The sequence below is a fragment of the Lontra canadensis genome, unplaced genomic scaffold (assembly GCF_010015895.1).
Source record: "Lontra canadensis isolate GAN:19392208 unplaced genomic scaffold, GSC_riverotter_1.0 scaffold87, whole genome shotgun sequence".
Taxonomy (NCBI): Eukaryota; Metazoa; Chordata; class Mammalia; order Carnivora; family Mustelidae; genus Lontra; species Lontra canadensis.
The window spans coordinates 5,594,788-5,883,145 of NW_022631081.1; the positions used below are offsets into that span (position 1 = coordinate 5,594,788).

At 43.4% G+C, this 288,358-nt stretch overlaps 4 protein-coding genes and 2 pseudogenes across 26 annotated transcripts; 3 read left to right on the top strand and 3 right to left on the bottom strand.

The window, feature by feature from the left end:
- Positions 1-6,211: 6,211 nt before the first annotated feature.
- On the bottom strand, positions 6,212-68,047 carry PRR14L (proline rich 14 like). 8 transcript variants are annotated; one of them, XM_032883203.1, is made up of 11 exons: positions 67,958-68,047; positions 66,081-66,203; positions 59,491-60,016; positions 46,373-46,445; positions 37,136-37,159; positions 30,833-35,996; positions 26,743-26,814; positions 25,504-25,675; positions 24,820-24,926; positions 12,670-12,741; positions 6,212-10,666 (listed from the first exon to the last, which is right to left on the bottom strand). In XM_032883203.1, exons 3-11 carry the CDS (start codon positions 59,962-59,964, stop codon positions 10,387-10,389), a joined length of 6,438 nt encoding a protein of 2,145 aa, XP_032739094.1. In that variant the 5' UTR covers positions 59,965-60,016; positions 66,081-66,203; positions 67,958-68,047; the 3' UTR covers positions 6,212-10,386. The 8 variants fall into 8 exon arrangements, with proteins under 8 accessions (XP_032739094.1, XP_032739098.1, XP_032739097.1 ...); XM_032883207.1 differs by lacking the exon at positions 59,491-60,016; XM_032883206.1 differs by lacking the exon at positions 37,136-37,159.
- Positions 11,209-11,608, top strand: LOC116882686 (annotated as a pseudogene).
- A 5,222-nt stretch (positions 68,048-73,269) lies between the features above and the next one.
- Positions 73,270-203,902, top strand: DEPDC5 (DEP domain containing 5, GATOR1 subcomplex subunit). 16 transcript variants are annotated; one of them, XM_032883213.1, is made up of 43 exons: positions 73,270-73,333; positions 74,178-74,303; positions 77,309-77,396; positions 77,779-77,825; positions 79,729-79,814; positions 80,482-80,565; positions 81,546-81,595; positions 96,245-96,314; positions 103,103-103,181; positions 104,686-104,747; positions 109,986-110,055; positions 110,355-110,427; positions 119,362-119,465; positions 119,751-119,825; positions 121,375-121,509; positions 122,339-122,400; positions 122,989-123,062; positions 128,047-128,116; positions 130,435-130,471; positions 131,446-131,566; positions 134,048-134,268; positions 137,960-138,163; positions 140,144-140,279; positions 141,258-141,355; positions 151,241-151,306; positions 154,434-154,617; positions 155,087-155,247; positions 158,660-158,777; positions 159,234-159,401; positions 160,232-160,451; positions 161,763-161,896; positions 167,322-167,430; positions 170,510-170,575; positions 180,789-180,943; positions 183,105-183,182; positions 183,689-183,821; positions 185,250-185,358; positions 186,623-186,847; positions 192,088-192,257; positions 197,327-197,498; positions 200,077-200,137; positions 202,887-202,969; positions 203,138-203,902. In XM_032883213.1, exons 2-43 carry the CDS (start codon positions 74,246-74,248, stop codon positions 203,428-203,430), a joined length of 4,809 nt encoding a protein of 1,602 aa, XP_032739104.1. In that variant the 5' UTR covers positions 73,270-73,333; positions 74,178-74,245; the 3' UTR covers positions 203,431-203,902. The 16 variants fall into 16 exon arrangements, 13 of the variants coding, with proteins under 13 accessions (XP_032739104.1, XP_032739103.1, XP_032739105.1 ...); XM_032883212.1 differs by lacking the exon at positions 73,270-73,333 and adding an exon at positions 73,356-73,502; XM_032883214.1 differs by lacking the exon at positions 73,270-73,333 and adding an exon at positions 73,356-73,502 and having other exon boundaries at positions 154,461-154,617.
- Positions 95,622-96,013, bottom strand: LOC116882685 (annotated as a pseudogene).
- Positions 203,903-224,306: 20,404 nt separating the features above from the next.
- On the bottom strand, positions 224,307-227,582 carry CUNH22orf24 (chromosome unknown C22orf24 homolog). Its single transcript, XM_032883239.1, is given in 2 exon segments — positions 224,307-224,538; positions 227,347-227,582. Coding segments are annotated over 2 exon segments (468 nt in total).
- A 4,625-nt stretch (positions 227,583-232,207) lies between these two features.
- On the top strand, positions 232,208-244,373 carry YWHAH (tyrosine 3-monooxygenase/tryptophan 5-monooxygenase activation protein eta). The gene is made up of 2 exons (XM_032883227.1): positions 232,208-232,482; positions 242,895-244,373. The coding sequence occupies exons 1-2, from the start codon at positions 232,396-232,398 to the stop codon at positions 243,546-243,548; spliced, it is 741 nt and encodes a 246-aa protein (XP_032739118.1). The 5' UTR covers positions 232,208-232,395; the 3' UTR covers positions 243,549-244,373.
- Positions 244,374-288,358: the final 43,985 nt, after the last annotated feature.

The window sequence follows — 288,358 nt, forward strand, 5'->3', positions numbered from 1 at the left end:
AAGATTTTTATTTATTTATTTGACAGAGATCACAAGTAGACGGAGAGGCAGGCAGAGAGAGAGAGAGGGAAGTAGGCTCCCTGCTGAGCAGAGAGCCGGATGTGGGACTCGATCCCAGGACCCTGAGATCATGACCTGAGCCGAAGGCAGCGGCTTAACCCACTGAGCCACCCAGGCGCCCGTGACTAATTTTATAATAGAAGGTTTTTTTTGTTTCTGTCGGTAAAAAGTCGAAGCATTCCAATAAAGTCTTTTTTTTTTTAAAGATTTTATTTATTAAAAAAAAAAAGATTTTATTTATTTATTTGAGAGAGAGAGACAGAGATAGCCATAGAGAGCAGGAGCTGGGGAGAAGGAGAAGCAGGCTCCCCACTAAGCAGGGAGCCTGATGCAGGACTGGATCCCAGGACCCTAGGATCATGACCAGAGCTGAAGGCAGAAACTTAACCGACTAAACTGTTAGGGTCCGTAATCAAAGGAGCGAGACTGATACAAAGCGAAGGTCAAGCAAAGCTTTATTTCGCGCCAAGCATCGAGAATCAAACTGACTGGTCAGGGCCGTCTCTTGCGGAGAGGCGACCCCTTCCCACCTCACAGACTAACTTTTATAGAGGTAATTTAGCGGGACTATACACGCCAATGAGATTGCAATACACAGAGAAAACTGCACAGTCATGCTAGGTCTGCCACACACAGAAAAAACTGCTAGGTAACACACGGGTGGCCAATTGAATTTCAATTTACCCTAGTAGATATATGCGTGCCCCACTGATTGGATGTCTTCACCTGGCCTGACCTGGCCTTGTATCTAGGCTTTGCAAGTAAGTTCCTCTGGGAGGGGCGGGGTCAATCTAAGTTCACTACGTAAACACAAAATGACTCCCTCTGGCCAAGCAGGCCCTTACAAAACCACCCAGGCACCCCCCAATAAAGAGTCTTAATATAGATTTTCTTTTTGCATTCATACTTTTCATTGCTAAATGTAATCATCTGTTCATGATGCTGAATAAATGTGTCTTAAAGCCAATACAGAGGCACTTAGTGGCCTAGTCGGTAGAGCATGTGACTCTTGTCATGAGCTCAAGCTCCACACTGGGAACAGAGCTTACAAAACAAAATAATATAAAAATAATATTGTAAGTTGCTTATACAGAGAGAGAGAGACAGGAGTTAGGGGACTGAAGGACAAATACTAACCTTCTGACAGTGGCTGTCTCTAAGGAGTGGAGCAGGGATGTAATAGGGACTGATCGTCTCTTTGGACTTTGGTGATATCCATAATGGTTTATTTCTTTTAAACATGACTGGAAGCAATTTGAAAAATACTAACCCTTGTTAATTCTGGATGGTGGAAATATGGGTGCTTATTATGTTCTTTTTTTTTTCCTGCAAATTTTATATTTCTTAAAAACAAAACAAACAAACAAAAAAAACAAACTTTTTCTCTCCCCACAGCACTCCTACCTATATCCTAAAACTTGCCAGTCTGCCTCCTATCAGTTCCTGACCCATGTGTCTCTCTCCCCTACCTGTCCATGACCTTCCAGAGGACTGGCTATTTTGTGTCCCATGGTGCTCAGGCAAGCCATGATACACTGATCTGTTCAATAAGCAGTTATTGAGCACGTGTGTGCCAGGGATGTGCAAGGGGCTGGGGATGGCAAACAAGACCTGCTCTCCTGAAGCTCACAGGGGAGGAGGATCCTGGGGAGTGAGCAGGCAGCTCAGAGGGTGGGGGAGTATATGCACTGAGGAAGCATGTAAGAGGGGTGCCTACCAGGCAGTGGTGGGGACAGAGCTGGAAGGGGCTGGGGGAAACCTTCAGAGATCTGAAGTACAGGCAGTTCAACGAAGGGGTGGGAGAAAGAATATTTCCAGCCAATGTGACAGCTTTCCTGCAAAAGCTTCAAGGGAAGAGACAGCATGGAGGATCTGAGAAACTAGAAGAAATTCAGGGTGCTGATTCAAAAGGGAATGAGGCTGGAGAGGACGATGTGGGCAGAAATGCTGATTTTGATAACACAGCCTCACAGTCAGGAGGAGGCCCGTTTCCTCATCTACAAAATGGGGATTACAATGATTTACTACAAGTTGCTGTGAGAATTCAAGGAGAACATAGCACAAAATGCTTGGCCCTTGGGCAGGGCTCAGTAAATGGCAGTTATTATCTTTATTTGGGTGTGAGGACAAAGCCATGAAGAGATTTTAAGAGGTGGTTCTGACAAGAAATTGTGTTTCACAAAGATGGCTTTTGTAGGCAGCAGTAGGGGAAGGCAGCCAGACTCATCAACTGCTGCAATGCTTTGGGAATTTACTTCTCTATTTGCACTATTTCAGGAACCATTTCACCATCTTCAAGATTCTGAGATTAAAAATGCAAAAGAATGGGGCGCCGGAGTGGCTCAGTCAGTCAAGTGTCTGCCTTCAGTTCAGGTCGTGATATCAGAGTCCTGGGATCAGGTCCCATATCAGGCTTTCTGCACAGCGGGGAGTCGGATTCTGCCTCTCCCTCCGCCTCCTCCCTGCTTGTGTTCTCTCAAATAAATCTTTAAAAAAAAAAATGCAAAAGGAAAAGGAGAAAAATTCCCAAGACGATTCCTATGCATGGGATTTTCTGCCTTCCAGCACCCCACACTTATGTCCTTGGGCCAGGGATGCAGTGTCCAGGTTCGGTTGCAGGTACCACCTCCCGGATTGTTGACCCCTCTGCCTGCTGCCTCCGCAATGGGTTAACTCAACTGGCCCCTCCCCACTTATGAGCTACAGCCAATCAGAAGGCGTGAGACCAGCTGTAGGTGTGGCTGCAGCCGGAGCTGGGCACTGCTGGGCAGAGCTGGGCAGAGCTGGGCAGAGCTGGGCATCAGAAGAGTTGACCAGGGGTGCCTGGGTGGCTCAGTCAGTAAGCATCTGCCTTGGGTTCAGGTCATGATCCCAGGGTCCTGGGATGGAGTACCACAGCGGGCTCCCTGTTCAGTGGAGTCTGCTTTTCCTTCTTCGCCTGCCACTGCCCATGCTTGTGCGCTCTGTCAAATAAATAAAATCTTAACAAAAAAAAAAAAAAAAAAAAAAAAAGAAAAGAAAGAGAGAAAAGAAAAGGAAAAGTTGACCAGTTCTACCCTTTGTATCTGGGTAGCCACAGGCTGGGTCCCTTGAAGAGTCACTGAAGGGAACAATTACAGGGTCTTCACATAGCCAGAGTCAGGGGGTTGAAAAGGACTTCACCAGGTCTGTGCGACAAGAAGTTTTGTGAAAGCAGCCTATTCCTTCACCCATGACATGTTTATGCAGCTCCTCCCATAATATGTGAGGGGCTGTTTAAGGTGCTTCAGGAGCCAGGAGAGCCCAGGGTGAATAAAACAAAGTTCCTGACCTCAAGGAGCTTACCTTACAGGAATGAGTATGTACAAAGTTATAATAAGTGCTGTAGAGTATAAAGTACATAATGGTGATGCAGAATGGGTGGGGATACACCTTTAGGAAGGGTGATCTGGGAAGGCAAAGATCTGAGGGAACATATAGAAACATGGGAGAACATTCTGGGCCCTGGAGATAGCAAATCAAGTGAATGTATCATACAGTAGGAGCATGCCTGGTCTGTATGTAAGTTCTATTCAAACTGCTTCTATCTCCTCAATTTAAAGGGAGAAGACACTGGAAGTATAAGATGTTATGACTCATCCATGACCTTGGAAGTTGCTTAAAAATTAGAATTTTCTGGGGCACCTGGGTGGCTCAGTGGGTTGGGCCTTTGCCTTTCACTCAGGTCATGGTCTCTGGGTCCTGGGATCGAGCCCCACGTCTGGGATCGAGCCCCACGTCGGGAATCTCTGCTCAGCAGGGAGCCTGCTTCCCCCTACCCTCCGCCTGCCTCTCTGCCTATTTGTGGTCTCTGTCAAACAAAGTAAAAAAAAAAAATCTTAAAATTAGAATTTTCTATAACACTTCTCGAGAAAAGTCCCAGAAGCAACTGCAGAGATGAGGTGTCTGTCACTGCAACAGGGCAGGACGCCACAGAGGATTCTTTTTTTTTTTTTTTTTTTAAAGGTTTTATTTATTTATTTGACAGACAGAGATCACAAGTAGGTAGAGAGGCAGGGATGGGGGGGGGGGAAGCAGACTCCCCGCGGAGCAGAGAGCCCGATGCGGGGCTCGATCCCAGGACCCTGAGATGATGACCTGAGCCGAAGGCAGAGGCTTTAACCCACTGAGCCACCCAGGCGCCCCACCACAGAGGATTCTTAATCAGCATGGGCCAGTCCTTATTCTCAGGAGGCCCTACCAACCTAAGATTCTGCAATGGGATTCGCTAAAGAAAGAACACTTAATAGATTATTAGTCTCTCCCTTCTAAACAAAGAAAATGTGTAGGAGTACTCTTCTCAAGTAATTGTGAAAACTAACAGAAGCACAGCTGCAAGGCAGAATGTTCCCCAAATGTAAAAGACTACATGGATGGAATTGTGTTGTAGAAGCCCAAGAATTAGAAAAAGCTAAGAAGGGACACTGGGCACTGCTTTTCCTCTGGACAGAGAAAGAACATCCTCAGAAATCATGCTTCTCTCTGGGACATGTTGGTGTGTTAGACAGCCATGTTTTCAGTCATCTGCTAGCTGCCATTGGAGGAAAGAGGGAGCTGAGAATGGAGGACTCACAGCCTAACTCATGGATGGATAGGAGGATGTGATAAAAGGCAAGACCCTTTTTATAGTAAATGAAGGAACTTATTTATATTCTATCTAGTTTCATTAGCAAGTCAAGCTCTTACCCTTATAGGCTAGTATTTGAAACATATTTGACTTGAATTTGTAACTGCTTTCTTGCCCCTCTGCCAAATGAGAAAACAAGGTGCACTATTTAAAAATCATACCTATGGGACGCCTGGGTGGCTCTGTTGGTTAAGCCGCTGCCTTCGGCTCAGGTCATGATCCCAGCGTCCTGGGATCGAGTCCCGCATCGGGCTCCTTGCTCAGTGGGGAGCCTACTTCTTTCTCTGCCTCTGCCTGCTTGTGTTCTCCCGTGCGCACTCTCTCTCTCTCTCTCCCTGACAAATAAATAAATAAATAAATAAATAAATAAATAAATAAAATCTTTAAAAATCATACCTAGGGGCGCCTGGGTGGCTCAGTGGGTTAAGCCTCTGCCTTCGGCTCAGGTCATGCATGATCCGAGTCCTGGAATCGAGCCCACCATCGGGCTCTCTGCAAGCAGGGAGCCTGCTTCCCCCTCTCTCTCTGCTTGCCTCTCTGCCTACTTGTGATCTCTGTCAAATAAATAAATAAAATCTTTTAAAAAAATAAATGAAAAATAATCATACCTAATGAGTGCTGTGAATTGTGTAAGACTGACAATTCACACACCTGCCCCCTGAAGCAAATAATACATTATATATTAATTTAAAAACCCATCACACCTAAAATACTGCTCAGCAACCCTACCCCACTTGGTATGACTCAGATATGAGAGTCTCAGTGGTTTCCAAATACCAAATTCTCTCTCAAGATAATTTGTTACCACTGAGTAAATTTTATTTTATTTAAGACTTTTTTATTTACTTCAGAGAGAAAGAGTGAGAATGAGCTCAAGGAGGGAGGGGCAGAGGGAGAGAGAAAGAAGTAGACTACTGGCTGAGCACAGGGCCTGATGCAGGGTTTGATCCCACCACCCCAAGATCGTGATCCGAGCCAAAACCAAGAGTTGGATGCTCAACCAATTGTGCCACCCAGGTGTCCCCCACTGAATAAAATTTCAAAGGTTCACTGCAGAATCAGAAGTTCACCCAAAGCAAGAGTCCTTGGGGAAGTCTTCAGAAAATGGTGAAAACTCACGACATTAGAGGTAAAATTTTAATCTATTACCAAGCTGTAAGAACAAAATAAGAGGGGTGCCTGGCAGTCTCAGCCGGTAGAGCATGTGACTCTTGATCTTGGGGTTTGAAGTTTGAGCCTCAAGCTGGGTGTAGAGATTACTAAAAAAAAAATTTTTTTTTAAAGATTTTATTTATTTTGGGAGAGCGAGCAAGCAGAGGCAGAGGGAGAAAGAGCATCTCAAGCATACTCCATGCTGAGCACAGAGTCCCACGTGGGGTTTGATCTCACAACCCTGAAATCATGACCCAAGCCAAAAATCAAGAGTCAGACACTTAACCAACTGAGCCACCCAAGTGTCCCCCCACTTTTTTTTCCAAAAGGATGAAATAACAGTCTTGAGAGTTATTTGAAAGGTTTTCAAAAAAAATTTTATTTTCATAAATTAACACACATAACAGTGGGAATTTTAGAGTCACAAACTACCAAACAGAAAAGGAACTGCAGGGGCATCTTGTATGCCAATGTTACCAAAAATGTACAAATTTCACTGAACTATTGACCATGATAATATATAAACACTTCAGGCAGCGATTTACTGGCCCAGACCAGCCCAAGGAGATGCTGAGGCCTCTCACCAGGAATTCAAAGCCAATTCAGCACCAGGGAGGGGCTCATGAAGACACACAATGAACAAGCATCAAATCTGAGAATATGCTGTGCTAGATGGAGGGCTTTATGGGGACCCTCACTTTATAATCAAATTAGCATTTGCTGCTCCATTTCTAGTTAAATGATAATGTGAAACTTTGATTTTTGTGAAACTAAGCCTTCCTCCGAAGTCAGCTGTTTACATTAAGAAGTGCAGTTGTGGTAAGGCGCCCTTCCCGTGGATGAATCCAGGAAAGGCTATTCCATACCTCTGGCCAATTATTTAGACTTTGGATACAGCCACCCACAATGTGGTGTTTAAGAGGTCCTTTCCATGATACCAGGGGAAAAGCTTCCAGAAACAAAACAAAACAAAACAAAACAAGGGAATTAAAGAAAGCACCAACTGGGTACTTCTCCCTCGGGTGGTGGGAGAAAAGTATCACTGACTAAAAGTTGGTCTTTCGCAGATCTTACTATACATGGAATTATGAGATGGAATCCCAGCCTGGGGATGGAGCGCTGGCTGTGCCGTTCCATTAGGCTGTGCCAATGCCTTGGCTCTGCTGCCCTAGTCCCGCACACTCCACAGGCTCTCAGTCTGGTGGGCAGGGAGTGAACCCTGGGGGGAGGGATCATGCCCAGATGGTAAGATCTGGAATTTACCTCAGGTTGGCTCTGGTGCCCACGCAAAAGACCCTTTCAGGCAAAACTGTGACAAAGTGTCATGATTTTCACAGCTCGTGAAGGAGCGCTGAGTTTTGGGATTCACAGCATGAGTTTCTAAGCTCTTCAGGCTCCAAGTAAGGCAAACGCTACATGTCTTTCCATTGTACCTCCCTCAGCTGTAGCTCTTAGAGTAAGGTCACTAAGAAAAAGTGGACATAATCTGCTTGAATAGGTGATGAGGTACATTTAAACGAATGGAAAAATGAAGCTGGAAAGGTGACCAAAAGAGAAGGGGAAAGTGGGTGGGGAGCAGATGAGAGGAAAATGTAGCTATAAACTGAAAGATGGGGAAAACAAAAACAAAAACAAAAACCCAAAAAACAAAACAACAACCCATCTTTGAAGTTTCAGTGAAAAGCTGATGGGCAGAACCCTGATTGGACCTGAGATTTCTCCTCTCTTTCCCGTATTAAAAACACTAAACCTCTGGAGTTGAGTTATAGCTGAGTAAATCATGTTAATTGTAACTTCCCACCACTTGGGGTAGGAAGTCCCCATACTCAGAAGTTGTACCAGCCTCCAACCCAGGAGACCTCCAGTAGCTCTGGCCAGGTGGTGTGCCAGCAACCGACTAATGCCTCCCATTGCAGGCAGCTTCCACAGGCTCCGAGGACCACAGAAAGCATTGAAGCTGGCCAGGCCAATGATGAAAATGGATGCTAAAACAGGTTGGCTGAGCATGGTTAGAAGTTGATGCGTCGACTTCAGGCAAGCAATTTCAAGTTTGCAATGGGGGCCCCTTCTTAACTTTGGAGCAGGGGAAAGGCCCTAGTCAGGGGTCAGGCCAAGATTTTCAAGGATAGGCAGGGCTGCCTCAGAGCTGCTTCTCTCCCACATGGCCAGGACAAGGAGAGAGCCCAGGCCTCACTTCCTCCATCCCTCCAGTGTTCCAAATCACTGCTCCTGGCTCTTCCAAGTGCCATGCCTATAAAGCGCAAACTTGAAATTGTGTTTCTGTAATGGTGGTGATGCCACAGCTGTGCCCACTCAACTTCAGTCTGGTAGATGACATGGCTGCCACATTACTAACTCGTCTACACTGGCAATGGAGCTGGCAAACAGGGCTCTGTTGAGTTGCTGGGAGTTTGCACGCTGTCCAGCAGCACTCCCTAAAAACATCTGTTGGAGGATGCAATGGATTACTAATCCCACTCCTTTAGGCAAAAAGAGAGAAGCATTTAGTGTCCAAGGACCTTGTCCCAGGAAGGGAGAGGTACTGAGGTGAAACACAGGTCGTGTCTATACAGTCTGGGCAAAGCGGATATAGAACGACAGAATCTGGTTCATATCATTCAGAGCCAGTGTGGAAGTGTGGCCCTCTTCTAATGCTATTTGGCCAAGGCCTTAGAAGCCTCTGTGGTCACCAAGTATGTATCTCACTTACTAAATGCTATGCCTGAGGCAGTGGGCCTAGAAGACAGACGTGGCACTTTTTTTTTTCTTGCTCATGTCAGTTCTTCTGCTCCAGTGCAGCATAGACTGTCAACCTGCAAAGGAAAGGCACATAGAGACCCCCCGCCCCCACCCCATCTCTCCATCCACTCACAAATGGGGAGACAAAGGAACCCTAGGAGACACACTCCAGGACGGCACCACTCATTCTTCTCTAACAGACTGGCTTTGAAAATATCTCTGGAGTTCTGACAGTCTCTAGGGGCGGATGCTTCCCAGCAGAGGCTCCTAGGAGAACGGGAAGAGGTGACCAGTGTCCTGAGGCTGGGTGTCGCATCTCACTCACCAGCCAAGGAATGTTAATTCTCTGAACTTTAGTTTTGAGAGCAAGAGAGAAAGAAAGATAAAACACAAGGGAAGGAGGTAGGGGGAAGCAAGGCAAGGGCACACAGGAGTTAAGTGGAAAAGGAATGACACCTTTGGGCCTGGCTGACCCATATAGTGTCCTTCTAAGCCACGGATTCCCGCAGGCCCATATAAAGGACACTGCTAACTCTGGCACTCCACAAAATTTCCAGTAGGTTTGACACAGCCCCAAATACGATGGTGTCCTCAGTGAGGGCTGGTGGTAGAATTTCATGATCCCACCACAAGGATGCATCACTGGGTCTGAACCATGCTCTGTCTCACTCCCCACTTCTGGAGCACACTCTGGGTTGACCTTTATCACAGCCTGAGCTGTTATGCCCAATTTTGTTATATACTACCATTTCGGATATAACCCATTAAGACCACACCCAACATTCATATTTTTTAAATGGCTGGGAGGAAAACCTGCTCTTCCTCCCATCATTAAAATAAACACATCAACTTAACGAGCAAGAATGAGAACCCAGATGAAAAAGTACTCCCTCTAACGAGTTACACTGGAAGGTAGAGATGGGGAAGGGGCTGCTTGAAACACATGATGGAAAAATGTCTCTCCATTGTCCCAAACCATGCACTGATACACTGGGTCAAATGCCTGTCATATATTCTGAAGATGTGTATTGTCTTTCTCCTTGGTGTCTTAAAAATTTTGTTTTAAAATCACATTTAAAGGCTCCAAACATGCAGCAATAATACAAAAAAAAAAAAAAAAGGAAATAAAACAAATGAAAATAATCAACACCACAACATTAAAAAGTGCAACTTACTTCGAATGGGGCCTGGACGGGCTCCTCTGGCACTAGTGACCCACAGTCACAGAGGGGAGAAAATGATGGGAAAAAGCCACACACACACACACACACGCACGCACGCACACATGGTTCTAGGCAGACAGACTCAGAGGATTAGGAAACACAACAGCTCATCTTTCCTCAACTACTGAAATGAGCCGGTGTGACTACACAGGACAGGACACCAGGTCCCCCTCCCTAGGCCATGTCTCTAAATAATCTTGGTCTAGCACCACCGTAAACAATGCAGAACTTTCACACGGACGTGCAAATGCTGTGAGTCCTTGGAATCCTAGTGTTACTGAAGGTGTGCTGTGTCCTCCTCCTGAGGATGGCGAGTGGGGGGCGGGGGGAGGAGGCCAGATGTCATTCAGGACCATTTCTAGGATAAAGGGAGCATTCCTGAGGTTCAATACTCAGCAGTAGAAGTAGAGGACCCTCCTTCACCATTTCCTAAAAAGGTTGCACCTTAAAATAGGTAAAAATCCATGGACTGCATCTTGAGTAGTTTGGGTGGTAGGGCAAAATTAGGCAACCTCTTCCAAGGAGCCTGGAAAACCTAAAATTGAGACCCCCAAACTGAATTGCTTCTCAACAACCAGATGGTCGCTCCTGATCCTCCTCTTCCTTGGCAAAAAATGTCTCCAATTCCATTAGTTTCTGTATCAACAGAGCATCGAGCTCCCGACTCTGCAGAGCTGCCTTCTGCGCCCTGGTAAAGCTGCCTGCCACCTTGACCTTACCACGAGCTCTCCTCTTTCGTGGGACGGTAAAATCCTGAAATTCTAGAACTCGTTTTCTCTTCTGCTGGCTGATTGAGATTAGCGTACCATTTCGTTCCTTAGGTTCCTCAAAGATGGTCTCCAAACACCTGAGAACAAAGCACAAAAAACAATCAACACGCTGACTCATGTGGCGCGTCTCCTGGGCCACCAACCCTTCTGGTTAACCGGGGCTAAAACAACTAAAAACTACTTACTCAACTGTCTCCTCTGGCCAGTATTTCTCTCTTTTGTATGAAAATATATATATATGGGTATGTAATATATGAACACATAGTGAAAAAACTGCAGCTGGACAAAAGGGTAAAGAATAAAAGGCCAGCCCTTGTCAGCAACACCAGCAAGTTTTTTTGTGTATCCTCCCAAAAGTCATTCAATGCACAGACACACATAAATAAGCATTTATTATCAGAGGTGAGCTCTTTTATGTAAAATGCCAGAGTAAACATTTTAAAATTAATAAGCCACATAGGACTCTACTACATACTCTTCTTTTTGTTTTTAAACAAGTCTTTAAAAATGTAGAAACCAAAAAAAAAAAAATGTAGAAACCATTCTTTGCTCATAGACTATAATAAAAAAAAAAAAGGACTTTTTCCGCCATCTTGGGGCCTGTCGAGGCCTGCTGGGAACAGGACTCCTCTAAAACGCCTAATAATGTCTGGAAGGCTGTGGTCCAAGGCCATTTTTGCTGGCTATAAGCGGGGTCTCCGCAACCAGAGGGAGCATACAGCTCTTCTTAAAATCGAAGGTGTATATGCTCGAGATGAAACGGAATTCTATCTAGGCAAGAGATGTGCTTACGTGTACAAAGCAAAGAACAACACAGTGACTCCTGGTGGCAAACCAAACAAAACCAGAGTAATCTGGGGAAAAGTAACTCGTGCTCATGGAAACAGCGGCATGGTTCGTGCCAAATTCTGAAGCAACCTTCCTGCTAAAGCCATTGGCCACAGAATCCGTGTGATGCTGTACCCCTCAAGGATTTAAATTGAATGAAAAGTAAATAAAGGTGTAGATTTGTTCTCGTGTATTTTTGTTAAAAAAAAAAAAAAAGAAAAAAGGAAAGAAAAGAAACAGGCCATTGGCTGAATTTGCCATGTAGCCTGTTGACCCATGACATTTATCTTCCACTTTGAGTTTTTTCCCTCTTACTCAAATGGTAGCAAATTACATACACTATCTTATGCACTGTGCCTCTCTGACTTGCTAATAACTTTTTTTTAAAGAAAGATTTTATCTATTTGACGATGAGAGACAGAGAGCACAAGCAGGGGGAGCAGCAGAGGGAGAGGGAGAAGCAGCCTCCTCACTGAGCAGCTCGATCCCGATTCATCTTTTTTTTTGTTGTTTTTAAATAATTTTTTATTTTTTAATTAACATACAATGTATTATTAGCCCCAGGGGTACAGGTCTGTGAATCGCCAGGTTTACACACTTCACAGCACTCACCATAGCACATACCTTCCCCAATGTCCATAACCCAACCACCCTCTCCCTACCTCCCTCCCAAAGGCAACCCTCAGTTTGTTTCTGATTTATCTTTTTAATGGCTATACAGTACATTCCATTATGAGGCTGGATTACAATTTAATCAAAACTAGATTAGTGGATATTTTCAGTTATTTCCAATCCTTTCCTATTATTTAGCACTGCTGCAATGAATAATCTGTACAAACGTCTTAGAGCAAATGTTCAATTTACAGGATAAAATCCTAGAAACTCTCTTGCTACAACCTGAACATAACAGGAATTTAAAAAATGTTCCCTGACTTAAACTGAATTCAGACTCAAAGGCAGCCAGTGAAATTTGTTCTGTATTTGGAATCATATCTGAAGATTGACCATTATTAGTCCTGAAGAAGAGAGCTGGCATGTTTGCTAAAAACACAAGTACAAATTGAAATAAGACGTTTTCTGTACCTACATCACTCAACACACATTCCTGTCCCATCCTACCACCAACCCCGGTCCAAATGCTGGGAAGTAAAATAACTGAACATAAAACCCTTTCTGAAGTGAAAGGATTGGAGATTTGCATTGATCATTTCAGAAGCCCTCCCAGTCTATTAACTCCTACTCATGTACCCACCTGTTTGCAGGAGGAGACTTATAATTCTTATTGGTATAGATTTCTTCTAAACTAAACTCCTTTTTCTTTAACCTGAAAAGAGAACAAAATAAGTTATTCACGCTTTTTTTTTAAGATTTTATTTATTTATGAGAGACAGAGAGTGAGAGCACAAGCAGGGGAGAGGGGAGGAATAGACTCCCCATTGAGCAGAGGACCCTGGGAGCATGACCTGAGCTTAAGGCAGATTCTCAACCAAGTAAGCCACCCAGACGCCCCTCTCCACTGAAAGATAAACTCCTCAACGTGAGGCAGGAATCCATCAGAATCCTAGAGGAGAACATAGGCAGTAACCTCTTTGACATCAGCCACTGCAACTTCTTTCAAGATATGTCTCCAAAGGCAAAGGAAACAAAAGCGAAAATGAACTTTTGGGACTTCATCAAGATCAAAAGCTTCTGCACAGCAAAGGAAACAGTCAACAAAACAAAGAGGCAACCCACGGAATGGGAGAAGATATTTGCAAATGACAGTACAAAGGGCTGATATCCAAGATATATAAGGAACTCCTCAAACTCAACACCCAAAACACAGATAATCATGTCAAAAAATGGGCAGAAGATATGAACAGACATTTATCCAATGAAGACATACAAGTGGCTAACAGGCACATGAAAAAATGTTCATCATCACTAGCCATTAGGGAGATTCAAATCAAAACCACATTGAGATACCACCTTACACCAGATAGAATGGCCAAAATTAGCAAGACAGGAAACAACATGTGTTGGAGAGGATGTGGAGAAAGGGGAACCCTCTTACACTGTTGGTGGAAATGTAAGTTGGTGCAGCCACTTTGGAAAACAGTGTGGAGATTCCTTAAGAAATTAAAAATAGAGGGACGCCTGGGTGGCTCAGTTGGTTGGACGACTGCCTTCGGCTTGGGTCATGATCCCGCAGTCCCGGGATCGAGTCCCACATCGGGCTCCCAGCTCCTTGGGGAGTCTGCTTCTCCCTCTGACCTTCTCCTCGCTCATGCTCTCTCTCACTGTCTCTCTCTCAAATAAATAAATAAAATCTTTAAAAAAAAAAAAAAGAAATTAAAAATAGAGCTTCCCTATGACCCTGCAATTGCACTCCTGGGTATTTACCCCAAAGATACAGATGGAGTGAAAAGAAGGGCCATCTGTACCCCAATGTTTATAGCAGCAATGGCTACGGTCGCCAAACTGTGGAAAGAACCAAGATCCCTTCAACGGACGCATGGATAAGGAAAATGTGGTCCATATACACTCTGGAGTATTATGCCTCCATCAGAAAGGATGAATACCCAACTTTTGTAGCAACATGGACGGGACTGGAAGAGATTATGCTGAGTGAAATAAGTCAAGCAGAGAGAGTCAATTATCATATGGTTTCACTTATTTGTGGAGCATAACAAATAGCATGGAGGACAAGGGGAGATGGAGAAGAGAAGGGAGTTGGGGGAAATCAGAGGGGGAGACGAACCATGAGAGACTGTGGACTGTGACGAACAAACTGAGGGTTCTAGAGGAGGTCTTTCAGCCCTTCCGCAATGAGTTTTAAATGGCTCATGTGCACAGCACAAGCTAGATTTTTCTTTTCTAGGCTGCCAATTTTCAGCTTTATGAAATTTTGTCCATTTATACTTACTGGCAATGATATAACTGTATTTGTATCTGTTATCATATTTTACAGCTTCTTTTAATCCTACCTTTTCAATGTTTTTCTTCTCCTTGACTGACTGTTTACTTTCTCTTTTTTATCCCCCCTTACTGGCTTGGAAATTATACATTCCTTTTTTAGTGGTTGGCAAGAATTTCAGTAAGTATTTTTAACTTAGAAAATGAAGTACATCATTTTTACCCTTTTCCCAAACACAGGTCCCTGGAATTTTTTTTTTTTTTAAGATTTTATTTATTTGTCAGAGAGAGAGGGAGAGAGAGCGAGCACAGGAAGACAGATGGCAGGCAGAGGCAGAGAGAGAAGCAGGCTCCCCGCCGAGCAAGGAGCCTGATGTGGGACTCGATCCCAGGACGCTGGGATCATGACCTGAGCCGAAGTCAGCTGCTTAACCAACTGAGCCACCCAGGTGTCCCAGGTCCCTGGAATTTTTAATCCCAATCAAACCCATCTCAATTTGTATGTTACTCGTGTTCTATTTTGTCTGTCTCCCTTTTCATTTTGTAATTTATTTGGTGAAGAAACCAGGTCGTTTGACCTGTGGCTTCCCCAGTCTAGATTTTCTCGATTACACCTACACAGTATCATTTAACCTGTTCCTCTGACCCAAACATATGGGAACTACTATAGGTATTTCCTACAGACCGACGATTAGATATAGATGCATAATCAGATTTAGGTGTTTTGATAGGAAGATTTTTAGATGGTGGTATATACTTAAATCATGAGGGACCTGTTGTTGACTTTTTTTGTAATACTAATAGCCACTGAAAAAGGTTGACTACATTTATTACTTCTTTAGGGTCATACATGGTGATAGTCTATCACTCCTCCAATCATTAGGTAGAATTCTTCTGTCTAAATTGAAAAACCTCATGCTCATCAATTACTTGGTAATCCTGAGGTACAACATATGCAGGAAAAACAAATCATACCTGGTTCTTTCCCCTTATTTACTGATTTCCAAAACAATTAATTGGTTCTCTAATCTCGTCCAAATATGGCCAATGGATTGTAGGGGTGTCTGGGTGGCTCAGTCAGTTAAGTGTCTGACTTTGGCTTGGGTAATGATCTCAGGGTTCTGGGATCAAGCCCCACACAGGGCTCCCTCCTCGGCTGGGAGTCTGTTTCTTCCTTTTCCTCTGTGGTCTCTCACTTTCTCTCAAATAAATAAAATCTTTTTTTAAAAGTGTCATTATAAACTATAGCACTTAAACATATTTCTTGTGCTTTAATCTTTTCTTTTTCTTTCTTTTTTTTTTTTAAATATTTTATTTATTTATTTGACAGAGATCACAAGTAGGCAGAGAGGCAGGCAGAGAGAGAGAGGAGGAAGCAGGCTCCCTGCAGAGCAGAGAGCCTGATGCGGGGCTCGATCCCAGAACCCTGGGCTTTAACCCACTGAGCTTTAACCAGAAGGCAGAGGCTTTAACCCACTGAGCCACCCAGGCGCCCCATGCTTTAATCTTTTCAATGCTCAGACCATTTCATCTGTGGCCAATGGGAGTTCCAAACTGGTTTCTGATCTATTTGATATGACCTTAGTAGTCTTTGAAAGCTTTAGCATTTCCTGGTAAGAAAAGATATTCTATATGCATCTTTAAAAAAAAAAAGAAATTTTATTTACTTATTTGAGAGAAACAATGAGCGAGCAGGAGGAGCAGCAAAGGGAGAGGGACAAGCAGACTCCATGCTGAGCATGGAGCCCAATGTGGGGCCCAATCTCACAACCTGGCGATCATGACCTGAGCCAAAATCAAGAACGGGATGCTTAACTGACTGAGCCCGCCAAGCTCCCCTACACTCATCTTGTACATTTTCTGCTACAGAACTTTAATCAGTCCTTGAGAAGTCTTGGTTCATATACCATAAAATTCACCCTTTTATTCATTTGCTTGAGTATACTCAGTTCATTTTGGCTACTATGTGGAAGAGGATAGCTGCAGGTCACCACACTTATCTAAGTAGAAACTTATTTTCAGAGAGCATAACTTTTACATTAACTATTATGAAAGAGCAAATCACAATGTTTCTGTATATTTTAAACCTGTCATTCAGATAAGAAAAGTAGTCTGCAGAGCATGTCAATTAACTCTGGCATCATGTTTTAGTTTCTGAAAATCTTATGAGGTTTTGTTTGGTTCAATTTCAATTCAGCGAAGAACATGCTCATGGAAGATACACATAAATAACAACACATATATAATTTTTAATAGTGATTAAGCACTGGCATTCCAACAGACAGCAGCTACTCTGCTTCTTACTGGTAGCAACTGCTACATTAAAGATGTCAGATGGGCAGTCTGAAAGTGAAAGTCATTCTGACTGGCAAATCAGGGCAGTATGCGTCATTTCTGCGCTGAGGTGAAAGATGGTAAACAGAGCTCAGATTCTGGAATTTCTGGCCCTTAACAAACTCTGCCTTCTTCAGAGAGGCTTCACTCACTGGAATGGTGCAGTCTGCCTCAAAAGCCCATGTTCTATGGAGGAACGACCACCTTGCCCAGAGTGGTTTTGGCGAGAGTCTACATTTGAGTGTCTTCCCATCTGGTGGGTCCTCTCTCCCTCATCACTTGATTTGTTTTTATGACTTGCACCAGGAGGAAGGCAATTTCAGAGAAAACTCTCTGTGTAAGGTGTGGTCTTGAGGCTGAGATGTGCTGATATATATGCTAAGCAGAATACAGCAACAACTTTTGATGGCACCTGTTTTCTGGCCTAGAAAATGACTAGGGACATTGAATCCCTAAGGTGACCAAACTGCTTGAGTAACAATGACTTTTATATTCTGAGGCAGAGAGAACAAATCTCTATATACAGCCAAAGACAAAACATCAGGCATTTGGGGGGGGAGGTTCAAATTCTCATTTTGAGCAATTACATCCCTCATTTATAAATGTTTATAAAAGACATGGCTGCAGAAATGGTCTATATAAAACAAAGAAGTCTTAAGAATTCCTATTTCCCTGTTTTATACAATACAGTACAATACAATACAAACAATACAATTCCTATTTCCTGTTTTATACAAATGGCAGCATTCCACAGACAATTTTTGCTCTAGCCAACATTACCTTAAGACACCGATTATTTAAAATGGTACATCTTGGTTTTTTGAAAGATTATATGGCATTCTGTTCTTTTGAATAGATGTACCATAAATTATTTGATCAGGCCCATATTTTTCTTAGTCTTCTGACATTATTATGATGTTGAGTTTTATACACGTCATTTCCTATATATGGAAGTGTATCTGTATCAGAAATTCCTAGATATCCAAAGGGTCTGCACATTTCTAATTTTGATACAGCCCTCCAAACAAGCAATGTGGTGTTATGATCATTTGTTCCATTTGGGTAAGAGCTATTTTCATTTCCTTACCTGTGGGCCGTCTATCTAGTCACATCCTTTGCCCAGTTTTCTGTGGGGATTTTCATTTTCTCTTATCAATTTGTAGAATTCTGGTGTGTTTGTATGCACAAGCATGTGTATGTATGTAAATTAGCCTTTTGATAGGAGTTTATGGTTTCTTAAAAATTTTAAATTTTACAGCTTTTTTTTCAGCTTTATGACATGTAACTGACAAATAAAATTGTAAGACATTTAAAGTGTACATCTTGAGGCTCTGTTATGTGTATACATTGTGAAAGGCCTCCTCCCATCTAGTCAATTAGAAGCTGTGGATTTTTTTTTTTAAGTTTTTATTGGAGACAGAGTGTACGTGTGCAAAAGGGCGGGGGGGGTGCAGTCTCAAGAAGACTCCCCACCAAGTGCAGAGCCCGTAACCAAGGCTCAGTCTTAGGACCTAAGATCATGACCTGCGCTGAAATAGAGTTAGGCACTTAACTGACTAAGCCACCCAGGTGCCCCACAAATTGTGTTGTGACTTTATGATATTTCTTTTTCTAGCAGAAGTGCTAGATTTTTATGAAATATATTTCTCAGACTTTTATTTTATGGCTCTGGACTTTGTATTCTAGGCAGTCACTCCAGTTAGAAATTTCCTATGGGCAGGGGCACCTGGCTGGCTCAGTCAGTGAAGCATGTGACTCTTGATCTTGGGGCCATGCGGGGGGAGAGTTTATGTAAAAAAAAAAAAAAATTCCTATGGTTTCCTCAAGTATTCTTACAGTCTGATTTGTTTCCGTTTAAATCTGATTCATTTGGAATTTCTTCTAGTAAAAGGTCTAAGATACAGATTCAACTTTATTATTTCTTTGAAGATTTTATTTATTTTTGTAAGATTTTATTTTTTGAGAGAGAGAGTGAGTGAGCGAGAGAGAACACGAGAAAGGGGAGAGGCAGATAGAGGAGAGAGAGACTACCCAATGAGCAGGGAGCCCTACAAGGGGGTCAGTATTCCAGGACTCTGGGATCATGACCTAAGCCACCCAGGTGATCCCAAAATTTTACTTTTAAGTAATCTTTATACCCAACATGTGGCTTGAACTTACAGCCCTGAGAACAAAAGTTGCATGTTCTACTGACAGACAGCCAGGCAACACTCCCCACCAAGTTTATTACTTTTTTTTTTCTTCAAGATTTTATTTATTTATTTGACAGAGAGAGATCACGAGTAGACACAGAGGCAGGCAGAGAGAGAGGGAGGGAAGCAGGCTCCCTGCTGAGCAGAGAGCCCGATTTGGGACTTGATCCCAGGACCCTGAGACCATGACCTGAGCCGAAGGCAGCGGCTTAACCCACTGAGCCACCCAGGTGCCCCAAGTTTATTACTTTTAAAATGGCTACCCAGTTGCCACTGATTTGAGGGGACACCTTGATCACATACTAAATCTGTGTTTGTGTCTAGTTCTGGACTTTCTATTTTATCAATTTGTATGTTTATGATCTGGCACTACACCATTCTTATTTACTGAGACTTTACAATATATTTTAATATCTCTCAGGATTAGTACCTCTCTTATTTCACTCCTTTTCTGAATTTTCCTCTCTATTCTTGCTTCTTTATTCTTCCATGTGACTGTGTTAAATACCACTTTTCCATTTATTCAAATTTCTCCTTAAAAGGACAGTCTCTTGGTCAAATGAACTGCATTCATATTTCTGGTGTATACTGGCATGTACCAGCTATCAAATTATTGCTTCTTAGATCAAAATGTACCTTTTAGTACCTACTCTGTGAAAATGGAATCTTGGACTCTCAACGCATTTCTTCTTTACAGTAAGTGTGACGCTAAAAGCTTTGGCAGAAGAGGGCACTGGGGCAACACTGTAGGAGGAAAGGAGCTTCTCTTCCTGGTTCTGGTAAACTCCCCCCAGCCCCCGTCACTGTGCGTGCTTGTTGGGATGTCAAGGAGGGGCATCTGGAGTGGGCTCAGCCCTAGCTGTGTGGACAGAGCATGTAGTCCTTCAGTGCTCTGGCAACCCTAGCCTGGTGATCATGTCACATGTTTCCGTGTCAGGAAATACGTGGCACTCCAGGCTATAAGCTTGCACTCCAACTTCCTGAGGGCTGTTTCCTGTGGCCCTCCTGAAAGAAATACCACATGCTCCAGGACTTACATCCGAAGCAGTATCCCCTTCCCCTGCATGCCCACCTACCTCAGCTTGTCTGCACCCTGCAAAGTTGCTATTTCCTGCTTGCCTAGCTGTGGCCTTAGCAACCCAGACATCCAATGGGTTGCAACTATACCCTCTCCAACAAAGTCTAAATGGCAACTTATGGAGGTCTCCCCTCTTCCAAGTTTGTCCTTCTTTGATTACTTGCCCTCAGTCTTAGGGTACCCTCAGAATTCTCTGTACATCTTGTGGTTACTCTCCTATTATAGTTTAAGATTTTATTTTACCATTTCCCTACTTAACATACTGTGTAGTTTTTCTGGTTGGACTGACAGACACGTGAACTCCCAAGAGCTAAATAAGGTTGCTGTTAAATACCCTAGACTAGTGGCATTCACACCAGTGTACCAGAAGATATGCCACAGAGTACATGAATACACTGTTTTAGTGGAATCTATCCCCCAATCTTTATTTTTTTTTTATTTCTTTTCAGCGTAACAGTATTCATTGTTTTTGCACCACACCCAGTGCTCCATGCAATCCATGCCCTCTCTAATACCCACCACCTGGTTCCCCCAACCTCCCACCCCCTGCCCCTTCAAAACCCTCAGATTGTTTTTCAGAGTCCATAGTCTCTCATGGTTCACTTCCCCTTCCAATTTCCCTCAACTCCCTTTTCCTCTCCATCTCCCTTTGTCCTCCATGCTATTTGTTATGCTCCACAAATAAGTGAAACCATATGATAATTGACTCTCTCTGCTTGACTTATTTCACTCAGCATAATCTCTTCCAGTCCCGTCCATGTTGCTACAAAAGTTGGGTATTCATCCTTTCTGATGGAGGCATAATACTCCAGAGTGTATATGGACCACATTTTCCTTATCCATGCGTCCGTTGAAGGGATCTTGGTTCTTTCCACAGTTTGGCAACCGTGGCCATTGCTGCTATAAACATTGGGGTACAGATGGCCCTTCTTTTCACTCCAGCTGTATCTTTGGGGTAAATACCCAGGAGTGCAATTGCAGGGTCATAGGGAAGCTCTATTTTTAATTTTTTGAAGAATCTCCACACTGTTTTCCAAAGTTGCTGCACCAACTTGCATTCCCACCAACAGTGTAAGAGGGATTCCCTTTCTCCACATCCTCTCCAACACACGTTGTTTCCTGTTTTGCTAATTTTGGCCATTCTATCTGGTGTAAGGTGGTATCTCAATGTGGTTTTGATTTGAATCTCCCTGATGGCTAGTGATGATGAACATTTTTTCATGTGTCTGATAGCCATTTGTATGTCTTCATTGGAGAAGTGTCTGTTCATATCTTCTGCCCATTTTTTTATATGATTGTTTTGTGTGTGTTGAGTTTGAGGAGTTCTTTATAGATCCTGGATATCAACTTTTTCTCTGTACTGTCATTTGCAAATATCTTCTCCCATTCCGTGGGTTGCCTCTCCCAATCTTTAATTTCCTAGAACTTCTAGTCATAGGTTTGAGAAGTGTCCTTGAATGTTTATGCAGATTTCTCCATCCCCACGAATTCTTTCAGAACAGCACCTACCCATCCCGAATGTTACTTCAGTAAATGAGTCAAATCAGTGATCGTGCTGAGTCCCCTTCAGTAATTAATGAAATCACAGTAAACTTGTATTGGATTGGTATTTCCCTATCACATATAGTTCCAGTAAGAGAGGAGTGGTTTTAGAAATAGGGTACTTTGGCTGGTGTCAGAATATTCAGATTTCATATATGCTGCAGAATGGGTTTGTCAGGGTGACCCTACATCATGTGTCTCCTGATTATTATCAAACAATGCCTCCTTAAGAAGGAGGGCCTACTTAACAGTCAATTCTTCTTTCTTAAGATATACCACTGAAATGTTTACCAAGACTATCAAACATTATTAGATGAAGTGTGTAAAACCCACAAACAAAAATTTTAAGTAATTTCCTTCAGTTCAAGAATAAACTTAACAAATCACATTAAGAAAAATTTATTTCGATTATTTAATCCTCATCTTATTTTAGCTTATAAAATGTTGTAACTTCGGGGCGCCTGGGTGGCTCAGTGGGTTAAAGCCTCTGCCTTCAGCTCAGGTCATGGTCCCAGAGTCCTGGGATCGAGCCCCGCGCATCGGGCTCTCTGCTCAGCAGGGAGCCTGCTTTCTCTTCTCTCTCTGCCTGCCTCTCTGCCTACCTGCGATCTCTGTCAAATAAACAAATAAATAAATCTTAAAAAAAAAAAATGTTGTAACTTTTACACCTGTTAACAGCAGCAAAAATTACAGAATACTGCCATGCAAGCTGGTTTCATAGTACATTTTCTCCTACATTAAATATTGAAGCAGTCCTAAGATTTACATAAGTAGGTTTATTTGATGTTTTACATGGCTCTTAATTGTTCCTAAAAGTCCAATAACATTGTTTGATTCATGTATGCATGCACATTTACTGAAGCAGTATCATGCTTTTACCACACTCCTCACTTCATTATTTATTTATTTTTAAAAAAATATTTAATTTATTTATTTGAGAGAGACACAGCGAGAGAGGGAACACAAGCAGGGTGAGCGGGAGAGGGAGAAGCAGGCTTCCCGCCAAGCAGGGAGCTGAATTCGGAGCTTAATCCCAGCACCCTGGGATCATGACCTGAGCAGAAGGCAGATGCTTAATGATTGAGCCACGCAGGTGTCCCCTCACGTCCTGATTTATTATTCTAACTACACATTACCTTAGTTTATTACAAATCCAGTAATGACAAACAGCATTGCCATGTTATTTTAATAATGTGCTATTAAAATAAATTATATATTTGTTATATATGATTTTAATTTTGACTTACAGCTTTTACAAGTAGGATATTTTCAGAACTTATATCTATATAGAAATGCAAGATATTTTACTGGTAAGATATGTTCCATAATTTATTTCTCAATGGTTTGCATAATTTTCTTAAGTGCGAATTAATACATTTACTTGAGTTGGAAAACAAAAGTTAGGGAGTAAGAATGATTTGGCTGATGGGCTTGAATAATAAAAACTGTGTTTGCCGATTTAGTTATATGTTAAGGGGTGGGGGAATGTGCAAAATGGGTAAAGGGGAGTGGGAGATTAGGGTTTCCTGTCATGGAATGAACAAGTCACAGGGATAAAAGGTATAGCACAGGGAATATAGTCAACGGTATTATAACAGTATTGTATGGTGACAGATAAGAGTTACAACTGTGGTGAGCACAGCATAATATGTAGTCTTGTTGAACCACTGTACTGCACATGGGAAACTAATGTAACATTGTGTCAAGTGTATTAAAAAAAGTTGAATGTCAAGGCTTTTCCATACATTTACTACACTAAAATCTGTAACTTCAAGGTTTTTTGACAAAAGAGGATGGGAATAAAAAGCACTTTATCAAATGGCATCTTAGACTAAGGCTTGTTAAAAATCTTATTTTTTCAACCTCTTTCATTATACTGACTTAAATAAAGTATCTCTAACTGAAAGACCAGCATACAAATTACTGGGCATCTGACACTTACTGGTCAGATCTTTTTGGTGTGTTGCTTGTACAATGAAACACTCACTGCTTCAATGCCTGGTAACAGAACCTATATGAGTCAGCACTTGTCAATTCTTTGCTTTCAATAAAATTAGGTGATAAATCATTAAATATAATTTGATGATAGAGCACTCTGTGATTTTTGGGCTAATAATATTACTTGAAAGAAGTTTAAAGGACTGAATGCCATTACTATATTAACTGTCTCTACTCCGAACTACTTATTTATCATAAAAAGGTTTTTCAGAACTTATATCTACATACAAATGCAAGATAGAATACATCTGATTTTGAATCCTATTTCGTTCTAGTAATAAGTACTATTCAACCTAGGATATCTGAAATATTTTAAAATTTCTCTTATAAAGACATATGGTAGGATGATCAATAAAAGAACAGTAAGATAAAAATATATTAAGACAAAACCATGTGGGAAAAGTAGGTCAATTATGATTATAGTAACAATTATTGCATTTGAGTTGTGTGAAGCAATATAATAGGCACAGTACACATTTTTTCCTCAACTGGACTGTAGAGCAATCTTAAGTGTTAGGAATTCTTATTACACTTTATAGACACATTCTTGAAGTTCAGCAAGGTTTAATAACTTACCTGGAGTCACTTAAGGGACTACTGTTAGGCTTCTATTTGCCAGTGAGAAATGAAGGAGTGAAATCTACCACAAGAAAATGTAACTCTGGAGATCTTTTATAAAATGTTATTTTCATAGTGTGTCTCTATAATGTACAGTACACCAAACACCTAATTTGGTAATCTGTTTTTTCTTTCCACTTCCTGTTTTAGGGTTAGCAATGATCTCTGTCATAAAAAATAAATCTTTAGAAACCAAGTTTTTAAAGGCCATGATATAGACCATAGCATGGATCTGGCATTTTCTTTTAAAAAAGAGAGAGAGAGAAAGAAAAAAAAAATTTCAACTTCTTTCTCTCATGACATTAGGTCCCTTGTCAATTTGCACCAGCATGTTGTGAGCTTGGGCTGTGGGTTCAGGTAAAAACCATGTGAGAGAGAAGCCGCCTGAGCCACGACTGACACCATGGCCTAAAACAGGTGTCTTAAACATTAAGCCCTGGCATCCTCATCTAAACCTGGGAGCGACAATTGCGCTGACCTCTCAGCACCACTGGGGGACAAACAGACTATATACACAAAGGGACAGAATAATATCTGGCATAGTGAGCTTGATAAAAATGATTAAGAATACAGAACAATATCCCTGGCACATAAATCTCTGGTCATATTACCAATTAACTGTTTTGGATAAATTCCTAGAAGTGTAATAAATAGCTTAGAGTGTATGACCATTTAAAAGGTCATTATATTCTACCAAACAATTTTCCAAAAAAGTGGACCTATGTGTATTAGAGAAGGAGCTCACCTTTTGGGTCGAGGAAGGCCCATAGGGGTAAGATTAGGGTCTGGCTTAGGAATGGTTTTCCGGATACGAATCTGTGAGACTTTCTTTGGCCTCTTCTCTGGCTCAGCCTATTTTTAAAGATTAAGAAGAAAGACGGTCAAGTTGTAAGACATTTTAAATACATAAAGTCCTTTTTCTTGACACTCTAAGATTTTGCTTCCTCAGTTTATAGATGACTCTAACTCATAGTTTATGACAAAGCTCTACTTACTCCTGCTGACAGTGTTCTCAGCAACCACTCCCTTTATATTATTAGAAGAGAATCCGTACATTCAGCTCAGATATTGAGATTAGCAATATGAAAGCCTGTTAACTGTTGGAGACAGAGAGAGATTGCAAAATTGAAGAATACCATTGTTCACTCATCTTTGAATGCACGAAGCAGCTCTTTGGTCTAATACTCTAAATACTGTTAAATGCTATCATCGAAAAAAAGGGACCTGGAAAACAATGCAGATTCAGAGATCCAGAGTAGCCTTCAGTGGCCAAGGAGAAAAACCCCTGCTTTGGTAATCTCCAGCACTCAGCTGAAGCTAACAGTGATAAGCAAAGACACCCAGGGGCCTGTGTACCCGTCATGTGATCTGCGGACCTCAATGGATGCTTCCAGTACTGCCCCCGACTCTATCAGCTCTTTACATTTACCTCCTTCTCTTCTGGAGGGCTGCTCTGTGGATGGGGGCATGACGCTGCCACACTATCCAGCTCATCAAATTCAGGAACCTGGAACTCGGAGGCTGAAAGCAGGAGCTTGCTGACAGCTGAGTCTGTTACCAAGCAAGACTTTGGTACCAAGGCAGGGAATGGAGGTTCTAGTCTAGCACCATGGAAAGAAAAACGGAGAAGGAACATATGAGACAGGTTTTGCTTTCTACCTGGGCAAATACAACTCCTTAACATCAGACTAAGGTTGAAGATCTTCCCTTTTTCTAGCAATGATGTTTCCAGCCAAGGGATTCTCTAGTTATTTCTGGACACACCCTGTGTCTACATACTTAAAAAAATTATGTGGGGGCGCCTGGGTGGCTCAGTGGGTTAAAGCCTCTGCCTTTGGCTCAGGTCATGATCCCAGGGTCCTGGGATCGAGCCCCACATCGGGCTGTCTGCTCCGCAGGGAGCCTCCTTCCTCTTCTCTCTCTCTCTGCCTGCCTCTCTGCCTACTTGTGATCTCCATCTGTCAAATAAATAAATAAAATCTTTGAAAAAAAAAATTATGTGGATGTGGCCAATCCTTTCCTTGGTGTAGAACAGTTTTTTTTTTTTTTTAAGATTTTATTTATTTATTTGACAGATATCACAAGTAGGCAGAGAGGCAGGCAGAGACAGAGAGAGGGGGAAGCAGGCTCCCCGCTGAGCAGAAAGCCAGATGCGGGGCTCGATCCCAGGACCCCGGGACCATGACCTGAGCCGAAGGCAGAGGCTTTAACCCACTGAGCCACCCAGGCACCCCTAGAACAGTTTTATAAGGAAAAATATAAAAAGGAACAGACTCTTTGGAGGAAAAAGGCATTTAGTGAACTGAACAAAAGAACTGTGCTCAGATAAGATCAATCCCATCAAGGCTATGAAGATGGCTCTATGACCAAGAGACAGCTTGACAGGGAATCTGTGGTTTAATGAGCTGGCTAATGATTTTGACTTTTTTTTCAGTAAATGGTACTGATTACACATCCTTAGGTGCTACTTATGATAAAAGATATCTGAATCTCAGATCACGTTTGGAAGGAAAAGATGTCAGAATCATGCTGTGCTCGATGTACACCATCTGGCAGCGCGTCCTCTCAGGTGCTGTGTTTGCTTGCACATTCACTCTTTCCTTGGTCTCCCACACATGCACACACATTCGTTGCAAGCCCTCTGTACCAGGTGCTGCTGGAGGCTTACCTCATCTGACTGCCACTGGTGTTATAAGAAGCTTCCATGCCTGGAAGAGGCACATATGGTAACATGGTGTGGCTGAGGTGGAGCAAAAGTACAAAAGCAACAGGTTAGGGCAGTGGAACAACAGGAAAGTTTTGATGCCACTGTGGTACTCAAAGGTTTTGATGCCCCTGATGGCACATGATATGCAATTAGGCCCCAGGAAGATAAGAAATGTCAGTCACTCAGAAAGAAGAAAAACAGCCTGCAGTCATGAGAATTACATTTGCCTGCCCACCATTGGAATGGAGGCAGGCTGATGGGAAGATATTTTCTAACTTATATGGGAAGAAAATAGAGAGAGTAACAAAGAGAGGACAATAAGAGAATGGAGGGGAACAAGGATGACTCTGAGTCTTACACCTTCTGTTGTTAAATATATATCTCAAAAGGTTTCAAAAAATGATTCACAGATAAAAAATCTTATATTATTCTTTTTATTAATGCTATTAAAATAAAATCTAATTTTTAAAAAAAGATTTTATTTATTTGACAGAGAGAGAGAGAGAGATCACAAGTAGGCAGAGAGGCAGGCAGAGAGAGAAAGGGGAAAGCAGGTTCCTTGCTGAGCAGAAAGTCTGATGCTGGCCTTGATCCCATGACCCTGGGACAGTGACCTGAGCCGAAGGCAGAGGCTTAACCCACTGAGCCACCCAGGCACCCAAAATAAAATCTAATTTCTATACCCTTAGAGAAGATTATGAAGAAACCTTGCTTTCTTTAAAGCCAAGTTCCACAGAAAACATGGTTATGTAGAAGAAAACCACTAACAGGGTTAGCTCCTTTGTAATTAAGCTTTTATTTTTATAAATGAAGCAATGGTATTCATCACTTATAGATACATCAATACGTGATGGTGGAAAGCTTTTTGTGCCTCTCAAAGTAAAACCTTTATCAGTTTCTACTGAATTTGGAACACAGTACAGGTTTAGTTAACGAGGTGTTTGTATGGCCGTAAAACAATTCATCTTCTCTTAGAAGTAGATTTGTTCAATGTCTAGAAAATAAAGATAATTCAGATTTTTAGAAGGTTTAGCACTAATTCAGGATTCCTTGACAGGTACTGATAAAATGCAGTGCATTTTTTGTGACTACACTATACGAACATTTTCCTATTAACTACAAGAGGCAGGGTGTATACTGGAAAAGGAGCAGACCAAATCAGAAATCAGGAGACCCTGTGTCCAGGTCTAGTTCAGCTGAAACACTAACCTGATCTGGGTTAGAAAAAACCATGTGCCTCAAGATCATCATCTATAAAAAAGGCGAAAGAGAGGCCCATTCAACCTATATTATTGAGTGCTTAAGGTTCAAATAAAATCTTATGGGGGTGCCTGGCTGGCTCAGTCAGAAGAGCAGGCAAGCTCTTGGTCTTAGGGTCGTGAGTTCAAGCCCCACACTGGGTGTAGATTAAATAAATAAAACTTAAAAAAAAAAAAACCCTATGGGCTGCCTGGGTGGCTCAGTTGGTTGAGCATCTGCCTTTGGCTTGGGTCATGATCCCTGGGGTCCAGGGACTGAGGCCCACATTGGGCTCCATGCTCAGCAGGAGCATGCTACTGCCTCTCCCTCTGCTGCCTCACCCTGCTTGTGCACTTGCTCTCTCTCTGTCAAATTAAAAAAAAAAAAAAAAAAAGATCCTACAAAAACAAATTAATTTAACATTTGTTAAGTCCTGCTTTCTTGGATTACCCAATTTATCATGCTTAATATTTCTAAGTGTGTTCAGAAAAACAGCAAACTTCTAAACTTAAAGTCAAGGCATATGATGTTAAGGCACTTCTAGAACCAACAAGAAGGGAAAGTCCCTACAAACAGCCCCCACCCCCACATTACACTTGAACTGAACTAAAATAAAACAAAGTAAAATGCTAGACAAAGGAAGGGAGGGAGAGAAAAAATATCCCACACCAGGAAACAGAAGTCAGGAGGGAAAAGAGTTCTGGATGAAGGAAAAGGCCAAAGGCCACACATCTTCACATGATACAACAAAGAACTGGCCTGCATTCGAACCTCAGGCATGAACATAGCGTAGAGAAGGTACAATTTAAAGCTGTGTGTCAAAAATAAATAAATAAAGCTACATGTCAGACACTGAGCAAAGTGTGGTTATGAGATCATAGAGGCATTACTCACAAACCAGACAAAATAAAAGGAGTACACGATCATTTAAAACAATCTGAGTCAGGGGTGCCTGGGTGGCTCAGTCAGTTAAGAGTCTGCCTTTGGCTCAGGTCACCATCTCAGGGTCCTGGGATTGAGCCCCGTGTCAGGCTCCCTACTCAGTGCGGAGTCTGCTTCTCTCTCCCTCTGCCCTCCTGCTTGTGCTCTCTCTCTCTTGCTATCGCTCTTTCTCTCAAATAAATAAATAAAATCTTTGAAAAAAGTTAAATAAAAAAATAAAACAATTTGATTCGTTGCAGTGCATTTTTTGTGACTACACTATACGAACATTTTCCTATTAACTACAAGACAAGTACTTAGAAGAGCATTCATCTCTCAATTTCCATCAGCCACATTCAGGTTCTGGGGTGTTTTTCTGAAACCCTTTGATTTAGTTAGTTTTCTGCTAAGACGCTCAGGGAACTTTGAAATATACGCCAGATAGCATTTTAGTGACACAGAATGATTCTGCACAGAGATTGCATAGACACACAAAAAACGAGGCCTCTTCTAGGCTATTTATAATTTTAAGGCTTTGATGGTGCTGAGTTTTTAAATTATAGCAACGATGAAGGCTAATTAAAAAAATGTTCAGTTTCTGTTGAGGGATTACAAATAGGATTTATTATGTCTGAGACAGATCTTTGGGAATTTAACTCTCAAATTCTTTTTCCTCTTTATAAGGAGGTAAAATGAGGGGCACCTGGGAAGCTCAGTCGGTTAAGTGTCCAAATCTCAATTTCAGCTCAGGTCATGATCTCAGGGTTGTGGGACTGATCCCCGTGTACGGACTGGGATCAGCAGGGAGTATGCTTAAGATTCTCTCTCCATCTCCCTCTTGCCCCAACTCCCTCTCTAAAATAAATAAATGAAATCTAAAAAAAAAAAAGAAAAAAAAAGAAGGTAAAATGATATTGGTGAAATTATTTACAACTATTCTAAGTGGTCAAACCCCTCTTCTCTGGCTCACTTAAAATTCTATAAATTGTACAACTATAGTATGTAATGTCAATCTTTGAAGCCTCTCTGCTCCAGGGAGAAATCCAAAGGTTTGTGAACTAGATATGGTGATGCCTACATAATTAGTTTATTTACTTAAGAAGTACTTATTCTGAGGGTGCCTGGGTGGCTCAGTCGGTTAAGTTGTCTGCCTTCAGCCCAGTTCATGATCCCAGAGTCTTGGGACCGAGCCCTGCGTTGGGCTCTCTGCTCAGTGGGGAGCCTGCTTCTCCCTTCCCTTCTGCCTGCTGCTCCCTATGCGGTGCTCTCTCTGTGTCAAATAAATAAATAACATCTTAAGAAAAAAAAAAGTACTTACTCTGTATCCTTTATACTCTGTATCAAACATCAAATCAGTTGCTGACTGAATAACACTTTTTCAGTAAGATATAGTTAGAAGCCATTGTTTGTCACAATTTTCTTTTTAAAAAGATTTTATTTATCTGACACAGAGAGAGAGAGAGAGAGATCACAAGTAGGCAGAGAGGCTGGCAGAGAGAAAGGGTGAAGCAGGCTCCCTGCTGAGCAGAGAACCCGACACAGGGCTCGATCCCAGGATCCTGTGATCATGACCTGAGCCTAAGGCAAAAGCTTAACCCACTGAGCCACCCAGGTGCCCCTGTTTGTCACTATTTTTAAGTCTTTGACCTGTAATGGTGTTTGCTCTTTGCAAGGCAGGGGCATGGATAGAAGAGATTCAAAAAATTTGATGGTTTGCGAATGACATGGACAGAACATAGAATGGTAAAAATACTTAAGACTTACAGGTACATTTTCTCAGCAGAGATTTGTCAAGGTAAACAGAAAATGTAGACACAAGAACTCTAAATAGCCTTGCATTTCCAGCCCCCTCAACTTTCCCCAGAGAGTGAAAAGCAAACATGGATTTTACCTGCTCGTGGTGCTCAGAGTTGGCTGCTGCTTGCTGTGAGTGGAATGAAGAGTAGAGATTTCGAAGGGGCAGGCAGAAGGCCCATGCTGGCTCCAAATGGAAAGCACTCGGCCCACCGAGTACGGAAGAGAACAGAAGACCTTGTCTGCTATGGAGGCTGGAGATCTTAACCCTTTTAAGCCCTGTGTAAACTGGGTCATGAAGAGCCTCTGCATGGTAGGCATGTGACTAGAGAAGCTCCGTTTTTTTGTCCAGATTCGGTAACATCCAGGAGAACAAAGTGCTAGAAGTGTGTGAAGGCCAAGGACAGAGCAGCCTGCTCTGGTCTGGACTATGGCAGTGCCTCCATAGTCTTGGAGAAGACCTGGAGACTGTGAAGGAGCCTGGGCACATGCCTGACCATGGAGGCCAGTGTCTTCCCTGAATGTGGCCATCCCAGGACAACTGTGGGACAAGAAAAAAGAAAAGGTCCACTTGGGAGGTTGAGACAGGCACCTGGGGGCCTCTCCTAAGGCGAGCCTGGCTGGAGCACAGTGCTCAGGAAAAGTCCTTGGGGACTCGGTCATGCACTCAGAGCCCGATTTCATGTGAAAAGATACCGGGAAAACTTCCGAACCAAACAGCAGTGATGGCACCTTGTTGCTCAAATCTATGAAGCTCATTTTGATGGCTTCGAGTGAATAAAGTGTCAAGGACTTACTGTTAGGTCTCTTATCCCATCCACCAGCTGCCAAATAGGGATTCAGCTGCATTGTATTGTATGAAAATCCATCCAGAAGCCTTTTGTATCTGAGCCGCTTGTAGCTTTTAGCCACTGGAAGAAGTTCAGAGGAACACCGCCGATATCTTAGTTTCTGGGTCTTTGTGGCTGGGACCAGTTTGGAGGCAAGAATGGACAGCTTGCTAAGTAAGGCTGATTCTTTGGTAGGCTTCCTAACATTCAGGCTCCTCAAGGGATGGCATGGAATCGCCTTCTGCTTTGGTATGTGGCTCGTTAAGCTCCTGGTTGGTTCTCTTTCAGGTTCCAATTGTGCAGGTGCAGGCACGGCACATGAACTGAGAAATCTGTGTGCTTTTGTGGGGACGGTTTCAGAGGAACTCTTGAAAAAGGCAGAGCTTCTGATTTTACTTATTTTTTTCCCCATGGTGACTTGCTCCTGATAGGAAACTTTCTTACATGTTCGATGGGGCTGCTTCTTTAAGGGAAGCACTCTTTTCTGATATGATGTGTTCCCAAAGGCACCGCGTATTTCATCACACCCAGCAAAATCGGGGTCTTGTGCTTTCTGAGGGGCACCATGAAGGCAAGGACCTGTGCACGACTCCATGGCCCTTTTTAATGGATGACACAAGCTTTCCTCCTTTGGATCTTCCAACTTCTGGAACTGTGCAGCTCTGCTGCCCTGGGCCAGCTTTGCTAGGGTGATTTCCTTCATCATGGTGGACCCACTTCTGCAATCTTTAGCTTGGTTCTTATCTTGCAACTCATCTGATAACATGTTAGATGATGTGTATTGTTCCAATATCGTGTGTACTTCTTTTTGATGTATATATTCCTCTTCATTCTGCAACATGTAGTCCAAAGCCCTCTGCCTTTGCTGCTCTTCATCACCAAGCATCTTCTGGGACTTAGACGGGGTCTCTCTTATTTTATCACCACGACCAGCTTCTCTGGTAATCATCTCCTCAGACTCTACGCTGACAGTTAAGTGACCCACGGGTCCCCTCCGACGTCCTTCAGTTTTTTCTCCTCTCAATTTAGTTCCTGTTTCTATTGTCAAAGGCAAATTTTGCACACCAATGTCTATTCTGACTCCTTCACTAGAATTACTCCCATCTCCTGGTGCTCTTTCCTTCGTCTCAAGCAGGACGGTGTGATGCCCCACGTTTTCACAAAGCATTTCACCATCTTTTGGTTTAAAAAGATTTTCCAGGTGAGTTTCTTCACTATTAACGTTACTTTCCGAATTTTTGTGAGAAGACAGATACGAAGGCATTATCTCAATGGATTTCAGGCTCCCTATGGGAGCAGGGTTCTCATCTGGACATCCAGAAGACAGCAACTCTTTCGAGGAAATTCCAAAGGTACTGTCCTTATCAAAATCAGAATTTATTTCCAGTCTTGATCCTTTAATCATTCCTTGTGTTTCTCTAAGAGATGTTTCTTTAACTTGCTCTTCATGATGAATATAATTTAAGGACACATTTACTCTATCCAGTGTTCTTGTATTTGGTTCATGATCTGCAACAGACTCTATATCATGGGCACAAGAGTCTGGACACACCTCCATTTCACAATCTTTTAATGATCTGCTTACTTTCTCTTCACATGATTTTTTAATTTCCAGAGGCTGCCCTGTAGAGGACGTAGCATCTGGGAAATCTGAGTCCTGGCCAATCATTCCGATAAATGCAGCATTCAGTTCACCTCTCTGAGACAGAGTACCCACCAAGGTTTCCTGTAACATCAGTCTATCTTGCCCTGCACCACTATCAAGGGTACTAGATGCTCTGAAGTCTAACATGCCTTCTGTAGACTTTTTACTGCAGTTCGTGTAGATGATGTCTATCATGTCATCTGCGGACTCCTCACTACCAGAAATACGTTGAGAGTCTCCTTTCAAACTGCCTTTCTTTGAACTACCACTGGACAATGGGTTGTTACTGGCTGAACCAACTAGCAGATCCTTTTGGTTGTGGCTTACGTCTGTGTTAGGTGCTATGACAGTCTCTCTCTCTTCACCATCTAGTGTCTCCTTAGCTGGTTTATCTTCATTTTTGCATTCATCTGGTCCATTTTGATTACACTGGCAATTAAGGACTTCATCTCCTTTCTGATCAAGAGTTTCAACTGCTTGGCTCCTGTTTTTGAAACTGGAGAACATAATAGTAGGAGACTGGTCCAACAATTTTTCAGGGCTTGGAATGTTTGCAGGTACGTTTAGTTCTGGTGTGGCACACTCAGAGATGTTATACTTGCAAAACACAGTCTCTTTAGGTACATCCCGTTCCTTTCCTTCTAGCCATTCCTCACTGGGCTGCATGTGACTAGTAGGGGGAATGGCCTTGTCTAAAGCTTCACTATTTAACATGCCGGCTGCCATTCTGTTTCTCATCTTATCTCCTTTAGTTTCTTCCCCAGAAAGTTCACTTCCCTCCGAAGTATAACTCACTTTGTGGGTGCTACTTTCTGTGGAGTCTTCTCTTCCTTGCGAGTGGTGACTGCTGAGCTGAAATGCATCTTCACACTTGGTTATCAAAGAGTTTTCAACTTTTGTGATGATTCTGTGGGACTCAAAAGCAGCACAAGCAGAACACATACTCTTTTTTTGTGCATTTTTACTTACATGAGGACAGCTAGAGAGATCCTGAGATTGAACACTTTGATATTCCCTAACAGTGACCTCTTGAGGCAAGCCTGCTGCTTCTTTCTTCCTTGAGGGAAGTCTGGAATGTAGATCAACTATTCCAGAATCAGTCACTTTTTTTCTTTCTAGGCTTCCTGGTTTGATGTTTAAGGTGGGATTGTTTGAAGAGGCACCACAAGTTTTGTCACCTGATGGAGAGACATCTTTCATTTTTGTCTTCATGGAAATGGTTTGGGTATCAGCAATGACATCTGCTCCATCCTCTAATGGAGGGTGATGGCTCTGTTGGGAATCCTCGCTTGTTGCTAAAGGCATCTTTTTTCGAGCTGGCAACTTAGCGTGGTCTTGAGAATTAAGGGGCACTTGATTTAAAACACATTCACTTTCTATTTTGTTTACAACCAGTTCATTGGTACAAGGAAGTTCATTCATCTCACAGGCAATGTTCTGTTCATCTAAATGTGAACTATCGTCCTGTGCGGTCTGTATAGCTTGTTCTGACTTGGGTTTGTAATCAAATTCTAGGGATGGTGGTAACTGAGCAGTATCTTTCTTGGGTTTTGACACCTCATTCACAGGACTTATCTGGTCCTCACGCATTAAACTCACAAGGGATTTTCTTTCAATCAGAAATTCATTATATGATGCTTCACTTAACTGGGTGTCGCCTTCCAGATTTCTCTGGGAGCGGAATGAGTTAGAGTCTTTACTGTAAATCTTTTCAGTTATCGTACTGGGCTCTATAGTGGTTGTCTGTTCTGGCTCTTTAATCGGCATTAAGGAGGAAAAGCTGCTCTCTTCAGAGTGTTTGCCTAAATGGCTCATATCAGTAGAAGTTTCTCTATGGTCCTCATGGTTTTTCAAGCTATCTTGAATGTCTAGAGTGATTTTCAGATCATTTTTTTTAAACATTTGTTCCGTGGCTTCAGTGAAAGAACCGGGCATTGAAGAACTAGAGCTGTCTGTCTGGATACTGCCTTGAACACAAGAGTTACCATGGATATTCTCTTTGCGGGAGGCAACAGTCTCTTTTTCACCAGGACAGTGACTGCTAGCACCCTCTTCTGGTTGCCTGGCGTTAACAAGAAAGAGTTCCCCTCTTTCACTCCTGGGGTTCAAAAACTGTTCATTTTCTTCTCTAGTAGCCACGTTCTTGCTTTGATCGTCCCCATCAAAACAGGAACTGCCTGTCTTTTCAGCAGATCCCTTTGGCAAGCCATCATCTTTAAAACCACATGTTTCTAAGGATGGTGTTCTGGATTGTGAACCAGACAAACTTGAAGAGAAATAGGAAATGCCAGAGTTTTCTCCTAAGGGTTCTGTAACAACTACATTTCTTGTGGCTTTGGGACTGCCATGAGAAGAACTGTGTTTTTCATTATGGTGGCTGAGAATCTGTTGGTGATTGTCATCTGCTTCACAGACAAGGTTTAACTTACACACCTCTTCCTTCCCACTGTCCACTTTGGAAATGGCACTGCTCCCTGGTAACAATGACAACCAAGAAGGACAAGTTTTTAATTCTTCACATTCTTTTTCTTTAGAAGTTGCTTCTGTTAATCCAGGGTCCACAAAGGTTAAAGGCTCTAGGGAAACTAATGTGCTGGTTTCTGAAACCTCACCACTGGCCATGATTTTGTCTATTTCTGGGTATTCGTTGAACCCAGCTGAGAGACCTTTACTCACATTGCCATTCTTGTGTCCTTCATTATAATCCGTCTTAGTACCATTGACCTTTATACCTTGTACTTCAGTAGATTTTAGAAGAGTTCCAGTTGTAATTTGTACATTTCCTTCTGCACGAGAGAAATAAATCCAAATCAGTATGCAATTAAAAAAAAACTTAGCTACACATTCATAAATTTAATTATGTGACCAATAGCAACAAAAAAGACCCAACTCAAAAAGCAAATTATAAAATTAGTGCATTGTACCACTGGTTTTGTTCTTTTATGCAAAATACGACACAGGGCCAAAAGTATACTCACCTAATTTTGAACAACTGCCTTTCTCTAAGTATTACTTATTTAAATGTACTTACTTAGCTGGACAATTGAATATGGAGACATACATGTAATCCAGAGTCTTAAGAAGCTTCTATTTTAAAACATTAATAAAGCAGACCCACAATACAACATCTCATTATTCAATGAGCATCTTCTTATTACTTGAATAAAAATGAGTCAAAAATAAATTACCTCTTTGTAAAAGAAGTTTTACACAAAACTATGTAAAAGATAAATGTATAAGTTGAATATTAGTTTTGAACTGAATTACTTAGAGTAACTGCTTCCCTACAAGACTAGTTATGAAGCTGAGTGACAGATACATGTGTGTTTAGTATACTCGCCACTTTTCAATAAATTAAAAATTTTCTATTATGAAACATTAAAAAACAAAAAACCTTTTTAAGCAGAAGGTAAATGCAATTCATAAAGAAGTATTACTATACAGTGTCCCTGAAATCCTAGGTAAAAGACGCAGTATAAACAAGTTCCCCAAACTTGTTAATATACAAAAAGTTTTTCATCCTTACTTTCTTTTTAGAAAACACAGATATATTCATACATGTGCATATATGTATATGTATATTTGCATGCACACATATATATAACAAAATACGAGCCCTAAACAGATAAAGCTAAAACCAAATCAACCTAAAGATCTAATTCTCACTAGAATATAAACTCCATAAGTAAGGATCATGTTTGTCTTGGTCTCTTCCTTTCCCTATTGCCCAGCATAATACCCAGTACAAAATAGCATTCAATAAATCTGGGAATTAATAAATGAATAGTTAGGTCAAATCAACAAATGCTATGAATACTGTCTTTCTAGAGCTTCCCTATCCATTTCTCAACTGGTACTGAGAGCAGCAATTCTGAGAGAAAGAACAGCAACTCTGAAGGCAGGCGGGCTCTGTGATCTTACTTACCTCTCTGAGTTTCAGTTTCCTCCTCTGAAAAAGAGGGTATGAAATATACTTACCTCAATGCTACTTTGAGGATTAAATTAAACAATACATGTAAAACACCACCTGGTACAGTGCCTGCCATTTAAAGAAAAAGTGCTTTTCCTTTGTTCTGCTTTCTTTCTTATCTTACTGGACCTGAGAACAGTTAAAATGATAAACTTAATAACTATGCTAGGACAGGACACAGTGTTTAAAAATACTGGGAGTCAACAAATACTAGATGGATAAATACATACTGGATTCCACAAGCCTGCACAAATTCCAATTATTGACGTATTATGGCCTTGAAATCCTAATGGCCCACACAGTAGTAATCTTTTTGAAACTAGCTTACTTTCCACATCATAGCAGATAACCCTACCTATTCATGAATTTCTAAGTGCATTTACCCCAAATGGTTTAGTGTATCTCTTCACTGGACGGTATGACATTAAGCCATTCCTGTAAATTCCGGTCCTTTCCACGCTGGTCTAGCACCATCCTAGTCAAATCCTTCGTTTTATCTGCTCAGGAAAACTGCAAAACTCTTCACCCATCCCCAATCTATTCACTACTGTGCAAGGCACTTAAGGCAAGATTCCACCTCAGAGCCCTTACCTGCTAGAAGAACACCTGTTCTCAACTTAGCTAAGAATCTTAGGGGCAAGCAGGGGAACAGCTGCTTCCCAGGTGGTATTAACACTGAAGGCTGGGAAACAGGGGTTGCGTACAGCTTGAAAGCAAAAGGATACTCTACCAATCTTTTACTTGATTATAATTAACCACGTTGACTTGGAAATGTCAAAGAATTTTAAAGGAGAGTTTGAGGCAATTATGTTTATTAGAAAGTTCTCTAAAGGCTATGGAACACTGACCCAGTCCTCTCCTTTAATATGGGGAGAAAGATGGTATCCCCTTGCAGGACTTGTAAAGGTGAGTCAAGTGCCAAGTTCACACTTGGTTAGGGCTAGGAACTCCTTTGGGTTTCCACTTCCTTGTACAGGATCTCTACTAAAACTTCAGTGATACTGTTTTTCAAATATTTGTTTAATATATCACCTCTATGAGACTGGAGCTATCTGAGGGCAGAAACAGGACCTTAATGATCACTATGGACTGAGTACCCAACACTGACCTTGGCACATAGCAGGTACATAACATATGTTGTCTGAATGAAGAATAAGAAGGTTAGGGAAGCTGGTCAAAGTATTAGATATACTCCATCCAGCAACTCCACTTCTGGGTATATATCTAAAGGAAATGAAATCACTATTCTGAAAAGATATCTGCACCCTCATGTTCATTCCAGCATTATTTACGGTGGGTGAGACACGGAAACAACCCTAAGTATCCATTAATGAATGAATGGATAAAGAAAATGTGGCATATTAAAAAGCAGTATTTAGGTATACTGGAGGGTAAAACATGTATTTTGTGAGGTATGGGTCTATTTTTATTTATTTATTTTTAAAGATTTTATTGTATTTATTTATTTGACAGAGACAGAGACAGCAAGAGCACAAGCCTGGAGGCAAGAGCCCAACGCAGGCTTAGATCCCTGGACCCTTGGATCATGACCTGAGTTGAAGGCAGCTGCTTAACCAACAGCCACTCAGGTGCCCCAGTCCGGGCCTATTTTTACAAGCATTGGGATTTCATGACCTCAGCTGAAGGCCCTAGATTTGTTGTTTTATTAAATGGTTATTACCCATTTAAAAAGTGCTTACATTTGCAGAAACTGACAAACTAATCCTAAAACTCAAATGAAAATGCAAGGGACACATAACAACTGAAATGCTCTTGAAAAAGAACAAAGATGGGGTGCCTGGGTGGCTCAGTCATTAAGTGTCTGCCTTCAGGTCAGGTCATGATCCCAGGGTCCTGGGATCAAGTTCTGCATTGGGCTCCCTGCTCAGAGGGAAGCCTGCTTCTCCCTCTCCCACTCCCCCTGCTTGTGCTCCCTCTGTCAAATAAATAAATAAAATCTTAAAAAAAAAAAGAAAGAAAGAAAGAAAGAAAGAGAAAGAACAAAGATGGTAGACTCACACTTCCTGATTTCAAAAACAAAGTTGCAGTAATAGAGATAGTGTGGCACTGACACAGGATGGATTTAATGAAGAGCAAGGAAATCGGAACTGAGAATCCAGAAAGAAACTCAAACATTTATAGCCAGTCAACTGATTTTTGACAAAGAGACCAAGAAGAATGGCTCTTCAACAAATGGTGCCAGGACAACTGGACATCCACATGCAAATGAATACATATGGACGCTGTCTCACGTCATACAAAAAAATTAACTCAAAGTAGATCAGAGGCCTTAATATAAGAACTGAGAGTATAGAAGCCTTACAAGAAAACACAAGAGTAAATTTTCATGATTTTGGTAATGATTTCTTAGCTAAGATACTGAAACAGTGATAAAATGAAGACTGGTAAACTGGACTTCATCAAAACTAAAATCTCGGGGAACCTGGGTGGCTCAGTTGGTTAAGCATCCAACTCTTTTTTAAAAAGATTTATTTATTTATTTGAGAGAGAGGGAGAGAGAGCAAGCATGGGGAGGGGGAGGAACAGAGGAAGAAGACTCCCTGCTGAGCAGGGAGCCTGATGCAGGGCTCGATCGCAGGACCCAGAGATCATGACCTGAGCTGAAGGCAGACACTTAACTGACTGAGCCACCAAGGTGCCCCAAATAAATAAAAAATCTTGAAAAAAGAAAAAAGAGAGAGAACTGAAAATTTATGTCTACACAAAATCTATACACGAATGCTGACAACAGCATGATTAATAATAGCTAAAAAGTGGAAACAACCTAAATGTCCATCAGACAAATGGATAAATGGAATATTATTCAGCCATAAACATGAATGATGTACTTATATATGCTAGATCATGGATGAACCTTAAAAATCTTTATGCCGGGACGCCTGGGTGGCTCAGTTGGTTAAGCGTCTGCCTTCGGCTCAGGTCATGATCCCAGTGTCCTGGGATGGAGTCCCACATTGGGCTCCTTGCTCAGCAGGGAACCTGCTTCTCCCTCTGCCTCTGCCTGCCTGTGCTCGCTCGCTCTCTCCCTCTGTCCCTGACAAATAAATAAATAAAATCTAAAAAAAAAAAAAAAAATCTTTATGCCAAGTGAGATCAGTCATAAAATACCAGGTCTCATTTACATAAAATGTCCAGAGACAAGAGCAGATTAGTGGCTGGAAGAGGTTGGGGGGTATGGAAGAATGGAATGAAAAATGAATGCTAATGGATACAAACAAGGTTTCTTTAGGGAGTAATGAAAATTAAATTAGGGTTATGGTTGCATGCTGTAAGTACAGAAGAAAACCACTGAACTGTATACCTCAAATGGGTAAACTTTATAGTACATAAATTGTATCTCAATAAAATTATTTTTAAAAAAGTGCTTATACTCCAATTACAAGTAACTTAAAGATTAAAGTAAAATACAAGTAAAAATACAAGTAAACTTAAAGATTAAAGATCAGAAAACTGAAAGATCTTTTTTTAGGTGTTATTTCCATATAACCATATAACCATAATTGGGGACAGACATGCTGGAGGTTGACAAAGATTTAATAGCATTTCTGTCAAAACCTTCTCGCAAATCAAAAAATTAAGTGGTCAGACTGTAGACACTAAATATGGCATCCGTTTTTGGCATATCCTACATCTCGTCTTAAAAAAGATGTGCAATGGGTTAGCAATATTGTAATGTCTTATAAAAGGAAGGTCTCCTGTGTGGAGGCTCACAAAGACTACCTACAGGGAGGAGGACAGCAGACAACCCTACAAGCTACTGTCACCTCCCCAGCTTCTCTGACCAATGAACATCTGGTTTTCCAAACGAATAAATTAACAATGAAAAAGGATTCAAGGGGCACCTGGGTGGCTCAGTGGGTTAAATCATCTGCCTTTGGCTGGGGTCATGATCCCAGGGTCCTGGGATCGAGCCCCACATCGGGCTCTCTGCTCGGCAGCAAGCCTGCTTCCCCCCACCTCTCTCTATGCCTGCCTCTGTGCCTACCTAGGATCTCTGTCAAATAAATAAATAAAATTAAAAAGAAAAAAGAAAAAGAAAAAGGATTCAACTCCTTAACTGGAACTCATATGCTATTGGTCCCAAAGGGTACAACCACTCTGGAAAACTGTCAGTTTCTTATAAAATAAACACACTTTCCAAGTGACCCAGCAGTGTCACGCCTAGGTATTTGCCCAGGTGAAATGACAACTCATGTTCACACAAAACCTCGTACACAAGCGTTCACTGCAGCTTTATTCCTAACTGCCCAAACTGGAAACTCAAATTTCCCTCAATGGGAAATAAACAAGCTGTGATACAACCAGACAACAGCATACTCTTCAGCAAGAGGAAGCAATGAAGTACTGATACACAAAACTGTAGGGATGAATCTTGAATGCACTATGCTAAATGAAAGAAGCCAGACTCAAAGTCTTCTCCTCTATGATTACATTTAGGGACATTTTGGAAAACATAAAACTATAGGGACAGAAAAAGATCAGTGGCTGCTAATGACTGAGGCTGGCCAGAGGGATGCACTATAAAAGAAATGCGAGAAATCACTGGGGTGAAGGAAATGTTCTGTATCTTGATTGTGGTGAGTCACACAACTGTGTTTGTCAAAACTCACAGGGCTGTACACACACACACACAAAAGGGTGAATTTTAGTGTAGGTTAAGTTATACCTTAATTTTTTTTTTTAAAGATTTTATTTATTTATTTGACAGAGAGAGATCACAAAGCAGGCAGAGAGGCAGACAGAGAGAGAGGAGGAAGCAGGCTCCCTGCTGAGCAGAGAGCCCGACGTGGGGCTCGATCCCAGGACCCTGAGATCATGACCCGAGCCGAAGAGAGCGGCTTAACCCACTGAGCCACCCAGGCGCCCCATAAGTTATACCTTAATTTTTAAAAACAATTTTATTTATCTATTTGACAGAGGGTGAAAAAACACAAGCAGGAGAAGTGGTAGAGGGAGAGGAAAAAGCAGGCTCCTCACTGAGCAGGAAGCCTGATGCAGGGCTTGATCCCAGAACTCTGGGATTATGACCTGAACCGAAGGCAGACACTTAACTGAATGAACCACCCAAGGGCTCCTACACCTTAATCTAAAAAAAAAAAAAAAAAAAAAAAAAAAAAAGTAAAAAAAAAATTTTTCAGTTCCCTAAAGGTCTGTACTTCTTTCATGTTGTCTATTAAATGGGAGTGGTACTGGCTGATTTTTCAACTTCTCCCCCCCTAAAATATAAATTATAGGAGGACAATGACATAAATAGGGAATATAAACAGGAAATATTCTTTACAAATTATATATATATATATATATATTTTTTTTTAAATCAATAAACTCCAAGAATCTAGATGAATATAAAGCATAAGAAGTTTATTGATAGGGTTCTTTCCATCTACTTAAAATGCTTAACTGAAACGTATGACAGACATAGAGGGCTTTGAAAGATAGTTTCAACTTGAATTCTTCTAAATAGTTCAAACTATCTAGTTCCAAAAATTATATAAGGTATCTTTTCCCTCCTTGACTGCTTTTACCTCTGCATCATCATGTATTCCCTCAAATGCTCTTCCTATTTCTTATGACTCTCCTACTTCAGAGAATTCCCAAATAAGCCTTCATGGAGACTGCTACTCTGGGAATTAAGTCATAAACTTCGCAAACCAAGCCTGTTACGGGGAACCACAACAGTAACAAACAAAAACTTGATAATGTCAATTCTATAAAATACTAAACAGAATTATGGTGAAAAAGCCACATTAGAAAAGCCACACTGGTAGAAAGGGAGAGGCAGCAGAGTGCCTGACAGGAGGACACCCTCCCTTTGTGAAATGGTCCCTCAACCAACATCCATCACCGCTCCACCATGGCCATTTTTCACAGGCCTGCCCTACAGCAATCAAGAAATAAGGAATGATCTTCAAGATAACATCCTACCAATTAAAGATGACTTTTGGTTAACACAAATGTCCTTTTAAAGCATTAAGCTTGTTCTAATTTTACCTACCTAAGTCATAGCAGACATGCCTGTAAAGAACCTAAAAATTCTGAATACCACACTAACTTGGAAGTACTGTGAATGGGACATTTACTTAGAGAAGGAAGAACAACACACCAAGGGGAGTGTGGCAGCCTTAGGTTCTCTTGCTGAACACCTCCGTGCAGGGCACCCAAATTCATTCCTCAGCAAATCTATAAATTCACACAGCCCTAACCTCTGAGGTGCCCTCATTCAGAATAAGCAAAACTGAATAGAGCAAACATTTAAAACAAAAGTAGGAAGGGTATACTAGTTTTTATCAGGAAGATCTACATCTAAAATGTGTGGGACCAGGATCTGGGGCAGAGTGAAAATTCTGCAGCTGGGGACCCCAGAGGCAATGCACCACTAAGTCTCCAAGAAATAGTAAATGACAGGTTGCCAGATGCTTTACTTTAAACCTGGCAAAGTGAGCTGAGATGCTGGCCACATGACAGTACAGCATGTACACTTGTTTAATTGAAATCCGTGGCGGTAGCCTGTGTGTTCATTTCTTTCACAGACCTGCCTTCACAGAACTTCCTTTCTGCCTTGCATGATTGGTTGGGCGGAGCCTGTTTCCTCCTGTGCAACAAAGGGACACCTTGGGTGGCTCTTTGGGGACTGAATGGATGAACACACCAGAGTCAGGCACTCTAGGTCACTGCTACTAAAAACTCTAGTAGAGCTGCTGTTTTCAAGTTCCTCCATCCTCCATATAAAATCTTTTTTTCAGGGGCGCCTGGGTGGCTCAGAGGGTTAAGCCTCTGCCTTCGGCTCAGGTCATGGTCTCAGGGTTCTGGGATCGAGCCCCGCATCGGGCTCTCTGCTCAGCGGGAAGCCTGCTTTCCCCTTTCTCACTGCCTGCCGCTCTGCCTGCTTGTGATCTATCTCTCTCTCTCTCTCTGTCAAATAAATAAATAAAATCTTTAAAAAAAAAAAAATCTTTTTTTCAAGTTCCTCCATCTAAAACTGAGAACCCTGCACATGACTTTGGGGAAAGAAAAATAAACCATTTTCCCAATTTAAGTCATTAAAGAATGGTATTAGCTCAGGAAGAAAAATGCCACAAAGCAGTTTATCTGTGAGTACTTTTCAGAAGAGCTCATCTTATCCATGTCCAATGTAGACCAGATTTTTTGGTGGACAGTAACCAGGTAAGTCTGAGAAGGCAGATTTCCTCACTGAAAAGAATTCTCTTTTCTTCTCTTATTTTTGTTTGTTTTTATTTTTTTCCCAAGATTTTTATTTATTTATTTTTTTAAGATTTTTATTTTTTTTAAGTAATCTCTACACCCAACGTGGGGATTGAACCTACAACCCCGAGATCAAGAGTTACTCTACCAACCAAGTCAGCCAGGCACCCATTTTTTTATTTTTTAATTTATTTATCTTCATTAAGTAATCTCTATGTCCAACATGGGGCTCAAACTCATGACCCTGAGATCAAGAGCTGTATGCACTACCAAATAAACCAGTCAGGCACCCCCTAATTCTGTTTAAAGGTCAGTTCAGTTGTTAAGTGAAAGTGTCGTTCAATAAACAAACGCTAAACTTGTGATAAGATATGGGTGAAAATATGCCAAATATACCAAAGACTCAATACAGCAATACTGGAGCCCTCCTGAAAAGATATTTGAGGTGGGGGGTGGGAGAGCGGCTAAAATGGTCCCAAGTAAGGCCCTAGGAACTGGGTGAGACATGTACAAAAGGACATTTCTCATCTTCAGAGTTTTAATCTATACTGGACAGCCAAGCCTTTGAGCCACAGAGGAAATCTATAGCAGCAGGAAGCAGGGTGATAAACTGGGACAAGTGCCCTTTCTCATAAGGACAATTTGTGCTTCCTTTTCTGTCTGGGCTGCCAAGAAGCAGGGAGTCAAATATGATGTTTTATCATAGTAACAAAATGATCATATAATTAAACATACTTGCTATATTTTCCTTTTTTTGTGGTTTTGATTACTCCGTATTTTTAACTTTAATTGCATAATACATACACAGAGTCCTCTCTAAAGTTACATATGATTATTTTCAGCCTGGGGAGAAAATCTTGGCTCAGCACTCTCTTTCTTTGGGTCTCAGCTTTCTCCTCCATCAATCAATCTAAAGGTGGTATCTCAGATGCCTATATCTATTCATTATTTTGAGGAGCAATACAAAGCAATGGAAATGAAAATGCTTTGACGGTTTTCAAGGTGACCTGGAGTGAACACTTTCTCCCATCCCTGCCCAGGGGAACAGGAACAGGATGCACTCCACAGTGCTGAACTGGACTGGGTCAATTCCTACCCATTCATGTTAACCTTTCCGAACAGGTAGTTTAGTTTTATAAAATCAAAGATTTCACATCAATAGGGGTTCATTATATAAAAGGGGGAAGCTTGGGGCTGCCTGGGTGGCTCAGTGGGTTAAGCCTCTGCCTTCAGCTCAGGTCCTGATCTCAGGGTCCTGGGATCAAGTCCCACATCAGGCTCTCTGCTAGGCAGGGAGCCTGCCTCCTCCTCCTCTCTCTCTCTTTCTCTACTTGTGATCTCTCTCTCTGTCAAATAAATAAAATCTTTAAAAAAAATAAAATAAAATAAAAAATAAAAGGGGGAAGCAAACTATTGTCAAAACTAAGGCTCTGCTTGGTTCTGCTTGGTGGCTATCTGGCTCAATTGGAAGAGCATGTGACTCTTGATCTCAGGGTCATGAGTTCAAGCCCCACACTGGGGGTAGAGTTTACTTAGAAACAAAAACAAAAGACGGGTGCCTGCGTGGCTCAGTTGGTTAAGTGTCTACCTTCAGTTCAGATCATGATCCCAGGGTCCTGGAATCCAGTTCCACACTGGGCCCCCTGTTCAGAGGGGAATCTGCTTTGCCCTCTGTCTTTCCTCTTCCCCATGCTTGCTTGCGTGCTCTCTCTCTCAAATAAATAAATAAAATCTTTTTTTAAAAAGTTGAAAAAATTAAACCAAAAACCAAAAAACCACAAGAAAACCTCAGGCACTGCTCAATAATATTAAGTGTCTTTAAGTATGTAGGTGGACAAGATCAAGAATTTCTACAGTTAAGTCCATCTTGCAAGGCAGGGACTTGCATTCCCAATGCGAAATAGAAACCGTGAACTAAAACAGTGTGTGTAATAAGTAGAAAAAGGAAGACTGGAGAAAAATAAATACCTTTACTTCTCAGACAGTCTTCAGGGAGGCCCGTGCATAAACATTCTTTGCTTGACTGCATCAGGAGGTCTTCCTGGAGGAAGAAAATCCAGTGGTCAGGGAGGATTCAGAAATACCTGAACTCATGAATGCAAATTACCATCCGAGAAACCTTTTTTTTTTTTAAAGATTATTTATTTATTTATTTGACAGAGAGAGAGAACAAGTAGATGGAGAGGCAGGCAGAGAGAGAGAGAGAGGGAAGCAGGCTCCCTGCTGAGCAGAGAGCCCGATGTGGGACTCGATCCCAGGACTCTGAGATCATGACCTGAGCCGAAGGCAGCGGCTTAACCCACTGAGCCACCGAGGCGCCCCCATCTGAGAAACTTCTTTATGACTCCTGGAAATTTGCTAGCAGCCACAAGGATTGGCAACTGAAGGAAACCTCAAATTTAAAGAAATAAAATCAATAAAAACTGCTCTTCTCTAGAATCTGAGCTTGAAAAGCCAAGTTTCCCAAGGTCTGGACAATAACAGAGGCTTAAAATGCTGACCCTATTAAACACCTTCTGAGTCAAGAAACACATTGCTGCAACGTAACCTTAATTTCATCCATTTACATCCAAAGTGGATGTATCTCAATCCTCAACCACTCTAGAGATCATGTATGCATTTTCTTTCCAAACTTCTTAGAAGGGCTATTTTTTCTTTTCACCTCCCTTCACTGGAGGAAGAACATGCAAAGAAGAATACCATCAATGACAACCAGTTTTCTCCCACAGAACAAATTCAGAAAAATGGAAGGGGTCAGTGACAGCAGAACTTGCAAAAGTATTCCACATTAAGAAAATGAAAAAATAGTCCTTCATATAAGAAAGTCCATGCTGTCAATTTCAGTGGTAATGTGCATGTCATGGCAGCAAATGGCCTCAAGCCCCATGAAGGAAAGTTTACCAGCTAGGAGATGCTGAAAGAACGAAGATCGCTGCTTATGCTAAGCTCTCCTTCTGAGTCACCTCTCTTAACCTACCCCAAGATTTAAGTTTTTTTTTTTCATACTGATTTAATTGCTAAGTGCAAGATACTGACATGGTAAGCATCTAAATCCATGGAGAGTGGTATCATTACTATAACTTGATAATTTTTATAGCACTTCAAACAAACTCAAAACTAGCAAAAGCCATTTGTACCCTAAGCAAAGTTCTCTCGTGGAAACAGAACCAAGGATGGAGAGGGAAGATAAAAGCAGGGGCAAGAACCGGTGGAGACAGGTGGAAATAAAACATTACCACTGAAATTGACAGCATGGACTTTCTTATATGAAGGACTATTTTTTCATTTTCTTAATGTGGAATACTTTTGCAAGACATGAACTTAAAAACAAGTATCTCCCAGATAATTTACAGTAACACTACCATGTTTGACAAAGTATGAGTTCTAGCATGATGCCAGACTGAACTTATTTGCAAAGGAGGAGAAGAGAAAGTTCTTACTTACTGTAAAAGGAATCATGGAATTAGAAAATCACTACTGGGCGACCATCACAGTAATAATAATCTCAACCAACAATCATCAATGGATGTTAAAACTAGTGGCTAAAAGTTTGAATGAGAAACAGAAATATTTACATAGCCTCAAAGTATCTTTCCATGAGATAACTAATAATTTCATAAGGGAAAATAGTAACTGCAGTGGAGAAAGCTGGCAGCCCCCACCTGAACCAAGTGATAGACTTGACCTCCCAGGAATGAAGCAACCCAAAGCCATGTGCCTCCTAAGAGGATGGACCAATAAGAACCAGCATCACTTCTGTGGGATTCCTGCTGCCAAAATGCATAATCAGAATCTAATCATGAAAAATCCAGACAAATCCAAATAGAGGGAAATTCTACAAGATAAATGGCCTGTATTCTTCAAAAGTGTCAAGGTCATGGGCTGAGAAACTGTTATGCATTACAGGAGGTTAAAGAGACACTCCAACTGAATGCTACAAGTGACCCTAGATTTTTCCTAGAGCAAACAAACAAACAAACAAACAAAAAACCATTTTCTTTTGCTTCAAAAGACATCAGTGCAACAACTGGCCAAACTTGAATATAGTCTGTAGATTAAATAAAAATACATAGATCAGTGCTAACTACTTGATTTTGACTAAGGTACTGTGTGATCATGTATCACAATGTCTTTTTTTGCTAGGAAATACGCACTGAAATATTTAGGCATCATGTCTGCAACTATACTCCCAAATTATTCAGGGGAAAAAAAAAAACAAAAGTGGAAAAATGTTAACATGTGAGGAATTTGCATGAAGGGTATATGGGAATTCTTTGTACTGTTTGTGCAACTTTTCTGTAAGTCTCAAATTATTTCAGAATAAGAAGTTATAGAAACATCTTTATTTGTAGTTACATTTGCTTCTTTTTCCAAAATGGTATTTGTCTTGCTGTTCCAGTTCTCAGGCTGAATGTTTGGAATGTGACATGAGATGTTATTTAGAATTATTTTTTCAGGGCACCTGGGTGGCTCAGTGGGTTAAGCCGCTGCCTTCGGCTCAGGTCATGATCTCAGGGTCCTGGGATCGAGTCCCGCATCGGGCTCTCTGCTCAGCGGGGAGCCTGCTTCCCTCTCTCTCTCTCTTGCTGCCTGCCTCTCCGTCTACCTGTGATCTCTCTCTGTCAAATAAATAAATAAAATCTAAAAAAAAAAAAAAAAAAAAATTATTTTTTCAGGTTAATACTTTATGGAAAAGGCAGAATGTTGGAGTAAGATTATGGGATGAGGAGTTAGAGAGGGCTCTGTTCCAACCTCAGGACTCCTACCTACTAGCACTAAGAACAAGCTTGTACAATTAACCATACTGACTCCTGCTCCTGGAGGGGCTCCTGGAATTTTAGTTTTGCTCCACCTGCTGCTCTAAGGTTCTTAGCTGGAGGACTCAAAATACCCTGGTGGAGTGCCAAGCCAACTGCTTCAGCCATGTCCCCTTCTTCTTGGTTAGTTATGATTTGTAACAGGGAAGGAGAGAAGCAGAAGCTAAGAGGAAGTGACTCCCCTCTCCCTTTGCCTTGCTGACTTCTCTTAAAAGGTTCTGAGTTAAGAAGACCCTATAAAGTCTGAAGTCTCAAATATGATCAGAAGTTGACTGGGTTGAAAAGAAAACAGAGTGTGAGGCTAAGGTCAGATGTGAGATGCCTCCTACCCCCAACAACCACCACCACAGTGGTGGGTCATCTCCATATCAGATGGGAACTCTACCAAGTATACTCAAGCGCGGCTGACACAACAGAAGAGCCCACCTGCAAGCAGTACGCATGGAGCATAACGATCCTGTCATTCTCCCAACCCCATCACGGTCAGCTAGTCATATAATAAACACTTGCAGAAATTTATCAATTCCTTTTCCTATAATATTTTATGGGCTAAATGTTCTAACGTTCAGGATTTTTAGAGGTGGAGTCTAAACATTTTCTCTTCCACCTAGATTCTGCAAGATCTGTTTTGAATGAATCAAATTCTAAGATGAAAGTTCACATGGTTCCTTCCCTCTGCTATAGTTTATAATATGCTGTTAGCTGTACAGAGTAAGAATTGCCACAGTACAGTACCAATTCATTTTTCAAATCGACAGTAAACATTCTTTGCCTTGCATATCCAATATACCATGCTCCTGCCAAATGCTTAGAATCAAAATCAACTTTTGATACTTCAAAGTTGTGGCAGATTAGAAAGGTCTTGAAAAACCATTCTTACTGCTCATCTGTGATCTTATTTCCCATTAAAAGTTGTATGTCCTGGAAAGGATGCAATTCTCTGATTCATTCCTGTGAGACTAGTTTAGAGTAAGAGAACAACACAAATGTTTCAAAGAAGAAAATGAATATAAATCAGATTCTTCAGCTTTTTACACATGGTAAGTTACAAGCTCTTCAGGGCCTGATTTATCTCTGAGCTATGAGCCCCGCTTGTAACCAGACTCCACTGAGCTCTTCTAAACCTGAGCTTCCTGAGCTGGAGGCAGAGCCAGATGAGTAAGGACGGTCAGTGACCACCCCATCTTCAGATGGGACTGTCTGTACACTGAAGTGTGCAATGACAGGGCAACAATATGGAGCAAATGAGATTCTTCCTACTACCTGACCTTTGTGGAAACAGCCATGATTATGTTCATACTGAAGAATACTTTGAAAATAAAAGAAACTTTTGTATCTCTAGGTGGATCTTTGAGTTTCCTGTCTCTTGCATATTTAGAAAGGAACAGCTGTTGAACAGTAACTGTAAATCATCCTTACAGAGCTTAAAAAGGAATTTTCCTTCATGTATTTCAATTCAGGGAAACAACTGGTGACTTTAAATAAGGCACTGATCATCTTAGCTGGGAGAGGCATTTGATAATAATCCCCCCACCCAACAACTGTCTGAGAACTCTTCTAATAATTAGGAGAAAGTTCTACCTTAGTCTCAGCTATATGCCCTTTGTGTTTAGGGCAATTTTCTGTCACTTTTAACATCATAAGATATCAGAGGGCAAACCATCACTGTGGGGACAAGAGTGCCCTGGCAGACCTGGAGAACAGGTTATAGCCACCAGCTTTACTAGTAACAGCATGAAGTTCAGACTTTTTTCACCTTTAAATCACCAAAAGTGAATTCTTTCCACCAAGATATCCTTTCAAGCAAATAGCAAGCTCCTACACTCAACCGCAAACTTCGTGTAGGATCACAGACTCTTAGAGTAAGAGCTAAATAAGCTTAATGGGCATTTACTTCGGTGGGCTTTCATTTAAGCGAAGTCACACAAATTGCACAAGTTTGGGTTTGATGAACATGCCATTAAAAAACAAGTTTCTTGGGGCACGTGGGTGGCTCAGTGGGTTAAGTCTCTGCCTTTGGCTCAGGTCATGATCCCGAGGTCCTGGGATCAAGCCCCACATCGGGCTCTCTGCTCAGTGGAGACCTGCTTCCCCCTCTCTCTCTGCCTGCCTCTCTGCCTGCTTGTGATCTCTCTCTGTCAAATATGTAAATAAAATCTTAAAAAAAAAAAAAAAAGTTTCTCCAACAGCATAACATGGTTCAAGTGATCAACAGCCATTGTGCATCCTTATTTGATGTCCCCTGTCCAGACAGCTTCAAATATCTGTCAAAAGTGTATACTGACTCTTCATGTGTACAGATAACAGATGATCAGAACTTTTTTCTGTGTCTGTGTTGAGCACAAATAAAGTATCATATCCTGGAACTAAAGCTTTTATAACATATTCAACCCAGGCACCTCAACCACTATGAGAGGAAAAAAAAAGTAAAATACATAAAAACTTAAACACCCGGGGTGCCTAGGTGGCTCAGTCATTAAGCATCTGCCTTCAGCTGGCGTTGTGATCCTGGGGTCCTGTGATCCAGTCCCGCATGGGGCTCCCTGCTTGACAGGAAGCCTGCTTCTCCCTCTCCCATTCCCCCAGCTTGTATTCCTTCTCTCGCTGTCTCTCTCTGTCAAATAAATAAATAAAATCTTAAAAAAAAACAAAAAACAAAAAACAAAACCCTTAAACACCCTACAGCTTATATCTAAGCACCAGGAAAAACAAAGAACAAGCATATGTTGGGGGGCGGGGGGACCAACCACACACTGAATAAAGAGTTTTCAAGGTTAAAAAATCATCTACATGGAGTATCACATACTCCTCTCTATCTTACTCTTAAATAACACTAACATTGTCCACATCCTCGCTGTGCACCAGAGTTGTCGACCTTTGTCCTACAACTGAGTTCAGAACTGAATTCTCTCTTTCACCATTCAGTCTGGCTCTTGCAGCTGTCCCTGCCACTGAGTCTGTTCTGATACTTTCCCCTCCTTCCTTTTTGTCTTTCTTCTCTCCTCCTCAATAACAGAGTGGTTTCCTGATCAAAGCATCAAATTATTAGTTGTAAGCTTTTATGCCTTTTTGACACAATCCTAAGTCAGGAAAGAATTATTTTTTGTTGGTTTCCCTTCACATGACTGAAGCATTTCTATGATTGAAGTATTTCATGGTTAGAATATTTAATTTTTTTAAGTGGATCTTAAAAAAAAATGTTAAGTACAGTCACAGAAGGACTAAGACTGTATAATTCCACTTAGATGAGGTCCCTAGAGTATACAGATTCATAGAAAGGAGAATGATGGTAGCCAGGGATTGAGGGGAGGGTGTAATGGGGAGTTAGCATTTAATGGGTAGAGTTCCAGCTTGGGAAGATGAAAACAGTTCTGGAGATGGATGGTGTTGATGGTTATATAACAGTGTGAATGTGCTTAATGCCACTGAACTGTACATGCACAAATGATTAAAATGGTAAATTTTATGTTATGTGCATTTATCACAATTTAAAAAAGGCAAAAAAAAGTTAACACCAACATTTAAAAATATCCCACTTCATAAAACATATTTTGTTTTTTTTCTTTTAACAACAAAAACCTGTAATGACTTTAAATGTGATTAAACAAGTCAATGAATTAAACAAGTGAATTAAAACCAGTGCAAACTTCTAATTATAAAAATGAGTGCTGTCCTTCTCCTTGAACTGGGAAGTTCACCAAGCAAACTGGACTCTGTTATATTCATTTGATTCATACAATGTATGCCCTGGAAGCCTAGGAGGCTGAAGCCACTACTTTTCCCGTCGTGATGGATTTTGGTCCAGAGGGAACAGAGAGGAGTGGGTAAGTGGTAATCTTTGAGTATTCACTGTGCTACAAACCTGTGGCAGTGCCCAGCTTGGCCTCTTTGCTGGTATGAGATGAAGAACAGCCGAAGAAAAAGAACTTTGTGGAATGCTACTGAAGGCTATTAGAAATAAATCACAGAACATTGGGATGGGAAAAGAACAGCTCTCAGGTTGCCTGTCCAAACTAGATCCCCCTCTGCTATATTCTTGACATTGTCATTCTGTCTCTTCATAAACAGGACTTCCCCACACAACCTAACCTATTTCTAAACTGGCCTAGATGTGAAACAGTACCTTTCCTATTGATTTAAATTCTGTTTCCCTTAAACAAGAAGAGTTTTTTTGGTTGTTTTTACTATTATTATATTTAAAATTTTTAAATGTTTTTAAGCAATTCAGAGGTAATTTCCCTCAGATATGTAAAAAAAATTTAAAAAGTTGGCAAATACTGTTCAAAAATTTTTCTGTAGTCTTCATCCAGCTTTCCTTAATGCTACTATCTTACACATAACCACCATACAGTTATTAAGACCAGTAAACTACTATTAATACTTACAGAATTTACTCAAATCTTATTAATGGCTTCCCAAGTCCTTTTTCAGAACCTGGATCCAATCCAGGCTCTCATGATACATTTAGTTATCATGTCTCCTTAAGTTCTCCCTTAAACTGAGATAGTTCTTTAGATATTCATCTTTGTGACTTTGACACTTTTGAAAAGAAAGTCCCTTGATTTGGGTTTGATGTTTCATCAGTAGATTCTGGTTATGTATTTTGGGGGCAGGAATCTCACAGAAGTGATGCTGGTTCTTGGTGGATTCTCTCAAGAGGAACACGGCTTTGGAGAGGGGTGTTCTCAATTCTTTTGAAGCGAGCTTCCAACACTTGGTTCAGGTGGTGTCAGGTTTCTCCACTGTGATTATTTTCTCCTTTGTATACCTTGTAATGATTCTATTACTATAAAATTACTAAGTATCTTATGGGGGAGGTATCTGGAGACAATGTAAATACTTGTTTCTCATTTAAACTTCTAGCCACTAGTTTTAACATCCATTGAGGATTCTTACTTGAGATGACTATTACTGTGATGGTTGCCCAATGGAAATTTATTTCCATGATTCCTTTTATATTTATGAATTAGAATTCTTTAAGAGCTTTCTTTTTCCAAGTTATTTATTCAATTATTTTATATCAACACAGGCTCATGGTACTTGCTTTACTCTCTGGGTTATAATTCATTATCATCATTATTTAAGCTCAATTTGTCCCAGTCTTAGTCACTGGGAGTTCTTTCAAGTTGGCTCCTGGGTCCTTTTGTTATGTCTCCTAATTTTCTAAGCAATTAACCATAAATCGTTCTTAGCTCATCTTGTATTTTCCCCTGTGCCAGCCTCTAAAACATTTCCCCAAATAGTCCTGGTCCCTTTAATTGGAAGATGTTACTTAGGAACCAAGAACTGGGTGCTCACTGCTATGAGGTGTCACCAGATCTAGATCCTATCTCACATATCAAAATATATATAAGTACTTTTCTCTATCTATCTATCTATCTATCTATATTAAAAACTGGAAGTTCATACTGATAGCTCCAATTCTAGTTTCACACCATAGGATTCATTCTAGCCCTCAACCCACCCCCATCTATAATTTCATTTTGTTAGTGAGAAACCTGGTTCACTCTCATTATTCACAATATTTACCTATTTGTTCAATCCCAGAACATAACTATAGAAGTTCAGGAATTGCTAAGCCTCACCCCCTATGAAAAACAAATTACTAAAATTAGGGCAACTGGGTGGCTCAGTTGGCTAAGTGTCCGACTCTTGATTTTGTCTCAGGTCATGATCTCACGTCAGGAGATTGAGCCCCACATTGGGCTCTGTGCTGGGCATGAAGTCTGCTTAGAGATTCTCTCTCCCTCTAGCTCTGCCCGCCCTCCCCACATGCCTGTCTGCTTGTTCTCTCACTCTTAAAAAAAAAAAAAAAAAGTTTGGCCTTATTGGATTTAGATTTAAAAGTACAGTTAAAATACTGTTTCCCAAAGGTACTGGGGTTACTTTTCTTTTTCATCCCCCCTCCCTTAATGTAGTTTCATTATTCATTTGTAATATAGTTAAGAGTTATTTGTTAAGAATTTTTATTCAATTCTGGGTTCCCCTCACACCCAGGTTGTCTAATTAGTTATTTTTCAAGAACAGACTCAAAACTATACAAAAAGATGTACTCAGAGAAGTGTCACTTCCTCTTGTTCCTTCTATCTTATTCCTACACTCTCTACCCTGCTCCCACTGGCTTCTTATAAGTAGCCAAATCCATTCATTTCTGCTTTATTCTTCCTACATGTACATGTGTGTGTTTTATACAAACCAGTAGATACCTGTACATACTCACCTCCCCTTATTTCTTGAATGAAAGTGAGGATACAATTATTTACTTGCCCTTTGCTCTTTTTCATTAACCAGTATATCCTAGTTTGCAGAAGAGAGTTAACATAGCAGGCCTGTTATCCTTAGAAAGGCCTGCTTGCAAGGGTGGCCTTGGCTCATCTGGGAACTTATATTTTGGGAGAGATTCCAACATTCCCTAGTGGGAAGAGTGGCTCTGTGCACCCATATGACAATGGATTTTATGCTGAACACCTGCTTTCCTTCTGGAAGTATGGAATTTTGGTATGTGCCAGCCAGAGGATGGCCACATGACCAGCTCCAGTAAAAACCCTGGGTTCTAAAAAGTTTCCATGGTAGACATTACACATGTGTTGTCACAGTTTGTTCCTGGAGAAGGCTGTGTATATCTGTTTGTGTGTGTGTGACTACAGTGGGAGAGGACTCTTGGAAGCTACCACCTGATATCTTCTGGACTTTGTACCATGCTTCCCCCTCCTTTGCTGATTGGCTTATATTCTTTGTTATAATTAAACTTAGCTACAAATATGACCATGTACTGAGTCCTGTGAGTTCCAGTGAATACTGAAACCTGGAGGTGGTCTTGGGGAGCCACGGTACTTCAGTACAAAGAGATCCTCCTTGACTCTTTATTACAGGTGCATAGTGCTCCATGTATAAATGTACCATATACATACTATGGTTTAGTCAAACTTTCTCCTATATGTGGACATTTAGGTTGCTTCTAACATTTTGCAATGCTGCAAATAGTAACTATACATATATGTATTTCCATAATTTGGGAGTGTATATTCAGGATAAATTCCTAGAAATGAGAGTGCTAGGTCAACAGGTCAGAGTATGTGCTTTCTAGTTAGGTGCAGCCAAATGCCTTTTCTGAAAGGTTGTATCAGTATGCATTCCCACCAGCAACGGGTGAGAACACTTTCTCACCGCCTTGCCAACCAGATGTGTCGCCATAATTTTTCATTTTCTCCAGTCTTACAGGTAAAAAAGTGGTATTTCAACCATTTAAAATTACACTTCTCTAATTATAACTGAGGTTGACCATCTCTTCATGTGTTTAAGAACACACACATACGCACACATACTAATCATCTATTCAAGTCTTTCCTTCATTTCTCTATTGTGTTTTCTATTCCTCAATCTAAGAGTTCTTTATATATTAGTGGGGTGCCTGGTTGGCTTGGTCAGTAGAGCATGACTCTTGATTGAACCTCAACTTAAAAAAATCTTTAAGGGGCGCCTGGGTGGCTCAGTGGGTTAAAGCCTCTGCCTTCGGCTCAGGTCATGATCTCGGGGTCCTAGGATCGAGCCCCACCTCAGGCTCTCTGCTCAGTGGGGAGCCTGCTTCCTACTCTCTCTGCCTGCTTGTGATTTCTGTCTGTCAAATAAATAAAATCTTAAAAAAAATCTTTAAAAAAAAAAGAGAGAGTTCTTTATGGGATGCCCGGGTGGCTCAGTCAGTCAAGCATCTGCCTTTGGCTCAGGTCATGATCCTAGGGCCCTGGGATGGAGCCCTGCTATGGGATCCCTGCTCAGCAGGGAGCCTGCATATTCTTCTCCTTCTGCCCCGCCTCTTGCTTGTGCACTCTCTCATATAAAATTTTTTTAAAAAAGAGAGAGTTCTATATATATGAGAGCGATAAATCCTTATCTGTGATATATACTGCAAAATGTTTTCCTAATTCATCAGTTGTGTTTTGTCTGTTTGTGGTGTTTTGCCAATCTAGCAAGAATTCTTATCTTGATGTCAAAGATGTCTGGGCTCTGCAAACCTTCTGAAACAGTAGTCTACTTTTATGAAAGATATGCAGCATTCATTCAGATTTTCAAAGGGTCCTGTGACCCGAGAATGAGCTACCACTGTCTTCTACAGACCCTAACTGTGCCCAACAGAACCATTTCTGCTTGACAGCTTTGCAAATTCTTGAAGGCTTCTCTTGATTCTTTTTTCATAGGACACATCCAAGTGACTGGCCTTCAGTGGTGTATTTTCAGGTTTTGTCATTAGTGTGAACTCTTCATCATGAATGCGTTTCTGGTTTTCTATACTCTTCCTACACATGATATATGTGACACCAGGCTCAGCATGGGGAGAGGATAGGATCCAGTTTGGCTAGTGACCCCAACGCTGACAAATTCCTTGCTTTCCCTCTGTCCTTTCCACTCCAGGGGCATCTTGAGCTCATCTGAGTGCTGGGGTGGGAAGAGGGGACTGTGAGTGTGATATTTTAACTAGAGACTAACCAACACACAACACACAACCACAACTGCTAGTTCTCAGTCCAGGTAACACATTTCTGTTCATGGACATTTAAGAGCAAATTGGCTTTTCTTGATGGCTATCCCACAAAGCCAATTCTAATTGAGTGGCTAAAGCCTATAGGTCTTTTGTTTTGTCTTTTGTTTTTCCAAAAGTACTTCTGCTTTTTCCTCTTTTTTTCCACTTATGCAGTTTTTGGAACGAAGTAAAAAAGTCTCACATTTATATCTATTAAATTTAATTTTGCTTTACACAATTCAAAATAGTATTTATCTCTGGTGGAGCTGGGAGGGAGAAAGGGACAATAATTTTCTAGATCTTAGGTTGGGAGGCATATATATGTGAGTGTATATACTGTATTCATTATGTACTTCATAATTTATGCATATGTACTTTTATTTTATACCAAATACTACATGAAAACTTCACCAAATTACAGAAAAATTTCATCTTGTTAGACTGAGCCCACCATATCAAGAAGTTAAGAAACTTTCAGATCCTGAATCTGTTACCTCACTTATATTTTTAAGGGTAGCTTATCATAACATAAAATCAGATACATTACTTAATTGTTGCTATCTAAAGCTATTCCTAACTATGGTCAATGTATGGAGACTATTAACAATCAATTTTGCCCTGTAACCTGTGTAAACAAATGACATATCTATAAGGTGGGAAATGGATCTTAGCCCAGAAAGCCCAGGCAGTATGAATTTATTTGTGGATTTAGGGTGGGGGCTGACAAACTATACCCCACGGGCCAGCACCTGTGTTTATAAAAAAGGTTTACTGATATATGCCACACTCATTCATTCATGTATTGTCTATGCCTGCTTTCATGCTACAAGGGCACAGCTGAGTAATTTTGACAGAGACCCTATGGCCTACAAAGTCTAAAATATTTACTACATGGCCCTGTACAGAAAAAAGTTTGTTGAACCCTGGTCTGAAGAACCATCCACAGAAAGTAAGTTTTCCAGTGTACTTGGCAGGTATATTCCTTTAGGAGTCTGGGTTCCTCAGGCTATCACAGCTCACTAATAATTAGTTTTACCTACCTGAATCTTATTACTCTAATTTCACACTTACAAAGAGAGATTTGATTTCCCATGTAGGCTTGCCTACAGGAAGAAGACATACTGACCAGCCAGTGTGACCATTCCTACCAAGTTATGATTCCACTTTTCACTGTGAATTAAAGAACTGGCTTTCTGATTTATACTTTAGTCTCTCATGAAGTGGGTTAGTATGGGTCAGTCCTCTGGAGATGATAATCTCTGATATACTAAAAAACAAAAGTCTGGACCTGCAAAGCTAAGGACTGGCTCTGGAAATATGGAGATCGCTCTAGGGTATCCATCCTATGAAGCCCGACCTGGGTCAACAGAGTTTCTCAGAGAGATTTCTGTGACATGTCCCTCCATCCTATTTATGATGCTACCAGAACTCAAGGAATGAGTACCCATCATTTCTTAAAACCAGATGCAGAAGTATCACGACTACCATAAGACTCAACATTCCACATACGGTAGCTGCTTCAGAGAAGTGACACTTTTTCATTAGATAAGCACTTTCTCTATTCAAGTGTCTGATGTGACACAAATGTTTCTAAAAAATCATTAAAAGAAAGTTAACATCAAACTCAACTTTTTGGAAATATTTCAAGAGCAAATCATAAGCTACCTGTCAGCATCTGTACTTTACCATGTGAAGTGTTACTCTGGAAAGCTGTCATTCACACTCATCTGAATTGAGATCTCATATCTTACCTGACTTAAGCTGATCTTTTCTTCAGCAGCTGTGGAATGCTGATGTGGGTCTTCCTTTGCTCCCTCACAGGGGTCTCTTACAATTTCCGCCTGGTCCCCTTGATCTCTGAAGACCTTTAGCTCCATGCTCTTGGTTTTCTCTTCCCTATCCAAGATCCCAGAAGCCACAGAACCTCCTGCTGTGGAGTCCACCAGCCCACACCGCCCAGGTTCACCCCCATGATCCAAGGTGCCAGAAGTTTCTTCATAACAACTTTCCGCATGAGTCCTCTGCAGCTCCAAGGGCACTGCCCTACTCTGACTTATAAGAGAGCTTGAGGCTCCGGGTTTTACATCTGGAATCACACTTGGCTCAGGGTCAGCATGAAGCTCTTTGGAGACACTCACAGGGAGTTCAGAGTATAATTCCTGTACCACGGCAGACATGGAGGAATCAAGTGGAACTGGCTGAGTCTCTACTCCGGATGACAGCATTAGGGCAGATGGAAGATTATGGAGTCAAGTCTTTTACATCAAACGGTTCACCCTGACACAAATCAAAGGAAGGGATAAAAGTTTAAAAGCTTGCAGGGTAGAAGAAAGCTGTTTCAGCTAAAACTGGCTAAAATAAGGACAAAAAAAAAAAATCCACCTCAAATGCTGACAACATCTGGCACCAAAACATCTTCCTTAAAGACTGTGAATTAGTGGAAAAATAAATAGCTTACACCTTTAATAGACATCTATCTAATCTCAATTGAAATACTGCCTTATGAACAATTCTCAATTGTGGGTGAGGTAGGGACAGCAATGTGGATGAGAATAAGACATGTTTTAAGCATCCAAGGATAGAAATGATGTAAGTTAGAAGATAAACATAATTTTCTACCTGTTTTCAGGGCATGAACCCTGTTGTGTTCATTGCAGGATCCCCACTGCCTGGCAGAAGTGCTTGGCACATAGAAGGTACTCAGGAAATACTTGCTGAATGAACATATACCGAGAGATTCTGAGGAATTTAATATACTGACTTTTCCTCAAGAATAATTCTCTGTAAAGGAAAGTTTATAGACAACAGAATTCCATTCCTTTATTGCTTACCAAACACTTGAGCTGGGTCTACCCATACTGGCACAAGACACTACTAAACCAGAACTTTAGCAGAGTCCTCTCTGACTTCCATTCAGCATCTTGAAATTTTCCAAGTGCCTTCACAGACACAACTAATTCGATTCTCACAACCCTGTGAGCAAAGTAGAGCAGCTATCACCATCCCATTATAGATCCTAACATCACAATGAAGAGGTAAAAGTGACCTGCCTAAAATATTACAGGGTTATCTGAGGAGAGATGCGGGGATACAAGAGGCTTCCACAGTGTTGGGAATGTTTCACCTTTTGCACTGGAGAGTGGAAACAAGAGTTATTTGCTAAAATATGTGTATTTGTGTACTTCATAAAACTACATTACTAAAGTTACACACACACACACACACACACACACACAGAGCTAAGGAATGGTACACTTGGACCTAAGATTTCCTGATTGGTAACTTTTCCATTTTAGTCTACCAAATGTGGGCAGTTTCCACAACAAAATTCACTTTGACCTGACCAAGGTGGAAACTGGCTAACCAAGTAAGATACTACATGCTTTCATTCTTGATGCTTTCCCTAATCTAAACAAAGGAAGAGAAAACTTGAGAATTTCTGGCAACGAGTTCATAACAAGGATTTACCTGAGGCTATTGATGGCAAATCCCTTTGGCCAAAATGCACACAGGAAAGGATATTTCAGAAAGCCAGCAAATTTCTACTCCTACCACTTTCTAACATCCATCTCTTCCCAAAATAAACATATTACATACAAGCAAAATCCATTGCTGGCTACCAAACTGTTTTGACTACTAAGTTGTCTCACCTTCTCTCTCTCAATTGACCACATTCAGATTTCTGAGCAGGAGGGACTCTCCAATACACCATGTAAATCTTTACAACTCAATTTCCTTGGACACTGTCTCTATTCCTGCCCTGATTTTCTGGGGCAGCCCACACATGTCACTTATACAAAAGGCACTTGCTCTGCCTCCCGGTCAAGAAGCACCTACTCCTTGAATAGTCCTGGGTTTACAATCTTTCCTCCTTCCACAGAAGATCCCATCCACTGACCTGAGCTATCAAGACTGAAGCTGGGGGATGAGTCAGGACCAAAGACAGGTCCTTTCATTTTGGACCATTCTGCCTTTCTGGTTTTCCAACCTGTGGTGAATAAATTTACTTACTCACATTCCTATGCTTTCATCCACTGGGTGTCCTTAATGTTTTGAAGGACTTCTCCCCAAAAGTAAAAGTATATAACATGACACTACTAATTTAAATACTAGAAATTATAGGAAATCAGACTGCTGGTCCATTAAGTTCAGAGAACACAAAAAAAGCAGCAAGGAGAGATAAACTGTTGTGTCCAGGAGTATGGTGAGAATCAAATGAGACACTTTAATAAATGGTGCTGACAGAAACATATCCTTTTTGGAGCTACAATCTTCCCCTTTCTCCTCTAGCTCCTGGATATTTTTAGAGGCACTTTAGATTTTAGGCCACTGAGAGAGAGAAAGAGAGAGAGAGAGTGTGTGTGTGTGTGGGGGGGGGGTTAACGGCTCAAGGAGAATTGCTATTGGGTGCCAAAAAAGGGAAGAGGTGCTCAATTTTCATTTGGCTCAGTTTCCTTTCCCAACAACAGACACAATCCAGTTTTTGGTTATCACACCACATACAGACCAGAAGAGTAAGTGCAGGAAAGGATCCCGTAGAAGAGCAGATTTGTTGATGGAGATCAGCTCCCTGGGTCTCTCGCCCCCATGTGCTCAAGAGCTCCTCTCCCTTACCGCCACTAAGGTGTGAGTGTTCTCAAAAGTTTAATCCTTGATATGCCCTGCATTCCAGGCTTCACTTTTTTGATGCCCTCACCTTTTTTGCAGCCTTTCTGCTATGTGGATGACTCAAAACTCTCCCTTTAAGTACAGGTAACCACATGAACCAAAAGTTCCACTCCTAGGTATGCATGCACAAAAACTAGTACACAAATGTTCACAGCAGCACTATTCACAATAACCAGAAAGTGGAAACAGCTTATATGTCCATCAACTGATTAATGGAGAAGCAACGTGGTACACCCATACAATGGAATATCACTTGGCTGGGAGAAGGAAGTAAATACTAATTTGTGATACAATATGGATGAACCTTGAAGACATTACAGTAAATAAAATACACCAATAAAAAAGAACTATATAAGATCTCATATATATAAAATATGCAGAGTCAGCAAATCTGTGGAGTTGGAAAGTGAATTAACGGTTCCTTAGTGAGGGCTCGAAAAACTGGGAGTGACTGCTAAGAGTTTTTTTGGGGGGCATAAAAATGTTCTAAAATTGATTGTGGTGATGGTTACACAACTCTGTGACTATGCTAAAAACCACTAAATTGTACAGTTTACGTTGCTGAATTGTATGATATGCAAATTATATCTGAAAACTGATTTAAAACAAAAACAAAAACACCTATCCCCAGCTCCCATGTTTTCTCAAATTCCTGACCTATGTTTCACTTATAAGGATGGTACCTCTCCCAAACTTAACATTTCCAAGATAGAACCCACTCAACCCAATAAATAATTGGGTCTCACTACATACAAACAACAACCAGAAATGAAGGTAAGTAAGATGTTCTCAGTAAACTTACATACTTATTTTTTAACCCATTGCCTCTCTGAGTAACAACACCCCCACTATTCTAGAGCTCAGACTTGAAGCCCAGACACAACTATATCTGACCTTCCACCTGTTTTTCCATTAGCACCTGAAGTCCACAATCTCAACTCCCATGGTGTCTCTAACAAATCCCACTCCTTTCCATCCCCATAGTCCTAATTCACGATTTGTTTCAAACTCAGGATCATACACAAATACACATTTACTAACAGATCTGTATCATGAAGAGGCAATATTGATAATCACACAGAATGGTTCAAAATATTCATCAAGGAAAACAGAGCTGTTATGTTTCTTGTACATGCTTCTGTGCTATAAACTGGCATTGGCCAAAACAGAATTTTAAAGCTTTGGTCACTCCCAAATAACCTCCAATTTACAAAAGCCAAACACCACAAAGCTATCACCTCTTGACTCTTCTGTTTGGAAAAGGTACAATTCTAAGAATTTTCAATCTGTAAATCACCTAAGCACATTGGCTGTTTAAGCAAAACAGACTTCTCTCCTTTTCTCCTTGCCCCATCCTGGGTCCTCGAGTTTCTGAACAGTATCTGCAGCTGAGTCACCCAGGACAGGGGAGTGTCTCAGCTGGAACCCTCAGAGTTGAAGTAATATTTAGATGTAAGCCTACAGTAGCAGATTAAAATTATTTCTCAGCTCACTAGCTTGCACCATCAACTACTGGTAATGCCACAGACTGCAGGAACAGAACAAAATTTTAAGAAGACATTCAAATTCTTTAAAACTAAATTTCTAAATACACTGGAACAATTAAAGATGATGGTGTAGAGAAACAACTCTACAAAGGAGGCTGCCTGGGATAGTTGATCAAACTAAACATCAATACTCTTTTATTTTGGTAAAATATACACATAAGAAAACTGTCTGAAAGAATATAATCCAAATATTAACAGTATTACCCTAGGTGAGACGATCACCAATAATTTATATGTTGTACTTTTTTTTTTTTTAACAGTAAGTATGTATTACTTCTGTTAAAACATTTTAAACATTGTTTCCCAAGATCCAAACAGGAATAAAGAATAACTGGTATATGCTTTCACTTATTTGTGGAGCATAACAAATAACATGGAGGACATAGGGAGATGGAGAGGAGAAGGGAGTTGAGGGAAATTGGAAGTGGAGGTGAACCATGAGAGACTATGGACTCTGAAAAACAACCTGAGGGTTCTGAAGGGGCGGGGGGGGGGGGGGTGTGGGAGGTTGGGGGAACCAGGTGGTGAGTATTAAGGAGGGCACGTATTGCATGGAGCACTGGGTGTGGTGCAAAAACAATGAATACTGTTACGCTGAAAAGAAATTAAAAAAAAAAAAAAAAAAAAAAAAAGAATAACTGGTAAGTGGGATGCCTGGGTGGCTCAGTTGTTTAGCATCTGCCTTCGGCTCAGGTCATGATCCCAGGATCCTGGGATTGAGTCCCACATTGGGCTCTCTGCTCCGTGGGAAGCCTGTTTCTCCCTCTCCAACTCCCCCTGCTGTGTCTCTCTCTCAAATAAATTAAAAAAAATTTATTTTATTATTTTATATATTTTTTAAAAATTTTATTTATTTATTTGATAGAGATCACAAGTAGGCAGGACCCCGGGATCATGACCTGAGCCGAAGGCAGAGGCTTTAAATCCACTGAGCCACCCAGGCACCCCCCCCAAAAAAAATTAAAAAAAAAAAAAGAAAAAAAAAAGAATAACTGGTAAGTGTATTATCTCTTTATTTTTATCAGTATCTTTCCAAATGTCAGCTCTCTGCCTCAACCATAAAAGTTTTTACATTAAAGCATTAAGTAAACTTGAAGAGAAAACAGTGAGTTACACAGGCTCATAAAATGAAGGCAGGGATTTATAGCTTAATCCTTACTAATGACTTATAACCAACCTACTGGGTTAGCACACTGGGTAATTATCTAGTTTGAGGTATAAGCAAAAAATAAATAATAGATTTACAAACTCTTAACAGCTGCTACTGGCTTGTCATCTTTACCATGACACAAATGAGAATTAGACTGCTTAGGGAATGGACTTAGCCCTGAAAAAAGACCCATATTTATAGGGAGTATGCAGTAAAGTTATCCCAATAAAGGAAGAAATTCTTTTGAATTGAGAACAATCATCTCAAAACCTTTCCATGTCAACTGCAACAGCAATGCTGGGAAGCAGTCTAGTTGCTGGTCTCCAAACTGGGAGATCAGGGTCCCTATCCTGCTGCCTGTATGGTCTTGAATGTCACTTAATTTTTCTTCCATGTTTTTCATATGTAAAATGAACAAGTTAAACAAAGTAACCTCAAAGGGTCCTGCCACCCAAGAATTCCATGACTCTAAATGGTAACTTTTCTATTTCTCTTTGTTTCTCAAAGTACATCTATAGATATCAATAATGGTGATAGAATTCCAACTAAGCCCCACTGCGGCACTCAGGGTTTACACACAGAAAGTTTTTTCTTAGTGGCAACGTTAATTCCTATCCTACCGAATAACAAAAACATGAAAAAAAGAAAATAAACTACCAGTGAAAGATTAAGACTGCAGCTCTCAATCTCATTAGAATACATTTTATAATATAAAAAAACTGACAAAGTGGCCCTTTCAGTTTAGTAGTTCAAACACTCCCTAAAACAAAAGTTCTGGGAGTACAAAGTTTACAGCGGTAAGTAAAACGTAGAAAAAAGAATCAAACAAAGAAAAAAGCGGAACAGAAAACCATGTGCCCAATAATCCCCAGTCTGAAGGTCTCCCCTCCCTTTAATTCCAACGCAAAAGGGCTGCTCAAAACGAGAACAGTTAACACTGGGCGCTGCCACACTTATGTCAAGGGACAATACTCACAATATCGATCAGGCCCTCAGAAGTTCACAACACTCCTTTCACCTTGAGAAAGGGGCTTTCTTTTCCAAGATTCGGACACTGTAGCCAATGCCTCCATGAGGGCATTCGTAGAAGGGGCCTCTTCTTGAGGGACAGAGAAAGAAGAATCTTTTAACAAGATCTCTAGACAAACAGAAAGTAGGGTAGGGAAGTCTGTATACTAAACAGGGCCCAGCTCTTCAACATGGGAGTGTGCAGGAAATCTCAAAAGCATCAAGCACTGTTTCCCTTTTCCTTCCTTTATTAGCATGCAGAAAAAGGATCCCTCTGTCTCCACACGGGGAGTGAAACAACGAAAATGCTCCTGATTTCTGACAAAGGCTTTCTGCATAAAATATTTTCGTTTCTTTTTCAAAAGATGAGGAGAAGGAAACCATCTGTGCCACTCTAAATACACTGCAAGAAAGACTCCTCCTCTCAAAGGTAGAGTCTTATTTTCCTTGGGAGAGAAAGAGAAAAGAAGTTGGAACTCCCTCTTTGAGGAGGGGGAGGTGTGTGGATAGCAGGAAGCTTTTAAATCACTACAGCAGGTAGGGGGAGTGGGTGAGGACATCTCTAACCAGTCAGGAAGTGATAGCTTCTGTGGACAAAGGGAAAGCTGGCTTTTAGTATCTGTCCTCCCTCCCTCTTGGAGTACAGACCTGTTTCCAAAACCAAAGTCTTTTCTCTTGATTATTCTGAGGCCCTCTTTGTTAATCTGGGGAGCATGGAAGAATCTAAAGGGAGTAGAAATGCCTCTTTCTCCACCCCAGGATGGGGAAAAGTCTCCTTTCCAGTGAGAAAGGATGGATTGAACACCTGTAATGTGGGGGTGGGGACAGGAGGCGGCATGCATGGAAAAATCTGGGTCTCTATGGAAGATACTAGTTTTCTTTCTTTAAAAACAACAATAACAGTAGCAGCAAATTTAGTAACAATGACAGCAACAGTCTACCAAAAGCTTATTATGTCCTAAGCACTTACACGAATTCTCCCTTAGCCCTGAAGACAATGCTTTCTACAGAGAGGACCCAAATTAGAGATGGGCTAATTGAGACTCAGGAAGGTTGAACAACTAATCAAGGTCACAAAGATGGGAAATGGGAGACAGACTTGAAACTACCACATTCCAGACGCCATGCTCTTAACTGTGCAAGGGAAAGGAGCTCATTGCACACCAAGAGACTTGCGGAAAGAGAAGAGAGCCTCCCTCTGGGGACGTTATTGGGGGAGGGGGGAAGAGACTGACTTCTAATACCACAAAGTAAATTCAGGGTCTTCCTCTCTATATCTAGGGGTAAAGGTGAAAAAAGAAAGAAGGTAAGTCTCTCTTTTACAGGGAAGGAAGACAACCCCCTCCCCAACACTTTTAGGCAAGTTGAATCTCGCTCTTCATCGAGAGCGCTGACCAAATCGGGGGAAAGGTCTTGCTGAGGGGTTATCTACTACCGCTCCTATTGAAATAAGTTTAGAATCGCCCTCTCTCACCCCTGGAGCGGGTGTCGCATGGCTGACAAACGCACAGGAGCTGGGGAAGAGCGTACGCCCACAACAAGGGGCGTCGCCCTCCTCGAGAAGTTGGGGGTCCCCCGCCGTATCGAGGTTGGAGAGGAATCATCTCTCCCCCGTCGGAGCCATGACTCGGAGAAGCCGTTTCCCCTTCGCGACGCGGGGCCTGGTCTCCTCCCTCTCCCCAGGTCGTTCCGCCGCCCGCAGAGCAGCCTCCGTTCCCGTCGACACCCAAAGAGAGAGGGGAGCCCGGTCTCCCCCTCAGCCTGCAACGCCCGGTGGAGGGTCCCCTCGGGATGGAGTGAGGCTGGGCGGCTGCGCCCGAAGCCTTCCCGCCCCCGGCCTCTTACCCTGAGGCCTGCTCCGCGGCCCGCGCTCGCCCCGCCAGGCCGGCCTTTGCAGCCGCAGCCCTGCCGCCGCCAAAGCTACCTGAGCCTACCGAGCCGAGAGAGCCCGGGGGCGCTCCAGCCGCCACCGCCTCTTCGTCTCTATGGTTTCCTTCCTCCTCACCTCCCCCCCACCCGCACTTCCTCATCCGGGACCCAAGCCAGCCATGCGGGCTCACCCAAGTCCCGCCCCCGCATGGCGCGCGCGCAATCCTAGGGGCGGCTCTTCCCGCGTCCAGTCTCAGCCCTGGGCCGGCCCCAGCAGCCTTCTGCCCCGCCCCTGCGGCCAGGATTCTTAAAGGGGAAGGCACCTTTTGCCTCAGCTCCTATTGAACCTTAGGGCCTATTGTCTCCCCTGCTGCTACCCTGGCCTAGTCCACTGTTTTCCTGGCCCTAATGGCTGCAATTCTAGGGGACTCTCACTGGCAGTCCAGGAGATCTTTTTATAACTCGAATCAGTGTGTTAGGTCATGTCAGTCCCCTGCTCCTTCCAATCACATTGAACGCTAAATCTAAAGGGCACCTCTGCCTCCAGTCCTGCAGGGCATCTTGTTTTAATTTCTTCAAGGCTTAACGACTGGTTGAAATTGCCACGTTGCAACTGTTTATTGATTCATTCATCATCCATCCCTTCCCATGCTTGTTCATTATTCTATGGTCAGCGCCTAGCATGGTATTAGGCACAAGTAAATGTTCAACAGATATTTTGAAGGAAGAAAGATGGTTTATTCAAAAGGGATCAAAGGGGTGTCTGGGTGGCTCAGTTGATAAAGTGTCCAACTCTTGATTTGGGCTCAGGTCATGATCTCAGGGTCATGAGATCAAGCTGGTGTTGAGCTCCATATGGGGCTCTGTGCTTGGTGGGGAATCCGCGTAAGATTCTCTCTGTCTCCCTCTGCCCCTTCCTCCTGCTTGCACACACTCTCTCTCAGATAAATAAACAAATCTTGGGACACCTGGGTGGCTCAGTCCGTTAAGTGTCCGCCTTTGGCTGAGGTTGTGATCCCAAGGTCCTGAGCTCCAGACCTGCACTGGGCTCTCTGCTCAGTGGGGGGCCTGCTTCTCCCTCTGCCTGTTCTGTCTACTGCTTCCCCTTCTGGTGTTCTTTCTGACAAATAAATAAATAAAATCTTTAAAAAAAAAGTTAAAAAAAATAAATAAACAAATCTTGAGAAAAAGTGGGGAGGATTAAGGAAGTTCAGAGAATGGAGTCAACTTGATCCAAATCACACAGCCTTATATTAAACACAGAAATCTGTTGCTTTTTGGAACTTAATAACCTGGCTGCCTATAGAACTAGAGATTTGGAGGTTTATGGGAAATTTTTTTTTTTTAAAGATTTTATTTATTTATTTGACAGATCACAAGTAGGCAGAGAGGCAGGCAGAGAGAGAGAGGAGGAAGCAGGTTCCCTGCTGAGCAGAGAGCCCGATGCGGGGCTCGATCCCAATTCCCTGAGATCATGACCTGAGCCGAAGGCAGAGGCTTTAACCCACTGAGCCACCCAGGCGTCCCCGGTTTATGGGAGATTTTAATGCTCTTTTCTCTGATCAGGATATCTTTGAGCCAGTCAAATGGTCCAAAATGTGGACCATTTTGGCCAAGACAGTGGTTTTCCCACTTTTGGTCAGGGCTGGAGATAGATAAACCCAAATGCCAGCTCTGTTATTTTATAGCCTGTGAGTGCAAAGATCATCTGTATATATGTATAATTCATATGTAGGCTACTACAAAAGGTATTGTGATGATTTTTTAAAAAAGATTTTATTTATTTATTTGACAGAGAGAGAGATCCCAAGTAGGCAGAGAGATGGGCAGATAGAGAGGGGGAAGCAGGCTCCCTGCTGAGCAGAGAGCCCGATTCAGGGCTGGATCCCAGGACTCCAAGATCATGACTTGAGCCGAAGGCAAAGGCTTAACCCACTGAGCTACCCAGGCGTCCCGGTATTGTGATGATTTAACTAGAAATTCACTTTAAAAACATGGCTGCCTTTACACAGTATCCACATTGTCCAGTACTTTCTCAGGCAACTACCTGCCTATAGAAGGGGAATCTGAGAAATCCAGTATTACTGGTTTGTCTTTTTTTTTTTTTTTAAGATTTTATTTATTTATTTGACAGGCAGAGATCACAAGTAGGCAGAGAAACAGGCAGAGAGAGAGAGGGAAGCAGGCTCCCCACTGAGCAGAGAGCCCGATGTGGGGCTCGATCCCAGGACCCCGAGATCATGACCTGAGCGGAAGGCAGAGGCTTTAACCCACTGAGCCACCCAGGCGCCCCATACTGGTTTGTCTTTTTGCCTCAGGATCTAGCATGACTGCCTGGCATCACTATTGATCTTGTTTTTATTTTATTTTAAAAGAGTTATTTATTTATTTATTTATTTATTTATTTAAGGTGGGGAGGGGCAAAGGGAGAGGGACAGAGAATCCTCAAGCAGATTCCCTGCTGAGTGTGGAGCCTGACACAAAAGGCTCAATCCCACAACCCTAAGATCATGACCTGAGCCGAAGTCAAGGGTTGGATGCCCAATTGACTGAACCATCCAGGTGCCCTGACCTTGTCTTTATTTTAAAATGTGATATTTTGGGGGCTCCTGGGTGGCTCAGTTGGCTAAGTGTCTGCCTTCAGCTTGGGTCATGATCCCAGGGTTCTGAGATCAAGCCACACATCAGGCTCTCTCCTCAGTGAGGGCCTGTTTCTCTCTCTCTCCCTCTGCTGCTCTCCCTGCTTGTCCTCTCTCTCTCTCTGTCAAATAAACACACACACACACACACACACACACACACACACACCTTTAAAATGTGATATTTTGGAGACACCTGGGTGGCTAAGTTGGTTAAGCATCTGCCTCTGGCTCAGGTTATGAACTCAAGGTTCTGGGATCTAGCCCCACATTGGGCTCCCTGCTCAGCCAGGAGCCAGCTTCTCTCTCTGCCCCTCTTCCTCACTCCTGCTCTCTCTCTCTCTGTCTGAAATAAATAAATAGATAAACAAATCATTTTAAAAATGTGATATTTTGGGGTGCCTGGGTGGCTCCATCGGTTCAGTGGCTGCCTTCAGCTCAGGTCATGATCCCAGGGTCCTGGGATTGAGCCCTGCATCAGGCTCCCTGCTCAGTGGAGAGCCTACTTCTCCCTCTCTCTCTGCCTGCCGCTCTGCCTACTTGTGTTTTCTCTCTCTGTCAAATAAAATCTTTTAAAAATGTGATATTTTGTTAATAGTGGGCTTTTGTATTAATTTTTATTTAAAAATTATATTAAATATTATTTAGCTTGTTCCCTGAGCTTTTTTGACATCTTCTTAACATTTTGTGCCCTAAGATAAGTGTCTCACTAGCCTTACCCAACTCTGCTCCTAGCTCTCTATTAGGCACAAAGAAGTTCAAAGGAAGGAGCATATATATCATTCAATTCCCTGAAAGTCGAGGAAAGCCAGTTTCCTAGTCAATACCATGCTTGCCAATAATACTCTGCATTTATATATAGTATTTTAAATTATTTTAATTTGAAAGACTTAATATAACATGCCGATCATTTCATTTTGTCCTCAAACACCTTGTGAACAAGGAAATACAGGTACTTCTTATCTCCATCTGGCAAGGGAGAAAATTGAGAAAAGAGAATTTGATATAAAGCCACACTTCTCAAAACAGGCTATTGTGCAGGTGGTTGTAGCATAGTGATCTTAGAATCAAGAATCCCCTAGACTAGATCCCTAGTGCAGGAACTAACTGTTCCAGCCATCCCTAACCTTGACCAGGTTTGACAATTTTTTAAAAGCTCAAAACCTATTAAGTTTTTTTTTTTTTTTTTAAGATTTTATTTATTTGACACAGACAGCAAGAGAGAACAAGTAGGCAGAGTGGCAGGTGGAGGGAGAGGGAGAAGCAGACTCCTCACTGAGCAGAGCAGAGTCTGGACCCCCGACTCTGGCATCATGACCTGGATGGAAGGCAGGTACTTAACTAACTGAGCCACCCAGGCGCCCCCGTTAAGATTTTATTTGTTTGTTTGTTTTTTACAAGTTTTTGCCAAATTAAAAAGTGAAATATTTGCAGTTCTAAGATATGACACCAATTATAGACATCTCTCAGGAGATGGAATCAAATTACAATGAGGTCCAGTGAGAGAGAATCCCATTAGTCCCTTTGGAATGAAAGACTTCCCACCAGCCACTGCTGCTAACAAAACAGGGGGATCTGAATGCTTCCGCTGAATTAGCAACATTAAAGTCTTTTATAGTCAACATTTTATCCCTGAAGTTTTTGCAACTGTTGCAGTTGATTACATGTTTTTACTTATATAAAAAATCACAATTATTTTATAGTTTTAACTTCTGAATCCTAAAGCAAAAGTATGGATACCGAAAAGAAGCTCCTCTCTTCACAGACCACCCCCCCCCCCGCCTTCTTCCAATCAGGTCTCCTTTGTGCCACGCGACAGTTTTCATCTTTAAACATTCAGAAAATTTTCCAAACCGTTGTCAGTTAAATGGAACTGGCAACTTGTCAGAAGTCCTTGTCGAGTTTCTGGAACAGCCCACACAGCTCTAATTTTCTTCTGGAGAACAAAAAGATGTCCTGAAAGGGTGTTAGGCTGAGCTCCTCGGTATGTGAGGAGGATGCTCGTTAGAAGCTCAGCCTTCAGAGCCAAGCTGGACTCGACTGGGTCAGGATCCATCCTTGCTTCCTTCTGAGGAGTTTCGTGTCCCCTGCTTGTTTACCTGTATGTGAAATACAATGTACCTGCCACCTAATAGGGAAGTGACCATTTCATAAGGATGTCTGTGAGAGTTAGGGTAGCTATTAACCAGGGAGGCAGGCAATTCATTTGGGGTTTCGAGGGATTTGAAAAGTACACCCCAAAGTGAATGCTTTTCAGCAGGATCCGTCGCTCTATCGCAAGACCTGAGCCCTTTGCATTTTACAAAAGTTCTCCCAGAAATTATTTTGTGCTTCTCAGTAGCCCCGTGAGGCCAGGCGAGGGTCCGCAACACCGTTTACAGATACGAGGAGACTCGTCTGTGTTTGCCCTGTTGGTGGGGGGGCGGTCACTAAATAGGAAACGAAGCTCTTGCGCATGGATCTATGAGACTGTCTGGAAGAAAAACAATTTCCTTCCACAGCCGGCTACCGCCCGGCCTCCAAGCGGAAAACACAGCAAGCAGCCAGAGATAGAAGCCACACGCAACGCCCCGCCCCCGGCGGGAGCCCCGGATGGGGAAGTGGCGCGGACACCGAGATGAGGCGGAGGCCGGGCCAGAGTGGCCCGGGGCGTGTGGGCGGGAAGGGGGGCGGGGCTCCGGGGCGGAGCCACCAGAACTGCGCGGGTTCTCAGGTGAGCACACTGTGGCCGGGGCGGGCCGACAGGAACCTTGAGCTTGGGCACGGAAGCCGCAAGGGCTGTGGGGGCGTAGGCGGGGCGTCCAGAGAAGGCGCGGGGGACCGTGGGAGGGTACGGCCCTCGGAGTCCGGGCTTGAAGAGGGAAGGGGCTCCGGAGCTGCGGGTGAGTGGGGCTGCTCGCCGGGCCCGGGTTTGTGGAGTGTGCGGGAGGGGGTGGTGGTCCAGGTTCGAGTCCTGACCCCACTCCCCATGCTGCTGTGTGATCTTAGACAAGTCTCCGAGCCTCTCTGAGCTTTAGTGGCCGCAGCTGTGAAATGAGAGTGGGGAGGAGGAGTCGCTGAGAGTTTGTACAAATGGACATTCAGGGAACGAAGCCCAGCCTTCCTCCTGTTTATCCTCTCCTAGCCCAGGACACTGACTGCGAAACGTGAATGGTGGGAATATCTCAGTGTCTGAGTGACCTTGGGCAAGTCCCTTGCTCTGGCCCACCCTTTCTTCATCCACAAAATGAGTGCGCTAACCTGTTTCAAGATCTCTTTAGTATTTGGGTGTTTTTGCTTTAGATAGAGACAAGGTAGTGAGTGCCCAATTGACTACAAGTTTTCCATTTAGGGGGTGATAGAATATCTTCTTGGAGGTTGGAATAGACCCTGGGCCACATTTCCTTTAGTTTTCAGATTCTCCGTTTTGCCCTCTAACCCTCCTTGTAATTGGAGGAGTGATTTCATCCAAGGGTTGGTGCTACCTCTTCTCTGAACAATACCAGTATATTCAATGGCCTAAAATCAAAGAGCAGTTGCAAAGAAAAGTCTGACATTCTAGCCTTTTTGTGTTTCAGTGGCAGAGAGGCAAGATGACTTCTCTCCGCCAAGCTTGGAACAGCTGAAGGAAAAACAACAGTACAAGATGAGAACAACAAAGGTCTACAAACTTGTCATCCACAAGAAGGGCTTTGGGGGCAGTGGTCAGTATTGATTGGTCTTTGGGGGTTGTGTAAGTTGGCTGAGGTTCTTGGTGTGTCCAGTGCCTTGAAAATGACACATTGACTCACATGACCATAGCGGCTAGAGGCAACTTAACTGAGTGAAACAGCAAGTATTAAATAGTTGCAGGGAGGACAGTAGCACCAGAGAGCACAGGCCCCTACTAAAAGTATTTGTATTCTGACTTTTAAGGAACATGGTGAATGTTGCCAGTCTGCTATCCTTCATTTATTTGTATTTTATTATTTATTTATTTAAATTTTAAAAGATTATTTATTTGACAGGAAGAGAGAGGACAAGCAGAGGGAGCTGGAGGGGGAGAAGCAGGCTTCCTGTCGATCAGGGAGCCAATGTGGGGCTTGATCCCAGGACCCTGAGATCATGACCTGAGCCAAAGGCAGATGCTGAGTCGACTGAGCCACCCAGGCGCCCCTATTTGTATTTTATGTTACACATTTATTGCATATATCTTATAAAATTCTAGTATGCACTGGTTTGGCAGATAAAAGAAACCTACATTATATGAGAGCAGTAGTAGACACACATTAGACAGGTCTGATCAAAGCATGAAACTTTGCCTGGCTGAGAGGCATAGTGAGGAGGGGCAGGACAAAGCATATTGTTCTGTACTAAATCAGATTTTTCAGCTCTGCCTCTAACTTTCCCTGTGACCTCAGGCAAGCCCCTAGTTTATCTTATCTACAACTTCAAGCACATTAGAACAGTTTCTCTGTTTTTCTTAGCACATTGTGTCTATTAATCTGCAGAATAGGATGGCGATTAGTAATATGATTTTTTTTCTTTTTGTAAAGAAATAATTTTCCTTTTTGTCCTAACAATCTTATTTGCTTCAGAAATTGGAATTAACAACACAATGAGTTTTTTTTTTTTTAAAGATTTTATTTATTTATTTATTTGACAGACAGAGATCACAAGTAGGCAGAGAGGCAGGCAGAGAGAGAGGAGGAAGCAGGCTCCCTGCCGAGCAGAGAGCCTGATTGGGGGGGGGGGGCTCGATCCCAGGACCCTGGGATCATGACCTGAGCCGAAGGCAGAGACTTTAACCCACTGAGCCACCCAGGCACCCCACAATGAGTCTTTTTAAAAATGTATTTTACTATGCATTTGCTCTTGTATATGTGTAAACCTCCCAAGGGCAAGGATTCCCCAAAAAGGAAAACACTAGTTTGGATATCATAAAGTATGTGAGGATTGAGTAAGATGATATATGGAAGGTATTAGGTAGAGTATCAGACTCAGTGCCGCTCAGTAAATGCAACCATTATAATTACCAGGGCAAGGATATACCAGGCATTGCTGTATTTAAAACACAGTTTCTGCTAAAATGCAGAGTCTGTTGTTAATACTAGATTTTGTATTCAGTTGATGCTGCCTGAACACTTGTGGGTAGAATTGAGTAGAAAACAGAAACAACTTTTGACAGATGGAAGAATAAGAAGATACAGTATATACAGTGTATATACAATGTATACATGTCTACTTTTTCACCTGTATAAGAGAAAGACAGCTAGGTGTTATACCCTGTCTCCTGTAGGGCTATAAATAAAAACACATCAAATGAAATTAGGTGCATATCTGTGCTAAATGTAAAGGTTATGAATATGACAAGGTCCCTTGTCCCTAAGGAGCTTTTAGCTTGATGAGACAGATATGCAAAAAGGAAATGGTAAAATGAAACAGTGGAATTAGTGCTCAGGGAGTTTAATTCAGAATATGGAAGTTAGGGGAAGGCATCATAGTGGATTTGGCATAAAGCTATCAATGGAAGCAATATACCAAATAAAATTTGGGATTAACCCAATGCTTTGCTTTCCTAGGCTGAATTTTTGTGGAGTCTGATTATATTTGAAATTTAGATACACGTATTTGTCATGGTTTTAGCATAATTAAAGGCTGTAGCTTTTCCTCAAAATCAAAACAACAAAAAAATCACTCCCTCTTTATGATTCTGAGTTTGTTATACATGAAAGGATTCTCTCCACTCCCAGTGAGTGTGGAGGTTGGGGTAGATAAACATATGAAACATATGTCCTCCCTATATTTTAAGAGTTTCATTGGACCTTAATGTGAACTAGTATCCAAAATTTTTCCCTGATCAAGAGCTGCCTTCCAAAGTGTAAGGTATTTTATTGGCTTGTGGGATTTTGTTTTTTGTTTTATGACATATGGGAGGTGGTGGGCTTTAGGCAGAAGGAATCCCGGGCTAAGGGTGCCTGGGTGGCTCTGTTGTTAAGTGTCTGCCTTTGGCTCAGGAGATCAGGCCCTGATTCAGGCATCCTGCTCAGCGAGAGGTCTGCTTCTTCCTTTCCCACTCCTCCTGCTTGGGTTCCCTCTCTTGCTGTGTCTCTCTCTGTCAAATAAATAAAATCTTTTAAAAAAAAGAGGGAGAGAGAGAGAGAGAGAGAGAATGAATCCTGGGCTAGTAATCAATCTTGGCTGTGCTGTTATCAGCTGTTTACCTTTAGGCAGGTCACGTTATCCCCTAGGTCATTTCTTCACTTCTGTTAGATCCAAAGATTTATTGTGAGGATCACATTAAAGACAGTATTTTTGGAAATTCTTTGAACACTGTATAAATATCAGGGATTGTGCTGCATTTGTGGGATCAGGCTGTTTTGTTTCTGGTATAGGCCAGGTATGTGATAATTCAAGGAAGTAAAGTATTAATCCCAGAGGTTTAAGTTCTGGAGAGCAAGGGCTTCTTTTTCCCAGTGGGGTGGTAATAGAGCACGGGCTCTGAGGACAAAGGCCCCGAACACTGTCCAACTCAGCTACTCACTAGTTTTATGTCACTCTGTGAATCCTTTAGTTCACCTGAATTGCAATTTAAAATGGAACCTCATCTTTGAGATGGGGTAGTGATACTAACCAATGAGGTCACGAGGACCCAACATGAGAATGTATACCATAGCTTGTCGCCCAAGTTAGTCCGTTTTCTACTTGAGATTGCTGACTTGTCTTTCAGATGATGAGCTAGTCATGAACCCTAAAGTGTTTCCTCACATCAAGCTTGGAGACATTGTGGAGATTGCTCACCCCAATGATGAATACAGGTAAACATCTCATTAGGATCAAGGGGACTAACTGGGCAGCCTACTGTTTCCAAATATTTTGTTTAAGGGGCTTGCAAGGCAGGACAGCTCTTAGCCTTTACATGAAACTGTTCCTGCCCTTTGGGATTTGATAAAGCAATAATCTTTTAAAAAGTAGTCTATTCTTTCTGATTTTAAAGTCAGGATGACAACTCTGAAAAATTGTGTAGCATTTAGCTGTTTCCTGGAAGGCAAGTGCAGAGTTTCTTTGTTTCTAAGAGAACTTCTCCCCCTTGTTGTGCTATAGGTTACAATATATCCAGAGGGATCTTTTGTAGGGGGTGAAGAAAGCTGGTTAATTACAGTTTACAACATCCTATCTCTTTGTTGCTTTCTCCTGCAGCCCTCTGCTTTTGCAAGTCAAGTCACTTAAGGAAGATTTGCAGAAAGGTAAGAATTTCATCTCTCTTCTCTAAGGTTTTTATTTTTACACTTAGAGAAACTGTTCCAGAAACTGTAAGGAACGTGTCTCTTCATAATCTCAGGGAACGAGGGCATAGTACTTCTTTCCTTGTCAAAATGTGTGCCCCTAAACAAATTGTCAGATTTCAAAACTGCCAAGGAATCTCGTTTGTCAGCATCCTGAGGGCACTGAAGAAACTGTCTTTATTGTTAGGAGGAAAGTTAATCTGACTAGGTAAAGCTTTATTCTTAACTCAAAAAAAAAAAAAAAAAAGGGGTGCCTGGGTGGCTCAGTGGGTTAAGCCGCTGCCTTCAGCTCAGGTCATGATCTCAGAGTCCTGGGATCGAGCCCCGCATCGGGCTCTCTGCTCAGCAGGGAGCCTGCTTCCTCCTCTTTCTCTGCCTGCCTCTCTGCCTGCTTGTGATCTCTCTGTCAAATAAATAAATAAAATCTTTAAAATAAAATAAAAAAAAATTGTTGGCAAAGCATGCTTTCCTAAATACTGTATTTTTTCATAAGATGTTTGTTAAGTGCCTACTCTAGGTGAGAGAAGATAACCTATCACAAATGTAGGACAGTGTACTGGGAGCTTTTTGTCTTATTTATTTATTTAAATTTTATTTTATTTTTTCAGTGTTCCAAGATTCATTGTTTATGCACCACATCCAGTGCTCCATGCAATACGTGCCCTCCTTAATACCCACCATCAGGCTTACCCAACCCCCTAGCCCCCTCCCCTCCAAAACTCTCAATTTGTTTCTCAGAGTCCACAGTCTCTCATGGTTCATCTCCCCCTCTGATTTCCCCCAACTCACTTCTCCCTTCTCCCAATGTCCTCCATGTTATTATTTATGCTCCATAAGTAAGTGAAACTGGGAGCTTTTTGTAATGTCTCTTTTTATCTTCCCACACAACTCTTGACTGAGGGAGGGAACTTAGTCTCACTGAGGTGAATTGGCTTGCCTGACGTCAGTAAGTAGAGGAGCCAGAGCAGCCATTCTACTTACTCATTCTGGATCTGATCCTTTCTTTTTTCCTCTAATGAGTATACCTCCAATGAGCTGTTCAAGGAACCAAAATGTTAATTGATAGCAAATAAGGTAATTTCTTAAATGGTATTTCAAAGAAAAAAAATTCTGATTTGCTTTAAAGGATGGTGATGCTCACTACTTTTATAATTCAGTATGATGGGGAAGCATTTTATAAAACCCAAATCAGGGGGTGCCTGGGTGGCTCAGTTGTTAAGCGTCTTCATTTGGCTCAGGTCATGATCCCAGTGTGCTGGGATCGAGCCCCGCATCGGGCTCCCTGCTTAGCAGGAAGCCTGCTTCTCCCTCACCAACTCCCCCTGCTTCTCCCTCGCCAACTCCCCCTGCTTCTCTTCCCTCTCTCGCTTGTGACTCTCTGTCAAATAAATAAATAAAATCTTAAAAAAAAAAAAAAAAAGACCAAAACCCCAATCCTAAGAGTTTTCTCCTTGCTCTCACCACCCCATCTCCTGCCATCTGGTATGTTTCTTATTTACCAGCTGTAAGGGCTCATTGAAAAGTTTGTTTCTCCCTTAACTACCTCGGCTACTTTCATTCCAAATGAGAAATGGTCTCCTTCTGAATTTTCACAGTTCTTTGAACTTTTTTATGTTGCTCCTTGGTTTCTTTAATTTTCTCCCTCTGTCTCCATTTCTGTTTCTCTCATTTTTAATTGCTGAAGGCTTGGGTCTTATTTCACATGCTTGTTTCACCTAAAAAGCTTTCAGATGCTGGAAGGCAGAGAATTTTTCTTGCCCATGGCCAACAGTCATTTGTGTTGCTTGTCAAATGACTACAGATTAGAATATATTTGCCTGCTTTTTCAGAATATGTTACCTGATCCAGATTTCTTCTGTTTCAGAAACTATTAGTGTGGACCAGACTGTGACTCAAGTGTTCCGATTAAGACCTTATCAAGATGTTTATGTGAATGTTGTAGACCCTAAGGTATGTGTTTGTTCTGGACTTGAGTATCTTTTGGGAATGATTAATACTGTTCCCAAGAGGTTGGGTCTCTAAGGAAATAATGAGTTACTTAAGTATAGTGTTGGATTGTTAAATATGTGGTCATATATAGGTCACTTAGATTGTAGGTATATATAGGTTGCACTTAAAGCCCTCACTTTTTTATAAAAGCTTTCCTAAAAAGATTCTGTATATATAGGTACATGTCAAGCTCAATGTAAAATTTGCTATTAAAATACTGTAATTTCTCTAGGTGTTCTTGTTTTTTTTTTTTCTGAAATGAGAAATGGTGCTATAATAGGTAAAAATCATTGTTTAAAAGATACCACTGACATTATCTAGGGAAATAAAACACAGAGCTCAATGTCCTGTGTAAGTGCCAGAATCAAGACTAAACACAGAATTATTACTTTGGTACTCTTTGCACTTAGTCATGATCCAGCTGCTGTAGCATCTGTTATAGACTTATCGCCTGTACTCAGAAGCCTTTTCTGGCAGGATGAAATGCTGTTTTGCAGTGTTCTGTTATCAGATGTTCTTCCAGTAGTTTTCTTGTTTGCTAAAAAGTTTCTCCATGCTGAGTGTGCCTTATTTTAAGATGAAGTGTGGCAGAGTAACACAGAGAGATATATTTGATTATCCCTTTTAGGATGTGACCCTTGACCTAGTGGAATTAACATTTAAGGATCAGTATATAGGCCGTGGAGATATGTGGCGACTAAAGAAAAGTTTGGTAAGATGTGATAAAAAAAAAAAAAAAAAGTCTGTTACTTTTCCTGTTACATTAAATAATCCATTTTCCTTGTAGAGATTTAATAGTGAGAAGGGTATAAAATCATTTCTAAAACCAGCTTCACAAATAATTGTTGTAAACCCTTTGTGTATCTTCTTCCATTCTCTCTGTGGTTTTTTTGAGCTTTGTTTTTGCTTGTTTATAGATTTTTACTCCACATTTTTGGTTCAAATGGGAAATTATAATATTACCTTACATTTGAGTGGAACTTTAACTTTCACACGTTCATGTCATTCCCATGGATAGCTATTTATTACCCTTCATTTATAGATGTGAAAATTGAGATTGAGAAGATAAGCGATTACCCAAGACTAAAAAACTATAGTCAGCAGTTGACACCAGGCTAGAATCCAGATCTTGTCGCTTCCTGGTTAATCTGCTTTTTGCCGTAACCTCCCATTTTCCTGATCTATTTATTTTGAGTTAACGTTTTCCACTTAAAATGATCAATTCATTGTGAGCTGGTGCTGAAATTTTTCTTATTGGGCATTTTCAGCATTGTGAAGCAACGAATTATAGATGGAATTTCCATAACTGAATATTTTCAGAAAAAAAATGTTCATTTTTTATTGGACAGGGAAGGGGGTTCCATTCTATAAAATGAGAGCTAAAATGAGAAATGAATGTTGTGTAATTAAATAAGCATGTAAATAGAGATATGTATGCAGACATATGTGAAGATAGCGTGTTAGTGAAGCTGGGCATTTATTTTCCACCTGGTCTTTATTATTGTCTATACTTGTCACACTCTTAAGAACCTACAGTTATACCTGCCCCAGCAGGTTTGCCTATAGGGTAAATCTATTACTCCCTTGTTAATTGAACCTTTGGTTGTTAGAAGAAATTAAAAAGGCAGGAGACCTTCTTTGTGACCTTGATGTGTTGTTGAATCTCATATTCTCTCTGTCTATCTTCCTTAGGTCAGCACATGTGCCTATATCACTCAAAAGGTGGAATTTGCTGGCATCAGGTAGGTATTACATCACTCTTGACTTATCAGCTAATATCTAGGAGTAGGATCTAGTGCAGTAACTGGGATATGTACTGCATTTGAGGTGTGCGGTGTCCATATAATAAAATACATGATAGCTTAAACGATTAGACTGTTGTTGCTAAAACAAACCAAAAAATCCCGAAGTACACTACAGTAGTTTTAAGTTGAGTGGAAGTTGCTGAAGCCACATGGTATTCTGTAACAAAGGAGGCATAGCCTCATAATTTCAGAACAAGAAAAAGCCTTAGATGAATGTATTTAATCAAACCTTCTCATTTTACAGATTCAGAAACATACTTGGAGATATGAAAAGACTAGCCCAGTAGTTCCTGATTTGCTGCCTTTTTTTTTTTTAATTTTTAAAAGATTTTATTTATTTATTTCACAGAGATCACAAGTAGGCAAAAAGGCAGGCAGAGAGAGAAGGAAGCAGGTTCCCCACTTAGCAGAGAGCCCGATGCGGGGCTCGATCCCAGGACCCTGAGATCATGACCTGAGCTGAAGGCAGGGGCTTTAACCCACTGAGCCACCCAGGTGCCCCAGTTTGCTGCCTTTTTAACCATATTGCACTGCCCTTGATTTATTAAAATGATTCCTAAATTTCAGTTTGTAAAGAAGAGAGAAAAAGGGATTTTTTGAAAGCCCTTTTAATTTGAAAAACACAACATCCACAGAGTAAAGCCTTCAAACAGGGCAAAAAGGTGTATAATGAAAAACAAATCCTTCTCCTTAGAAGAAATGTTATGTTATGTTATACATAACAAATTCTTAGAAGAATTTGTTATGTATAACACATACATGTTTACATCTGGTTGACTCACTTTTTTTTTTTTTTAAGATTTTATTTATTTATTTGAGAGAGCGAGAGTTCACACGTGAGCGAGTGGGAGCAAAGGGAGAGGGAGAGAGAGAATCTCAAGCAGACTCCCTGCTGAGCATGGAACCCAAAGTGGGGCTCAATCTCAGGACCCAAGACCATGACCTGAGCCAGAATCAAAAGTCAGACACTCAATCCACTGAGCTACCCAGGTGCCCCTGGTTGACTCACTTTTTTTTTTTTTTTAAAGATTTTTTATTTATTTATTTGACAGAGAGAGATCACAAAGCAGGCAGAGAGGCAGGCAGAGAGAGAGGAGGAAGCAGGCTCCCTGCTGAGCAGAGAGCCTGATGCGGGGCTCGATCCCAGGACCCTGAGATCATGACCCGAGCCGAAGGCAGCGGCTTAACCCACTGAGCCACCCAGGCGCCCCGGTTGACTCACTTTTAATGGCACTAGGATTGATCAGTGGGTTCCAGTGAGGTAGTCTGGTCCTCCATTATGAAGTTCCCCATCAACTTTTCACCTAATGGTATCACCCATTGTTGATTGTTGCATGTTAGTGATTTTCTGATTCAGTCATTTCTCCTACCTTTGTTAGCCAGAATCCATTCAATCATCCATCCATTAATCCATCCATTCATTTCTTTCTTTCTTTCTTTCTTTCCTTCCTTCCTTCCTTCCTTCCTTCCTTCCTTCTTCCTTTCTTTCTTTCTTCTTAAGATTTATTTATTTATTAAAGAGTGAGAGAGAGAGATAGTGCATGCATGCAAGCACACAGAGGGAGAGGGAGAAGCAGACTCCCCACGGAGCAGGGAGCCTGATGTGGGACTTGATCCCAGGACCCTGGGGATCATGACCTGAGCTGAAGGCAGACACTTAACTGGCTGAGCCACCCAGGCACCCTCAGAATCCCTTTTGTAAAGAGCATTTCATCATCAACTAGGGCTAATTGGTTAGTCTGAACTACTGATCCTAAAGGAAAGAAAGGATAAAGGATTAATTTTTTTTTTCCCAAAAAGGGGATGGTTTAAAAATTGGAGGGTCAAGATTCTTTGAGAAATCTTAGTAAAAGATTATAAAGCACAGCCCAAGAAGTGACTAAGCCTTGAGCTAAACAAGAAATGTAACCTAGATTCATGCTTTCCGGTACAACTTAGTCTCTCCGAGGTGGTGGACCGGGAGTCAGGAAACCTATAATCTGTTCCTGTACTGCCAGTGATTAGTGGGGTGATGTTGGGCAGGTCAGGGAGACTCTGAGTCTACTCCTCTGTAAAATGAAATGGTTGGTTTAGAATCTTTTTCCATAAAGGACCAGAGAGTAAATATTTTACGCTTTGGGCTACATGGGTCTCAGGTCTCTGTTGCAAATTTTTTGTTTTTTGGGTTTTTTTTTTTTTTAGCATTTAAAAATATAAAATCCATTCTTAACTGTGAGCCACATAAAAATAGGAGACGGACTGGATTTGGCCTGCGGGCTATAGTTAGCTGAGCCCTGGTTTAGAAACCCACTCAGATACCTTTCATTCTTAAATTTCTTGTTTTTCTGTGCAAGTGCCCATATCCACATGGTGCCAGATACAGAAATGAGAACCCTGACATAATGTCAGGCTTAGACTTTTAAAGATCTGTCCTAATATTTTGCTCATTCATGGTTAAATGTAAACCACAGTCTTCTACTATTTCTCCAGAATACTTACTTATAATCTTCCTACACGGAATCAAAAGTCACTTTCTTTCCTACAAGGAGGCATGCAAATTAAGAAGACAAAAAGAAAAAAAGAAGGAAAGAAACTAAAAAAAAGATACTCTGGGCCTCACATAACAAAAGGTAGTCGTTATTTACATAAAGTCATAATTATTGAAGTTTTCTGTAACTTAGCTTCTTTACTTGGTAATTTAGTTAATTCTTAAGGACATATGAGACAGTTTCATTACCTTGAGACCTTGCCTTTGAGGCATCATTTTTCCTTCAAAGGTAAACATTTTGATTTTCTCAGACTAAATTCCCAATGTATTCTTCAAAATGTTAAAAATAAACCCTGCAATAGATAATTTTAAAAAAATTAAAATTTTAAAAGAAAAATACTGCACTAAAATACTATCTCCTAAAAATTAGCATTTTGCTTTTTTTAAAATATGGAACTTAAAAACCTAGTCCATTTGATTTCATCGTGAAGTTTTTCCAGGTAGTTTTGGGACTGCTGACTAGCTAAGGTATCTTTTTTTACTGAAAAAAAGATTTTTTTTCTGATCAGACTCCAGAGGGAGCAACACTGAATAATTTCTGGCCTTGACTTCTCAGCTGTCCAGAAGCAGACAGAGCAGTGTGGAGAGTTATAGTTAAACCCCCTTGAAATACCCAGTTTGGGTGTTTTCCTGCTAGATCTGTTGTATCACAGATCTGGAATCTTCTCTGACTTAAGTCTTCTATGGTGGCCATTCTCTTAGAATGTCTTCTCTAACTATAGTATTAGTACTAAGTACCACTTGTTTATCACATGTTAGATACCAGGCATATGCTAAGTATTTTTTATATATAGTATATGTTCAATATAGGCAGTTTGAAAAATGGAAAAAAGAAGCAGGGAAGAGAAACATAACATTACTACTCAGAATCAACCACTATTAACATTTTGACATAGTTCTGTCAAAATATTCTGCTTTTTGGCTTGAGACCATGTAGTATATGTGATTTTACATTCTGTGGAAAAAAAAAAACCAACCCTGAAAACTTCGCTTTCATAATTTGAAAAAAAAAAAAAAAAACATTTATTCTAGATAATTTGGGTACTACAGAGAATATAAAGAAAAAAAAAACTTGGGGTACCTGGGTCTCAGTTGGTTATGCTTTTGCCTTCAGCTCAGGCCCTGTCTGAGATCGAGCCACTCATCAGGCTCCTAGCTCAGTGGAGTTCTCTTCCTCCCTTTCTCTCTACCCCTACCCCCACTCATGCTTATGTGTGCATGTTTTCTCTGTCTCAAATAAATAAATAAAATCTTTAAAAAAGGGTGCCTGGGTGGCTAAGTGGGTTAAGCCGCTGCCTTCGGCTCAGGTCATGATCTCAGGGTCCTGGGATCGAGTCCCGCATCGGGCTCTCTGCTCAGCAGGGAGCCTGCTTCCCTCTCTCTCTCTCTCTCTCTCTACCTGCCTCTCTGTCTACTTGTGATCTCTCTCTGTCAAATCAATAAATAAAATCTTAAAAAAAAAAATCTTTAAAAAAAAGGTGGGGTGCCTGGGTGGCTCAGGTAGTAAAGTGTCTGAATTCAGCTCAGGTCATAATCCCAGGGTCCTCGGATCAAGCCCCACATCAGGCTCACTGCTGAGTAGGAATTGTGCTTCTACCTCTTCCTTTGCTGATCCCCCTGCTTGTGCTCTGTCTTTCTCAAATAAATAAATAAAATCTTAAAAAAAAAAAAGTAGAAAACTTACAGTGGAATATAAGCTAACTACGTATAGGTAACCACTATTAAATTTTAGTGTGACCTTTCAGTATTTCTTTTCTTTTATTTTTAAAATTTTTTTTAACAGTGAATTATCCTTTTAATGTATTGTTGAATGCTGTTTGCTAATATCTTTTTTTTTTTAATTTTTATTAACATGTAATGCATTATTAGCCCCATAGTACAGGTCTGTGAATCGTCAGGTTTACATACTTCACAGAACTCTCCATACCACATACCTTCCCCAATGTCCATAACCCAGCCACCCTCTCCCTGCCCCCTCCCCCTGGTAACCCTGTTTGTTTTGTGAGATTAAGCGTCTTTTATGGTTTGTCTCCCTCCCAATCCCGTCTTGTTTCATTTTTTCCTTCCCTACCCCTTAAACCTTCCACTTTGCCTCTTAAATTCCTCATATCAGGGAGATCATATGATAATTGTCTTTCTCTGATTGACTTATTTCACTCAGTATAATACCCTCTAGTTCCATCCATGTCGTTGCAAATGGGAAGATTTCGTTTCTTTTGATGGCTGCCTCGTATTCCATTGTATATATATATACACCACATCTTCTTTATCCATTCCTCTGTTGATGGACGTCTAGGTTCTTTCCATAATTTGGCTATTGTGGACACTGTTGCTATAAATATTCGGGTGCACGTGCCCCTTCAGATCACTCCATTTGTATCTTTAGCGTAAATACCCAGTAGTGCGATTGCTGGGTCGTAAGGTAGCTCTATTTTCAACTTTTTGAGGAACCTCCATACTGTTTTCCAGAGTGGCTGTACCAGCTTGCATTCCCACTAGCAGTGAGGAGCGTTCCCCTTTCTCCCCATCCTCGCCAGCATCTGTCGTTTCCTGACTTATTAATTTTAGCCATTCTGACTGGTGTGAGGTGGTATCTCATTGTGGTTTTAATTTGTATCTCCCTGATGCCGAGTGATGTGGAGCACTTTTTCATGTGTCTGTTGGCCATGTGGATGTCTTTGCAGAATTGTCTGTTCATGTCCTCTGCCCATTTCTTGATTGGATTATTTGTTCTTTGGGTGTTGAGTTTGCTAAGTTCTTTATAGATTTTGGATACTAGCCCTTTATCTGATAAGTCATTTGCAAATATCCTCTCCCATTCTGTCAGTTGTCTTTTGGTTTTGTTGGCTGTTTCCTTTGCTGTGCAAAAGCTTTTGATCTTGATGAAGTCCCAATAGTTCATTTTTGCCCTTGCTTCCCTTGCATTTGGTGATGTTTCTAGGGAGAAGTTGCTGCGGCTGAGGTCGAAGAGGTTGCTGCCTGTGTTCTCCTCAAGGATTTTGAGGGATTCCTGTCTCATATTGAGGTCTTTCATCTATTATGAGTCTGTTTTTATGTGTGGTGTAAGGAAATGGTCCAGTTTCATTTTTCTGCATATGGCTATCCAGTTTTCCCAATACCATTTGTTGAAGAGACTATTTTTTTTTCCATTGGACATTCTTTACTGCGTTGTCAAAGATCAGTTGACCATAGAGTTGAGGGTCTATTTCTGGGCTCTCTATTCCATTCCATTGATCTATGTGTTTGTTTTTGTGCCAGTACCATACTATCTTGATGAAGACAGCTTTGTAATAGAGCTTGAAGTCTGGAATTGTGATGCCACCAATTTTGGCTTTCTTTTTCAATACTCCTCTGGCTATTGAGGTCTTTTCTGGTTCCATATAAATTTTAGGATTATTTGTTCCATTTCTTTGAAAGAAATGGATGGGATTTTTTTTTGGATGGGATTTTGATAGGAATTGCATTAAACATGTAGATTGCTTTAGGTAGCATAGACATTTTCACAATATTTGTTCTTCCAATCCATGAGCATGGAGCATTTTTCCATTTCTTTGTGTCTTCCTCAATTTCTTTCATGAGTACTTTATAGTTTTCTGAGTATAGATTCTTTGCCTCTTTGGTTAGGTATCTTATGGTTTTGGGTGCAATTGAAATGGGATCAACTCCTTAATTTCTCTTTCTTCTGTCTTGGTGGTGGTATATAGAAATGCAACTGATTTCTGTGCATTGATTTTATATCCTGGCACTTAACTGAATTCCTGTACAAGTTCTAGCAGATTTGGAGTGGAATCTTTTAGGTTTTCCACATATAGTATCATATCATCTGCAAAGAGTGATAGTTTGACTTCTTTGCCGATTTGGATGCCTTTAATTTCTTTTTGTTGTCTGATTGCTGAGGCTAGGACTTCTAGTACTATGTTGAATAGCAGTGGTGATAATGGACATCCCTGCTGTGTTCCTGACCTTAGTGGAAAAGCTCTCAGTTTTTCTCCATTGAGAATGATATTTGCTGTGGGTTTTTCATAGATGGCTTTGATGATATTGAGGAATGTTCCCTCTATCCCTACACTCTGAAGAGTTTTGATCAAGAAAGGATGCTGTACTTTGTCAAATGCTTTTTCAGCATCTATTGAGAGGATCATATGGTTCTTGTTCTTTCTTTTGTTAATGTATTGTACCACATTGATTGATTTGCGGATGTCGAACCAACCGTGCAGTCCTGGAATAAATCCCACTTGGTTGTGGTAAATAATCCTTTTAATGTCATGTTGGATCCTATTGGCCGGTATTTTGGTGAGAATTTTCACATTTGTGTACATCAAGGATATTGGTCTGTAATTCTCTTTTTTTTGATGAGGTCTTTGTCTAGTTTTGGGATCAAGGTAATGCTGGCCTCATAAAATGAGTTTGGAAGTTTTTCTTCCATTTCTGTTTTTTGGAACAGTCTCAGGAGAATAGCAATGAATTCTTCTTTAAATGTTTGGTAGAATTGGGGCGCCTGGGTGGCTCAGTGGGTTGGGCCGCTGCCTTCGGCTCAGGTCATGGTCTCGGAGTCCTGGGATCGAGCCCCGCATCGGGCTCTCTGCTCAGCAGGGAGCCTGCTTCCTCCTCTCTCTCTGCCTGCCTCTCTGCCTGCTTGTGATCTATCAAATAAATAAATAAAATCTTTAAAAAAAAAAAAATGTTTGGTAGAATTACCCTGGGAAGCCGTCTGGCCTGGGCTCTTGTTTGTTGGGAGATTTTTTGATCACTGCTTCAATCTCCTTACTGGTTACAAGTCTGCTCAGGTTTTCTATTTATTCCTGGTTCAGTTTTGATAGTTTATATGTCTCTAGGAATGCATTCATTTCTTCCAGATTATCAAATTTGCTGGTGTATAGTTGCTTGTAATATGTTCTTATCATTGTTTGTATTTCTTTGGTGTTGGTTGTGATCTCTCCTCTTTCATTCATGATTTTATTTATTTGGGTCCTTTCTCTTTTCTTTTTGTTAAGTCTAGTCAGGGATTTATCAATCTTATTACTTCTTTCAAAGAACCAGTTCCTAGTTTCGTTGATTGGTTCTACCTTTTTTTTTTTGTTTGTTTCATTTTCATTGATTTCTGCTCTGATCTTTATTATTTCTCTTCTCCTACTGAGTTTAGGCTTTCTTTGTTGTTCTTTCTCCAGCTCCTTTAGGTGTAGGGTTAGGTTGTGTATTTGAGACTTTTCTTGTTTCTTGAGAAAGGCTTGTATTGCTATATATTTTCCTCTCAGGACTGCCTTTGCTGTGTCCCACAGATTTTGAAGAGTTGTGTTTTCATTTTCATTTGTTTCCATGAATTTTTTCAATTCTTCTTTAATTTCCTGGTTGACCCATTCATTCTTTAGTAGGATGCTCTTTAGCCTCCATGTAATTTGGGTTCTTTCCAACTTTCCACTTGTGATTGAGTTCTAGCTTCAGCGCATGATTGTTTGAAAATATGCAGGGAATGATCCCAGTCTTTTGGTACTGGTTGAGACCTATTTGTGACCCAGGATGTGTTCTATTCTGGAGAATGTTCTATGTGCACTAGAGAAGAATGTGTGTTCTGTTGCTTTGGGATGGAATGTTCTGAATATATCCCTGATGTCCATCTGTTCCAGTGTGTCATTTAAGGCCTTTATTTTCTTGTTGATCTTTTGCTTGGATGATCTGTCCATTTCAGTGAGGAGGGCGTTAATATTCCCCACTATTATTGTATTATTTTTTATGTGATTTTTTTATTTTGTTACTAATTGGTTTATATAATTGGCTGCTTCCATGTTAGGGGCATAGATATTTAAAATTGTTAGGTCTTCTTATTGGACAGACCCTTTGAGTATGATATAGTGTCCTTCCTCATCTCTTATTATAGTCTTTGGCTTAAAATCTAATTTATCTCATATAAGGATTGCCACCCCAGCTTTCTTTTGATGTCCATTAGCATGGTAAATGGTTTTCCACCCCCTCACTTTAAATCTGGAGGTGTCTTTGGGTCTAAAATGAGTTTCTTGTAGACAGCATATTGATGGGTTTTGTTTTTTTATCATTCTGATACCCTGTGTCTTTTGACTGGTGCATTTAACCCATTTACATTCAGGGTAATTGTTGATAGATATGAATTTAATGCCAGTGTATTGCCTCTAAGGTGAGTGTTACTGTATATTGTTTCTGTTCCTTTCTAGTCTAGTAGTTCTAGGCTCTCTCTTTGCTTAGAGGACTCCTTTCAATATTTCCTGTAGGGCTGGTTTGGTGTTTACAAATTTTTTTAGTTTTTGTTTGTCCTGGAAGCTTTTTATCTCTCCTTCTATTTTCAATGATAGCCTAGCTGGATATAGTATTCTTGGCTGCATGTTTTTCTCATTTAGTGCTTTGAATATATTATGCCAGTTCTTTCTGGCCTGCCAGGTCTTTGTGGATAAGTCTGCTGCCAATCTAATATTTTTACCATTGTATGTTACAGACTTCTTGTCCCAGTCTGCTTTCAGGATTTCCTCTTTGTCACTAAGACTTGTAAGTTTTACTATTAGGTGATGGGGTGTGGACCTATTTTTATCGATTTTGAGGGGGGTTCTCTGCACCTCCTGGATTTCGATGCTTGTTCCCTTAGCCATATTAGGGAAATTCTGTACAATAATTTCCTCCAATATACCTTCTGCTCCCCTTTCTCTTTCTTCATCTTCTGGAATCCCAGTTATTCTAATGTTGTTTCATCTTATAGTATCACTCACTTATCTCTCAAATTCTCCCCTCATGGTCCAGTAGTTGTTTGTCTCTCTTTTGCTCAGCTTCTTTGTTCTCTGTCATTTGTTTTTCTATATCACAATTCTCACTTCTGCCTCATTTATCCTAGCAGTAAGAGCCTCCATTTTTTATTGCCCCTCATTAATAGGTTTTTTGATATCAACTTGGTTAGATTTTAGTTCTTTTATTTCTCCAGAGAGGGTTTTTATTTCTCCAGACAGGGTTTCTCTAATATCTTCCATGCCTTTTTTGAGCCTGGCTAGCACCTTGAGAATCGTCATTCTGAACTCTAGATTTGACATATTACCAATATCTGTATTGATTAGGTCCCTAGCCTTTGGTACTGCCTCTTATTCTTTTTTTTTGTGGTTAGTTTTCCACCTTGTCATTTTATCCAGATATGAACGAGATAATAAAATAACTAATAGGGTGGCAGAGACCCTAGATACATGTATGCTATCCAAATCAGAAGAGACCCCAAATCAAGGGGTGAAGAAAGGGGTAAAAGGGAGTTTAAAAAAAAATTAAAAAGAAATAAAAAAAAATACATACATATATATATATATATATATATATATATATATATATTAGACTGGTGAATAGAACAGAGCCACCCACTTGATTTTGGGTGTATTTTGGTCTCTTAGAAGAAACCACTTCCCAGAATTTTAAAGAAAGAAAAACTTACATATATATAAAATTAAAGGTAAACACGATGAAGGAATAGAATGACTGTAAAGATGAAAATTAAAAAAAAATTTTCTAAAAAAGAATTGGTAAGATACATTGGTCGGTAAAAGAAAGAAAAAGAAGGTGGAGAGAATTTGGTCAGGCTGGAGACTAGAACAAAGCCCTGTGCTAGATTTAGGGTATATTTTGATCTATTAGAAGAAATTTTATCCCAAAATTTTTTTAGAAGAAAAAGCCTGTATGTATACAAGAAATAAAGTTAGATACAGTGAAGGTTAAAATGTGACTGTAATAATGAAGGTTTAAAAACATTTTTTTAAAGAAAGGTATTGTTAACATAAACTAGTTAAAAAAATGTTGAAAGAGGAAAGAGGAAAAGTTAAAAAAATTAGAATAAGAAAAAAATTAAATTAAAAAAATTTAATTAACCTTGCAAGACTAAAGAATCATGGGGAGAATGGCATGCATTGCATGCTTTGCTTTCCCCTCCTCTGGAATTCCACTGTTCTCCTTGATCAGTGAACTTGGTCTTGGCTGGATATTCCTGCTGATCATCTGGGGGAGGGGCCTGTTATAGTGATTCTCAAAATGTCTTTGCCCAGGCGGAATTGCACCGCCCTTGCCAGGGTTTGGGCTAAGTAATCATCTTGGTTAGCTCTGTGGAGTCTTTGTTCTGCTAACACTTGCCGTAGAGCTCTGGAGGACAGGAATTAAAATGGCGGCCTCCCACTCTCCGGCCCGGAATAGCCAAGAGCTTCGGCCCCACTCCTCAGTGCGTTCTTGGAGAAAAGTGTTCAGTCACTCCCCTCTCCCTGGTCTCTGGCTGCACTCCTAGCTCATCTGGCCTGCGACCAAGCGTTTCTGTCTCTGGCACACAAATCCAGCAGATTCCTGCTGCTCTGCTTTTCTGGCAAATGAAGGTGGGTTTCTCTGGATCTGCCACTTGTGGAGTCCCTGCTCAAATAGCAGTGCCCTTTCTGTGCCATGGATCACGGTTTAAGGTAACCCCGAGCTGAGAGCTCACTCCTCGGCTCTGTCTCTAGCCATCTTCCCCGCTCTGATACCTGCGAGTTCTGCTACACTCAGACACTCCCAATCCTTCTGTGACCTTGCGGGACCTGAGAGCACACTCTCCCTGTGAGGGCTCCACCTCTGCTTAGCCTCTGGAGCAATGTTCCTCAGTGGAGCAGACTTCTAAGGGTTCAAATTTTGTGCTCTGTTGCTCCATGCTTGCTGGGAGCCGGCCTCTCCCTCCACGGTCTATCTTTCTGTTGCTTCATATTCATTTCTCCGCATGTCGTACCTTTCAGAAAGTGGTCGATTTTCTGTTTCTAGAATTGCTGCTCTTCTTCTCTTCGATCTCCTGTTGTGTTTGTAGGTGTTCGGAATGGTTTGATAACTATCTAGCTGAACTCCTGCGACCTGATTTCATCTCAGTCTGCTATTCCTCTACCATCTTGACTCTTTCTTTTATTTTTTTAAGACGATTTATTTAAGTATTTGAGAGAGAGAGAGAGAGAGAGAGAGAGAGCGAGCGCATGAATGAGAGGCAGAGGGAGAAGCAGACTCTCCACTGGGCAGGGAGCCCAATGTGGGTCTCAATCCCACAACTCCAAGATCATGACCTGAGCCAAAGGCAGGTGCTTAACTGACTGAGCCACCCAGGTGCCCCTTCTTTCCTTCCTTCCTTTCTTTCTTTATTTTTGATTAAGTAATCTCCATGTCCAAAGTGTGGCTTGAGCTCACAACCCATAGATCAAGAATCGCATGCATGACCTCCTGTTTGAATCGGGTACCCCTCAATGTTTTTTTCATGCATACACATGCATGCATATATTTTTATATAGATGATGATACTGTGTGTACTATTTTGTATCCCTTTTTTCTACTTAAAAGCTTATAAACACTTGTGGTGAAGTTAAAACTCCTTGTAAACATGAGTTTAATGGTTGCATGATATTCTGTTGTCTGGTTACATCATAATTTACTTAACCTGTCTGTCATTGTTGGACAAAGCTGTGTTACACAGATAACAGGATAGTGACCATACTTTGCATTTATTTTTTATTTATTTTTTTTTTTTTTAAAGATTTTTATTTATTTATTTGACAGAGAGATCACAAGTAGATGGAGAGGCAGGCAGAGAGAGAGAGAGAGAGAAGCAGGCTCCCCGCTGAGCAGAGAGCCCGATGCGGGACTCGATCCCAGGACCCTGAGATCATGACCTGAGCCGAAGGCAGCAGCCCAACCCACTGAGCCACCCAGGCGCCCGCTTTGCATTTATTTTAACTTCGTATTCACAGAAGGATGAAGTTTAGTTGTAAAGGATAGTGGAAGTCACTGATCCCCAACAGCTCACTCGATAGAAAAGGGAGGGGAAGTGCCCTGCCTAAGCTTCTACATAAATCAAGGGCTAGTACCCCCTGGGTTACCTTCATCCTCAAGGCTTGGCAGTGTGCCCTTCTGTCTTGTTGTAAGCCATGTGAGCTCTTAGGTTCTGTCCTGGGGGATAATGGATTTTGTGTTTGCATTGGTCAGTGGCAGTTTTTCTTCCCTTTAACCAGCAGAAAAGAGAAGAAAATCTACCTCAGGGCCATTCTCAGTTCCTGTTTGGTAAAGGGCAGATTTTAGGTTTAGGAGCAAAGGTCAATACTGCATTTTCTATGTGTGTTTTATTTTTATGTTTATTTTTAAAAATTTATTTGACAGACAGAGATCACAAGTAGGCAGAAAGGCAGGCAGAGAGAGAGGAAGGGAAGCAGGCTCCCAGCTGAGCAGAGAGCCTGATGCAGGGCTCGATCCCAAGACCCTGGGATCATGGCCCGAGCTGAAAGCAAAAGCTTTAACCCACTGAGCCACCCAGGCGCCCCTCTATGTATGTTTTATAAGGAACCATTTACATTGGAATAATAACTGTTTCACAGTACACCAAGTACTCTCATTTACAGTTGATCTCATTTACTGGATCTTCTCAAGAGCTGTAGAATATGGATGAGGCAGTGTTCTTATTAATCACATTTACTGATTTTTTAAAAAACTGGCTCAGAAAGATTGTGACTGGGGGTGCCTGGGTGGCTCAGTCTGTTGAGCATCTGCCTTGGGCTCAGGTCATGATCCCAGGGTTCTGGGATCAAGTCCCTCATCAGGCTCCTTGCTCAGTAGAGATCCTGCTTCTACCTCTACCTGCTGCTCCTCCTGCTTATGCACTCACACACACACTCTCTTTGGCAAATAAATAAATAAAATCTTAAAAAAAAAAAAAATTATTACCATTGTTACGGTTCCTGCTAATACAAGTAGCTACTAGTACTCTTAACTCTGACACCTCCTATCCCAGCACTGTCCTGAACAGTTTACCCACAGTATGTGGTTTAATTCTCTGAATAGCTCTATAAAGTAGACGTCATTATTTCCTTTTTTAAGATAAGGGTGCTGGGCTTCAGAGTTATTTCCCTATGGCCGTTCATCTACTTAAGGACACTCAGAACTGATTCCTGCTGAGAGTAGTTCCACTCAAGGCTGATCAGCTCAGAAGGACATGCTCTTTGAACTATGCTATCCATTTCACGCCCTTAATAAGTTGCAGAGCAAAAGACATTAAGCCCCAAAGTGCAATATCAAGTCGCCATGAAAATTTTTCAGAGTGGCCTCCATTGAATAGGGACTCTGTCCCATGCCTCCTAATGGCTTGTCTTCTAATCCTGATATTAAGATGGATTTTTGTTTTTGTTGAAACTCACCATATCAAAGCTGGGATTAGCAAAATTGTTTGTCATTTCTTCCTAATTATTTTTGTGACATGGACCCTCTAGAGATTTGACAAGAACTGTAATTCTTTGCCCAGAAATCTTTGCATGATTTCAGAGGATTCATGGATTTCCTGAAGCCCTTCCTCAGACTTGCATGTTGCCTATGGATTCCCAGATTAAGAACTGTCATATACATTCAGTATACTCTGAGAATTATCTTTTTTTCCCTTCTATTTTTAATGACAAAACAGATCTAAAACTGGAGCTTCTGGAAGAACCACTTGTTCTTGCTTGTCTCATACTTATCCTCGAACTTGACCTTGGCCTCTCTTCGGGCCTTGCGTTTAAGAGTAGGGTCTCTGAAGATGTCCTATTGATGACAGTTTTGTCTAAGGGGGTATCCACAGAGTACCTTGTGGGCATGAAGTTGTTTGTAGTTACCAACTTTCACAAAAAACTTGATCTTTGATCTCTTGGTGATTTTCTTGCCCATGGCAGCTGTCACTTTGTGGGGATAGTGGTCAATTCCAACCACCAAAGTATGGCTGTAGGGACAGTTTGAGGTGCCATCATCAATGCTTTGCGTCTGGAGCAATGTCTGGCCAGGACCAGCACCACCTTCCTTGGTTTCATGAACTTGTCCATCTTGACACCAGCCACTCCAGCCCATAGCAGAAAGGAAGAAAGGGCACTTCCACTCCATTCTGAGAATTCTTTATGTTGCGTAATCTGTTCATGGCATTCTCTCTGGAAATCGGTAACTGGGCAGGTCATTTAGGGATAAGTATCAGACTACAGGGAGGCACCCTGAAGTTATCCCTGTTTCTTTGTGTTTTATGTAAGACTTGCAATAACCCTGTGTGTCTGTCTTTTCAGGGCACAGGCTGGTGAGCTGTGGGTCAAGAATGAGAAGGTCATGTGTGGTTATATCAGCGAAGATACCAGGGTGAGACTGATAAAATGCCTTTTGGTTTTGTTTCTTTATACCATTATGTCTGAATCCTGAAACCAAAAACAAATCAGAAACAATAAAAAACTTGATTATCTCCTGATGGGTACTGTTCACCCTGATAAGTAATATTGTAATATTGTTAAGGACTCCCAGAATTCTTTTTTTCTTTTTTTAAAGCTTTTATTTATTTATTTGACACAGAGAAAGAGAGATCATAAGTAGGCAGAAAAGCAGGCAGACAGGGAGGGGGAAGCAGGCTCCCCGCTGAGCAGAGCATTGGATGCGGGGCTCAATCCCAGGACCCTGGGATCATGACTCGAGCCGAAGGCAGAGACTTAACCCACTGAGCCACCCAGGCGCCCCAAGGACTCCTGGAATTCTAATGTTTTATAGTTGGAGCTCTCCAGTTTGGGGTCAATCTTTGTTTTCTCTTCTTATTTATTTATTTATGAGAGAGAGAGAGAGCAAGCGTGCGGGCATAAATGGAGGGAGGGGCACAGGGAGAAGCAGACTCCCTCCTGAGCAGGGAGCCTGGTGGGGGACTCAATCTCAGGACCCTGGGATCATGACCTGACTGGAAGGCAGATGCTTAGCTGACTGAGGCACCCAGGTGCCCCTTTGTTTTCTCTTCTGAAAGAGGTCTAAACATGGAAATGCAGTGTCTAGTTTGCAGGCTTCGGTGCCTCCTAGTACATAGCAAGGGTTAAACTCAGTAGAAGACTGCAGTTGGTAAACATCAACAGAGACTTTTGTGAAGGAATTTCCTTCTTTGGTTCTCTGTTCTAGTTGGAAAAATCCAAACTGAAGAGCTGTAAACATTACCCATGCTGGTGAAACCACCTTTCTGCTCTTCCTTGTTCTCATCCCCAGCCTCCTTTGGGAGTGGTGGTTTGACCGGAGGGTGATCTTGCCTCCACTGGGGTCTTTTGGCAATGTCTGGAGACATTTTTATGTGTCACGACCAGGATTTTGTGAAGAAGGGTGGTGAACTTGATTATAATGTATAAGACAGATCTCCAGAACAACGAATTACCTGGTCCAACATAGCAGTGATGTGATGGGGGGCTGTCTCATGCATTATGGGACGTTTAGCAGCATCCCTAATTTCTGTGCACAAGATACCAGTAGTACCCTGTGAGTCATGACAACCAGAAGCATCTCCAGATATTACTGAATGTCCCCTTGGGGAGCAAAATTGCCTCTAGTTGAGAACCAGTGCCTTTCTATAAAGGCTTAGTTACCTTACTAAGTAAGGCTTAGTATGTAAAGGCTTACATAGTTACCTATGTAACTGCTGTCTGAATTCTATTTTTGTGTATTTTTCTTGTTTACTTAGTAACAAATACATATGTGTTTTACTCTTAACAGTATATTATTTGTTTCACTAATTTTTGAGCTTTATGTAAGTATTTATTTATTTTAATCAGAGAGAAAGAGGGAGAGAGAGAGCAAGCGAGAACAGGCAGACAGAGTGGCAGGCAGAGGCAGAGGGAGAAGCAGGCTCCCTGCCGAGCAAGGAGCCCGATGTGGGACTCGATCCCATGACGCTGGGATCATGACCTGAGCCGAAGGCAGCTGCTTAACCAACTGAGCCACCCAGGCATCCCTTGAGCTTTATTAAGGCAAAAAAAATATAGTGCTTTTTAGCTAGCTTTTTGTACCTAATACTAATATATATATATATACTTTTAAGATTTATTTATTTGAGAGAGGGCAAGTGCAGGTGTGCGAGCAAGGGGAGGGGCAGAGGGAGAAGGAGAGGAAGAGAATCTCAAGCAGATTCCCACTGAGTGCAGAACTCGATTCAGGGCTTGATCTTACAACCCTGAGATCATGACCTGAGCTAAAATGAAGACTTGGACACTTAACTGACTGAACCACCTGGGAGCCCCTTTTTATATACTTTTAAAGATTTGGGGTGCCTGGGTGGCTTAGTGGGTTAAACCTCTGCCTTCAGCTCGGGTCATGGTTTCGGGTTCCTGGGATCGAACCTTGCGTCAGGCTATCTGCTCAGTGGGGATCCTGCTTCCCGCTCTCTCTCTGCCTTCCTCTCTGCCTGCTTGTGATATCTCTCTCTCTCTGTCAAATAAATAAATAAAATCTTAAAAAAAGAGATTTATTTATTTATTTAAAAGAGAGAGTGTGCAGAGGGGAGGGGCAGAGGGAGAGGGAGAGAGAGTCCCAAGCAGACTCTGCACTGAGCACAGAGCCCAACACAGGGCTGGGCTGGATCTCACGACTCAGATCATGACCTCAGCCAAAACCAGGAGTCAGACACTCAACTGACTCTGCCCCCCAAGGTGCTCCCCTAATAATATATTTCTAATCTATAATTAGGAGTGTATAGGCCATAGGTAAGATACTGGAAAATTATTTTTCAAAATCTTTGGACCAGGTAATATTCCTAATAGCAATATATAAAATCTCCTGTTATTTTTCATTTTTTCCTACATTTGGTATTAGATTTTTATTTTTATTTATTTATTTATTCATTTATTTTTTAAAGATTTTATTTATTTATTTGACACAGAGAGAGAGATCACAAGTAGGCAGAAGGGAGGTAGAGAGAGAGAGGGAGGCAGGCTCCCCGCTGAGCCAGATGCGGGGCTCGATCCCAGGATCCTGAGATCATGACTGGAGCTGAAGGCAGAGGCTTAACCCACTGAGCCACCCAGGCGCCCTGGTATTAGATTTTTAAAGTTTTTGCAGCTCTAATGGGCACAAATTGTTATTTGATAGTGATCTTGATTTGCTTGTCCCCACTTTTCTAGAAATTCACTCTTAAGCATAATTTACAAAGACCACAATAATTTGGCATATGCTTGTTTACCTCTTCAACCTCATTCATTCACATATTTAAAGATTTTTTAAGATTTTATTTATTTATTTGTCATAAAGAGAGCACAAGGAGGCAGAGTGGCAGTCAGAGGCAGAGAGAGAAGCAGGCTCCCCGCTGGACAAGGAGCCCGATATGGGGTTCGATCCCAGGACCCCAGGATCATGACCGGAGCCAAAGGCAGCGGCCTAACCGACTGAGCCACCCAGGCATCCCTCATTCACATATTTAATAAATAATATGGAAGCACCTTCTGAGTGCTACTGTGCTTTTCTTTCTTTTTTTTTTTTAAACACTTAATTTGGGGAAAAAAAAAATTGGTAGATGGGTACCTGGCTCGCTCAGTTGGTAGGCATGTGGCTCTTCATCTTGTGATGAGTTCAAGCCCCATTTGGGTATAGAGATTAACTCTTTAAAAAAAAAACAAACTGGTATAGAATGTTATTCATGAACATCCTTCATTCTAACGATTTTATTTATTTATTTGTCAGAGAGAGAGAGTGTGCACAAGGAGGGGGAACGCTAGGGAGAAGGAGAAACAGGCTCCCTGCTAAGCAAGGAGCCTGATGCAGGACTCGATCCCAGGAACCTGGGATCATGACCTGAGCAAGGCAGACACTTCACTGACTGAGCCACCCAGGTGTCCCTATGAACATCCTTCATTCTAGAGGGGAATTCAGAGTGGAGCACTGCCACTCAGTGGGGGGGCATGAGTGAACAGCACAGATGAGATCCCTCCTGGTAAAGAGCTTACACACCCTAGTCAGGAGACAGATGTAAGTAGACACCCAGTCCATAAATGTAATTATAGATTATGATGAGTAGTCCAAAGGAAACTAGTTGGGTAATGAGAAAGACTAACTGAAGGTGGCCTTCTTAGTAAACAAATGAAATAAATTAAATATTCATAGGGAAACAGAGCATTGCAAGAGAGAGTAACAGATCTTCTTTACAAAGATGGTCAAGGAGGTGTTTCTGAAAGACACCAGAAAAGTGAAACTTAGCCAGTGTATAGAGGTTGAGGCAAAGAGCTTTCCAGGCAGAGGAAACAACTGTGAGAGGCCAGTGTGGCAGAAGCATAAGAGATGAATACGAAGGATGATGTCAGTAGGAAGGTGGACTGGTTGCAGCCAGTTCACACAGGTCCTTGTAACTGGGGTAGAAGGACAACTGGAATCTATTGAAGGATTTTAAGTGGTTGAGGGATTCCTGAATTATGCTTTCAGAAGATTACTTATTCATCCAATTGTTTTTTTTTCTTTTGTTGTTGTGTTGTTGTTATATTAGTTAACCTATTTATTATAGGCTAGAGGTGTTTCAAATGATGGAGCTTCTGCTGGTCTCTGAATTCCTTTCCTGCACTGATGGCCGCCTACGCTGTGATGGCAGAAGGGGTTGTGTAGGTCCAGGTACCACTAGCTACTGTTTTCATGTAGGAACCATAGTGCCAGATGCCCACAGCTCATCTTTTCATCTTAGTTTTGCCACAGAAGGAGCATGTGTACTTGGTGTGCTGACTTTTTCAATTTTCTTCATCATTTTCCTGAGGGAGACCCTGTAATGGGTGCTGTTATTTACCGACAGTTCTGACCTTCATGGTGCATTTAGCTATGTCACCACAAATGAGGTCCAAGTTCAGAGCCATTCAGTTAGATTTTGTTGAACAAAAAAACCCCAAAGTAACAGCGGCAAATTGATGTTCCAGAGTCAACTTTTTTCTCTCTGATAAAGGAAGTCCATGGGAAGACCATTCCTGGCTGGTATGGCAGTGTCACAATTATTGGTGAGCTAAGGCTCTATTTGTCTTCCTGTTCTGCCATCCTCAGGACTGGGCTTCCATGGTGCAGCTGGAGCTACTGTAACCACATTCATATTCCAGGTTGAGGAGAGAGGAAGGGAAGAAAGTCAGGAGGGATTCACCTTACAGCCATGTCAGCTTCCGGATGTGACATTTTGTTTACATCTTATTGGCCAGAATTTAGTCACATATAACTACTCAGGAAGCTGGGAGGTTTAGTCTTTTTTTTTAAAGATTTTATTTATTTATTTGACAGACAGAGATCACAAGTAGACGGAGAGTCAGGCAGAGAGAGAGAGAGAGAGGGAAGCAGGCTTCTTGCTGAGCAGAGAGCCCGATGCGGGACTCGATCCCAGGACCCTGAGATCATGACCTGAGCTGAAGGCAGCGGCTTAACCCACTGAGCCACCCAGGTGCCCCCTTTTTTTTTTTTTTAAAGAAGGTTTAGTCTTTTGACTGGGTGCCTCGCCTCTTGGAATAGAATCAGCTTCCCATTACTTAGGAAGAAAGGTTGTGGCATGTGCACCCATAGTATTCTGCTCTGTGTAGAGCATTGTTTGTAGGGGCAAGAGTAAAGGCAGAGAAACAAGTCAGGAAGATAGAAGACTATGGTATGGACTAAGGTAGGAGCCCTAGCAATGGAGGGATGTGGGCAGACTTGAGATGCATTTTGGAGTAGAGTTCACAAAACTTAATGGTGGATTGGGTATGAGGAGTGAAGAAAAGAGAAGAATTGATCAGCTTGATGGACAGACGGTGATGTCTTTTATGAGGTGGGGAAGACTGGGGAGGAGACATTTGGGAGCAATTGAAAAAAGTTGTTTATGAGATACCTGTTGGACTTCTGAGAGGAGAAATCTACGGAGACATTGGAATCTGGAGCTCATTTTTTCATTTCTCCCATAAGTGCCTCTATTGCATGCTGTCCTGCCCTTGGGAACCATTTGCTGTTCCTCAAACATGCCATGTTCTCTCTTGTGTCCGTGTCTTTGCACATACTTCTCTACTTCTCTCTCCTGTCTGGAGCATTTAGCTCTTCTCCCCCTTACAAGCTACTCATTCATCTCTCTGTACTTGTCTCAGGCTCCCTTACTTTTGGAAAGCCTTCCTGGTTCCTTGAGGCAGTCTAGGTATGTAGGGTGTGTCCGATGTGAATTATAATTAATAATTTATTAGACTGGCAGCTCATCAACTGGCATGTCTTACCCCAAGTTCTATATTCATAATGAGGTTTTCTTGACTATCCTGGGTAGATTTACTGCCCCTCCTACATTTCTTATGAGAATCTTCATGGAATGTTTGTATATGTTGCAGTCTTTTGTGTGTTTTAATCTAGACAAGATTTTCTCTTCGTGGCTTTATGATTCCAGAGGTGAAGCTTGCTTTTAGAAGTTCCATGTCACAATTAAGCAAAATAGTCCATCATTGCTTTTTTTTTTTCCTTTTGTGGTAAAAAACATGTAAAATATATCATCTTAACCATTTTATTTTGTTTTATTTATTTTTTAAGATTCTATTTTAAGTAATCTATACACCCGGTGTGGGGTTCGAACTTAACAACCCTGAGATCAAAAGTTGCATGCAGGGTGCCTGGGTGGCTCAATTGGTTAAGTGTCTGCCTTTGTCTTGAGTTCAGCATTGGTCTCCTTGCTCAGCGGGGAGCCTGCTTCTCTCTTTGCCTGCCCCATACCCTGCTTGTGCTCTCTCTCTCTCTGACAAATAAAATCTTAAAAAAAAAAAAAGTCACATGGTCTACTGATTGAGCCAGCCGGGGCCCCCCCATCCTATCTTAACCATTTTATTTTATTTTTATTTTTTTAAGAGAGAATGAGAGTGAGTGGGGGCCAGGGGCAGAAGGAGAAGAAGAGAGAGTCTTAAGCAGACTCCACATCCAGTTCAAAGTCCAACACTGGGCAAGATCTCATGACCCTGAGATCAGGATCTGAGCCGAAATGAGAGTCAGATACTTAACTGACTGAGCCACTCAGGTCCCCCATCTAAACCATTTTAAAGTGTACAGTTCAGCAGGGTTAAGTACATTTACATTTAATTGTTGTGAAATGGATCTCCAGAACTTTTTCATCTTGCACAACTGAAACTCCATACATCATTGCTTTTTAACGCAATTAACATTTTTATTTATTTCAGGTGGTGTTTCGTTCTACGTCGGCTATGGTTTACATATTTATTCAGATGAGCTGTGAAATGTGGGATTTCGATATTTATGGTACTGTTCCTAAGTGCTGGTTGTAGCTGCCATTGGGTTGACATTTCTGGTTTCTCCCAAGTTGGTATCATTTTACAGTAAGCTATTGACATTCTCTAAAAATCTGTCCTGAGATCTTTACAAATCATCAAATGCCAAAATAAACAAATTGAAAGGAAATATTTTACATATGTATATTTATATGGTGAATTCCATGAAATGCTGTAAAGTATTAATGGAAAATCTGACTTCTCAGATCTTTAATTATCCTGCAAGTACGGGTTGAAAAGACATAAAATCACTCTATGGCTAGGAACAAACTTTCTTTGATATCATTCATTTCTCTTCGTGTCACTCAGAACTCTCCATGTTTGTCTCTCTCTTTTTTTTTTTAAGATTTTATTTATTTATTTGACAGAGAGAGATCACAAGTAGGCAGAGAGGCAGACAGAGAGAGAGGGGGAAGAGGCTCCCTGCTGAGCAGAGAGCCCGATGTGGGGCTCGATCCCAGAACCCTAAGATCATGACCCGAGCCGAAGGCAGCGGCTTAGCCCACTGAGCCACCCAGGTGCCTTGTTTGTCTCATTTTATTAGAGTTATTATGTAATGAGTAGAGGGCAATAAAGCTGCTACGAGGTGTGGCTATTGTGCCCAATATACCAGCCCTATGGTACATGTATTTCAAGTTTGTGTTTAGCAAAATTACAAATTAATTTCTTTTTGAAAACTTTTTATTTAAATTGAATTAATTAACATATAGTGTATTACTAGTTTCAGAGGTATGGTTCAGTGATTCATCAGTCTTATGTAACACCCAGTGCTCATTATATCACATGCCCTCCATAATGCCCATCACCCTATTACCCTATCCTCCCAAACCCCTTCCCTCTAGCAACCCTAAGTTTATTTCCTGTGATTAAGAGTCTCTTATGGTTTGTCTTCCTCTCTGGTTTTGTCTTGTTTTATTTTTCTATCCCTTCCACTATGATCTTCTGTTTTGTTTCTTAAATTTCACATACGAGTGAGATCATATGATAATTGTCTTTCTCTGATTGACTTATTTCATATAATACTCTCTAGTTCCATCCATGTCTATAAACTAAATTCTTTTATGGGTCATCAAAGTCATTCAAGAACAGTAGGAACTGAAACTGATAATTCAGTGAATGCCCAGGGCCATCTTCTAACCAGCTTTAAGCATCATTGTGAGAATACTCACATTTGGAGGTTAAGATGGTCCTCTTATTCTGAAGGTAACACTGCATTTTTCAGTCATCAAAGCATTTTCAATCTTGGCTTTTACCTTAGAGCCACTGCTTCTTACTGAGTGAGGCAAATATTAAATTTGGCTCTGTGGAAAGTCTAGATTGAAGCTACTTTTATATACTTGGCTTTTATAACCTTGTTTTAAGATATAGCAGAACCCACCTTGTCTTTGGTCCCATTCCTGCTACTTTACTGAGAGCAGATACTGTAAACAAGAAATAAAGATAATCTTCACCCTCTTCTCATTGTTGCTTTTCAGGGGATCTATATTTTGAGAAAGCTGTGAATGGTTTCCTTGCTGATCTCTTTACCAAGTGGAAGGTATGTTTCTTACACACTAAATCTCATTGCATAAACATTACTATTGTGGATTTTAGAAATACACCATTTTCATTAAGCTACCTTTAATTAAAGTTATCATAGCTAAAGCCTAAATTGATAAAACTCTAGATTTACATTACTTTAACCACCTCGATATGATAAAGTATTTATGAGAAACCCATAGGTGACATCAGATTTAATGGTGAAAGACTAAAAACTTTCCCCTTTAAGATTTAGGAACATTAGGGTGCCTGGGTGGCTCAGTTGGTTAGGCATCTGCCTTTGGCTCAGGTCATGATTCCGGGATCGAGTTCTGCATTGGCTTCCCAGCTCCACAGGAGTCTGCTTCTACCTCTGACCTTCTCCCCTCTTATGCTGTCTCTCACTTTCTCTCTCTCTCAAATAAATAAATAAAATCTTAAAAAAAAAGAGAGAGAGATTTAGGAACACAGTAAGGATGCCTGCCTTCACCATCAGTATTCAGTGTTGTACTAGAAGTTCTAACCGCAGCAATTAGGCAAGAAAAAGAAGTAGAATGCACCCTTTTTGGAAGAGAAGAGGTAAAACTACCTCTATTCACAGATGAACTCTTATATGTAGGAAATCCTAAAAAATCTACAAAAAAACTATTAGAACTAATGTAAATGGATTCAGCAAAGTTCAGGGTACAAAATCAATACACACCATCATTTGTGTTTCATTGGCAATGAATAGTTTGAATAGGAAATATGAAAACATAGAATTAAATTTTTTTTTTAAAAGATTTTATTTATTTATTTGACAGAGAGAGATCACAAGCAGGCAGAGAGGCTGGCAGAGAGAGAGGAGGAAGCAGGCTCCATGCTGAGCAGAGAGCCCGATGCGGGGCTCGATCCCAGGACCCTGAGATCATGACCCGAGCCGAAGGCAGCGGCTTAACCCACTGAGCCACCCAGGTGCCCCATAGAATTAAATTTTAAAAAGAGAATTAAAAACAATTCCATTTACAAGAGCATCAGAGAGAATCAAATACTTTGGAGTAATTTAGCCAAGGAGGTACACGATTTGTATACTAAAATCTACAGAATTTGCTGAGATAGATTAATAAAGATCTAAAAAATGAAAAACAACCCATGAGAATAGATTGGGAAACTTAATAGTGTTAAAGTGGCAGTACTACTCAAAACAAACTATAGTTCAGGGCGCTGGGTGGCTCAGTTGGTTGGGCGACTGCCTTTGGCTTAGGTCATGATCCCAGAGTCCTGGGATTGAGTCCCACATCAGGCTCCCAGCTCCATGGGGAGTCTCCTTCTCCCTCTGACCTTCTCCCCTCTCATACTCTCTCTCACTCTCTCTTGCTCTCTCAAATAAATAAATAAAATCTTAAACAAACAAACTATGGTTCAGTCCCTATCAAAATCCCAGTGGCCTTTTTCTTTGCAGAAACAGAAAAGCTGATTCTAAAATTTATATGCAATTGCAAGGGATCCTGCATAGTCAAAACAACCTTGAGGAAGAGCAACAAAGTTGGAAAGCTCTTACTTCCTAATTTCAAAACTTACTACAAAGTTAAAGTAGTCAAAACAGCATGGTATTGGCATAAAGATAAATGATATAAGTCAATGGAATAGAATTGAGAGTGTAGAATCAATCCATACATCTATGATCAATTGATTTTAGACAAAGATATGAAGTCCATTCAATGAGGGAAAAAATAGTCTCTACAACAAATGGTTTTGAGCCAAATATCCATATGCAAAAGAATGAGTTTGGACTCTCACTACACATCCATATTTAAAACTTAACTCAAATTAGGGTGCCTGGGTGTCTCAGTTGGTTAAGCATCCGACTCATGATTTCGGCTCAGGTCATAACCTCAGGCTTGTAAGATCAAGCCCTGTTTCCGGGCTCCCTGCTCAGCAGGGAGTCTGCCTCTCTCCCTTTCCCTTTCCCTCTGTCCCTCCCCACACTCGAGTGCTCTCTTTCTCGCTCTAAAATAAATAAATACATCTTTAAAAAAATTAACTCAAGGTGGATCAAAGACTTAAATAGGAGAGCTATGTTTGAGGTTATATTATGTAGTGGGAAAGAGCATGGAGTTTGGATAAAGACCGACTGGGTTTAAAATTATGGTTCTACTTTAATTCGGTTTTTTATCTTGGAGAAATAGTCTCCTGGGCCTCTATTCTCTTTTCTGCAAAATGGAGTTGATAATAGTTCCTGCCTCACAAGGTGTTTTAAAGCATCTATACATAGTATGGCCTTAGTAGGATCCTGGTCTCAACTGAATCTAAGTCCCATCTTCCTCAGCAACACAGAAGCAATATCCTTCAGCTGTGAAGTGTATAGACGTAGAAGTACAATGCTTGCACCCAGAGAACTTACAGATCTGCTGGGAGCTTGCATCTGTGTATTTGAAACAATAGCAAACTGTATGTTTTAGGGGTTGAAACTTTATTTACTTTTGAATTTGGGCCTGGAAGGCCGAGGAAGGTTTGGATGTTGGAAAGGAAGATGGAGAGGGTGTGTCAGATGAACAGTTCGAGCAAAAGGATGTAGACAGGTGTGAGAGGGGGTGTGGTCTAGGCAACTTCACAGAGGGTTTAATATGGGGAATAATTAAGTAATGAGGTGGATTAGAAAGATAGGGTCCCATTGAGCCAGGTAGTTTTGGACTTGATAGGAAGTATGGGAGCTATTACAGGTTCTCAACCAAGACATCACTATGATCAAAGCCAGGGAGAATTTGAGGAAAGAAGAGTCCAGTGACCAGGAGCAGTTTGGTGAAGGGACACACTGAAATTAAGCAGACCAGCCAGGAGGCTTCTGTAGTCATGTGGCTTAAGCATGATCAGGCCTTGGTGTCTCCCTGAGTACTGAGCCTAAAGCTTGGGGTGGGCTGAATAATGGTTACCTTGGACCTCATAATGGCCATTTCATTATTGGGTCTGTGAAAACCTTCATTTCAGGTCTGGCTCAGTTGTGTCTTAGATGTGGACTAGCCCAAGATTCTCTAAGTGGATATGTGATTAGCTGTAGGGGCAGAATTTGGCATAGGCCCAGTCATTAGTTTACAGGATTTTGTTCTTAGGATTTGTTTATGTTTTTAAAGATTTTATTTATTTATTTATTTTTATTTGACAGAGAGGGAGAGAGAGAGTGGGAGGGGCAGAGGGAGAAGCAGACTCCCCGCCGAGCAGGGAGACCAATGCAGGGCTCCATCCCATGGAGCTCCATCCCATCATGACCTGAGCCGAAAGCAGTTGCTTAACTGACTGAGCCAATCAGGCACCCCATGAATTTGTTCATTTTTTAAATTCAAGAACTTTTTTTTTTTTTAATTTTTAAAGATTTAAATTTATTTAAATTTATTTATTATTTGACAGAGTAGGTAGAGAGGCAGGCAGAGAGAGAGGGGGAAACAGGCTCCCCACTGAGCAGAGAGCCTGATGCGGGGCTTGATCCCAGGACCCTGAGATCATGATCTGGGCCAAAGGCAGAGGCTTAACCCACTGAGCCACCCAGGCGCCCCTTGGTTTTATTTTTTTAAAGATTTTTATTTCTTTGTGAAAAAGAATGTGAGAGAGAAAGAGAGCACGAGCTGGGGGAAGGCAAAGGCAGAGGGAGAAGCAGACTCCCCCTTGACCAGGAGCCCAATGTGGGACTCCATCCCAGTACCCTGGGATCATAACCTGAGCTGAAGGCAGATGCTTAATGCCTGAACCACCCAGGCGCTCAAGAACTTGGTTTTAAAGCAGGAGCTTGAAAATGAATTAAAATAACTTTACATAACCACTCTGTATTGATTTAATGATGTTTAGTGAAGGTTGTTTATTCCTCTTGTCTAATAACTTAAAAGTTAGCACTGTGGACAGAAGGATTGAGCATGAGAGTTCATGAATTCATTTCAGAGCCCAAAATATAGTGGTGGTGGGAGTAATAGTGGTAATCAGAGTTAACATTTATTGAGTATTTTTGATATAGCAGGTATCTTGATAAGTGTTCTATCCACATTATCTCACTAAACTCTTGCCACTATTTTACAGGGAGGGAAAGTACAGCTCAAAGAGGCTGGGTAATTTGCTCATGATCAACAGTATGTAAAAGTAGAATGAGGATTCTAATTGGTGCCTTCCATTCACCCAGAGGTAGCCTGAGATCATAACCTCTGTGCTATCCTGTCTGTATTATTATAGTCCCAGGTCATGTCACCTGTCATATATTATCCCCATCATCACATGAGTTGAGAGGCTCATATGGCCACACCAGCCCATTGTAAGGTATTTTTTTTCTGTATATCACTTATACCAAAATCAGATAAATTAGGTGTTGAGTTTGGAGCACTGGGCATCCAATAAATTTGTTGGTGGCTAATGAAGATGTGCTCTTTCCTAGTACTCTGCTCTGGGTGCTGTGGCTTGTATTTAGGAATTTCTGTCCACTTGAGGTATATCCATGGGGATGTATGAGGTGGCATGTAACATGCATCATGTTGTATATATACCTTACATGGTGAATGGTGAATTGTGTAGTCAGTGAGTATGGTTGGTTAGAGATGGGTCATTGTAAGCTCTCCTCTTCGAAGATTGGCAGGAACTGAAACTGGGCTTGCTGGCTCACTGGTGCAAGCCAAATTTCATGCCATCTGTGAACAGCCTATTTCCAGAACGTTGATTCCAGACTCTGTGGAAATGATAATTCTTACCAAAACCCATCCCCATCCAAAGGTACTTCATTGCCTTGGCTTCGACTCCTATATATCAAGTAGCTCCCAAGCCTCATCTTTATGGCAGTGGTAGGATGTTGGGATGTGTTTGATTCTCACATCTACCACCATGGGTCTTCTTGTTTCCTAAGCTACTTTTCTGAAGAAATTTTAAAAACACCATGAGACAGGTACAGATACCATAATCCTTTGACACTGGGCTAATCTAGTTCATGCCAAATCAAGAGCTGGGAGATAGTGACCCATACTTATTGGTAATTTGCTGTTTTTAAGCACTTTTTGCACTTCTGGGACAATAGGTAATTTGCCCAAGGTCATGTGGTGTTAAATTTCAGAGCCAGGACTCAGTGCAGATCTTCTCACTCCAGCAAGTGCTGTGTTCACTGCATTATGCAACCTCAGTTATGTGATATCATCTAATACAGTGTGCTACCACTGAGCCTCCTAAAATTGAGACTATTATGTTCATGCAGGCTCCTTCATTGTGAAGTAAATGAAATAAATGTAAGCCTTTTTTTCTCTACTCATTCTAGGAGAAGAACTGTAGTCATGAAGTGACAGTGGTCCTATTTTCTAGAACTTTCTATGATGCAAAATCTCTTGGTAAGTCTTTCTCCTCTAGTTTTTTTTTGTTGTTGTTAAGCTTCCCACCCATTCCTTACATGTTTCCCTTCACAATGCTCATCTTTCATACTTTTTCTGTTAAGAGCCCAGGGTAAAATGGAAAATCTTATAGTCTATTAGTGGATGCAGAAGGTCTGCAGGCTGTGATTAGCCAACTTGATTTATAATTTTATTCATTCATTTATTTTGGTGATGCAAATTTTCAACCCAGAAGAGGGAGCAGAGAAACTGCATTTCCTTTCTCACTCTGATTTATGTGTGTTGTTTCTCTTTTTCAGATGAATTTCCTGAAATAAACCGAGCCTCAATTCGACAGGATCACAAGGGACGGTACTATGAAGACTTTTATAAGTATGTTTGGTTTGCTATGCCTTTTTTAAAAAAGATTTTATTTATTTTATTGAGATAGAAAGAGAGAGAGCAAGAGTTGGGGGGAGGGGCGGGGGGGCAGAGGGAAAGGTAGAAGCAGGCTCCCCACTGAGCAGGGTGGCTGATGTGGGGATTGAGCCCAGGACCCTGAGATCATGTCCTGAGCCAAAGGCAGATGCTTGACCGACTAAGCCACCCAGGTGCCCTCTATGCTCTGTTTGTTTGTTTGTTTGGTTGTTTCTTTCCTAACTTAAAAAAAAATTAACCTTTTCATTTTGGAATAATTCTGGGTTTACAGAGAAGTTACAAAGATAGCCCAGAGAGAGAGTTCCCATATACCCTTTACCCAGTTTCCCCTGTTAACATTTCATAACCAAAGTCCATTTGTCAAAATTGTGAGATTAGCCCTGGTATATTACTATTAACTAAATTTCAGGTGGTTTTCAGATTTCATTAGTTTTTCTACTTTATGTTCCAGGATCTAATCCAGGATACCACACTGCATTTAGACTTTACAAACTTTGTATTGTGAAAACTGTCAAACTCCCAGAAAAGAATAAATAATATAATGAATTCACATAGCCAACAGCTAGATCGAACAGTTATTATTATGCCATATTTGCTTCCTCTGTTTTGTTTGTTTCTTTGTTTTGCTACATCCTGTTTTTTCGGCTAGCTTTTATTTTAGTGTAAATTACAGATGTGACATTTTTGTTCTTTGGTATATCTAAAAAATAAGGGCATTTTTACATAGAACCGCAATGTCATGGTCATGTTGAACAAAGTTAATTCTAATATCTAATATCTAGTATATATTCAGATGTCATTAATTATCTCTGACATAATTTATGTTTGATTTGCTTGTTAAGTCTAAATCTAAAGCAGTTTCACCCTTCCTTTTTGCCCCCAAACATTGGATGTGTTGAAGAATCTCAGTTGTACTGTGTGCTTCCCCAACTTCCATGCGCAGGTGAACCTGGGGATCATGCCGATTCCATTAAATTCAGGAGTCCTGGGGTAGGTCTGAGATTCTGCTCGGTCTAGCTAGCTCCTTTGCTTTCGTCTTTGTATCCCGTTTTGAGTAGGGAGGCTGTAGGAGACCCCTTCTGGATTGGTCTAAGTGCATCCTTATGGTGGTGTAGGTTTATTTTCTGTAAACCAGAGGCTCCACTGGGGCAATTTCCCTGCCGCCTCTACTTACCCAGCACATTTGGCACTGTCGAGAGATTTTTTTTTTTTTTTAATCGTCAAAATAGTGTGTGGGAGGTAACAAGGGGAAGTTACACAACTGATATCTCCTGCAGATAGGCCAGGGATGCTGCTAAGTGTCCTACAGTGCGCATAGGACAGCCTGCACAGCAAAGTTACTTAGCCCACGATACCAGTAGTGCTGAGGTTGAGAAGCCCTCTGGAAAGACTTGATTGGACCTTTTTAGTTAAGACTTAACCTTGTTGGGGCGCCTGGGTGGCTCAGTGGGTTGAGGCCTCTGCCTTCAGCTCAGGTCATGATCCGAGTCCTGGGATCGAGCCCCGTGTCAGGCTGTCTGCTCCGCGGGGGGCCTGCTTCCTCTTCTCTCTCTCTCTGCCTGCCTCTCTGCCTACTTGTGATCTCTGTCAAGTAAATAAATAAAAATCTTAAAAAAAAAAAAAAAAGACTTAACCTTGTTGCTGATGCCCTGTACTTCTCATTCCATCAGCACAGAATTCAGATCAGTCCAGATGTCCTGACAGTGCCGCTGAGTAAGGGGACGCTTTGTGAGATGCTAGAAGCATAGCAGATACAGTCGGATGGGGATTGCTCAATGGGCTGGAGCTGAAGGGCTTTGATCTTTTAAATTCTCAGATCCTTGGAGAAGTTTATCACATGACTGTTGGCACTTCAGGTGGAGGATAGAATAGATCGTGAGGCTTTAGAAAGCCTTTCTCTTTGTAGAGTTTAAATGGATTGTTTTATTTTTGCCTGAGGTACCAAGATTTTTTTTTAAAGACTTTATTTATCTGACAGAGAAAGAGAGAGCTAGCAGAAGCAGGAGGAGCAGCAGGCACAGGGAAGAGGGAGAAGCAGGCTCCCCACCAAGCAGAGAGAACCCTATGCAGGGCAATCCCAGGACTCTGCGATCATGACCTGAGCCAAAGGCAGATGCTCAACTGACTGAGCCACCCAGGTGCCCCCGTTTATGAGTTTCTTAATAACGCTTTATTTTGTCCAGCTTATTTTATTGTGAGACTATAGTATAAAATCTCTATAACATACAAAATACATTAATGGACTATGTTATCAGTAAGGCTTCTGGTCAGCAGTCGGCTATTAGTAGTTAAGTTTTTGGAGAGTCAAAACATACGCAGATTTTCAGTTGCACAGGGCAGGGGCGTTAGTGCCTCCAACCCCCATGTTGTTCAAAAGTCAACTCTATTTTCTTTATCACTTACCAGATTACCTTTTTCTGTCATTTAAGAAATAATGCATCTTCATTGTAGAAATTATGAAAAATCTATAGAGGAGCGTAAGATAGAATATAAGAGTGGCTCCACTTTCCTATTGAGATGGTAATAAGATGATAATATTTATCATTTGTATTCTGGACTTACTATGTATGGGACACTTGCTAAGCACTTTAGTATCTTGATTTCATTTAAATATCATAGCGTTCCTTGTGATGCTTGCTGTTATCCCATTTTACACATGCAGAAATTTGGACACAGAGTTTAAGTAACGTATCCAAAGTCCATGGAGGATTAAGTGATGGAGAATGCACTTGATTCAGACAGTGTGGTTCAGAGTCTGTGCTTTTGACCACTGTATTCTTCAACCCCATACTGATCATACTTTAAATTATTTGTCTATTTTCTTTTGGGTCCTGTATTGTAATGGGCCATTTCTTCCCCCCACGTCACCATTTATCCCTTCATGCTGTTAAATTCTTCATACCACTTCAGTGGATCCTAGAACTTTTTTATTTGATTTTTTTTTTTTTAAGATTTTATTTTTGAGTAATCTCTACATGTAACATGGGGTTTGAACTCATGACCCTGAGGTCAAGAGTTCTATGCTCTTCCAGTTGAGCCAGCTGATTCCTAGAACCTGAGAACCCCTTTTGGCCTAAGAATATATGAAGTTATTTCTACATAATGAATATGAATGAGTACGAATTCACTTGAGGATAATTATGGACATATTAAAACAGATTGTAGAAAGCATGAATGAGTTACAAGTATAGATTTACATGTGTAAATATATCATTAATATATCATTATACATTATCATAAATATATCATTAAGATAATATATCATAAATATATCATTAAGATAATATATCATTACTATATTAAAATTTCCTCACATTATTAAAAAATCAGCCCCAACATTTTTTAAATTAAAAGAAGCTTTGGTTGTATTTTTCTTACTATAAAAAAAATACAGGTTTATTTTTAGGAAAATCATGAAATATAGTTAGGTACAGGGTAATACAATAGGACACCTCAATTCCACTTCCCAGGTGCAGTCATTGTCACTTGGGTGTATCAAACCCTGTTCTTTGTTTGTAGAGACAGAGTAGTTTTCACAGAGATGTGGTCACAGACTCCCCTGCTTTTTTCACATGATGTTTTAAACCAGCATTTTCTTTTTAAGATTTTATTTATTTATTTATTTATTTATTTGACGGGGGGAGAGAGAGAGAGAGAGCGCGAGAGAGGGAACACAAGCAGGAGGAGTGGGAGAGGGAGAAGCAGGCTTCCTGCTGAGCAGGGAGCCCGATGCAGGGCTTGATCCCAGGACCCTGGGATCATGACCTGAGCTGAAGGTAGCTGCTTAACTCACTGAGCCACCCAGGCATCCCTCTCATTTTTAAAAAGATTTATTTATTTCTTTGAAAGAGAGGGAGAATGAGCAGGAGGGGCAGAGGGAGAGGGAATCTCAAGCAGACTGTGCTGAGTGCGGGGCCCAACACGGGGCTCAATCTCACAACCCTGAGATCACGACGTGAGCCAAAACCAAGAGTTGGATGCCCAATGAACTGCACCACCCAGGCACCCCAATCTTTTTCTAATTTTTAAATTAATCAATGTCCACTGTGATACATAGGCATATAGTTATGCATTCCTGAATGTTTCTTGGCTTTTTTTTTTTTTTTTAAAGATTTTATTTATTTATTTGATAGAGATCACAAGTAGGCAGAGAGGCAAGCAGAGAGAGAGGGGGAGGCAGGCTCCCTGCTGAGCAGAGATCCTGATGCGGGGCTCAATCCCAGGACCCTGGGATCATGGCCTGAGCCGAAGGCAGAGGCTTTAACCCACTGAGCCATCCAGGTGCCCCTATTTTTAAGATTATTTATTTATTTATTTGACAGAGAAATCACAAGTAGGCAGAAGTAGGCAGAGAGGCAGGCAGAGAGTGAGGGAGAAGCAGGCTTCCTGCTGAGCAGAGAGCCCAATGTGGGGCTCAATCCCAGGACCCTGGGATCATGACCCAAGCCGAAGCCAGAGGCTTAACCCACTGAGCCACCCAGGCTCCCCGCCTTTTTCTTTTTAAATTAAGACTTCTAATTTTTTTAGAGAAATTTTGGGTTCCCAGCAAAATTGAGAGAAGGTACAGGGATTTCCCATACACTTTCTCTACCCACACCTACATAATGCCCTTCTCATATTATCAACATCCTTTACCAGAGTGATGCCATTGTTAGAACTAATGAGCCTACACAGATACACCATAATCACTGAAAATCCAGTTTACCTTAGGACTCACTCTTGGTATTGTACACTCCGTGGGCTTAGACAAATATTTAATGATATGTCTCCATCATTATAGTATCTTGCAGAGTATTTTTACTGCCCTAAAAATCCTCAGTGTATCGCTATTCATCCCTTCCCCCAAAGCCCTAACCCTTGGCGACCACTGATGTTTTTAGAGTCTGTACAGTTTTGCCTTTTCCAGAAAGTCATGTAGTTGGAATCATACAGTATATAACCTTTTCAGATTGGCTTCTTTCACTTAGTAATATGCACTTAAGTTTCCTTCAAGTCTTGTCATGACTCATTTCTTTTTAGCACTCAGTAGTATTCCATTGTCTGGATATACCACAATTTATTTATCCATTCATCTACTGAAGGACATCTTGGTTGCTTTCAAGCTTTGGCAGTTATAAATTAGGCTTCTATAAACATCTGTGTGTAGGTTTTGGTGTGGACCGAAGTTTTCATCTCCTTTAGGCAAGTATGAAGGAGTATGATTGCTAGATCATATGATGGGAGTATGTTTAAGAAACCACCAAACTGTCTTCCAAAGTGGCTGCATTATTTTGCATTCCCACCAGCAATGAATGACAGTTTCTATTGCTCCACATCCTTACCAACATTTGGTGTTGTCAGTGTCCTGGATTTTGGCCATTCTGATAGGTATATAGTGGTCCCTTATTGTTGTTTTAATTTGCATTTCCCCGTATGACATGATGTGGAACATCTTTTCATATACTTATTTGCCATGTGTGTATCATCTGAGGTGTCTTCTTAGGTGTTCTGCCCATTTTGAATCAGGTTGTTTCTTATTGTTGAGTTTTAAGAGTTTTTTGTGTATTTTGGATGATAGTCCTTTATCAAATGTGTCTTTTGCCAGCATTTTCTTCTAGTCTGTGGCTTGTCTTCTCATTCTCTTAACATTGTCTCAGAGCAGAAGTTTTTGTATATTAATAAGATCTAGTTTATCAGTTTTTTTGTTTGACTTTGGTGTTGAATCTAAAAAGTCATCATCCTACCCAGGATTATCTAGGTTTTGTGGTACGTTATCTTTTAGGAGTTTTATAGTGTTATTTTTTTTAAAAGATTTTATTTATTATTTGAGAGAGAGAGAGAGAGAGATTGATGAGTAGGAGGAGGGGCAGAGGGAGAAGCAGACTCCCTGTGGAGCAGGGAGCCCAATGTGGGACTCAATCCCAGGACCCTGGGACCATGACCTGAGCTGAGGGCAGACGCCCAACCTATTGGGCCACCCAGATGCCCAATATAGTTCTACATTTTATATTTAGATCTATAATCTACTTTGAGTTGGTTTTTCTTAAAAAGTTTTCTGCCAAAACCCAGGATCAAAGCATATTTTTTAGTTAATTTTTATGAAGAGTGTAAAGTCCATGTCTGGCTTGCTTGTTTTCTTTCTCTTTTTTGGCATGTGGATGTCCAGTTGTTCCAGCACCATTTGTTGAAAAGAATATCTTTGTTCCATTGTGTTATCTTTGCTTCTTTGTCAAAGATCTATTGATATATTTTGGGGATTCTATTTCTAGGTCCTCAATTCTGTTCCATTAATCTGTTTGTCTACTCTTTCACCAGTGCCACACTGTGTTGATTACTGTAGCTTCTTGAAGCTTCAAAGGTGTCCAACTTTGTTCTCTTTCAATATTGGGTTGGCTATTCTGGGTCCTGTGTGTTTCGTTTCTTTTCTTTCTTTTTTTTTTTAAGATTTATTTATCTTAGAGGGTAAGAGCTGGGGAGATAGGGGCATAGGATGAGGGAGAGAGAGTTTTGTTTTGTTTTGTTTTTTTAAAGATTTTATTTATTTATTTGAGAGAGAGAGAATGAGAGAGAGAGCATGAGAGGGGAGAGGTCAGAGGGAGAAGCAGACTCCCCGATGAGCGGGGAGCCCAATGTGAGACTTGATCCCAGGACTCTAGGATGATGACCTGAGCCTAAGGCAGTTGCTTAACCAACTGAGCCACCCAGGTGCCAAGGGAGAGAGAGTCTTAAGCGGACTCAGCACTGAGTGTGGAGCCCAACTTGAGATCAGACCTGATCCAAAACCAAGAGTCAGACACTAACTGGGGCGCCTGGGTGGCTCAGTGGGTTAAAGCCTCTGCCTTTGGCTCAGGTCATGATGCCAGGGGCCTGGGATCAAGCCCCGCATCGGGCTCTCTGCTTGGCAGGGAGCCTGCTTCCTCCTTTGTCTCTCTGTCTGCCTCTCTGCCTACTTGTGATCTCTGTCTGTCAAAGAAATAAATAAAATCTTAAAAAAAAAAAAAAAAGAAGAGTCAGACACTAACTGACTCTGCTACCCAGACACTCCCTTTGTCTGCCTGCCTGCCTTCCTTCTTTCTTTCCCTCCCTCCCATTTCCCTCCCTCCCTCCCTCTATCCTTTCCTTTCTTTCCTCTCTCTCTTTCTTTCTCTCCTCCTCTTTCTTTTTTAAAAGATTTTATTTATTTATTTGAGAGATATATCAAGAGAGAGCATGTGCAGAGGCAGAGGAGAAGGAGAAAGAAGCAGGCTACCCACTGAGCAGGGAGCCCAATTCAGGGCTCCATCCCAGGACCCCAAGATCATGACCTGAGCTGAAGGCAGATGCTTAACCAGCTGAGCCACCTGGGCACCCACTGCTGTGTGTTTCTTTAGGATAAGTTCCTAGCATTAAAATTGCTAGGTTAGGGGCACCTGGGTGGCTCAGTCAGTTAAGCTACTGCTCAGGTCCTGATCCCGGGGTCCTGGGATGGAGCTCTGCATCAGGCTCCCTGCTCAGCTGGGAGCCTGCTTCTCCTCCCCTGCCACTCCCCCTGCTTGTATTCTCTCTCTCTATCCCTCTGTCAAATAAATAGATAAATAAAATCTTAAAAAAAAAAATTGCTAATTTAATGCAAATGTATATATTTTCATTTAAATTTAAATTTTACTTTTTGTGATACATTCACATGGTTCAGAAGGTCTATAGTAAACAGATTGCCACCTATCCCTTCTTTCTTTCCTTTTTTTTTTTTTAAGATTTTATTTATTTATTTGACAGAGATCACAAGTAGGCTGAGAGGCAGGCAGAGAGAGAGGAGGAAGTAGGCTCCCCGCTGAGCAGAGAGCCCGATGAGGGGCTTGATCCCTGGACCCTGAGATCATGACCTGAGCCTAAGGCAGAGGCTTTAACCCACTGAGCCACCCAGGCACCCTTTTTTTTTTTTTTTAAAGACTTTATTTTTAAGGAACACCTGGGTGGCTTAGTTGGTTAAGTATCTGCCTTCGGGTCAGGTCATGATCTCAGGTTCCTGGGATCAAGCCTTGAATTGGGATTCCTGCTCAGCTGCTCGGCCCCTCTCTCTCTCTCAAATAAATAAATACAATTTAAAAAAAAAGATTTTATTTTTAAGTAATCTCCATGCCCCAAGTAGAGCTCCAGCTTACAGCCCTGAGGTCAAGAGTTGCAAGCTCTACTGACTGAGGCAGCCAGGTGCCCCATTTGTATTATTTATTTATTTAGATTTTATTTATTTATTTGAGAGAGAGAGAGCAGGAAAGCATGAGCAGGTGAGGGGCATAGGGAGAGGTGAACTCCCTGCCAAGTAGGGATCCCGACATGGTACTCGATCCTGGGATTCCAGGATCATGACCTGAGCTGCAGACAGACGCTTAACCAACTGAGCCACCCAGGTGTCCATTCTTACTTGTTTTTAAAGATTTTATTTTTAAGTAATCTCTATGCCCAACATGAGGCTCAAACTCACAACCCTAGATCAAGAGTCTCATGCTCCACTGGGTGAGCCAGGAGGCTCGCCCCAACCCATCCCTTTCTATTAATCTAGTTTCCTGACCTAGACATGTTTATTGGATATATATGTAAAACATACATATAGATATTTTCTTTTAGGGTTTTTATATATTCCCTAATTATAATTCATTATGTGAAAATTGCATATTCCTACTCAATGCTAGGCATTAATACAATCTCAAAGCAGTTTTTAAATATTTTATTTTTGTTTTCAATCTGTGTGACTGTTTATGTGATTACATTTCTTTGTTAATGTTTGTTATGTGCATTTGACTTTAATACTTGTTATTATATGGTAAATTACCCTAATCTTGGGAATCCCATCTTCTCCTTTCCTTCAAAACCCTGTGAAGGACCTGATGTAAATAATAAGCTCTTCAGTGTTTATGACAATATTCCTTTCAGAGTGGTGGTGCAGAATGAGAGGAGAGAAGAGTGGACTTCACTCCTTGTGACCATTAAAAAACTCTTCATCCAGTATCCAGTGTTGGTGCGACTGGAACAGGCAGGTACTGCATACATATGGTAGGAGGTGCGGCAGGGAAAGGAGGATGGAGAGATGAAGGAGGGGAGATGAAGAGGTTCATGCTTGCTTCTCTCCCAGTGCTGAGCATAGTTTCTGCTTCTGGTCAGGTTTCTATTTGTGGTTGCGTCCACTTGTTCATTAGATATGCAGTAAGTTCAGTAATGTTCCTACTACAGGGTTGGGGGGCCCCGTTCAACCACTTTCCCCTTGTTCTTTTAGCGTTCATCTTTTATGAGATACTTTTCCTTCTCGTGTTTTTTTGCTTCAGAGGGTTTTCCTCAAGGAGACAATTCTACCTCAGCACAAGGAAACTACCTAGAGGCCATCAATCTGTCATTCAATGGTGAGTAAGGATACTAGCTATGGTGAGCTGGCATCTTGTTTACCACATGGCTATGAACTTCTTCTTCTTCTTTTTTTTTAATTTAATTTATTTATTTGACAGAAATCACAAGTAGGCAGAGAGGCAGGCAGAGAGAGAGAGGAGGAAGCAGGCTCCCCACTGAGCAGAGAGCCCAATGTGGGGCTCGATCCCAGGACCCTGAGATCATGACCTGAGCCAAAGGCAGAGGCTTTAAACCCACTGAGCCACCCAGGCACCCAGGCTATGAACTTCTTTTTACTATCATCCAAAGACCCAGATCCAGTTGATAATCTCCCCACCCACCTACCTCAAAGATTAATTGAAAGCAGTAACTTCTAATTGGATGGTTTTAATGGCCAACACTTAGCTTTTGGGTCTGCTGTTCTCATCTGCTTCTCATGGTAACCTGAGAGTAAAGAGCTGGAAGGAATCTTCCTTGGGCTGTTTTACTAAAACTGTGTTCTTGCTATTTTCTACCTCATCCCTCAAATGCTTCTAGGGAATTAAAAAAAGATTTTTTTTTTAATTACAAAAGGAACTCATGTTCCTAGACTTCAAATTATCAGAGGTATATTAAGTAAAAAGGAAGATCTCCCCCCTCCCTCTACTGTCAGTTCCCTTCTAAGAGGGAACCTTGTTAACAGTGTGGTATGATTTCTTCTGAAGGTTTGTTCCAGCATATATGTGTGAGGTGATTCGCTTTGTTTCCAAATAACTGAAACCTACTGAATTGGTTTACACAAAAAGGGAAATTTACTCTCAGGATATAGAGACCTGGTGAGGCCACCAGGGAAAGCTTGAACATCATGCAGAAGGAGGTGGGGACCAAGGTGGCTCTAAGAACTGTAAGAGCAGGTATTCCTAGAACAGTGTTCAGCTCCCAGCTTTGCTGTCAGCTTTCTCTTCTCTGTCCAGAATTCCATGTTCCCAGCACAGTCTCATCGGCCCAGCTCTGGTTAGGCATCCGTTGGCAGTGGCTAGTGGTGGAAGTGATGATGTGTGGTCACTTCACTGCATATAACCTGCCCATGTGTCTACACCCATGGGGATTCTAAAGCACAGGGTCTTGTGTTAGTCAGTCTTTTAGTCATATTGGAACATCTTTGGTTTTCTAAAGTCAGGATTGTATAGGACAGAAAGAAAACTTAACTTGCCAGATATACAAAGTCCTCTCTTTTAAATATTGTCTTAGATTAATATTCAATTTTTATGAATTTTAATACAGACTCATTTATGGATTGTTTAAATTAATGACATAAAATTTGAGCATTTAATGCTGCAAAAGGCAAGTATTAGGCATCAATGATGGATGTGTTAGCAAAGGCAAATGTGACATAGTCTTGTGTTCAAACAGTTCTTAATGTAGATGGGGAGAGGCAGATGTACACATGACTAACTAGAATTCAGGTCAGAATGTCGCTGCAAAGAAACATGGACAAAATACCTTGAGGGCACAGAGAGGCTCGTCAGTGGCTGGTTTCTGAGAAGCTGTAACCTCTTCATTTGAGAACTTTTGCTTTCTTTCAAGTGTTTGACAAGCATTACATCAACCGCAACTTTGACCGAACTGGGCAAATGTCTGTGGTGATCACGCCTGGGGTGGGTGTGTTTGAAGTGGACCGTCTACTCATGATCTTGACCAAGCAGCGGATGATAGATAATGGTAATGTTCCTTGGTTTGTGCTATCTCTGAGGGTTTATAGCCTGACTTACCCATAGAACTCTGAGCTTTCCCTGGTTCTGTGCGTCAGAGATCCTGGAGATGTGAATAGTGTTAGGGGACAAAAAAAGTTCCGTGGTCAAATTGGTTTGGGAAATGCTGGGTCATACACAGTTTAGGCAGATTCCCTAAATGCAGGTTTTAATATGTTAGTGTATCTTGTCTATCTCTAATGGTACTCAGGGTTTTGCAAATATATATGACACTGGAGAACTCTTTTTGGGGGGATCATTTCAAGGAACTGGTGTGCCATCAGTCTGCCTTGGGGAGGACCATCAGATCCTCTGATCCTGTCCTCCCTCCATGATTGCTCTGCTACCCCAGCTTGTACCCCTGGCCTCATTAAATTTGTGCTTCAACAACAAGATGGAGGTGGAATGTAGCTCCTGATTGCCAGTGAAGAAGCTCCATTAAATGATATGGATTGTTTTGCTTTTTTACTGAAATAACAAGGTTCCTGTTCCTTTCTGGCCTTGAAACTTGAGTAATGGGGGCCTGGGTTGTCTTTTTGACTAATCATGATTTACAAAGCAGTCAAAGGCTAATTGTCAAGGATTTAATAATTGCAGGAAAGAGGAAAGAGGAAAAGAGACAAAACACATCTATTTATTTCTCTGCTGTGTAGGCAAATGAGGTTATAAATCATAAGATGGGAAGTCAGCTTTGCCTCATACCCTGACCCGCTTAAATAGTATTGTTAATAGATTAGGACACTTATCTCTACTTCTTCCCACCTCCACCCCAAACTCTTTTTGTCTTCTGTCTTTTTTAGGAATTGGTGTGGACTTGGTATGCATGGGGGAGCAACCATTACATGCTGTTCCGTTGTTCAAGGTAATTCGATTTTGGAGTGCTTCCTAGACCTAGTTCCTAGTACTAGGGTGGTCTTGAGAATACTGCTGAATAGGGGCGCCTGGTGGCTCAGTTGTTAAGCATTTGCCTTTGGTTCAGGTCATGATCCCGGGGTCCTGGGATCGAGCCCCACATCCTGCTCCCTGCTTGGTGGGAAGTCTGCTTCTCCCTCTCCCATTCCACCTGCTTGTGTTCCCTCTCTCACTGAGTCTCATTCTGTCAAATAAATAAAATCTTGAAAACAATAAAAGAGCGAATACTTCAGAACAGAAAAGTTGAAGTGAGTTGGGGGAAATTGGAGGGCGAGATGAACCATGAGAGACTGTGGACTCTGAGAAACAAACTGAGGGTTTTGGAGGGGAGAGGCCTGGGGGGTTGGGTGAGCCTGGTGGTGGGTATTAAGGAGGGCATGTATTGCATGGAGCATTGGGTGTGGTGCATAAACAGTGAATGCTGGAACACTGAAAAGAAATAAAATGGAAAAAAAGACCTTAAAAAAAAAAAGAAAAGTTGGAGCAGTTCCATAGCCTCGTTTTCTAGCTGATCTGTGACCTGGCTTTTTTCTTCTAGCTACATAATCGAAGTGCTCCTCGTGATTCTTGTCTGGGCGATGACTATAATATTCCTCACTGGATAAACCACAGGTAGGTGTGACCTTGATTCGTAGTAGATGATGTGGGTTTTGAGTAACTTCCTTGCCATTTTCTCTTCCCATCTATAAAGTTCTTCTTTTTTTTTTTTTTTCAAAGATTTTTTTTTTTTTTTTAAAGATTTTATTTATTTATTTGACAGAGATCACAAGTAGACAGAGAGGAAGGCAGAGAGAGAGAGGGAAGCAGGCTCCCCGCTGAGCAGAGCGCCCGATGCGGGGCTCGATCCCATGACCCTGAGATCATGACCTGAGCCGAAGGCAGCGGCTTAACCCACTGAGCCACCCAGGCGCCCCTCAAAGATTTTTTTTAATTTATTTGACAGAGACACAGCGAGAGAGGGAACACAGCAGGGGGAGTGGGAGAGGGAGAAGCAGGTCTCCTTTTGAGCAGGGAGCTGGATGCGGGGCTCAATTTCAGGACCCCAGAATCATGACCTGAGCCGAAGGCAGCCGCCTAACAACTGAGCCACCCAGGGGCCCCCCCTCCCTCCGCCAATCTGTAAAGTTCTTACCATAGAAACTTCTGTCCAGAAAATGCGGAGACCAAAGTTCAATGTTTGCTTAGAGCTTCTGTACATGCAAAGCGGTGGCAGTAACATAAGAAGAGTCTAGAGTGAAAAAATAAAGGCAAATTTGAAGGACTTATTTTTATTATTAGCCCTAGCTATTACAATTCCCAGCTCCCACAGATTATAGCAGATGAACATTCTGCCATTCTCTGTTTGTAGAAAAATCCCCAAGCCTCTTCTTCACATGGGACAAGGCCTCAGTGTTTCTCCTGACTGAGACTCAATGGGGTTATCTCTCTGCCTCTCTCAGTGCTACTGCCTTCTCCCATCCTCATCTTTTTGAATATCTGCAATAATCTTTTTATTTTTTTTTAAGATTTTATTTACTTGATAGCATAAGCAGGAGGGAGTGGGAGAGGGAGAAGCAGGTTGCTTGCTGAGCAGAAAGTCTACTGTGGGGTCCTGGGATCATGATCTGAGCCCAAGGCAGATGCTCAACTGACTGAGTCCCCCAAGTGCCCTGGATAACTGCAGTAGTCTTTTTTTTTTTTTTTTTTAAGATTTTATTTATTTGATAGAGAGAGAGATCACAAATAGCAGAGAGGCAGGCAGAGAGAGAGAGCAGGGAAGCAGGCTCTTTGCTGAGCAGAGAGCCCGATGTGGGTCTCAATCCCAAGACCCTGAGATCATGACCTGAGCCAAAGGCAGAGGCTTAACCCACTGAGCCACCCAGGCGCCCTGCAGTAGTTTTAATAGTGTGTCTATTTCTGATCTCTCTCCTTCAGTCCATCCTTTAGATCATGGTTTTTCAACCTCAGCACTACTGACATTTTGGGCCAGATCATCTTTGTTGTTGGGGGGCTGCCCCATGCCTTGTAGGAAGTTGAGCAGCATCCCTGATCTCTACCCACCAGATGCCAGCAGCACCCACCCCCAGTGTGACAACCAAAATGTCTATAAGAACTGTGGCTAAGTGAATTTTCCTATCAAAAAACCTGGAGCGAGTTAACTGTTCCTTTGAAATCTCCCAGTAGAGCTCATAACCTCCTAGAAACTAACTATGAGAACTAGATATCCTCAGACCTTCCAAAAGTGAAAAGACTTGAGCTATTATTTCTTTTTAGTGTTTTATGATTTTTTTAAAAGATGCCTGCAGGTTTTGGGAAAGTGCAGTTGAAACCATTGGAAACTAGAAAGGGAAATCATTTAGACTAAATAACAACAAAATTTAAAAAATCCAATGTCTCCTGCACTGCCCCATGCCTCCCGGGTGGCAGAATCCCACCTCATTTCCCATTTCAAGAATCAGTTCTTTAGGCCAGTGGTTTCTTTCCAATTTTTTTCTTAAGTAACAGCCTCCCCACCTTTTTTTTTTAAGTATAAGTCTTACTTGCAACCAAGTATACAGTAGTGAGAAAGTACTCTTTTCACTTTTGTATAAGGAAAAGTTCACTTTTCCTGATGTAGTAGGCCCATATGTCACCCCAAGGAACCCTGGGGGTCTGGGGGCCAGCATCTGTCAACTACCATTCTACCTGGTTACCAGAGTCATTCATTTCATGAAAACTAAATCCTGTTGCTCTTCTTCTCTGATTGCTCATACCAGCTTTAGTGTCAAACACTAAAGTGTTTGACATCTGAGGCCTCCTTTCCCCCTTTTGCCCTCTTTTATTCTGCATAGCAGATGCATACTCCCCCCTCTTCTGAGTCTTTCTACCTAGAGGGCCTCTCCACCTGCCCTCTTCCTCACAAATGCCTATTTATCCTCTAAGACCGACCTCAACATCTCTCTTATGCGAGTTTTTCCTGTGCTGTCCTGGAGAGCCAATAGCCACCTTCTCTTGAGTGCTTCTAGAGCATTCTGCCCTTCCCTGGGTTGTCTGTTTTAAGGCGGCACTCTGTGAGGGGCAGAAGACTGCTCGGCTGTTCCCCAAGCTAAACAGAACCTGTAATTTTATCTTCTGTTTAGTTACAAGTCTTTGCTGGAGACCAGCTTGAAAATTGATCACAAATGCTGATTTTGGCCTTCTGGTTTTTCCTCTACCTTTGTTATGGGCCAGGTTGCCCTTGTATGGTAGTTGCTCCCAGTCAGCTGTAATCATTCATAGGTGAAGAACCAAGAAGGAATAGTGGTTTGGCCATCCGTGTAAAGATGGTCTGGTCACCCAGTAATTATCCTGTTCTGAGTATGCCTCTCCCTTCTCAGCCCAGTGACGGAGTCTCTGGCTGGTCATCCATGTGATTCCGTTATGTACATGTGTGTGTAACTGTTCGGTGATGTTCAGTTTTGTATGTTGTCATTGCATTGCTTGACGAAGTCACTTTAAGAAAAAGTGCCTGCTTTCCAAGAGGTTTATGTTGTCATTTTAAAAACTTGGTCCAAGTAAAATAGTATTTTGAACTTTTTTGAATTTTCACTTATTTCAGGGAGCAATGTATCTTCTTTTTTGTCAGCCCTTTAATTAGTTTTGGCTTTGTAATCTTTAAATAGACATTCAGATTCTTTTGCCCTTAAGAAAATAGCTACTGTTTAATTATACACCATATTTCATGGTTTTATGTTTAGTTTAGGAAATAATTAAAGGACAGAGTAGCTGTAGCACACAAAAAATTATATAAGAATTTAAATACTGTAATTTCCTCAAATTTTAATTAATAATAACTTGAAGGTTTCCTGATGCATCACTTTATTTTTCATGCCAAATTGGCTCTCTGATACCATTTAAGATGGATGATAGATTCACACAGGTGGGGCTTCAGAATTTGAGAGCTGGGATGGCCTGAGGCCTGCGTTTCACTTCTCATTGTGAGACTTATTTGCTTGAGCCATCCAGGGACAGGAGCAAAGAGGGCTGCCTGCCTGGGCTGCATGGCCGCGCATAGGGGCCATTGATCTCATTCTGTCTGCAGCCTCTTCCAAAGCATCCCACAAGGCCAGAGAGCTTACCTGAAGCATAATCAAATTGTCTTCAGTGAAAACTTATCACTCCCCAAGTATTGCTGGTTAGTAATGAAAATAGATCCAAAAAGTAAATTAATAGCAGATGTATTAGAGTTACGAAGGTGGGGGATATCACCGACTATCCCCAGAGACTGTTTTGGAGATCATAGAGACCTCCAGTCACACTGTATAGATGAGGAACCTGAGTTCCAGAGAGGGAAAGTGGCTTGCAAGGGTTGAACAATAAGTTCATGGCAAAGCTGAAACTATTGGTTTAAACCATTTGAAATTGTGATAGGAGACTGGTTTTGACTTTCAAACACAGCAATTTCATGCGGATAAATCTAGTAGAAACCCATTGTTGTGGCTAACATCACTTTGCCACACAAATTTTTTAAATTTTTATTTATTTATATTTTTTCAAATTTTTATTTAAATTCGAGTTAGTTAACATATAGTGTAATATTGGTTTCAGGAGTAGAATTTAGTGATTCATCACTTCCCTCAGGTCATTTGTAATTAATATCTGGAAACAGAGCTACATCCTCTACATGGTACTTTTCCTTGGTACCACTTGGAGTGGCCAAGTGCCAGGGGCTGGTTGGACTCCAGGTCTCACTGCAGTTAGTATTATGTTCTTGTGCACATAAGTGTTAGTTACTAGGATTGCCCTAAGGTCTGCTGGTTATCTATTGATCCTGCCTTTTTTTTTTTGCTTATGATCAGAGTTATGATGGAAGGTGGGGATTGGTTAGTATTCAGAACATCCTTCCCATAAATTAATTATAGATTAAAGAGGATACAAAAACATGCCTGAGAAATGGAAAAGGCTGTATAGCCTCTATTTACTCATTCATTCAGTATACCCAGAGCCAGCTTGGGTCTCCCAGTGCGTGACATGACAAATGTGATTTTCAGAGGGGTAGGAATTAGATGGTTTGTGTCTTCTTTTTTTCCCTTTCCTTTTTTCTTTTTTTTTTTTTCCCCTTTTCTCTTCCTTTCTTTTCTTTTCTTTCTTCTTAAGTAGATTCCAGGGTCAGGATGGAGCCCAGTGCAGGGCTTGAACTCACAACCCTGAGATCAAGATGTGAGCTAAGATCAAGATCAGATGCTCAACAGACTGAGCCACCCCTGTGCTATCTTTTCATGAGACCACTTTTTTCTTTCCTTGCATGATTTATTCTTGCTTACCAAATACTATTCAACCAATAAGGAGCACCCTTGGGCCCAGCATCATGCCAAGTATCAAGATGCAAAAGTATCATGGTATAAATAGATTTAAGGAGGAGATTCTCATCCAGTTAGGAATCAGGGCTAGCATGAAACAGTTTATGGAGAATGAAAGAACAATAATTAAAACCATATTTAACATTTTATAGTAATTACAGAACAAGTTAGAATTGGGGGAATGAGTGAAGCCTGAGATAGGCAGTCATGAGAGGGCTAATCCACGGCTTGCGTTTTAATTGTGTCTTGAAGTTTAAAATGAAAGGAGCTTAGATTAATGACCCTTTCTTCTTTCACAGTTTCTATACATCCAAAAGCCAGCTCTTTTGTAACAGTTTCACCCCACGAATAAAACTGGCAGGAAAGAAGGTAGGTGTCACCATCCTCCAGACCCTTCAGGGACAGTCGCAGACCAACATGGTTATTTTGGTCCTGAGATATGCCCTTCTCCCTTACGGTCATTAATAAGTTTAAGATACTCGTCTTAGAGCTTTATAATTTTCCACATTAAATACATCAATAACAAGGCAAACCCTCCCAGACCATAAGAAATATCTTTGGGAAAAGTATGACAATTATTTGTAGTGCCTTAATAATGAAAAGAATTATTTTAGTTATGATGTGACTGGTTTATTCAGATACTGGAACCTCTCAGATACCTTTGGGGACAAAGACATGGGCATGCATTGCAGCAAAGGGGAAATATGAAAAGATCAAATCTTAGTGGTAAAGAAATGCAAATTCAAACAAGAATAGGATTATTTTTTGCTCACCAAATGGGTTTATTTTATTTAACTTTATATTTAAACATTTCATTTTTAAGTAATTGCTACACCCAGACTTAACAACCCGAAGATCAAGAGTCGCATGCTGTACGGACTGAGCCAGCCAGGCACCCCTGCTTACCAGATAGCCTTAAAACAAAATAATTATACCAAGTCCTAGAAAAAGTGGTGAAGTTGGTGCTTGAGTACCTGGTTGGTGTACCATACTTATGAAAAGCATTCAGCCATGTATATCAACAGCAGTGCAAATGTTCATGCTACTTAATCAGATAATTCCATTTTGGCCATGTGGTCTAAGGAAATAACTGAGCTGTATTGAATGCAAGTGAAGTCTTGGTCCTGTATTATTTATAATAGCGACAAGTTGAAGATAATAGGGAAATGACTAAGTAAACCATGAGATATCCACTCGATGGAATATATTCACAGCCAATAAAAATGCCAGTTTTAAGAATCTTAAAGGGTGTTTTTGATGTAATATGAAGAGAAGAACAGACTATTAGGTATGTAGGTGGTATACCAGTGTGCTCTCACCCAGCTGCCTGTTTCTACCAGAGCTAAACTCTGAAAGTTGTCCCATTGTCGCTGTGTTGGTAGTATCAGGGCCATTACTTCCTTTCTGGGGGAGTATGGGGGGTTAATGTTACTTGTCTAATAAGGAAAATGTTAATTTCAAGGACTACAAGGATTCCTACTAAAATAGGTCATGTCAAGTAGTGAAGTGCTGGGAGAAGGGACTCTGCACAGAAAGGGCCACCACCTGTCCTCTGAGGTTTTATGCCTTCATCACAACCCTTCTGGGCAAAGAGGAACACAGAGGAACTTCTCTGCAACATGACCATTTTTGTCTTTTTTTTCCCCCCCACAAGATTTATTATTTGAGAGAGAGAGAATGAGAGCACTCATGCTACATGTAAGCGGGGGGGAGGGGCAGAGAGAGAGAGAGAATCTCCAACAGATTCTCTGCTGAGCATGGAGCCTGATGTGGGGCTTGATCTCACGACCCTGAGGTCATGAACTGAGCTGAAATTGAGAGGTGGACACCTAACTGAGCCACTCAGGTACCCCTGCAACACAATTATTTTATTTTATTTTTAAGATTTTTTTTTTATATATTTGAGAGAGGGATCGAGAGAGAGAAAACGAGTGGGGTGAGAGGGTGAGGGGCGGAGGGAGAAGCAGGGTCTCCATTGAGCAGGGAGCCCAATGTAGGGCTCAATCCCAGGACTCTGGGATCATGACCTGAGCCAAAGGCAGATGCTTAACTGACTGAGCCACCCAGGCACTACAACATGATCATTTTTAAGAAGAAACAATGAGTATTGTTACAAAAGTTTAAAGGGTCCTGAAAAATATTTATTTGGGAGGAAAAAAAAGCTCCTTCTGTTTTCTATCTCTGTATGCCATTTCAGCATACTGGGTGATCCACTGAGTGCTGAGCTCTTGTGGGGGTAGGCAGACCGGTGAGAGTACTATGGTGAAGGGGGAGGCATGCATGCAGGGCTTAGGGTCAGGTAGGAGCAAGCCATGGTAGGACATACACACCAGTGGACTGACCAAGAGCATGAAGGGCTGGGCTTGGATTTTGGCTCTGCCAGCTGCTAACCATGTGACTTTGAGCAAGTCCCTTTTTCTCTTTAGAATTGAATATCCTTTACTGAAGGTGGGGTGCATATCCCTATTGGATAGAGTTTTGAGGGTGACCAAGGTGTGAAGTGGGCCGGGTAGGGCCTGATACTGAGGTAGGTGGGCCTCAAGTGTTCCCTCCTGCCTTTCTGTCAGTTTCAGTGAGGGAGAAGGCATGGTCCCTTCCCTGGGGAGCAGCCACCTACATGTTGTGCCTTGTGATAAGTTCTCTTCTGGCAGAGGAGACAGTGATTAATTATCTATTTAATTTTACAGCCTGCCTCTGAGAAAGCAAAAAATGGCCGTGATACATGTGAGTATTTTTGTGACCTCCTTTCATCCCTTTTAGAAAGAGTCAGCTAAGCCATGGCAACAAGATCATGTGAGGTCGCATAAACAGTTCACCACCAAGTTGGGAAACTGGAGTTCCCTTTGGAAGGTCCCTTAACCACCTTGTATATTTTTGTCCCATCACCTGCAAAATGGATGGTGACAAACCTTGTTTTTCTTTTCCTTAGGTCAGTTGTAGGGATTGGGTAGAAAATTTTAAAGTACTAACTGTGTTACATATTAAGATGATCTTTTTTAAGTGGAATCACAGAAGAATGAAATATTGCCAAAACTTTATTTAGTGCTATATTCTTTTCTTTTTCTTTCTTTAATATTGTAAAATTTATTTTTAGAGAGAGAGAGATTGAGAGATAGAGAGCAAGTGGGTGGGGGAGAGGCAGAGGGAGAGAAAGAATGTAAAGTAGACTCTACGCTGAGCTCAGAGCCCTATGCAGGATTCGATCTCACAACCATGACATCATGACCTGAGCCAAAATCAAGAATTTGATGCTTAACTGAGCCACCTATGTACCCTAGTGCTAGTGTTATTTTCTGTATCACTTTGACATGTAAGTCATTTAATTTCAACAACCTGATGAATGGATTATTATCTCACTTTTCTTTTTTTTTTTTTTTTAAGATTTTATTTATTTATTTATCAGAGAGAGAGAGACAGTATGAGTGAGCACAGGCAGACAGAGCGGCAGGCAGAGGGAGAAGCAGGCTTTCTGCCAAGCTAGGAGCCCGATGTGGGACTCGATCCCAGGACGCTGGGATCATGACCTGAGCCGAAGGCAGCTGCTTAACCAACTGAGCCACCCAGGCGTCCCTTATCTCGCTTTTCTTGGGCAGTCATGATGGTGATCATCTCTGCCTTGCAGATTTTGACGAAGACCCTCTGAAGGCATCTGGTTGAAATGTGTTTTAATGACTATTTATGTGATTTATGCATTTTAGCTCTTGGGACACCAAAAGAACCTGAGAACGCCCTTCCCATCCAAGTAGATTATGATGCCTACGACGCCCAAGTTTTCAGGCTACCAGGCCCATCCCGGGCTCAGCGCCTCGCCACCTGCAGGTTTTTTGCCAGATTCACTTCGGGGTGTATATAAAAGTAGCTTGGAAAAAATCTGAGGGCCTGTAGGGACCTTCATGAGTACAACCCTGAAATTGTTTTAAATTAAAATCAGCCAATGGGAGCTATACCATGTAGTTCATTGGGGATTTTGTTTCCAGGTTCTCTGGCCCACCCATTTTGTTAGCTATATTTGCAGGAAGTATTTTTTCCAAATAAAGAGCGCGTTCTGCTTTTTCTAACCAAGAGAAACAATTCACAGATTCTAGAATCTTTTTCTCACTGGGCTGCTACTAATACATATAGATCCTATAGATCCACAGTTCCTTTTGGCTTTTTTATTCCCAGAAGGCAAGAGACTTCTCTTTAATTGCTTTTTTTTTTTAAATAAGATTTTATTTATTTGTCAGAGAGATAGAGAGAGTACAGTCAGGCAGAGTGGCAGGCAGAGGCAGAGGGAGAAAGAGGCTCCCTGCGGAGCAAGGAGCCCTATGAGGGACTCGATCCCAGGGCGCTGGGATCATGACCTGAGCCGAAGGTAGCCGCTTAACCGACTGAGCCACCCAGGCATCCCTCTTTAATTGCTTTTTAAATTGCTCCATGGTGTTTGGTCATAAGATAGTCTTTAAGAGTGATGTAGTTAGATTTACCAATATATTAATTTTTGAGTATCATGTTAAAAAAAAAGCCATCCCTATCCCAGGGCTTTCTCCCGCCTTTGTGAACCAAGTACCACAAGCCCATTTTCCAGATTTCTTAAATATGCAAGTTTATTTAAGCACAAGTGATTGGAAAAATATGCATCCCTTCACATTGGTAAATGAGCTTATAGTGGCCACATGATTATCTTCTGTCCTTTTTCCTCATTCCCAAGATGAAAACATTTAGAGCTCAGACAAAACATTTCCTAAATGTTGAGAACATTCAGTGCCATTAACTACAGCTCTCCCACACATAAGATGCTGTTTAGGGGCTCGGTTGTGCTTTCATTTGGAGTATTTTAAAATGCTTTCATGGTCCAAGATCCTTGGTTTTCCTTTTTCTAATGAAAGGTGGCAAGACCTGGTATTTCAGAGACCTAGGTTATATGTTCCCTGAGGGAGCAGACCATGTTTTGGTGCTCTGTACCCTGTGCAGGACTGAGCATACACTAGTGTCCATATATTTACTATTGCAATAATGTACATATGGTCAGCCCAGGGGATCTGTTTTCAGGCTGTTTAAGCTCTGACTTAAGGCAAAATCCTTCCAGGTGGAAAGCAAACAGCTCTGATGCCAGAGGGCAAGCCTTATCTATAGTTGCTAACTTTTCCTTTTTGTCTCCCCATTGGTCTTCTCCCCTTTTGATCCTTCCTCCTACTGCTTTCAGAGATTTCCCCCTTAGGGAGTTTTATGTTTTAATAAGAGTAAACTGTTTTTTAAACCTTTATTAGGACATGTTCGAACATGCTCAAATGGAGTAGTATAATGAAGAGTGCTCAGTGTCTTGTGAGACTCATTTCATTAATTTCCCCACATTTTGCATTTTGCTTGAGTGTTCTAAAGCAAATCCTTTTTTATTTTAAATGATTTTTTTTTTTAAGATTTTATTTATTTGAAACAGAGAGAGAGATCACAAGTATGCAGAGAGCCAGGCATAGAGAGAGAGGAGAACGCAAGCTCCCCGCTGAGCAGAGAGCCTGACGCGGGCCTCGATCCCAGGACCCTGAGATCATGACCCGAGCCGAAGGCAGAGGCCCAACCCACTGAGCCACCCAGGCGCCCATCAAATCCTTTTTTAAAAACCTGTAAATACTATAGTGTATGTCTCTAACAGATAAGAATAAGTAATCACAAGTACCAAAATTAACACTAATTCTTTCATATCTTCTACTAGCTAGTCTATAATTAGATTTCCCAGTTGTTTCAAAAATGTATTTTTAGTTTGAATTGGGATCTAAAGGAGATGTAGACATTGCATTTGATTGGAATATCTTTTTTTCTCTAAATGTAGTTGTGTTGCTTTCTTCATTTGGCTGATTGTTATGTTATAATGTTTAACTTCTCTCTTTTCTGGATTTCCTATAAACCAGCAATGACCTCCAGAGGCTTGATTAGATTTAGGCTCAATTTTTCATGCAGGAAGCCTCTTGAGGTGTCACCGTGTACTTTTCTCTTGCATCATATCGTATCCTGCTTAGTTGTCCCATTTTCAGGGATATGAGATGGATCAGTGGGGATTAAGCAGGGTCAGACTGGACCTGTCACTGCTTGACAGCGATGACCCTAAGACTTGGGCCATTTGAAAACAGTCAGTTCTTACATAGCATCTCAAGCTGGTCAAGGCAGAATACCTCCTACATTATTTCCCACTCATCGTTCACATTGGGGATTTTTGTTATTGGTTTCCCAAGTATCTTGGGGTGGCGACTAGTTTTGTGTTTTCAGTTCTGGGTGGGGCAGCATCACTTGTTGGTTGGTAACTCATTGTTTCTCATCTGTCAGGTCTGTGCGAGAGCGGGAGAGTCACAATCGGAAGAGCGCCAGCTCCTGCGATGTCTCATCCAGCCCTTCCTTGCCCAGCCGCGCACTGCCCACTGAGGAAGTGAGGAGCCAGGCTTCTGATGACAGCTCCCTGGGCAGGAGTGCCAACATCCTGATGATCCCACACCCCCACCTGCACCAGTATGAAGTCAGCAGCTCCTTGGGCTATACCAGCACTCGAGGTCAGAGAGCTGAAGCATGGGCACAGCTAGGGACAGATGGGGACAGCTCCCTTCCTATAGCAGGGGCTGGGGGGCACGGGATGTGACCAGGTGTGGGGTGTAAGTCCCATATCTTAATTATTTCCATGCCAGTGCATTGAGCTGTATGTATGTGCCTCTGACACCTTTTCCCCCTTCACTGTAACTGTATACCTTTCCTTATGTTAATGTAGAGACTTTCCTAGGTCTAGAGTCAAAGGTGTTTGCTCATTTCCTTTTTTAAAACATTTTTAAATTTTTTGAGGACTTTATTTACTTGAGAGAGAATGAGAGAGAGAGAACACAGAGGTAGAGGGAGAAGCAGACTCACTGCTGAGCAGGGAGGCCAACATGGGACTCAATCCCAGGACCCTGAAATCATGACCTGAGCTGAAGGCAGACACTTAACTGACTGAACCATCCAGGCACCCCTGTTTATTTATTTCCTTATCACTGCCATTTGTGCCATCCCTAAAACAGCCTCTACCTCATATTCTACTGTAAGATTTCTTGCAGTCACCTGCTAACCTGGCTTGCAGTAACGAGCGTGGGTGCTGCTTTTTCTGTATCTCATCCTGCCATTCGACAGCACCTGCAGCTGGAGTCTGCATGCCCCTCCTGAAAAAACTACAGACGCATGCACACACACAGGGAGGTCCTATGTACCTTTCATTCATTTCCCCATGGAAACATGTTGTATAATTGTAGACAACCTCACAGTCACAGAAACTGACATTGGTACAAGCCACAGAGCTTATTCAGATTTCACCAGCTTTACATGTACTCATTTGTGCATGTGTATGTCTATGCAGGTTTTTTTTTTTTTTTTTTTAAGTACCATGCCCAGCATGGGTCTTGAACTCATGACTCTGAGATCAAGAGTCATATGCTCTACCAGCTGAGCCAGCCAGGCACCTCCTATGCAGTTTTATCATGTGTGTAGATTTATTTATTTGTGAGTATCATCATAATTAAGATACCAAACTATTCCATCATCACAAGGTTGTCTTGTGCTACCCCTTTATAACCACACACTGTCACTAATCATTCTCTTTCTCTATAATTTTGTTAATTTTGAAGATGTTCTATAAATGTAAGCATACCCCTTCTGACTTTTGACCAGTGACTTAGGAATGTTGTATACATGCAGCTGCCCTCTGTTGCCCTCCTGGAAGGATTCCTGAAGGGTGAGGACTGTTTTCTGTGTGCCAGGACATTGAAAGGGAAGGCATTAGCTCCAGCATCATATACACTGTGCCAAAGGCCTAGGACATTTTTGGTTTTAATTTTATTTATTTATTTGCGAGACAGAGCATGAGAAGGGAGAAGGTCAGAGGGAGAAGCAGAGTGCCTGCTGAGCAGGGAGCCTGATGCAGGACTTGATACTGGGACTCCAGGATCATGACCTGAGCTGAAGGCAGTTACTTAAGCAACTGAGCCACCCAGGTGCTCCAGGCCTAGGAAAATTTTTGACCGCAGGAAGAAGTTTGTTTGTTTTTTAACTGGCTCAAAGTATAAAAAGGAAATGCTGAAAGAGAAAGGAGCAGAAATGCTGAAAGAGAAAAGAGAAAGGATCCACCCAATCATTAGGGCCCCAGGATATTTAATTGCATGACTGTAGTATATAACCTATGTCACATTAGTTAGTTTTAGCATTCAAAGGAATTTTAATACATTTGAAATTTTCTAGGTTATCTTTTTCCCACTTTCTGGAAATATCTAAGTTTACATGACAGGTACTCCCATTTTGCTGAAAATATTCTTGGTAAGGTCTGTAACAAAAGCTAAATTAAACGTTAGTTCTTTCAAAACACTTTTTTACTCTAAAATCCAGCTCTCTGGGGAAATAACATTGTAGCTTTGAAAATAGTTTTCTTAAAAATTATCTGAATAGTAGAATTGATTTCAAAGTCCTTTAGTGATATTTGGGAGTTTATTGAGAAAGCCAAAAACCAATTCACTGGAATATTGTAAGGCAGTACAATCTATAGGCCCTTAGTTTACTATTTCTCTGCCATGTTCAGGGGGCCTTATCTATTTACCTACCCAACATAGCATAAAAAACATTTCCCCATTCCTGTACATATATTTTTGACCCATTTTATCCCTTAGTCATATTTCTCATCCTTTTCAAAGAATGAACTTACCTTCTTAAAAAATTGGGTTTTCTCCTTTTACTTTCATGATAACTAACTAGACCATATTCTTCTTTTCTTGGTAAACCAGATCATCGGTTCATTAACTAACTGAAAAATACAGCTTTCACGGAGATCTGAATGTTCTCTTCTTGCATGCAAATCAGCTTTGAGGAATTAACTATTACTGTATACCAGGTTCTTTGGTAGGCATTGGCTAAATATTGGTGGACAAGACAGATTCCTTGATGCCATGGAATTTGCATCTGTTGGATCCCCTTTCTAACGTGGGTGATTGCTTAGTGAACATGGGATGCACACCAGGGATGCTGGTTGTGGGTTTTAACTCTCTGATCCACTTAGGTTATGTAGCCTGTGGCCTCCATCTCTATAACAGGGACCTGTCTGCCATTAGATGGGGGACAGGTTGAGTCTAAATATCATGCCACCTCCTTGCCAGGTCAGCACTGGATGCATCCATTTCTTCATTCTTTTCTCCCAAGAATTTTTTTTTTTAAACACAGTGGCATTTGATTGTTTTCTTATGTCCAGGTCACTGAGTTAGAAGGAAGGGGTTCTGATCCACCCAATCATTAGGGCCCCTGTGTTTAAAAAATATCATAGGGTAATTCTATTTTTAATTTTTTGAGGAACCTCCTTACTCTTCTCCACAGTGGCTGCACCAGTTTACATTCCTACCAATAGTGCAAGGGGTGGAATGAAGTTATTTGGCCCCAGCACAAAGGGGCTGTAGTCTCATGTGCCTACACATTTACTCTCTCTGCCAGGACCTGTCCTTCTAGGCACCAAATATCTATTTTTAAAATTTTTTAAAAAGATTTTATTTATTTGACAGAGAGGGACATACAGCGAGAGAGGGAACACAAGCAGGAGAAGTAGGAGAGGGAGAAGCAGGCTTCCTGCCAAGTAGGGAGCCCAATGCGGGGCTTGATCCCAGGACTCTGGGATCATGACCTGAGCTGAAGGCAGACGCTTAACAGACTGAGCCACCCAGGTGCCCCTCAAATATCTATTTTTATTGTTCCTTCCATATAGAATATACTCACCCTATCTCCCAGGGAATTGTTGCATTCAGCTCAAAAGTATAAGGTCTCCCGCAGATGTGTGTGTGGTCCTCCCCATCAGGTTGTGGTGTGACTTCATTGGGCCAGTAATTTAGGAACCAGAATGCCCTTCTTTCAGGTATATCTTTATTGAGAAAGCATGGGGGAGGGGCAATGGGAGAGGGAGAGAAAATTGCCCCACTTAGGGCTCAACTCAGGACCCTAGGGTCATGACCTGAGCTGAAATCAAGAGCCAGACCCCTTAAGTGACTGAGCCACCCAGGTGCCCCTCTTGCAGGTATTTAAAAAGTGAATCAAATGTTTCATTTCATTATAGTTCAGTGATTTTACGTGTTTCTCTCACTCCCAACATGTATGATATCCAAGATTCTGGTCAGCTTGGCTGATTGCCTGCCCATTACTGGTTTCACCATGATCTGTGGTTTCTCTTTGTGCCCCTACCATCACTGACAGATGTCCTGGAGAACATGATGGAGCCACCACAGCGAGACTCAAGCGCACCGGGGAGGTTCCATGTAGGCAGTGCGGAATCCATGCTGCATGTTCGACCCGGGGGATACACACCCCAGCGGGCACTCATTAACCCCTTTGCCCCCTCACGAATGCCCATGAAGCTCACCTCCAACAGAAGGCGCTGGATGCACACTTTTCCTGTGGGTAAGTTGGTTGCTTGGGAAAGAGCCTAGGCTGGGAGCTGCTGGTCCTGGTCCTTGTCACTAGCCAACCATGTGGCTTGATCAAGTATTTCAATTTGTCTACACCTCTGGTGCCCCATGCATGAGATGGGGATAACCATGGCCATTCTGCCTACCCCAAGGGTTCTTGTGAGGATTCTTGAGGGCAAGCTTGGAAAGGGCCTTGTAACGACCGAGCTATGTAAACCTAAGGGCTTCTCATTTTTGTTTGCAAAGGACTGTACTTTGTCACCCGCCTTCTTTCTTAAGACGATTGCCCCTCATTCTTGTTCATTCCTTCCTCTCCTAGCTCTCTCTCTGGATAGTGATATTATTGTCTTGCTTACACAGAAGTTAGGTTACTCTGTGTTCTCTCAGGGGTCTCTGACAACTGAAAAAAACAAAACAGGACATTTTTTGAGAAATGGGTGAACCTTTTTTTTTGTTTGTTTTTTGTTTTTTGGGTTTGTTTTTTTTTTTTTTAGTTCAAATAAGTAAAAAAAAAAAGTGTAAAATAAGTGGGTTCTATTTTTTATAATGAGATGCTATACAGAAATAAAATTGAACTACAACCATATACAAACCTATGTTGAAATTTACAAACATAATGAAAGAAGCCTGACATAAAGAAGTACATTCTGTATGATTCCATTTAAATTAAGTTCAAAAGCAATCAAAACTTAAGAAAATTTTTTTCTTCAAATTCACTGTTTTTCGTAGCCCGTCCTCTTTGATCTGTGTTCTGTCCTACAGAGGATGACAGTAAGATTTTATAAAGCTGTGGCTAAAATTAAACTTCAGCTTAATGGGCTCTGACTGTGCTGGGAGAGAACAGATGCATTAAACTCCAGGATTTTTTCATGGAGGCGATCCTGCTGAATGCCTGCACATGTCTAGTTATTTCCTTTTCCACTTGCCTTTAGTGTTAAAAGTTGAATAAGTGAGAAATGAGTCTGGTTGTTTGTTGTTTGAGCTGTAATGGGGGTTCACTCCCAAACTCCTCTTTGACCCCCTTCTCCCTGCCATAATCAGTCGCATGATTTGTTTCTTCCCGATGTCTCTTTCCCTACATTGTTATCCCCATGGGCTCCCTTCAGATTCTCTTATGAGAACTGTTGATGTTTGTTGTGTGACCTCTAGCTCTTCTTGCTCCCAACCATCAGGTGCACTTTCCTAATATAGGACTGTCTGACCCCACTTCCTCTGTTTCCTCCTCCTGCCCGCCCAGCCTGCTCATAGCTGAGGCCCTCCTTTGCCCAACTCCCCAACTTGGCGTCTCCTTGCTCCCATCCTCAGAGGTTCTGTTCTTCCCTAAGCCCATCTGGTGGTCTCCTGCTTGTCTTTTGGCTCCTCCACATTTGTAATTTCATACACATTGTTTCTTCTGCCCAGGTACCCACCCTCTCTTTCAGTTCCTGCTAACCTTGCTGAACATTCACCTCTGAAGCTTCTCCTTCCCCAGGAAGCATTTTTTAGTAGATTTCACCCAATGGTGATTTCTCTTCCGCCTACCCGATGTCTTTTCTGCACTTGCTCATCCTCTGCTGCTTAGAGTTACAGTTGTCACTGCCTTATGTGTTAACAGAGTCATTGGCATTTCACTTGTTGTGTTCCTTGTTTAGTTTGCATTAGCCCTCCTGGGAGGGGCACTCTACTCCTACACGTCAGTATTTCTCCATGGTGTCTCAGCTTGACATGCATGAGACAGAGGCTCCTAAGGTATTCTGAGGCTGAACAGGATGACAAGTGTGAGGCCCCACAGGAGGGTGAGTCCTGCTCAGAAGAGGAGATGTCCTTTTGGGAAGCTGGAGGGTCATGTGTGTAATGTTCCCCTTGGTGTGCTCTCTTGACGGTCTCTCCCAGCACCCATGTCCCAGCAGCTGGCAAGAAGGAAGAATCAAGCTAAGTACAAAGCACTGGCTGTTGGGTGGGAATGATGCTCAGTGGATCTTTGTCTGGGTAGGACCATCCGGAGAGGCCATCCAGATCCATCACCAGACCCGGCAGAATATGGAGGAGCTGCAGGGCAGCGGGCAGAGGGACCCAACTCACTCCTCTGCAGAGCTGCTGGAGTTAGCGTATCATGAAGCAGCTGGAAGGTGAGGATGTGCGTAGGGCTCCAGAAGGTACCTTGAGAAACTCCCCAACACCCAGGACCATGGCTGAACAGTCTGCTGACCAAATGTTACGTTTCTGTGACTTGAAGGGGCAGGATGAGATCAAGCCTTTCCTTTGTCAGTGCCATTCCTTTCACTGGGCCAAGTGCAAAGCAAATAGCCTGACACTGTTGCCACATGTGTTACCCGGCCCTGCTGTAGCTTTCATTCAAAGCATACTTTGTAAACCTCAAACATGAGCTTCGCCTAAACCTTAGCCAAGGGTGAGACCGAATGTGAGGCAGGTGGCTCATGCCGTGTCTTTCAGGCAGTCTGTCTATGACTTTTGTCGTTTTGGTCACTGAGAAATTCCACTGTTGAGTTTAGAAGTTGTTTATGCTAAAAGCAGTGGAAATCAAGGCCTGCATTTATAGAGACAGCTCTTCTGAACCCGGGCTATGAATGCAGTACAAGGCAGCCAAGAGAGTCAGTGCAGGAATAAAGTCAGTTAAGCCTTGACAAGCATGAGCTGGGGTGACCTCCAGCCTCACTGTTCCTGTGATGCTTTAGGAGACACTTGGCAAAGGGCAGTCTTCGGCCCCCTTTTCAATCACCTCGACATGCCATGGGTTGGATGAGATAGGGCAGGGTCTGACCCTCTTTATCAGCTTAAGTTGGTACCTCCTTTCAGTCACCTTACATCCTCCTGTCCATGTGAGCAGGGGAAGGCTAAGGACAAGAAAGGGCAGGCTGCTTTGGATGGCAGTGGGAGAGTAGTTTTGAGGGGGCGAGGGCAGGACAAACAGGCCACGGGGGAGGCCAGAGCTGGCCCACATACCGAGCACGGCAGCCCGGTAGCCTGTGATATGGCTCCCAGTTGTTTCCAGCCCATGTGGCCAGATATTCAGAGCTGTTTTTGATGAAAACTCCTGGGATACAGGGTCTGCATTAAGCCAGGTGGCTGGGCTCTGTTCTCTGCAGGCACAGCACTTCCCGTCAGCCTGGTGACAGCATGTCCTTCTTGAACTTCAGTGGAACAGAAGAGCTTTCTGTCAGCCTGCTTAGCAGCAGTGGTGCAGGTAACCAATCCAAGAGGTAACTTGGGATGCTCAGAGTTGCAAGCTCACATTAGAAAAGACACAGGGAACCAGAGAAGCAGGGCCAAGTCTATTCTGGGATCATTTCAGCCACGATTTTGGGTGACCTATTTAGAAGCAGCGCTGTATAATGCATGGAATTAGAAATGGGCCGCACATTATGTTTTGAGCCAAGAACACATTGGTCAAGCCGCATTCATCATTGCCCTGTCAGTGAGTCGTGACCAAGGGCTGCATATGAGCTTGGTGTGGAGGGTAACACCAGGGACAGCAGGAGTAGCCTCTGCTCTCAAGGAGCTTCCAGATCTGGGAGTAGGGGCCTCACCCTGCAGCGTAAAAATAATCAGAAGAGGCCCAAAGTGAAACAGTGTGATTCCAGTTGTGCAATCAGAAAAGAGAAGGGTGGCATTTTTGCTTCGAGAAGTGGGCAAGCACCTGAGAGTTGAAGGCATAGAATTTGGTTACCTAGAGAGTTAGCAGGTGAAGGTTCTAGGTGGAAGTGGGGAGAGGATAAACTTACACAGGTTATATGATTTCCGGAAGTACTTGTATATCTCCCCTGTCATGCAGTCATCCTAGGAGGACATATGCTATTAAATATTTTTTGCACATGGGGCAACTTAATGCTCAGAGGTGTAGAGATATTACTTGAATCTCTCAAGCCCATGGCCAGGTATCCTGACTCAGACTGCCGTTCGTCATTTCGACCACACTTTTCAGAGTACCATTAGGATGTAGGGGAGTAGGAGTTGGGATGGGTGAGCACAGATTTTGGAAAGCCTCACAGGACAGCTGTTGTTCAACATGAGTGTGAAAAACATTAAAACTTGGGGGGCAGGGTGGAAATGGGCTGCTCTTAGTTTTCTGTAACTAACTGCATTTCTATAACTTAGCTTAAAGAAGGTATAGTGAAAGTGAAATTGTATGAGATTGGTTGTATGAAGTGTTATTTCCATTCGTTGGCTGCTTTATCCAACAATATTTCTAGAGGTCTGTGGCTAAGCATTGAAAAGCAGTTGGTAGTAAATGAATCCCTAAAGGATTATAATTAATTCATTTTCTTCCCTTCTTCCCTCCTTCCTTTCTTCTCTCTCTCGCTCTCTCTCTCTCTTTTATTCTTTCTCCTTAAATGAGAAAATGAACTGAATAACAGTTTGGGGATAAGATATTTTTTATGCCTGCACTCAGGGTTCTGAAAATGTCACTGCGCTACCAGACTCCTGTAAAGTGCCTTCAGAACATCATAAGGCAACCTTTCCATTTTGCTAAGCTAAGGGGCCATTTTATAGGAACCTAGACTTTGAACTTTCCAGGCTGTTTGGAGTGGGTTGTACCAATGAGGACTGCTCTAGGGCTCACAGGACTATAGTTTGACCTAGTTTTACTGGTGACCTGAAGCAAGGGGATTCTGGGTTCCAACGGCAACAGCACCAAGATTTACCCTGACTAGTCTTGGAGTGGTTCTGGGCCTGGGATGGAAAAGGTAGACCAGATGATTTCTCAGAAGATGAATCTTTTGGAAATTTGAAATCTACTTTGAGGAAAAAAGGAAGTTTCAAAGAGTCCTTATTTGGGGATGGTTGTGGAAGATCCTCTAATGACACCATCATGCTTGCACCATACATCCATGCATCTGATGGGCCTCTCTGCTTGGATGACTCCCGAGTACCTCATCCTTAGTGTACTGACAACAAAAATCATGTCTTGAGGTTCCCCTACCCCCTCTCCCTCTTCTGTTCCCTCCTTCTTCTGACTTTGGCCCCTCCCCTCCATTTTCAACTGCCACTGCTTTGGTTCAGAAATTACACCTGTCATTTCTGGCCAGGATTATGATAGCAGCCTTCTAAGTGATCTTCCTGATCCTGTTCCTGTCCCCTCTGATTCATCTTCCATGCTGTCACCAAGGACATAGTTCCAAATGCAAATCTGATCAGCCACCCCTTCCCATGTATGAAACCCTCCCATGGTTCATGGCCTGTAATGCTGGTCATTACCTGTCTCCTGACTGCCTTGTGTCCTCATTTGTCACCACGTCCGCACATCACTGCATGGAGAAAGAACTCAGGCTGTCGACTCTTCGGATGTGAGTCCTGACTCCACTTCTAATGAGCAATGAGGCCCTCAGGCCAGGTAACCTCCATGTGTCTCACTTTCATCTATATCATTCAGTGTGATAATCCACGTAAGGCGGTTGGAATAGCGCCTGGCATGCATGGGGTGTGCTCAGTGAATGAGAGGTGCCATTATTGGGTATGTTATGAGATGTGCATATGTTATATTCCAGCCATTGCTTGTGGCTCCTCCAAAGATCCTTGTCGTCTTATTCCTTTGCATGGACTAGTCTGCCTGCAGAATGCTTTTCCTCTATCTTCAGCCCTCATTCTCCCTGGCAGACATGAGCTCAGTCTTTATGATTCAAGCCCAACAATACCTTCTCTTTGAAGCCCCCCCGCTCCGGTGGTTCGCTCTCATCCCCAGGCCTTCCCAGGAGATGATAGACATGTTTCCACAGAGCTCCATATGCATAACGCAATTGTACTACTTGGCATATCATGATCCCGCTGTTTGTTTCTATGTCTGTCTCTGCACTAGACTGAGAGAACTTATCTTTATTCATTTTCTCCCCACAGTGTTTAGCACATTTATTGACAAATGAATTTGTGCTTCCACGATCAAGCTGCCATATGTGAGAAGCATTTGAACAGCCCATGAAATTATTTTCTTTAATTGGTATGCAAGTGCTCAATTACATAAATATGTTCTAGAATGTGTAGCTTCTTAGAGAAGGTGTGGTCTCCTTGGAGTCTTTTTCTAGTCAGGGTGAGAACGTTAAGTAGGATCATCCTTACCTTTGCCTGGTCTCTTTATGACTGGTAGCGTGTGTTTTCAAAGAGGCAAGAGGTCATTAGGAGGTAGGCTGAAGGATTGGGCTCCTATAGGAATTGAATTCCCATCTTTGATCTTGTGATTCCTGATCAATTATGTCAGCCAGCCACAGAAGGATTAGGTAAAAGTCATTCTAATTTTTATTACCATATATAATTACCAATTAATGTCAGACCTATCAGGATATATCTTGAATCTTTCCATATGGTATCACTGCCACCAGTCCCAGCCCTATCCAAGATACCTTCATATTTTGCTTGATTGTTGCAGTATCCCACTAGCTGGTCTCTCAGCTTCCTCCTTTTGTCCTTTCATGTAGTTTATTTCCAGCACAGCAATTCTGAGGGACCCTCTGAAAATAGAAGTTAGATCACGAAACTTCTGTGCACAAAACCCCCTGGGGCTTCCCAGTGCACTCAGATTAGAAGCCAAGGGTGTTACGGTAGCCAACAGAGCCCCCTGCCTCTTGCGACCCCTTTGTTACTCTCAGACCTCATCTCCTCATTTCCCCTTGCACTTCAGTAAAGTAGTTTCCCGAAAGTATGAGGCACACTCTGCATCTGAGGCACACTCTTGCTCATCCCTCTGCTCTGCTGTCACACTGAAGAGCTTTATGGGTAAGGTCTGCATGTCTGAGTTTGCCCAGGACAGTCCAGGTTTGAATTCACTGTCTTGTATAATTATTAATAGTGTCTCCTTTCACTCTTGAAGGTGTTGGATTGGATGATAAATGATAAGACCATCCTACCCACAGCTTTTTCTATTCCTTCCATTAGGTCTTACCCAAATTGCCTCTCTCTACCCTGGCACTCCCCATCCATCTTCCATGCCTATTATTTCTCTGGAATACCACCTGTTATACTAGATCTTTTAATTTTGCATTTTTTATTGTAAGCTCCAACAAGGCAAGGATTGTTTCCCTCATGGCTGTATCTTCAGAACTTAAAACAGTTCCTGGCACATATCAGGTAGTTGAATGGATATTAAAAGCTTTCTGAGGTTAGCTTTTCCTCCACTGGAGAGTGCTTTTCTTTCCTGTCTTATAACCTTGTTGAACAATGAACTGGATGCCTTTTATTAAAGGCTTGGATAGTGTTTTTCTGCCTTGCTTGTTTTTGAAGTGACTTTCCTTTCAAGCCATCCTCAATCTTCCTGGAATTTGGTTTGCTTTCTCAAAACCCACTATACTCTTACCTATTCCAGAAATGTTTATTGAACTGTAGGCACTGTGCTAAGGCCTGAGAAGAAACAAAATAATTAAGGCACCAGTTCTCTTCACCTCAGGGAGCTCTGGCTCGCCATTCACTTGCAATTCTGTTTGAAGCAGTTTTGTGCAAGATAACAACCATGAAAGGGAAGCCCTCTTGTGGGGAGCTAGACCTAGTGGTTTACTGTGCAGTTCGAACATGTGACCTCTGCTACATTATGATATGATAGATGAAGGAGTGCCCCAGCCCTGTCCCTCATGGTCTTTAGAGTTTAGTCTTCCACCTTTGCTGATGCTCAGGTTCATCATCTGTGTAATGGACATAAAGATCTTCACCTTCATGCCTGCCTCACAGGGTTATTGTAAGGAGCAAAGGTAGATTGAGCTCCTTAAGGGCAAAATTGTTACAATAGGTTCTCATCTGGGGACAAAGTGGGGTCTAACTAAACATCTAGTTATCTTTTTATTCATTAAAAGGTAGAAAAGAAACAGAACCTCATATGTGACCCCACCTTTACCTCCTGGGCTTGACAGTTTGCACCATCTGCAGGCACTCAAGCGTGACTCAGATTTTCTCCTGCCTTTGGACATGATTCATCTGCAAGTCACGATTCACAGGAGTGGTACCTCTGTGGGTTTCCCTCCTGGCCCTTTAGAATTTCATTTCAAGCATTGTTGGCAGGGGCTCATACCTGTACACTTCACTTGTTTTTCACCATGCTTCCCAGCAGGGACCAGGTGGTTGATGAGGTTGGGGAGACCATCTTTTTTTTTTTTTTTTTTTTTTTTAGATTTTATTTATTTGAGAGAGAGAGAGAGCAAGACAGTGTGAACGAGCATAAGCAGGGGGTGGGGCAAAGGGAAGGGTAGAAGCAGACTCCCTGCCGAGCTAGGAGCCCACTGCAAGGCTTGATTCCAGGACTCTGGGATCATGACCTGAGCCAAAGGCAGATGCTTAACTGACTGAGCCACCCAGGCAATCTGGGGAGATCATTTTTATCCCTTTTGTTTCTTTAACTGGGCACCCATTTATAAGACTTGTCAGTCACTGTCATTCCCTTCCTTAGGGATAAGTGCTCTAGATGATTTTGGAAAAGAAAACAACTGGATGCCATGTTTTCTTTTCCTGTGGTATTGGGACTCAGAATCTGCAACTTGGTATTTGTGTTGAGTATTACGTACATGTGGCAGCCTGATAGCTGAAGTAAAGAGGAAATCGTAGCATGCTGAGGCTGGAGAAAAGGCCCTCAGAGTCATTCACCCAGGCCAGGTTGGGATTTTTTTGGGTAAGTTCCATCTCTGTACCCCAGAGAGGAGAAATGAGCCCCACTCACAGGTTTCTAGATGTCACCAGGGACTAGTTCCGAAGGCTCCACACTGATTACCCATTTTGGCCTGAGGTTAGCAAGCAAAGAATATATTCATACTTCTTCTTCTTCTTTTTAAAGATTTATTTATTTAATTTTGAGAGAGCAAGAGCAAGCATGTGTGTGCCTACGAGCAGGCTGAGGGGCAGACAGAGAGGTAGAGAGAGACTCTTAAGCAGGCTCCCCGACGAGCGTAGAGCCCAATGTGGGGCTCTATCCCACGACCCTGAGATCATGACCCGAGCCAAAATCGAGAGTTGGATGCTCAACTGACTAAGCCACCGACATGCCCCAAAATTCAGATTTGTTGACTTTGAAGAGTTGTCCAAAGACAAAGCTAAGATGGTGATTTTCAGCTTTGTTTCCACAAGTTGAGTGAATATTTGACTTTGAATGTTGAGCGTAAGGTCTCATTCACAAATGTTAGGTTGGAGCAGAGCTAACTGACCATGAGGTGTCACCTTGGTCACCTCAAGTTGTGAGGCTGTCACATGCCAATAGCCAGTCCATTTTACTGAAAGTAAAATCTTAAAGGTAGAGCTGGTGGGAGCAGCAGTTCGTTGGGCTTGAACTGCAAGAAAACTGTGTATGAAGAGCCTCATAAAAGAGCACAAAATATCTTTCTTTTAATGTTTTTCATTGCTGTTTTTTAAAAGTAAAGTGTGTGTGTGTGTCATAAAAGGCTGGTGGCCTTAAATGTGCTTTTGTCCATTAGAGATGGCACAGTTCTGCTTTTGGCCTAGAAGCCAGAGCTGCTCTGAGAATCCTTATTGGTTTGCCTCTTTGCACTCAAAGAATTGCCCACATAGTTATAAGTTGAACTGTTTCTTTATTAGTGTAAGAATTTCAGTTCTCATAGACCCAGTCTGGATTTGGGTTTTCTTAAAAAAAAAAAAAAAAAGCTTTAATGACAAAAATTTAGCATCTAAATCTGTGAGGTAATGTATTTAATAATTTCCTATTGCTCAGAATACTTTGAGGAGGCTGGTTTTATACCAGTTGCCTTTATACTGGTTCTCAGGCTGAACAAGAAAATCCACTTTGTGGCTTTTTAAAAAAATATTTTATTTATTTATTTGAGAGACAGAGTGAACACGAGCAGGAGGAAGGGCAGAGGGAGAGGGAGAGGGAGAAGCAGGCTTCCCACTGAGCAGGGAGTCCAACTTGTAGCTTGATCTCAGGACCCTAGGATCACGACCTGAGCCAGAGGCAGACATTTAGCTGTCTGAGCCACCCAGGTGGTCCCCACCTCTTTGCTTCTTAAGAGCCATGCTTTGTGTTGCATGAAGATGGATGTTATCAGCCAAGATCACTTTTTCAGAAAATATAGCTTTTGGCTGTTGACAAAGAACAGCTAACATTTTCAATAGCCGAAAACTGGTGCCCCAGATGGAGAGTCAGGAAATGAAGCATCTGTAGAGTTGAGCAGAGTCTAAATGCATCTTTCCCCTATTTACTGTGTGATCTTCCCTAAGTTAATTCTCTTCTCTGAGCTTCAGTTTGTACAAAAGGAATAGTACCTACTTCATACCTGCCTCATAGCGGGGGTTTGAATAAAATGAAACACTGAATTTGTCTGACTTAGTAAGTTTTATCTCCTTATTCTGATGACTAGAAATTAAAAAAAAGAAAAATCTGCTGAAGGCAGTTCCAAAAAAAGAAGTCCTAAAACTGTTTTGGCCAAGTGCCATCATCTTTCTAAATTTAAAAAAAAATTTTAATTTTAGAGGCGCCTGGGTGGCTCAGTCAGTTAAGCATCTGTCTCCTGCTCAGGTCATGATCCCAGGGTTCTAGGATTGAGCCCCAGGAGCCTGCTTCTCCCTCTCTCTCTGCCATTCCCCCTGCTCGTGTGCACTGTCAAATAAATTTTTTGAAAGTATTAATTTTAAAATTCATACAGTAGAATTCACTCTTTTTAGTGTACAGTTCTGTGAGTTTTTAACAAATGTATACAGTCATAAAACTACTAACAAACATATCAAGCAAGATACAGAACACTTCCATTGCCGCCCCCCCCACCGATTCTTTTGTGTGTGGCCCCTTTGTATACAACCCCACTCCCTGTCCACTGGCAACCCCACTGATCGGTTCTCTGTCCCTCTAGTTTGGTCTTGTCCCAGCATGTCATGCACATGGAATCATACAGTACGTAGCTTTTTGAGCCTTGCTGCTTTTATTCAGTGTATAATGATTTGGGATTCATCCAAGTTGTTAAATGTTCATTACTTTTTATTGCTGAATTGCACTCCATTGTATGAATGTATTAATTTGCTTATCCCTTCACTAGTTGCAAGATATTTGGGGTGTTTCCAGGTTTTGGCAACTATGAATAAAGACGCCACAAACATTTACAGAACAGGTTTTTGTAAACATTGGTTTTTATTTCTCTTGAGTAATTGCCTAGGCATGAATTGCTGGGTCAGATGGTAAATATCTTTTTAACTTTTATTATTATTATTTTTGAAATATTTTATTTATTCATCTTTAGAGAGCATGTGTGTGTCTGCAAGCAGGGGGAGGAGCAGGGGAGGGAGTAGGAGGGGAAAAGAATCTCAAGCTGATTCTGCACTGAGTGTGGAGCCTCATGTGGGGCTCGATCTCATAACCCTGAAATCACAACCTGAGCTAAAACTCAAGAGTCCAGCACTCAACTGACTGAAGCATCCAGGTGCCCCATTAATTTTACTTGTTTTTTTATTTGCCAAATTTTCTTTGTTCATTCATTCATTCATTCATTTCTTCTTCTTTTTTTATTAATTATTTTTATTAACATATAATGTGTTATTTGTCCCAGGGATTCAGGTCTGTGAATCGTAAGGCTTCAACATTTCACAGCACTCACCATATCACATACCCTCCCCAATGTCCATAACCCAGCCACCCTATCCCTCCCCCCACTGCCCCTCAGTTTGTTTAGTGAGATTGAGTCTCTTACGGTTTGTCTCCCTCCTGATCCCATTCTGTTTCATTTTTTCCTTCCCTACCCCCCAAACCTCCCACCCTGCCTCTCAAATTCCTCATATCAGAGAGATTAATTTCACTTTTTTTTAAAAGTTTATTTATTTTAGTAATCTCTACACCCAACACGGGACTCAGACTCAGGACCCCGAAATCAAGAGTTGCATGCTTCTCCAGCTGAGCCAGCCAGGAGCCCCTGTCTGTTTTAATTTTTTGGCTTTTTTTTTTTTTTTTTTTTTGGTCTGTTTAACTTTTAAAGAAACCAACTGTTTCCCAAAGTGGTGCACCATTCTGCGTTCCTACCATCAATGTGTAGGGTTTTCCATGGCTCCACATCCATATTCACACTTGGCATGACTTGTCATTCTAGACATTGTGAGAGGTCTGTAGAGGTAATTTCTCTCGTGGCTGAGGATGTTGAGCATCTTCTCCTGTGCTTTTTTTTGCCTTCTGAATATGTTTGGTGAAGTCTTCAAATCTTTGGCCCAATTTCTCTTCAGATTATTTTATTCTTGTTCTTGAGTTTTGAGGTCTCTATACATTCAGGGTCAGGTCCTTTGCCAGGTAAGTGATTTGCAGATGCTCTCTCCCATGTCGTGGTTTGTCTTTTCAAAGATTCCACAGGGATTTATACATATTTATTCTTGTTATAAAAGAGTCACATGACACACAATATCTAGAATTAAAAACTACGCATTCTGGTTTACCTCCCAGTACCTCCTCCACCTTTTTCTTGCAGATAGTCACTGTTGACAGTTGGGTGAGGATTTTTTCAATCTTTTTTATAGTATCATAATTTTCTAGTAAATACATATTTAGAAAGGGACCTTTAAATATTGATATGTACTTTAAAATTAGTTCTGTTACTTTTTAGGCAATAAGCTGCATTTCAAAGAATCTTTCTGTTTTTCCTTTCAGACCACCTATAGGGAAAATCATTGTTTTTCCTTAAAGTGGTGAGTTTTGATGTGTCCTAGGTCATATTCCAGAAAACCAAGATTTAGAGAAGAAAAATCCAGATGATAAGGATGACTGATGAGTGAAATGAACTTTAAGTGGGTCATTTTGTATTTGCTAAAGTTTTCTCCAGTTAGTTGAAATGACTGAAATGTGTCCATTTTCTTAAAATAAGTGGTGGGTTGCTTTTTTGCCGGTGCGTGTGTGTGTCTGTGTGTGTGCATGCACATGTATGTGAATGCTAACTGTCATTGGGCAAAGAGTGGTATTGATAACCTCAGAGTAAAGTTTTGGCTTATTCTCAAGTTTTAGATTGTTCATTTTTCTTGGATTGACTCTTTTATGCTATTTGAAATATTCAGCATAGAACTTGTACTTGATTCACATTTTTATTTTTAGCTATGATTTTGGGCTCTTTCAACCATAACTGGCCATAACTTTTTTCCTTCAGAATGAGCCTTATTAAAACAACCTGTTTTCATCTTTCCATAGGTATGAATCCTAGGACTCAGAATAAGGATTCCCTAGAGGACAGTGTTTCTACCTCTCCAGACCCAAGTAAGAGGGGGGCAGCTGATTAGGGTGGGGTCAGGGTGGAGGTGGTCAGAGCATAAGGAAACAAGGGGGAACCCTGTGGGCAGTGTACACATCTCTGGGGTACCAGAAGGCAGTGTGGTAAGGGAATACTCTGCAGTCTCTCCAATGGAAAGTGAGAGGGGCCAGATAACCTGTTCTGGAATGTGATTCAGGGCATGTGGGAAGGGTAACGGAATTCCCATGAGGTCCTTATGCTGGTCCAGAGCTGGCCTTAGCCCTTAAAGGCTCTGTGATGGCTCTGGGGAACAAAGGAATAAGAGGGACTGGAATTGTTTACATACCTGTAGTTGAAATTGTTTGACCGGGTTGCATTTTTTAAAAATCATCTTTATCTGTTGAAACATCTGTGCAGGAAGAGCACATCTCAATATCTGTAACAGCATAAATCCTACCACCTGATAGACTTTATTTTTCTTAGCTATAACCAGTAGAGATATATCATTGTGTCTTTTTCCCCTGGCTTATGATTAACATAATAATCCTTTTGCTATTTCTTCAGCTCCCCCTCCTACCCCCCATTGCCCTTTTTTGAAGATTTTATTTCTTTGTTTGTCAGAGAGAGAGCAAGCACACTCGGAGGGAGAGGCAGGCAGAACAGGCAGAGGGAGAAGCAGGCTTCTGGCTGAGCAAGGAGCCCCATGTGGGACTCAATCACAGGACTCTAGGATCATGATCTGAGCCGAAGGCAGTGGATTAACCAACTGAGCCACCCAGGCGTTCCTCTTCAGGCCCCTTTTTAGTAGTAGTGTTAAACACATTACATCCCAGTTTGAATAATCATTCATTATTGGTGACCATCTGGGTGGTTTCTAGTTTCTTAGCAATAATGTAGAATGCAGGTGTAATGCATGATGCAGTGGGTATATCTTTTCTTTCCCTTCACATCCTTGGAATATATTTTCCCCAAAGTACAGTTGGCAGGCTGATTATTTTCCAGAAAGCTTCCAGCAATGAATAGATGAGCCTGTTACTTCTGTACAACCCTAGGACTGGATTTTGTAATCCATGTTTATCATTGTTAATGGTTTTGATGTGGGTCCTCCTCAAAGGCCCTCTTTATAGGGCCTGAAGATGCTGGAATTAGAAAAGAGGCCACAGTCTTTTCCCAAGGAAAGAACACCATTAAACTAAGAATCAGGAGCTTTCTCACCATAGGATTTGGGACCACGCATTTGAATTCTCTGTGTCTTGGTGTGTGCCCAGCAGAAAACATTTCTGAAAGGTGTTCATGGTCCTGAGGGATAGGACACTAACGAGAGCCAGAACAATCTAAGAGGGCATGAAGATACAACTGTCTTGTGCTTCTGGCTTCCCACTGTGGTTTTGATCTGGTGTCTTCCTTCTGCTCCTGGTCCTAACAAGGAAGTAGGAACAAGCTCACCCCTTCATCTGCCATTTAGGGAAATTGGGGTGATCAGTTAGGCTCTTTTGGGTTGTGTTTTCAATTCTTGAAGTGTTAATAAGTTAACGAGGCCTGTGTGTAGTCAGACTTGTAGAATGAGTGTGGAATGGTAGTTACTAGGGGCTTGAGGAGAGGCAGACATGGGGAGGTGCTGATCAGTGGCGTAAAGATCCAGTTATGCATGATGAATAATTCTAGAGACCCATACAGCACTGTGCCCAAGTTAACAATATTGTGTTGTACATTTAAACATTTGTTAAGAGAGTTCTCATGTTAAGTGAGCTTACCACAGTAAGATAGAATTCAAACACACAAACAAAATACTCAGACCTGTGTAGACCATGGAGTTAGGCCTTTTGCAGGTCAAATCATCTTTCCCAAGGCGGTGGCTACATGGGGCATGTCTCCCACTATGACTTAGCATATGGGTCCTTTTCTTGTCTTTTAACTCTGCTTAAGTGGGACTCTGTTGTATTGGGTAGTATGTGTATCTCTGTCACTACATGGTGGGAAGATCCCTAAGCAGAGAGGCTTCTGATTGAGTAACCTCTGGGAGGTTTGGCTTGGCCAGGTGTTTAAAGGGGTTGATGGTGTTGCAGTCCCTGCTCCAGGGTGGCCATGTGAGGGCTGATGAGACAACAGGGGTGTATTGCTCTGTGAGCCACATTAGCACTGTGCAAAAGATAGAGTGTTGAAGGCGTACCTTGCTTGAGACTCAGAGGCAAAGAAAGGCATGGAGTGTTTCTGTTTCCTATTGCTCCCTTGTCTAGAGATTTGAAAAATAATCTTTGCTTAAATTACTTAAAGAGAAAAAAAAAATTACTTAAAGAGCTAACTGCCCTATTACCTTGACTTAGTGATTCTCAACTAGGGAAGGATTTTTGCTCCCCAGGGGGACATGTGGCAACAACTGTGGACATTCTCGGTATTTACACCCAGGAGATGCCACTGGCATCTAGTAAGTATGGTCCAGGAATGCTATCCGACATCCTGTAATACAAAACACAGCCCCCCAGACAAGGGATTACCCAGTCCAAAATGTCAGTGGTGCCAAGGTGAAGAAACCCTGCTTTAACCAAAGAGCAGGCAATTCAGGGCAGACCCACGTGATTGGGCCTGTTCTGCTGATTGCAGCTTTCCTCTCTAGATCATTAAGCTCTGTCTCTTGAAGTCCTGGCCTTGTAACTTTCCCAGACATCCTTCTTTGACTTCTACCCTTTTGGATCTGTGGCTTACTTTTGCAGTTCTGGAAGTATTCTTCAATTCTGCTACCATGTGCTCTTCGCTCCCAAATCAGGCTGAGCCCTTCTTTCCCCACCAGCCACTCTGTAGTCCTCCAGAGAGACTCTGGCTGGAACTCTTGGAATGTTGATTTGCTTCGACATGTAACTCTGCCTGCACTGCCCTGCAGTAACCTCACTGGCATTGTGGCTGTAGCTTAAGATCAGCAGAAAATGAGTACCAGCTGTGAATCCCATTTGCATGATGGGATTGGATGAGCACGTGCACTGCATTGTCTAACAAACTCTGTTTCTCTCTTTCTCCCTCCCCACCCCCTCCTTCTTCATCCCCTTTCCTGGCCATTTTGTCACTGTTCACTGTGAACTCCTTCCCCTCCTGCTCCGCCCACGTCCCACACCTGCCCTGGTGACCACACGTGCCTTTCTCCTCTGTTACACGAGGCAGTTCTGACACTGTCTGCTCCTCCTGTAGTGCCAGGCTTCTGTTGCACAGTTGGAGTGGACTGGAAATCTCTCACTACTCCGGCGTGCCTCCCCCTCACCACCGACTACTTCCCCGACCGCCAGGGCCTGCAGAACGACTACACGGAGGGCTGTTACGATCTCCTTCCAGAAGCAGACATCGACAGGTCGGTGTCAGAGGAGGGTTTTGGATGCGTGTCCAAACACTGCATTCTCAAACCTATGTCTTCCTTTTCTGTTCAGAGAATTTCATGAAGCAAGAACTGTCCGTTTTTTCTTTAGGGTTCTGTGTACATGCCTTCTCTAACCGTTTCTCCTCATGGGTGCTTTCTTACATTTTTCTGTGGCAGTTGCTCTGGACCCACTAGATAGGATCTTTTTTTTCTAAGATTAGCTATCTGAGCTATTCTAGGAACAGCTGTTATCTATTCCCTGACTTCTTCCTCTGCCTCTTTGAACTGATCATTTCTCCCCAAACTGGCTTATAGATTGTTAGCTTTATGAACCACCATGGAGTGCTTATCAGGGCTGGCTTCTGGAGTCAAAGCAAAACAGAGGATGGGACTGTGGACTCTTTGAGTGTCACTTCGCCCTGGACCAAGCATGTCCATGTGAACAAACCGTCTGTTTTCTCAGGAGGGACGAGGAGGGTGTGCAGATGACAGCCCAGCAGGTGTTTGAAGAGTTCATCTGCCAGCGTCTCATGCAGGGCTACCAAATCATAGTGCAGCCCAAGGCGCCGAAGCCCAACCCCGCTGTCCCACCCCCACTGAGCAGCAGCCCGCTCTATAGCCGAGGTGAGTTGTTCTCCTTGGACTTGGATTTTTTTCTTTTCTACTAAATTCATGTAAGTAGGTTCTCAAGATGGTAGGGAATAGATAAATCCAGGAGAATTACTTTCAACACATTTTTTCTTTCTGAATTTTACTTTTACATGAAGAATAAAGTCTCTGCTACACCCAGATTTATCTTAAAGCTCTCTTTAATCTACCGCTCTCCTTTTAAGGAAGGGGTGTGACCCAGTTCAGGAATGTCACAGCCTGGCTTTGGCAACACCTAGGAGTAGCAGGCAGCTGAGCCAGGCCTGAACTATCAACGCACGTTGTGAGTATTTTAGACCCGATATTTATTTCTAGCACAAGTCCTGGACACACAGCAGGTTCTCAGATGTTACTTAAACCTGGCATTTATACTCCCCCACCCCGTTCTGGCTGCATCTTCTCTTGTTTGCCACTGAAGCTTAGCATGATGAAGCAATAATGGATCATCTGTGAGTGGTAGAGACTAATAAGTGACAGAGACTCAGTGAGGCCAGCTGAGGTTCAGCCAGGCTCTGGAGAGTTTTTCTAAAATAAGTCAGGTAGAGAGAATAAAGTGTGGGTGCTTAGGATCAGAAAGCAGTGATCACTTCCCAGGGCAATCCATTACTCTGCCTCTTCCTTTTTGTAGCTACTGAGCCTCCCCACTCTCCTAAACTCCCAGTTCAAAGCCTCAGATCATCTTTGGCCCGATTTAAGTGCTTCGGGCCAGAGGATCAAAGCAGTGTGATGGGGAGCTTGGTGGTCCTGGATGGACCAGTTGTTGCTTATGATTAAGCTTTGGACTCCCTCCGGATGTTGTTTGAAAACCCATTATGATATTTATCACTTGTTGCCTTCATTTCATGTTCTAGACTGCACTGAATAGTAATCTTCCTGAGTGCCAGGACTCTTTCGTCTTCATGTTTTTATCTCCTACAATGGAAATGATTGTGCCTGGTATACAACAATATGGGTCGATAAATATATGAATGAATGAATCACCATTCATTCATTCATTCATTCAACAGTGTCCTTGTACTTACAGCCCAGTGAGGAAAATAACATTCCCAGTGAGGAAAAATAACATTAGTCAAACTCGAAATATAATTCTTCCTTGTGATAAAGATTGTGAGGGAAAAACCAAAGGGCTATGAGTATATTTAATACAGGACTTAATCTGGTCTAGAGGGTCAGGGATGGCTTCCTTGAGGAGGTGATGTTTGAGGTGAGACCTAAGCTATGTGCAGGAGTTACTCAGAAGAGAAACAGTTTGGGAGTGGTGGGCAGGAGTAGGTAGGAAGAACATGCCAGGCAGAGGGAATAGTATGTGCAAAGGCCGAGTGGTGGGAGGCACTGTGACACTTTCTGGGCACCAAAACGAAGACTGGTGGGGTGGAGTACAGGAAGTAAGCTAGAGATATATCCAGACATGTCAGGAGACCGAGGCCTCACAAGGCCACATGATTTTGTCCTTTATCCCAAGAATAGTGGAATGAATTCACCTTTAGTGTCAATGGCCCTGTCCAGCCTTCCTACTTACTTTTCTCTAGAGTAGCTGGTGAGTGTCCCTTAGTGGTTCATAATTCCTCTGGCATCCAGTTCTGCTCTGGCTGATAAATGAATCTTGTGTCATGGCTAGTTAGCCAGAGTCTACTCACCCCTTCTGGCTACTTTTCTCCTTCAATACATTTAATCCTTTTATTTCTGTAGTAACAGAAATGGTATCATTGTTGTTATAATTACTGGAAAAGTAATTATAAGTGACATTGTGTCTGATTGAAGATTTGTTGACTACGGGTTATGAGAGGGACTCTGTTCCGGTAGTGAACAGAACAGCCCTGTCCTCAAAGTTTATTGTCTACTGGATGAGACAGTCGTTGAACTAATAAACCACAAGTGTTTATTTGATCACAGGTTGTAAAGAGTGCTGTGCAGAATAAAAACAGGAACTAATTTAGAGTGGGGTCGGTACTGTGCTAGGTGCTCGTGAACATTGTTCCATGACTTCCTGACAGCAAGGAGGGGATTGCAAGAAAGAAGGATGCAGGGATGTGGGGCAAGGCCTCTTTCTTCCTTTCTTCCTTCCTTCCTTCCTTTCTTTCTTTTTTATTAAAGATTTTATTTATTTGAGAGAGAGGGAGAAAGAGAGTGTGTGGTTGGGGGGAGGGGCAGAGGGACAAGCAGTCTCCCTGCTTGACGTGGGGCTTGATCCCAGGACCCTGAGATCATGACCTGAACTGAAGTCAGACGCAAGCCCACTTTCTAGTTGCAGAAAGGGAGACTTGGAGACTTCACATCCAAGGTCACACCGCTGGCAAATGGAAGTGCTGGTGTTTAACCCAGGGTCCTCTGAGTCAAAGCCTGACCTCTTTTAGACAGCCTGCCCCTCACTGCTATCACCTAGAAAATTTTCCACAGCCTCTGCTGTCTTCTCTTGTCCTAACAATTCCCATGCTGCCTGCGCTGCGTGACTGTCTCTCAGAACTACACAAGGGAAGTCTTTAATTTTGAGATCATGGGAATTTTGTCTTGGCTCCCTTGTACATCGAAGCACTAGTTTTGCTCTCTTGAAAGCTCGTATTTTCTTGATTCCTCATAATTTCCCTCTTTCTGATGCCCAGCTCAGTTCAACTAATATTTTTTAAATACCTGCTGTGGTATTTGCACTTTGCCAGGTGCTCTGGAAAATTTAAAGACAAACAAGATTTGGACCCTGGCCTTGTGGAACTTCCAGTTTGCAGGATGTGAGACACACACATGGGGAGCCACATCCAGGGTAGAATTCAGACAGCGGATGAAATCTGCTAGCTTTCTGGAGGAAGTGGCATTTGACAGTGACCTTAAATGACCCATATGATCTTGATTGTGGCTCAGGAAGAGAAGGCAGAAAAAAAGCAAGAGGAGCCAATGTTTGGAGAAGAAAGTCCTTTAAGACTGAAGCAGGGTTGGTGTGGTGTAGGAGTCATTGAAGTTGACGCCAGGTTGGCCACCACCCTGGTGTGAAGACATCAACTGCCAGCGTGGCAGCTTGTGCTGGAGCGGAGTGGAGCTCCATTTCAGTCCCGGAGTTGACTCTTGGCCCATTAACATCTAATCCAGAACTTTCCTTCTCAGAGGCTGAGGAGTCAGGCTGTTCACCTTTGAGTGCGTCTTCTGGATGCTGTCAGCACTTCTGGGCTCTGTCTGCTGCTGGCTGGCTTAGTAACAGAAAATTCTGCCAACTTCAGGACTTTTTTTTTTTTTTTTTTTAAGCAAGAATAAGTCTTTTCCAGGAAACTGTTCCTCAAGAGAAAGAGTTGCTTCTTTTGTTTTTCCTTTTCTGACTGTATATGGAAGAGAAGTTACTGCCTGTTAAAGGAATGATCCTCACCCAGATAGAGGAAATGATTCCACCCCCTCCCTCTATTAGGTCTTGTGTCCCGAAACCGACCTGAGGAGGAGGATCAGTACTGGCTGAGTATGGGCAGAACATTCCACAAAGTGACGCTGAAGGATAAGATGATCACAGTGACACGTTACCTTCCCAAGTGAGTCCTTGGAAATCTCAGGTTTTCCCCTACTGTCCTGAATTGTGTCCATATCCTAATTTCTGTTTATAATGCCTGCTGTGCACCTAGTGAATTCTGTGACACATTATTAAAACCAAGACAGGTTGAGTGGTTGGTTTTCCTGTTCTTGGAATTACTATTTTGTTTTCTAGGGTTATTTTACTGTTGTAGTTTACCTGCCTCTAAAAGGGATTTGACTCAGCTTGTAATGTTTAGCTTGATTCTTAGCAAGCCCATTAGAAATAAAGAATGGGAGGATTAAAGAATGACAGAGTTGAAGAAATGAGATATTTCCATTACAAGTTCCCCCGGGATGAGTTGGTTACCACACTTGAGGATTGAATGCCAAGGATGATGCTAACTGTATTGAGATGGAAAGGGGTGGGAGGATAGTGATTTTCTTTTGGACTTCTGGGCATGCCCTTTGTTTTTCAGGTACCCTTATGAATCTGCCCAGATCCACTATACCTACAGCCTTTGCCCTTCCCACTCGGACTCAGAGTTTGTCTCTTGTTGGGTGGAATTCTCCCATGAGCGGCTAGAGGAGTACAAGTGGAATTACTTAGATCAGTATATCTGTTCTGCCGGCTCTGAGGACTTCAGGTCAGAGAACGTACTTTGGCTTTCCATCCAGCTACCTTGTGTGTGCCTGACTTTGAACATGTCTGTCCTTTTTTTTCTGATTACAAGATGATGTTTGTTTTAGAAAACATGGAAGAACAAAAGCACATCTGCATTAGTTAAGAAACTCGGCAACAAGGTGGGTGGTGGCGTTGGTTGCACAATAGTGTGGATGTACTTAATGGCATAGAATTGTACACTGAAGGATTGTTAAAATAGTACATTTTGTTATGCACATTTTACCATGAAATGACAGAAACCTCAGTGATGAAGTCCTCTTCGATGGAATGTCAGTGTAGATCATGTTCTTAACCTTTTCCTAACTACCTGTGGTATCTCATTTTTAATCTTTAATTTTTACTTGTGATTTATGATTGTGGTGATAAAAAGCCACAACTCCATTGGGTCTGGGTGTAGAGAACTGTCCTGACATCTCTGGGATGTAAATTAAAAGTACCCTTTGTGATCTTTCTCTAGAGCTGTGTTTCAAATGAAGCCATGAGATGTAATATCAGACAAACACATACTCAAGGGGAGAGGACCCCTCACATACATGCTCCAAGGACAGGCTAGAGATGGTACCTTCACTGGGAGTGCTTTTTTTTTTTTTAAATTTTTTTTAGAGAGGCAGAGGGAGAGAAGCAGACTCCCCACTGGATACAGGGCTTGATCTCATGACCGTGAGATCATGACCTGAGTGGAAGCCAAGGGTCAGACACTCAACCAACTGAGCCACCCCAGTGTTCTGAGAGTGCTCGCATTACCTGCTTTTGTTCACCACCACCCGCTTTTCTCCCTTTGGCCCTTCACAGCTTAATTGAGTCTCTGAAGTTCTGGAGGACCCGTTTCCTGCTGCTACCAGCCTGTGTCACTGCCACAAAGCGCATCACAGAAGGGGAAGCCCACTGCGACATCTATGGGGACAGGCCCCGGGCAGATGAGGAGGAATGGCAGCTCTTGGATGGGTTTATCCGCTTCGTGGAGGGTTTGAACCGAATCCGCAGGAGACATCGCTCAGATCGCATGATGCGGGTAGGGCTCTGTGGGCCCCTTGGGGACTGTGCTTGGTCTCTTCCTATCTTAGGGGCCTCTCTCTGGCCAGTTTATTTACTCTACAATTTATCTTAAATCCAGAACAGTGTGTTCTCCAGTGTAGGGTAAAGGAGGGAGGGATAGGGTACCAGGCGGCCAATGGCAGTGTTCTGTGGCCCTGAGGACACACAGCTCCTTCATGTGCTTCCCAGGTGAGACCTCATGTCAAGTCCAGCTGCTTTTGCTGGGTTACTGAGTAAAAGTCACTCAAGAGGGTAATGGCAGCAATACTTGCTTACTGTTGTATCACTTTTAGAATTTCCAGCACCTTGGGCATTCATTCACCCACACACTACCCAGAGAGGACACTGAAGCACATGGGGTGGGGATATGTCTGAGGACACCATCCAATAAAGGGCAGAGCCGGAATTCTGGGTGTGTGTATGTATAGTTCTATAAATTTTAACAGATATATAGACTCACATAATCAGGATACAGAGCAGTTCTATCACTTCCCCAAAAAACCCCTCATGCTACCCTTTATCTCACACTTTGCCCCTGTCTCTAACCCATGGCAGCCACTGATCTGTTCTCTGTCACTATACTGTTGTCTTTTCCAAAAGTCATATGCATAGAATCACATAATATAATCTTTTGGGAAGCTGCCTTCTTTAACTCAGCACAATGCCTCTGGGATTCATCCAAGTTGTCGCTCATCTCAGTAGTTCATTCCTTTTTAGTGTGAGTAGAATTGCATCATCAATTATATTTTTAACCCCAAGTTCAGTGTTCTTTCCCATACACCGGCTACCCTTTGTCCACAGCCTTGCCTATGATGGGAAACATTTCAAAAAAAAAAAAAGAAAGAAAGAAAGAAAGAAAAGATTTCCCAAAGACCATGCATGGTGGAAAGAGCTCTGGTCTTGAAACCAGATGATTAGAGCTTGACCTCCAGCTCCAGTGGGATTCATTATAAGTCACTTAACTTCTCTGGGACTCAGTTTCTTCTTCTGTGAGTTAGATAAAACATTATTTACTTCCTAGATCCAGGACAAGGGTAATAAAGTCTGTGGAATCCACCTCAAAGAGGCAGTTTATTTTGAGTCAATAGGCATTCAAACCTTCAGCTTAAGCAAAAAGCAGTTTTCAGCATTTACCGAATAACAAGGGTCTGTGTTGCTTGCCTCTGTGAATTGGATTCCCAGAGGGCCTGATGCACAGCAGTTGCAGGAAGCACTCTCTGGGCTGTGAGTGGCATCCACTGATGGAGCCCACTTGGGCTGATGGCCTTATTTCTCTTCTCTGCCTTAGAAAGGGACTGCCATGAAAGGCTTACAGATGACCGGGCCCATTGCCACACACTCCCTTGAGTCGACCGGCCCCCCCGTTGGGAAGAAGGGAACCTCAGCTCTGTCCGCCTTGTTGGAGATGGAGGCCAGTCAGAAGTAAGTGCCTGCTTGGGAAGAGACTCATCCCCACCCCGCAGGCTCCACAGGTTTTCAGTGCCCCACCTTGTGAATGGGGGTGAAATATGATTTCTATCTGCAAGGAGCCTGAACTTAAGAAAAAGATGCATACATGAGCCAGAAAGCTGGGTTAATACCTGGTGAGTGTCAAATAACATGAAATATGCCAGACATTATAAACTTGCAGTTTGGGGCTTAATTTGAGCTACAGATACATTTGCTTTGGCCCACAAAGTGAGGTTTCTGTTTCTTTGTTCTTTTTTAATAGATTTTATTTTTAAGAGCAGTTGTAGGTTCAGAGCAAACGTGAATGGAAGGAACAGAGATTTCTCATATACACCCTGACTCCCACACCTGCATTGATTTCTCCATTGTCAACACCACCCTCCAGAGTGGTCCGTTTGTTAGAATTGACAAAGCTGCGTTGACACATCATCATCATCCAATGTATATGCTGTGGATTTCAGACAAATTTATAATGACATGTAGCTACCGTTACAGAGTAGTTTCACTGCCCTAAAGGTCCAAAATACTTTTAAAACAGCTGAGCCACATTTTTTAGTTTGGAGATTTTGAATACAAATCTGGATTTTACAGGAAATTATATAGTATACACAACATGATACATGATTATATTATATATAAAATCATATATTATAGACAATATACACAACACTGTATTATAGATAATAGATAAAATCCAATCTTTTGAGAAATAGAAGAGCCTCAGTTATAGTGCTGCATGCATACTCACGTGCCTACCCAGCCATGGGAGGACTGGTCTTTTAGAATGGGCACATGCCCCCTGGTTTATTGGAAAACCAGCACACCCTCTGGTCTTGGACTTCCCCTCTTCCCTCAGGCATGTGACCTGGCTAGCTTCTCTAGGCATTTGTGTGGTCCCTTCATAAACAGTAAGCACTCCATTTCCCAGGATGCCAGTGGGGCCACATCTTGCCTGGGAGGGCAGTGACAGCATCACAGGAGGGGGGATTTGAGTTGGCCTTGCAGGAAAGGAAGTATCTATACAGAGGGACAAGGGGGGAACTTGGGCAAGAGGAGAAAATACCTCTGTGTGCAGGTGGCACCCACTCTAGGAGCCTTTCCTGCCCCTCTGTCCTCCCAGCCAACTCAGATTCTGTGCTTTCCAGCATCTCGGGCCAACACGCATCAGAGCCCTTACCAGAATTCTGCCGGGGTTTACTCATGTTCCCCCTGGCTTGCCTGTGCTCTGAGAGTAGAGGCTGTTTGTTGTGCCTGGAATATAGGACGTGCACAGTAAATAGTCATGGAATGATAGAGGAAGGGATGCTGGGGGTCCCTGTACAGATGTTAGGGGAGGCTAGACCTTGTCTCTCTGGTGTGAGAGGCCACGTGGTGTCCAGCAGGTACCTGTGTCCATTAGGCTTTCCACACATCACGTTGAGTGACCTTGAGGCACAGTGGAGTTGCAGTTGGACAGACAGGTGGGAACTTGGATGCCAAGCTATCCTTGCATGTTTTCATAGCAAGAGGGATCCTTGGCAAGTTTTTTTGTTTTATTTTAATGGAAAATTTCAAACAGATAAAGTAGACTAGTATAATAAATCCCTGTTTACCTGTCATGGCAACTTCGATGATTATCAATTCATGGCCAGTCTTATTTCATTTATATCCCGCTTGTTCTCACCTTCCCTTTTTATTCTTTATTAAATTTCAAGCATCATATCTCTTTATTTATAGTATTTCAGTATATATCACTGAAAGAGAAGTACCCCTTTAAAAAAAGTCCCAATACTGTAATTTGTCTAAAAGATTATAGTCATTCCTTAATAGCATGAAATATCCAGTCAGTGTCTTTGACAGAAGTGTTTTCAGAGATGAGCCCCATGTATAGGAAGGCCTGGGACGTGGGCCTCAAGAGATAGAGACTCTTTGGCAGGCTCTCAGTAGTCAGGCAAAAGGCCACAGAAGATGGAGAGACGGTGATAAAAAATGGAAAGGAAGGGACACAGGGAGAGAAGGGAACCTGGTGGGGACACTGGGGTGGCAAATGAAAGGAAGAGAGCAAATGTAGGTTGGGCTCATTACTGAGGGAACTGGGTCCTCTTACCTTCGTCTGACCAAAGGAAGAGCTCAGAACTCAGCCTGGCAGGTCCTCCCTGTAAATAATCACAGATCTTTCCTGCTGGAAAAAAGAAAAAGGGAAATTTGTTGGTGGGGGGGGGTGGGAGGTGGGGGGGGGGGGTGGGGATCTTATTTTAATTTGTCAGTGAGTCACCATTTAGTATGCTCCAAGGAGCATCTTTCTGCTCAGACTGGAAGAAGCAGGGTAGTTGGGGTGGGAGTGTCCCCCACCCCCATGTGTAGGGAGAGACTCTCAGCTAACCCCCCAGGAATAGGCAGGACAGAGAGACCCAAGACTTATTCTCTCCCCAGATGACTGCTCTTGGGTGACTTGCTGCGTTTTCTCAGTGCAGGAGGTAGAGCAGAGGGAGCCAGACCTTTATATAATGTTTGCTCACATAGCGTTTTTTATTTGTGCGCTTTTCTTTTGCTTTTGCTGCACTAAGCAGATCCAGTTTTGTTTATTATGAAAAACAATGCTATAGGGATATGGAAAAGAATTTTTAAAAATTTCACCTATAGTCCTGCCATCTTACCATAAACTGTGTTTCTTCCGATTCTCTTCTAGTCTGTATCTGGGGTCAATGTTTAGTCAGACTCTCGTGGAAGATAGAGGCCCCAAAAGTCTCAGCCTTCTGCCCATTGTCTACATAACTGGGACCAGTCTGGGCAGCTGGTGCTTGCTTAGCTGCTCCTAATAGATGAGCATAACCTGATGACAGCTAAGTCAGGACAGAAACCACCAAAAAGCAGTTGTCACCGCTTCCGTAGAGGCTTGGCCGGCAACCCCATCCCAGCAGAAGGCAGCGTGTCTCTGTGTATGTTTTCACATATACATATGTATAGTAGAACTGCTCGTTTTCAGGCAGGTCCCCTTCTTCTGAGCCATAGACAAGAGCCTCCAAACAGGGTTTTACTCTCCTCTGAATCCCTGATTCCTAGTCCACAGGTCCCCACAAGGAAGATACGTCAGTAAATGGGAATTGTCATGTGCATCTGAGGGGACACGGGAGGGGGTGGGGAGGTGGTAACCAGGGCTTCCTGTCCCTGCAGCCTTGGGGAAGTATGAGAGAATGTCACAATGTGCATTTGTGAATGAAGCTCAGAGGAAAACACACTTCAGTGTGATAGAGACAGTGTGGTGTAGGGACACGGGAAAGAATTGAGCATTAGTTCTGTTTTTCCTCTATGAATTACACCTCAGAGTAACAAAGTAATTGGTGTTGGGAGGTTTGTGCTTTTTCAGTATTACAGCTCATAGGTACAGAAGGAATGATAGACTATTACGATGTGTGATCTTTAACGAACTTCTGGATCTAACAGCGTTCACCAGTGGCCATTAATACCACCAGAGAGAGAGGACCAGACATTACAGGCCTCTAGATAGAAGTACACAAGACCACTTAAGAGTTCTTGCCCAAAATTGAATCTGAATCTGCTCAAGCCATTAGATAAAACTTCTAGTTCTCAGGAGGTAGAAGGCACAGAGGAACATGATAAACAGTAAAGGGAGAAAATCAGCCCATCCAGGCTATGTGAATTTACAGGACAAATGAGCTACTTTCTTCGATAAATAAATTGTAAAGATATAAAGAGAAATGAAAAGGAACTTACGCCTTAAAAGAGAGTTAAGAAACATAATTTATTGCAATGTAGGGACCTTAGTTGAAACCTGCTTTGAACAAACAAACTGTACAAGTGATTTTTGGTAGACAGTTGAGGAAATACTTGATATTAGAAAATTAAAAATTTTCAAGTGTATTGGAGTTGTGGTTGTGTTTTTTCACAAGTTATTTTCTTTTAGGGATACAGTGCATACTGAAGTTCTTATGGGTGAAATAATATGTTTGAGTTTTGCTTGAAAATAATTGGGATGTGTAGCTAAAGGGTATAGATGAGTCATAATTGGCCCTTAGTATATAATTTGTAGGGACTCATTATCTTAGCCCTTTTACTTGTGTTTGTGTTTGAAATTTTTCCATAATAAAAACTAGAAAAAAAAAGTATAACAGGTTACCATGGAAACTGATTTTTAATCTCTGGTATGAGATTACTTGACAATCTGTAACAAACATGTCAGAATTTGAGAGTAGGGAAGTCTTACAGACTGGGTTCTTGGGGAGGCAGACTGTGATGGAGTTTAACATGCAGGATTTTTTTTTTTTTTTTCCATGCAGGATGTTTATTAAGGAGAGTCAGTGGGATCAGCATGTGTGGGAGGGAGGAGGAAGCAAGAGTGGACAGAGGGAGAAGCCCAGGTGCAGCACAGCTCCAGGGACAGCTTTGGGCCACCTCTGGAGCTAGAACAGCCTTCAGAGATGAGCCCAGGTGGACCAACATGGTCAGACCTGCACATTCCTTCATGGATCATTCATTGTCTGTGGGCTGCTGGGGGTGGTGTGGCAAGAGCCTGAACAAGGCTGCTGTGCAGTTGGGGCTGTCCCCGAAGGGGCTGACAGGTGAGCTGGCTGGACAGTATGCCCAGCTACCATGACAGCAAGGCCACAGCAGAGGGATCTGGGCGGTGCCTCACAGTGCCCACTGCAGGAAGTATATTTTGCAATAATAATGAAGATTTAAGACTATATATAACGTGAGACTTCTGGAATCTTCCAAACAAAAATTCAGTGATGTGTTGAAGCAGTCTAATTTGGGGGAACATTTAAGTTATGATAGCTCATAGTTATTTTTAGTACAGAATGAAGGAAAATAAACGTGGAAGTATGCTTTTATGTACATCAGAGCTGAGAGGGATAAGATGTTCTAAGAAACCATTGTTGTCTCAGGTTATGAGATAGTGTCTTTAGATTTGTGTGGCTGGGGGGCGGGGCAAGGATATTAAGTGTGTGCATTTGAAAAATTAACATGTAAAGCTTCAAAATGTATGGGGAGTCAATGCACTTCCCCATCTAGTTTATGCCACGTTAATGCAGCCCTAATTTGCAGAATGTGCTTCTGCTGGTATATTTAATACAAATAGAACAAGTCTTCCCAGTGGATTAAAAAAATGGTGTTCTCGGATGGAGCCACTCACACCATGTTACTTCACTTTTCAGAGTAATAGGTACTGCCATAGTGCTTCTTAAATTGGGCTCTTTTCTTATTTACCTTGGGGGGACCGGTGATTGTTCAGGAAAATGGATGCAGTTAAGGGTATTGTGTTGGGCCTGAAAGAGAAACAAAGCAGAAGTCTGTATTTCAGAGGTGACAGCTGACCTGTCTTCATTTCATCTTGGCTGACATGGCCCCATTACCAGGGCCTTTCAGCAAGCTACAGGCGTGTTTTTCCATCTTTCAGGTGTCTAGGAGAACAGCAGGCAGCTGTGCATGGTGCCAAGAGCTCCTCCCAGCCAGCTGAGAGCAGCAACGTTGCCATGACTCCCACCTACGTGGACAGCCCACGAAAGGTAAAGGGGGCCACTCCAGCAGGGAGCTGCCTCGTGCTCTCAGGGACCCGAATTGGAGAGGAAAATGAAGAGTGGTTCGAATCCAGGGATGAACGTGCTGAGGATTTGGATGAATTCTACCCTGAACGCTCTTAAGCATTGCCATTTCTATAGAAGCCATTTCTGCTCAAAGTTGTACAGAAGTTAGCTGCTAGATAAATGCAGATATAACACAGTCAGGCTAAACTATATTGGTCAGGTCCCAAGATCTGGCTTGAGCTGTGAAATTGGCCATCTGGTTTTCCTTCAGCTACATCTTTGGCTCTCCCAGACAGGAGGTAGAAAGCTAGTGGGGTAGCTCCTATGAGAGCTCACTCTTTGATAAAGAAATTCCTATCTGTTTGCTTAAACTCCTGAGAAATATAGTCAAATGGAGGCATCCTGTGGGGGAAAAGATCAAAATGTGGGGCCTTGGGCCTCTCATATAGAATAGCAAGTATAAAACTCCATAGGTCAGGCTTTTTGTATCCTTTAAGACCGATACACTTGGTTCTGTCTACTCATTCAGGGAAATTCAGAATGTGAGATCATCTGGTATGGGAGTCAAGGTGAGCTGACTATGCATTGTCTTATCTGGTCTCTATCACTAGAAGATGAAGGAGATTCAATAGATGTATTTTATTTTTCAAAACTGTGGCCAACTTGCATATTTGTAAGTCTGTATATGTATTTGTATTTTTAAATTTCACTTCCATATCTTAAAAATGTTCTAGTCAGTTAACTATTTTTTCAAAACATGATTTAAGGGAAGCCTGGGTGGCTCAGTTGGCTGAGCGGCTGCCTTCGGCTCAGGTCATGATCCCAGCGTCCTGGGATCGAGTCCCACATCGGGCTCCTTGCTCGGCAGGGAACCTGCTTGTCCCTCTGCCTCTGCCAGCCTCTCGGCCTACTTGTGATCTCTCTCTCTCTCTGACAAATAAATAAGTAAAATCTTAAAAAAAAAAATGATTTAAAAAAATACATAATATTTCATCATATAGATAGACCTTCATTTATAACTTACTTTTTTGTTAAAAATGTAGATGGTTTCTGATTTTTAAGAAGAATTTTGGTAATTATTCCTTAAGTTTTTACAGTTATTCTGCACTGTATCACAATTATAAATAATACTGCAAACAGCACCCTTGCACATAATTATTTGACCACATCTCTTTTTATTTCTTTGGGATAAATATATCCTGTGAGGATGGAGGGATTAAAATCTGAGAAAGAGTATCAGCTGAGATTATAGGCAGCTTATATATTCTCTAGACCAGAGGTTATCAAATCTAAATAAATATTTTAGGCTTTGTGAGCCAAGAGGCAAGATCAAGGGTATTATGTAGGCATTTTTTTTTAAATGTAGGTACTTCTATACATTTAAAATTTTAAAAACCACCCTTAGCTCAGAGACTATAATAAACCAGTAGCCAGATCTGCAGGCTGTAGTTTGCTCACCCAGCTCTAGGAAGTGACTTTATGTACAGTCCCAAGAATATGCAGTCTCTGCATAAGGAATGATCTGTCAGTCTAGAAAGAATATTTTCACATGTACGTAAATCTCAGCAGCATTAGCCCGTCTGCTTCTCTTTGTTCTAGCAGAGAAGGGACATGGGATGAAACAATGAGATTGCATAAGTGCCCTGCGTGCTGCCCACTGGCTGTTACCCATACTTATTGCCATGTTTGAGGATTAGAACTAGTCCCTGGGACAGGCCTGAGAAGTAGAGAACTTATAGAACCACAACCAGTAAGGTTAAAATGCACCAATGGCCGAATATTAGATTGCTGTTCAGAACATTCTTCTCATTTTCCAAATGAATGCTAAAAATCCACATGGATGGTTATCATTTGTGGCCGATGTAGATCCCCAAGCAATCCAAAGGGAAGCGAAGGTGTTATGAGATGGTCAAAGGGAAGACCTCTGGGTGACATACTCAGAAATGCCAACAGTGTCTCCAGTCAGCATCCTGTGTTAGGAAGCGGAGAGCGGTCCCTGAACTTGCATCTCCACAGCCACACATTCCCATGATTTATTACTTGACTTCAAAGTGGTTGATGGGGAAATGGCAGCAGTATTGATGAAATGGACCCTCACATAGTTCAGTCATTCTACTTTGAGAATTGGAGAAAAGTTGTAAGAAAGCAGACCTTCAGATTTATGAAGTGCCATTTCTGAATTTCAGTGATAATGTGTAAAAAGTAAAAGTATTTGGAAGGGACAAGAGGACACTTATTGATTTTAAGAAAGATGGAAGGAGGGGTCTTCGGGAAAGTCATTTTTGTTTCAAATACATGGAATCCTGTACCCCGCAAGGCTAGAGTTCAGCAGGGAAGGCAGCTTGAGAGCTCTCCCACCTCCAGTCTCCCATCCTATGAGTGCATATATTTCTGACACTATGTATATTTCAGCTTCTTGGTTATTTTGTTTTACAACCAGTGGAGGAGAAGGTATTGCTGCTTCTGGATCCCAACTTTGCCTGCATTGAATCCTTTTCTCCCATCTGGCTGCCGTGTTTATTAACTGAAGACCTCAAACCTCTGTATCTCCCCAACAGGGCTGCTGGTCACCCAGCCAGGTGGGAGGCCAGGAAGTGACCCCTACAGGCTTTCCCCCACCTCCTCACCAAGCAGCTCTGTGGCCTTTTCCTCTCCCTTGACATAGGTCTGAAGAAAGTTCAGAGCTATGTGGGAGGGTGCAACATCCAAGCGAGGCTCTGATGAGACCTCAGGGAGCTTGGACACACCTTCTATCCCTGTGTTTGCTCCCACACAGATGGGACATTCTGCCTGGGAAGGTGTGAGTTCCTGCTAATGCTTTGCATTTGGATATAGTCTTTCTGGGTGGATCGCTCCCCTCCCCCTTCTCTTTCTCTCTTTTTGTTTCCTCTCCATTCCCCTCACGTGCCCTTGTTTCTCTCCTTCCCTCTTCGTTTTTATTTTTATTTTTTTCTTTCATACCCCTCTCCTTCCCCTGATGGTTCACCACGGGTCCACATTCGTCCCTTCGCTCCCTTGCATTTGCTGCTGCCGCCGCTGCTTCCTCCTCCTCTGACTTCAGGACGGGGCCTTCTTTATGGAGTTTGTCCGCAGCCCGCGCACAGCATCGTCTGCCTTCTACCCACAGGTCAGTCAAATTCTGAGGGCTCTGCAGCCCGTGCATGCCTGTCCCATCAGCAGAAGGCTTCTGCTCAGCTCTGAACAGATAGACTTGGGCTGAAATTGAATTTGAAGAGCAGCTGAAATTGAATTTGGCCTCAGAGGTGTGCATTCCCTTCTGTCGGGTTGATGGCGACAAAAAGGATTGCAAATGATGAATGCAGGAGAGCAGAGGAACCATCAGCATTGATGCTCGTGTTTCCCGAGTCTGCCTCTCTCTGCCATGTAGTTGCCACCAATTCTCTGCCACATCAGCAGCATCTTCCCTTTCAGGTGTTTTGTCCATCTAATAGAAGCAATGTGAAATATGCTTTCTTAAGAACTGAGCACTTACTTTTTTCCTCCTAGTGCAACCTAATAAATTCATAGCAGTGTGGCAGGAAGTGGTCAAAAACAGCAAACATTTATTAATAGGGCATATGCTTCATCATAGGTTTAACGATGGGTGACACTGGGCAGCTCGCCTCACCTCTGGACTTCCCTTAACTAAATGAGTCCAAATAAAGGGTTTGGACCAGACCTCCATAGGCCTTCCAAGACTAAACAGTCTTTAGTTGCTCTGTGCCAAACACGTAGTATTCTCTCATCTCATTCTCACTACCTAACCTGTGAGTTAATTTATCGTAAGTTGATAACATGGAGAAATTGAAGGACAAAGAAGTTGTGCTTTACACAGTACAGGGTTGAGCTGGGATTTAAATCCAGGACCAACAGGCTTGACTCGTGACCCCTGCTACTGTTCTGACAGGACCTTGGGGAAGGGAAACCGGACTCTATACTCTTCTTCAAGGCCCCTAAGTATATGAAATTGACTTAGTTACAGAGATTTGAAAGAATTGAGAGGGTTTAGGGATGCCTGGGTGGCTCAGTCGGCTAAGCATCTACCTTCGGCTCGGGTCATGATCCCGGGGTCCTGGGATCGAGTCCCACATCGGGCTCCCTGCTCACCGGGGAGCCTGCTTCTCCCTCTGCCTCTCTGCCTGGCATTCCCCCTGCTTGTGCGTTCTTTCCCTCTCTCTCTCTTTGGCAAATAAATAAAATCTTAAAAAAAAATAATTGACAGGGCTTATGCAGAGAGAGGTGGACTAAGGAGGACAGGACTTCGGAGGTTCAAAGGCAAAGATTAAGGGATCCCTATTTGGTGATATTCAGAAAGCCAATATTGATTTAGTCCTCACTCTGCCAGCTGCTGTGCAAAGGGTTTTGCACACGCAGTCTTCACAACAGTCTGTGAGGTGTTGGTGTTATCACCCCATTTTCTAGATAAAGATACTGAAGCTTAATACATTACCTGGTCAAAGGCACACAAGTCATGAGTGGCTGAGCCCCTGCACCATTTAGCACTCTTACCTGGAGGGAAAGGGGGGTAATGAGCATTGGAGTCTTCCCTTTCTTAAGAGGTCAGATGATGCTGTGCCTGTCTCTGCAGGTCTTCAGAGGTCTGCGCTTGCCTCTTCCCAGTGAGTTGTGTCACCCTGGGCAAATCCCGATGGGGATCTCTGAGTTCTAATCAAGAATCTCTGATCTCTGAGTGTGGGAGGCACACTGCATTTTTGGTTTAAATCAAACTCAGGGTGGACTTATTAACCTTTTACTTTCTAACAAGAGACTGTTGTGAAAAGTTTTGGACTTGGGTTATAATTTAACATAAGAAAAATCAGCTGAGCCAGAAGGGAATTATTTTATAAGTCCCATAACAATGTAGCAGTCCACACAGCTTCACTTGGAGGATTTCCAGGTGAAACAAAAATGGACAAGTTCCCACAGTTGGAAATCATGTATAAACATGAGCTGTTGGGAGAGGCACGCGAATAAAGTTTGTATTACCAACCAAGTGTGTTGTTAAGCTTACACATAAATCAAAAGATTGTCTCTGCTCATATATAGTAAGGGATCCTCTATACTGACACAAAATGAGATTGTGCTTAGTTTGTTTTTGTTTGGTTTATTTATTATTGTTGTGTTAAAATATACGTAACATGGAATTTGCTGTGTTTGTTTTCTACCATGATGTGTGGAGAGTGGAGAGGGGCACTGGAGTCAGAGGGCTCCTTTCAGATATCGTCTTCAGCACTGTACCAGGGAGCTGCTTTAGGCATGTGAATCAACTTCCTGAGCCTCAGTTTCCTCATTTGAATAAAAATATCTTCCTTGTAGGGTAGTTTTGAGGATTATAAAGAATATGCATTTCTCAACAGACTTCAAGGGAATGAAATCCCATAAAGCATTTTTCTGTTCACTGAGCAGTTAAGTAACAGGTCAAGGACAACTAGATAACTAGAAGAGCCCTACATATTTGGAAACTAGGTAACGCGCTTCTAATAATGCCTGAGGCAGGGACAATATCGCAGGCTGCATGGGATGTGGTAGCTGGCTACTGGCTGGGATTAGCATAGGATTCCTACCGTGCCAGGTTTCTGTGTCCATTTCGGACAGCTGCTTATTAGAGCCTATTCGCCATTCCAGCAGCCTCTGCTCTCCACCCCAATTCCCAGACCAGGAACTGCAGAGAATGGGTCATGAGCTCCTTAAGAGAATGGTGCTCCGTGTTAAAAGACTGTCACTCCCTACTGAGCACCTGGGTGACTCGGTTGGACATCTGCCTTCAGCTCAGGTCGTGATCCTGGGGTCTGGGGATCGAGCCCTGCATAGGGCTCTCTGCCCAGTGGGGAGCCTGCTTCTCCCTCTCCCTCTACTTGCCACTCTCTCTTTCTCTGTCAAATAAATAGATTTTTTTAAAAATCTTAAAAAAAATAAAAATAAAAACAGTGTGTAGGCTCTGGCATCAGACTGGTTGTGAGCCTTTTGGCAGCTGCACTAACCTCCCTGAACCTCAGGTTTCTCATCTGTAGAATGGGACTAATCATGTTTTCTTTGTAGGCTTGCTCTGAGAGGGAACTGAGATGAAGCTTCTGTGTGGTTAGTTTGGACCCTGGCACGTAGTACATTCCCCCATACATGTATCTGTGTGTGGGAGAGGGGAGGGAGGACAGGGGCTGAGGGTACCAGGTAGTGACCTGGCTTGATCGGGCCATCAGCTGTTTTCCCTGAGTTGTGTGTGTGTGCGTGCATAAAAATGCACTGGCCCTGGGTGACGTCTCCTGCACCTTTTATCTCTGAAATTCGGGATGACCCTGTAGGACCTCACAATGTAAGTCCTCCAGCTCTGAGTTGCCAGGATGTTGCCTGTGATTTTTGCCCTTCACAACAGCTTTCTACCGACCGGGGGTTCTTTCTGGCCCAGGGGGTAGAAGGGCATCACCCAGACTCTGATTCTGCTCAGGGAAGAAAGTGCCTATAAAATTAAAACAGACAGCAATGTCCAGAGGGTTCCAGGTAACAGGGCTGTGCACCAGCCTTGGAAACGAGTTCCTTGTGCCACCAAGTCATCATTCTAATGATAATGAACATATCACTCTGTCTGATAACCGGAACAGAGCTACGCAGTGCTTTCTGGGCCCTGCTCTCTGGAAATCGATTTTCATCATCACAAACTGACACAAGCATTTGGAAGGCATGAGAAGCCCTTGGTAATGAAATTTTCCTCAGAATTCAGCTGGTATCTTTAGTCTGTGGTTTGGAGCTGGAGGGAATATCATGGTCAAGGGGACAAGCTCCTGACACCTGAGGCCTGAGCTGCTGGTAGGCTTTCTTCCCTCCCCCATCCTCTGACCCCCAGCCAGTTACTCTCAAAGCAGGCATGGGTCTCAGGGGCTCACCCCAGCAAGGACTCACCTCCTTTTCTCCTTCATTTCTATCACCAGTCCTCCACCCCCAGTCCCTGTGACCATTTCTCACGGTGTCCTGAAGGAGCTTCCAGCGTGGTCTCCTTGCTTGCATCCTGGCTCTTGGCAGTCTGTTTCCCAGCCCAGGGTTTTGCTGTAATGGAACACCATAGACTAGGGGCTTAAGGGGTGTATTGGCTTCTTCGAGTTCTGGAGGCTGAAAAGTCCAAGATCAAGGTGCCAACACATTTGCTTCCTGGTGAGGGTCTCCTTCTGGCTTGCAGATGGCCACCTTCTCTTATGTCTTCAGGTGGCAGATATAGAGAGCTGTGGTCTCTCCTCTTTTTACAAAGACATTAATCCCATCATGACTTTACCCTCATGGCCTCATCTAAACCTAATCAGTTCCCAAAGGCCCCATCCCCAAATATAATCACATAGGGTTTAGGGCTTCAACATGTGAATTTTGGGAGCACATATTCAGTCCTTAACATGTGGCTTTTTTTCCTTTAGGATAAAGGCCAAAATCCTTATGATGGCCTGGAAGGGCCTGCATGATCAAGGCTCTCCCTCCCTTTCCAGCCTCATCTTGTCATCCTCTTCATCACCCTTGGACTCCAACGACAAGAGCCTTTCTCCACACTGCTGTAGGCACTGGGTTTCCACCCATAGTGCCTTGGCATGCACTGTTCCCTCTGTGCCTGGTTAACTCCTAGCCATCTAATCAAATCCTACATCTTAAAGATTCATACAGCTCCTGTGCCCCTCCTTTCCGCTCTTCTCCTGGTTCCACTTCTGTGTTTGTATGGCTGGGATTTGATTAGTGCCCAACTTCATGAGACTGTAGGCCTGTAAGCTCCCATAGGGCAGCTGCCATATCTGTGTTGCTCACCATTGATTCTTCAACACCCTGCCTGGCATTTGGGAGGAGCTCAGTTAAGTACTGCCTGAGATATACTAATGGGGGAGATAGACACGAAAATGTTTATTTGAACAGTGGAACAACAACAACAACCACAAAAAAAACCCCTTTTCTTTTCTTTGGATAAATTAATTTCTTTTCTGTGGAACCATTTTGGCTTAAGTATGCGGGGGATTGGAAAAGGCTCCTAGTCCCCAGCAGGTGTGCCCTGTGATGGCCCCAGAGATGCTCCCATAGGCCCCCAGGCTATTGCAGAGTGCACTTTGAAGCCACAGCTGTTAGGGCCCCAGTTTTTGGCATGCTTGTGGGAGCCCAGGGAAGTCAGAGTCAGTGACCAAAAGTGGATTTTTTACCCTTTGATCTGTTTTCTCTCTTTGGAGACAAGAGTGAACAAAAGGCTTATGTCCCTGGGGGGTTAGTTCCACCCTCCCCACAGAGGACCTTTGGGTCATATTAATCAGCCGTTACCCTCACCTAAACTCTTCACCATCAGTCAGGCTCTTATCAGAAATCTCTGTGCAAGGCTTTTGCCATGAGCACAGTTTTACCTTCAGGACATTCATTTCATTCCCAGCTCCTGAAAACCTATTCAGCCTTGCTGTGCATTTTTAACTTTTGAAGTGGCTGCAAATACTTAAAAATCAGGAAATTTCATACAGATACACAGGTTTCTGTCTTGTATTATAAAATAAGCTAGATGTGGGTCCTGGTTTCCCTCCCAGCAGTGTGGCCTTTCCTTTTTTTTTTTTTTTTTTTTGGTAATAGCCAGCTGTGCGAATATATATCAGTAGTCCCTATACATATTTTCATTTGCCACCTTTGCTGTAGAACAGTGTTGTCCACTAGAACTTTCTGTCATGACGGAAGTGTTCTGTATCCGTGCTGTCCAACACAGATGGTTAGTCACACATGGCTAGTGAGCATTTGACAAGAGGCTGGTGCAACTGAGGAACTGAATTTTACATTTTATTTTAATTTATATTTGAATAGCCACAGATAGCTAGTAGTCACTGTATTGCATGGAACAGGTCTAGACATTTAAAATGTTACCATTGAAGTACTTATGGATACTCTAGAATGTCACATTTTTCCCTACCCTTGTTTACTTTTTTCCTCATTTTTTTTTTCTATCCTTGTTCACTGGATTTTCTCATATATTTATTTGATCTTATTGTATGTCTATTTATTGATAATCTCTTCCTTTTCCTTTTTTTTTTTTTAGAGTGGTGCTCAGATATGAAAATATAAATAACCATTCAGAGTCAGGGGTTAGGATGGACGTATGGAAGAGGGAGGCTGTACCTGTGGAGAAAATGTGGTTCAGTTGAGATCAGAAATCCCGAGCTCCTCCTAGGCATAGGGCTGTCCTAACATGGGCATTCCTTGTCTATTGTCTGTTTTTCCTTCCCACACCCAGATGGCAAGCTCCATGAGGGCAGGGGGGCAGAGGTTTGATTTGGAAGGATATTCCAGGGGCACCTGGGTGGTTGGGTGGTTGCCTTTGGCTCAGGTCACGATCCCAGAGTCCTGGGATCAAGCCCCACACTGGGCTCGCTGCTCAGCAGGAAGCCTGCTTCTCCCTCACCCTTTCCCCCTGCTTGTGTTCCCTCCCTCGATGTGTCTCTCTCTCTGTCAAATAAATAAAATAAAATAAAAGATATTCCATCCTTCCCTGATATTATAAACCTTGGGAAACCTGGCTATGGAGCTGAGAGTTATTCCCAAGCTCTCTGAATATGAGATTCTGTCATGGGTCCCTTTATGATGCCTCTAAATGCCCTAAAGGAGCCAGGTGAGGGGAAACCAGGAACACCACTTAGCCCACTTTGTCTTCAGAAAAGACAAAGCAGTATGTTCTGTCTGCCACCCTCGAGGTACAGTTAGAGAGCTGGGCTGGCAGATGTGGCAGCTTCCTGGTGACTGATGGTCTTCCAGCATCAGAAAGTGGGGCTGTGACAGGCACACGAGTTGGAGGTTCCTTGGGGGTGCCTGTTGTGGATGGTGCGAACCTCTAGGTCGTCCCTGGTGGAGCTTCATCCCTCATCTTCTCCCACGGCTTCAGATGTATGGGAAGGGGAATGGGACTGGGCATTGGTGTTGCTGATGAGGGTTGGTTTGTTTAATTAACTAAATACCAGACTTTATTTGGGTTTCACCAGCTTTTCTGTTAATGTCCTTTTTTTGTTCCTGGCTCCAGTCCAGGGGCACCAAGTTGCATTTAGTTCTAGTGTCTCCCCAGTGTCCTCTGATCTGTGACAGTTTCTCAGTCTTTCCTTGTTTTTGTTTTTTTAACAATGTGGAGAGTCTTGAGGAGCCCTGGCTAGATACCCTGTAGAATGCCTCTGAATCTGGGCTGGCTTAATGTTTTTCTTCTGGTGGAGTTATGGATTCTTGACAAGAATAGCTTAGTGGTGAAGTATGCTTCTCCTCACATCATACTACGGGGTCCATGGGATCCACACAACATTATTGATTACAGGAGCCTTCATCACTTGGTGTTGTAGTATTTGTCAGCGATCTCCATTATGAAGTTACTGTTTTTCCCTTCCTATACTCTGTTCTTGAAGCAAGCTACCTAACAGTAGCTTACTCAAAAGAGGATGGAGAGATTCACCCGCAGCTCCTGGAGGTGGGGGTGTCTATGCAGGTTACGTGGAACCCCTCTGTAAGGAGGATGTGGAATAAGGTTCTTAAAATAGAGTTGCCTCTGGGGTGCCTGGCTGGCTCAGTTGGGAGAGCATGTGACTCTTGATCTCCGGGTTGTGAGTTTGAGACACACTTTGGGTGCAGGGACTACTTTAAAAGTAAAAAAAAATAATAATAATTTTTTTTTTTTTTAATAAATGGAGTTGCATCCAACACCAAGCACCTCCCACCACTTGCCTTTTCTAGGCCTCTGTGCAAATTCTGCCCTTCTGTCCGTCCAACTTTCCTTGTCTTTCTGCTCATTCCAGAAAGGACCAGAAAGGTCCTTCAGGTGGGTTACGGCAGTAAATGCAATCTCCAGAATAAAATGTGACTAAATGAGGAAATGTAGGAAAAGAAAGACTTAAGATAGGATATCATCTGAGGTCTTATAAATTATCTAGAGTTTAATGCTAAATTCAGCTCTGAACTATCTGGGAGCCAAAGAAAAGTGGGAAACATCTATTCTAGGATTCAGAGTGGTCATAAGGTAAAGGCAAACCATTTGTCCGGGAGAAGCATAATCTTTCATGGTATTAAGTTCTAAGCAGTCTCTTGAAAGATGGACATTATACGATATAGTGCAGGGGGTCAGGAAACTATGGGGCAAATCTGACCCACATCTGCTTTTGTAAATAATTCTTACTGGAACAGAGCCACACCCATTCATTTACATTATTGGGCTGCTTCTGTCCTTCTTACTGAATTGAGTAGTTTCAACAGGGCCCTGTAGCCCACAAAGTCTAAAATAATTACTCTCTGCTCCTTTACAAGAAATGTTTGCCAATTTCTGATTCAGAGGGCCTGCTAAAATAAAGCAATAGGAATCATGTAAATTTCTGGCAGTTTAGGCTGGTGGGGCAATTCTCAGGTGCTGTAGATGAGAGTTAACCCTGCTATAGGGGTCTGGAAGGTAGGACCTAAGAGCTGGGTCTAGCCCCCGTCAATTAGCTTCTTCTCTTTTAATTTTTTTTTAAATTTTATTTCTTTGAGAGAAAGAGAGCACATGAGAGGGGAGAGGTCAGAGGGAGAAACAGACTCCCTACTGAGCAGGGAGCCCGATGTGGGACTTGATCCCAGAACTCTAGGATCATGACCTGAGCCTAAGGCAGTTGCTTAACCAACTGAGCCACCCAGGCGCCCTTCTCATTTAATTTTATGGTCTAGTACCTGTTTCTGAGTCTTGCTGGTTAGAGGCAGATGGTGATTGGTAATTGCAAGCTGCTTCTTGCTGCATTTCTCTGTGTATTTATGGCGCTAGCAAAGTCTGTGTGGTCTTTTTTGGAAATCATTGAGCCTGATGTAGGAGAATGGTTCTTTAAGAACTGGTGGCTACTTTGTTTCCCAGGGTGCATTCGGTTGTATCTGGAGGTATTTTTAATTGTCACAGCTGAAAATGGAGGGCTTGGGGGGCTGGTGTTACCAGCATCTAGTAGGTGAAGGCAGGGTTGCTGCTCAACATCTTATAAGGTACAGGACAGTCCACCCAAAGACTCATCTGGCTTTTAGTGGCAATGGTGCCAAGGTTGGGACACCTCATTTTAGAAGGAGTGATTTTTACAACATCCAACAAAATGTTTGATAATAGAAGGCTCCATTCTGAAGTACTTAAGAAACCCATATAAGAGGGACTAGGAGTCAGATTTTTCCTAGAGTGCTCTGGAAGTGCTGTTCTCTCCAGGTATCTGCTGTGGGGTACAGGATGGTGAACAGGTCATAGTCCTGTGCTCTTAAGATGTTCAAAGGGAATGAGACCAATAAAATATTACATGAAGCAAAAATTGGCAGCTGCCAGGAGGGGGTTATAGAGATCCAAAGTAGAGAGTGAGAGAGATGGTTTTCCTTTGGGAGCTGGGGTGAGAGTGAGTCAGAAGACATTTTACTGAGCGAGCAGCATTTGAAATAGCCCTTAAGATGATGGGTTTTTAGCTTACGGTTGTAGGGAAGGGCACCTCGAGCCGGCGGAGCACACAGACGGGATTAAACACACGGCTCTGATTTGGCTGGAAATGTGTATGTGGGTGAGTAGCCGGCTGTGCAGGGCCATCACCAACCAGGGCTGTTTGTGCTGGACCCGCAAGGCTCTGCAAGTTTGGTAGCTCATGGGGAGACCTGAAAGATTTCAGAGTCATGGAGCGATGGGATTAGAACTGTTTTTTTTTTTAGGAGGATGAAAATGGAGGTGGCTGGCAGGTAGGGTCTTCAGGGACGAGAGGCTGCAGTTGGTGGAGTCAGGTAGGAGACTGTTACAGCCTCTCCTGGGAGAACAGGCATGATGTGGAAATACATGTGAATCGGCCAAGGTGAGGCTGCAGAACTAGGCCTCTCTTTAGCGGTGAGGCTAGAGAAGGAAGGAGCTACCAGATGCCCCTGAGGATTGAGCCTGGACTTAGAAGGTTGATGTCTTGCTGACAGACACAGGAAAGGAAGGTTGGAGTGGCAAAGGGTAAGCCATGGTGACGGAGGGTGTTTGCTAGGATACTCACCCGTTTGTCTCTAATTGTATTCTCTCTCTCCCACTTCTCAGTCTCACGGGAGTGCTGCCTTTCTTACTATTTCTGTGGAGATATATTTTTTTTAGTGTAAATCTGCGGCTTGAGTCAGGTGCTGGAGCCATTTTTTGGTTCTGGGGATTCACTGTGAATGGCGATTTCCTATCAGCCGTGGTGTGGGGTGCAGGAATTCCCATGGCTCTGATAGAAGGCAGCCCACATGAGACTGGGCTGGGCTCCTCTAGCTCTTCACCACGAACCACTGAGGGTTACGAAGGAGAGAGGAATGGGGAGGATCACGTATATAAATAGCCTTAAAGAATTTCATTGTTTTGTTCATTTTCAAATCTCCTTTAGGTGTCTGTGGACCAGACAGCTACCCCAGTGCTGGACAGCACCAGTTTGGGGGTAAGCACAAGCCAGTCTGTGGACAGAGGCAACAGCCAGGCCTTTGGGAACTCCCAGAACTCAGGGGAACAGAGCTTCCCCTCTGCAAACTCCAGTGACAGCAGGTGAGACTCAGAATGGCCAAACTCATGCACTGGGGAGGCACTGGGGAGGGTCTGGCCTCAGAGGCTGTGGCGGCTGAGAGTCCCGAGTCCCAGGTCCACTCTGTGACTCAGCTGTGAGTTCTACCTGGAAACCTGGGGCACTCAGGTCTTAGCGGCACCTGTTTGATGGGGCTAAGGATCTGTGCCCTGCCTTCCTTCCTGGATAGCTGACAGGTGCCCACAGAGACACAGGGAAGTATCAGGCATTGTGCAGGAGTGGGCTTTGGGAAGGGATCCTGGACCCAGTCTATCCTGTTGAGTGTGGCACACCTGGTGCCTGACTGTGGACAATCAGTATCTGCAGCTTGAAGAAATGAACAGCAGATGAGTGGCTGGTTGTGCCCCAACCATGGCTGTCCTTTTCCTATTCCTGAGTATCTGAGGAAAAAAGAAGCTGCTTGGACCTCATTTACTTGAGAAAGAAAGATTTTATTACGATTTGTCACATCTGAAAAACAACTTTTTGATTTCCTTCCCAGCTGTGTTAGCCTTCTAATATTCTGCCCAGTCTGTTCTGGTTGCCTCACTGTCTTGCAACCTGACCAGTCCTTGGTGCAATGGTTTCAGATGTGACTTTTGCATGCCTTTATCCGAGAGCAAAAGGGCCCCTGCGGCAGCTCACCTGGCTGGCCCCTGCCAGCAGCCACCCACTTTCCTTTCTGTCCCGTGGTCTGCCAGTTTTCCCTGCCTCTGGTGCAGGGCACCTCACTCACTCTGGCCAGAAGGGCTGAGGATCACTTCAGAGGCAGCAGGCAGCCTGGACTTCTTTAGTCTCTTTTGTCCCTCCAGGCCCATATCCCCATCAAGCCTGGCTGATTTTTCGGCTCTGGACGTGGAGGAGAGTGGAGGGGCTGCCTAGGGAGGGAGTGAATTTCTCTGCTTCCTCACTGAGTGGCAGGTTTTGTTCTGCTTTTGGAAGAAAAGAGGAACTGGGGATTCTTGGGCTGGAGATGAGAAGATCAGAAGTGACACAAATCAGGACCAATGATGAAAATGACAAAGAACAGGTCCCATTTTGTGATGAAGAACTGACTAGCAGTTGGGTACTGCCCCTGGGAAATGGGCTGCATAGAGGAGCTAAGTTTTCTGCCATCGAAGATGTTCCTGCAGGTGGGACAGCCTCTTGTTTGGACTCTTGTAGTGGGGACTCAGGACTTAGAAGGAAGTTCACTTCATGGGGGAGTGAGTGGTGTCTTCATAGGCTTTTTTTAACCTGAGATTCTGAAATGCTCCACGGAGTCCTGGACCCTCCAAATAGGAAGAGGCGGCTGACTGAGGAAAGGGAGAGGTTTTATGGACTTGAGGAGCTTCTGGAATAAGCTCCAGGTTTGGTATGGTGGGCGGCTAGGAGTGTCCCCCACCCAGTAATCTGGGTTCAGCTGTCAAGTATTGCACATGTTTAAAGCCAGACCACTGAGGAAGAACTAAGGTGATAGGTGGTAGAAAGTTCTGGGCTTTGGAAACAGGCAGATCTGGATTCAAACCCAGACCCTGATACCTCCCAGCTCTTTAACCTTTACCTGTTCCTTTAACCTCTCTGAGTTTCCAGTTGACATTATTGTTATTATGTTCAGGATTGTTCACCATTTGAGACTTTGTAGGTATCGCCCCTACACTTGGTATTTTACACACATTAGCCTCATGACACCCCCAAAAGATAAGGAATAGTATCACCCCCATCTTCAGATGAGGGAACTAGAGTCCCTCCAGCTGGGAAGCGATGATACTGGAATTCTCTCTCTCTTGCTCTTACCAGGTTACCTAGCGTTCTCTGGTGAGATTAAATGGTGGGGAAGGCCTTGGAGGTAAAACTAGAGCTGTCCAGGGAGATCTCTCAGAAGTGGCTGAGGTGTTAATTAAAAGGGGAGATGCTTATTAAGGGAAGCAACTTTGGACACAAAACCACTTTGATTTTTTTTTTTTTTAAATCTTAACATGTACGCTTTCGAAGTAGGAAACCCCCCATGAGATATCCCTAGGATATAGTGACCAGCATTTGCTTGAATGCCTTCAGTATCACTGTCATCCTTGGCCTCCAGCTCTGTAAGAATGGTTCCTGAAGGTCATGCTCTTGACCGCACCCGTGTCCCCATGCTTTGCTGACTGGACATTCTGTTTACAGCTCTCAGCAGCTGGCAGCAAGCTCCTTAACTTCATCCTCCACCCTGACGGAGATCCTGGAAGCCATGAAGCACCCCTCGTAAGTGGTTTGTTATGTGTATGAGTGCAAGGGTAGGAAGATTTCAGAGCCCTGAGACACAGTGATGCTCGGGCAGTGTGATTTGGTGGATTCAGCTGGCTGTATTGTTCACCAGCTGTGAGACCCTGATAAATTACTTGACCTCTCTGAGCCTATGTTACCTTGTTTGTAAAATGGGATACTTGTGGTTAAGTTGCAGGCTTAGTGTAAGGATTAAGTGAAATAATTATGTAAATTACCTAGTACAATGCTTGACAGCTATAGATAATTCTCTTCAGTGTCAGATTCCTCTTCCTTCATCTTCTCCTTTTCCCCCTATAACACCTCCTTTTGTCCTATCTTGCAGATTTCTGTGGGTTTAGGAATAGTGAGAGAAATTATTCTGTGAGGAGCCTTACTTCAGAAATTAAATGCTCTAGTGGGAGTCCCTTCCTTTTCACCTTCTCTTTTGCTTGTTGCCACCATGCACACATACGCTGCTCCCTGCCTGCTATGTTGCAATTCAGGACGGGAGTCCAGCTGCTCTCAGAACAGAAGGGCCTCTCACCATGCTGCTTCATCAGCGCAGAGGTGGTGCATTGGCTGGTGAACAACGTGGAGGGCATCCAGACACAGGCGATGGCGATCGATATCATGCAGGTGAGATAGCACGGGCGGGGCCCACAGGACTTTCTGCTCAGGCCCCCAGGAAACCAGAGCTGGTCTCTGAAGCAGCTGTCCAGTAATGGGATCTGTGGGTTGCGGTAAGGCTCTACTTTTAGTAAATATAAGGCCTGCCTGCAGTCAATGAACGTGCAGGTCTTGATTTGAAAGACACTGTACCTTGACTTAAAAATCCAGCATAATTTATCATCTGAACTGAATTGTTCTGGATGGAGTCTGTGCTCTTGAACGTTGGAGGAGTCTGTGAAAGATTCCCAGGGAATGCCTTCTCTCTGACCTCCAGCCCCCATTTCGCCCAGGCCAACTCCTGCTTATTCAGGATCCAGGTCTCTGCCTCAGGGACCTTCTGGTGCCCTGGTCTTACTGTGTCAGAGCACTTAGCACAACAGAAGGAAGATGCTGCCTATCTCATTTCATTGTCTCCCACCTTGACTGGGCTCCTTGAGGGCTGAGCTATCTCTTGTCTTCCCATTTCCAAATCACCATGCTGTTTGGCACACGGTAAGCATCCAGCAAACACTTGCTGAATTTAATGACACTGTTCAGAACTGGAATCACACAGGAGAGGAAAAGAACAGGGAAGGTCAGGTTGGCTGATGGGGTTCATGCTGTCCTGTCCACACAGAGGCCCCCACTGGAAACAGTCCCAGTTAACTTGTCATCCCTGAAACATAAAATCGGTAGCTGATTTGAATAAGCATGCAATCCTCATTTCCCTCTTCGAGGGTCTCATTAGGCAGTTTTACATGACCTTTACCCATCCCTGAGAATCAGATTTTCCTTTTTACATGGTAGAATGCTTCTACAGCCCTTAAAATGAATGAACATGAAGGATGCATTTAACAACATGGACAATGTCTGAAGCATGATGTTGAGTGAAAATCCAATATGTAAACTGATAATTGTATCATGCCGTTCATTTAAAATTTACAGTCTCACAAAAATACTTCATATTCTCTATCAGTCCTTGTGCATATAATAAAATTATTAAAAACATGCATGAGAATAACGTTACACTAGCCATTTATTTCTGGGGAGAGAGGAAGAGGAATGAGACATGGGAGGGTCCACAGAATATTTTGTTTTGTCTTCTAATTAAAAGATCTGAAGTCAGTATAGCAAAATGTTAAGTTTGTTGAAGCTGGGTAGGGGTATACCTGGATCTTCTTTATACTTTCCTGTATGTTTGAATTAATTGATGATACTATAATAAGCCTTTGAATTGTGTAATATAATTTACATCAGGTGCAGCATTTATCCTAGAGCAATCATCATGGCTGATGGGGGGTGAAGAGTAGGGTCTCCTCAATGTTCCGGTCACTTCCTTGACCCCAGGGAACTGAGGGCTGCACCTCAAGATGTCCTTCCACAGTAATTTCAGAGTTTCAATGTCTCTCCTTCTAGAAAATGCTGGAAGAGCAGCTCATCACACATGCATCTGGTGAAGTCTGGCGGACCTTCATCTATGGCTTCTATTTCTACAAGATAGTCATGGACAAAGAACCTGACCGAGGTCAGAGATAAGGCGAATGCTGTTGCCCATGGGGGCAAGTGTTTTTCCTGGTGGCTTGCTTTGTCAAATGATGGTGGTTCTTGAGTTCCTTGTGTGACTTTGTATTCTAAGTAGACAGATCTGTCAACTTCCCAAGCATTTGTACTTAATTTAAGCATAACCAGAGTGACGAGTATTTCTTAAAGCTATGGTATGTTCTTGGTCAGAACAGTGTGGATGGAAGATAAACCTACAAGAGGCCAAGGGATCTTGGTGTGAGGAAATTCCCATTAGCCATTTTTTGGTTACTAATTTGAGTTATAGTGCTCCCTCTCCCGCCCCTATCCAGTGCAGGTGGTTCTGAGTATAGACAGGGTCTGATCTGTAACTTACAGCACTTTTTACTTGCTAGACTCCCATTTCTTACCCTAGAAAGATTATCAAATCCTAGCAAGTTTTCTAAGATACATTTTAACTTTTTTCTTTTAATGAGAAAACATAATTCCAAGAGGGACCCATTCCAGCAAGGTCAGAGGTAGCTCATGTCGTGCTCAAGGCACCCATGATTCAGAGCCATGGCTCTAGTCCACCCAGAACCCACAGGGACCTTGGCTGGAGGTGACTGCCATCCTGCAGACAACCGGCTTCTCAGCCTCTGGGTTTTGGGAATCAGATGAAGCGGCGAGCACCTTCACTGTGCTCTTTTATCTAAGAACATGTCGGAAGTGGATCTGTGCAGGTTTTTTCCTGGTACCCAATTGCATGTCCACAGCCACCTCTCCCCTTAAATTCTCACTTGGACTAATACCAATTTTACCTTCAAGTGGGGGGAAAAAAAACAAAGCTGGTTACTGTTACCTGCTCTGAAATTAGAGGTATGAAACTGAGGGAAGGAAAATCTTTTTTAATTGAAGAAAAGTTCACGCAACATAAAACGAACCATTCTGATGGGAACACTTCTCTGGCATTTAGTACATTCCTGGTGTTGTGCAAACCCACCACCTCTGTCTAGGGTCCAGATCGTTTTCTGGACCTGAAATGAACCCTTATGTCCAGTGACAGTCACTGCCAAACTCCTCCTCCCCCCTGCCCCCGGGGGGATCTGCTTCCTGTCTCTAGGGAGTGGCCTATTTTGGACATTTCATTCAAGTGGCACCCTATAACATGTGGCCTATTGTGTATGGTTTCCCTCACTTAGCATCATGTTTTCAAGGTTCAGCCCTGCATCGGTATGAAAATGAGCATTTATACTGGGGGCACTTTCTCTCCCCTTTGCTTTTCCCAGTGGCCATGCAGCAACCCACCACCTGGCACACAACGGCAGTGGAGGATTTTGCCAGCTTCCAGCGCAAGTGGTTTGAGGTGGCCTTTGTGGCCGAAGAGCTCTTGCACTCCGAGATTCCTGCTTTTCTCTTGCCCTGGCTGCCTAGCCGGCCAGCCTCCTATGCAAGCAGGCACAGCTCCTTCAGCCGCAGCTTCGGAGGGCGGAGCCAGGCAGCTGCACTTTTAGGTAGGTGCTCAGCTCAGATGGGGCCTGGGGATGATGCTGGGAGCTGAGGGAGAAGGGGACAATGCCACATGGACCAGGATCAGAGCCACTGTGCCTGTCATACTGGTAGTCTGTCCACAAGGTGGACTCTTGTACTAGCTCCCACCGACCTGAGGGGGTCAAGATCGTTATTATCCCAACCAAGAAACAGTGTCCAAGAACTCTCAAATCAGGGCACAGTGCTAAACCTGCATAAACAGGAGAGAAGAGACAGCGGGGCCACTTTTCCCGAGAAGCAGCCAGACTACAGGGATTGTGAGCTGCTGCTCACTCCTGGTTTAGGACCTGCCAGAAGCCTTCCCAGGACCTTAGTGTCTTAGGATGTCTGAAGAGGAAGGAATCTCAGAGGTTATCCATTCCAGACACTGAGGCTGAGCATGATGAATCTTTCTTCCAGCTTTCTTCCCCAGATGTGCTCACCACATCAAGGGATGTAAACTAGGAGTCTTCCATCCTTTCCTTGGTTCCTGCAGCTCCAGGATAGGGGTGCACATCCACATATTGAATGGTGGTGACCTCTGTTAAGACATGGGACCTCTGCTCTCAAGGACTGGACTGATGGGTTGGGCTGTAAACGTCTTTAGGCAATGCATGCTCTAGGCAAGCAGTCACAAGATTTACCTCAATGGCAGGTTGGAGAGATCCTAAAAACCCTTTGGAAAGAAGGGAGGAAATGTAACAGAGATCAAACTCCAGGGAAATTCCACCTTCTGCTTAGTTTGCTTGGAAATGCCCAGCTCATTAGAATTCTTACCTAGCTGGTAGAATGGAAATGCTGAGAGTCATGACAGTTTCCAGATTGTCAGATTCACTTGGATCCAGATGTAGCTTTGAACCTTGCCTTATACCTTCACCCCAGCATGCCCAGCACTGTGTGTAAGAATTGGGGGGGTGGGCATGGAGAAGATAAAACTATGAAGAGAGTGGCTCCCCTTCCCCCAGTAGTCACAACTTACCCGCTTCCTTGCATTGCATTTTTAACTCTGTCCCTCCTTGAAGTCTTTTGGAAAAAAAGAGGCCATCTACTCCCTACCTAAGTAGTTACCAGTAGCACACCACCCCCTCTCCCCTGCCCCCCACACCACCACCCAGTGAGACAAAATATCTCCTGACATTCTCCAATGTCCCCACTTACTCCTGGGTCAGAGTTACTGCTTTGGGAACTGTCCCCCTTGCATCATCATTCTGGTTCTGGAGGCTATCTTGACAATTTCTTCATGCACATCCTCATTAACAAAGTCTCCTCCTTCAGCAGGCTGGTGGAACCCTTTCCTGTCTGCTATAGTCCTAAGCTTAAGGTGAGATTCAGATTATTTCATTTTAGCTTTGGTTCTTAGTTACTTCAGAAAAATTGCACTTAAAGAGAAGCAGCGTATGGAAAAATAAGTCATCTGCCCAAAACAAAGGGAGAGTAAGGGGGAAGAGAGGATTTAGGTCTTCATCAGGTAGTTTATTAAGCAGGTGTCCTTCACTTGGGGTTTGCATGTGGGCATTAGGGTGTTGGCACTGATTCTGAAACCAGAAGGAATTTCACATGTTTGCCTGTTTTCTTGAAGCTGTTCTTTCATTATTTTTCCAGTGGCTCGCAGGATTATAGTAGAATTTCACTCATCCACTTCTTTTCCTGTTAACCCCCACTCCCCACAGGAAATGTGTTTCTTACCACTGCTAATTCTTTCCAGCAACACCCCTCAGACCTCTGTGTTAGGATAGGAGCTACTTCTTCCCAGCCTTTTTTTTTTTCCAGGTTAGAATGTAGACATTTACTTAAGTGAGAAAGATGAGTTCTCTTTGAATTGGACTGTCCTCAGTGTTGGTTTTTTCCCCTCGGGAAAAAAAAAATTAACCTGGTTTATAGGGGGAAGAAGAGGTGTGTATCATTTATGATCTTCTCCCCTTTCTGTTTTTTTTTGGCATGTTCCTTTTTAAACCTTTCAGATTCTCAGTTGGAAATCTGCTTTTCTTAGCAGGAAGACGTTCTGATATTCCTGATAGGTGCCACAGTCCTGTCTGCCCTGGCCCATGGTGACTCCCACTTCTCCCCTCATGTTGTCATTTGTCGCCTACTGTGAAACTACAAGGGCATCTGAGACCTGGGGAGAAGCAGCACTGTATCCCTTAAGCCCACTCACACACCCTTGACTTCTCAGTTTTTTTCTTTTCTTTTCTTTTTTTTTTAAAGATTTTATTTATTTATTTGACAGACCGAGATCACAAGTAGGCAGAGAGGCAGGCAGAGAGGGAAAGAGGAGGAAGCAGGCTCACCGCTGAGCAGAGAGCCCAATGTGGGGCTTGATCCCAGGACCCTGAGATCACGACCCGAGCTGAAGGCAGAGGCTTTAACCCCCTGAGCCACCCAGGCGCCCCTCAGTTTTTTCTTGATAACCCCACTGGTTCTCAGGGTCAGAAGAGGCTGCCACACACCTCGGTCCAAACCCTGACACGTGAATGTTTTCCATCTCACTCCCTAATAAGTGGGGAGCCAGCTACTCCTTGAAAACTACCCCCAACACGGCACTCACTCCTGCGACTGACTACTCTTTCCATTTTGGGGCAGCTCTGGGTGTGACTATTGATCTCTGGTGCCCTACCTGAGACTGCAGTCTCTTCTCCTCTAGTCGCACTGATCCCGTCCCAGGTCATTGTCAGCACCCTTGCTGTGACTTGGGTAAAGGACCCTCAGCCTGTTCCTCCTCTGGGTTTGCCCCTATTTACTGCAAATCAGTGTAGCTCACTGTCCCAAGGTGAGTAAGTTTGTTCTTATGCAACTAAGGAGTGATTCAGAGAACTCGCTGGAAGCTGCAACACAGCTGGGGCCTAAACCTTTGTCAGCATTGTTAGCCTGCTGGCCATGTCCATACTGTCGAATCTCACCCCTGAAGTAGTGAAAGCTAGTGGTATATTGAGCCTATAACCACTTGCCTGAACAGGACACTTCCTTGGGCTTCCTCAGACTAGCCTGTTCTGAACTGAATATGCCAGATGGGAGAGAGGAGATGTGTGAGGTTCTCTGCTGGTGTTTACTGAGTACCCTTTCTTTTGTGACCCTGGCTTTTCCCCTGGGGAGGACTACCCCATCCAAGACCAGAGAGCAAAGCTTTATTCCTTTGATTGGGGCTATTAAGTAAAAGGCTACTGTGGTTGGGCCATGAATCAGGAACACAAGGCAGAGATAGAAACTAGTTCTGATGAGACTTCTAGCATTGGAGCCACCATGTTCTTTACTCTCAAGCGTCCCAGGTGGCTGAGCAGTGTCCATGGGAGTCATGGAAAGGCCTCATATTGAGCATTGGTGAGCTTGTAGCTTAAATGGGGGAGGAAGAAATAACAGGAGAGTTTCAAGTGGGGTGGCTAAAGGAGAATGAAAGAGGGCGGGTAGTCTGCAACCTCCTGGCAGCCATGTTTTCCTTGATCCTCAACCCTCCTCCAGGAAGCAGCTGGGTGGACACCACCTCAGTTTGCAAATGAGGAACTAAACCATTAGAGCTGAAGCCCTGTCCTCAGGGGCACCTGGCTGAATGGCGGAGCATAGACCTTCCAACTCCAGAGGAAGAACATTTCCCATTTTGCACATTCTGGCTATGTGAGCATGATAAGCTATATACCCAGCAGCTGAATATCAGTCCACCCCGGGGCCATTCAGCATCCTGGCTGTAGCTCCACTGCTGCTCAGCAGGAGCTGATTAAAATTGCTGATTCAAGAGCTGTTTTATCCTTGTCAGTGGTAAAAGCCACTCGGGGATTCTACCTGCAAAACCCAGAACTAAGCTGATGGCTTCAGATAAAGGGATATCTTTGGAATCATGGGGCTGAAGAGAATGAGGAGCTGATAATAGTTTGTAGAAACCCTACGTCTGGCACTGCCCAGTCAGGCAGAGCAGAGCCCTGATCGTTCTATTACTTCTGAGCCTCCTTCAGGCCTTCAGTCTGGTCAGGAACTTGATTGATCCATCCTTAAAACATCCCTATCTTGGGTTGAACAGGATTTCTGAGAAAGAATTCCAGATAGGATGAGCTAGTTTGATACCAGCCTAGAAACTGAGCAACACGCAGTTGATGGAACAGGGTGTTGAAATTCATTATGAGGTTTTGTTTCTTGAGAAAAGATTCTAGAACTATTGTCTTCCTGGGCCGAAACCAGAAAAATGAGACTTCCTCCTCCTCCTCACTGTGGTCTGGGCTGTCTGTCCCATGGTGTTCCTTTGTGGGTCACTGGAGGGGGAAGATCTGGGGTTCAGTCTGGCTGAGGTTCTGACTCTGATCTTGGTCAAGGGATTTCTCCTTCATGGGCTGCTGTTTCCTCATCTGCAAATGAAGGAATTGGAGCCAATGGGGGGAGGCAAACAATGGCTTAACTGGCCAAATTTGTTTGTTTGTTTGTTGTATAATAAACTTTATTTTTTTTTTTTAAAGATTTTATTTATTTGACAGAGAGAGATCACAAGTAGGCAGAGAGGCAGGCAGAGAGGGGGGGGGAAGCAGGCTCCCTGCTGAGCAGAGAGCCCGATGTGGGGCTCGATCCCAGGACCCTGGGATCATGACCTGAGCCGAAAGCAGAGGCTTTAACCCACTGAGCCACCCAGGCGCCCCAAACTTTATTTTTAGAGCACTTTTAGGTTCACAGCAAAGTTGAGTGGAAAGTACGCAGAGTTTTGATATACTCCCTGCCCGAGCACACACACAGCCTCCCCCACTATCTATGCCCTGCACCAGAGTGGGGCGTTTGTTACCATCAGTGAACCTACGTTAACAAGGATCACCCCGGGCGAGTTCACTCTTGGTGTTGTATATTTTGAGTTCTGATGCACGTGTAAGGATGTGTATCCACCATGATAGTATCATACAGAATAGTTTCACTACCCTAAAAATCTTTCTGGTTTTGTAAATAAAGTTTTACTGGAACACCGCCTGGCCTATTCATTTACATGTCTCTGGCTGCTAGTGCACTGCAATGGCAGGGTTGAGTGGCTGAAACAGAGATGACAGAGCATATAAAACCCAACATATTACCAGGCCCTATGTAGGAAAAGTTGACTGACCCCTGAACTAGATGATTTTCAGGAAGCTTCTAGAATCTGTGATTTTCTAGTAGGTGATTCTGCAGATGTGTATCTGGATGCTTAGCTGTTTGTTCTTCCACTTCATCGCACTCTTTCTTCTCCTTCTCTCTCTCTTGGGGCCCCTCCAATGTGCTGATGTAGCTGCCACTGTCCCAGAGCAGAGGACTGTGACCCTGGATGTGGACGTGAACAACCGCACAGACCGGCTGGAGTGGTGCAGCTGTTACTATCATGGCAACTTCTCCCTGAATGCAGCCTTTGAGATCAAGCTCCACTGGATGGCTGTGACTGCCGCGGTCCTCTTCGAGATGGTGAGCCTCCTTGTGTTGTGGTCAGGGCCTTGGCTCACCTTACCGAGGGGTACAGTGGATGCTTGGTAGAGATTTGTGTCACTTTTTTTTTTCCCTTTGATTCCGGCTCTGATTACCTTTTACCTGGACTGTTTGGAATATCCTTGTAAAAAAATTTAAACACAATAAAAAATCGAGACAGTCAACAAGGAACTAGGTCAGGGTTTCTCAGCCTTGGCACTCTTGACATCTAGAGACGGATAATTCTCTGTTGAGTGGGGCTGTTCTGTGCATCGTAGGATGTTAGGCAATATCTAGGACCTCTACCCTAAATGCCAGGAGCATGCCCATCTTGTGACAACCAAAAATGTCTCCAGATAATGCTGCATGTCCCCAGGGAGGAGGAGTATTGCCCTCAATTGAGAATCCCTGGTCTCGAGTGAAAAGTAAATCCTTCCCCCACCCTTACCCCGTTGCCAGGGACTTCCATCTAAAAGCAACCACCCAGAGGTGGGTGAGAGTTGGGCTAAATGGGTGTTATGTAGTAAGGAAGTCACTTATGTTGAGCACTGGGTGTTATATGTAAGTGATGAATCACTAAATTCTACTCCGGAAACCAATATTACACTATATGTTAACTAACTAGAATTTTAAATGAAAATTTGAAGAAAAAAATACAGACAACCCCCTGTTGCACCTGGCTGGCTCACTCAGTAGATTGATCTCAGGGTTGTGGGTTTGAGCCCCACATTGGATATAGAGATTACTTAAAAACAAAAACAAAAAACATTTTTTTAATGAATAAATGAAAACAGCCACCCCACCACTTTGTTGAGTGTACTTCCAGAGATAGTATATGCACATACAAAGCCTTGTTACCTTTTTTTTTTTTTTTTTTTTAACAGCTATGGTAGCTTGGAATACTGTAGTTCACACTTGAACAACAGGGGTATTAGGGATGCTGACTTTGTGCAGTCAAAAATTCAAGTAAAGCTTTTGACTTCTCAAAAACTTAAGTTCTGGGCGCCTGGGTGGCTCAGTGGGTTAAGCCGCTGCCTTCGGCTCAGGTCATGATCTCAGGGTCCTGGGATCGAGTCCCGCATCGGGCTCTCTGCTCAGCAGGGAGCCTGCTTCCCTCTCTCTCTCTCTCTGCCTGCCTCTCTGTCTACTTGTGATCTCTCCCTGTCAAGTAAATAAATAAAATCTTAAAAAAAAAATTAAAAAAAAAAAAAAAAAAAAAACTTAAGTACTAATAGGGTACTGTTAACCTGCAGCCTTAAAGGTAACATAAACTGTTGATTAACACGTTTTGTATGCTATATGTATTATATACTGTATTCTTACAATAAAGTAAGCTAGGAAGAAGAAAATGTTATTAAGGAGATCATAAGGAAGAGACAGTGCATTTACAGTTCTCTGTTTATAAAAAAAAAAAAAAGCCACATGTAAGTGGACCTATGCAAACCTGTGTTGTTCAAGTGCCAACTATATTTGCAATGTGTTTTTTGTCCTACTACTATTACTATTACTATTTTTGTCCTGTTACTATATCCTCAGTATCGGTATAAATAAGTCTGCCTCATTGTGTTTCAAACAATGTGCTTCATTGTTTTTAAGCGCTATAGAATATTCTGTTATTTGTTTGTATCATTGTTTACTTAACCAGCCCCCTGACAGTGACCATCACTGCCTTTAACTCTAGCTCTTAACAGGGGTCGGGTTGGGGGACAGAGTGTGATTTTGTCCCAGTAGGAGCATTTGGTAATATTTGGAAACATTTTTACTTGGCACTAATGGTAGAAGAGTGCCACTGGTGTCTAGTGGGGTAGACACCAGGGATACTGCGCATCACTCTATAACATCTCACACAGGACAGCCTCAACGACAAAGAATTAACCAGCCAAAGTTGAGTGCCAAAGCTGAGAAGCTGTCTTCTAATTGGTCTTCTGTCTTTCGTCCTTCTAGTCGGCCTGGCCGGTCTGTCTAATCGGGTCACTCACTGCTTGCACTGAGAGGCCAGCCTGGCTACTGCCATTCCTGGTCCCAATGTCTCTAGAACAAGCCCTCCTTAACCAGGCCGTCAAAATCTTCCAGGTGCCCTCTTGAACCATCTTTGCAGCCTGCCACTCCTTTAATACACTCTCCCCTTCAACCCAGAAGAATGCTTTTCTGTGGCTTTAATGGAGTCCCGCTGTCCTCCTACATTGGCACAAGCATCTCATTGCTTTGCTGAGAGCAACCAGAAGGTTCAGGAAGACTTTACAGAAAGCTAAGAGATGACCAAAGAGAGTGAGCATGGCATCAGCTGGCCACGTATTGTTTTTCTCTGCAGGGCTCAGAAGCCTAGTTTTGTCCCACAGGGCATGATACCCTGGGGAAGAGATTTGTCTTTTTCTCTGCCTGTCCATCCCCAGTCTGCCTCTGCATGGCATTAGTGCCTCTGTGGACCCCTTCCCTGGAACACGGGAACATTCTCAAGGTCCAAATCAAAAGAGATGCCCAGCGGAATGCTTGGGTGGCTCAGTTGGTTATGCATGTGACTCTTGATGTCAGCTCAGGTCTCAATCTCACAGTCGTGAGTTTAAGCCCCACATTGTGGTCCACACGGGGCGGGGAGCTACTTAAAAAAAAAAAAAAAAAAAAAAAAAAGACACCCAGCCACCTGTCTGGCTCAGCTTTCAGAGGACACTGGCTCTTCTCCAGCCAGTTGACACTGGGATAAACCACTCCCTTCAGGCAGAACTAACCCTCTGACCTGGTAAGCTAAGCCTTCTCCTCGGAAGCCCTACCAGATAATCCTATCTCAAACAACATGACCATAACATTTGTAGATGCACGTGTATAGTCACAGTTCCACGGGAAGAAGAGTATTTATCTCCCCCGGGGAATATAGCAACTGTCTTTTCAAAATACACTTTTCACACCAATTCATGTAAAACCCACTGAAAGCTGCTAATCCCTTTATCATTACAGATTTGACCCTTGAACAACAGGGATTTGATTTTTAAAGTATACACAAATACAGTACTATAAATGTATTTTTTTCTTATGATTTTCTTAATAATGTTTTCTTTTCTCAAACTTACATTATTCTAAGCATACAGTATATAATACCCATAATATACAAATATATGCTAATCAGCTGCCTGTCTTATTGGTAAGGTCAACAGTAGGCTATTAGTTAAGTTTCTGGGAAGTCAAAAGTTATACTCAGATTTTTTTACTGCATTTGAGTGTTAATGCCCCTAACCCCTGTGTTGTTCAAGGGTCAACGGTATTTTTTAAGTTTTTAGAAATCTGTAGCGTAGATTAATTATTATTTTAAGGGAGTGTCCAAATTTGTTATAAATCACATTTTATTATGTAATTTTATAATATGTAATATTTATAATATTGTAATGTATTTTGTAATATTAAAATATGACATATTTAAAAATATGACATAAAATAAAAAGAGCCTTAGAAATTATTTTGGTCAGGGGCACGTGACTGGCTTAGTAGAGCATGCGATTCTTGATCTTGAGGTTGTGGGTATGGGCCCTATGTTAGGTGTAGAGATTACTTAAAAATAAAATCTTTTCTTTTTTCTTTTTTTTCAAGATTTATTTATTTATTTGACAGAGATCACAAGTAGGCATAGAGGCAGGCAGAGAAGAGCGGGGGAAGCAGGCTCCCCACTGAGCAGAGAGCCTGATGTGGGGCTCAGTCCCAGGACCCTGAGATCATGACCTGAGCCCAAAACAGAGGCTTAACGCACTGAGCCACCCAGGCACCCCTAAAAATAAAATCTTTAAGAAAAAAAAAGATTATTTTGGTGAAACAGAAATCTTGGTTTTTGTTGTTGATGTATTGTTGTTATGACTCTTTCTGGGGAAAAAAGCTAAGAGTGGTCCCCTTCAATTTTTAACGTAACCATATCTGTTTAAATTAAATTATGGCTCAAAATAAATAAATAAATACACACACACGCATTTATATATTTTAAGATTTTATTTATGTTAGAGAGAAACTGGGAGCACAAGCAGGGGAGGGGCAGAGGGAGAATCAGACACTCTGCTGAGCAGGGAGCCTGATGCAGGGCTTGATCCCAAGACCGTGGGATCATGACCTAAGCCAAAGGCAGACGCTTAAGTGACTGAGCCACCCAGGCGTTCCTTGAAATAACATTTGACACATACCTCATCTGTATGCCAAAGCCACATACATCATTTTTTTTTAAATATATGTAGTTCTATGGTTCAGAAAGTTTTTTTTTTTTTAAAGATTTTATTTGTTTATTTGACAGACAGAGATCACAAGTAGACCGAGAGGCAGGCAGGGAGAGAAAGGAGGAAGCAGGCTCCCCGCTGAGCAGAGCCCGATGTGTGGCTTGATCCCATGACTCTGGCATCATAACCTGAGCTGAAGGCAGAGGCTTTAAGCCACTGAGCCACCCAGGCGCCCCTAGAAAGTATCTTAAGATGTAGAAATTTGCCATTGTTCTCTAAGGAAATGGTACTGAGGTGGAGGTTTGTCTCACTGCCCCAGTTAACTTTGGTTCGGAGTCTTTGGACAGAAGGCTTTTGGGAGTTTGCCGGAGAGAAACTTTCATTCCGCCAGGTCAGGGCTTATCGCTTTGGCCAGAGGCCACCACAGTCGTCTTGTGCCCTGCGTCATGTCCCTTCCAGCCAGCCTGAGTGGATTGTTTTCCTATTTGATACTTTGGGCTTAGTAAATTTTTGATAAAGGACAAATTTAGAAGGACTTAACTTATATCCTGTGACCTTCCTCCAACATCCTATAGAATGAGAAGGCCATTTAGGAGGCAAGAAATAGCTCTCTCCAGTCGCTTCCTCCCAGAAGAAACACTGAAGTTGTCAAAGCTCGAACTGGGAGGAGGAGCCGCTTAACTCACAGTTCTTCAATTATCTGTTAGAGGAGCTTAAACTGTGCTGTTTCCTGACCAGGACCAGTTTGGAGCCAGTGAACATGAATAAATGAACATGCCAATCAATACGTATGCCGCCATGGTGGTGGCCTCGCTCCGTGGGATGTATTTTCTCTTGTCTGAATTCACTTGGAGATGACTCTGTTTCTGTGCTTTCCACCAGGTCCAGGGTTGGCATCGCAAAGCCACTTCCTGTGGCTTTTTGTTGGTCCCTGTTCTGGAGGGTCCCTTTGCGCTGCCCAGTTACCTGTATGGCGATCCGCTTCGAGCACAGCTCTTCATTCCACTCAACACCAGCTGCCTGCTCAAGGAGGGCAGTGAACACTTGTTTGATAGTAAGAGACACTCCCCTTGGATGTTCTGTCTCCATGAGTAAGACCCCCCTCCCCCAAGGCCACCCCTCTAAGCTAGTGCACAGAGGGAGCCTTTGGACAAGGGGACCGAAAAGATCTGGGTCTCATACTGGTTCTTTACTTAGTGTCCAGGTAACCTTGCATAAGTCACTTAATGTCTTAAATTCCTTATTCCTCAAATGAGAGCATGTCAAGTTTAACACTGCCTTGCCAACTCAGGAAGACCTTTGTGAGGCCAGGAGCAGATGGTGGGTAGGAGAGAGTGTGAGACACTGTAAATCACGAGCAGCTCTGGTATTCTCCCCACACTCTCCTTTCCGTGCTCCAGCCTAACTGGCTTAAGGCTGTGGGAATTTGAACCTTATGGGAGGCTTGAATCTGCTATTTCATGCAAACGGGCTAAAAAAAGGGTGGGGGGGAGGCATTGAATGCAAAACAGGATCCAGCATCCTATTGTGCAAAGTTGTAGCGTGTCAGCACCTGGTACACGCATGTGGCTCAAGTCCAGCGTCTCAGGGAAGACAGAGCAGAAGGGGGCTCGGAGGAGGACAGCCTTTCCCCTGGGACAGGATTGTCAGTCCAGGGGAAACTGGGAGTGGGCGGAGGCAGGGAGTGGGTGGGGCTGCTCTGCTGCTCCGCCCTTGCCCCACAGATCTCTGAGGGTAGGTGTAGGACAGATTGGAGGATGAGTCTAACTTCACAAGGCACGTTATTTATCCCCAATTAATTGCTCATTTTGATGAACATATAAATAGCCCCTACAGAGCTCTCGATGAGCTGACAAATGACCTTTTTGAAAACGAAAAGTTAGAGTTGCTGCTAATACGTCGGTAGCCCTTTCGTTTCTCAGATGTAGAAATTATAAATGTGAAATGAAGAATTTTTTGTTGTGAGGGAGATGGTTTCTTCCCATGCCTATGTAAGTCTGTGTAATGGTGGAAGGAGAGATGCAGCCCCAGGGGTGAGAGGTCTCGCTAGGTCAGGGAGGCCTCACTAAATGTTGCCACACTTTTCCTGTGACAGGCTGCCCAGGGGTTGCAAACAGCTTGTGTTCCAAAGGCCCATCTGTATATTCTTTGTTTACGTCTCAGAAGACGTTTTTATACAGACACTGTTTTCAGTGATGGTTAGGGTTTGAGGCAGGTCCCACAGAACCACTGGAGGCCATAGGTCCCATGATCTGTAGAGTTGACACAGTGCTGTACACATACACACACACACACACACACACACACACACACACACACACACACACCTTCTCGTGTAATCTCCCAGTGGCTGACAGAGGACCACTGCAGTCCTGAAATGCCACATGATTCTATTCATATCTGATGATTTCCAGCCAGACAACCGCCTCATGCTGCTGTTTTTAATATGCTCAGGAGACACGTCCCCCACACCAGCCAGCCCTTCTGGGGTTTTCCACCTTCACTGTCACAGCACAGGATTGCTGGCAAGGCTGGCATTGGAGGACATTTTTGTATGAGCTGCTGGTTTTCCCTGCCTGTTGTAACCAAGGCTTCAAGACCAGCATCCTCTGTTGGTTGCCATGGTTACAGCTGAAGAAAGGAGTCCTAGTTTAAAGCAATAAGGGCGTGAATCTAAAAATCAATTTTCTTGCATCCATGCTGCTTCTCTTCCTGTGATTTCCCCTTCCAATAACAGTGGGTTCCAAAGCTTAAAAATCTGACAAGGAATCTGCTTTTTGTTTTTACCTGTTAAGGCTGAAGTCTTTTTTCTTGTTTGCTCTTTAGTTGCCTGCAGCCCTCAAATGTATTTTAGATAGAAAATTCCAAATGTAAAGAGAGTAGAGAGAGCGCCCCTATTCTTCAGGATATCTTGTGCAGTTGCTCCTCCAGTCCTCGGCATCTCAGTCCCAAGAGCAGGGCTGGCCCGTTGCCTGTTGCCTTGCCTGTTGCCGAGCGACAGCCTGCCTCAGCCCTCCACCTCCTCCTCAGCTCTTGGTCTTCACACCAGTGCTGCAGAAGGAGCGAGGCTGGAGCCATGATATGGGCGATGAAGGAAGGCACTTGTCTGCTCTCCTGCCCTCCCCAACCCATCACTTTTCCAAAAATGATTTTTTATATTTATTTACTTCAGTTTCCCCACCCCTAAAATAGAGCTTGTACTATTGTCTTTCCTTGTAGGGAAATTGAAGATGGGTAATAAAATTTTTTTTCATTTCTCCTTAGAAGCAGATAACATGAATTTAAAGCTTGTCTTTTGTTGGTATTTTTAATGTCATGTTCCTTTCCACTTTGCGCATAGGAAGTCATTAGAATGAGTCTTACCTCGAGTTCTGGTAGCTCACACTGGTTGCTGAGGACTCCTATTCACTGCCTTTCTAGACCCTGATAGAGCTTCAGGGAGGTGGTGGTGTGAATGCGCCTTTGCTCCTTGGGACGGAGGCTGGTCTCCCAAAAGCAGGTAGTGTGGAAAAGCAGCACTGAAGCTCAGAGGGGAGGAATGGCCAAGAGAAGTGAAGTATACAGAAGGCCAGATCCAGGGAAATTTAAAAACCTTGGGATCACACCCTGGCATTTTTTTTTTCTTCTTTCAGGCTTTGAACCGGAAACATACTGGGATCGAATGCACCTTTTCCAGGAAGCCATTGCACACAGGTTTGTCTCTTAGCAGGAGGGCATCATGGGAGGGCGTTAGTGACTGTTGTGAGTAGTCGACCCAAATCCAGTTTGCTTCATTTCTGGGGAAGCGGATCTAGTTCACTGAAGACCGACTCGCTGCGGATACCCTACAGGACCCTTTGCCTTGGTTTCAAAGATAAGCGTTACCCTTCCAGTTCCCGTAGCTATTGTTTCTCAGACCACATTACCGTCTTCCAGTTGAATGGAAAGCATAGAGCTTCCTCCTTAGCCTCCAGCAAGACTTTGAGCCAAGCTGTCAAGCAGATGACAGGAGATGAAAAACTATAAAACGCTTCAAGAGCCCCTTGACATGCTGAGAAGATAATGGGGGTTAAAAAGCAATGGATAAGTCCATGGGTATTTACTGGCACTAAGATATGTGCCAGGGAGGGGCTTCCCTGGGCTTAGCTGCCCTGAGGCCAGTCCAGCTTTGTCTCTAGAATGCGCCACTCAGTGTTCATTTGCTGCTTTGTGTTAATCATGGCAGAAGCAAGTCCTCCATTTCCACTTCCATAATCCTCTCTCTTGGCGCTCTCTGCAATGTCCTGCCATCTCCTTATTCAGCTCTTACCACCCCACCTCACACCCCACTCCCGCCGCTGGCCCACCACAGACTGGCTTCTTCCAGCAGGAGAGGGTGCTGACTGGGGGCAGAAGGTGGGAAGCGCAGTGGGTCGGTGGCAAAGGGTGTCAATCCAGAAAGCAGAGAGGCCTGGCTGTCCTCCACCTCCACCAGCATGCAGCTAAGGAACCATGAGCAAGTTCTGGAACTGCTTCACCTTCATTTTCTCACCACTTGCTGGGTTGTTGGGAGGGTTCTCCAGAGTTTCCTGTACCTAGGAAGCCCTGGGTAGACAGTGGGTATCATTAGGAAGACTCCAGCCGACTGATGAATTTATAAGCAGGTCTGATGCTTCCCTTGGATGATATCATTGGGTGGTGATTGGATTTTGCTGGCTAGATGTCACTCGGGAAATGGCCTTTTGATTTTTTCATGTCTTCTGTCCCATCCCCACGAATCACTGCATGGACTCTGCTGGTGTCCCTGCACCTAAACATCAAGGTCCCTTCCCCACCTGGACCCACCGACCTCATCTATATCTTACTCCCATGTTCTTCTCTAAACCCCCACCTCTTTCTCCATCTATCAGCCATGTTCTACCACAGATTCCAGGTCCCTGCTCTCTCAATCCCTCCTTCCCTTTTTTCCCAACACACTCTGTCCATCTGTTACCCTAATGTAGGGGCCCCTCGAGGACAAGGGTATGCATTTTTTCTCATTTTTGTTTCCCTTTACAGCACCTAGCAAAGTGCCTTGCCCAGAATAGCTTTAGCACAGTGGAGAACTCTAGATTGGAATGTGGCTCTGAAATGAAACATTAGCCCACCCGTAAGGTTCATCTCTGAAAGAGTTAGAAACTGGTCCAGTAAATAAAAATCCTTAAAAAAGGAAGAAGAGGAAGAAACTGGTCCAGCTTCCCTGACCTTCCCCAGCTTCCCTGCTGTGGCTCCCCAGCTCCTTCATATTTTTCTGGGTGGGATGGGTACCCCCCACTCCACCCCCAGCTTTGCTGTAATCCTTGCTCGAATGTTTCCCAAGTGGACAATGAGGGAGCCAAGTGCTATGTGGTTAAATTGCCGTTTTAAAATTAAAGGTCTTCCCTGGTGACCTAAGGAAGAAATGAGGGAAAATTCTGGTCAGACTGATCCATGCTGAGTAAATAAACAGCCTTGGTTGAAAAGTAGAGGGGAAGAAAGGCAAAATCCAGAGCCATTCTTACACATGATAGAATCAGCCTATAGATGATGGGGCTTGCTGTGCATGTTAGCTGATCCATTTAACTTGCATATTTGACTTCATGTGTTCTTGATAAATAGTTATTAAAGCCGGTGTAAAGCTGACGGCTTATACAGAGGATGCAATGGAAGGAAACAGGTGCTTTACCTCCTTTAGTTCTGCCCACATCACTGCGTTCGTTACATAAACCTCTCAGACTCAGGGTGGGAGCTACATCTGTTAACACGTCCTTTTCAGCAGTTAACAGGTAGTGCTGTAATAAATGTGTTTGATGGAAATAGAAAAACCCGGAATAGAATAAACCATAGATGGGAAGCAGAATCGAGTAAGTCACAGATGAAAAGTGGCTCCTGCTGCCCATTTCCAGAATGGAGCAGCGAAGCAGAGAGCCCCAGATTTGGTTTCTCATTTTTAAGAAGAGGATTTCAGTTAAGAGGTTTCATTCTATTTCAATTCAGAGCCTTCTTTGAGAACCCACTATGTGCTTAGCTGGGAGAACTAAGGGAAAGAGATGTGGCTAAGATGAATTAAGATAAGCACCTTCCCCCTGTCGTCCTGTGGGTGGGCACCCAGCACGGTGAAGGACCCAGTGTGGATTCTAGGGAGAGAGAGAGAAGAGGGTTGGGATGGGACAGTGCAACAGCGCCCAGAGGAGGGTCTGACTGGACAGGTGGAGGGGCAGAGACAGGGCTGGATGTGGAGTGCAGCTGGTGTGAGGGCTCTTCCTCACCTGGAGATGACAGGAGGCCTGTGGGAGGAGGTCTGGTGAGGGCAAAAACCAGCAGCCTGAGTGTTCAATCTTGGAAGAGATTTTCCCAGGTCCATGTAGCTCAGGCTGTCAGGAAGTCCTATTAGCCACACATCTGCTCTCCCTGTCCCTTTAGCTAAGGAGGCCCTAATCTGTGTGTCTTCCTGTGCTTCCCTTAGGTTTGGGTTTGTGCAAGATAAATATTCCGCTTCTGCTTTTAACTTCCCCGCCGAGAACAAGCCTCAATACATCCATGTTACAGGTGAGACACTCTAGGTGAAATGCGGGGTGGGTGGGTTCCTTTGTTGGGAGCCTGTGCACGAGACCCTCTCCCCTTGATTGAGCCTGTGTCTGCAAAGCCCCTGCAGCTGCCCAGGGGTGGGGGAGCCCTCCTGGTGGTGGTGACATGGGGCCTCCCCTTGCTCCTCAGGAACAGTGTTCCTGCAGCTGCCCTACTCCAGGCGCAAGTTCTCAGGACAACAGCGGCGGCGGCGGAACTCCACCAGCTCCACCAACCAGAACATGTTCTGTGAGGAACGGGTTGGCTACAACTGGGCCTATAATACCATGCTGACCAAGACATGGCGCTCTAGTGCCACAGGGGACGAGAAGTTTGCTGATCGGCTGCTCAGGGATTTCACGGACTTCTGCATCAACCGCGACAACCGGCTGGTTATGTTCTGGACGAGCTGCCTGGAGAAGATGCATGCCAGTGCCCCGTGAGGCCAGGCTGCACCGTGGGCTGAAGCACAGGGAGGATTCTGTTCTTGCTGTCCAAGTCCAGTAGGGGCAGTGGGGCTCTGGGCAGCAGGTGGCAGTGCCTCCGTCGGTGAGGGGGGGCCATTGCTGCTGCTCTCCCCCCCTGCCCTGCCAACAAAATGTTCTTCCCCTCGAGGAGAAAGACTTGGGAAGAAACGAGTATTGAGAGCAGGTGGGAGGCCCAGATGGTCTGTGGGAGGACCTCAGTACTGGGGAGGGGGGCGAGCAGCCCCCATGAATGTCCTTGGAGAGTGGGTGGCTCCTGGGAGTGTCCTTTCCTTCCCCTAGCCGTGGGCTTTTCGGAGCGGTCTGCTGATTCCCGCCCAAAAGTATGCACAGGATGTAAGATAGTTTTGTGAAATAGTGTACCATAGGCTCACACCAACTGTATATACCTGTACATATCAGAAGCAGGAATAAAGCGCCACATGCAGCATCTCTGGCCCCCCGCCTTGTTCCTGGCAGTGGCGATCCCATCCTCGGCTGGGCAGTTGGGCCCTGTTGGCAGGGACACGGTGGCAAATGAGGCAGCCACAGAAGGTGAGGAGGACTTTGAATTCACTGTCTTGGAAGAGTCTTGCTGGGGATTTCCTGAAAGATGTCTTTTCATAAGCCCTTGGGCAAGAACAGAATAGTTTCTTTCAGACCTAGTGAGCAGAGCAGATAGTACCACGCACAACTGCAGGCTTGTGCTGTCAGAATGAATCTTGCTAAGTGGGTGAGCCCAGGTGTGGCACACAGATGTCATGGCATTCTGCAAAAAAGGGGGGGGGGTCTCTATTGACGCCAAGGTTTAGAACCTACTTCTTAAAGGGATAAGATTCAGCATGGGGCCTCAGTCTCAGCACCCTTCCCTAACCTGCTAGTGGCAGGGGTGAGGGGTTGTGGGACAAAGGGGGCATGACTAGGTACTGCCACTGCCTCCCCCTCCATCTCTCCACACAAGCCCTGTTGATTTCTGTCCTCAGTAGCTTGCAAAGCCACCCACTTCTTCCCAGCCTTCTGCTGCTGCACCCAGCCCTGCGCAGCCCTCCTCCATCTTCCTCCTCCTCTTGCATTGCTAGGAGAGCCCCTAACCCATCTCTGCTTTCCCTCCAGGCCATCCTCCACCTGGCAGTCAGAGTCTTATTTAAGAACCACTCCGGTCATGCCCTCCACTTACTTAGACGTCTTTGGGAACTTGAACTTCAAACATCCTAGACATAGCCATGTACTATCTGTCCTGGGCTGTTCCTCCAACCACCTGGAACATCACAGACTCTTTAGCGGCTCAGGTCCTTTGCACATGCTATCCCAGTTGCTTAGAACACTCCTCTCCAGGCCCACTCTGCTTGCTAACTCCTGGTCATCGTTCATCCGCTCTCTGCTCACGTGGTACTTCTCCAGAAAAGCACAGTAGGCTACCTCTCAGGTCTTCTTGCAGCACCTATACTTCCCGGGCAACACTCAGCACATTTCCATGCTAGCATGATGGAAGCTTGCCTATTTTGTTCGTCTCTGTGTTCCTAAACATGCAGTGTAATAGCAAATGCTGGAGAAATGGGGTTGGCTGAATATGTGGAGTGAATGAATGAACTCTGGACTCAAGGACTTGTGGGCTGGGTGTTGCATCTGAATCTCCCCGCGCTAGGTTCTTAAGTTACTTAATGGAACGCCTTTTCTCAAATTGGAGCTATTTATGCTACACATAGAGATTTTGAGAGAATAGATCTGTTAATATATGTGAAAGTACACGGGTTGATTCCTGCTGAGGAATAGGTCCCTGATAAAAATCCCATTTTCTTGCCCTTTCTCACCTTCCCCTCCCTCAGACAAACCTTTACTCTTTGTTAAGCGTCCACACCCTTCATTTGTAAAATGGGAAACTGTCTGCTAGGATGGTGGGAGGACCAGAAGACAGAGGTATATGAAAGCACTTACTACCTGGCAGGCAGTAAACAAACGGAGGTTCTGACATTCCTGGATGGAAAGTCCTCTTTTGCCATGTTTCTTATCCAGCTTCCTGCATGATTGTTGCCGGATGTGGCAGCATGATTCCTACATGATTGTCAATGGATGTGCCTGTCCGAATCAGATCGTGTGGCACAGACATGTGTGGTCCTCAGTGATCTACTTTCCACCCTCCTCTTCCAAAGATGACCCGGGAAAAGAAGGCTCAGTGATTTGGTGGAAGAAGGCAGCTGACAAGTGAGAATGCTAGATACTTATTCTTCAGAGCTGGGCCTGAAACGTCTATGCCCTTGAACCCTAGTTCCCCCACATTCTTCCTTTCTTTTTTTTTTTTTTTTTTAAGATTTTATTTATTGATTTGACAGAGAGAGATCACAAGTAGACAGAGAGGCAGGCAGAGAGAGAGAGAGGGAAGCAGGCTCCCTGCTGAGCAGAGAGCCCGATGCGGGACTCGATCCCAGGACCCTGAGATCATGACCTGAGCCGAAGGCAGCGGCTTAACCCACTGAGCCACCCAGGCGCCCACATTCTTCCTTTCTGACCAGCACCTCCTTACACCCACTTGTCCAAGGCAGAATCTGGGAGTAGAACTCAATCCTCTTTCAACTCCACCATCACCTAGTCCTCCCACCTGTCCCTTAGGCCCGCCCACCTTTCTCTGTGCCTGCTGCTCAGATGCAGAGAGAGCCCAGCCTGAGGAAGTATGTGGTTTGGTTAGATATGAGGGATGTGTCCATGCAGATCGGAGGCCCCACACCAGGTGTATAAATGTGAATAACCATTTCTTGGTGGAGAGAGGGAGGCGGGAGGCTTGGGGCCAAGAGGACCTGGGTTTAAATCCCAGCCCTGCCATTTCTTTGCTGTGAGAGCTAGAGTGTTCTGGCTCCCAAGTGCGGTTCCTCACCTGTTAGAGACTACATGGCCTCACCTTTCTTCCCAACCCCAAACATACATACATGCACATACACACACATATACCCCTGCCTCTCTTGAGTGTTGCTCTTCTTCTGTGCTTGTGACAATGTAATTATTTGCAGACCCCTTTCAGCCCTCTAGGCTGAGAATTTCTTCTGGCACACTCTCCAGTCACTGAGAATTGAGTGAGTGAGCTGGTGAGACCAAGGGAGCAGGTGCACATGGCAGGGACCCTCACAGGGTCTAGCACAAAGGAAGGACACATGGACTATAAGGAGGACCTTGATGGGCTCACCAATCTGGTTCCCTAAATTAAGTCATGGAGAGAACTTATTCATGTTCAGAAGTGGGGCATCAAGACCCAGACACATGCACATGACTGGGGGTCACCCCAGTGTAAGGGGGATGAGGGTGGTCAAGTAAGTAAGACAAGAGCCTTAGAGCAGAGGGGTTCTTGGAGATCTGGCCCAACCCTTTCATTTTCTTTCAGTTAAGGAAACACGGAATGACCTGCCCTAGGCTCTAGGTGGAACTGGGACAAGGCCCAGGTCCTCCAGTTCCCAGGCCCAGTGTTTTTCTAAGCATTTGGTTGTAGTCAGCAGTGCGGTTGAGAGGGCAGGTGCAGGAGGCAAATGGCTGGATTCAGATTCTAGCAGGGCCACTGGCCAGCGTGTGAATCTGAGTAAGTTACTGCATCTCTCCAAACCTCAGTTTCCTCATCTGTAAAATAAGACACTACTACCACCTCCCAGAGTTTTGAAAACCACATGAGAGAATGTGGGTAGAGAGCTTGGACAGTGCCTGGAACATTGTGCCCCTCCCTCACCTTCAACTGTTAAAATGATGGCAATTGCCTCAGACTCTCTGAACCCCAGGAGTTTAGAGAAGGGAATAATTAGAGAGCTGGAGTGGATGGGCTAGTCTTTAAAAAGGAAGTGGCCTTGGGCCTCATAGGATGGATAGGAGTCAGAGTGGTCGAGATCCCAGTGTCCCCACTTGGGCCAGAGGGCTGCATTCCACTAACTAGTTGCTGTGGTCATTCTGCCTTATCTAGGTGCCAAGAACCTCTGTTGAGAAGTTTTTTCTCTTGTCAGAAGTGCCACATTGCCAAAAGCATGAAGAGGGCCTTCTGACCATGCCATGCTGGCTCCTTGTCGTGAACAGGGTTGTTGACCGAAGCTGAGCAGCTGTGGAGACATTTCTCAGTTCTGTGGGCATGCTGGGGTGTACCCAGGCCCTCGGACACCTGGGGAGCCCCCAGACGACCTCCTGAATGTAGAAATGAATCCGGGGTGGGGAACCGCGCAGTGTGAGATGCAGAAAATCCTGATGGGAAGAGAGATGAGATAGAATAACACCTGTGCCCTCTACCAAAGGAATGGAAAGAAGCCAAGAAGTCTTTACAGCAGAAGTGGTAGCTGTGTTAGTCCCCCAGCTGTGGTTCTCCAGTGCTCCTGGGTGAAGGAGCTTGCATAAACTGCAGATTCCAGAGATTCTGATGTGGGGTGTCCTGGGACTCTGCGCTAGAAACAGACACTCTGCTCTCAGTGGTTCATTTGAGAAGCCCTGTTCCAGATTCCTTCTCTGGGCTTCTTCATGAGTACTCTACATGCAGCTCTAACTATCCTAGAAGTCTGATTCTTAGACCAAAGCGGATTAGAAGCCGCACAATGAAAGGCAACACAGTAGAGGTAGAGAACTTGATGCCTGAGGGAAATGACATCTGATAGCAAACAGAGTTGCCCGGGCTGCCCAAGGCACAGGACCACCAACGCCTATGCAGCTGGGCCAGGAACTGCCAAGTACTAGATGGGATGGGCACGGAAGTCCGTATCCCCTGTGTAGGAAGAGACCCATCCAAATAATTAAAATGGAAACTTGAGGTATTATAAGGAAGAAGCAAATGACATACCCTTGTTGCTAAGGAAGTCTGTGAGGCTTTACCAACGTGGATAGGAAATAGTGGGGCAGAAAGCTGAATAGAAGACAATTTAAGCCTGAACATTTCCATTATATATAATAATGGTCACTCCATTTCTTTTCTTTTTTTTTTAAGATTTTATTTATTTGACAGACAGACATCACAAGTAGGCAGAGAGGCAGGCAGAGAGAGAGGAGGAAGCAGGCTCCCTGCTGAGCAGAGAGCCCGATGTGGGGCTCGATCCCAGGATCCTGGGATCATGACCTGAGCTGAAGGCAGAGGCCCTAAACCACTGAGCCATCCAGGCACCCCTCCATTTCTTTTTTTAAAATTTTTTAAAGATTTTAATTATTTGAGAGAGAGCTAGTAAGGGGGAGGAGCAGACTCCCTGCTCAGCAGGGAGCCTGATTGGGGGCTCAATCCCAGGATCCTGGGATCATGACCTAAGCCAAAGGCAGACGCTTAACCAACTGAGCCACCCAGGTGTCCCAGACACTCTATTTCTTGAGTGTTGGCTGTTCTGGGCAATGTAGCATACATACTTTATGTTCCACTGTATTGGGTAATCTTACCAGCCATCTTCAGACCAGATGAGAGTGGAAGGCCCAGGCAGGGGAGCCCAGGGCCACACAGCTAATAGCAGGTCTGGGAATCAGGCCTGTGGGATCCCAGAGCCCAGCCCCTGTCCACTGTGCTGTCCCCCTCAGCCGGGTCAGTGAGGCGTCACCACTGCTCTGACCTGGGCCTCTGGCTAGGGGCCCTGTATTCCTTTCAGCTGACTCTATAGTGTGTGGTATGGCTCTGCTACTGTACAGATGTGTAACACAACGTGGCCTCACATATAGATGCTCTGGTGGGAGCACACAGTGATTTTGAGCGTCTTTCAGTGGCTTTTCCTTGCCTCCAGGCTCCTCTCTGGAAGGCCCTGTCTGCTCCTTCCCTTCCAGCCCCACACTGACTTTAGCCTGCAAGTGCATTGGGTACCTCCTGGCTTTCAGGCCAGGCCACACACTTGCCCAGTGCCTGGCCTGGATTGCATGGGTTGAGGGGGGCAAAGCAGGCACCAAGGACTCATTCCTACCCATCTTTAGATTTGTTTTCCCTCTGCTTCTCTGGCTGCAGCAAGATTCATCTTTTTCCTCAGCGAATCAGCACATAGTCCTTCCAGGAAGAAAATCTCTTCTCACCCTGGTGGCAAAGCAAAGGGTGTGGGTGGGGGGAATTGCTATATGACCACCAGTAAACCCCTCTCTCCAGGCCCCGGTATTTTCATCTAAACTCCTCTGGCAATGAGTCTGGGAGAAGCCTTGGGGAATCACAAGATTTTAGATCTTTCCCCTCCTCGACTAGCAGAAGAGCTGAGTGCCAAGAGGGAATAGGAGTCCCTTTCAGTCTCCGAGGCAGCTGGTGGCAGCTCGGATGGGAGCTGAGTCCCTTACCTCCTCTCTGTCCACTGTGGATTGTACCAGATTGCTTATCCAGGCCCAGTCTCTCCCCGTTAATCCTTGGGTGTCTCTTAAAAAGAGGCAATTTTATTTTAAGCCCTGGGCATTCTGGGAGAGAAACATCTTTCTAATGTCTTTGTTCATCCAACAAGGATGAAACTGAGTCTCAGGGTAGTGGAGCGACTTAGCCAAGGTTACTGAGTGTCCACGTGGCAGGGGAGGGATTGAATACAGGGATTCTCCACCCCCAGGGCTCTTCCCTTAGAGAGAAAGAGGTGGGGGCATGGAAACAAGAAGCCCACTGAAGGTAACTTCCATGGTGGGGCAGCGGTGTCCAGGAGGTGGGAGGTCAGGGCTTGGGGCCTGGGCTCCCCACATGGCAAGGAGGGCCACATTCCCAGGATCTCCAGTGCCTCATCTTCACACTGGCCGCAGCTGATGGTTGGCGCTAGGACAGGAGCACTCCTGGGTGGTGGGACACACAGGATGTGTCTCGCCTCAAAGCAGAAGTGAAACGGGGCCCACTTCCCCTTGCGACACGAGGCGAGTCTGACCACCACTCCCTTGCCACCATCTCCTGCAGAAACTAGGAGACTGGCAGCCCCTCCTGGGGTCTGAGATTGGGGTTGGGGGAGCACTGAGAAGCCAGCCTGGTCTGGGGACCTAACCCATGCTGGGAGCTGGGTGTCCAACTCCCAACACACACAGCTTGGGGTCTCCTCACGCATGCCTCCTTGGACAGCATCTGGGTGATTGGAAGGTGCTGTTTCTCCCAGGTTCTATGATTTAGACCTCAAAGGAGACGGCCGTTTATACAAGTATTCTGTCTCTTGGCAGAATTGCAATCAGCTCGTCTCTGCAAGAAGGAGATTCGTTTGTGGCTCACTCTCTCATTCATGTTCACAAGTTTGGTCATTCTCCCGTATACAAACATTGAGAGCCATCTTTGTGTCAGGCATCATGCGGATACAGGAGGGAGAATGATGGCAAACAAAATGTTACATAGCTCACTAGTGTTATGGTTGTGAAATAATTCATTGTGAAAAGTGCAGCAAAGGCAAGGAGAGGTCGCTGTGAGAGGTTAAAGAGGAGCCCCCAGCCTGGTCTAGGACTCAGGGAAGGCTTTCTAGGCATTTCCATGGAAATCTGTTGGATGGCAGAGCTTGCAAAGGGCAGAGGTGGGAGGAAAGGAAGAACCTAAGAGGGAAATGAAGCTTCTGAGCCCCGGGGAGAGGCAGTGTGGCTGGAGAAAGCAGAGAGACGAGGACACGCAGGATACAGGCCACTGAAGGGGTCCCCCCTGTCTGACACATCTTCAAGAGAAATATCTGGAAGGCCCGGTAACTTTAGGCAAGACTTTCTCTTCTCTGGACCTCAGTCCCCTCTTTTCTATAGAAATATGTTCACCACGCGTGCAGGGTTGCTGAAGAACCCTCAGCTGAAGCACCAGCTCGGTGTCTGGCAGTGCGGAGGTTCCTGGTAAGTGTAGCCATTAGTCTAACCACGACAGAGCCAGGCCAGGAATCCAGGCTCCAGGCCCGGCTCCCACACTCTGGGGGCTACCTTCACCCCAGGGCCACTTCTAGGAGACACGGAGCCTGGTCACCCAACCTGCTTCCTGCTGTAGCATCTCCCGACTTTGCCAGCCTGGGAAAAGGCTTCAGTTTATAGCTATGGCTGGCCCTAGAAGCGGATGCCCTCCTTGTGCCTCCCCGCCCCTACATGGCCCCAGCTGCCTGACCAGACAGGCTTTGCAGACTCTCCCTGCCATGCAGGTGAGGGACGGAGGTGGCACAGAGCTGACAGCCCCGGGGCTGAGCGGCAGCAGAGTTGCCTTGTTCCCCAAGGGTAGAGCTGCTCTGGAGTCCTTTTCTTTTGATTCAGGGAAGAAATCTTCCTGAAGGAGGAAGGAAATAGCATTGACCACATGCCTGGAGCTGTGTGGGGTGCTTTTGCTTGCCACCTGGTTTATTTCTAGCAACAACCCCTCGTAGTGGGCATTACTGGCTGCCTCTTACAGAGGAGTACCTGTAAGGATCAGGGTCACCCAAGGTCACCCAGCTGGCATGTGGCAAGATCTGGATTCTACACCAGGTCCTATAACCTTACCCTGTCCCCTGACCCTCAGAGGTGGGCCTTTGGACTATGTTTTGTTGTATTTTGTATTTCTTCTAGTGCGAGCCCGTTATAGGAGGACTGGAAACGAAGTGGTCAGGCCCGAGTTTTGATTTCTTCATTTGGTCAGTGGCCATAGGAATATCACACAACGATCCAGGGGGAGCCATCTCAGTGAAGGGTAGGGCTACCCCCCTCCTGCCCCTATTTTACAAAAAGGAAACTGAGGCCTAGAGATGGGGAGCAACTTGCCTGAGATGACAAGGTAGCTCAGCAGAGATCTGAGCCAGGCCACACTCTCTTTGCGTACCCCTTCTCCAGCCATTTTTCCTTACCCTCTCTTACTGGCCTCCATGGGTCCGTACATTCTCCACACACTGGAGGATCCCAGGCTGTGTGGGCCCTGGACCTATGTTCTGCATTTCCTTCCTTGGGCGCCCCAGTCTCATGATTCTAACCACCACCTACCTAACCAGGCTCGTGTGTCTCAACCTGAGATCTCTAGCCCCAACCCCACTTCTGAACTCCAGCCTGTCAGTCCAGCTGCCTTCTCAGCCTCTCCTGAGTGATCTCATAGGGTGACAAACTGGATATGTGTAAAACACAACTCTTGATTTAGCTGTGTCCTCCTGGCTCCTACCCAAACCTGCTCCTCCCACAGTCTTCCCTGTTTTAGTCTCTGTACCATCATCTACCCGGTTTTTCAGGCGGAAAGCCTTGGGGTTATCCTGTGTTTCCTTCCCTCGGCCCCACCCACATCTAATCCATTTGCAAAAATATATTGTAATCTGACCTTTTCACCACCTCCACCTTCGTCTGATGCAACAGCATCCTGGCTGGTCCTCCTGTGTCCTCTTTTGCCTTGGAGAACGTATTCTCACAGCAGCCAACGTGCTCTCTTTTAAACGTAGAACAGGCTGTGCCATTCCCCTGCCTGAAACCCTCCAGTGACTTCCCATCAATTCAGGATGAAATCCCAACTTCTTGCACAGCCCACAAGGCCCTATGGGGCTTGGGCTTCTGGAACCATCTGTCTCCATTCTCAACTCTTCCTGTTCACTCACAATGATGCAATATCTCTTCACTCTGTTCCATGAACACCCCGAGGTTGCCCCTGCCTTGGGGCCTTGGACGACTCTCCTCTCTTCTTGGAACCGTCTTCCCAAGGTCATGGCTCAGTTGTTTTCTCATTGTTGGTGTCACCTGCTGCCTTCCCAGTGAGGTCTTCCTTGTCTAGAGAGGCACCACCCCCTACCTATCACTGCCCAACACCCTGCCCTGTTATCTCTCCCTTACAGTTCTTTTCGTCACCTGCAATTATCTGCATTGTTTGCCCACTTGTGTGTTGTCTTTTCTCCACACTGGAACGTAAGTTCTGGGACTGTTTTTTGGCCCTGCCAAATCCTCAGTACTCACCTCAGTGTGCATACATAGCATGCGGTAGGTGCTCAGTGAGTGCTTGTCCACAGAACCAACCACATAGACTCAGGGCCCAAGTTACACATCAAGTTTATTAGAGGTTGCTGTCCCCAGACGTCTTTTGTATGGGGTAGCGTTTTCTGGTCCTAGGACTTCTTTATGAGACCAATGTCTATAGGTGCTCAGAGGTCACTCCCTTATCTGCCAGCTCTACCACCTACAAGCTGTGTGAACTTGGGCAACTTACTTACTCTTCCTGTGCCTCAGTTTTGTCAATTGTGAAGCGGGGATATTAATAGTGCCCGCCTCACAGCACAAACGTGAGGACTGAATGAATGGATGCATAAAGAATGCTTTGTGAAAGCAGCATATGGGACATAGTGTTCAGTAACACTAGCTCTGTTATTAGTTTTATCCATATTATTATCACTACTACCATCATCACTGTTTTTTTTTTTTTAAAGTAGTTTCCACACCCAGCATGGAGCCCAGCATGGGGCTTGAACTCACGACCCTGAGCTCAAGACCCGAGCTGAGATGAAGAGTCAGACACTTAACTGACTGAGCCAGCCAGGTGCCCCCGCATTGCTGCTTTTGTAAGTTGATGTATACTTGACATAATGCATCATGTTAGGTTCAAGCATCCAGCATAATGGTTCGACATATGTCTAAGTTGCAAAGTGATCAGCACGAAACCTGGTCAACATGCATTCCCAGTTTCTCTCCTGGAGGAGGCAGTTGTTTCCTCTTTGCCCTCGTGCCACTTTGCTTACTCAGTCCCATTCAGTAGTCTCCTATTTCAATTAAGAAAAAGAGCCAGTGCTTTTAAGTAGCCTGTGAGCCCTCCACATACCTCTCTAGCATCATCCTTTTGCATGTCTTTTCTAGTGCTTTCCCCTTCTGTGGTCACACCGGCCCCATTTTAGCTCTTCCTGTGGGGGATGCTGGTCCCACACCAGGCAGTTGGGCCTGCAAGTTGCTTTCCTTCCTTCTTCACATGGTCAATCAATACCTGCTCTTCATTCCCATCTCAGCTTGGTCATTACAGCCCCAGCATCTGTGACCACAGAGGAGCAGAATTCCCCTGTTTTCATGAGATCCAGGCAGCATGTGTCTCTGCACCAGCTCTCGTCACACACATAGGTTTGCACCCACCCCCTACATTGGGTTAATTTCTGCCTTTCCTAATAGACTGAGCTCCATGAGGACAGAGACCAAGTCATTCCTTGCACTGCCGTTGTTAGCACAGTGTTTGCATACAGTAGGCCTTTTTAAAACATTAAAGAGGAGAATGAATGAGTGGCAAGGAGGCCTTGGGTCAGAGGCTTTGGGCAGAACAAGCCCAGAACTGCCCCAAGAGAAAATCTGCTGTCCTTGCAGAACCAACCAGGCTTTCTACCGGCCTTCCAGCCGCAACAGTCCTCCTGACTTCTAGTAGGTTCTACCATTAAGCGATATGGTCCTGGGAAGCTCCTGCATGCCGCATGCCTTCAGGGGTGCCCACCGAGTTACGAGGGTAGGGAGAGACTTCGCTCCTCTAAGCCAAGACAGAAACTGGACAGGAGGCTGTGACACAATGAAGTCTGTCTTGCTTCCTGAGCTCCGCTATCCCACAGAGCCAGACACGTTCCCCTTTTCCTTCCCTCTCGAAACAGTGTCCTGATGGCAGGGCACTCTGTTCTGGGTTTTCTGACTGATGGCATTTTCTTTAATTGGTTGGAGCAGAGGTCCTTGCAGGCTGTAAACCTGGGCCAGTCCCCCACAGGGTCTGAGCCGGGACACGGTGAAATGAGAGAAATGGGGACAATGTAGGGAGTTGTCATAAAGGTAAATTAAATCTCAGATTGTCTGCCCTACTTTTTATGTGTCAGGATGCCCTTTCTTTTATGAAACAAGGGTGATGGGAGGTGGTGATAGGTTTTCTTTCTTTCTTTCTTTCTTTTTAATGCCCTTGTTTGTCAAATCACCTACTTAATTTTGTTTTGAAATGTATTGGTCCATGGACAGTGGCTGAGCCAGGATAAGAACCCAGGCTCTCTCTAGTTCAAGGTTAGTGCTCTCTCTGCAGCACCCCCAACCCCAAGAGGATAAGATGTAGGGGAGACATGAGAGCTGGTTGTAAATTATTGACAAACTGCCATGTGGAAGGGGGGAACGTGCTTGTTCTGGTCGCACAGGGGCAGAAATGGGGTCACTGGGTAGCAGTTGCAAAGTCAAAAAGTGCCTGTCTGAAAATGCTACGCAGTGACCCCAAACTTCACCTTGGTTTAGAATAAAAGTTCTCTCTCTCTCTTTTAAATTTTTTTTTGAGAGAGAGAAAACACACAAGGAATGAGGAGAGGCAGAGGCAGAAGCAAACTCCTTGCCAAGCAGGGTGCCTGACTCGGGGCTCAATCCCAGGACCCCGGGACCATGACCTGAGCCGAAGGCAGACACTTCACCGACTGAGCCACCCAGATGCCCCTAGAATAAGGTTCCTAACAGGCAAGTATTCAGTAATAGGCTAGGTCACTCCACACCAGCAGTATTCAGGCACAAGTGGAGGGGCTACAGCCAGGGCTGCTGGGGGAAATATTCAGACTGGCGGTGAATGCCAATTAAGGACCATAGATTCAAATCCACCATGCTTCAGCACCCGGTTTTACCACTTACTATGTGACCTGAGGCAGGAGTTTCCTTCTCTTGGGGGGCCTGGGTGGCTCAGTGGGTTAAGGCCTCTGCCTTTGGCTCAGGTCATGATCTCAGGGTCCTGGGATCGAGCCCCGCATAGGGCTCTCTGCTCAGCGGGGAGCCTGCTTCCCTCTCTCTCTGCCTGCCTCTCTGCCTACTTGTTATCTCTGTCTGGCAAATAAATAAATAAATAAAATCTTAAAAAAAAAAAAAGTTTCCTTCTCTTGAAAATAGGGGTAATCATGTCTCCCTCAGTCTCCTGTAAGGATTATATGAGGGAGTATGTTTACTATGCCCAGCCCACAGATTGGCCTTCCCTGAGACGTGAATCCTGTCCCCAGGGAGCTTACTTAGAGTATGGTGGAGAGGAAGACTCAAGGAGAAAGGATAACATGAAGAAGTTCATGAGCAAAGACCAGCAAGAGTGGCTCAGGCTTATGTGCTGGGCAGTTCTGAGAATGGGAGATCAGGCACGGGCTGGATAACCAGGGAAGAACTGACGCTTGAGATGCCACTGGGCTCTGATAAGTAGGAAGGAAGGAGTACGTTTTGCAGGAGGAGAGCATACAGTGGTCTCTGGCACACAGTAAGTGTGAAGTAAGTGTTAACTGGAAGTAGCTATTAATACCTGAATTACAAGGCCAGGGGCGCCTCTGTGGCTCAGTTCCTTAAGCATCCGACTCTTGGGGCACCTGGGTGGCTCAGTGGGTTAAGGCCTCTGCCTTCAGCTCAGGTCATGATCTCAGGGTCCTGGGATGGAGCCCCACATCGGGCTCTCTGCTGAGCAGGGAGCCTGCTTCCTCCTCTCTCTCTCTGCCTGCCTCTCTGCTTACTTGTGATCTGTCAAATAAATAAAATCTTAAAAAAAAAAAAAAGCATCTTGACTCTTTTGATTTTAGCCCAGGTCATGATCTAGGGGTTGGGAGATTGAGCCCCATGTTGAGCTCCCTGCTGACTGTGAAACCTGCTTGAGATTCTCTCTCTTCCTCTGACCCACTCCTGCCTTGCAAACACACACACACACACACACACACACACACACACACACACACACACTCCCTCTCTCTCTCAAAAAATAAATAAAAATAAAATAAGGGCGCCTGGGTGGCTCAGTGGGTTAAAGCCTCTGCCTTTGGCTCAGGTCATGATCCCAGGGTCCTGGGATCCAGCCCCACATCGGGCTCTCTGCTCAATGGGGAGTCTGCTTCCCCCACCCCTCTCTCTCTGCCTGCCTCTCTGCCTACTTGTAATCTCTGTCAAATAAATAAATACACTCTTTAAAAAAAATAAACTCCAAGGTCATGATGATCTCTCTTTCCCTGGGCTCTGACAGCACTGTGGGCACATTCCTGGTACATCAGACATGCTTGGTATATGTTGAATGAATAAAGGGTGGATAGACTAGCCAAGAATAGAGGGAGATATGATCAGGTCTAATTAAGCTGGGGAAAATGAGAGTCTCCATCCATCCATATATCCATACACCCACCTACCTATCATCTAGTAATACCCACACACATACACAGACCCACTCATCTGTCCACTCATCCATCCATCCACATATACACCTGTTCATCTATCCATCCATCCACTCATCCATATGTGTAAGGCATAGAACAAGACAAAGCCACTGCGCTCATGAAGCTTATATCAAGTGGGGGAAGGGGCTGCAGATATGAATTAAATAATTACATGGATAAGTGTAAAACAGCAACTGTGATATTTGCTACAAACGAAAGGTGTACATAGTGCCAGGAGAGCCTGAAACAGGGCAATGTGACCAATTCAAGGAGGTCCAGAAAGCCTCCCCAAGAGAGTGACCATTGAAAAGAGAGCCAAAGGGTGGGTAGGAGTAATTAGAAGAACTGGGGGACATGGTAGGGGTGAGAATATTCCAGGCAGCTAGAGCAGAGCACATGGAAGGGCAAGATGAAGTTGGGGATGTGGGACTGACAATGCAGGCCTCCGGGGCATGTCAAGGATTTTGGTTATTATATTTAAAGGCTCTAAGCAAGCCTCAGGTTACAGGATCAGATTTGTATTTGTAAGACACCGTCTGGCTGCGGTTATAGAAAATGGAAGCGGGGGATGGGATGAGCAAGTGCAAAAACAGGAAGCCTGTGAGAAGCCAACAGTTGTCCAGGAAGTTCATGATGGAACCTCAGCTGGGGAAAGCAATGGGGGGAGGGGAGTAGTGGGAGACTTAGAGGCCATTTAAGAGATGAAATGATTAGGCAGTGGGTTTGGTGGGAAGAATTAGGGTGAAGGAATGGTCTCTGGGATGACACCTAGATGTCTAGAGAGAACTGTTGCCAGGCAACAGAGTAAAAGACTGAAGAGAGTGGGGAACAGGACGGACACATTTTAACTTGAAGTTATTATGCCCGTGTTTGCAAAATTAGGGGCATGGGAAGATGGGCATGCATAGCTCTCTGGTTGCCTGCACGGAGGTGAAAAGGCTGGTTTAAGGAGGTTGCATGTTACAGGCTGAAGAGTTGAGCCTGGGAGTTAGGGCTTCTAGTCTTGGCTCTGCATCTATCTTCCTGAGTGACCTTGAGGGGGCAGCTTTACCCCTCTGGGCCTAGGCCCTAAAACCCATGGCCCTGCTGGTCTGGCATTTTAAGGGCACAAAGCAGTCTAAGTCTTATTTGTGTCCACTGGCACCATTTATAGGGCTCCCCCTGGGAAACTTATTCCTTGTAGATCTGTTTTTCCAGAGCCTGAAGATTAAATGAGCATTACGTCTAGAATGTGAGAGGGGCCCATTTACCCAGTCTTCAAATTGTACAGAGAGGGGCAACACCTGTGTCTGACCTTGATCTTGATCCCCCTTTGTACCCTACCCCTGGGGGGAGAGGTGGGGCAGTTTGTGCCAAGCCACAAAGCTACAGGGCAGAAGAGCATCCTTTTGGAGGTAAGCCCTGTATTCCTTTTCTTACTTTGGGGCGGGGCGGGGTTTTTTCTGCAGTCTTCAGTCATTTCTTAGGACAGATGGGGCTAGGTAGATCCGTGGGGATGGGCTAAGATCAAAGACATAAGTGATGCTGAGTGTATCGTGGAAGCACAATGAGGGGGAATGTCCGAAGCTGTGCTGTGCTAAGCTTGGTGTCCTTTCTCACTCTTTGAAGATGCCTCTTGTCATGCACCCCTAATGAGACTCCTGAATGTCCTCCTGGGGTTGTGAGATGCTCTTTGCCAAAAAGGAATGCAGAAAACCCAGCCTACCCCCTCCCCATCCCCCTGCAAAGGAGGCATGGAGATAAAACGCAGTTGGATCCTCAGGGCTGAGGTTTCCATGGTGGCCCCACTCTGCTGCTCTTCCCATTGGCCAGGCGTCCTGCTCCAGCTTTAGCAACAGAGGCTCAGATACCCATCTCCTTCCTGATTGGCCGGGCTGTGCCGCAGCACCATGGCAACAGGGGCAGAGGGACCAGTCGGCAGAACTTGAGTCACCATCTACCTGGGGTGGAGTTGAGATCCAGAGGGGGCGCAGGGGATGCAAAGGAAACAGGTAGCCCCATCCTCAGCTCACAGTTGGGTGGGGAACCCTCCTCCGTGGGTTGCCCAGGGGTTTGGGAGGCTGGTAGGCTTCATCTTTTTATCTCATCTGTCTTGTATCTGACAGTATCTTCCCTGGCTCTTCTCTTGCCCTAGGGCTCCTATCTCCTGCAGAAGAAAAACCAAGCCTCTGTCAGTAACAAAGGTTAACTTATTTGCCCAGAATCATGCAAGTTGTGATCTAGAATTTGACCTCGTATTATACTGCTTAATTTAAAAGCTTTAGAGTTTTGTTTTTTTGGGGTTTTTTTGCTAGAGAATCCAAGTTTGTTTCGTTTTAAATAGACTTTTTTAGAGCAGTTTTAAGTTCACAGCAAAACTGAACAGAAGGTACAGAGATTTCCCATAGTCCTTTCAGTTTTAATAATTTTCTTCATCAGACAGCTAATGCTTTCCAAAACATTCTTGCATCTGAATCATTATCTCATCCTCCAACCACCCTATGAGTTGGTAATTCGGGGATGAATGACCCATTTTATACATGAGGACACCAGACAGAGTCCAGAGAGGGCAAGTGACTTATTCCATGTCACATAGCTGATTAGTGCCAGAGCTGGGCCTCCAACCCTGGCCTCCTGAATCCCTACCAGGGCTCTACTTCCAAACCATTGCCTTTTCCATTCCTCATGCTCCACGAGGGTTGGAGGACTGCTCTGAGGGGTCCTCTCATAAGCCTTGTGAAGAGTGCTAAGTAGAATCAGGCATTCCAGTGTTTCCAATATGGACCAACGGGTTCACACTGTAAACCGAGTCCCGGCCAGGCAGCTCCTAAATGTGGCTCCAACCCCCAGGAATGGTCCGAGTCTTACTCAAACCTTGCTCTCCACACTCTACGCCCCCCACCCCAACCCCCGACAGCATATGGAGAGGTAAGGAAATACTCGGCGAACTGAACCATTGATCGGTTCTGTTGTTCCGCGCTGTGCTGCGCATGCGCAATCTCATCGACCCCACCCCACCCCCAAACAGCGCAACTTTAGACTTTTGGTTTTCATTGTGCGCAGTCTGCAGATGCAGAAGCTGGTGCTCAGCGAGGTTAGGTAGCGCACCAAAGTCACACAGCTACCCAGCAGTGCAGCCAGAATTTCAACATGAGCCCACCTGGCTGGAGAGCTGCCTGGTTTGGACAGTGGCGATGCGCTCTCCGCCCCCCCAGAACGCGGCACGGTAGCTTGAAGAGACATCTGATAGCAGATTCTTTTGCTCTTGGCTGTGCAGTTTTCTCTCAGTTGAGGCTGTGGCTTTACCCAGTTTTTGGCACTGGAGAAAGCAGGCTCGGAGGATCTGCTTTGTGTTAGGGACCCGAAAATCCTTGGCCCCTGAGGAGTGACTCAGTGTCCCCGACCCTGTCTGCCGTTGCCTAGATCCTCAGCTTTGTGATCTTTCAGGAGAACATGGCCAGGCGGCTGGTGATCGGCAACGGAGGGAGAAAGCCAGTGATGTCCTTGGTCTGAATCCGAGCCCTGCTGAAAATGAATGTTTTGGCAATTTCCTTTCATTCCTGCTCAAATTGGGCTCCCTGAAGCTCTTGCCCATGAGAGAAGCCTGGACACCTGGCCTTACCTTCCTGACCTCCCAGGGGCATTGGTTTTGGAGGACACAGCCAAGTGGGAGCTCACACCTACAACTCTGCCCCCCCCCCCCCGAAGTGCCACACCAGCAAGGGGCAGGCACATGATTTCACCACCATCACCAACTGGGGGCATCTTCCTTGTGTCAGACCCCACACAGGTGCTAGGGAGATGGTAGGGAACAAACCATTATGGACCCTGGCCTCATGGAAACTGCTGTCCCATGGAGGAAAAGAACAAGTCCGTGAATGAATACATCATGATTTCAGACGGTGACACATGCCCAGGACAGGATGAAACAGGATAATGGAGTAGAGAGCAACTGGTGGGGAGTGTGCTGTTTTAGCCAGGATGATCGGGAAAGGACTCTCAGAGGAGATGACCTCTGAGCAGGTACTTGAATGAAGACGAGTTTGTTATGGATGTCCACATTACAAACACAAACTGTGTGACAAACCCCCAAACTTAGTGGCTTATAACAACCATTTATTATTTCTCATGAGTCTATCCTTGGCCTGGGTGGTTTCTCTGCTTGTTTCTCCTGCATGCAGCTGGAGGCACAGCTGGGCTGGAAGGTCCAAGAACACCTCACTCAGCCTTCTAGCAGTTGGTATCGGTTGTTGGCTAGAGCACCTCAGCTCCCTGAGGCACAGCTTCTCATCCTGCAGTTGGCCTTACATGGTGATTGAGGGGCAGCATTCTAAGAGGGGGAAGGCGAAAGCTGCACTGTCTCTTTAGGCTTAGGCTCTGAACTCATAAAATGTCTCTTCTGCCACATTCTGTTGTCAAAGCAAGTCACAGGGCCAGCCTGGATTCAAGGGCTCGGGAGAGACGCCACCTCTTGATGGGGTGAGTGGCAAAGTATATGTGGTCATCTTTAATCTCCTATCTTCCCAGAAGATCCAAGGGAAGATCTTTTGGGAAGAGTGCTTTGGGCAGAGGGAAGAGCAGGTGAAAAGGCCCTGAGGTAGGATGGAGTCCAGAGACCTGAACCACAAACATTTGGTTCTACCACTTCCTTTGTTTGCTGTTCTGTCAGGTGGGAATGAGAGATGCTTCCCTGTCTCCTTTATAGGCATAGAGGACGCAGGAGGCTTTGCTTCAGGGAGGGGTTAGGATTTGGTTCCTGACCTCTGAGTAAGGGGAGAATCAGACACAGGAGCTTGGTTTGGTATCCTCCAAACTCATTGGCATTTTTTGACCACCCTCTGGCAGGAAGGTACCGTGCTGGGCACTGCAGGTCACAGGATAGTCTGAGGGGTGCTGCTCTTGCTGAGTTTATGGGATGAAAAGATTGCTCGCTACACTGGAGAATGACTGAACTGGCAGGATCGGGTCCTGAGGAGGCCTAGAGGAGGTTAGATTCCAACAGGATCTTGGGAGGCATGTAGGATTTAGCTGAAGGAGGGAAACTATTGGTAGCAGAGGTGCGAGGGCCTGTGGAATTTAGCAATCCAATGTAATAAATGTTTGATGAGCCTCTCCTCTGCACCAAGTGAATGAGACAGGCAGAGGACCTTCCCCAGGCACAGTGGGAACCCAGGGGTGGTACCATCTAGGCTTGGAGAGCCAAGAAGCCTTCCAGGAGAAAACAGCAAGGCTTCAGAAGCCTGAGGATGGGTCAGATGAAGCACAGTGGGGCAGTGACAGGAGGAAGAGGTATGGAGAAGGTCCCAGTGAAAAGGATAGCATCTACAAGGGCAGAGGAGAGGGAGAGCTTGAAATTCTCAAGAAAAGCCAACAAGCTGTGTCTGAAGCAGGGAGTTCATGTGCAAGAGAGGGAAAGGATGAGCTTGGGGCTACAATGGGCCTCGTGGGCCAGTGAAAGACTCTGACCTTTTTCCTGAAGGCTGTTTGTGTTGGATTACCAGATTTAGCAAATGAAAATACAGGTTGTCCTGTTAACTTGGAATTTCAGATAAACAATGAAGAATTTTTTAAAAAGATTTTATGTATTTGAGAGAGAGAGAGATAGTGAGAGGGAGAGCACAAACAAGGTGGGGGGTGGAGAGGGAATGTGAGGATCGATCCCAGGACCCTAGGATCATGACCTGAGCTGAAGGTAGACACTTAACTGACTGAGCCACCCAGGCACCCCAAACAATGAAGAAATTTTTTTAGTGTAATCATGTGCAGGTGATACTTGGAACATTCATATACTGAAAAATCATTTGTTCTTTATCTGAAATTCAGTTTTAACCAGGCCTCCTGTATTTTCTCTGGCAACCCTAAGTATGGGACCACAGAAGGATTTTAAGCAGGGGATGCCATGGTTGGATTTATGCTTTGGGAAGCTCCCAGGATTTTCAGGGAAACATATGGGAAGGAGACCAGGAAGGGGTGGAGGATGAAGGTCCTGCTTTGTCTAGCCCCCATCAGGGAATGGGGGCATATCCTCAACATCACTGGTGGGGAAGGCAGGTGGGCAACTGAAGACCAGGTCAGACCCCAGCTCTGCTGTGTGAGCCTCTGCTCCCTCCTGGGCCCTCGGCATCCTCGTCTGTCTGGTGAAGGGGTTAGGCCATCAGAAGAGAGGGTCCACAAGTGTCCCTCTCTTCTGGCCATGCTGGCCAGTGAATGTGTGAAGTATCTTCAGTTCTCCTCACTCCAGCCTAGGTCCTGCACCTGGTTTGGGAGAAGTATTTACCGAGTTCCTAGTATGTGCTGAGAGGGGTCCTCTATCTAGATCACTTGTTTTATTTAATCCTCTCACAACAGCCCTTCAAGGAAGGTACCATGTCCATTTCATAGGTTGGAGAACGGAGGCTCGATGGTGCAGTTGCTCCCCACTCACACAGCTGCACAGTGCAAATCTGGAGTGGAGTCTAGGTCCAGCTTGGTGCCAGTGCTCACCCTCCCACTGTATCCAGGAAATCTCCCCGGGAGCCCCTAATCCCCCATATGTTTACCACTTGTGCTCAGTCAGTAGTCTCCTTGTCCCCTTGCACGCACACGCTGCCCTGGCTCTTTCTGAGTTAAGCCAGGGACTAAAATGGGCCAGTGTAATGCTCCTCTGCTGGGGGCTTTCCGGTTTACACACCCCTTTTCCATCTGTGCACTGCCTACAACTCAATGGAGACATGGCACAGCCCCCTCCGGCTCTTCTAGCCTGCAGCTCTGCCTCAGTGGAGTCCACATTTAATATTAACAGGACAGCTCCTGGTGCTGCTGTGACATCAGTTACTTGGCTGCTGGGTGAGGGCTGTGGCTGCCTTTCCAAGGTGAAACAGTGACTGGAATTCAGCTGGCTCAAATGGCATCCCAGGGGGTTGACTGTCAAGACTCAGAAATGATGCTGCTAATGTAAGGCATGGCGGGAGTCCAAAAGTCTTCATCCCTTCTCCCCAGCTCCTCAGGGTCTGGGTGGCATTCTGATGCTGACATGATGCCTTCAGTCATTTGGCAAGTATTGACTGAGCACCTGCTATATTCCAAGCACGGTGCTAGGCTCTGGGGCTACAGCTGTAAGTGTGACAAAGTCCTTGCCTCTTGGAACTCCCCCTGCTGGCTGGTGGAGGAAGGGAGAAAATGTCTCAATGCAGAGGACCAGAGCAGGTGTCCATCCCAGCCTGAGGTCGAGGGATCTTTCCAGGGGAGCCAGAAACCTGACGAGGAGCCCGAGTAAGGCACAGAAAGAGGGGGGTAAGTGTTCCAGGCAGAGGGAACCGGATCAGAGCTCAGATCCTGGTTCCAACCCTTCCTAGCGATTTATCTGCAGATTACCTCACAGAGTTGCTATGAAGACTAAATGCAGCCAGGCTGGTGATAGCACAGGGCTTGGGGCATTGCGAGAGCTCAGGGGTAGCTGTTAGGAAAATAGCCCTGTGCCTTCATGTAATCCCTTTGTCCTGCCAGGAATCCTTGGGGAGTAGGGAAACTGCCGCTCAGAGGGGCTACAGGCCTGGGGTTATATTGTGGATTAGACTGCAGGCTAAACATAGGACCCCAGGCTCTGACTTGTGCTTAATGCCATTTGCCAGCCATTGGCAATGCAAGCAGTTGTCTCAGTTCAGTGAGATCACTCACCAGTGATCCCAGTGAGTTCCTCAGCTGCATTTCCAATGTCCATCTCTGCCTTTGAGGTAAGACTGCCTTGTCTTAAGGATAAACCCAGGTCTTGGCTTTGGGGGGACCTGGCATAGACCTGTTTCTGCTGCTAACCTGCTGTGTGACTGTGAGTGAATTACTTTCCCTCTCTGAGCCTCAGTGCCCCATAGTTATTACTGACTCACTGCTTGGGCTTCTGATCCTCTCAATAGAGCTATGGCAAAGGAATTATGTTTAATTCCATATTAAAATTGAGGAACCAGTCTGAGACAGGCAAAGTGACTTGCACGAGGCCACAGAGCAAGTGGACACTGGATTTGCAACCAGGCTCATCTGCTGTCTCTGAGAATGAGAAAACCAACCTGAGTTGTCTCTAAGACCCTCACTATAAGTCTGTGATCCTGTGAGTTCCCGGATGCTCTCAGACCTTTAGGGCCCACTGATTTCATGGGGAGGGCATTTCATGCTGGGCTGATCCTCCAACTGTCCCAGGAGGCAGCACCCACTCCCTCCCTTAGCACAACCTCATTCCTCCTGGCAGAAGCCCTGGGTGTCTAGGGTGAACAGCAAGCACTGTTGCAACAGGCCCATGTTATGGAGGAAGAAAGAAGCTCAGAGAGGTGCAGCCCCTTGCCCAGGCTTCCCCAGCTACTGTGGAAGAGCCAGGGTTTGAGGAGTCTCTGAGTAACTGCACCTTTTAACTGAGGAGCCCTCTTCTGCCTTTCAGTCTCCTCTGACCTGCAATCTCACCTTCCTCCCCCTTGCTTCCTCCCTTAGCTTATGTCCCCCCCCTGCTGTCAATTAGTCAGTTAGCTGTCAACAAGTTAGAAGTGCTGTGCCTCTTGAAAGCCCTTGCCACTCACAAAGAGGACTCTAGTGATGAATTTCTGCAGTGTGCGCGAGGTGTAATCAGATTCAATTCAGCACTCGTGGAGAGGTACGTCCAGGAGTGGGGGCTCAGACGAGGAATGATTCCCCAGTGCTTACATTCTGCAAGGGAAATGACAACTTCCTTAGAAAGTGGGAAGCAGGTGGTGTAAGTGACAAAGAGCGTGAACTTGACAGTCAGACCTGGGTGTGCATCCTGACTGCCCCTAGTAGCTCCATGGCTGTGGGTGAGTGAGGTTCACTTTCCCCACCCCCTTGAGTGGGTATAGGAGGAATCCCCACCTCATCGTTGTCAGGAGGATTAAATGAGGTCATATGTGAAGCTGCATAGCATCATGCCCGGTGCCTGACAGCTGTCCAGTACACATCAGCCTTACCAAAATAACTCTACGCACATGGTGGATACTAGAGTCCCTGGGGGAGTGGGCAGAGGGGACAGTGCTTCCTAATGGAAAATCTGAAAGGCTCTCTAGAGGAGGTGAGGTCTCAGCTGGGCATTAAAGGACTTCAAAGCAGAGGAAGAGGCAGCAGGTTGGGAAAGGACATTCTAGTTGGTAGAAACTTTGGGCAGAGTCTGGGAACATGGTGAACATAGGATGCTCAGGTGACACTCTTGGAAAGACTGCCCAGGGCCACTTGATGAAAGGCCAGGAGGGAGGAGCTTATATCTTGTAAGTGGGAAAGGGTCCTACCTATGATTCCAGTGGCTCTGCTGTGTGTCTGTGTCTCCCTCGTCTGCATAGGCCAGGCCCCTGGGGTCAGCCTTCTCCTATGGCTTTGGTCCTCCCACATCTCTTTGTTTCCTGAGGGGGGGGGCCAGCCTGCCGCTCTTGTCTGGAAGAAGAGAGAAGGCTTCTGTTGCAATCTGCTCACCTCCTACTAACATATTAGGTAGGAATTTTTTTTTTTTTTTTTTTTTTAAAGCACAGTTGCCTGGCAGGAAACCTCGGGGGAAACTCAGCGACCCTCTCTCACTAAGCAGCAGTGGAGGACGGCTGTGCTCACAGCTCAACAACCAAAAGGCTCTCAGGAAGTCAGAGCAGCAGTGGAAAGAATGGGGAAGGTGGAGTGGGTGCAGATGCCGGCTCTGGCCCCCTTCTGTCTCTGCGGAAGTTGAGCAGGACACTTTACCTCCCTAGGCCTCAGTTTCTTCATCTGTAAAATCAGAAGGACAATACTGACCTTACCTTAGCTGAATGGGCATGCACAGGGCAGACTGTTTCCCCCGCCCCCATCCCTGGCCTGCTATGGAGTAGGTCTTGTTACCCTCCTCTACTCCATATTTCAACTGGGGGTCCAAACACTGGTCCTTTGAAGCATCCCCGTTTCATCCTCTTGAGTTGCCGTGCCGTTGTTTGCTGAACCTCCAACAGTGAAATACCGTAGACCTTCGGGGCTGGAAGAAAGAATGGACTCTGTCAGTGCAGACTCCCATTTCACAGGCAAGAAGTCCAAGGCTCAGAGAGGGGAAGTCACAGCCCTCGAATGTGCCACACAGCCCCTTCGACCTGGTTTCACCTCAGTGGGAATCACACAGAAGCTTGAGACAATTACCAAGAAGGTTCCAGCCAAAGGATCTAGAAAATTCTGTCGAAGAAACACAAGGTCCTCGACCATCTGCAGAACTGAAGCAAAAAAAGCCCTCCCCCAGCCTTTTTTGCCCTTATTCTCACTGTGGTTCCGTGGGGGACAGCTTCACCAGCCTTCTCTCAGAGCTGAACTCCTCTGAACCAGCTTGCAGGGGGCGGGTGCCGAGAATGGGCTCTGAGCTCCACCGGTTCACAGATTGAAGCTACCAGGACATTTTCACACTTTGGAATACCAAAACCTGCCTTGAGGAGCCGATCTGCTCCCAAAGTGGGCTTTGACAAAGTGGTGGAGGGCTCTGCATGGTCCTGGAATCTGTGGGAACAGGCTGGTCTCAGAGTGGGGTGCAATTTAGTATGAGCAAAAGGACACTGGGGCCACAACAAGTGGCAGAATGTGGGCATGAGTGGGAGGCTGTGCGTGACCTTTCTAGGTTTCATTTTCCTCATCCATATGAAGGGGAGAACCTCCTTCCACAAGTTCTAAGAATCTGGTGGGATAATATTAGGGGGGAAAGTGTTGACCCTTGGCCAGCTGCTGCTGCTGCTGTTGGTGGTAGTGTTATCATTGCTTCAGCAAGGATTATTCAGGCAGCAGGAGGCCTGCATTTGGGGGGAAAAAACCCTAAAATCCTATCTGGGTGACACTAATCTGTGGGCAGGCAGCCTCTCCTGCTCAAAATGGTAACCATGCCAACAGTGTGAAAGCCATCTCTCTAGAATAATACCAGGTCTCCTCTGTAGTATGTCTCTTGGTGACCAGACTTCTCAGGGACCTCAGAGTGTCCCAGAGTACCCAAGGGTGTGGGGGAGACAGGATGTGTCTTTTCTGGGTCACCTATTCACTCGGCTCTGGTGGCAGGTTCTGGCATTGCTTCGGAAATCCAGTCCTGCAGGAGAAACAGTCGTTCCCCTGGCTCAGAATGGGATACAGCAAGGAATTATTCTTTCTACTGTCGTGATGGCTGGTGCCTCCCATGTGCCGCCTCCATGCAGGTGAGGAACATCTGTGCTTTGGCCGGTCCCCAACCCAAAGAAATAGGTGTGGTTGGTCCTGTTTTAGGGACTTGCCCAAAGGGATTCACCTGGTAACTGGCAGAGTAGAATTTGAAACTAAATTCAGATCCTTCTTTCCCATCACACCACTCATGTGTCCTCAGGTAGTCAGGGGCAGGTTGCTGTGTTCCCTGAGCGAGATTCTGTACTGGACGGAAACACACTGAGGTTTTGCTCTGAGCTCTGAGCAACATCTTGATTGGGTTCAGGGCCTTTCTCTGAAGTTGTTCAAAGAGAACAACTTTATTGATGGGACTTAGAGCCCTGGGAGTAGATGTCCCTCCCATCCAAGGTAGCTGTCCTGGGGCTTGAGTTGGCAGCCCTTTCCAAAGGGTGAAGATGGGTGCCGGTCAGAGAGTGTAGTCTCCAGGTAGGAAGGCTTGTTTGTACTGTTTACAATCTAAATGACTCTGGAGGGGAGTCACACCGTGAGCCCATCTCAGCTAACACCAAAGGCAGTGTTGGACCATCAGGTTTGGGAATCTGTTACCAGCTCTTGACTAGTCAAATCATGAAACATTTAAAAAAAAATTTATTTTTTATTACATTCAGTTAGCCAACATATAGTACATCATTAATTTTTGATGTAGTGGTCAACAATTCATTAGTTGCATATAACACCCCAAATCATGGAACATTTTTGAGCCAGTTTCCCCATCGTAAGATGGAAATGGACATTGTACTTACCTTGCAGGGGGGAATTTTGAGGGAAAAAAAATATACCCATTTCTGCAAAACTCCTTGCCCAGAGCTGGGAATATGGGATATGTTCCCTCAAGAGTGGGTGTGGATGGAGTCACCCAGGATAGGACAGAGCAAGAAAAGCAGAGGGCCTGGGGAAGAAACCCAGTATTTCAGGGTAGGCCAAGAAGACAAGCCCACACGGAGACCAGAGAAGGGGAATAGCAAGCCAGGAGGGTGCAGTGTCATGAAATCTTAGAGGAGATTCTGTCTAGGAAGGGAGAGCAGTTGTGCCCAGTGTAGTCAAGAGGGCCAGGAAGGTGAGAACTATGAAATGACCTTGGACTGACAACAGGAGGCTACTTACTGGTGGCCACAGTGAGAGCTGTCTAGGTGAAGGACTAGGGGCAGACAGACCCAGAGTACACTGGACTGAGAAGTGGATGGGATGTGAGGAAGTAGAGACAATGAACTTTGGTAAGAAGGAAAGAAAAGCTTCATGGGAGAACCAAAGTGTCCCCCATTGACATTTATTAGAATTCAAATGCCCTGATCTACCTAATTTTCACTGTTTTTTTTGTTTTGTTTTGTTTTGTTTTTTAGTTAGTATACTTTAAAAAAAAAGATTTTATTTATTCATTTGACAGAGAAATCACAAGTAGGCAGAGAGGCAGAGAGAGAGAAGGGGGGAAAGCAGGCTCCCTGCTGAGCAGAGAGCCCTATATGGGACTCGATCCCAGGACCCTGAGATCATGACCTGAGCCGAAGGTAGGGGCTTATCCCACTGAGCCACCCAGGTGCCCCAATTTTCACTGCTTTGAAATCAGTCTAAGTCCCACATGATCAGACAAGCTAGAAGGGTTCTAATTTCTCTAAGGGCTGGAAGGAACCATAAAAATCTCTCCCAGCGCTTGCCCTCCTCCCACCTCTCACTGGAACCCCATTTTCATAGAGGCGGGGTGGACAATTAATTATCATCTATCATGCTCTTTAAAGATATCCACCAGGGGAAAGATCAGCCTGGTTTGTTAACCTCAATTCCATTTGTAGTTAGCAAAGGTGACCCTTCAAAGCATGGTGAAAACTGCGGTGGGGGCCTCCTCTCAGACTCACACTGAAATCCTGTTTCACAGTTACTGAGGTCCTCATTTTAGCCTCAAAGCAGGGAGATAAAGGCCAAGAGACAGGAGACCTAGTATGGAGACCCCACCTCTGCTCACTCACTGTGCAAACTGGGGCTAGCCTCTCCTCCTCCTCAGATCTCGGTTTCTCCTTATATGGGATAAAGGGTTGGATGACAGTGACTCTAATTGTCCTGCCACCTTGGACGTTTCCGGATTTCTATTCTACGATGCATTTAACAGTACTCCAATTGTTGGATGGTAAAACTAAGAAACTAAGGTCCAGTCCCTCCCTTCTCCCTTCAAATGCATCTTACTCTCCAGAGCAAGATTCCTGGCTTGAAATGGGACTTCCACTCCTCTTCTGGTTCCCAGTTAAGGATAATGACTCAAATCTTCAAGTTATCATTTAAAACACTCCATTATCTTGTTTTGCCCAACCTCATTTCCCACTGCCAGGCCTTTCTTCTGTCTCTCAGATTTTGTTTCTGTCCTCACTGCTAAGTCTTTGTCTGTGCCGGACCCCACTCCCTAAGACCTTTTCCCTGACTTTCATCTCCCTCAAAGTCTAGCTTACCTGCACTTGCATATTTAGATCTGGCTTATGAGACAAGAGAATATATCTTAATTATTCTGTAGCTACTCCTCCCCCCAGTGCTGAGCATGCAATAAAATTCTCAAAGAGCCTAAGGTCTTTCCTTCTGTGCTGCCCTTGGTATGTTGTACTCAAGTGGGGCTATGTTTCAGTCCTTGGGATTTTCCTAGTTCATCTGAGGCCCAGCTCAAGGCCTGGCATGAGGGACCCTCAGCATAGAATGCGACAGCTGGGATGGCTTAGTGACCAGTCAGCCCATCCGCCCCCCCACCCCTTGCCACAGAAGGAAGTTCAGCTTGGGTTTGAACTCAGATCCGGGCTCCACCACTTAGGGGCTTTGTAACCTTGAGTAAGTCACTAATCTGGCTTTGAAAAATGGGGAGACCAGCTGTGCCCACCTGCGGGGTGGGTTGTGAGGATTAATTATGTTTATGCCTATACATGCCTAGCGCTGGACCGGCTTATAGTCCATATGTTATGTTACTCATCCCAGTCAGGCCAACCTGTCCCTCCTCTTGTGGAAGGCACAGTACGCCCAAAGTCCCTTGTCAGGGTGGGAGCACAGCTCTGCAGACCGGTGGGTGTGAAATGCGTGTTTGGGAGTGGAGGTGGGGTGCTGTCCCCAAAGTCCGGACCGATAATGCCTTGGCCAGTACGGATCCAAGCGCAGGGTGCGTCTCCAAGGAGCGCATGGGCCAGACTGGGGTCGAAGCTGGCAGGACGGCGAAGGCGGTCCCGGCCCGCCCCCCGGGGCGCACGGCCTCCTGCCTTCTCCAAACAGAAGGGTTATTTGATTTTTGGGTCCACCTGGAGCCAGACCTCCAACCTGGCCTCAGAGATGCGCTTCAAGGAGGAGCTGTGCCACTAAGCTACCTACGCAATCGCCATCACCGCGCCCGTTCCTGGGGATCCGCAGTCCCCACCCCACTTTTTCTTGTCCCACCTCCACCTCTGCGGCGGTATGCAGCACTGACAGGGCGCCTGCGCAGTTCTCGGGCGGGGCAGCAGCGGCGGCGGCGGCAGCTATTTATAGTAGGTGACGTCACCTTGAAATAGACCGTTAGGGCCGGCCCGCCCTTCCCCCCTCCCACTCCGGTCGCTCCCCGCCGCCAGGCCCGGCTGCTCCCACTGCGCAGGCGTCCTCCATCCTCCCATCCCCCGCCGCGGACGCCTCTCCTCCCTCGCGTCCGCGGCGCGAGCCACAGCGTGCGGGGCGAGCCAGCGAGAGGGCGGGAGCCGCGGCAGAGCCTGCAGTCTGCAGCCTTGGGCCGGCCGGCGAGCCAGTGCGCGTGCGCGGCGGCGGCCTCCGCGGCGACCAGGGAGCGGACGCAGGGCGAGCGAGCAGGCAGGCGAGCGGTGCGGGCGCCAGGCGAGGCCGAGCCACGAGCGACATGGGGGACCGAGAGCAGCTGCTGCAGCGGGCGCGGCTGGCCGAGCAGGCGGAGCGCTACGACGACATGGCCTCCGCCATGAAGGCGGTGAGCGCGCCGGGAGGCCCGGTTGGCCGGCTGGGGATCCCGGCGTAGGGAAGGGATGGGCGGCCGGGCGGCATCTCCCTCCCGGCCCGGAGCGACCCCGCGACCTCCCTGGGCGCGGCCGCCCGCCAGCAGCCCGCGCTTCCCGGGCCCGCCCCGCCATTTCCTGCGACCGGGCCCGGGTGGGGTCTCGGGGGAGGAATGCAGCCCCAAGAGGATGGGTGGGCTACAGTGGCCCCTTTCAGGTGGGCGGGGGTCGCGGCACCCCAGCTCGGAGCCGTGGGTGGAGGGGGAGGGGTGCCTGAGGAAACGTGAGAGAACCACATTCCTCGTTCTAGACCGTTCTGCCCAGCGTGGGGGCTCACGTCCCTCTCCTTCCTCCATACCCCAAATTGTAATAATCCTCTAGTGAGTGGCACCCTGTCTCCTGGTTCTCTTTGCCACACGACCTGAAGTCTGTTTTGATTCCGATCTGTTATGCTCTATTCTGCGGAATCGTTCTCTGTTCCATCTTCCCACGCCCGGGTCTGGCTTTGTGTGAGAAGACCCCCCATCCTGCAGTCTAGACGTGGACCCGAGCTGGAGGGCGGAGGGCGGAGGGCGGCGGGTGTGGGGCCCCACTCCCAGGTCCGATGGAGGGAGCAAATGCTTGGACATTAAAATGAGACGTGACTTCTTGGCAAGACAGGGCTGTGTGCGTTTGCGTTCCCGAGATCTTTATAGATTGATTTTGCAGCTTGATTTCCGGTGAAGGACTCGTGCCTAGCCACACCCTAGCACATACCGTGGATTAGACACCACCTGCATATATGAGACTAAGAGATCCTGTTATCCTCTTATTGCTCCTCTTACCTTTATTTTACCTTTTCTCTAAATGAACATTACTTCTCTGCGTCAAGGTCACACAGTGGTAGAGCTACAGCTGGCGGCCACCAACCTGCTATGTTTCACCAGCGTACATCCTCTGCAAACCTGGGAGGATCCGCCTGGGCCCCACCTTAGACCTAAAGTTTCTGCATCTCTGGGGTCGGGACTCAGAAATCTGCACCCTAACCATCCCTCATGGCAATTTTTAGGGGGCTGAAGCCTGACATTTACTGTCCCGAATTAAGGCTCGTTTGTTCTTTTGATGGCCTTGTGAGATTTCTTATAAATCCACAAATTGAGAGTCTCCCTAAAATTTCAGAATCATGTGAAAAGCTGCTTTAAGGCTTTTGATATTAATAGCAAATGAAATACGTTGCTGAGGTCAGTATTGAGGATTTTCCAGCTAAGAAAGACACTTCAAGAGATATCTTTCCAGTGGTGTCCTTGTTAAATATTGCACTAGGTGTGTTTGGAAACCAGCACTACCACTCATTTGTTGATAAATTGGTGATCCTGATTTGAGCCCTGGCATGCTTTCACAGGTTAGATAGTCTAAACCAGGGACAATCTAGGTCTGGGATCTAAAGCTTTGTAATTCAGGGGGCCCTCTTTAAGGACACAAATGTGAAATGTATTAATTTTGCAAATTTTACAGAATCTACTGTGAATACATTTCCTCTGAAGGGGTTCTGAGCTTAATTTTCTTTGGGATAAGAGCTACTTCTGTTCACACAGCAAGTCACACTAACAGAGTGGTACTGAGATTGTGCAGGCTGAGGCCTCTCCAGACATTTTCCTGAGGCCCTCGTTCACCCTGTGAGTGGGGCTTGAAGAAAGATGAGTTGAGGTTAAGAGAAAATGACTAGAAAGGACATTCTGGAGCTCTAGGAAACCTGAGGCAACTTGAAATGGAAAGTAAGGAAGGGATTGAGAGATGTAACCAGAATGAAATTTAGGTTGGGGAGAGAACAAAATTGGCATTCTGGTGTTCATAAGCAGGCTTGAATAATGCTATCCTGTAGCTAGAAACTTGTGTTCACACATTTTTTTTTTCCCCCTGAGGCCAAAAGGTAGCATTTTACAACTAATGAACCCTCCTGTGTGTTGAGAATCTATAATATCTCTCTGAAATGACTGATGGGTTGGATAAGCCATCCAGCATTGAAAAATCAATCCAAGCTCCAGTTATGTCATCTGAGAATTGTGATAAAAGGATTCCTTCATTGTAACTCCTTTTATTTTTTATTTTTTTTTAAATTTTTTTTTTTTAAAGATTTTATTTATTTGCCAGAGATAGAGAGAGAGTACACACAAGCAGGCAGAGAGGCAGGCAAAGGCAGCGAGAGAGGCAGGCTCCCCGCTTAGCAAGGAGCCCGATGTGGGACTCGATCCCAGGACCCTGGGATCACGACCCGAGCCGAAGGCAGCGGCTTAACCAACTGAGCCACCCAGGTGTCCCTGTAACTCCTTTTAAAAAGTCAAGTTTTTTTGTCATCTAAATTAATGGAATATATTCATTGGAAAGGACATGGCAGGGTTCAGTGAAAGACAGTTTATGTTTTACTTACTAAGTTGATATTTGTACATTAAATTCTTTTTTTTTTTTTTTAAGATTTTATTTATTTATTTGACAGATCACAAGTGGCAGAGAGTCAGGCAGGGGCAGGGGGTGGGGGTGGAGCAGGCCCCCTGCTGAGCAGAGAGCCCTGTACAGGGCTTGATCCCAGGACCCTGAGATCATGACCTGAGCCTAAGGCAGCAGCTTAATCCCCTGAGCCACCCAGGCACCCCTGTTCATTAAATTCTTAATGTTACTGGGAAGACTCAGTCCCCATTTTGTTAATATTGTAGGCTTAACGTAGAGCTTTTGGAAAGAGGGGATTCTGGTAACCTGGGTTATCTGGTAATCTGGGTTTATGTGGGTTTTCTTCGGGGAGGTGGAAGGGCAGGTAAGTAGACTGCTCTAGGGTAGACTTAGCACACCTGAGTGAGGAGATGTTCCGATGTCACCACGCTGTAACTTTGGACCTAACACCTCTGGGCTTCGAATCCTTTGAAGTGTAAAACTAGAAGTGCAGGTGTTGCTATCAAGTCATTTTTCAGTCTTTATTCTTCTAACTTGTTTTCTATTTTCTTTATAATTCAAATGGTCACCTAATAATGCCTGCCTGTAATCATTGATGTTCCTTATGCTACCAGTGTCACCTGGAGGATGGTGTTGGTAAGCTTTAAGAAAAACCATGCATTTTGGAAACAATAGTGTTGCCTCAACTCATTTGAGAACTGCAGTTCCCTGCCTCACTCCATAATTTGAAGAGGCAAGAAATGCTTCTGAAGTGAACTAAAGGAGTGTCTTCACGATCTCCTCATCTCAAACCTAGCAACTTGAAAAGGTGAAACAGTGGGAAGAGAGGCATTGTGAAAGATTCTAAGAACCCACTTCCTTTCTCGGCTGGTCTTGGAATGACCAAATTGTAACCTCTGAAAAATGGGTATCATATCATCTTATGAGAAAGTGAAATAAACCGAAATAAACCTATAAAGGGGGATAAAAATGTGCATTAGACTTAGTGATTTAAGGAAAGAAGGCAAATAATCAGATTTCTGGTGAATACTCATGGGTGGACATCATTCATTTATGTCTCTTAATTGTTTTAAGTCATCTATTTTATATTAAAACAGATTGTAAATGTGAATTTATTAAACATCAAAAATTATTTGGGATTGCATGGTGTGTTTTAACACTTGATAACAGTTGATTACAAAATTAATAAAGGACAGAGAAATAATATCTGAAGGACTTGAAGAATAGCTGTACAAATGTTGAGTGCAAGAAATAAAGCTTCAACTTAAAGAAACAGTTTGAGAGGAAGAGGCACTTGGCCCAACCAGTGGCAAAAGGCTCTTATTCCAACAGCTGTGAGATTATGGGAAGTGGGGAAATGAGCAGGTGGTATATAAAAGGAGAGCTCGACTGAGTCGCTCAGGGTAAGACATAACCCGTGTTGCAGATATTAAAACTAAGTCTGATTTTGAGGTGTACCAAAATTGTGGTTAGTGTGAAATCATAAAGCCACATCAGTGCTGTAGTTTGAAATATGTATAAACTAGAGAGCATGATTTCCCACTGAGTGGTAATTTGTAATGTAAGTATTGCTTTGCCATACATTGGCTGAGGAAGGAGAGAAGGTTCTGGGTTCTTGGAGTAGCTTGAATTAAAAGGATTTCAGATGGTGAATAGTTCACAGAGCTTTGAAATTTCATATTAGTGGTAGAATGCAGTGTCACACTTCCAGAAATGGTTTGGAAGGAGATACCGCAAATACGTTTTCTATGTTACAGTTCATCAAGTTTGTGGAACTTACATTTTACTTATTAGGTATTCAGTAAATGGTAACTGTTACTTCCATGTGTACATTCTCATTTAATTTTCACAACAACTTTGGATGAACTATGGATAGTTAACTTCATTTTACAAATGAGGTTTAAAGAGGTTAAATTTTTTTTTTAAGATTTTATTTATTTATTTGACAGAGAGACAGTGAGAGAGGGAACACGAGCCAGGGGAGTGGGAGAGGGAGAAGCAGGCTTCCCGTTGAGCAGGGAGCCCAATGTAGGGCTCAAGCCCAGGGCCCTGGGATCATGACCTGAGCCAAAGGCAGACACCCAACCACTGAGCCACCCAGGTTTCCCTACGAGGTTGATTTTTTTGAGATCAAGTTGTAAAGCCAAAATTTGAACTCTTAAATTTAGAACTCTTTAGCCACTGTATAATAAAGGCCCGTGAGGCTAAGGGATTTATACACACACACACACACACACACACACACACACACACACACATAAATGATATATAATTATATAAAATTGTAAATTTTATATATATATTAAGGTTTTATTTATTTATTAGTGAGAGAGAGTGCGTGAGAGAGTATGAGTGGGAGGAGGGGTGGGGAGAGGGAGAAGTAGGCTCCCAGTGGGGCTCGATCCCAGGACCCTGGGATCATGAAAGGGATAATATTTCTAGTATACATTCTGGTATATTAGTCATTACTGGTGACTAATTGCAGGCCCTTTACACGTGGGCTTAGTGAAGAAGTAATTTCATGTATCAGATGTAAGTCATTTTTGCCAAGTTTGATTAAAAACAGAATCTACCACGTATGGGTCTTAGCTATAGCAGGGGAGTGTAAAAGGCAGATTCACACATTTGGATTTTGCTTGTTCTGAAGACCAGGAGTTTTTTTTTTTTTTAGCTTAAGAAGCAAAGTTTTAATTGAATTTGAATTTCTGCTATGAATTAGGAAGTGCAGAACTATGTTAAATTATACTCCTATTTTAGGGAACTGTTTCATGTCCTTGGCACCAGTTGTTTCTCCACTTTTTTTAAAAAATAGATTTTATAAGCTGATAGGCCTTAACATTTCATTGTCTGGGTTTTTGGTAAAATTCCTCCTAGTGTCCAGGTTGAGGCTGCCTGTCCACTGCCCCATCATTTGGGTGCTCTTCCCACTCCTTGCAGTGGCTTTCCCCATTGTGGGTGGTGGCCATTGCCTGCGATCAGAACCTGGCATAGCTTCTGAAGCTTTCAGTGCTGGTACCTCCAGGGACAGTAGCATGCAGTAATGCCATTCAGATGGATTGGATTTAATCCTTGCCAGCCCTACAGAAGTGCTCAGTTATGTTAAGAGTAAGAAAAGGCAGTCTCTCCATGATACAAAGCCTAACTAATGTTAGGCTTTGAGTGGATATTAACTACCTGAACTTACCAAGCTAAGCTTGAAGTTTAGCTTCCCTTTGGCTTTCTAGAACTGCAGCCTTGTTCTTCTGAGGACAGGGAGTGATCTATCCAGGCCTGGGCAAACGGTGACAGATGGGTAGTTTGCCAGCTTGGGACTAGGCAAAATCTTCACTTGGAGGATAGTAAATTGGGGAGAAATCGCCAAAAAAGCTTTCATTCCCTGACTCACCATTCCCCCCCGCCCCCCTTTAATACATACAGGACTCTGCCAACGAATCTTAAAGATTCTATGATGTGGTCATGTTTACCTCATTGTTCATGAGAATTGTTTTCTCCTGTTGCCAACTCTTATATCAAATGCAAGCTTGTTAGTAGCTAGTGGGTGTGGGTAACTATAAAAGATGGGATGGTAGTGGGTGTGTGTAGCCCTGAAGGATGGAAGTGTCCTTTAGGAGAAGTAACGTTTACCTTGACTTTGGCAATGTGGCCTGGCAGTCAGTCCTGGGGGGGCATTTTTTGTTTGCTCAATGTTACTTTTGAGGTTGGATGTTTCCCAGATTAAGAACTTTAAGTTTTCCCAAATAGTCCCTGGGCTATTTTTGGCATTGGGTCTATTTTTACCCACAAACACATAGTTTATTGCCTGGCCAGTTAGTGGGAGGAGGCCCTTAGGGATTTTTGGGTAAACGAATGGTGTCATAGGAAGATAAATGAGTTAGTGGCCTCTCAGGTTGCTTGTAACTTTAGTACTGTTGTGTAGTCCTAGAGCAGAGGAAATGGGGTGAAGTGATTCCCACTGCCCTCACCCCCATGGTGGGAGTTGGTGCAGCCAAAGGCGGTGGTATGATAAGGACCTCAGTCAGGACACGAGTTGAATGTCTGGCCTGGAGCCCAATCCTTAAGGGAGGTGGAGAGAGGGGCCTTTATAAATGGGAATGGTCCACCAACTCCAGGTTTTCACAAAGAGTGCAAATTGGATTAGGTGGGGGGGGTGGCAAACAGGAAGGCGGAAAGGCTGTGAACAGAGGTGAGGAGTCCGTCAGTGGTGGTGCTGCCCCATGAAGATGTTGTGTCTAGAATGGCTGGCCCAAGGGTAGCCGATGTGTGGCAGAAATGAGGCTGTTGTTGAAACTGGCTGGAGTGGAGACCAGGTTGAGAACCACTGGGCAGGTCTCTGTATCCCGGAAATTCTGTGTCTAGTCTTTGCTTCACGTTAGTTAGAAACCATTTGGAAACTTCTAATGGAAAAGCTACAGTAAATCGTCTCCCTAGACTATGCATGCGGAGGAGCATCCCGCTGCTTAGTATGCGCCGGGTTGGGACTAGTACTTAGGTTTTCCTTTTTCTTGTACTACATTGCCTCCCAATGTCTACTTTTCTTGATGTGTGACCAGACTTTCCTGCCTCCAGTAGTTTGGAATTTGAAATACTGGGAACTGGTGCTAACAAATCAAGACTGGCTATAAATTTTATTTGTTTTAGTATCCTGTCTGATTTTACTTCGGTCTATACTTTTCCAATCTGGGGAAAGCTCCCTTTCCTTTAGTTATCCAATCAAGTAATAAAACGATCTTCCTTCCATAAGTTTCCCTTTCTTAACTGAGTTGTAACCCAGGAGTCTTAAAAATACTATATTTAAATGTATCCAGTTATTTCCTAGTTAGGCCCTGGCTGGGGTTCTAAGAACAATGCTTGCTTAGCTGTTAGTCACACTCAGCTGATGCTGATAGTGATTCATTCAGACTGGCAGGAAACCAGATAGTTACATAAACACTAATACTCCTAGTAAATGATTTTTCTTGGGAAGGTGTCATTATAAATATTGCCCAGCAGACTTTTTGGGCAGTTTATTGCTGATGGAGAAGGGCTGCATGAATTCCTGAAACCTACAGATACAACCAAATTTCATTTACACCAGAATCAACCTGTCTTTCCACACCTTTGGTATTGCTCAGGAAAAACAGAATCCTAGAATATTAGAGCTGAAGAGGTCCTTGGAAATAATTTAGACCAGTGCCCCTTGTTTTGCTTTTGATCCCCAGACAAGGTCACATAGCTAGCTCAGGCTAGACTCCGCTATTTCTTACTTGGGTTTTTTGTGTTGTTTGTTTGTTTTTTAGTTATGATAATGTCTATTGTACAAACACCCTGGGTGATAAGGGTGTTCTGTATTCACATATGCATGCAATTTTAAAGATACACTCTGGGGAGTTACTTTGGTGTGTCTTTGTGAGTCTAGCAAGCAGCTTTATTAGCCACAGGGTGAAATCTTTTTTTTTTTAAAATTTTTTTTTTTTTATTTGACAGAGATCACAAGCAGGCAGAGAGGCAGGCAGAGAGAGAGAAGAAAGCAGGCTCCCCGCTGAGCAGAGAGCCTTATGCGGGGCTCGATCCCAGGACCCTGGGATCATGACCTGAGCTGAAGGCAGAGGCTTTAACCCACTGAGCCACCCAGGCGCCCCCACAGGGTGAAATCTTATTGACTCCTTATGGATAGCCTTTACCTTTTAATGTCAAGTGATTTACTGCAGGATCTAAGGAGCTCTGTGATTCTGTGCTTGCCTCATGTTTTACTGAATATTGTCCTGGAAAAGTGAGTCATTTGAGAGGATTCAGCAATCTGAGATTTGCCAGAGCATTCAAGATGGAATTTTGATTTATAAGGGTTGCTTCCTTAAAAGATCAAATTCACAAATATCTATAAAGTCTCTTTATATTTCCAATAAACAAATATGAGTATGTGTTTGAAGGACTCACTGGAGGAGGAAACAAGTGGGGTTACAGGTCTTCACCTGGATTTGAAGGGAGCATGGATTTGGGGTTAGTAGAGATTGCCTGGGACTGGGACAAATCATGGAGAAAAGTGTGGAGACTACTCAATCTCTGTGTGAGGAGGAATGAGGAACCTGGTTTGCAGGCAGCCCTCCTACGGGATGGGCAGAAGCAGCTAGTAGCCAAAGATCACACTGAAGAAGAAAGTGGGATTGGGTTGATTGAGTAGGCAGAGGTGGAGAGACAATTCTAGGCTAGGGATTTGTAGCAAAGGAGTAGGGGTGCTGGGGACAGAGAAATGGGGGAATTGTTGGTATTTTTATTGGGGAGGAGATTGCTAGTAGACAATGAAGAATTTAGCACAAGTTTTCTAATTTTACACATAATGATTGTATTTGTTGCTTATGTTCTTGAGTTAATTTTTTTGATCTTTTTTAGAGTTTCTGATTCTCTAGTGCTCAGTCTTTTCAATCCATGTTAAAACATGTCTGTTTTAATATGCTGTTAATAACTTTCTCCGTTGAACCTGGCTTTTACCCCTTTCCCCTCAGTTGTAGGAGTTTCTGTTCTTACAGTTTAAGTAATATTTTTCTCTGTTGAGTGTTTTATGGTTTCCTAAATATTTTTCTTTTCCTGAAAATTAAAGACTTTTACCAGTCAGTCATATAATTAAGGAATCCCCCTACTTTATAAAGATAGAGGCCAATTTAGAAAATTAGTGGCTTTACTGGGACCCAGACCCAGGTTTTTCTGATTCCAAGTCTGTGTTAGTCTCCTTGGGCTGCCAAACAAAGTACCACAAGTTGGGTAGCTTAAAACAGCAAATTATATTACTGCATTTGGGAGGGTTAGAGGTCCAAGATCAAGATGTCAGCAGGGCTGTGCTCCTTCTGAAGGCTCTAGGGAAAAATCCTTCTTTGCCTCTGCCTTAGCTTCTGGTGGCTCTTGGTAATCCTTGGTGTTCCTTGGCTGGTAGACCCATCACTCCAGTCTCAGCCTCCATTATCACATGGCATTCTCCCTGTGTTTGTGTGTCTCCAATCTCCCACTCCTTTTAAGGGCACCAGTCCCTGGATTTAGCATCCACCCTAATACAGGGTGACTTCATCTTGACTTGATTATATCTGTAGAGGTCCTGTTTCCCAATAAGGTCACATTCACAGGTCCTGAGGTTAGGACTTCATTATAACTTTGGGTGACACAGTTAAACAACACAGCAAAGTCCAGCACCCTTTTTACTATCTACATAGCTGGCTCACTAGTAGTTGGCATCATGAACTACCTAAAGTTACAGCTTAGGAAATTTAACATTGCTCCTTAAAGTAATTGGTGCTTCCATCTTTGATGCCCAGTCAGTCAGGTCAAAGTAGAGCTTACTGCTGAGTAAGAGGTAAACATTGAGAACTGGAGAGTTACAACGTGCCCCCAGCCTCTGCTTTTAGGAGAGGCTGGTAGCACGTTCCAGTCACTAATGTATCCATTTGGATTGGGGGAGGTCTCAGTGTATGCTGGGATTTTCTTGTGTAACCAACTCAGGGCAAAACTGTGGCCACTTGACCTGTGTTTGATCTCATCTGTGAATCTCTTATCTATTAATATATATTTGAGGGAGGTGTGATTGGTTCTTTCTAGAATATAAAGTTGGAAGTAGAATCTGGAATGTACTTCGAGTCTCTAGTCTTTGAACATTTGTTGACCAATACCTTTTGCAGAATAGCTGAATCTCAGGGCTTTTTCATCCACTACCATGTAGCAATCTTTAGATGATTATATTTATCCCCGTACCTCTACCAAGATGAAGGCAACATCTTAAAAGGCCCGAATTAAGAATTTCTGAAATCCCTTATCACTGAATATTTTGTTTCAAGTATTTATTTTTTCTTTTTAGACTAGTCTTCCTTCAGACAGGATCCATGTCTGTTTTTTCCTCCAGCTTGTTCATGCTGGCTTGAGAAGGGTTGTTGATTAGGTTCAAGGCAGATTTCTAAGAGTTTTGGCTTTGGATCTCAGTGTTTATCTTTTGGGGATTTTGCAGGTGACAGAGCTCAATGAACCTCTTTCCAATGAAGATCGAAATCTCCTCTCTGTGGCCTACAAGAATGTGGTTGGTGCCAGGCGATCTTCCTGGAGGGTCATCAGCAGCATTGAGCAGAAAACCATGGCTGATGGAAATGAAAAGAAATTGGAGAAAGTTAAAGCTTACCGGGAGAAGATTGAGAAGGAGCTGGAAACAGTGTGCAATGATGTCCTGGCTCTGCTTGACAAGTTCCTCATCAAGAACTGCAATGATTTCCAGTATGAGAGCAAGGTATTTTACCTGAAAATGAAAGGTGATTACTACCGCTACTTGGCAGAGGTGGCTTCCGGGGAGAAGAAAAACAGTGTGGTCGAAGCTTCTGAGGCTGCCTACAAGGAAGCATTTGAAATCAGCAAAGAGCACATGCAGCCAACGCACCCCATCCGGCTTGGTCTGGCCCTCAACTTCTCCGTGTTCTACTATGAGATCCAGAATGCACCCGAGCAGGCCTGCCTCTTAGCCAAACAAGCCTTCGATGATGCCATAGCTGAGCTGGACACACTAAACGAGGATTCCTATAAGGACTCCACGCTTATCATGCAGTTGCTGCGAGACAACCTCACCCTCTGGACGAGCGACCAGCAGGATGAAGAAGCAGGAGAAGGCAACTGAAGAGTCTTCGGGGCCCTGGGCCTTCCCTTCACCCACAATCCCCCATCATCACTTGATTCTTCCTTGCCACAATCACTAAATATCTAGTGCTAAACCTATCTGTATTGGCAGCACAGCTTCTCAGATCTGCTCTCCTGCCCCTTGGGAAGCAGTTTCAGATAAATCTTCATGGGCATTGCTGGATTGATGGTTGCTTTAGGCCCATAGGGGCTCCCTTTTCGAATTGTGCAGACAGGGGCATTCTGAATGAGGCATTCTACTATGCCTGTTGATCTATGTGAAATACAAGCAAAAGCAATGGGGAAGTTTAGAAAGAAGAATTAGCCAACACAGGCTACGATTGATATTTAAATGATCCACTTAAAACAAGCCGATAGTGTTTTGTTAAGCAGTATACATCTTGTGCATGCAAAAAATGAATTCACCCCTCCCACCTCTTTCTTCAGCTAATGGAAAACTTAAGGGAAGCTGATTACAAAGAGACCACTCCTCCTTTCCATCAGCTTTATAATAAACTGTTTAACGTGAAGTTTCAGTAGCGCCTTGTTTTGCCTCTTTAAATTATGTGCACAAACCTTCTTTTTCAATGCAATGCATCTAAAGTTTTGATACCTGTAACTTTTTTTTTTTTTTTTTTTTTTGGTTGCGATTGTTTAAGAATCATGGACTTATTTTTTGTAACTCTTTGGCTATTGTCCTTGTGTATCCTGACAGCACCACGTGTGTCAGCCCACATCAATCAAGATGGGTGATATGAAATGCCAGACTTCTAAATTAAATGTTTTGGAATTCAGTGGGTAAATAAATGCTGCTTTGGGGATATTATGTCTGTGTGTGTGGTTTTCACACCCCCCCCCCCAACACCGGCCCTGCAAAGGAGCTCTCTAACAGATTACCATTCCCCCCACCCCCCAAAGGAGCTCTCTAACAGATTACCATTTTGAATCCTGGTTTTAGTCTCTCAAACACAAGCATTTTTGGCATAGTAAGTTTTCTTGCTCTTGGATTCCATTACACATTTTGCAGTATACACATTAGACTCGTGAATTTTCATTTGTTTTCTGTGACCCTAGTCCACAAAGCCTCTCTCATCCACCCTTCCTGATAACTGGTGCTGGTATGGGAGCTGAGCAGATGAAAGTGCGCCAGTCTTCCTCAGTATATAGGGCCTGACCAGTGAAAGGTCAAGCCTCTGTTTAACTTGGGAGGGTGTAGCTTGACGAGTAGCTTGACCTACCCTGCTGGAATGTTGGTTGATACTTAACACTCAAGGTAGATAACTGAGCTTATACCCGTCCTTGTTTTCTTCATATCCTTTCTGTTAGATACAATAAAACAGATCCCTGAAATAATCTTTAGTGATTATAACTAAGAAAGCTTTGAGTATTTAAAACAAAAGCCTCCATCTACGTTTAAAAAAGGAAAGGCCCGACCCCTTAAGCTTTCTCCCATCTGCCTTCACCCCAAGGCTTCTCTTGAGGCTTAGCGTTCCCATCTAGACGTCATTCTCTGGTGATAGGGACTAGAGCCCCTCACAGTTTTTATCACCTGCAGCTTGGTGCCCAGGAACCAAACGTGCTTGTTAAGTGAATTGGTTTAATTACACGAAGGTCTTAAAATCCCTTACTTAATCTTGACTAAAGCTTGGCACTAGACTGCTGGGAATGACAATGGTCTCTGTCCTTAAACAATGTTGTGGTGGAGCACAGACCTTTTAAGCTCAGAAGTTTAATCTGTTTACTCATTCTGAAGTAGAGGTCTGACCCATGTGCTCCTAAAATACTCCTTAGGAAGCCCCTTCCAGGTTGACCTAATTGCTAGCTAAAGTGGTTATTAAGTTTCACTTAAGTTAGTAGGTCAGGTATTTTAAAACTACCAGCTCTATGTAGACAAGATAACTTGGTTGGGATAAACATGTAGACATTAAAACTTAACTAGATTTTGAAATGCCCTTCACAGGAAGAGCTTTAGGAAAAAAAATTTGTGTCTTCATTTCCTAGGTGTCTAATGAAAGGTTCTGTCCCCACCTTGTGAATGAGGAAAGCTGAGGTACAGAGGTTGTGGACCTCTGGGATTCCCACAGCTGGTTAAGCTGCAGAGAACAGCTTAAGGCTCCTAATTCAGAGTTCCAAATGCCTGGGGTTCTGGCAGTGCCATGTTCCAGGCAGGCAGCCTTGACAAGTCACACAACCTTTAGAGATTTATGTCTCTCATTTTTTAGTAAGTGTAGGATTTGTAATATGTTTTCATTCAACTCAAAGTACTCTGTGTAAGGCATCTTCTTTGGTTTGGGAATGGAGTGTGGGGATGTGAGGACACGTAATTACACTTTAGCCCCTGTAAGTGATAAATGGGATTCTTTGAGAGCACCAGAGGGAACTATAAAGTGCATGTGCCGTAAACCTGGAAGGCTTCTCTACTGCACCATCTCAAAGCTTACCTTCCAGTTTTGCACATTCATGTTTTAAAACTTGTCAAGATAAATTTATGAAATAATAGGGTCCTCTCTGTTACAGCAGGGGAAACTAAACTACAGAGAAATGAAATGGCTTTTCCAGAGTCACACTGGAAAATTGGTAATACAACCTAGACTAACATTTAGATTCTTTAAATCTTTGTTTCATGGTTCTTTACTATGCTCTTGGGATTGAGAAGGAAAAATGGATATGGCATTCATCCCATTCTGGGGATACTTTCAGTGCTTTTAATATTTTCATTTAGAGTTGAATGAATTCTACTTGGCAAGGGATGTTTAAGTTTGTTGGTGCTACTACTTCAAATTTTCAATAACTCAAACTCTGCTCAAAAATCCATTTGTTTCTGGGCGCTTGAGTGGCTCAGTCGGTTAAGCATCTGCCTTTGGCTCAGGTCATGATCTCAGGGTGCTGGGATCAAGCCCCAGGCAGGCAGGCTCCCTGCTCTGCCCCTCCTCCCACTCGTTCTGTCAATCTCTCTCTCAAATAAATAAAATCTTTACCCAAAAAAAAAAAAAAAGTTAAAAAAATCCATTTGTTTCAGTTGGAGGAAAGGGTATTGGGTTCTTTTCTAAGTTTTTATTTTAATCATCTAGTGCTCATCACAAGAAGTGCACTCCTATCACCTATTTAACCCCTCTTCTTCCCCCACTTCCCTTCTAGTAACCATCAGTTTTTTCTCTATAGTTGAGTCTGTTTCTTGGTTTGTCTCTTTTTCCCTTTGCTTGTTGTTTTGTTTCTTAAATTCCACATATGAGTGGAATACAGTATTTGTCTTTCTTTGACTGGTTTATTTCACTTAGCATGATGCCTAGCCCCATCCATGTTGCAAATGGCAAGAGTTCATTCCTTTTTTATGGCTGATTAATATTCTACCGTGTGTGTGTATACACATACCACATTTTCTTTATCCATTCATCAATCGATGGACATTTGGGCTGCTTGTTCAAGGTACAGGATTCTTGCTAATGGAGCTATTGTTGGGTAAATGCTTGGCCATCTTAAATGTTTTGAGACTGGGGAGTCCTAGATGTCTCTTGGCTGTGTAAACTAGGCTGCATTCCAACTGTTGGGCCCTTCACACCCTCCTCCTATACACTCCTACAGACTGCCTGTCATTCAAGAGACCAAGAGGGCCCTCAGTTTTCAGGAGACCCTCCAGAGAAGTACAAACACTGATTCACAGCTAGCTAGGACTTGACAGATCATCTTCCATTATGAAATTCAGTCATTAGGCTAATGAAAACAATGTTTCAAATACCTACTATGTTCTGTACACCTGAGGTATGAGGTCTCTGGATCTTTACAGCACCCCTGGAAGGTAGTTTATTTAATTATTTTGATACTCTTTTTTAACAGAATAGGAAACCAGGTATGGGGTAGAATGAACTAGTAAGAATAACACCGAGATCACAACTGGGGCAGCCCTCCAAGGCTCTTTCCACTAAACCATAGGTTTTTTGATCCCCATCTAGAGAAAAGGAGTCCTAGGAAAGTACAATAGCTTGCCTTCCTGCCTCTCTGGTTTCTCTCCTCCTTTCTCCAATCCATCCAACATCCCCCTCAAATCAAATCCTCCTTTTCAGGTCTAATGAAATGCTGTCTATTATGAAACCTCTCATCTGTCTGGGAGCCTTCTGCCAGGTGACTTTGGGTCAGTCTTTGCATTATTAGTCTAAATTACTGTGTACATTTCTTCACCTCTACTGGGCTATATGGCCCTATTATGCCTGGCAAAGCTAGGGCTCCAAAAGATTGGGTGAGCCAAAGAATGGTGGAATCCACTGTCAAGTTCATTTTCCTTAAGTATATCTCCCATGCCGTTTTGGAAGGCAGACACTGTAGCAGGGAGGAGAGGGAAAAATAACATTTGCTGACTGGCTGTGGGTGACTTAGTCACCCCGCTAAACGGTGCTTTACGTGCATTTTAAAAAGCAAAGCCAACAATCCTGAGAAAGAGGTTGTAGCTGTAACTGAGAGGCTCAGAGAAGAAACAGACTTTCTTGTGGTCACACAGCTGGGAAGTGGCAGAGCATGTCCTGTGCAGGATTCCAAAGTCCTTGTTTTTTTCAGGAGCATGTGGCCTTCAGGCAGAGACTGGAAGCCTGATATTCCAGGTCTTCCTTGATGGGACCCTTCCGTCCTTGTCAGTCAGACTGCTTTCAGTTACATCTTCTTTACATTTGCCTCTTCAAATTAGTCCCGGCCCCGACCCTACCTCCAGGACTCCAGGAATATCCAGCAACAGGGACTTTAATACCTTTCTTCTTCTTAATCCTTGTTATTCCTTCTTCCAGAAGGGGGGATACCTCTAGGTGCTACAGCCACAGTATTACTCAAGAGGTAAACCAAAGCACCACTAGGTGAAAGATCTACACAGCTGGATCCAGCCTGTTTAAGCTGCTCTCCAGTTGGCTGGAGCCATTACTCTTCCCTTCTGGAATGGCTTTCTTCTCTTGATCTATTCAAATCCATCTATGAGTCTCCCTGCTTGTGACTTAGAACCCTCTCTCTGGGTTCCTGTACTATGGGTCTGTACTACACAACGTCACCGTCACTACATCTTCACTCATTCAACAAGTTGAGCTCCTACTGTATGGTAGACATTGGGCAGGGTGTATTGCCTGTCCTCATGGATCTAACACTCTAGTGGGGGAGATAAACACATAATATATACATATAATATTATATATATATGCATATATATATAATAAAAATATGTATTATAATAATTATGAAAATGTCACTCAGGTTCTTTACAGAGCCTAGCACACAGCACACAAGAATTTGTTGAATTCATGAACAATTTATCGATTTCAACCAGAAATTTTAAAGAGAAATGACCAAAAGGAATCTATTTCACTGCCCAAGTCTCTCAGTGGGCCACATAAGAAACAGAGGGTCATGATGCCTCACTTGTAAATTGGTGGTGTGACCTTGAGCAAGTCCTGGCCTCTCAGCAGCCTCTAAAAATGAGGTGAGTGCTTTGGGTGGTCTGTGTGTTTTTTCACTTCTGAGATTCTGTTATTTTCAACTGCTCTGGGATGGTCCCCGTCCTCTTCCTGGCCTTTTTTTCCTGTGCCCCCCCTTTCCTTCCGCCCTTCATATTTGTCCCTTCTGCATCCGCCCTCCACCCCCTTCGCTTTCCTGGCCACCCCCTAGTTTCACTGAGATGGTTACCATGGCAATCACCTCCTGGAAATGACATCACTCATCTCCTAGGCAACTGTTTCCATGGCAGTGACATCATTCAATCACCATGGCAACCCCTGGGAGGACAGTCCTGCAGTGAAATGGGCAAACAGAATTCTTTTTTTTTTTTTAATTTTAATTTTTTAAAAAAGATTTTATTTATTTATTTGACAGAGAGATCACAAGTAGGCAGAGAGGCAGGCAGATGGGGGGGGGGGAAGCAGGCTCCCCAATGAGCAGAGAGCCCCCTGCGAGGCTTGATCCCAGGACCCAGAGATCATGACCTGAGCGAAGGTAGAGGCTTAACCCACTGAGCCACCCAGGTGCCCGTGGGCAAACAGAATTCTTATGTATATCTGGAGGTTGGGGCAATGCAGGGAGACTATTAAAAGAAGAGAAATATTTCAGGAGCAAGAAGAAAAAGCTTTGGGCTTGTAGGGGGAAAATTTGAAAAACCCCAGTGTGGGGTTGGGAAAGAAGCTCTGGAGTGAACCTCTTCTCCTTTCTAATAACTAGAAATGTATTGCCAAACTGGGATACTTGAGAGGGAACATGGGCACCATTATTATTATTACACTGGGATGACATGTGAACACTGAGCCTCTCCAAGTAAACCAGGGAATATGGCCCTGACCCATAATCAGGCAGGTGCCTTACTCCCTCATCTTTTGTTCATCGAACAAGCATTGATTCAACTCTGTGTGGGGCACCAATGAAACCACAGTAAGAAAACCAGCAGGGTCCCTGGCCCTAATGGAGCTCACAGAGGTAGGTGTGTGTGCGGGGGGTGGGGGTGGGGGGGTGGGGTGGGGGCAGCTGGGGCTAATCCTGCAGTTACCCAGTGAATGGGAAGGGAAGGTGTAGAACACTAGAGACCTGTTTAACAAAAGTATGTAAAGCAGCCTGGGCAGGAGGGGAGTTCACTAAGTGCGGTTGGGATGAGGTGGGGAGAAGTTCTGGCAGAGGCAACAGCATATGCAAAGGAAGCATGCAGAGCACCAGGAACTGAAAGGCGATGGCCAATGTGGCATTGGAGGGAGCTGGGTCAACAGTGAGGACAGAGAGGATGTCAAGGACCAGGCCTCATAGGACCTTGAAGTATTGGAAAGCCCCATAGAAGTGTTTTGAGGAGTGAGAGACATGATCCTGTTTGCATTTAAAAAATCTTGACCTTGCTATTGTGTGGGGCAGAGTGGGAAAGTGGTTTGCCAAAGAGGGAGATTGGGTGGTGGGGACCTGGGTGGTGGCAATGAGATGGAGAGACACAGTGGGTAGAGCTGACAGGATTTGCTGAAGGACTAGATAAAACATGAGGGTGGTGCACCCCAGGGGGCTCAGTCAGTTAAGTGTCTGACTTTGGCTCAAGTCATGATCCTGGGGTCCTGGGATAGAGCTCCACGGTGGGCTCCCGGCTGAGTGGGAAGTTTGCTTCTCTCTCTTTGCCCCTTCCTCCCCTGCTTGTGTGATCTCTCTTTCTCTCTCTCAAATAAATAAAATCTTAAACAAACCATGAAGGTGAGGAAGGACTTGGGATGGCGCTTGGGATAGCATGAGTGACTTGGGATAGGGGCATGACTGCTTTCTCTCAAATAAGGAAGCAGAGCAGGAAAAAGATGAATGCAGGGTGCAGCATTTAAGGAGGCAGGCAGTGTCAGGGACAGCCTTCAAAAGGAGTGCCTCCTTAACTGCTGAGCCCTGGAAGGAGAAGTGTTTGTTTTGTCCTGTTTTTTAGGGGGTAGGGTGCTATTGTGGCACTCCGCCTTCATTTTCACCAACCCCCTAATAAATGTGGAGAGGGCAGGCTGTAGGCCTGAGACCTGACTGCCAATGCATGCCAGCTGCTTTACTGTCCCCACAGGAGTCCAGTGAGGGAGCTCCTCACCGGCCCACCTTACAGATGAGGAAACTGAGGCTCAGACTGCCAAAATTTGCTGAAGGCCTTGCAGTTTACAAGTAGCTCCACCAAACCTCAGACTCAGGCTTGCTGACCCCTAAGCCCATCCTCTTTCCGCCAGACCGTGTTTACTAGCCTCTCCAGTTTCCTGGTAGAAGGGAGGAAGGAAGGAAGGGAGAGAGGGAAGGAGGGGAGGGGGAAAACCAACTGTTTTCAGGCGGCCCACCTCCTTTCTCTTCGCCCAACATTTGTGCTGGGGAGCAAAGTGTCTGAGAAGCGATGAGACCCTGCAGCGCAGTGAAGCTTCACCATCAGAGTTGCTTTCTCTCCACCACAGCTGTTCTCAGTTGACCTTTAAGGTTTTGTCCTGGGCAGGTCTCCCCAGGAGGAGGAATGGGTGGGAGGCTGAGACCATGCTCTATGCCTCAGCCTCCTCCTCTGTAAAATGGGGATAATGACAACGTTAATTACCATCCCAAACGTTTGTGCTGAGGTTAAATGAGGTGAGGAAATTGCCTGGCATGGTGCTCCAACATAGATCGTAATCGATGAATGTTAGTGGCTGTTAGAATCAGGGCAGGAGGGCAGAAGTGTGGGTGTGTGTATGACACACGGTCTGTGGATGGAGGCAGGAGAGGCAGGGTACAGCGACATGTGGACCAGTTTGTTGCTAAGGGAGAAGCCTCCTCCTCACCAGCTGGCTCTCAGGGAGACAGCATGGTTGTACCCCTTGTTCCTAATCCTACACCTGCTGCAGGGGGAGGAGGATGAGTCTGGTCACCCCTGGGAAAAGGGGACTATAGAGAAAGCCCAGGAGCAAGCAGGTGGCATTCATGAAGCTGAAGCCTGGGACATGACTGGTGGAAGGGAGTAAGGGTGCTACACCTGGGCCTTCCATTCCCATCCCCCTACCCCACTTCCTAGACTTATCCTAGACCCAACATTATACAACCAAGGTTTTGCTATAGCTTCCAACCACAGGACTCAAAGGCACAAACCACCCTGGGCTTAATAAGGAGTAAATAAACATGAGGACTGGTCTCTGTGATCCCAGTATACACACACATACACACACATGCCTCACTTACTCTGGGTAGAGAAATGGTACTAGTAGGAAGTGCATATTAAGAAAGTTATTGTAAGGGGGACACCTGGGTGGCTCAGTGGGTTAAGCCTCTGCCTTCAGCTCAGGTCATAATCTCAGGGTCCTGGGATCGAGCTCCGCATCGGGCTCTCTGCTCAGCGGGGAGCCTGCTTCCCCCTCTCTCTCTTCCTGCCTCTGCCTACTTGTGATCTCTCTCTCTGTCAAATAAATAAATAAAACCTTTAAAAAAATTACAAAAAAAAAAAAAAAAGAAATTTATTGCAAGGTGTTGGCTCATGCATGCTATTGTGGGGCTGGCTAGGCAAGTCTGAAATCATTGGGTACAGGCTGGAACTCTTGCCAAGGGCAGAAGCTACTGTCCACAGGCAGAACTTCTTCCTCAGGGAAACCCCAGCTCTGATCTTAAGGTCTTTCAACTGACTGAGTCAGCCCCACCAAGATTATCTAGGATAATCTCCTTTAAAGTCAACTTATTTAACTGCATCTACAAAATACCTCACCTGAACATCTAGATTAGTGTTTGATGGACTAACAGGAGTGTAGTGTGGCCAAGCTGACACATTAAAAAAGAACATCACACTCAGATACCAGCTAGGTGTTGTCTTGGGTGGCCTGTGGAACACTGCTTTACTGCATTAATTTATTGACTATTTACCCAGCGGTTACCAGGTGTCAGGACTGGTGCTGTGATTTCCATGCATCTCAGTGAATCCACAAACCATGAAGCGGGGGCCCTTCTTGTTCCTAATTCTACAGGAAAGGAAATGGAGCTTCAGACAGGTGAGGAGCCTCCCAGGGTCACACTGTTGGACGTCAAGTCAGAGTGCTTCTGTGCTCCGAGTCATCACTTTCTACAGACTCTCCCTGTTAGCCTCTCCTTTCTCTGCCTTGTTCCCTCTTCTCTTGGGGTAGGAAGTTGGAGTTCAAATCACTTCGCGATGTGAGCATGTTCCTGATGGGCTGGACTTCAGTTTCTTCCTCTCTGAAGTGATTCGATCCTTCCCAGCTTTTCTAGTATTCTTGCGGAATGGAGGTAAGATTTTTGGGACCACTTTCCCAGCCTTTGCTGCCACCTAGAGGCTCAACAGTGTTCGCCACTCTCCGGAAGTCGCCCTCTGGAAGGTAGGTGAGTGCGCAGAGGCTGCGGAGGTATCCGGGATGGGAGGAGGGGGCACGTGGGGGAGAGGAGCAATTCTGGGTCCAATAACAGAGACATTGCAAATTCCACCGGCTCTTGCCCCCACCTCCTCACTCAGTGCCCCCAGGCCCGCTGAATCCTCAAAGATTTCTGGGGGCCCCTGGGGGGAGTAGGAGATTTCGACCCTCGATGTGCTCTGCGGCCCGCCTGGCCCCGGAAGGGTCCCGCTGTCCCTCACCCCAGTTAGGCTCTAAAGCCGTCGGGATGCCCAGGCTTCTAGAGGATCTGAGGGGCAGCCGTGAACTTTTCTCACCCCATCAGGTCACTGGACAGGTCCTCAGGGCGACACAGGGTCCAGAGGGGGGCCCTCCCATTCCGACTGGAAAGGAGGACGAGACCCAACGGGGAAATGAAGGCGGCGGATAAGACGGGCGAAATACAGAAAAGTGGGTACTGATGCGCCGGGTGACAGACGCGGGTTCCCACGGCTTCAGACTCTCCACCCGCGTCCTGCCCCTCTCCCCGCCCCCGCCCCGCCCTTTCCCCGCCCCTCCCGCCCCTCCCGCCCCTCCCCGCTCAGCCCCTCCTCGCCCCTCCCCTCCCCGCCCCGCCCCTCGCCCTTTCCTTCCTTCCTTCCTTCCTTCCTTCCTTCCTTCCTTCCTTCCTTCCTTCCTTCCTTCCAGGAACGGCCACCAGGGGGCGCCGCATGCCCCGGTCCAGTTCGATCCCTGTAGCGAGACCCGTGGGGACCGGTTGGTGGCGGGAGGAGCGGCGGGGTGAGCTGACGTGGAGTGAACTGGAGGTGGAGGGCGAGGCTGAGAGGCTGGCGGCCGCCCGCAACACTCGCAGCCCCCAACCTGCTGGTTAGTCTAGTTGGCGGGCGCGTGAGTACAGCCAGCCTGTCAGCCAACCCGCCCTCTAGTCAATTCCCGTCCACCATCCTGTCAGCCAGTGCAACCAGCCTGTCTGTCAATCCTATCCACTGTCCTTTCAGCCAGTACAACCAGCCAGTCAGCCTGTCAGCCCTGTCAGTCCGTCAATCCCATCAGTTGTCCTGTCAGTCAGTGCAACCAGCCTGTCAGTCATTCCTGTTGGCCATCCTTTCAGCCAGTACAACCGGCCTGTCCATCAGCCTGTCAGTCCGTCGGTCTTATGCGCTGTCCTGTCCAGCAGTCGGGTGTGTCCATCAGCAGAGGGTCAAGACCCACAGCCACAGCCAGTTTCTCCGTTACTCCCTCAGTGGTGGCTGAATGTCTCGCTGGGAAATGAGTGGGCCATCACGGTGTCCTCGTCGCTGGTGTCCGGGTGTCCGGCCCTGTGCGCAGCAAGGGTTGGGAGTAGGTACTGGGGAATGTGGTAGCTGGGTTTTAGGAGTCAAAAACCTTCCCTCAGCCCAACATGGATGAGCTTTTGAGAGCCTTGTTGACCCTGGGAGAGGAAGGAAAGGAAATGGTCAAGCCTCAGCCATACCTGGGGGACAGTGGTCTTCCTTCTTTCTGCTCTAGTCTCTCCCTTTCAAAACTGGGTACCCAGATCACATCATGCCTGGGCCTCCTCAGTGGTCCAGTGAGGTGGGAGATGTAGTTCCTGGAAGCCGGAGGAGACCAGGCAAGGCAGGCTTCTTGTAGGGATCTGGTAGGATACCCCTAATAGGTCGCTTACCTGGGCATGACTGGGACCACCAGTAAGAGCTGGTATCATTCGACAGGTATCATGTGCCAGGCTTTGTGCTAAGCAGTGGATGGCAGGAATGTACAGATGTTGCCCCTGTTTATGAAGTGTAGAGTATAGAGTGGTGTTCAGATCAAAGGAAGACAAAAAGAAGATAAAAAGTCAATAAATTAGCTGTAGATAAAATTGTAAAATTTGGGGGTAGCAAAGAGGACGCTGAGGTAGAAAATGAGAAGGTGACACTTAATATAAGACTTGAGAGAGAAGGAGCCAACCAGGGAGTGCAGAGAGTGTTCCAGACTGAGTGAATACCACCATTCATTCATTCATTCATTCATTCATATGTTGTTATGTGCCAGGTATTTTTCCAGTTGCTAGAGGAAGAGAGATGAACAGTAGAAGAGAAATCCTTTCTCTCATAGAGCTTATGTTATAGTAGAAGGAGACAGAAAATAATTTCGGGGAGTGATGAATGCTCTGAAGAAAATGAAAACAAGTTTAGGTAATAGAAAATGATTATGAGAGGATTATGACAGATAGGGTGGTAAGGGAAGGCTACTCAGAGACTGAATGGTGAGAAAGAGCCAGCCATGTGAAGGTCTGGAGGAGGAACATACTAAACTGAGGGAGCAGGAAGTGGGAATGAATTTAGCAGGTTTGAAACATAGGGCTGGTGGGAGAGTGATGGGCGGTGGGTGGAGGGAGCGGGTAATGAAGGACATGGCAAAGTTAGGATAGGAGTTTGGATTTATTAGAAGGCACTGGGAAGCTGGTGGAGGGATGTGGGTGGGGGAGAGATCTGAGCCCTCTGGCTGCTCTGCGTGGGTGTGGAGTGAGGGGGTGGGAGGGTAGGAATGGAAGCAGTTAAGAAGCTACTCTAATAGTCCAGGCAAGCTTATGTTGGCCTAGACTACGGTAGTAGCTATGGAGCTGGAGGCAAGTGAACGGATATATCCATGGGCTGGATTGAAAGGATTTGCTGACTGTTTGGATGTGAGGCGGAGGTGAAGGAAAAGGATGACTTCTTGGATTTTAATTCCAGCAACTGGATTGACAGTGATGCCATTGACTAAATTGGAGTGGGTTGTAGGGATAGGTTTTGGGGTGGAAAAAGGGAATACAGTTTTGGGGAACTTACAAAGATTTCTGTTAGGCAAGTAGAAATGACAAGCAGGCAGCTGGCAAGAACCTGGAGCTCAGGGAAGAGGATTGGTCGACAGGTAGTATTTGGTTTGGGGCACAGGACAGGGCTGGTCAGGCCAGCAGGGGCAGTGCTGTTCAAGGAATTAGAGCTAAGCTGTCCAGTATAGTGGCTACTAGCCATATGTGGCTGCTGGGCACTTGACATAGGACTTGTCTGAATTGAAATGACTTGCAAGTGTAAAATACACACCAGATTTAGAAGATTTAGTATGGAAAAAGGATGGAGAGTATCTCATTAATTAATGATTTTTTTTTTTTTTTTTAAATAGGAGATGCCTGGGTGGCTCAGTCAGTTAAGTGTCTGCCTTCAGCTCAGGTCATGATCCCAGATTGGGATTGAGTCCTGCATCAGGCTCCTTGCTCAGCTGGGAGTCTGCTTCTTCCTCTGCCTGCAGCTCCCCCTGCTTGTTCTCTCTGTCTCTCTCTGACAAATAAACAAATAAGATCTTAAAAAAATTTTTTTTCTTGATTACATGTTGAAATGCTAATATTGTGGACCTGTTGGACTAAATAAAATATATTATTAAAATTAATCTCACCTGTTTCTTTTTACCCTTTTGAATGTGGCTACCAGGGCATTTGAAATTACACTCGTGTCTCACATTATATTTCTGTTGGGCTGTGCTCCTCTAAGAGGGTAGGGCTGGTGGGACATTGTAGGCTATGGCTAGTCAGGGTACCAGGGAGCTGTAGTGGTTAGGAAATTGATGGGCATCACCATAGAAAGCAATCCTACATAAAACCAACCAGAGGGCCTATTGGCCTGGTTCTCCTTTGCCCCTCTTCCTGGGACCCTGCCAGAGCAGAACTGCAGCACACCCCTCTGGACTTCCCAACCCCTTGGCTATCTCAGAGTTGAGGAAGGGGCCGAAGGGGTCCTAATATTGTTACAGTATGAAGGACTCGGTAGGTGCTGGTACCTCAAATGCTGAATTCTCTTCCTCTTCATATCACCCCTGCCTGATATCACCCTGCCAGGGGAATATTTCCACCCCCTGGGCTGAGCAGGGTATGCCAACCAACAGCTGGGTAGTCAAGGGAACCGAGGCCATAAAACTCAATCATAATTTTTATGAAATAAATGTGGCTGCAACCCATTTTCATCCATTAACATTCTAAACACCTTGTTCAAACTGTGCCTATAGTGTTTCTAGCTGGCAGGATAATTACCATTAGTGGAAAAGAGCAGTGAGATGATGAGAGATTGAATTCACTTCAGTTAATTTGATGTGATTTTGTGAGTACTACTGTGTGTCAGATGCTGTGCTGGGTGCTTTGGGTTGTTTAATACTCTGTCCTTAGGGGTCCCTGGGCGGCTTAGTCGGTTAAGCATCTTCCTTCAGCTTGTGTCATGATCCCAGGGTCCTGGGATCGAGCCCCGTGTTGGGTTCCCTGCTTAGCGGGGTGTTGGCTTCTGCTTCTGTCTCTCTACATCATCCTTAAAGAATATATGTCCAAATACCTTTGTATAGGGATAAATGCATGGAGAAATAGAGATGCATGAGAGCTCAGAGGAAGCAAAATTAAGGCCCGTGTGTGTGTGTGTGTGTGTGTGTGTGTGTGTGTGTGTGTAACTTTGAACTCAAAGATGGTGCCAGGTATATCAGAGCACATGAGCAGGATTTGGCCATGTAGTGGAGGGGTGGAGAGAGGATTTTCCAGGCACATTGGACAGCAGGAAAGGACATGATTCAGGAAAAGGCAGGGAGAAATATTGGTTAGGATGTTGGGCATGTGGAGCAGAGTCCTAGGAAAAGAAAGTTGATTGCAGATCTTGAGAGGCCTTGATTTTCAGATTAAGGAGATGTGGCTTTAGATTTTAGGCACTTGGGGGTTATTGAGGTGGGACTGATTTGGACAACACTGGGAAGAGGAAACCACTTGCCTGGAGCTTTTGTGTCTCAGAGTGCACAAGACAAGGAGAGCTTGTGTGAGGAGACAGCTAAAGAGCCCTTCTGGGATTACCCTGCAAATAAGGCAGTGTGGTATAGTGGTTAAAAGCATTGGTCTTTGCGGGGCGCCTGGGTGGCTCAGTGGGTTAAAGCCTCTGCCTTCAGCTCGGGTCATGATCCCGGGGTCCTGGGATCGAACCCCGCATTGGGTTCTCTGCTCGGCGGGAGCCTGCTTTCCTTCCTCTCTCTGCCTACCTCTCTGCCTACTTGTGATCTCTGTCTCTGTCAAATAAATAAATAAAATCTAAAAAAACCCCCACAAAAAACCATTGGTCTTTGGACCTGGAAAGAACTGGATTGGGTGTTATACACAACTAATGAATAGTTGAACACTACATCAAAAACTTAAAAAAAAAAAAAAACTAAAAAAAATTAAATTCCCCATCTGCTCAAAAAAAAAAAAAAAAAAAAAAGAAAGACCTTGATTTGAACCACAGTCTTGAAATTTTTTTTTTTGGTAGTGGCTTTATTGAGATATAATTCATATACCACACAATTCACTCATTTAAAATACACAATTTGATGGTGTTTGATATATTTGTAAGTCATATAACCATAACCACAATTAATTTTTCTTTTTAAAAATTGAGATATAGGGGCGCCTGGGTGGCTCAGTGGATTAAAGCCTCTGCCTTAGGCTGAGGTCATCCCCGGGTCCTGGGATTGAGCCCCACGTCGGGCTCTCTGCTCAGCAGGGAGCCTGCTTCCTCCTCTCTCTCTGCCTGCCTCTCACTACTTGTGATCTCTGTCTGTCAAATAAATAAATAAAATCTTAAAAAAATGATATATAATTTATATAGCATAAAATTGACCAGTTGAAGTGTACATTTTGTTGGTTTTTAGTATATCCAAAATGTTGTGCAAACATCACTGCTATCTAATTCCAGAACACTTCTATCACTCCTAAAGGGAATCTAGTACCTGTTAACAGTCACTCTCATTCTCCTCTCCCCTGAGTCCGTGACAACCATGAATCTACTTTCTGTCTTTATGGATTTGCCTGTTCTGGACATTTCATATACATGGAATCATAAATACGTGGCCTTTTGTGTCTGGTTTCTTTCACTCAGCACAATGTTTTCAAGGTGCATTCATGTTGTATCAGTACTTAATTTCTTTCTTTTTTAAAGATTTATTTATTTATTTGAGAGAGACAGAGAGAGAGTGTGTGTGTGAGGAAGTTGGGGAGGGAGAGAGAGAGAGAGAGAATCTCAAGCAGACTCCCTGCTGAGTGTGGAGTCCAATGCGGGGTTCAATTTCATGACCCTGAGATCATGACCCCTGCTGAAATCAAGAGTGTGGTGCTTAACCACCTGAGCCACCCAGATGCCCCAATACTTCATTTCTTTTTGTAGCTGAATAATATTCCACCATATACCACATTTAGCTTATTCTTTTGTCAATTGATGGACATTGGGTTGTTTTCATCTTTTGGCTGTTGTGAATAGGGCTGCTATGAACATTTGTGTACAAGTTTTTGTGTGTATGAATGTTTTCAACTCTTTGGGGTATAAAGCTATGAGTAGAATTGCTGGATCATATGGAAATTCTGTATTTAACTTTTTGAGGAGCTACGAAATTGTTTTTACGCACTGGCTGTACTATTTTACATTTCTACTAGTAACGTGAAAGAGTTTGATTTCTCCACATTCTCACCAACACTTGATTGATTGATTGATTATAGCTATATTGATTATTTCACACCCAGTGGGTGTGAAATGGTAACTCATTGTAGTTTTGATTTGTGTTTTCCTAATGACTAGTGATGTTGAGCATTTTTTCATGGTGCTTGTCATCATTTGTTCCACTCTTATTTTGAGCTGAAGTCAAGCCTTGATGGATAGAACTGTATCATCCAGAGGAGTTTCTTAGATCTGTCTGTGGCATAGTTTGGGATTCTTTTGGTACAAGCCTGGTAAATTCTCTCCCAGGTCTTACATGAAAACCTTGCCCTGTGGGAATTCCCTAAAGGGCTCTAGGGAATAGTGAGACTTAGACATTAAATGTTCATTCTAAGTGTCCTTCCTGTGTTCTGGTTACCCCTTCTCTATGTGGCCTCATTCGAGTCCTTGTCTTAGACATTGAATGTTGTATCAACCTCAAGGGGTAACAATTGTGTCTTTATTGTTTGTTTGTTTATCTGAAGTTTATCCACGGTAGTCTATGTCCACTTTGGCCTCACCAAATTCTTCTCTCCACTTCTCTCCACAAATTCTTCTCTCCTGCTCATTCCCAGTTATCTTGTATTTTTTGGCCTCCAAGATTTTCTAGATTCTCCCTCATAGTCCTGGGTAGCCTGGGATGGCAAACTTTCCAATGTGGGGCCACTTTCTGCTTTGGCACAGCTAGGGGAAAAGTTGGAGATCAGCTGGCTGGTCTCCCCAAGGCAAAGAGTGTCAGGATGACAGATGATTCATACTTCAGTTATCACCAGAAATGGCAAGGAGGTCTCTGGAGGTCCCTGGCTATGGAATAGGAGGAGGTCATCATCTCAGCCCTCATTGTAGGAACATGCATGCCTGTGATGGCAATGTCATTTGTGGGGTTTTTTGTTTTGGGTATAGGGGTTCCTTCTTTCTGCAGGATGGCTTTCATATTCTCTTATCTCTCGCTCACTCTCAACATATGTTTACTGAGTGCCATCTCTGCTAGGCTCAGAGACTAGAAAGCTCAGCATTTGAGGACCTCATGGTTAGGGAGGTAGCTATAAATGCAATATGATGTGATGTGTGTTATAATTGAGGTGTGTGTGAAGTACAGCAGGAACACAGTTGAAGGAAGAGTACTTCTGCCTTAAGAAAAAGAATGGGTAGCTTAAGCTTCAGGGAAAATGTGACATTTGTGCTAAGTCCTGAAGGAGGAGAGGCTGATATAGGGGAGAAAAGCATTCTAGGTAAATGACTCAAGGATTCTTTGCAAAGATTCATAACAAGAATGATTCTGGGGGAAGCTCAGAAGCCCACAGAATTTCCTTTCTTGTGTCTCTCTTCAGCTGTACTGGGCAAACCTTGAAGTCAAGAGACCCTGTCTTGGGGCACCTGGGTGGCTCAGTGGGTTAAGCCTCTGCCTTCGGCTTGGGTCATGGTCTCAGGGTCCTGGGATTGAGCCCCACATCAGGCTCTCTGCTCAGCAGGGGGGATGCTTTCCCCCACCCCTCTCTGCCTGCCTCTCTGCCTACTTGTGATCTCTCTCTCTGTCAAATAAATAAAAATAATAATAAAAAAAGAGACCCTGTCTTCCAAAGAAGTGGCCCAGGTTTCAGACCATCTCTGGGGCTTCCATGTAAATTCATTTGTCCTATGTCCCACCCACTCTATAGGCAGCCAACCAATGTGAGAAACTCACTCATTCTAAGTGTTACTGGAAATGGATGGCTTTATCAATTAAATAAATAATCCACTCACCTATTATTTATTTTGGTTTATTATATGCAAGGCATACAAGTGATTACAGTGTTGTGCTTAATATGCGGGACTAAAATTAGAACGGCCTGAGTTTGAATTTGAATTTTATCCACAGCTGGGAGACCTCACTTAAGGTATTTAACCTCTCAATTTTCTCTTGAGTAAAATAGAATAATAGTTCTTTATAGTGTTGTAGAGATTAAGTAAGATAGTAAGCACACTGAGCATGGTGTCTGATACGGCAAACATGGATTAAATGGTGGTATATACAGTATATACATATACAGTGTATTATATATACACTTGTAGAATGTACATATATACTATGTACACACACACACATATATAAAACCTCCCTACTCTTAAGGAGTTTAAACACTTCAAATAGGAGAGAAAGGTTTTCAAATAAACTAAAAAATAATACTATATTTTTTCCAGTTATGTATTAACAATTAAAACAGGGACCTTCTGGGGGCATTAATCAAAGACAGTTATTCCCAGGAAGATTAATTTTTTTGAAAGGGAAAGTAGGACCAATGAATGGAAGTTGCCGGGAGGTAGATTTTTGTCTTAGTATAAAAGTGAAATTCTTAAGAGAGCATCTTGGAGGTAAGGAGATCCTCATGTCCTAGAGGTAACTAAGTAGAGACTGGCTGATTTGTTAGTAGAGAGGCTTCTCGTACCCCTTAGAAAGCTGCAGAGGAGATGCTGGGCTCCTAAGGGACATTTTGCAAGGGCTTTCTTTTTCTACTCCTGTTCCCAAAAGCCTGTGCCTTCTATTTGGGTGGCTTCCTCCTTTGGTAGGACCTGGAACACTACAGTGCCAGTGGTGGCTGTCTGAGCAGGTGCCTGCTGCAGGTGACTTGGCATCTTATCTCCCTTGCCTTTTCCGGCTTACCTCCTGAAGTAAAAATAACCCAGAGCCAAACATTAACCGTGAAACCATAAATACACGTGAAGCTCAGGTGGCTTCCAACAGGCTGGACTCTCGTTGCCCTGTTATCAGGTTCTGCCTTCCCTCCCTAAGGTGGGGGAAAGTGGAGTGACTGTAATGATGAGGGGGAGGCAATACTTCAGCCTTCCACCCTGGCTGAGTATAGAGGATGCCTCCATGGCCCAAGGGTCAGGTGAGTCCTGTTTAATCTGATCCCTGGGGCTTGGGGAGAGAACACAACAGCATTTTTCAGCAACAACAAATGATGTGTCCTCACTTATATGATCAGGAACTTCCCTAGCTTGATGTGGGCCCTGATGTACACATACATATATATATAGTGATTTCATAGACAGCTACATAGTACTGAAAAACACATCTACCACTCATGCATTGTGGTGTATCCCCCTCCATTCTGTGTCTTGTTCATGCCCAGAAACTTGCAGGTGCCTGCAGTATTAGTACATCTTTGTAGAACTGATTGGTGATTGGTGAGTGAGCAAATATTTATGCCCAGTCACATACTCATCTGCACATATACACATTTTCCAGAAGAGTACCTACAGATACATGTGGTTGTTCACATTATATCAGCACAACACACACATGCACACACACACACACACACCACAATAGCATAAACACACTTCCATATATACCTGTACCTAATAGTCATTTGCATATTAATTTGTGCATATATTTACAGGTTTGTGACTGACCCTGCTGAGCAGCAAAAGTGGCTATGATGAGAGAATATGGTTCCGCAGATGCTGGACAGGAAAAGATTATATTCTGGCTGGGAACCCCATCTCCAGGTTATGTATTGGGATGATTGGCCACACTAAAAGCTTTCACATGTCTTTTCTCCTCTGGAACACAGCGGGAGGAGGGAAGGGCCTGAGTGGAGCATCCTAGAGCAAGTAGGATCAAGTTCAGTGTCTTCTGGCTCCTTTTAATCTCTTTGAGAAAATATATTGATCTGACTGCGTCCTGTACTGGGCTGTTTTTCCCTTAGAGAATGATGATAAATGATGGGAGAAAAACAGTCCTAGATTTACAAATGTGGAGCCCCACATAAGCTGGAGCCAGCATGAAAGTATTTATAAAACATAAATGTATGCATGTTCATGTGTTGATATGGAGGTGGCAACAGGCTGCAGTTTCTTAAAAAGAGGGTGAGGCTTTGATTTCACTGCATGCCGTATACTCAAAAGCCCAGGAATGGAGGGCAAGAACTCAGGTGTGTGGTTCAGGCTCTATCTCTAACTTGACAGCTAGCCTTAGGAGATTGTTTTACCTCCATGTTAAGTGTTTTATACCCCACTTTAGTGGTCTCCTGCCTCACAGGGTTCTTGTGAGGATCCAAGGAGCTAAGAGAGCTTACAGGTGCTTTGAAGAGTTAAAAACATTTCTTAGTGGTCAGGGCTTATTTCTGAGATTGGTGAAAAGCATTTCAAGAGTTTCAGCATCCTCAACCAATGAACCTGTGCATTCATGAATTTTAGCTTTGATCTAGACATTGGATCTAATCTTTCAGTTAGTGCTGGAATCCCCTGTATAAAACCTTAAATAAGCATAATTTCTACTCCTAAGGGGAGTAGCCAAGTAGGAAGAAGTATCCATAGGAAAGTTCACTAAAACCCATGACAGTTGGTGCTTTATACTAGGATCTAGTATAGTACAGTGAGGTAGTCAGAGGATGTTGTGGTCATTGGGCCTTGGGGAATCAGAAAAGGTCTCAGAATGAAGTGACGGTTGGCAGAATTTGGTCAGGAAGAAAGGGATGTTGGGAGAAGGGAATGGAACACTCTGGGTAGAGGGTCAGGGGATGGCACACGGGCCACTGAGGCTAGAGAGAGATAATGCCTCACTAGAGTTACTAATGGTAAAGATTAAAAAGGAAAACAGGAGTAACCAGGTTAATTTTTGAGTCCTTTCTGGAACTGGCCCAGCTCAATGGTTAATCATTGGACCCTTTAGGAATTACCTGGACCCTGTCCCAGGCATACATAATACAATTGGAGAATCCAGTGTGGCCCAGAGCAAAGCTGAGGGTGAATTTGGAAGTCACTCTGTCCAAGCCTTACTCCTTTCCTGGGACAAAACTGAGGCCAGGAGATGACAAAGAGAGGGACTGAGGTTTCCTAGGGGGTCAGTGAATTTAGATCTCTGAGTCTAAGTCATCATCACCTAGATCTTAAAAGTGGGTTGGGTTTGGGAGGCTTTTGCCGAGTTTTGGTTAAGCCTGCAAGTTTGGATCCTGGTTTGTAAGTGTAGCTGTATGTATTTGTTAATTGTTTCTGGGTACAGAATCCAAGATTGCACACTGGCTAGGCCCGTGCAAGTAACGGGGGTAGACTGTTTCTTGTGCCTGGGGATTTCAGGGGTGACCAGAAGGCTCTCTGTATTCCTACCTCGTTAACTGAAAGTTAACCTTCCACTGGTAGACCTTTATATCTATAGCTCTAGGCTTTGATTTTTTGAAAGGCTGTTCGGCTCTGGGAGGAAGAACATACACAGTAATCTGTGAGTCAGTTGACAATAGCTCAGTGTAAAAGGGGTGAGCAGATCCTTTCCTGAGAGCCAATAACGGTGGGGAAAGAAACCATGAAGGTATTCAGAGCTACATAAAGAAAAGGGCAGCCTGGAAGACTCAGCCTTCACAATCTAAAGATTTTTATTTATTTATTTGACAGACAGAGATCACAAGTAGGGAGAGAGAGAGAGGGGAAGCAGACTCCCCGCCAAACAGAAAGCCCGATGCAGGACTGTATCCCAGGACCCTGGGATCATGACCTGAGCCAAAGGCAGAGGCTTTAACCCACTGAGCCACCCAGGTGCCACCAGCCCTCACAATCTAGAGGATAAGAGCTTTGTTTTACAATCAGGCAGGTTTTTTTTTTTTAAATTAAAAAAGCAGTATCCCCTTACTACAGAAAATTAGAAAACATGGAGGGCAATAATAACAGAAGGCATAAACTCCAGCCTCATTTACCCGTTCCCTCTTAGGTGACCGTCATTAATACCTAGGTATATGTCCCTCCATTCCCTTCTCTATGGATCTTCTGGGTGTATATATGTGGATATTATTTACAATTGATTCTTGAATGATGCCAGGGTTGGGGCACCAAACCCCTGCACAGTTGAAAGTCCATGTATAACGTTTGAATCCCCCCAAACTTAACTACTGGTAGCCTACTGTTGACCAGAAGCATTACTGATAACATAGACAGTCAGCTAACACATGTTTTTTTGTGTTATATGTATTATATATCGTTTTCTTACAATAAAGTAAGCTAGAGAATAGAAAATCTTATTAAGAAAATCATAAGGGGGGACACCCTGATAGCTCAGTCAGTTAATCATCTGCCTTTGAGCCAACAACAAAAAAAGAAATCTTGCCATTTGAGTATTAAGGGTATTAAGCTAAGTGAAATAAGTCAGTCAGAGAAAGACAATTATCACATGATCTCACTGATATGTGGAATTTGAGAAATAAGGCAGAGGATCATAGGGGAAGAGAGGAAAAAATGAAACAAGGCAAAACCAGAGAGGGAGACAAACCATCAGAGACTCTTAATCTCAGGAAACAAACTGAATGTTGCTGGAGTGGAGGGCACTGGGAAGGATGGGGTGGCTTGGTGATGGATGTCAGGGAGGGTATGTGCTATGGTGAGAGCTATGAATTGTGTAAGACTGATGAATCACAGACCTGTACCCCTGAAATAAATAATACATTACATGTTAATTAAAAAAAAAGCACCTGCCTTTGGCTCAGGTCATGATCTCAGATCCTGGGATGAAGCCCCACACCAAGCAGGGAGCCTGCTTCTCCATCTCCCTCTGTCACTCCTCCTGCTCGTGTGTGCAATTTCTCTCTTTCTCTCTCTGTGTCAAATAAATACATAAAATCTTAAAAAAAAGGAAAATCACGAGGAAGAGATAATAATACATTTATAATACTGTACTGTATTTATTGAAAAAAAATCTGTGTGTAAGTAGATGCACACAGTTCAAACCTGTGTTTTTCAAGGATCATCTGTATATGTATGCTGTGTGCATATCAATAAGAGATAATACATACTTGCCTTGATTTCACTGTGGTCTGGGAAGTACATGCCTATGGGCATCTCAAAACAGATGTCTTTGTGTTTAACCATGATGCCAATTTGTTCTAATATCCTCTCCTTGTCACTCTTCATTATCCTCTAGAGCAAGGGGTTGGCAAACAACTTCTGTAGAAGGTCAGAGAGTAAATACCTTGCTTTGTGGGCCATATGGTCTCTGTCACAAGTACTTGACTCCACCGTGGTAGCATAAAATCAGTCATAGACAATATGTAAATGAATGGGTACAGCTGTGTTTCAATAATACTTTATTTAGAGACACAAATTTGTCTATCATATAATTTTTGCATTACAAAATTCTCTTCTTTTAACTTTTCAACCACTTAAAAATGTTGAATTCATTCTTAGCTTGTGGGCCATACCAAACAGGAGATGGACTGAATTTAACCCATGGGCCTCTAGGATAGTTGTATCCAATAGAACTTTTTGATCTGATGGAAATATTCTATGTTAATATATATGAAAAAAAAGTAGTCATGAACCTCATGTGCTGAGCACTTGAAATGTGACCATTGCAACTGAAGAACTGAATTTTCAATTTTATTTAATTTGACAAATTTAAATTTAAATTTAATTTAAATTTAAATAGCTACATGTGGCTAAGACTTTTGTTGGACAGAGTATTGTTTTCTGAGGGCTGCTGTAACAAATTGCCACAAACTGGGTGGCTTAAAACAACAGGAATTTATTCTCTCACAGTTCTGGAGACTAGAAGTCTAAAGTCAGGATGTTAGCAGAGTCTTACTTCTTCTGAAGGTTCTAGAGAAAAATCCTTTCTTGCTTCTCTGTGAGCTTCTGGTGACTCCTGGTAAACCTTGGCACTCCTCACCTTGTAGATGCTTCTCCCCGTTTGTTGTCACATAGTGTTCTCCCTAAGTCTTGTCTCTGCTTCTCTGTTTTCTCAGTTTATACTGATACTAGTCATTGGACTTAAGGTTCACTCTAATCAATTATGAGCTAAACTAATTACATCTGCAAAGACTCTATTCCCAAATAAGGTCACATTCTGAGGTTTTTGTGAAATTTCAGGGAACACTAAATAAACCAGCATAGAACACTAAATAAACCAGATTTAAAGAGTGGTTCTCAAATGTAGTATGCATCAGAATCACCTGGAGGGCTTTACTGGGACACAAATTACTGGATCCCCTCCCCAGAGTTTGACTGGTAGGTCTTACCTGTCTAACAAATCTCAGGTGATACTGACCTGCTTTTCCAGGGACCATACTTTGAGATTCACTGCTCTAGAAGGCTTCTGTTAGTTTTCTCTGACTGCCATACAAACTGGGTGTCTTAAAGAAAAGAAATTTATTATTTCACAGTTCTGGAGAGTAGAAGTCTGAAATCAAGGTGTCAGCATGGTTGGTTCTTTCTGAAAGCTGTGTAGAAAAGATCTGCTCCAGGCCTCTCTCCTTGGTTTATAGACAGCTGTCTTCATGATGTCATGACATTCTCCTTGTATATGTGTCTCTATGTCTGGACTCCTCCTTTTTATAAGGACACCAGTCATATTGGATTAAGACCTACCCTAATGGCTTCATTTTAACTTGATTACTTCTACAAAGACCTTATCTCCAAATAAGATAACATTCTGAGCTACAAGGTGTTCGGACTTCAACATATGAATTTTGGAGAGGACACAATTCAACCCAGAGCAAAGCTGGACTATGTATTTGGCAAGAGCCAATGGGTATCTTCTTGGAAGCCCTGCATACAAGAAGATCTTGCTTCTTTTGTCTTTCAACTTCTGACAGAAGCTGTCCTAGATAGGAGCTTCGAGAACTAGGAAGGCAGCAGTTTTGGCTTCTAGTTCTGGTGTGTTGATATCTGACCTAGGGATCTTGGATAAATCACTATCTTGAGACCTTAGTATCTCCCTGGTGTTTGGTTATTTCTGGCAATCTCTGATTCCCAGGTAGCAAGATAAGGGTTAGTTTTTGGTTAGCTCTCAGCTTCTATGCTATCTTATAGACCTTTGGTTTGTGCTAATGAGATCAAGGTTGGGAATCTGGTTTTTGAGGGACTCATTGAGTTTTTTTGTGCTTTATCAATTTTCCATTAATTAAATAATCGATCTATCAAACACTTGTGCATCTGTTGTATACTACACATTGTATTCAGTGGGACAGGATCAGACTTTCTGAACTCAGTCTGGTGGGGAGGCGAATATATAATGATATAATCAGAAACACATTTGATGAGTACTGTAGCTATGTTGTAAATGTCATGTGCTATGGGTCCTTAAGAGAGTTAGGTGGATGATTCTGCCTGGCGTCAGAGAAGGTTTTAGTGAGGAAATGAACTCTATCTTAAAGGTTGAATAGTAGTTCTATAAGAAGAGAGGGCAAGAAGAGGAATTCTAAGTAGAGGGAACAACTTGTACTGCTCCTGGTATTATGAAAGAGTAATTTGATATGGTGGTGCTCTAAGACTTGTGGATGACCAGTGGGAGACAATACTGACAATATGGCTTCAGAACACAAGATGAAGGATACTATTTGCCAGGCTATGTAGTTTAGACTTCATCCTGAGACAAAGGAAGAACCATGAGAGGTTTTACACTGGGGAAGTTATATATTTACATGTTTGTTTTGGGGACCTCTCTGACAGCAGCCTGTCAGACGTACTGGTACTGGAGGTGAAGATGTGGGAGGTAGGGTAAACAGTTAGGGACCAGTCCAGCTACTCAGGCTAGTGATGATGAGGACTGAACCAAAGCAAGGGTTATGACGTTAGAGAGAGGACAAATTCAGGAGATATTTAACAGATCTTTATTTTGGGCCACTGGGTGTTGGGTTGTGCAGTGTCTGGTCAGGGAAAAGGAGGGGAGTTTGGCTGGAGAAAGTAATGACTTTTGTCTTAGACATATTGCTTTAGGAGGTCTGAGGACCACCTAGGCATGTCTGTGCAGTCAGCTTGCGAACTGTAGGTCTGGAGCTCCAGAGAGGGGCAGGGACCATCTCATGTCATTTCCTAGTCATTGCTTCAGCCATACTTTCCTTCTCTCACTTCTTAAATCATACTAGCCAAACTCATTCCTGCCTCCCCGCCTTCATTTCACTCTTCTGGTTTTCTGTGTGTCTGGCTTCTCTCATTCTTCAGCTTCTCATTCTCAGCTGGCTCCTTAAATCCATGAAGACAGGGACATCAACTGTTCTGTTCAGTGCCATATCCTCAGAGGCAGGCACAGAGTAGCTGCTCAATGATTGTTTGTTAAATGAATAAGTGAACCATAGCTAAAGTCAGGGGATGAAATAGAGGGAAAGGAGGCACATTAATATTAAAGAAATCTTTGAGGAATCTGAGGGCAGAGCTATTCCCTCCACAGTTGGAGGGGAGACAATGGAATCCTTTCTGGGTTATTATTTTTGTTAATGACAAAAATATTAAAAATAACAGTATCAGAGTGCTTGGGTTCAAATTCTTCTCTTACTATTTATATGAGCTTGGAACATTATTTTGGTTTCCTCATCTATAAGATGGGGATAATAATGGTACCTAACTTTCTGGGTTGTTGTGAGGATTAAATGAGATGATGCCTTTGTAGATAGGTACAGAGTAAGTAAATAGTAGCTGTTATTATTAAGTGGACATTACCTTATATCCGACACTATGCTCAAGACTTTCAATGCAAGTTCTTTTTTTTTTTTTTTACAGGTTTTATTTATTTATTTGACAGAGAGAGAGAGATCACAAGTAGGCAGAGAGGCAGGCAGAGAGAGGAGGAAGCAGGCTCACTGCTGAGCAGAGAGCCCGATGCAGGGCTTGATCCCAGGACCCTGAGATCATGACCTGAGCCGAAGGCAAAGGCTTAACCCACTGAGCCACCCAGGTGCCCCTCAATGCAAGTTCTTAATGAATTTCTCTAATAACCTGGTGAAATGGGAATCTTACTTTTAAAAAATAGTTTCCATAGTGAAGAAATGGAGGCTCAGAAAGAGAAAATTACTGAATCACACATTTACCTGTTGGGTAGTTGAGGCACTGGGACTTAAGGCCAGGTTTATTTGACTTTAATGCAGGTGCATTAACTATTATATATGTATATATCTATACATTACATACATGTAACCATTACACATACTGCCCCACCATATAGGGTGACCCTGAAATTCTGGCATGGTCAAGGGAGCTGGCTTCAGAGGCTGATCAGAACTCAGGGTTTCTGCTTCCTAGATGTTAGCTATCTTGTGCCTGTAGAGGGTCTCTGTAGAAGGGCAATAGAAAGACTATCTCAACACAAGGGGCACTCCAAGATCAGTTTTTTTTTAAAAGATTTTATTTATTTATTTGACAGAGAGAGATCACAAGTAGGCAGAGAGTCAGAGAGAGAGACAGGAAGGGAAGCAGGCTCCCCGCCGAGCAGAGAGCCCGATGCAGGGCTCGATCCCAGGACGCTGGGATCATGACCTGAGCCGAAAGCAGAGGCTTTAACCCATTGAGCCACCCAGGTGCCCCCAAGATCAGTCTTCATACCTCTGACTGGAAGGCTGGGCAGGGGACTTGACACCTTGTGGCATTTACAGCCTTACCAACCTAGAGATCAGATTGTTTATAAATAGTCATCACATTTCTCTCCAATATCTGAAACTTTGGTTTGGATAATAGATTTTAATTAAAACATGATCTTTCCCTTTGACCAATCAATCTAATTATCTTTCCAGTCATTAACCTCAGTTGATATCATGACAAGTAACAGGAAATGACTTTTGAATTGTTGATTGATAAGAAAGTCTTATAAGGAAACAGTGTTTTATATATACACAGATACACATGTATATACTGCTCAGCTGTAAACACCTGCCTCCCAGGACATGTGTCCACATTCTCCTGGGAATACTATCTTCCAAGGAATTTGCTGCATGTGCAAGAGCTCCTATCTATCCAATTGTGTACACATAGCAAAAAATAAAACAACCACACAGGCAGACACACACACACAAACCCACAGATGACTCTTCAGTTTGGAAAGACAGTGATTAGGTAGAAAAATAAGAATATTATTTTCTGATCATTTTGTGTGCTCGCTCAGTGCTGGGGATTGAGTTAAGCATTTTACATACACTGTCTCACCTAATCTCCACAATAAGGGCATGGTCAAGAGGGCTGACCATAGCTATGAGCATCCCCTTGTTTTCCACAGGAGTCTGAGGCTCTGCAAAAGATTAGATGGCCCAGGGGTTTGTTGCACAACAAAGTTGCATAGGTTACTTGAGGTCAGAAAACTAGTAAATCATAGAAGCAAACCCTGAATGCAGCTGTGTTCTGACTACAAAATCTTTGTTCTTAACCACTAAGATCTTATCTGTCTGTATTTCCATGACAGGGACAGAGAGAAGAAACATGGCTTTAATTTTTACTGCATAGCAGCATGAGACATCTTCTATAACCATCATCTTCACCTTAGAAGGAGCTGCTATTTTTTTTGTTTGTTTTATTTTTTAAAAATTTTTATTTCTTTTCAGTGTAACAGAATTCATTGTTTTTGTACCACACCCAGTGGTCCATGCAATGTGTGCCCTCCATAATACCCACCACCAGGCTCCCCCAGCCTCCAACCCCTGACCCCTTCATAACCCTCAGATTATTTTTCAGAGTCGATAGTCTCTCATGGTTCATCTCCCCCTCCAATTTCCCTCAACTCCCTTCTCCTCTCCATCTCCCCTTGTCCTCCATGCTATTTGTTATGCTCCACAAATAGGTGAAACTATATGATAATTGACTCTCTCTGTTTGACTTATTTCACTCAGCATAATCTCTTCCAGTCCCAACCATGTTGCTACAAAAGTTGGGTATTCATCCTTTCTGATGGAGGCATAATACTCCATAGTGCATATGGACCACATCTTCCTTATCCATTCGTCCATTGAAGGGCATCTTGGTTCTTTCCACAGTTTGGCGACCGTGGCCATTTCTGCTATAAACATTGGGGTACAGATGGCCCTTCTTTTCACTACATCTGTATCTTTGGTGTAAATACCCAGTAGTACAATTGCAGGGTCATAGGGAAGCTCTATTTTTAATTTCTTAAGGAATCTCCACACTGTTCTCCAAAGAAGGAGCTGCTACTTAAAAAAAAAAAAAACTGTGGCAAAATATATAGAATGTACAATTTACCTGTTAAATCACTTCTTAAAAGATTTATTTATTTATTTATTTGAGAGAGAGAGAGAGAGAGAGAGAGCACAGCATGCGGGGGTGGAGGGAAAGGGAGAGAGTCCTAAGCAGATTCCTTTTTGAACATGGAGCCTGGTGCAGAAGAACTGGATCTCATAACCCTGAGATCACAACCCCAGCAGAAACCAAGAGCCTGTTGCTTAACCAACTGTACCACTCAGGTGCCTTGTTTTAAATCTTTTTAAAGTGTGTAATTCAATAGTATTAAGGACAGTCATGAAGTTGTGCAACCATCACCATTTTCTGTTTCCACAAATTTTTATCACCCCAGACAGAAAGTCTGCACCCAGTAAGCAATTAAACGCCCTGTTACTCCTCCTCCCAAACCCCTTGGTAAACGCTTTTCTATTTTCTTTCTCTACAAAGTTACTTATTCTGGGTACCTCACATAATGTTGAATGTTTTCAAGATTCACTTATGTGGTAGCATATATCATAATTAGAAGGAAGGCTTTAAGATAAATCAAAAGCCAGAAAGATGTCTTCTTTTACTGGGCAAAGAGTTCACAGAGAGAACATTATCTTAAAGTGAAGCTATAGTCAGAAAATCAAACAGATTCAGTGTGGGTTCAGACACAGCGTGGCTGAGCATTCCTGAACCGGTTAGAAAAAGGGATTTAAGAGGTTTGGGGAAGGTGTTCATGAGTAAGGATGATCACAAGATGGACATCCAGGCTTTCCCCTGGATCTCTGGCTTGAAGACTTTGCCCCAAATAACCTCTGTGCTACTCCTTGTTCCAACTCTGATAGGCTTCTGTTATTAATTGGGAGGATCTGGTCAAGAACTTGACTCTTGCCGGAGGTTGCCTGAAGTCACAAAGAAGTCAGTGTGATGTAATGAAAATAGCAACAGAAGAGGAGGGCTTCTGTCTGGCTCCCTCCTTCCTCACTGTGTGATCTCTGACATTTCCTGTCATTGAGCTCTGGTTTCCATCTACAGAGGACACTGCCACAGGGACTGTTGTGAGGACCAAGATGAAATTGGAGATGTATGGTGCATAAACAATGAATCTTGGAAAACTGAAAAAATAAAATAAAATAAAATAAAATAAAATAAAACAAAATAAAATAAAAAACAAAGAATAAAAAAAAGAAATGGAGATGCAAAAGGAGTTTTTCTGTACACGTAGAGTATTGTGTTTCTGTAGGAACCAAGTCTGTTAACCAAATAGATGGCTTTTTCTCTGATATCTCCAGTTTTATCCACTGAGGGCACCCAGTCTCAGACCCCAGGCTCCAAATTTTCCTAGAAAACATATGAGATGATAGGTTATCCCTCTTGGCTCATACTTGTTTGTGGGCTGGAGGAAGGGAGAATCTTAGGGGAGAAGGTGGTAAGTTATTTTGTCCTCTCCTTTTTACAAAGTGCCCAGCAGTTTGGGGGAACATGGTTCAAGTAAGAAGCAAGGGAACTTGAACCAAGGAAAAACTGATCTTCAGTGTCCTCATCTGTAAAATAGGTGGGAATGTTTTGTCATGTTGTGTGTATGTTTGTGTGTGTGAAAATTAACGAAGCAATGAATATAGAGTACCCTGTAAAAGAAAAAGGCATCAAGTTAAGTGATTATTATGATCTTGCTGATTGGATTAGCAAAGGAGCTGGAGGTTGTGTGTATATAGAACCTGAGCAAGTTGGTCAGCCAGAGGCACTAGTGTGGAAGTTCTCAAGGTCAGGGAGTACACTGTCTTACCTTCAGCTTCTAACACAGTGCCTGGAACATGGAAGACCCTCAAGAAATATTTTTTGAATCAAAGAATGAACTAAACCGGAGTTGAAAAATTATAAAATCAAGCCAGTTTTCCTTCTATTTTTTTTTTCTGATTACTTTCTCCACTTGTGCGATGCCACCTTTTCTTTCCCTCCTCTGTTCCTCCAGGAAAACATTCTTAGGGCAAGACCTAATGAGAAACAGTGTGGAACAGTAGAAAGAGCCCTGGGCCAGGAGTCAGGAGACCAGGGTTTCATCCTGGCTTTGACACAGGATAATGATGGGCCACTCTCTTCAGCATGGCCATGTTCTTCATTAGTATTTTAAGAAGTTTGGCTTGGCTAATATTTAGGTTTTGTTCCAGTTTAGCATTCCAGATTGGATGCCATACATCACAGGTGATGGTATTATTCTTCCAAGAGCATTTGCATTTAAAGCAGAAAAGAACCTTAAGCCAGAGGAAGGAAGGGCTGATGGTGGAATGCTAGGCTTACTTTTGTGGTTGGGCGAGGTATTTCTCTGTCATCAAACCACCTGGGAAAGTACAGATAAGCTGGGTCCTGAACCCAGCCCCTGAAACTTGCCAGCTCCTAATTTCAGCCCTGACTCACACTCAAGGAAGTGGTGGAGGACACCGTGGAGCAATCTTTTAGAGCAAGGACTTGTGCTTGATTGGTCTGAATCCCTGTGAGCAGCTGGTGTGAATGGGCCTGGATTCCTGGACATTCCCTGGGACTTCACTAAGGATTAGTAGGCCTAATGGGTAAGAGGAAAGGGTTGCAAGGAAAGAATAGGTCATTGGAGAGAAGGAAAATTGGATTTAGTCCTGACACAGTTGCTTGCTTTGGTAGATGTGTGACTTGAGCAAAGTCCCTTCTCTCTGAGCATTAGTTTCCTTATATACAACAGAGGTGAGTTTAACCCTCTGGTCTCTTCCGTGCGTTGGTCATGTGGACCTTCCCACTCCCCAGACACACCATAATCTCTGCGGGCATTTGCTCACCTGGAACACTCCCTCACCCCATTTCCTACACCACTTACCTGGCTCAGTCCTTCAGGGCATGTTTTTCAGGGTCCAGGCTTCCTCAGTGTGTGAGACTAGTGAGCAGAACACAGTATAAAGTGGTGAGGACTGTGGAAATCTGGAGAGTGCATGTCCCATTGAAGCTATTCAGATACTTTTTTTTAAGATTTTATTTTTATTTTTTTTGACACAGAGAGACACAGCAAGAGAGGGAACACAAGCAGGGGGAGAGGGAGAGGGAGAACAGGCTTCCCATGGACCAGGGAGCCTGGTATTGGGCTCGATCCTAGGACCCTGGACCATGACCTGAGCCAAAGGCAGACGCTTAATGACTGAGCCACTCAGGCACCCCTATTCAGGTACTTTTAAAACATGGCACTAGCTAAAAAAATTATCTGTGGTTGAATTTGTCCCAGGCACCACGAGTTTGCAATCTCTGGCCTATAGATACATAAAGCCTCTTCCCAAGGCTCTCCTGGCGCCCCACATTTTCCTTTCATAACACTTACCATTTTATGGTAATTACTTGTTTACTACAGCTTTCTTTCTTTCTTTCTTTCTTTCTTTCTTTCTTTCTTTCTTCCTTCCTTCCTTCCTTCCTTCCTTCCTTCCTTCCTTTCTTTCTTTCTTTCTTTCTTTCTTTCTTTCTTTCTTTCTTTCTTGTTATTTATTTATTTGAGAGAGAGAGAGTGAATGAGCAGGAGGAAGGGCAGAGGAAGAGGGAGAAGCAGACTTCCCTCTGAGGAGGGAGCCCAACGTGGGGTTTCATCCCAGGACCCTGAGATCATGACCTGAGCCAAAGGCAGATGCTTAACTGACTGAGCCACCCAGCGGCCCTTACTACAGCATTTCCTACTAGGCTTTGAACTTTATATGAACAGATAACTGTTTTATTCTCAACAGTATCTCTAGCCTCAACACAGACCTGGCACATTATAGGTGTTCAATAAATATCTGTAGATGTTCAATAAATATCTGTAAAATCAGCAAATGAATTTATTAAGTGGATACCTAATAAGTAATTATTGGGTGGGTTATTATAAGTGTCCTTCAATGATGCTGTTTGATTTCAATTCATTCCATTCTCTTGCCCTGAATAAACTGCAGCACCAGCCTCCCAGCTAATGATTTAAACTCTTTAGATTCCAGCTTACCCAATTTTTTTGGTCAAGCCCCTAACATTTTTCAAATAATGTCCTTCAGTTCCTTCAGTTTTAGGTTGGGAAGCCAACTAGCAACTCTGGAATCATTAGCTTTCTTGTTCATCCAGACAAGTTAGCAGAAATACTTGTACTATCTCATGCAGTTTTAGATGTTTTAAGACCCTTCTTTTTGTGAAGTAGGCCTAGAAAACATAAATTATCCTCATTTTATAATGAGAAAAACTGAGATTCAGAGAAGTTAGAGCTATGTAGAGATCTATAGCAATAGAACCTTACATAGAATAGGTATGTTATTATTCCTCCCTCCCATACATGAGACAGATATTAATCATTAGTGGCCTTCTTTCCACTGAATTCAAACTCTGCCTCAGAATCCTACTTAATAGATTCTAGTCAGCCATCATGTAGCTGAAGTTGACATTTGAGACTATTGGCCATCTGTAGCTGTAATCCTCGCTTCTGTTATCAGGCAGTAATTTATAGAAAAAAGGTTAATTTATTTTTCAAGAGGGTCTAAAGCTCATAGATAATCAATATACCTCACTGTACCATGAAAGGATGTCATTGGTATTATGCTATTCTTCTGTCTGTCCCCATTTCAATAGTCTTTCAGGTTTTCTGATCGTTGTCCTGATCTTGCCAGAAGTATGTTAGGAAGAAGGAAGGCCTCTAAGTACTTCAAGGGAGCCCCAGAACAGGGCCTCCTGACTCCTGGTCATGTCTGCTGTTTATTCTAGTTCTTAGCTTCTGCTGACACCCTCTCCCATTTAGTGAGTCCTGACCCAGACAAGGCACAGCTCCACTGAATAGCCTTGGGGGAACCATCTCAGTGCAATGCTGGGTATCACAACGTGATGCTATAGTTTCCTTTGCTTTTAGTTTCTACCTTGATGGAAAATATCTACATTTGCACAATACTCAACAAATAGAACTGTGACTAATGTAGGGCTTCATGAATTAAATAGATGATTTAATTGTTTTATTTCAAGTTCTATCAGGTTTCAGATGGCTAGAAATATTTTTGTTTCTTTGTTGTGTTTTTAAGATAATGGCACTGTATTATACTAGAAAGAGTGGGGGCTCTAAACTCTAGCTCCAGCCCTATACATATAGGCTTCCCAGAACTTTCTGCCATATTGTTAAGTTCTCTGAAAAAGAGGCAAAGTGGAGGCAATAATCTAGTTTTTCCTTACCCTTGCAAAACTCCAGGAGTCTTAGATGACACGCTTTCATTCTATCCTTTTATTGGCTGGGTAACTGTTTTGTATATGCAAGATACTATCATATATATAGTGAGGCCATAAAAAAGCAGAGCTTGACCTCTAAGTTGTTCATAAAGCCTGGAGAGATTTCCTGCAAAATAAATAAATACATAAGAAAACATTACCCTCACCTACTGGAAGAACCCTATCACCCTCTCCCCTCCCACTCCTTTACCTCAATTGCTTAAGGGTCATCTGGGTCCAGTCTCCTTTACTATTCACATCTCTATGCCTTTGCTCATGTTCTCCCATATCCTATCTCAGGCTACGGAATCCTACCACTCTTCAAGGCCAGGCTCTGAGTTGTCCCCTCTGTGAAGTCTTCCTGGAGCTTCCAGGCTCACAAATCTCTTTCGTCATAGCTCTTTGCTTGTTCTGATATTATCACACTCTCTCTTTGTCTTATACTTATTTGTGTATGTGCTCTTTGTTTCAGATCTCTTTGTCCTTTTAAAAAATAATTAAATTGTTTAGCTTCAGCTAAAGCTCTGCCCTTCAATCTTTCTTCCTTCTTCTCCAGAGGTAACTATCTTGAAGTTTTCATTTATTATTCCTATGTTTATTTATATCTTATTTTATTTTATTACTTTATTTATTTATTTGAGAGAAAGAGTGAGAGAGAACATGAGTTAGGGGAGGAGCAGAGGGAAAGGGAGAGGGAGAAGCAGACTCCCTGCTGAGCATGGAGCCCAATGTGGGGCTCAGTCCCAGGACCCTGAGATCATCACCTGAGCTGAAGTCAGACCTTTAACTGAGCCACATAGACACCCCTTTATGTTCAATTCTATGCTTCATTTCTACACATGTATGTACCCATAAACTTTCTCTTTTAGTCTATCAGTGTCTCTCTCTTTCCACATACACACATGTACAGTTTTGGGTGGTTTTAAATACATATAGGGTTGCTTGTCTGGCTTAGGCGGAAGAGGATGTGACTCTTGATCTTGGGATCATGAGTTCGAGCCCCACCTTGGATGTAGAGATTACCAAAAAAGTAAATAAACTTAAAAAAGTACATATAATGGAAGCATACTGTAAATTCTTTGAAATGTTGTCTTTCTCACTCAATATTCTGTTTTTGAGATTTATCCATGATGACATATATTATAGCTATTTGATATTCCCTTCTAAAGATAACTTTATTTTCAGTTACATTTTGCTTTTACTTTTTTTTGTTATTACAGATAGACCTGCCATGAACATTCTTATGCATTCCACTTCGCATGTATGTATAAGGCGTAGGAGTTTCTTTAGGGTAAGTACTTAGAGGTGGAAGTGGTTAAAACTATATGCATATCTTTATTTTTATTAGAGATGACCAAATTTTTTTTGAGATGACCAGATTTTTAAAAATTAACATATAATGTTAATTTTAACTTTTTAACATATAATATTATTTGCCCCAGGTGTACAGGTCTGTGAATCAGGCTTACCCATTTCACAGCACTCATCATAGCACATACCCTCCCCAATGTCAATAATCCAGCCATCCTATCCCTACCCCTCCAAGCCCCCAACAACCCTCAAGTTTGTTTCATGAGATTAAGAGTCTCTTATGGTTTGTCTTCCTCTGGATCCCATCTTGTTTCATTTTATCCTTCCCTACCCCTCACAGCCCCCCGCCCTGCCTCTCAAATTCCTCATATCAGAGAGATCATATGATAATTGTCTTTCTCTGATTGACTTATTTCGCTCAGCATAATACCTTCTAGTTCCATCCATGTCATTGCAAATGGCAAGATTTTGTTTCTTCTGATGGTTGCATAGCATTCCAGTGTGTGTGTGTGTGTGTGTGTATAATCTTACATCTTCCTTACTCATTCATCTGTTGATGGACATCTAGTTTCTTTCCATAGTTTAGTTTGGTTATTGTGGACATTGCTGCTATAAACATTCAGGTGCATGTGCCCCTTTGGATCCCTACATTTGTTTCTTTAGGGTAAATACTCAGTAGTGCAATTTCTGGGTCATAGGGTAGCTCTATTTTCAACTTTTTGAGGAACCTCCATACTGTGTTCCAGAGTGGCTAGACCAGCTTGCATTCCCACCAACAGTGTAGGAGGGTTCCCCTTTCTCTGCATCCTCACCAACACCTGTCATTTCTTGACTTGTTAATTTTAGCCTTTCTGACTGGTATGAGGTGGTATCTCATTGTGGTTTTGATTTGTATTTCCCTGATGCTGAGTGATGTTGATATCGATATTAACGCTTTCATGATATCTTTCATGTGTCTGTTGGCCATCTGGATGTCTTCTTTGCAGAAATGTTTGTTCATGTCCTCTGCCGATTTCTTGATTGGATTCTTTGTTCTTTGGGTATTGAGTCTGATAAGTTCTTTGTAGATTTTGGATACTAGCCTTTTATCTGCTATGTCATTTCAAATGTCTTCTCCCATTCCATCATTTGTCTTTTGGTTTTGTTGAACTGTTTTCTTTTGCTGTACAAAAACTTTTGATCTTGGTGAAGTCCCAATAGTTCATTTTTGCCCTTGCTTCCCTTGCCTTTGACGATGTTTCTAAGAAGTTGCTGCAGCTGTGGTCAAAGAGGTTGCTGCCTGTGTAGAGATGACCAGATTTTATTCAAAGTATTTGTACTAATTTTTATTTCTATCTGTAATGCACTAAAATCCACCCTTCTTCACATCCTTTCTTATACCTGCTGTTGTCTTTTTTTCATATTGGCTGATCAGATAGGCATAGAATGAATTTTTTTTTATTAGTTTCAGGGGTGGAATTTAGTGATTCATCAGTTGCATAAAACACCCAGTGCTCATTACATCAAGTGCCCTCCTTAGTGCCCATGACCCAATTACCCCATCCCCCCACCCACTTCCCCTCCAGCAACCCTCAGTTTGTTTCCTAGAATTCATCATCCCTTACAGTTTGCCTCCCTCTCAATTTTCAGCTTATTTTTTCTTCCCTTCTCCTATATTCATCTGTTTTGTTTCTTAAATTCCACTTATAAGTGAAATCATATGGCATTTGTCTTTCTCTGACTGACTTATTTTGCTTAGCGTAATACTCTTTACTTCCATCCATGTCATTGCAAGTGGCAAGATTTCATTCTTTTTGATGGCAGAGTAATATTTCATTATGTATATATACCACATCTTCCTTATTCACTCATCTATTGATGGACATTTGGGCTCTCTTTCCATATTTTGGCTATTGTGGACATGCTGCTGAACACACATGTGCATGTGCCCCTTCAAATCACTATGTTTGTATCCTTTGAATAAATACCTAGCGGTATAAATGCTAGGTTGTAGAGTAGCTCTATTTTTAACATTTTAACTTCATACTGTTTAGAATGAAATGTTAAACTGTACTTCTCTTATGACTACTGAAATGGAGCATCTTTTTTTAGGTTATTGGCCCTTTAGGTTTCCTGATTTTGAATTGCTTATTCATATCCTTACCACATCTCCCCTCCCCACACTGGGTCATTTTTTTCTTATTGAATTATAAAAAGTCCTATAAAAAGTTATATCCTGGATGTTTATTTTTGTGCATTTGTTTATTCTTTGTCCTCACAGACTTCAGAGTCAAATGAAGAAATAGGCAATGGAGTTTGATGGGTGCTATGAGATGTACACAGTGTTAAAGGGGTACAAGGAGAACACTTAAATCAGATTTCTGGGGAAGTGGGAGGATTTCCAGAATTTAATCTGAGATCCAGGGGGATGAGGTAGCTAGTTGGGGACAGGGCCATATCTTCTTTTTCTTTCCCTAAGAACTTTCTTTTCTTTTCTTTTAAAAAAGATTTATTTATTTATTTATTTATTTATTCATGAGAGAGAGAGAGAGAGAGAGAGAGAGAGTGAGCAGGTGAAGGGACAGACAGAGAGGGAGAGACTCCTGAAGCAGACTCCCCACCAAGTGTGAAGCCTGATATGAGGCTCAATCACAACCCTGAAATCATGACCTGAGGTGAAATCAAGAGTCAGATGCTTAACTAACTGTGCCATCCATGCACCCCTTGAACATTTTTTTCCACTGAGTACCTTCCATTTTTTGAGCATTATTTAAAGTTTTTGTGAAAGTGAAATGGAATTTCAGGCAGAGGAGAGGTTTTGGGTATGTAGGACCCTGTAGTATCTCTCAAATTTTACTCAGCTGAAGAGTCTAGGGGAATTCAGCTTCCTCTGTTCAGTGCTTGGAATGTCATGAATTTTAGAACAGATCTAGACCTAAGAGGCTGTTGGATCTAATCTTTCACCCAGGGCTGGAATGCCCTGTATAAATTCTTAGATAAAGGGTTAACCCACTTCTGCTGATTAGTCTTTGAAGCTCACACCTTCATGAGGCATCCCATTCTATTTGCAGGTTAACTGTTGTTAGAACTGGGTTCTGTGCCCTTTTCACCCATTGTTTCCTGTCTGCCCACTAGAAACACAAAAAATATCTCTTCTTTCCACCTTATCACCCTTCAGATACCTGAGGACAATAACCTTGTGCGTTTTCAGTCTCCTTTTCTCCAAATGAAACATTTCTAGCGCAATCAACCTCCACTTTCATTTTAAGGGATTCATGGATCATCTTTTCCAACTCAGTGGGTCTTTGTTACAGACCTCCTGGGTCAGACTTATTTTTTTGAGGAACCTGAGAAGAAAAAGTAGTTCTAGAGAACTTATATACACTTGTGGGGAAATAACTGCCTTGGGCTATGGTTCTTAAACTTGATTGCATATTAAAACCACTTGGAGGAGTTTTTCTCTTATTAAACTGTAAAAAAATGGTAGTTTATTAATTTATTTTGCTCAAAATCACAGATTTTTCACTGCAGTTAAAAATTTATTGTCATTATTTTTTTAGATTTTACTTTTGAGTAATCTCTACACTCAACATTGGGATGGAACTTAGAGCCCTGAGATCAGCTCCATTGACTGAGCCAGCCAGCCACACATCCCCCCCTCAAATTATTTGTAATATACATACACTAAAATTTACTGTTTTCGGGTGTTTAGTTCTACAAGTTTTGACAAAAACAGAGTCATGTAACTATCATCACAAATAAGATATAGAAAATTTCCATCATCCTCCCCATTCTATCTGTAGTATACTCCACACCCCCGACGACTGGCAACTGCTGGTTTGTTCTTCATTACTATAGTTAGGTGTTTTCTAGAATGTTGTATAAATGAAATACTACAGTATGAAGCCTTGACTCTGATTTCTTTCACTTGGCATGATACATTTGAAATCTTTAGTGTTGTTTCATATACCAGTTGTAGTTTCTTAATTTTTATTGCTGAAATAATACATTTTATGAATATACTATTGTTTGTTTATTCTTTCCCTAGGTGAATGATACTCTTTCCAGTTTTTGGCATGTATAGGTTTTTGTGTTAAAACAGGTTTTCATTTCACTTGAGTAAATGGTTATGATGGGGATTTCTGGGTCACATACTAATTCATAAGAAACTGCCAAACTGTTTTCCAGAGTGACTGTACCATATTACATTCCCACTGGCAATGTATGGAAAATTTCAGTTCCTCCACATCCTCTCCAACACTTGGTATTGTCCGTTTTTTTTTTTTTAAATCATTCTAAGAGGTTTGTAGTGGTATCTCATTGTGGTTTCATTTTACATCACTAATGACTAGAGATGTTGAGTATCTTTTCCTGTGCTTATTTGCTGTCCATATATCTTCTTTGATGAAGTCTCTGTTGAAATCTTTTGCCATTAAAAAAATTGAGTTCTCTTATTCTTTTTTAAAAAATCAAAAATTTATTTATTTAATGAGAGAGAGATGAGAGAACACAAGCTGGGAGAGGGAAGAGGAGAGGGACAAGCAGACTCTCTGCTGAGCACAGAGACTGATGTGAGGCTCAATCCCAAGACCTTGAGATCATGACCTGAGCTGAAATCCGATGCTTAATTGACTGAACCCCTGAGGAACCCTGAGTCTCTTATTCTTGAATTTAGAAAGTAATATATTCTGTATATAAGTAAGTCCTTTGTCAGGTAATGTGGCTTGCTAATATTTTCTCCTAAATTGTGGGTGTCTTTAGAAAACAAAATTTAATACTTTCAATACTTTGAAAAATCTTAATTTATCAATTTTTCTTTTATGGACTGTGCTTTTGGGTGATGTCTAAGAACTCTTTGCCTAATATAAGATCACAAAGATTTTCTCTTTTGATTTCTTTAAAGGTTAAATTTTACATTTAGAGGTCTATGATCCATTTAGAGCTTTTTTTTTTTTTGTATAAGGTGTGATGTAGAAGTTGAAGTTCATTCTTTTGCATATGGATGGTCGATTTTTCCAGTATATGTGTTGAAAATACTATTGTTTCTCTATTGAATTGCCTTTGTTGCTCCATTAAAGAAATAAAATGGGGGTGCCTGGCTGGCTCAGTCATTGAAGCATGTGACTCTTGATCTTGGGGTTATAGGTTTGAGCCCCACATTGGGTGTAAAATAACCTAAAAATAAAATCTTAAAAAAAAATCATTTGTCTGTTGAAGGGCATCTTGGCTCTTTCCACAGGGAGGAGATTATGCTGAGGAAATAAGTCAAGCAGAAAAAGTCAATTACTTGTGGAACATAAGGAATAACATGGAGGACATTAGGAGAAGGAAAGAAAAGTGCATTGGATAAATGGGAGGGGGAGATGAACCATGAGAGACTGTGGACTCTGAGAAACAAACTGAGGGTTTTAGAGGGGAGTGGGTGGGGGAATGGGTGAGCCTGGTGTTGGGTATTAAGGAGGGCACATATTGCATGAAGCACTGGGTGTTGTACATAAACAAAGAATCTTGGAACACTGCATCAAAAACTAATGATGTATTTTATGGTGACTAACATAACATAATAAAAAAAATCAAATGGACATGAACAACATCAAAGACTAATGAAGATGGGAGCAACAGGCATACTCATTCACAGCTGGTGGGAAAGCAAAATGGTACATATACCTTGGATGGCAGTTTGGAAGTTTCTTACAAAGCTAACCATAGTCTTACCATAGGATCCAGGAATCATGCTCCTTAGATATTTACACAAATGAGTCAAAAACTTATGTCCACACAAACCTCACACAAATGTGTATAGAAGCTTTATTCATAATTTCCAAAAATTAGAAGCAGCTAAGATGTCATCCTTCAATTGGTGAATGGAAAAAGAGACTGATACATCCATACAATGGAATATTAATACAGTAATAAAAAGAAATGAACAATGAAGCCATGAAAAGACTTGGAAGAAACCTAAATGTATATTGCTAAGTGAAAAAAACCCATCTAGAAAGACTACTTACTGTTTGATTCCAACTATTTGACATTCTAGTTAGGGCAAAACTACAGTGACAGTATAAAGATCAATAGTTGCCAAAGGTGGGGGAAATGGGGTAGGTTATAAAATAGGGAACATGGGATTTTGAGGACAGTGAAACTATTTTGCATGATGCTGTAATGGTGGCTACATGTTATTATGCCTTTCACAAAACCTATAAAATTATACAACACAAAGAGTGAACCTTAATGCAAGCTATTGACTTTAGTTAATGATAATGTATCAGTATCAGTTCATCAGTTGTAACAAAGGTACCACACTAATGAAAGATAGTAATAATGGGGGAAACTGGGGTAAGGGGAGAGAGAGTATATGGGAACTCTCTGTACTTTCTGTTCAATTTTTCTGCAAACCTAAAACTTCTCTAAAAACGTAAAATCTATTAATTAAAAATATAATCAATAGACCATATCTGATGGGTCTATTTCAGGACTCCTTTTTTCTTCCATTTATCTATGTATATATCCTTTCTCCAATACTGTCTCGATTACTATAGCTTTATATAAGTAAGTCTTGAAACAGACAATGTAAATTCTCCAACTTTATTATTCTATATCAAAAATTTTTTGGCTATTCATATTACTTTGCCTTTCTAAATTATAGAATAGTCTTTTCAATATCTACAAAAAATCTTACTTTGCTAGTAACTTTCTTGTTCTATCCCCCTCTGCTGGGATTTTTGACTGGGATTGTGTTGAATCCATAGATTGATTTGGAAAGAACTGACTTTTTAACAATATTGAGTATTCTAATCCATGAACCTGTTAAAAAAGAGACAAAAGACACAAATTGGAGTCACTTGTGCTAAGTCCATGTTGCCATACTGAGAGTCAATACCTAATTGCAGTTTCAGTCTCTTCCAGGAATGTAACCGTAACCAATTAATCTAGATCTACCTGGTCCACATTACTAGTGAGGTAATATGACTGTTAGACTGCTGTCTTACTCTAAAGAAGGATAACTTTGCCTGAAACAATCCACTCTTGGCTAGTAACTTTCCTGTCCCACCCCCTTCTGCCTACAAAGGAAGAATTATTCCATTTCCATTTTGTACTGTTCCTTGGAGCTTCTGCTGGTTGGAAGGCTGCCCAATTAATGAATCATGGAATAAAGCCATTTACATCTTTAAATGTACTCAGTTGAATTTTGCTTTTTTTAAAAAGCAAAACTGATAAATTTCTTCATTTATTATTTATTTTATCAGTGTTTTATAGTTTTCAGCATAGAGATCCTACAAATATTTTTTTTCAAATTTTTATTTAAATTCCAGTTAACATACAATGCAATATTGGTTTCAGGAGTAGAATTCAGTGATTCATCACTTACATAAAACACCCAGACCTCATCCTAACAGATGCCCTCCTTAATACCCATCACCTGTCTAGCGCATCCCCCACCCACCTCCCTCTATTAACCCTCAAGTTTGTTCTCTATTTTTTTTTCAAGATTTTATTTATTTATTCAACAGAGAGAGATGACAAGTAGGCAGAGAGGCAGGCAGAGAGAGAGGAAGGAAAGCAGGCTGCTTGCTGAGCAGAGAGCCCGATGCGGGGCTCGATCCCAGGACCTTGGGAACATGACCTGAGCTGAAGGCAGAGGCTTAACCTACTGAGCCACCCAGGCACCCCTGTTCTCTATTGTTAACAGTCTCTTATGGTTTATTTCCCTCTCACAGAGAAACTTTTTTTTTTAACTTTGATGAGGCCCAATTTATCAATTTTTGTTTTTATGAATGCTTTTGTTGTCAAGAACTCTTTGCTTAACTCTAGCTCTAGCTCTGGAGTTTCTCCTGTGTTTTAAAGTTTTACATTTACACTATGGTCTATTTGAGTTTTTTTTTTTAAAGATTTTATTTATTTATTTGACAGAGAGAGAGACCACAAGTAGGTAGAGACACAGGCAAAGAGAGAGAGGGGGAAGCAGGCTCCCTGCTGAGCAGAGAGTCTGATGTGGGGCTCGATCCCAGGACTCTGAGATCATGACCTGAGCCAAAGGCAGAGGCTTAACCCATTGAGCCACCCAGGCACCCCATTGTTTTTAAAGATTTTATTTTAAAGTAATCTCTATATACAACATAGGGCTTGAATTCACAATCTCAAGATCAAGAGTCATGTTCTACCAACTGGGTCAGCCAGGTGCCCCTATTTTGAATTTTTATATAAGGTGTGAAGTTTAGACTGAAGTTATCATTTTTTTGCATGTGAATGGCTAATTGCTCCAGCACCACTTTAATAAGTTTTAACTTTATTTTTTTAGTCAAGCAGAAGTAATTTTTATTAGCCTAATGAACAGGGAGCAGTGCCAATGTCCCAGCTGTGCCGTTCTCTAACTCAGTGCTCCCAGACCTTCATGAACACATGTTACCTGGGGATCTGTTTAATGCAGCTTCTGATCCAGCAAGTCTGGGATTGGATTGAGACCTTGCATTCCTTTTTTTTCCCCCTTTAGCACTATTTGTTTTAATTTGCAATTCCATAGTGAAATATGATGTTGAGCATCTTTTCATATGTTATGTTCCATCTGTGTATCTTCTTTGGTGAAATGAGATCTTTGGCTTATTTTTAAAAATTGTTTTTTATTGTTGAGTTTTAGGAGTTCTTTGTGTATTTTGAATGAAAATCCTTTATCAGATGTGCATTTTGAAAATATTTTCTCCTAGACTGTGGCTTGTCTTCTCATTCTCTTGACAATGTCTTTTGCAGAGCAGAAGTTTTGAATTTTAATGAATTCCAACCTATCAGTGATTTCTTTTATGGATTGTTCTTATCTGGTTGTATCTAAAAAGTTATCACACACCTAAGGTCACCTAGATTTTCTCCTACATTGCTGTGTAGGAGTTTTATAGTTTTGCATTTTCATTTAGGTCTGTGAACCATTTTGAGTTAGTTTTTGTGAAGTGTAAAGTTTGTTTACCCAAATTTTTTTCATTTCTGTTGCTTTTTCTTTATTCCTGAAGTTTTAAGTTTTCCTCTGGGATTACTTCTCTTCAATTTAAAGAATTTCTTTCTGCATTTCTTTTAGAGCAGGTCTGTAAGCTGTCAAACTTCTCTTAGTTTTCTTTAATCTGAGAATGTCTTTGTTTCAC

What these genes read in the sequence shown, in the direction of transcription:
- PRR14L (XM_032883203.1), bottom strand. Translation starts at nt 59,964, where the DNA reads ATGCTGTCATCCGGAGTAGAGACTCAGCCAGTTCCACTTGATTCCTCC. An exon ending in ACTCTGAGCACCACGAGCAG is followed by an intron (nt 26,815 to 30,832) that starts GTAAAATCCATG and finishes GCTCCACCTCAG; the next exon opens with CCACACCATGTTACCATATG. An exon ending in GCCCTCCAGAAGAGAAGGAG is followed by an intron (nt 24,927 to 25,503) that starts GTAAATGTAAAG and finishes CTTTAAAAATAG; the next exon opens with GCTGAGCCAGAGAAGAGGCC.
- DEPDC5 (XM_032883213.1), top strand. Translation starts at nt 74,246, where the DNA reads ATGAGAACAACAAAGGTCTACAAACTTGTCATCCACAAGAAGGGCTTT. An exon ending in ACGTGGACAGCCCACGAAAG is followed by an intron (nt 167,431 to 170,509) that starts GTAAAGGGGGCC and finishes CTCTGACTTCAG; the next exon opens with GACGGGGCCTTCTTTATGGA. An exon ending in GGACAAAGAACCTGACCGAG is followed by an intron (nt 185,359 to 186,622) that starts GTCAGAGATAAG and finishes TGCTTTTCCCAG; the next exon opens with TGGCCATGCAGCAACCCACC.
- YWHAH (XM_032883227.1), top strand. Translation starts at nt 232,396, where the DNA reads ATGGGGGACCGAGAGCAGCTGCTGCAGCGGGCGCGGCTGGCCGAGCAG. An exon ending in TGGCCTCCGCCATGAAGGCG is followed by an intron (nt 232,483 to 242,894) that starts GTGAGCGCGCCG and finishes GGGATTTTGCAG; the next exon opens with GTGACAGAGCTCAATGAACC.